The sequence below is a fragment of the Plutella xylostella genome, chromosome 8, assembly GCF_932276165.1.
Source record: "Plutella xylostella chromosome 8, ilPluXylo3.1, whole genome shotgun sequence".
NCBI lineage: Eukaryota > Metazoa > Arthropoda > Insecta > Lepidoptera > Plutellidae > Plutella > Plutella xylostella.
Genome location: NC_063988.1, coordinates 5,183,055 through 5,426,847, shown reverse-complemented (window position 1 = coordinate 5,426,847; position 243,793 = coordinate 5,183,055). Strand labels below are relative to the sequence as shown.

General features: G+C 39.5%; 10 protein-coding genes, 3 long non-coding RNA genes and 1 other non-coding gene across 21 annotated transcripts; 8 read left to right on the top strand and 6 right to left on the bottom strand.

Moving 5' to 3' along the window:
• The first annotated feature begins 11,798 nt into the window (after positions 1–11,798).
• On the top strand, positions 11,799–13,876 carry LOC105381665 (tRNA N(3)-methylcytidine methyltransferase METTL2). The gene is made up of 4 exons (XM_011551447.3): positions 11,799–12,007; positions 12,241–12,393; positions 12,597–13,007; positions 13,511–13,876. Exons 1-4 carry the CDS (start codon positions 11,922–11,924, stop codon positions 13,815–13,817), a joined length of 957 nt encoding a protein of 318 aa, XP_011549749.3. The 5' UTR covers positions 11,799–11,921; the 3' UTR covers positions 13,818–13,876.
• Positions 13,841–19,474, bottom strand: LOC105381666 (cytochrome P450 CYP12A2). Of its 2 annotated transcripts, XM_038114841.2 has the most exons (8): positions 19,318–19,474; positions 18,931–19,067; positions 18,600–18,712; positions 18,263–18,379; positions 17,551–17,829; positions 17,194–17,353; positions 14,394–14,606; positions 13,841–14,227 (listed from the first exon to the last, which is right to left on the bottom strand). In XM_038114841.2, the coding sequence occupies exons 1-8, from the start codon at positions 19,376–19,378 to the stop codon at positions 13,901–13,903; spliced, it is 1,407 nt and encodes a 468-aa protein (XP_037970769.2). In that variant the 5' UTR covers positions 19,379–19,474; the 3' UTR covers positions 13,841–13,900. The 2 variants fall into 2 exon arrangements, with proteins under 2 accessions (XP_037970769.2, XP_037970770.2); XM_038114842.2 differs by lacking the exon at positions 19,318–19,474 and having other exon boundaries at positions 18,600–18,650; positions 18,931–19,072.
• A 981-nt stretch (positions 19,475–20,455) lies between these two features.
• Positions 20,456–47,486, top strand: LOC105381667 (tripartite motif-containing protein 2). Its single transcript, XM_048622822.1, has 12 exons — positions 20,456–20,978; positions 22,517–22,626; positions 22,910–23,547; positions 25,507–25,747; positions 26,430–26,592; positions 30,858–31,034; positions 39,339–39,442; positions 40,181–40,266; positions 40,611–40,769; positions 44,932–45,064; positions 45,706–45,959; positions 46,266–47,486. The coding sequence occupies exons 1-11, from the start codon at positions 20,959–20,961 to the stop codon at positions 45,954–45,956; spliced, it is 2,082 nt and encodes a 693-aa protein (XP_048478779.1). The 5' UTR covers positions 20,456–20,958; the 3' UTR covers positions 45,957–45,959; positions 46,266–47,486.
• LOC125488912 lies at positions 34,566–37,680 on the top strand. The gene is made up of 2 exons (XR_007266587.1): positions 34,566–35,593; positions 35,759–37,680. It is a non-coding gene; the product is annotated as an uncharacterized LOC125488912 (long non-coding RNA).
• Positions 36,445–37,971, bottom strand: LOC125488911. The gene is made up of 2 exons (XR_007266586.1): positions 37,617–37,971; positions 36,445–37,540 (listed from the first exon to the last, which is right to left on the bottom strand). It is a non-coding gene; the product is annotated as an uncharacterized LOC125488911 (long non-coding RNA).
• Positions 45,351–45,457, top strand: LOC119693092. The gene has a single exon (XR_005254468.2). It is a non-coding gene; the product is annotated as a U6 spliceosomal RNA (small nuclear RNA).
• A 3,924-nt stretch (positions 47,487–51,410) lies between the features above and the next one.
• On the bottom strand, positions 51,411–60,196 carry LOC105381668 (transducin beta-like protein 2). Its single transcript, XM_048622839.1, has 4 exons — positions 60,176–60,196; positions 59,707–60,082; positions 56,157–56,345; positions 51,411–52,785 (listed from the first exon to the last, which is right to left on the bottom strand). The coding sequence occupies exons 2-4, from the start codon at positions 60,080–60,082 to the stop codon at positions 52,562–52,564; spliced, it is 789 nt and encodes a 262-aa protein (XP_048478796.1). The 5' UTR covers positions 60,176–60,196; the 3' UTR covers positions 51,411–52,561.
• A 12,217-nt stretch (positions 60,197–72,413) lies between these two features.
• Positions 72,414–100,926, bottom strand: LOC119690374 (exonuclease GOR). The gene is made up of 3 exons (XM_038114843.2): positions 100,626–100,926; positions 97,779–97,982; positions 72,414–73,740 (listed from the first exon to the last, which is right to left on the bottom strand). The coding sequence occupies exons 1-3, from the start codon at positions 100,774–100,776 to the stop codon at positions 72,581–72,583; spliced, it is 1,515 nt and encodes a 504-aa protein (XP_037970771.2). The 5' UTR covers positions 100,777–100,926; the 3' UTR covers positions 72,414–72,580.
• A 738-nt stretch (positions 100,927–101,664) lies between these two features.
• Positions 101,665–105,545, top strand: LOC105381670 (coiled-coil-helix-coiled-coil-helix domain-containing protein 10, mitochondrial-like). 2 transcript variants are annotated; one of them, XM_038115352.2, is made up of 4 exons: positions 101,665–101,952; positions 104,308–104,434; positions 104,801–105,017; positions 105,391–105,545. In XM_038115352.2, exons 1-4 carry the CDS (start codon positions 101,885–101,887, stop codon positions 105,399–105,401), a joined length of 423 nt encoding a protein of 140 aa, XP_037971280.1. In that variant the 5' UTR covers positions 101,665–101,884; the 3' UTR covers positions 105,402–105,545. The 2 variants fall into 2 exon arrangements, with proteins under 2 accessions (XP_037971280.1, XP_037971279.1); XM_038115351.2 differs by lacking the exon at positions 104,308–104,434 and adding an exon at positions 104,476–104,602 and having other exon boundaries at positions 101,683–101,952.
• LOC105381669 (coiled-coil-helix-coiled-coil-helix domain-containing protein 10, mitochondrial) lies at positions 102,559–103,937 on the top strand. Its single transcript, XM_011551452.3, has 3 exons — positions 102,559–102,721; positions 102,799–102,946; positions 103,357–103,937. The coding sequence occupies exons 1-3, from the start codon at positions 102,672–102,674 to the stop codon at positions 103,600–103,602; spliced, it is 444 nt and encodes a 147-aa protein (XP_011549754.3). The 5' UTR covers positions 102,559–102,671; the 3' UTR covers positions 103,603–103,937.
• Positions 105,546–108,382: 2,837 nt separating the features above from the next.
• On the bottom strand, positions 108,383–159,346 carry LOC105381700 (rho guanine nucleotide exchange factor 10). Of its 5 annotated transcripts, XM_038114926.2 has the most exons (14): positions 158,863–159,346; positions 154,751–154,851; positions 142,332–142,434; positions 128,788–128,998; positions 126,292–126,468; positions 122,028–122,187; positions 121,266–121,495; positions 116,706–116,828; positions 116,196–116,345; positions 115,702–115,900; positions 114,711–114,937; positions 112,532–112,792; positions 111,944–112,120; positions 108,383–110,694 (listed from the first exon to the last, which is right to left on the bottom strand). In XM_038114926.2, the coding sequence occupies exons 2-14, from the start codon at positions 154,809–154,811 to the stop codon at positions 109,087–109,089; spliced, it is 3,687 nt and encodes a 1,228-aa protein (XP_037970854.2). In that variant the 5' UTR covers positions 154,812–154,851; positions 158,863–159,346; the 3' UTR covers positions 108,383–109,086. The 5 variants fall into 5 exon arrangements, with proteins under 5 accessions (XP_037970854.2, XP_037970853.2, XP_037970851.2 ...); XM_038114925.2 differs by lacking the exons at positions 154,751–154,851; positions 158,863–159,346 and adding an exon at positions 152,704–153,807; XM_038114923.2 differs by lacking the exons at positions 154,751–154,851; positions 158,863–159,346 and adding an exon at positions 150,515–151,933.
• LOC105389454 lies at positions 143,092–149,772 on the top strand. 2 transcript variants are annotated; one of them, XM_048622610.1, is made up of 3 exons: positions 143,092–143,716; positions 144,484–144,789; positions 145,432–149,772. In XM_048622610.1, the coding sequence occupies exon 3, from the start codon at positions 146,005–146,007 to the stop codon at positions 148,966–148,968; it is 2,964 nt and encodes a 987-aa protein (XP_048478567.1). In that variant the 5' UTR covers positions 143,092–143,716; positions 144,484–144,789; positions 145,432–146,004; the 3' UTR covers positions 148,969–149,772. The 2 variants fall into 2 exon arrangements, with proteins under 2 accessions (XP_048478567.1, XP_048478565.1); XM_048622608.1 differs by having other exon boundaries at positions 144,481–144,789.
• A 23,292-nt stretch (positions 159,347–182,638) lies between the features above and the next one.
• LOC119692351 lies at positions 182,639–188,329 on the bottom strand. Its single transcript, XM_038112646.2, has one exon. It carries the CDS (start codon positions 188,327–188,329, stop codon positions 182,639–182,641), a length of 5,691 nt encoding a protein of 1,896 aa, XP_037968574.2.
• A 45,254-nt stretch (positions 188,330–233,583) lies between these two features.
• LOC125488863 lies at positions 233,584–234,573 on the top strand. Its single transcript, XR_007266548.1, has 2 exons — positions 233,584–233,904; positions 234,283–234,573. It is a non-coding gene; the product is annotated as an uncharacterized LOC125488863 (long non-coding RNA).
• Positions 234,574–243,793: the final 9,220 nt, after the last annotated feature.

Sequence of the window (243,793 nt, the reverse complement as noted above, 5' to 3'; positions counted from 1 at the left end):
AAACTTTATTCATAAACGATCAATAGCGCTAAAGAACTCTCCAACTGATTCGTAAAACCTTGATATGCTAAAGTTGGCTGGACCCTACTATACACCTTCCGTTAACCTCCTATTGTACAAAAACATGGCGGCCGGTCAACAGCTGTTCTGCTTTATTGACGATTTGACATTTGTTGTGAGTTAATATTTGCTGAAAATAAGTTGCCATGGTAACGTAAAAATTTAATATTTTTTTTGTGGGTTTTGGCTTGGCCACTGCGCCTTTAAGCCAACGTAAACTTTTTTAAGTGCCGCGCCGTGGCTAACATAGATAATAGAGATTGATAAATGAATGAAAGTTTTCGCTATTTTTGTTTATGGTTTCGTCAGACCGGCAACTTAATAGGGTAAATGTCAAAATGTTTGGTCTGTGAAATCTATTAGCATCACTATAGTTATTGAAGGTTTACGGAACGATTATGAATAGAGATTTTTATGAAACCTCAAATAGGCTTAAAGTGTTCCGTAGCTATTGAGCTCAGTAAACCTACTTTAAGGTTTTTTTATGAATAAGACCGTTAGTATTTAACCAAGGAGTAACAAGTTATTATATTTAAATCTGGTACCTTTACAATTTACCAAACTACTGTAGAGACACTAAAACAGTTGTTGAATGAAAAAAGTGTGCCGAAAATCTCTCCTTCCAATTTTCACACAATTTATGAAACGTTTTATAATTAAGGATTTATCATTTTCTACTACTTCCTCGTTATCTGGAAGAGCTCGCTGTCACCTATAACCCTGCATATTGTATTGTGTTTTAGTTATTTATATTATTGAATATGAATGATCTTAGTGTTATTTATGTACAATAGAGTTATACCACTACTATGAAAAACGATGGTAATTTCAGTAATTTCAAATGCACGTGCACCTCCACCGTCGCGTCATATGATATCTTAAGTATTTTAAGTGGTTAGCATAAAAATATTCCATAAAAAGTCTATTGAGTTGTGGCCAACTGTCCACAGCAGAACTCTTTCGATGGAAACGTAATCTAAAAGTACCAACGATATGAAATCTTGAATGGAAATCGATTAAGCCGTAGATACCTATCGAATGCGATACCAGACGACAGAGAGACAAAGTCTAACAACCTTATTTCAGTTTCACGTGGCAAAGTTAAAACTAGTTCCATTGTGAACCACTAAGGGCCCATTTCATAAAACTAACAATCGCAGTGTTATGTTACGGCAATTACAATTTATAATTCTTAGAGTGTTTGATCTCATAATAGAACTAAGCACAAACAAGTTCCTAGTTATGGGTAATATTTATACAGTTTAAGTTTAGTGGCAAATAACAATACCAACAGCAATATCATTCAACTTAAATATATTATCATGAATTTTCTTGAATTTAGTCTAAGTATAAAAAATTTGCAGCACCAAAGAAAGTACTTTCATCTTTCCTCCCTCCACACAATCTAGATTGTCAGTTACACGAAACGGGGCTCAGTACATACTGAAATAACCTGTAGCATGCGATAACCTAAGCTGCAGTAGTTTACTGGACAGTATGAAAGCCTCGCTGCCCGCGGCGAGTCTCGAAATAAAAGAGCTTATTTGTGGACAAGGTGGCGCTGTCAGCTTGTAAATATACTTACCGGACCTCTGACCGGAAGGGTTACTCTATACTGACGAAAAACTAACTACTCAGAGCTGTTGTGCAATCGGCATGTTTAATACAACAAGATAAGAGCCATGGCTCGCGTAACAGCGCTCCTAAAATTCTTTTTTGTCACATAGAGTGGGGAGTGACCCCCTGAGCCAACCGGAAGAGTGAAGATGGCATAACTTACTGCGATTTGTATTGGTCGGCTTTATTGCGCCTTTGGAGGTTATTTGTGCCTTTCTCACAGTCTGACTTTACAAAATAGGATGAAATTTCAGTAGATATAATCCTGTTTTCAGTCAGTGCGTTAATATAGACATCCGAACTGAAGGAAACTGAAAACCTATACTTTAGTGAAGAAATTGGTTTTTGTCAATCTTCGATTCTACGTATGCGACCCACGACCTTACTTTACTAAGCCAAATACTTAAAATACCTGCCCGTAAAATAAAAAAAATAACTTTTTCCCTCTTTCTCATTCAACTGACACGGACACTGCAGACACGGTTTCATTAAACAATCTATAACTAAATGATGACCTGAATGGTTATAAGTCACCACTTAATTAACCCCAAATTATTGTTCTAATAAGTGAGACGACCAAACTGTGGCGTTTGACAGAGTCGAATCGATACTTGTCGAATACTCCACCGCATGGCCTGGACTCCCGCCAGCGACCTCCACTGTTGTAACTACCCCCATCTCACACGAGGCAGACGCGGCAGCCAAAACAACGTTACATATTACGTTATTGCTATATGCATGATTTTGCGCCGCTTTTGCGTCAGCGTCTTGTGTTATTAGGTACTTCTCTAGATCTGTAGATTACGACGCCTATTCTTTTAATAATGCATGGATGGAGTTTCATGAATTTTGTGTTTATATCAAGAGCACGTGCTAATTGTCTGTCTATCGCGGCCCTCTCCTGATCTTAGGCATCACCCAGGAATTGGATGCGATCGATCGTTCCTTGTGCATCCAGTCTGCTCATGAAAATTTTATACACAGTGCATACATAAAATAAAATAAATGTATAAACACTCAATTCTGTAGTCACAGCAACCGAGAATGCATGGTAAAGTAGGGTACTTACTGTAAATTGAGAATGAAAATATTTATTCAATAAAATTCTTAGTAGGCATTTATGTAAATATTGAAACGTAGAAAATATTCGTGTAATTTGCTACGCAATCGTAGCGATATCGCTACGAACTGCTACGAGCTGCTACGCCGGCTACGAGCTGCTACGCTGGAGCTACGCCAGATTCCAAATAATAAAAAGCCGACATAATGCCTAAGCATAGTTTGTATCGATCTACGGAAGTCTGTGCTCAATTGATAATATTATTATCATTTCTGTATTCACAAATGTAACTTTATATTAACTTTCACAAATAAGTATTAGATAATGTGAATAAACTTAGAAAATTGCAGTAAATATGCGTAATGCAGGTATAGCTCTAAAATTTAACCGACGCGGAGCATCCTATGTAGCATATTACTATAATGTAAGTGACCATTCAAAGCAATTTTGTTTCTTAATAAGTGCCACAAATGGCTGGAAAAGCTAACAAAAGATAGATAAATAGATAAATTAGAAGCATTGCAGACTAGATTTTTAAAACTACTTGTTAACACTAAAACAAAATTAGAATGTAAAGATAATTATAAAAAAACTATTTAAAATATGTAAAATCTTGCCAGTTAGTTCAAAATTTAAATATCTCTTAGCTATTCACAATCACAAACACCATCATAATTTTCTTCATCCTATTTCTCATAACCACGGAACTAGATCTATATCTGAGGGTAAATTCGAGGTACCTAAAGTCAGTAACTATTATGGCGATAGAACTTTAAAAAAACGGATACCGTACCTGATTAATAGCCTATGTTAAGTAAGTTTAAAACTATATTAAAAAAAGATTTTTTCATCAACCTACCTTGATGTCTACTACTAACTTGTCACTGCTCTTTTTATACTGTAAGATAAGTAATTACTTACCTATTTATGTTTATGTATTACCAACCTCATTAGTTTTATATAAGTAATGTAAAGAGACTCAAATCCCACAGACAAACTGTATATAAACAGTTTTGTGGGACATTAACTGTAATACCACATAATATATCATATGTACACTTTAATAAATAAATAATAAAATAATGAAACTGATATCAAACCAACCTCATGTCCGGATTTGAAATCACATTTTAAAGTTTTATGGACTAGCAGTTTTTAGTACGGAACCCTGAAAAGGGGTTGTTACAGCCGTCCGGCAGACGCTACGCAGCGTCAATTGCTGAAGTTTTGCGTTTCAGTGTCGTTTTATTGCTCAAGATTACTAATTATTAATTTAATTTGTCAAATCTGCGTTCGATAATAATTTCCAAGAGCTGGAAATTACTTCGATGTACATTTGGCGTAAAATTCCGTGGTCTGAAATCAACCGAATACATGAACAAAAATACGTCGCGCTACAAAAGCACCGATTTATATTTATGTGGCTCGCCTATCAATTTTCATAATCTGCCTAAACTGTAAACGATGGTTGTACGTGACTACTTCAGCCACTTACACTGTTTATGGTAAGTTTGAAGTAGTTATTATCTGCAGAGAGCAAGGGTGTATCAAACTGCTTCCGAGACCCACAATATTGGACCTCCGCCAAAACCTTGCCGAAACCCAGTGTTTCCCCGTGGTAAGTAGAGCTACGACCTAAAGCTGGTTACATCGACTTATATGTTAATTCATCTCAGTCCGTATAAGTACTTAATATATTATGTAGTCTAGCTATACGAATACGCCCCACAAAGATTTATACTAAGCTTTCTATGTTCCTTTTTGGTAGGTGCATTAATAACTCCCAACTTTGGTCCTGCCCCCGGCCTTTTAATGTCGTTGACCCTTCTACTGGAGGTTGTCTGACAATCCCTGGAGCCGGCCTCTTTCAGACACAAAGTTTTCAGTCTGAATTTTAACATAAGCTATTCGGTTGTGGAAATTATAATGGAGGTCTTTTGTAAAACTGAAATGAATAGGAAAATGCGAACTAGGCTTTTAATAGGAGTATAAACATCATCATCATCATCATCAAACTAGTACTAATGTAAGTAAGTTATAATTGGTAAGTACCTAATACATAAAAAACCGACTTCAAATACCTATCAGTTATAAGTAAGAAATAATTTAATTTTTCATACCAGTTCTATGCGACCATAGAACAACGCGGACTCGGGTGTACCCTCGGGAAGCGTCATAGCGATCTTTCTTGATACAAAAAAGTCTGCCAATTTTTGCAGGGGGAAATTTTACCGTTTACCATGATTATGTCTCATGGGACATATCATTATGAGTTTTAATTCCCAGCAATAAGGGTTACGTGAAGTGACATTTAATAATGAACACAGTGTCTTCATTTTTCTTGCCAATGGATGTAACAATTATCGATAAGTGTTATCGATGAATTCGAGAACATGGGTTAGAAATACTAATTTCAAATTAATTAGGTATAGTTAAATTTAATTAGGAATGATTAATAAACGAAGTCACCCGCTTTTCGCTGTACATTTATACTCACGTGATAGGTCGCGAGCCGTATCGCCGTTTTTGAATGAGTACAATGCACTGAAGTTGTCGAGTAAGTGGCAACCCGACGGTCAGATGCTTTCAAGCCGCCCCTTCGGGCGGCCTCTGACTCTGGCTTAACGATTGCTGCCGAGAAGCAGCAACCGGGACCCACAGCTTAACGTCCCGTCCGAAGCACGGAAGCGTCCAGAAAAGAACCATTTGAAATCGGTTACTCATGCTGTACCTACCAATGGCTGACCGTGTCAGTTGTTGCTTAACCTCAGTGATCAGTTACGATTACTGAAGCCAATTCGACTACGGACGCTTTCCAACTATGACCTTTTTTGTCGATTAATACATATCTACATACCGGTACATCACTATTGCATTTTTTTGACATTGGTTGCTAGGTACAGTGCCACAAACTTATCTGTTCCGGTGAGAGCAAACTAAATTGATCCATATCTCATTACTTACTAATGAATTGTATATTGTAAAAGATTAAATGGGTTTATTAACACCGCAAGGGCGAATTAGCAATACGAGCAAACTTAAAATCTTATAGAATTAAGAAATATTACACATTTATGTGAGCTGTCACCGGAACAGATAAGTTTGTGGCACTGTAACAGCTAATAACAATAAACCATGACCAAATCTGTGATCAAATCCGGAATCCGGATATTCTATGAGTTGAAGCTGTCATTTTAGTATGTAAACAAATCATTTTCTATGAAACGAACGCTTTGCCAACTAGATTGAGTCTAGTGAAAATTGAGACTGCAACTAGTTTTTATAAATCGGTGGGCCTTTCTGGCCTACCACCCCGCCAGAGGGGAACGTCTGCCTATTTCGTCTCCAGACCGTTCATACTCAATGTATGCGACAGCACAAAAAAACCTAAGCAGGTGGGTATTATTCTTTTTTTAAATTGGTGCTAGTATAAAGTAATCCGACGCATGTCACCAACTTGCAGCACTGAATGCACTGAATTGTTAAGTGTGTCCAAAGTTGACTCATCGATGACCTAGCGATGAATTTCTTACTGCCGACCCTACAATAAACATAAAAAAATACATACAGACAAATTGAGAATCTCCCCTTTTTTCGGAGTGGGTTATAAATATAGTCACAAATCAACGTCCTGCCATTCTGTCAAGCAATGCAGTACATACAGTATCTAAGCTAGTACTGTGAACTGTGGGAGCAGGTGCCTCCTCAGCTGGGGTCCTCGTGACGTAATGCGGGTGATGAGGTCGCAGTCACTGATGAGATAAGCCGCAACTGTGTCACGAGCGGAACAGTTATTAATCGCTAGGCTAGATTGCTGCCTGTACCTAAACCGCTAAACCTAAACTAACGTTTTATAGGATATACCTACTAACATAATAATATCGAGATTTAAACTTTCATTCAATAAAATGTTTTAGTTTTACTGGACAGAGTAATAGATGCCCACTCTCAAAATTATCATTATGAGATGGTATAAACCTGTGTTATATGTATCATTTATCAATTTTGTGTGAACTTCCCTGATTTGGAAGTAACTTTTTATCCCTACTTTATAACGTTAAGAACTACAGATACTTATCCTGTCCTGCGTAGACAAAAGTACCTACCTACCTCCACTTCCATTGAGATTTTTAGACAACCGAGTTGAACGCTAGCCCTCTGTCTAGACTTTAGCCTCTCAGACGAAACGCCTAAATCTAGTAGGTATCTTTAGTTATATCTAACTGGCGACGAAGTGACGTGGATGATAGGATTAACGACTTTCTCGGAATCAGATAAAAGTTTTCTTAGTGCGAGAAAATAAATATACTTACGTCTATTACAAGGCTCATTCCTCTTTCCTCGTTATAGCTAAGTATTTGTACTTCAGTAGGTAAGTATTAAAATCATGAATTCAGCAACTATGGTAGACTATATTATTTTTTATAGCAGACTTTCTTAAGGCGTCAGTCTTGCAAACCGCAGAATTTACAGAACACACAAATATATTTTATACGTGTTTAAAGGGCATTACTGAGATACAATTTACATTAATTTTAAAGCAGAGGATTTCAGCTTCCCGATAAATATATATTTTTTAATTTTGGTGTTGAATTTGATACTTATTATATATTTATTTATTTATAAACACTTTATTGTATACTTACAAAACACAGTTACAAAAATGGGACTTAAAATTAGTGTATACAAAGGCGGGCTTATTGCCAAGAAGCAATTTCTTCTAACCAACCTTTGTTTGGTGGAGAACTAAAGTATTTAAAATAAACTCTTTTAATACAATAAATAGCTATAAGCAAGTAAATTTGAACATAAATCAATGATGTAAGTATTACCACAACTAAAACATATCTAAAATAGAAACTTAAAATGCCCAAGGCATACTATTTAACCTACTTAAATGGTGATACAAAGACACATATACCTATATAAGCAATATATTATCAGATAATTGCAGTATGTCATTGTGTTTATTAAAGTAAAGGCAAAGGTAGGCTTCCAGAAACAAACGTAGAGACATCCACCACCTACCTAAGTTTAGTAAGTAATTATATTGTTTGAAAATTTCAAAAATAAATTCAATTAGAAATGATAATAATACATGTTGTACCTACATGTACTGTACCTGTACATGGTACCTGAACGTGTATTACATTCTAATTAATTCTGGAAGGCGAACCTCTTCATTTTATAAATGTTTCATACGTGACTGGCTACACAACGTTTAAACTTTCAACTTAGTCTAGCATTTATTTTTTTAACTTTAAATCTATTAAGTAAATCCGTTATTCTTTATTGTGTAGGGATCTCCATTAGACCGAGTATCGTACGACAGCACATAAATATCATAGTGAAATCACTGTCTGTAAAATCAATGGAAATCGGGGCCTTTTCAACTGTGTGCTGCCAAGGTTGCTGCGGTCGCCTTTTTTTACCCAGCTACTTTCAGCAAAGCAATAACTTGGATTATTATATTCAAAGGATGCAGTGGTCATCATATGCCAATTTGTTGGCATGGTAATCTTATTGCATATTTTGTAGAGCTCTATTTTCTTTAAGTATAGGGGTTTATTCTGGGCGAATGATCTATATTATCATTTTCACCGCACAGACTCATCACATAAATTTTCCAAGTTACCAAAATCCTGAATATACTGAAACTTTCGGCACTTCCAAGCCAACTGTTAACGAATCACTACTACGGAGGCGGAAGGTAGGTATTTAGGTACGGAACACTCGAAAAGTCTCTATAAGAAGGTCTGATTGACACACTGTTTAGTGCGAGTGTTTAGTAGACGAACAACGTACATTGCTGAGTATGTATAGCAAATTCAAAAGTTATGCAAAATACTATACAACAAGCCCAATTGTGTGTGAATCGGCCCTAATGCTTATGCTGCGGTGGCAGTGGGGGGACACAGATAGAGGGGGGGCTCCACAAACAATTCTCGCGGATATTGAACGTTGCGTTAGGAAATGCATCGCGGCGCTGCGTCAAACGGAACGTTCACGTTTCATTGCGCGGGAACTGGCGTATGAATTAAATTAATACGTACCTACGTGTGTAGGCTACGCTATGTGGAGTGTGGACCATGCCTAATGGTGAAATGGTTGAAATTGGTCATAAAGTTTGTATTTCATTTCAGTGGCAAAATAAGCTGTTTTTTGGTAAAATTGTTTAGTTGACAGAAATATTTTAGTCTTTTATGTACTTAAATGTCAACTTGTATAAAAGATTTGTGCATATGGTTTAACCCCATTTAATTTCTGAAATTCTATTTATTAAGGTAAGTACAGTTTGTAGATAAAGAAACGTTTTTCGTTGCTCCGTAATTAAAATTACTTATATTAAGTTTACAACTTTAGATGAGCAAAAGCAACTGCAAGTCTTAATTGCGTTTTTGTCAGCGCGTGACTTGCATCTCACACAGTTTACATTTCACATTTGCATTGTACGGATTGTTAAATTTAATCCATTTGAACTAATTATTCCGAAATTGCGTACGGAATGCATAAGTACATTATTAGATATTTCCGAAATAAGTTACACCTAAGAGAACTAAATTTTTAGGACTACTACCTACTCATTGCAAGTAGTCAAAACATGTAAGTAAATAAAATAGTGTAACGACAATTATTCATTTGTTTATTCCAATGTTTGAGCTGAAGAAATGAGAAACTACCACTAGCGCCATCTTACTAGCAACCCCTCTACTTATTACTTAGCCATTGTACCACAGTCCACGACTTTACTCGTATAATAACTCAAATCACAAGAAAGTAAAGTACATTAACAAGCGGTTCAAAGAAAGTAAAGTAGATTAGCACCATACACCGTACCAAGTACCTTAATCACACGAAACAATAATAATAACATTACTGACTCATAGATAGAGCACAATGATTGCAATCAATTAACTTTATTACACGCTAACGCCCCAACTGCTTTTTGAATACCTGTAGGTAAGAAAGTATGAAAAATATTCTGTTTTCTCGGATTCTTGATCAAGCCAGTCATCATGGTCAGTAACTTTGGCTACGATGTGGTTGTGCCCATCCTGCTTTAAGTTCCTACTGATAATGATATCTCACTGTCTAAATAGATCTCTAATAAAATAACCTAAACACTAATGATTATAATTTCAATAACACCTACTAATAACGGAAGTCTCGTACAGATGTTCCGTGGCTGCATTGCCGCTGCAATATCTCAGGCGCCACAAGGAAATGTCAATATCTGTGTGCAGTTTGCTTGCAGCTGTTTATGGAGTTGCGACAACTCAGCTCGGTGCATATTACTCGCAGGCCCGTGCGAAGTAGCTACAGAGTGCAAACGGTGAAACTTTCCCAGACTACTGCCACGGCACTGAGCTGTGAGGCCAGCTGGGTGGAAGCTTTCGCATTAAACCTGTATTAAACTAAACCGGCATGGGTATGTACATAGGTAAGGTACTTAAGTACTTATACATCATTTTATTTAAGTATGACACATTTATAAGTGCTTCTTCTGATTAGGTGGGGATAGGTACCCACCTAAACTAAACTAACCTCGACCGGGCTCTGTCTAAACATAACTTTTAACTAACTATATCTTATAGGTAATTTAATAAGAAACAAAGCATTGTAACGTAACGAGCTTTTTCATTTTGTCTGCGTCCTTTCGAAGTTATCCATTTGAAATGGAACATTTGTTTTAAATGTTTTTGAAAATACTTTATCAGGTAAGATTTTAGTTGGCCAGTTTACTGGTCACACAGAAACTCAATTCCTGTAAACTGTAGCCGACTGATATCTGCGAGCAAAAGTTTACATGCAGGCGGATACGTGCGAAACACATGTGCAACTGTACCGGTGCAGGCCGGCACACATAGGTACATATTTATAAACAATCATATTCGCTAACTCCTCTTGTATTAAACTAAAGTTGCTCGTTTAGCGGATCTACCTAGGACCATGAATTCCTACTTTGTTTTTAAAAGCGAGGCTAACTTTCTATAAGTAGAGACCGTGTAAATACTTATCTAAATAAGAACTAAAAAAAACATAGAACGGTTAAAATTTCCTAGGCTTCTTCTATTCACATAGTAATATAATAATTTCTAGAACTCAAGTATGGCGATTTTATCTGAGTACCTACCTACCTATAGCATATAATATATCAGCGTTAGCCGAGAACATCCCTGTCAAATGCCATCTCCTGCTGCACAATTTCCGCAGCTATGATTTAAGTTAGATAATAAATAATCTAGATTGTCTGGCTAGGTCTGCGATGTAGCTGTGTGGGGCGGATGTCAGGCTCAGCCATCGTCTATATGTCGTGCTGCTGTCACGTCGCAGTCTAAAATGAAATGTGCAATCATGCTGCACCAATACCGCAAGCGCGGTTTGCACATGTGACGAAACTTCTGTTTTGTAGGTACCTAATCATGTAGGTTCAGGGATTTTCATGAAATTAAGATAAGTTCAAAAGCAAAAATCTGATTAAGAAAATTGCGCAGTAAAAAGTCTGAAGTAGGAAGGTAGGAATATATTCGCGTGAGATTAGTTTGGTCCTTTTATTAAATTATGGTCATTTTCAGAGGATCATTAGCCGTGGTCATGTCAAGTGATACAATGTAACAGCGGCAGCGACAAGTACCCTATTGCGGACTCTTCAAAATCGTTTTTACAAAAAGTTCAAATACAAACATGTTTATCAAGCTAACGCCTATTTTATAACGTAGCACTAGCGCCAAGGACCCAGTAAGTACTTACATATTACTAACTAGAATGTAGAATTTACTCCAGTTCCCGCCATAAAAAGCCTTTTACTAGTTGTATTAAGTGACGTAGGTATCGTTCTATTGACGGGACAACTCGACTGTAGATGAACCGTTCAGAATCTGACAATATAGTATCCGAGATTAAAAAACAGACTTTAATGCTAGATATCTTATTCTAAGATTGAAATACGAGGTAATATATTTTATTCTGGTCACATTCATATCAGCTGTCAACTGTCATTTTCTGACATTGACATTTTTAGGTTATGTTTTGTTCTGCAAAATTTAGGTTATTTTTATTTTACAAACTTTCCGAGTTTGAGCTGGTTGGAAAAGAATATAATACTTCATTCAAAGTTAACAAAAATACCTTCTCATTAGATTGTGTAAAGTTTGGTTTCATAACATACATAAATAAGTTATAAATGGAAGAGTCTTCTTCAGATAGAAGGCCTCAGTTTGGCAACAGATTCCTGGAAAATGCTGAAGAAGTCTTCAAGCATAATGCGTGGTACTGTATTGGCATCTTTAATTAGATTTCTGACTACTAAAGGCAGTAAACAGTATTTAAAAGAATTAGAAAAAACGAGGTCACAAAAAAAGCCTAAAGGTGGCTCACGCTATTTAAATGACAAGAGTCAAACATTTCTTTTCAATGCTTGGTAATTTGAAATATTGTAAGTTTAGGTAATTTTATTTTATTAATAAATCTTTAACTATTTCTTGTATTTAATACCATTTCAGGGATAATGTCCAATGGGACAGCGAGCAGGAAGAAGCTGCTAAACAGAAAGTTGAACAAAACTCACAGATAACTATTAATGAAGACCAGCTGAAGAATTTAGAAGAAAATGCTGATAAACATTGGGATGCCTTTTATGATATTCATCAAAACAGGTAGTTTATTCTCATTTATTAAATATAAAATTCTAAAATATCTTAAAAAGTCACATAAGTAATGTAAAAAATATTTTAGTCTACTATAACAGTTAGTAAATTAAAAGATATAAAATAGGCTAAACCTTACTTATCTACTTATTTTAAGCTATCCCAATTTTCTGTAGACAAAGTATCTAACAAGTTATTTTTAAATTTTCCAGATTTTTCAAAGACAGGCATTGGTTGTTCACCGAGTTCCCAGAACTTGCCCCAGACAACACATCAGCTCCAGTCAGAGTATTCCCAGAGGTTGAGGGCAACAACACTTCAAAAACAAATGAGGATCCAAAATCTGAAGGCACCAGACGCAACATATTTGAAATTGGATGCGGTGTTGGCAACACTATATTCCCGATCCTCCAATACAGTCAGGACCCCAACCTGTTTATCTACGGCTGTGATTTTTCATCAACTGCAATCAATATAATGAAAGAGAATCCATTGTATGACACAAACAGATGCAAAGTGTTTGTCCTTGACGCTACGGCTACAGATTGGGAAGTTCCTTTTGAAGAAAACTCTCTGGATATAGTTGTACTGATCTTCGTATTGTCAGCCATTGATCCTTCCAAGTATGTATTTTGCAAACTAATTATTATAGAATTGATAATAGATAGATCTTATAATAAAGCATTCATGAAGAAACTTATGAACTGCATTAGTATATGAAGCTCCTCACAACTACATTCTATTCTATTCTCTGTGAGGGTTGTAAGTACCTGCACCTGGCTGTCTCGAATGGAACATTTGTGCATATCCCCCAGGTCTAAACTGCCTTCCTAAGCTTAGACCATTTCCCACTATGATGGTCCACTGCGGGTTGGTGGGTTCACACATTTAGTTGTGCAGGTTACATTAAAATATTCACTGAAAGAGTGATGATGGTATACATTTTACATAAATTCAAAACAATTATTTGTTTGGAAATCACCCCGCATCTCTGGCGTGATAAGTGGGCACTTACCTTACTGAGCTACCTACCTTGTAATTTATAAGTAAATTGTGAAGGCAATTAAAAAATGCCAAGATTTATTTAACTGCAGTCACTAAATTAGTTCTTTGCATATAATTTCAGAATGCCGTCAGTCATTAGCAAGATCTACAGATACCTAAAGCCTGGAGGGCTAGTTGTATTCCGAGACTATGGCCGCTACGACTTAGCTCAACTGCGATTCAAGAAGGGGCGATGCGTAGCTGACAATTTCTATGCAAGAGGAGACAACACTATGGTTTACTTCTTCACTCAAGAGGAGGTAAAAGATCTTTTTAAAGAATTCATTGAAGACCAGAATCTTATTGATAGAAGACTCCAAGTGAATAGGGGGAAAATGTTGACCATGTACCGAGTTTGGATACAAGCTAAATATAGAAAGCCAATATAATGGCGATTTGTAATAGGTAAGCCATAAGCAAATTATATATTTTAAGATTAACTGAATTATCTTTTTTCATTTAGTTATAAAAATTACTTCACACTTTCAAACTCAAAGTTATACGGTTTCTGGAACAGATTCATTATGGTTGTCTTTACTTTGATTGGTGGACCGTGCCAGCTCACCACAAAATTATCCACAATAGCTGAAGTCAATATTTCTATCTCCAACTCAGCTATCCTCCTCCCAATACAACTACGAACTCCGAAGCCAAACGGTAGAGTGACCATGGGGTGCGCATTTCCATAATACAAAGGATCGGCCTTGTCTGCAAGCCACCTCTCTGGTATGAATTCTAAGGGCCTTGGATAGTATTTTTCTTGTTTGGAAAGAAACTCGTTTGGGGCTATGACTTCCACCTGAAACCACAAAAAATGAGGTATAAGGCAGAATAATACAATGTACTCTATAAGCCCTCAATTTTCTAAAATGACGGATTTTGCGGACAAACCTGTCGCTGAGTAAATCTTTCGCCTCGTAACAAAATCGTATCTATATAAAAACAGATTTTCTCATGAAACTTACCCCTTTAGGCAGTAAATACCCTCCAACCACATGCTCTCTGGTAGTCCTGCGTAGGTTGGCGGGGATAACGGGCCAGATCCTCAGAGATTCCTTCAAGCAAGCCTTCAGATACCGCCTGCTGGTGCCACTAGATCGGACCTCTTCTCTTACTCTGTCCTGTGCTTGTGGGTTCGTAGCTAAGTGGTACAGCAAACCGACTGTGACAAAAGACACCTGAAAAAATCAACATCTTGCATGGCTTCAAATGGTCCAAATGTTTCGTCTTCCCAATGATTTAAAAAGGAGCTAGTAATATACAGGGTGTTAACTAGAATGCGTTTGAGCGGGAAATGGGGGTTAGTATTAGTCTAACCAAGCACGTTTCTAAGAAAAAAAACATCAGAATCTCGAATATTTATGTTTAAAGTCTAAAGTAAAGTGGAAAGTTTTACCAAAATTAATCAAAAACATGGTCACCCTACACAAACACATAACCAATGAGACATTCGATTGCAAAAGAACACACACTGTAAATTTGTTATCAACTTCACTTTTCATAATTTATTTGATGTAACTATGATTGTAATTAATTACACAGTAGGTAATAACAATTATTAAATAAAATTGAAATTATTCATGGTGATTAATGACATACTAATCAACAATTGAGTGGATGAATATCAAACTGCCATATGTCCACCTACCCAAAAAATTGACTTTTTGATTTGATCGTGTTCTCCGTTAAAATGTCAGTTTGCCTATGCCCTTCAAGTTCCAATAAGTGCAAGGCATCCATGAGAAAAAAGCCGTTAAAAAAGTAAGTTTTTTTCAAATCCTTTTAAGTCTAACCGTTTCGCATTACAAATTTTCACAAGTCCATTCCGGCCAATCACATAGCGTAATTTTTTCAACATGGCGTCAGTCTTGGTGAGAATTTCGAGGCTGTGGTGTGTGCTCCCAGTGTTTTATAACGAATATGAATGAAAATGTTGAGGAAATTGATTGAGGACCCTGATAAAGCTCGGAAAAGGAACAGATTGAAGAGTATAATAGCAAAAAACGTCAGAAAACTATGGTCAAGTAAGTTTAAAACCCCTTTTTTTTAAACCCACGTGTCAATCACAAAGCATTTTCGTAGTAAACACAGGGCCGTATCGGGTAGAATATGATACGGTAGGTAGGTAATTTTCTACCGATAAATTTTGGTTGGTTAACTTCATTGTATTTAATAGAAAATAGACTATATTAGTCTTACTAAGTCCAGCCCATGATATTAGTATTTTTCAAACAACTATAAGTCCTTATGACTCATATCAAAACAGCATAAGTCTTGTATGGGCATATCAAACTGCTATAAGTCCAAACTGTTTATTAACTTTTACGCCTTTCTATGAGTGTTATAATGGATTTGTTTATTAAAATACATTCTTAAGGTCACAAGTCAACTGATTAAATCACGGGGCAAGTTCTATGACCATTAAATAATAGAGAAAACAAAAACCTCCATTTCCCAAATTTTGCGTGGACGTGACATATGGCAGTTTGATATTCATCCACTCAATTATACAGCTGATTGTCATAAAGTTTGATAGATCGTACAGAATATAATTTATGACTTTCTAGGAGCTCAGAACAATAATTAAACCTTTTTACTCAGAATAAGGTAAGCGTTTAGTATTCACCCTTGATACTCACCACGTTTTATTTTTCTTTTATTACCTAAAGATGCGTACAGACCGGCCCAACGAACGCCCACCGATGGACATTTATCATACATAATACAGGGGCAGATTGAGCAACGAAGGTCAACAAAACCCGTTCGTTGGCGTTCGTTTGGCCGGTCTGTATGCAGCTAAAGTTAAAAGACCACAATGCATAACAGGATGATAACAGGGTCTACTTCAATGACGAATTGGTTTACTTACACTCGCTCATCTCGATTTGTGTTGTGTACTTGCGATTGAGACGTCTTTGATGACGAATAGTACGGGAATCCTTATAATAAGTATGGCCTCACTTTAAATACCAGTAGAATAATAACAATCTCGCGTATCATAACCATCGAGTATTTATGATAGTCATTACCTTCTCTGTGGATCTAGTCTGTCAGTCAGTCATTGTTGTTTACTTGTTTACAATCATTTTTTACAATTAAGTATTACCTAAAAGGGAAAAGGTACCTACAATTCTATCTTTTGATTACCAAGCCTTGTTCCTCATTTCGTTTTATGTTGTGCTGTGCTGTGAATACGTGTGACCTATGTTATGAAGCATAAAATGAAAATGTTCTGTATTCATAAAAGATTTTGAAGAATTTTGTATCAATAAAGTGATACTTATGGAGTAAAATGAAATGTCTACAATGGATTGGGTACTTTGAGTACCCAAAATCTCGGTAGGTACCTTGACGATGTAGCTCCACGAGTGTGGTGCAGATGCACGCATACTTTTTTATTGACCTTGGCTTTGAATTGTTTGGCCTTGATCTTGGCTTTCAAGTTCATGGTCATTCTGTCAAACGTACCTAAACCTGAATAGGGTGACTATGAAATTTTAAAATGTACTAAATAAAACTGTTTTATGTTGGTCAGCTTAAAGCAAATAAAATACGTTTTTTAATGTCTTATCGTGTTCAGTATCATCAGCTGTAGGTATCTACCATTTCCCGCTCCAACGCAATTAAGTTAACACCCTGTATAAGTCAATGCGTCTTCCATTAATTAATTAATCAGCGCTCTAGTGTTAAAAAGTGGAACTAAACTTCACTAACAGTGGCCTATTTCTACAAATTTTCAAAGTAGCTTATTTCTACTTATTTTACCGTATCTATTCCCGCCAGAAGCATCTCGTTTGCCATCATGACAGCTACTTTTTCGTCAATAGCCAATAACTTTTCTATTATGCTCTTGTCTTCTTCAGGAATCTCGTGCCCTCTATTTTTAATTGTGTTTCTGGCTTGTTCAATGTACATGGAGCTGATCCTACAAGAAATAAAATTAGTTATCAGTTTATATTCTAGTAGGCCTCATGCACGTTGTCGAAACAGTAAGCTTCATGATTATTACTATAGTAACTAGTTAGCAATAGACTTTTGCACCTTGTCTAACTATAGGTACATATTGAAGAAGATACCCGCAAGATAGACCCCTAAACAATGGAAATCATTATTTTAACTTACTCCCACTGTGTATCGCAGGCTGCCAGAATCTTCCTATAAGGCGCAGTAGGCAGATGTTTCATGAACTTGGGCCGAGCTTCAATGCGTATAGCCAAGTCGAAGATGTCTTTAACACTCGTCTGCAAGCGCCTGGCTGGATGGTCGTCTGTCAGGTCTTCGCTCAAGGTGCCCAGCCTTGCGCCGAGACCTACGAATCCGACAGCCTCTAAGGCGTATTTGGACATTTCATCGTAGAGATGGTTTTGGAGGTACACTGGATCTTCTTTTGTTTTCTTTAGTCTGGGTACAAATTTTGGTAGGTAAGTTATGTTTGCAATAGCTGGCATTAATCTCGAACGGGGCGTGTTCGTGTGTCTTTAACGGTGAAATGAGAACTCGCATAGATATGTATGTAATGTGTACAGTATGGGGCAAAGAAACTTGACCCTCTGAGGTAGCATTGTTACTCTGAGAGGGGTAGTCTGAATAGCCACCGTTTACATAACCGGTAATACTCGAGTAGCTAGAGGACTCCGTGCTAGTGGAAATATCAATTATGTACTTACATATTTAACACTTGAAGAAATAGGTAATAAGTACATAATATTATATGCAAAACTAACTGATAAGCCGATAGAGATTGAGTTGGTACCTACGACGCAGTGGCACATAAACACTTCTCATAATGCCATATATTATAGGTATATAGAATGAAATGAAAAATGAATAGAACCTTTCAACAAACTCTGTAGCAATCTCTTCGATCCCCGGTGCATATACCTTTAGTAGTTTTAATTTCAGTAACGCTGGATTCACTTTGGTCCGAAAATCTCGCCACTTTTCACCTTGTCTGAAATTTAATTTAACCCGTATTATTTTTGGACTGTACTTTTGTAAAGTTAAGCTCCTAGTCGGGTAGATCGTAACCAGGGATTGGTTCGTCAATTATACGTCATCTCCATATTAAATTCTTGGCAGATGTGTCAAAAGTCAACCAATAATCCCTGGTTATGCTCTAACCCACTATGGCGAAATTGGCACTAACTAAGTAGGTATAATTCTCTACTTACGCAGTGGTCAAACCGTAAACCCCGTCAAACGTGGATTTCTGAAGCACTTCTCTGTAATAGACAATAGTGTCAAATCCTGGCCTCAAGGGATTTTCTTCTTCTACTCGGTATACCTGAAAACCTGTATTTTTTACTGAACAGTGGGATTCTAGAGTAGGCACTAATCGGGGAGTGAACCCGATGGTACAGTCTGGAGGAAAGAAACCTGGCCCCTCTCAGAATGACAATCAATGCTATCTGAGAGGGTTTCCCCAGCCCACTGTACCAATATAGGGATCAAAATGTTAATGTATTATTCCTCCAGAGTAGTTAGTCGGCTTCAATAACTCACTTGATCATAATGCTCAGGCTCAAACATAATAACCATGGGTGGTCGCGATAAAATTCCTTCCATTTTTACAAAGCTGCCGTATTTTTTATGAAAATGTCCGTATAGGTTGAAGAAATTTTCTATGTGTCCAATAGACCCTGTAATAAACAAAACACCTTTGTAATTACCTGATTAAATTTACCATATTTTTTATACATGACTTAACTAGATATTTCACATAAGTAGTGCATTGTTATCAGTAGGGAACTACCCAAGGGTAGTTAGGTCTTTGTGCGAACTAGATCTACCTAGATAGATACATAGGTACCTACATGTTCACTGATTAAATTCCCTGTATTGGTAGGTATAATAGGTATCAACTCAATGTAGTTAAGTAAAACCACCTACCAACTACCGGTAAAAAATGATGTAGAGCCCCTATAACCGGCAATTTAGACAACCCGGGCATTTCCTCTAGCGTCTTCAATGCCGGACTGTTTGTGCTATTCCATCTTACAGATATAGGATTCCTGGAATATTATAAACCTTAACGTAAGTATAGGTTAGTACATGGTAATTATTACAAACAGAGTAGGTACTTATATTGTACCTACCTATGTTTAAAAAAAAAGGCCAAGTGGTAATTCTGATCAGACCTCCAGGGTGGTCTCGGTCAGCTCAACAACGTAAGTGTTAATAAAAAAACAGCCTTTTAGTTAGAGGCATAGATGAGGGATCTAAGGTAAAATGAACGAGTAGGTAAACCTGCGATCTCTTCGATCGTTATTAGTTTTAACTGCTCCCACCACAGAGACCCTGAAGTGGAGTGTGTGGGTGGCTAAATCCCACGGTAGTTAAAACTGTAAGATACATAGCTATGGTAAGTACCTACCTCGTATGGATTTTAAACCGGGTGATCTCTTTATAACACCTCACTTTTATTCCAATCATCTTAAATTCCCCAACACAGATTTATTAAAAGTAACTACCGAGTTATTTAGTATCATACGTGCGTCAGCGATGAAGCTATTACTAATCTAATGTTGTTGTACGGACCTACCTCTACATACCCAGATTACGCTAGGTATGTATTAGTTTGACCTTCGTTTCGGTTATTTATGTATCCAACGTTGTTGTTTTTAGTAACTGAATTAGGTAAATATATCTACCCATCCAAATAAGTAAAAATTATGCAAAACAACCCACCCATCAGTTCATCATCATCAGATACGAAACCATACATATTAGTTATGACAAGGTTCTATTTTAACTTTTAACCAGATTGCTATAGCTGCCTATATACGGACGGCATATACGACTAATAGTTAACTTTGGATAAATTGTGTAATGTGCTTATCTGCCTACTGTGCCTACCAATAAATAATAACTTTACAACTCCACTTCAAAAACACGAAATCTCAAAACAAACACACGACTGCCGAGTAAAACTGGTTTTGGTATAAAAACAAAGCTAGTCATGGCAACACTGATTCTTTGCAAGTTTTTTTTTTTTACTTCAAATCTGACATTTGTTTTGGACTTTTGGTGAGGTTATCGCGATGGAGTCGTATTTTTGATAAATTTAAACAGGACTAAAAATAGTGTTTTAATAATGTGATTAGTCAAATTGAAACCTTCAAACTATTCTTCTCAAATACAACTTGCTTTTCCATCAATATCAATAATTAAATCGGCCGTCTCCACATGAAATATGTAATGTTTCTTTGTCATGAGTACTTTACGAGAATAGTTTTCCTGGCGCTTATCGATCGGTTATGAAAGAGAATAGACCGTAAATACAGTTTTGTTTATTCTTTCGTGTTGTTATAAATAAAACGTGAATATTTCGAATTGTTTGCATCTTCAAAGAGTGTAACTAATTGGTTCTAGAAGTCGAAATGGCTATGTTGTAAATAATGTGTTTACGTCCACTGATCTATTCATACATTGCATTTACTTCAAAATACCTACCTGTAAAGTTCTAAGCAAGTCTAAGTGGCGATTATGAGATAAAACTAGTGCTTAAAACATCGATTTGTGGCTACGCCCATGTATTGTTGTTCTTTTCTGTGAGTACACCTGCATAATATTATGTTTAGTTAGTACTATTCCTTTTTATAATAATTATGCACTTATCCATTCATTCTCAAAATAGGTTCACAAACACTGTGTATTTCGATTCCACACGAAAACTTATTGATATTTTGCTAGCTAGCATATTGTTGATATTGGAATACCTATTATTGCTAGCATTGTTCTACCTACAAGTTACCTACATTAGTAAACACTTCTCGCCATTGTACTGCCTAAGCACTACCTCAAGTTACATTCTAAGTGCAATTGCAAATAAATGACCTAGAACTGGCTATAACTATAAGGATTTTGTAATATTTGTAACATGTTTTCATAATTATTATGGCATTTAAAGAACATTTAAGGAACCTAACTTCCTGTGTAAATTTCCTAAAATTTTCTTTATAATAAGAATACCTATTTAATTTTCAGTGAAAAAAAAACTTTAAAAGAGAAAATTAACATGGGACATTGCTGGGTCATCAGCAACTGAGTTAATTTGACAAGCTAATCCCTTCATCACAGTGAAAAACCATAGTGACCCATAAGGAAAAGAATGTGGGCAATCTGCTGAATCACTAATGCAAACACGGCTGTCCTATTGGCCACTATGCATTAAATCAATATCAATATATGTGTACCTATATTACTAAGTATGCATAACTACTAAGATAATGTTAGTTAGATTATTTATTTATATGGGCGGGATATGTAGTAATGAATCTCAGTAATTATCTTGTAATTATTAGGTGCGCAAGATTCTTTCCAGTATTGATTTTCTAAAAGCATTATTAGTGTTATCTTGAGTTTGTTTTATTAGTGTGTGTGACATGAAGTAAGTTTGCTGCAATGATACATCAAATAAAATACAATACCTACTATAATTTAAAATTACAATCATAGTTACAATTCCATAAATAGGTCATTTCAAAACTAAAAGTCAATAGGATTTTAATAGCAGGCAGTTAAATTGATTCTAAAATCTTATAATTACATTGCTGTTTGATTTATAATCACTAAAACTAAAATTATTTACCACAGAAACTTTTGGTTCATTTATTTGCAATTAGTAAAACTTGGTATTTATTTGTAACATACTTCATAATTTACCTATACCTACAGTACCTATAATAACCCAACTTCACCACCACAAGAGTTAACATTGGTACTCGGAACAGTGGAACATCAGCATTGCAAAATAAGGTTCACTTTCAGTTGTCAAATGAAGCCCCTTTCATTGAGCCTATTCATTTACGACATTTTGCCACTTTGAATGTGTTTTATGACGCCATGAATTCTCATTCCCGCTGAGAGTCGGCGACCGCCGCGACTCACAAATTTGCAAATGCAACACTCATCTGGCGAGCAAATGCACTAATATACACGAGTGCATTGAGTCTGCATTTAGTAAGACATGCTTCTAAATAAAGTATCGTTACCATTGGCCACTTATTTTTTAAATATTCGTTTCCGAACCAGTATTTTTTAAATAAAGTCTCTGTTTGTATATTGAGTGTTTTTGTTGTGACGGCAGCTCGCGGCTCGGCGTCGGCATGGCCAGCATGAGCTCCACGCTCGTCGAGACTGTCTCCATCAACTACGAGGACTTTAACGAGAGCTTCCTCACGTGCGGCACGTGTCTATGTTAGTACACACCCCTTTGTTCCATTAGCTCCTGGTACTTTGCACGAGCGTGACACATCTCTACCTATACCTACCTACTGTCTCCTTTTAGTTGATCCATTAATTTCATACTGCTTCACTTACTATACATAATATTGTAAACATTTACCCAACAGTAACTTCTTTACTCCAAAACAAACTTGTCTCGATTATCGAACTTACAATGTTAAATTTAACGTCTCCAGCCGGCTCCCAATTTAGCCCCTTTAAGGTTATAAATAAAGCTGTGTGGTGCTATTCGCAGGCACGTACGACGGCGGCGAGCACACTCCTAAGCTGCTGCCGTGCTCGCACACGGTGTGCCTGCACTGCCTCACGCGCATCGCCGCCTCGCAGACGCGCGACGCCGGCCACTTCCGCTGCCCCATCTGCCGCGAGCTGATCACCGTCCCGCGCGGGGGCGTGGCCGCGCTGCCGCCCTCCTTCCTCGTCAACCAGCTGCTGGACCTCATGGCGCGGCAGCGGCGCGAGGTCATCCCGCAGTGCAGCTCGCACCCCGGCCGCGAGCTGCTCTTCTGTGAGACTTGTGATTGTGTGTTCTGCCGCCACTGCGCCGACGGGCCGCACAGTGACACGCCGTGCGATCATACAGTAGTCCCATTCTCGATAGCGTTAAAAAGAATGTCGGAGATTTTGTTGTATCGGGCGAATGAGTGCCTGAGCAAGCTGGGGTCAGCGCGGGAGGCGGTGGCGACGGAGCTGCGGCGGCTGGAGGCGGCGGCGACAGCGGCGGAGGACGCCATCGACCGGCACGTGGCGGAACTACGCGCCGCGCTGGACCGCCGCCACGCCGACCTGCGCGCCGCCGCCGCCGCCGCCGCCACGCACAAGCGGAAGCTTCTGGAAGAACAGCTGAAGCTCATCGATGCCGAGAAGACTAAGGTCAGTGCTGGTTGATTTTGTTTATCGTAGCTAATTGGTCTTCACTGCATTTATTACTGGGGTGAAGATTTGAGGAAGTCCATGACAGGGTAAGATCAAAGGGAGACCTTTGGGGAGCAGTACGACACCTCGGTATGGAAAAAAGATAGAGTGAGGTACAGTTGAATTCATGACCTATTAGTTGAGTGCAGCAAAAAACGAGTGTCATTAAACGAGTTTAAAAATTATAAAAAGTAAAGAAGGGCCAAAAAAAAAACTCCATGTTCTTTGTTTCTTAGAAACTCCACAGTTATATCAATTATCAAGCATATCTAAATAAGTAGATGCTATAATAAGTAATACTTGTATAAACATACATCCTACTTAATGCGCTTTATGGAATTAATGCATCACGATTTGCACTGCTGAACATTCCGCTTACATATATAATTATATATATTACATAATTCCGTTTGTTATGTTTACAAAGTAATAAATGTGTTGGGCGGCACTTTAACCCCGGCACTACATTAGCGCGCCATTATCAGTCGCTAATGCGTATGTTCCTCATATGCATACACGCTGATATGTAAATGCAATTACTGACAACTAATTGACCGTGATATACATCCTATAAGTGTAGAAAATAAATAACTGTGACGAGTTGATGACAAATGATAACCTTCCGTAAGCAGCTAAAATATTTGCAAATGCTGTTTCCTGTATCTATGGAATTTTAATACAATGGAATTCCTCCTAAGTATAAGAATATCATTAGGTATTGCAAATGGTGGTAGCATCACATACGCCGTAGAATTGGGCACCGGCTTCTTTCTGATTCTTAATTTTCCATTCAGGTATACGTTATGTTCCCACATACAGTGAAACTATAAAGTCCTGAAATTAATGTTAGAGGAACTAAAATTTTCAGGAGCCTGGCACCATTAGAAAAGAAACATAAAAGTCATAACAATTGTTTATGTCAATAGGTGGTTTGCTGTTTTTTTTGAATTTTCTTATTTATTATAAGGATAATATAGATAAAAGCAACAATTTACGCTTGGTTGCAATTAGGAAGATGTAGAAAAATATTCGTAGTCAAGCTAGTGAAGTTATTTATCGAGTTTTAATACAATGTTTAGCGGAACATCAAGCTGGACACATTTTGTCGAATTTGGAAGATGTTTACGCTCGTACAGCGTCTATGACGGGTATGTAGCATTGTACAAATTGTAATAACTCATTTTTTTATTAGTACCAACGCTTCATTTATCGATAAACCTAGGTTTAGAGCCCAAGTCGAACATTGTTTACATACCACTGATTTTAGGTTTCATCTGGTTTCAGTTGAGTCAAACCTTAACATTTTGATACTTGAAGATATATGTTTGTTTACTTACTAAATTCATATTGTGTGAATTTGGGGGGCATTGTGTAACTCAAAAAGATTTTTTTATTTTATTTTATAGTTATATCGGACCAGCGTGCCAAAGAGGGCAAAATATGGAATATTTCTAACTCCTGGATGAAACAGAACTGGCCGTCAAAAAAGAGAAATTGATGTCTTTACTATGTGTGCCCTTCGTCAACAGATCCAGTTTTTTTATACAGTTGTAATAACGTTATCTAAATAAATATTTATTGGTTTCACTATTAGCCTTCATATTAACACCTTCTAGCTTGTATAAGAGCTTTTTTGTGGATGGTAAGTTGTTTTTAGAATACATAAATAGGTAGGAAGTTAACAGCCAAAATTTCAAGTATCAAAGTCAGTTATGTTTCGCTATATAGGGTTGCTACATGAAAGATAGCAGTGCCCTCATTTAATTTCAGGACTTTATAGTTTCACTGTACGATTGTCTAGTACTGGGCATATTATTCTTTATGTTTTTTTATAATTTTACAAACTCTTCTTCTACTCTCCGCACTACGAAAACTTCGAACAACCAATAAATAACCACCTCTACTCCCCCTCCACAGGTAGAAGCGGAATGCTCGGGCCTGCAACAACAAGTCGAGGTCCGCGAAGTATCCAGCCGGGCGGCGGCACTCGGGGCCCGTCTCAGTGACGCAGCGGCGTTAGCTGAGCCAAGAGAAAACGCCTTTCTAGCCGTGGACTTTGCCCATAATGACGCACAGCAGAGGTTCCTGGAAGCGCTTTGTGAACTGGGCAGAGTGCGGACTAGCACTACGTTCCCTGGACTGTGTTCTTTGCAGTTAGGTGAGTGATGAACCACCTCATGTAGAACTTACGTGCTCCAGCCCACGCCTTTTGTGGGTCCAGAGCGCTTGTGTATAAATTTGGCGGTCCTCTGGTCTGTTGGGGTAACGACCTTAGATATGCCTTAGCTTCAAAATGTTGTAAGGCCTCCAGCCTGCTGGTCTTTACGGCCGAAACTAGAGTGTTGTGTCTATGAGTGGCGGATTATTGGCTGATAATGAAGCACCGGCTGAATAGAGAGGATTCCTAGTGGCCGTATGTGAATTTGGCAGGGTGCAGACAATCGTGGAATTCCGTCTTCTAATACAAATAACACCCATATGCAACATGTGTGTTGTTTGTGTTTGTAATTACACAGATTTTTGCTTGTAAACATACTCACAATCTTTGAATACTTCTCGGAATATGTCAAGATAACCCAAACAATTTGGATAAAGCCACGCAATCCATACATATGTATCTCGCATACCTAAACATCCATCCATATACACACAGACTCTTTCAAGACTAGACAATTTTCTAATATCACACAACACACACATTAAACAACAATATAAAGATCCAAACGCTAGGGCCCATCCCAATTATCTGTTTAAAAAACAAATATTTCCCTGACCAAGTTCGAACTCGGAAGCTTAGCGCCAAGTATCAACTTATAACCACATCCTCTCCCCACCCACAGAATCCCCGTGCGTGTGCGGCCTAGAAGTGTGCATCTGGCTGCACACGGTGGACTACCACGGCTCGGCGCGGCGCACCGGCGGCGACCCGGTGTCGGCCGCGGCCACATTGGACGACGCGCCGCTGCCGTGCGCCGTCAGCGACCAGGACTCGGGCGCCTACAGGTACAGTGTAGACCAGGCTACATGGCCACCGCGGCGGCACCGGCGGCGACCTGGTCACCGACACAGACAGACCACTGTGAAGAAGATACTTTTAAGTTCCTCTGGGTACACTTATAATTCATAAAAGTTAGAACTACCACACACATAATTCATTTATTCATAAAAACATATAAGTCACAAACATGCATTATATCCACTACAAGTTTCGTCAAAAAAAAAATTAATAATAATTATAATATACCTACAAATATACTTACTACTTACTTATAATAACTAACTAATCAAAAATACCCCTCCGAGCCACACCCGACCCAAAGGTACCCATGACACTGGCAGCGTTACCACGCTGCACAGCCAGGGATAGCCTCTGCATCAGGTGTGCCCCGGAAGAAGATCCCAGACCACGACTCCTCAAGCGTCTGGTGATTTCCCTTAAGAAGGCCCTGCCCTCTTCTCCCCACACCCCCATCGTCTCCACAGCCAAGGGCACAAACAGATACCGCTGCATTAGCTGGCTATATTTAAGTTTTTTAAGCCGAGCCGCGGCTTCAGCAGCGGCACCCGCATTGGCCGCTGTAGACTGCACGTGAGACGGCGCGAGGGTGCAGACGCACGTCGCGTCCCAGAGTAAACTGCGGCCCTTCTCCCACGGCACCATGGTGAGTCCATCCGGACGCTTGCCATCAGCCCGGGACAACCCTGGTGGCTCCAGGACCGCCGGGACATCCGCAGAAACAAGAGCTCTCCGGACGATGTCATTGATAGCATGGTGCCGTGAGAACCTGCCCGCACTACGCACACAGTGTAACCCGTGACGTCCCGATTGATCCACCCGCGCGCCGCAGACACAAACATGGGGTTCCACCACAGTGCAGCCGAGACGCAGAGCCACCGCCACCCGCAAGGAATCGTTGTCTAACAACGTTCCCAACTGCGGCGATGGCAAAGCATGCAGCCACAACCCTGACTCTGGCTGAGAGACCGCCCGCAAACGCGCCAACTCAGCCCCGGCATTGCGCAGCATCAGCATGTTCAACTGCAAGCGACACTGCTCCTCGTCCCAATCACGCTGACGCTCAGGCTGCACCGGCACAGCACTCTCAGGACACACAGACTGCCATAACTCCAGGGCCTCTGCCGCGTGGGGAATACTGAACTCATCACCATTAACATGTAAAATGCGAGTGAAGTGCAAGCCGCAGCACCCCACACGACGACGCCAGAAAAGCCGGCAGTTGAGTGTCCTCCAAGCGCCTTAAACCCAGCCCACCATACCTCACAGGAAGCGCCGCTTGAGACCACTGCTCATTGGACATGCTGATGTTGACAATAGCCTCCAGGAGGTCCTTCAACACCTCATCGTACTGCTTGGACTCCTCTCTATGCAGCCAAACTGGGGCTGTACGCAGCGAATATGTCAGCCTCGGTATGGACAAACAGCCCCGCAAGATGGAAAGCGCCACGTGTGCTGAAAGCTGGCAGAGGTGCGACTTGGTTTCAGCCAACGTACGCATCTTGGACAAAACCAGAGCTGGCACTCCTTCGGGAAAAATTGGCGCACCCAAAAGCATGAATGTTGTCCTGTCCAAAACCTTAGCACCTGGCACCAACACGTCCAGCCGTTCCTGGGTAGCCGGCGACAACTGACCAGCACACGCAAACACCTCTGACTTCCGTGGATTAATTCGCAAGCCCAATGCAGCCAAGCCCTGAACCAGAGATTCAATGTCGCTCAAAACCTCATCTGCGTCACCCCCCACGGTGCCATCGTCTAAGTACCATAGGTTCAACGGCGACCGGAGGGAAGACACCACGTCATGTATGGCCAGGCTAAAAATTAGGGGGCCTAAAGGGTCACCCTGCTGCGCCCCTACTTGAGACTCGACAGGGATAGTTCCAAAGAATAAGTTTGAGGGCCTTGCGTAACATTGGTGGAGAAACGGGAAGAGAGACGGAACGCGCTCTAAAACCCTTTTTAAAAATACGTCCCGCTCCACCGTGTTAAACGCATTTTCTAAATCAACCTTGAAAATGATGCTATCCGATCCATCCCTTAAATAGGCAAAAGACCGAGCGGCGTGAATGGCCGCCTCGCACCCTAAAGGCACACCAAACCCCAACTGCAAAGGCTGCAGGTATTCAGACATTTCTTCTCTGACAGCGCTACAGCCGAGCTTGGCCACGAGACGGCGAAACACACTACCTACGGCGATGGGTCGGATACCACCATCCTTTTTATTTAAGGCGCATAGCGAGGCTCCATATAAAAAAGGGCATACCTCTCTATTAACCATTCCCTTCAGCATAAAATTCGCCAATGAGCATAACGAGCGTAAAAGAGTCGCACCAGCATCACCAGCCGCAGGTGAAGTCAATTCCTTGAGATGACCGGGGCGAATACCGTCCAAGCCGCCTGCCGAACCACTATTGAACGATTCAATCGCCTGCGCAACGTCCTTCACCTCCACAGTCAGAAATACACTAGAAAGGTTCGGTTCAGGTGGAAACTGTAAGTCCCTACTCGGTATCGGGTGCTTAAGCCGAAGTGCCTCTACCGTAGCATCGCTATCATCCGCCAAAGAAGAGTCAGACAGTAAAATACGTACCGCACCACTAACATCACCATCGAAAACTTTGGTCTCAACTAGCTTATACAGAGCCCTTCCGCTCGCCGATACACACCGCGACGTGACGTCAGTGGGCAAAGGCACACCCAAGCCACCAGCCGTGAGGTTTTCTTTTACCTTGGACGTCAGAGACCTGCCCCTGTCTGCGGAAGAGGGGACTCTCAGGCATGTGTAAGCAAATGACTGCAATTCAAACCAATCCTGGGTGGTGTTTGACTGAATACACTTCTCAATAGCCTGAGACAATTTTTCTGCAGCCAAACATCTCGCGCCTTTCGGGATATGTTTAAGGATACGGACCCTTTTTTTCCACATAGGCAAATCCTCAAACAAGGAACGCGAATTACTGGCATCATCACCCTGAACATCCACTGAAGGCTGGGAAGCAACATCCCTATGCACTCGGCTTATATGAACATTCAACCCTCTGGGAATCACAAACTGTCTTGAGGAGCCGGGGCAGTGGGGACAAACCGCCCTAGAAACATTCATAATATTCGATAAATAACAAAAAAGGTATATTTATACTATTTGTTTTTAACAAAAATGTCACATTAATTAATTGTCAAACTTGACCGAACACAAACATAAAAAAAAATTAATAATAATAATAATAATATATACTTAACTTATATGAATTTCCGTACCTTATGCTCAAACCAAAAAAGTCTGAATACAGATTACTAATATAATTATTATTCATTCATCATTATAAAAAGTCAAAATATATTAAAGTCTTTAAGTAAATACATAAAAATTCATTAAATTAAACAATAAAATTCTAAAATAATATTTAAATGTCAATTCACAATGGAAAACAAAAGCATAGCCATTTAAGCAAGAGGCGATACAATATAGATTAATTAATAAAACCAAAAATCAGAGTCTAACTAAGATCAAAGCATTGTCCATGAAGCAAACAAGCATTGACCGCATAAGAAAGCATTGTCTATGCATAGCAACGGAAAGCACTGGTAACCCACCGGCACTGGGTGAATTCGCCGCGAGACATCTCTGGGTATCACATCACACGGACCGAGGCACCAACAGAATGTATATTTGACTGCGTGGAATGGAGCGTCATCCGTCACAGACGTCAAATTTGACAAGTGACAAGTGACACTGACAGTGCGCGAAGAGATTTGATTGGCCGCTTGGTTTGACAGCGTCACTCAACAAGGCCGTCGGTGAGATGCAAATATCGCTGTCCCTTTCTGGTTCTTGACCGTTACTGTCTTAGCTCACTCTCACAGTGTTCAATAAATGACCTGTTTACTCACTAAAACGTACTGCTTCTTCCCATCTTCCAATTGATTGGCAACAAATATACATGTCACTGTATTTTTAATTGCTTTCCCGTAACATCACAGCGGTAATTACTTGTATATCAGTAATAAATCTCGGACGAACAAACAAGGTAATGTTTTCAATAACACGGCACGTAGTTCCTCTTGTTTGTTGGCACGTGACAAATCTAAAATGATTAGACATGTGCTGCCATCTGTGGTAAGAAATGATACTTATTCAATTTAAAGTTTACTTCGTTGTCCGAGACCTATTTGTCTTACTTGTTAATGCTTTCATTGAGGAAACCGTACAAATACAAAATCAATTAAATCACCTAAATCTCCATTCCAGAATCACGATGCGTCCCTGGAGCGCGGGCTCGATCAGCGTGAAAGTGCTCATATTCTCGCGCGCCGTTCGAGACTCGCCTCTACGTGCGGAAGTGGCGCCCTCTGCCGCCGCGCTGCTGGTGTGGGGCTCGCGGGGCTCCGGCAAGGAGCAGCTCAACCAGCCCGTCGCGACCGCCAGGTCAGTGCGAGCTCTGCCCGGTGTCTGCTAGCCTGGTACATGTAGCCAGGTGGCGCCCTCTGCCGCCGCGCTGCTGGTGTGGGGCTCGCGGGGCTCCGGCAAGGAGCAGCTCAACCAGCCCGTCGCCACGGCCAGGTCAGTGCGAGCTCTGCCCGGTGTCTGCTAGCCTGGTACATGTAGCCAGGTGGCGCCCTCTGCCGCCGCGCTGCTGGTGTGGGGCTCGCGGGGCTCCGGCAAGGAGCAGCTCAACCAGCCCGTCGCCACCGCCAGGTCAGTGCGAGCTCTGCCCGGTGTTGTAAGCCTATTTTCCACTGTGTAGTGGGTAGTGAAATTACAATGAGGTGGAAAATAAAAATATCAGAATGTGGTACAGTTATTAATATTTATTTATCAAAACCCTGCCTCACACAATATTTTATAACTCAAATAGGTCTAAAATGAGACCAGGGATTAAGTCCTTATAATTGTCTGGTTGAAGTATACAAGGTATGGCAAGGAAATTACATTAAAGTGAGGAAACCAAAGGTTCTACCCCTGTGTTTCACGCCACAGGGATAGAAAGATGGTATTAACCCCCAGAGAAACTTCTATATTACTTCAATGGGATAGCAGTTTAACGTTAAGGCCCCGTAACCGAAGGACGTTGATAGCCTAGCGCCTACAAAAGGTTCAAAGTGCAATTTAGATACTACTGCCCGTTCTAACGGGGCTCCCTACGAAGTAAAAAAAATAAAATAAAGGTTTTAACCCGCTAGAGTCCACCCGGGTTCTGCCTTTGCAATCCTACATTCAGCAGCGGCGTTAGAAGGCTGATGCCGCTGAAGATTAATAGAAATCCTAAGGAAATTCCTCAGTATCCGCTCAACGAACATACAACGGCCAACCTGGACTGTCGGACGGGGCCAGGACAGGAGCTCCGGACGGCTCGTGGCTCGCTGACGGCTCTGGTCACCAACGACACCTTCTGGAATCGCGAGAAACAGCCTTGGGTCAAGGATGGGTCGGTAAGGACAGCGAAGGCCTAGCTAACATGTCTCAAGTGACGTGTCTTGAATGGCCCCTGGGTATTTCTAACCTAAAACCTACGGTCAATCACTAATCAAACGATTATGGGAAGGTTAGATCTCGTCTCAAAGGCGGTAGCTTTGCTGTTTAAACGTGACACTTGCAAAATAACCTAATCGACACGTGGAAGGTCATGGCGCTTACCTTGGGGTTGGGTCAGGTGACACGCGTCTGGCAATCGCACGCTCCACCGGGCAGGATTGAAATTGCTGTAAAAGAAATACGCGGGGTTAGACGTTGCTACGTGTAGAAATAAAGACAAGGCAGATGGCTTTCGAAATCCAAAGTCATCGGAAATCGAATAACAACGAAATGCTAGTTTACTCACTCGGCAATTCAGGTTAGGTACACATGGTGTGATGCTGCGTGGGTGTCTGTGGCACGTATCTGGTAACTGCAAAGAAACAACTTAGTCAGAATCTATCTCGTAGACCAATCAGATAACCTGAACCCACGATCGAAATACTCACCAGGAAATATGAAGCAAGGAACTTGGTACCAATACGGCCTGCGCCACGCGGGCGGGAAGAAAAATCTAACCACACATTTACTCGAGAGTCGAGACGTTCTGACAGAGAATGGTTTGCCTCCTTGCCAGTTCCGAAAAAAAAGCCGTCACCGGGGATGTCAGCTCATCGTCACAAAACTACTCTGTGGCCAGTCAGCACGATCATTGTTCTGAGCGTCATGTCGCCACTGACCACTGTCCGATGACGATCTAGCACGAGTTTCTCAAAGGACCACAGACAACAACTGAAAATCTATCCTGTGTGTCGAATTTGACAGCTGATACTTGACAAGACTAACAAAGTAAACAAACAGAATGTAAACAATAAACGAAATGTTAAGTTACAAAAATAATGGTGTTACAGTACCCCCGTCCCCACCAGAATTTTTCGAGGGTACGAGAAAAATTCAAAGATGGCCCTCCATCTTTAAATCCTAAACACCTAAAACAATCGGAATATGTGGGTCACTCATTTAAGAGAAACCTAAATCAAAGATAATAGCTGGAAAACCCAGTGAACATCAATAAGGTTAAGATCACTCACCGACTCAGTAGAGTCCCTAAGCAATGAGATAAACCCTGAAATAAATTAAATGGAAAATCCCACAAAAAAAAACTCCACGACGCAAAGTGAACGAGTCCTTAGCATTGTTGGCCTACTCAATAGAGTAAGTCAACACACACAAAGGTGGCCTACGAAACTATTCACTGACTTTGCAACACAACGACGCATAGTAAATGAGCCCTTGGCATTGCTGGCTTACTCAATAGAGTAAGTCAACACACACAAAGGTGGCCTACGGAACATCAATTCTACAGAGAATATCCCTGGCGTGACACTCTGTCTGGTTCCCATTGCTATCTTCAAGAATGTAGACAAATCCAGACACTTGTTGAACTACTGTATACCTCTCGTAATTCGGAGTCAAACTAGCAGTCAAGTACGACTTTGAATCCATGCTTCGACGAACCCTACTGAGTTGGCAATCCTGTGAGCGACGACCACGAACTACCAAACTGGCAGTAGCGTTATCAGCCGGTACACACTTCGAAGCAATCAACTCGTTGCATGAGTTCAAATGTCTAACCTCACTTGCATACGGTTCCCTGCTTTTAGAGACTCCTCTTTTATTGAGTAGGTTCAGAACATCAGGTGCGATATTAAAAGCACGCCAGAAATCTATACCTAACAGCAATTCTGAAGAAATATCAGGAACGACATAAAATTTCACGAAAGCCGTAACATCCTCTACAGTCACCGGTAAAATCTTAAAACCAGAAACCGGAGAATGTGATCCATTAGCCGTGATAATGGATTTCTCCTCAGCTGGATACAACGTACCACAACTGGAGAGGGATTGGGCCGCCTTTCCGCCAATGACCGAAACTGTAGAACCCGAATCCAACAACCCTCTGCAACGATGGTGGTAAATCGCGACATCTAAATAAGGTCGCAAGCCACTGTCCGCGTCTCCATCACCTGCCTCCTCACAGCGGCGGCGACGGCGGCGGCGGCGACGACGGCGACTACTACTGCCGGAGGATTTGGTTCCAGGCTGTTCGTTGTTCACGCTTACCCCAGCAACGGTTGGTCCAGCAGGATCTGGCTTTTGTTGTGGTTTCGGTGGCTCAGCGACTGACGGACCACACCGTGGACACGTGTGCAAGGTGGCACCCTTTAAACCACAAGAGTAACACAATTGGGTGGGTGGTGCACTACATTGCCAAAGGCCATGTCCAAGAACCCTGCAACGAACGCAAAATAAGTCCACCTCGGTGTCTACGGCGTTAACCGAAAGTCGGTTCCTAGCCTGATAGGCTAAGTCCGGCGCTACCGAATTCGCAGAAACTCGGGGCGGCTCCGCAAAAGAGTCTGCTCGGTATTTGGCGTACTCCAGCTGCCTACAGCGTTCCTTCAGCTCGTTCCAGTTCCCGACGTTTGTAAGAGCAAACTGACTCGTGTAAAACGGTCTAAGGTTACCTTGTACTATCTCCAGCTGCTCTGACTCCGGTAACGGCACGCTGAGCCTAGAAAAATAATTCCGCATTGTGCTTAAGTACTTTATGATGGATTCATCAGCACCTTGTGTCCGCGACCGCACCTCCTGTAATAAACGCCGATTATAATCGAATGGCAGGAACTCCTCATACAAACGAGCCTTAACCTCTTTCCAACTCGAGACCTCCTCCTTGACACCCCGAAACCAAAACAAGGCGTCACCGCTAAAAATTTCTGCGACGGAATTAAATAACGTCTCCTCAGAGATACCTCGAGAATTGCAAAGCTCCTCCAGTCGCTGCACGAATGCTTGCACACTATCACTGCCGTTAAAGACGAGGTTCAGTTTTTGGATCTGTGTGTGGTCCACCTTAGGACATGGCTCTATACACCCTACGACAGGGATATCCTGTTTCTTTTCCTGCTCCTGATAAGCTTTAGAAATGTACCTCAGTTCGCTGTCCCTAGATTCGAGTTGTAAGAGCAAGTCCCCGAGCATACAAGTCTCCTCCTTACTGACGGCATTTATACGACCTAAGCGGTGATATAAATGGTTAGCCAATGATTCGCAACGCTTGATGTGTTTTAACTGCAAATTTGGTTTTGAAAGTGAGCTCTGCAAGTCTTTAATTTTGTTTTTAACTTTTTCTAACTCTGAGGTAACATCTCCCTCAAAGTAAATAACCTCGTCCGAAGGCACCCGCGTAGCTAATTCTGTTAATTGTAATCTTAATTGGTCCGCAGTGGCCTCAGGTTTGACACCTCGGACTGTGGCCTCGTATGTCAATTCATCTTTTAATAAAAGGTTGAAACATATCGGACGTTCCCCCATGATGTTACAAAAATATGGATCTAATCCCTAAGGTAGCACACGTTCAAATCAATTTGTGACCCCAGGCCGTATCAACGTTCAATGTAAAGGTCGAACAATAAACACCAATATAAAAATAAATGCTTTCCCATTAAAGTGTGTTTCAGTAAGTCTAAGTAAGTAAGTAAACTTAACGTAAGTAAACTTAAGTAAAGTTAAGTTATAACTGACAGTTAAATGGTTATGTAAAACACGCAACGTTCAATGTAAAAGCAGAACAATAAACAACAATATCTTCAAAATAAATGCTTCCTCCTTAAAGTATGTTTCAGTAAGTCCAGGTACAATATTAAACTTAAGTAAAGTTAAGTTATAACTGACAGTTAAATGATGTGTAAAACAATATATTAACTCATAAAAGGTTGACCTTGTAAAAAAATTTGGTTATTTTTACAAAAAATTGATAAAACAAAACTGTAATTATTAAAAGTTGAGTGTTTAAGTTAAACAGACAATAACAATGTCTCAGCAAAATTGTTTAAAAACAATCACCAACTGTTCAATATTTAATTGTTCAATAATTAACTAAATAAAATTCCAGCAGAAGGTTTTCCTTTGAATAACGTTTGGAATAAGAGGTTATACAAATTTAACGCAATCTCAACAAAAAAAAATAAGGCATGTTCAGTCAATAAAATAAAATGTCTGAAATAAGAGGTTAAAATTTTTAACACAATATTCACACAAAAAAAATACAGCCTTATTAAGTTAATAAATTAAAAAAAAAAAACCTTCTGCAGTGATTCTCTGTCAGCACGTCACGATGACACACGCAAAACACACACAAGAAATTATAAGACTAATTAATTTCTAATTACCCCCCCCGGGTGGACTCAGGCCTGTCTAAGCGATAGATTAGACTATAAGCTAACGGATTAAACTCTGCTCGGGCGCCAAATGTAAGCCTATTTTCCACTGTGTAGTGGGTAGTGAAATTACAATGAGGTGGAAAATAAAAATATCAGAATGTGGTACAGTTATTAATATTTATTTATCAAAACCCTGCCTCACACAATATTTTATAACTCAAATAGGTCTAAAATGAGACCAGGGATTAAGTCCTTATAATTGTCTGGTTGAAGTATACAAGGTATGGCAAGGAAATTACATTAAAGTGAGGAAACCAAAGGTTCTACCCCTGTGTTTCACGCCACAGGGATAGAAAGATGGTATTAACCCCCAGAGAAACTTCTATATTACTTCAATGGGATAGCAGTTTAACGTTAAGGCCCCGTAACCGAAGGACGTTGATAGCCTAGCGCCTACAAAAGGTTCAAAGTGCAATTTAGATACTACTGCCCGTTCTAACGGGGCTCCCTACGAAGTAAAAAAAATAAAATAAAGGTTTTAACCCGCTAGAGTCCACCCGGGTTCTGCCTTTGCAATCCTACATTCAGCAGCGGCGTTAGAAGGCTGATGCCGCTGAAGATTAATAGAAATCCTAAGGAAATTCCTCAGTATCCGCTCAACGAACATACAACGGCCAACCTGGACTGTCGGACGGGGCCAGGACAGGAGCTCCGGACGGCTCGTGGCTCGCTGACGGCTCTGGTCACCAACGACACCTTCTGGAATCGCGAGAAACAGCCTTGGGTCAAGGATGGGTCGGTAAGGACAGCGAAGGCCTAGCTAACATGTCTCAAGTGACGTGTCTTGAATGGCCCCTGGGTATTTCTAACCTAAAACCTACGGTCAATCACTAATCAAACGATTATGGGAAGGTTAGATCTCGTCTCAAAGGCGGTAGCTTTGCTGTTTAAACGTGACACTTGCAAAATAACCTAATCGACACGTGGAAGGTCATGGCGCTTACCTTGGGGTTGGGTCAGGTGACACGCGTCTGGCAATCGCACGCTCCACCGGGCAGGATTGAAATTGCTGTAAAAGAAATACGCGGGGTTAGACGTTGCTACGTGTAGAAATAAAGACAAGGCAGATGGCTTTCGAAATCCAAAGTCATCGGAAATCGAATAACAACGAAATGCTAGTTTACTCACTCGGCAATTCAGGTTAGGTACACATGGTGTGATGCTGCGTGGGTGTCTGTGGCACGTATCTGGTAACTGCAAAGAAACAACTTAGTCAGAATCTATCTCGTAGACCAATCAGATAACCTGAACCCACGATCGAAATACTCACCAGGAAATATGAAGCAAGGAACTTGGTACCAATACGGCCTGCGCCACGCGGGCGGGAAGAAAAATCTAACCACACATTTACTCGAGAGTCGAGACGTTCTGACAGAGAATGGTTTGCCTCCTTGCCAGTTCCGAAAAAAAAGCCGTCACCGGGGATGTCAGCTCATCGTCACAAAACTACTCTGTGGCCAGTCAGCACGATCATTGTTCTGAGCGTCATGTCGCCACTGACCACTGTCCGATGACGATCTAGCACGAGTTTCTCAAAGGACCACAGACAACAACTGAAAATCTATCCTGTGTGTCGAATTTGACAGCTGATACTTGACAAGACTAACAAAGTAAACAAACAGAATGTAAACCATAGAGAAAAAATAAACAATTGTGGAAAGAGTGCCATCTAGAGGAGTTTTTTGTCATACTCTATACGTCATACGGAGCCTACAACGCCATCTCTTTATATTGCTCAACCTCATTGTACATACATACAGGGTGCCCTGTTGGGACACCCTGTATATATAGATATTGTTATCACAAGTTAATAGCCGGATCTCCACCAAACGATCCAATGCGATCCGATCGCCCGATCCAAGAAGTTTAGTATGTAAGATTCCTTGGATCGCGCGATCGGATCGCGTTGGATCGTCTGGTGGGGATCCGGCTATTAACTTCAATCTATAAAGATATAAGACATATTTGCGTTAACGTAGTTACACCACACAACAGTTATTACATTTATCAGCTAAATTTAAGTTCAATCTATTTATGTACCTACCTACATGCAACAATAAATAAAAACAAATTATTATATAATTCTTTATTACCTCGCATATAACAATGTTGTTCAGTTTTGTTCATGTCACTTGTAAAATAATATGCGAGTGGGTGTGTGTATTCCTTTCACCATGAAAACCAATTCATGTTTTGCTATTTTATGTTTCCCAAGAGAAGCAAATCTTGTCACTTGTGGTGATAAAGTCATTTCGTCCAATAGTGCATCATTTATCCTCGCGAGGCAAATCTTTGACGACATTTATCAGTTTGGTACACATAGTATTTTAATCTTCAGCGGATATGAAGATGTCGATCACTCTTTGCCAGTGCCGCAATTTCAGCTCGGTTCCCGTGGAACCACATGGAACCTGGATCCATATGGAATCTGTCAGGTCACAAGAATTTCATAAAAACACTTTTTGCGGATAAAGATGGTTTTTCTTGACACACCATGTTTATTTTTATTTGTAGGTATATAAAATTTATAAATAACGATATACCGAGAGTATAGGCTTTTATTACAAAAATGTTATTTGCGAGACATTGTAAGACAACTGAACTGACACTGACACGCAATTTCTTCATAAAAGCCATAGATCATGACAATGTTAACATTCAAATACTACTTATCTATGTGTCTTGTTATTGTTCTATGGACTGTTGATAACGCCATCTTACATCTTTTTTGGTAGTAAGAGTAATATAAAGAGATGGCACTACCTTCTACTAAAAGTTCAACCATTAAGGCACTGACCCCCCCCTGATGTAAACAATAAACGAAATGTTAAGTTACAAAAATAATGGTGTTACAGTGTCTGCTAGCCTGGTACATGTAGCCAGGTGGCGCCCTCTGCCGCTGCACTACTATGTATCCTAATATTCTAATTGAATGTTTAGTTCCTTTTTCTGCTAAAGTGAAACTAAGAATCTCTTTTTATCCTGTTTGCAGATGTCAGAAGCGCGGCGAGATCTACGTGCTGGACGCGGGCAACTCGCGCGTCACAGTACTGGACGACGAGACGCTCGCCTTCAAGGCACATATCATTAATGAAGGTATGACTCCAACAGATAAAGAAATAAGATGAATATGGTGGCTGTTGTAGGCCTAAGTGGGAGTATGGAAGAGATTATACATACTGACAGCAGAAATCCTACCGTCACCTGAAACATATTATTATTCGCATTGGTGACTCACAGAGTGCCTAGTGATGACGTCATAAACCCAAGATTTTGTAGTGTAACTTAGTTTCGGCAAAGGCGAATATGCCAATTTATAGATACAAATATATTTATTTATTTATTTATTTTATTTAAAAAAGACATGCCTTAACGAATAGAATATGACATCCCTTAACAGTAGTTACACCAATGCGACATTCTTGACTTATGCTATAAATACAATTTTTACATTACATTTCATTATACAAATATAAAAATAACAAATTAGATTTTCTACATAAATATAACCACAACACAATAACATTGCTTAAAATAATAAATTATAACATTAATATTTACACAGTATAATACTACTTTGGATTTTCATAGCATAGGAACACGGTGATTGCTCTCTCGAGTTGGTTCATTGTACAAACCAGGATGTCGACCTCATCAGCCAGTATATTTAACAGGCGAATGCCTCTAGTAAGGGGTGCGCTGTTGACCAGAGCCGTGCGATCCATATATGCCAATATATAAATTATTTTTTCATTCAGTTGAGGCTTCATGTTTCAATTGTATAAAAACAGTGATTTTTTTTTAAATTAATAATTCCCTCTGTTGGAATTCCAGGTCTGGCGGGCAGAAGTTGCACCGGCATCGCGGTGACGGCGGAGGGAGTCATGGTCATCAACTGGAGGACCCGCACGCTCACAGAGGTTAGTACATCATAAAAAAGATAGCTAACAAAAACTTCTGAGCGTTATTTGAGATACATAAATGGCAATATTTATCTTGAATACTACACTTCCGAATACTTGTCGGTCAGTTAGTAACTTAGTATATCAGTCGAAACTTTAATTGTAATCTTTTAAATTGTAGGTTAAAGTAACAATTTGCTTATAGACTTTCATTTATTTTATTTTTTTTCTAATTCAATCACAACATAAACTACATTTCAAAGTCAATCCCATACTAAAAAATATTCAATATACCTATCGCTTACAACCTCCACAAACTTCTCTTACAAAACCCCACCCTACCTCTATCTATCTACCCACAGATAAGCACGGACGGCTCTACAATCCGCTCCATCACGTCCCCACGCCTGGTAGAACCTGTCGCGGTCGCCTGCGACGTGACGTCACGACGCGTCGCCGTCGCCGACAACGGGGCGAGAGCTGTGTTCGTGTTCGACGAGCACGGGGATATCGAGCTTGAGGTGTGTGGATAAGGTTTATATTGCCACATGGAAGTTGCATGGGGGCCGTGTAAGAACTACCACGTGTATATCGATTTGAGGTAGGAGAAACGGGGGAAATAAAATTAATATGGATTTGGATTGCTTGCTTGCCTTTGAGAGCTCATGGACAAGGTCCGAGATAGGACAAGCTACAATCATCATTATAATTTTAGGGATTAAAATGGAAATTCCTATGTGTAAGAACCTAAGTAGAAAGAATGCCTATTATAGCTTATCTGTAAATAGTATAAAACATTCAAAAATACTGTTTTCTCTTAGTAATAAATAGGTAGGTATATTAAGATTCAAATTCAAATGGTTTAATCGACGTAAAATTTTACAATTATTTGTCGATAGTCATCTACCACCATTTCACAAAGGCCCCGTCATTGAGAAGGAAAGAAATGGCGAAAGAAACTCCTCGAGCATCTTTTCAACTTTTTCCTTATATATCTATTACAATTTTTACTTATATCTAGTACCTACAATTTTACTTAAGTACCTATATCCATTTCATTTTTTCAATAGCCTTAGCTGAGGTGGACATGACCACGCGTTTTTGTCGTTTAAATAATCATTTATACTATAGTAAGCTTTACTACATAATGTAGCTTTAACATAATTCTTAAATTTTTGCTCAGTAAGGTTTATTGCTTCATTTGATAATTTATTATAAAAACGTATACAGTTCCCCATGAATGATGTGTTTGTTTTCGAAAGTCTGAGTGTGGGGAAAAGCAACTTATTTTTGTTTCTGGTCTCAATACCGTGAGTGGCTCCTACTTTACTAAATGAATTTAAGTTTTTACGAACATACATAATATTTTCATAGATATATTGGCATGGAACAGTTAGTATACCTATTTCCTTGAACGTATCTCTTAATGAAATTCTAGACCCTAATACATATATGGCTCGAATTGCTCGTTTTTGCAGAACAAAGATTTGATTAATGTCAGCCGCTCGTCCCCACAATAGAATTCCGTAAGACATAACACTATGAAAATAACTAAAATACACAAGCCTGGCTGTATCTACATCTGTTAACTGTCTAATGGTTCTAACCACATAAGCTGCAGAACTCAATCTACCGGCTATCCTCTCAATATGGGGTCCCCATTGCAACTTTGAGTCAATTGTAATACCCAGGAATACCGTTTCATTTACTAACTCTAGCTTATCGTTATTCAATGTCAAATATGTCTCTACTTGTCTTACATTAGGCAAAGTGAATTTAATACATTTTGTTTTCTTGGAGTTAAGAGCTAAATTATTTACAGTGAACCAATTAGCAACTATGGAAAGAGTACTGTTTGCATTGTCAAAATTGATTTCTTGTCGCTTCAACTTAAATATAAGTGAAGTATCATCAGCAAGCAAAGAGTACTATCTCACATAATTTATCTACCAAAAACGGTAAATCGTTAACATATACAAGAAACAAGAATGGTCCTAAAATCGATCCTTGGGGAACACCCATACTGACAGGACAGCCAGCCGAACGCACTCCATTTATGTCAACTAGTTGAGTTCTGTTGGTCAAGTATGATTCCAATAATGTAAGAGCTTTGCCAGTTAGCCCATAATATTTAAGTTTCATAAGTAGAGTGGCATGATCCACACAATCAAATGCTTTCGATAGATCGCAAAATACACCCACAGCATCAAGACGCTCTTCCCAAGCACTAAATATGTGTTTGACCAACGCGACACCAGCGTCAGTTGTAGATCGACCTTTGGTGAAACCGAACTGTTGGTTATGGAGAAGGCCGTGAATACTAAAGTGCGAAAGCATTTGATGCAGCATAATTTTTTCAAATATTTTACTCAGTACTGGCAAAACTGATACAGGCCTAAAATTATTGGGATCATTTTTCTCACCAGATTTAAAAAGCGGTATTAGTTTGCTAAGTTTCATCAAATCGGGGAATACACCGACCTCAATGCATCTGTTAAAAAGATTAGCCAAGTGGGGTGCTAGGACATCAATAACATGACTAATAACTTTAACGGACATGCCCCATAAATCTTCTGTCATTTTTAAATTTAATTCTTTATAAGTGCTAATTATAGTCTGTGTATTTATACCATGAAATTGAAAGTCGAGATCGCAAGGCGGTGCATTCCCTCTTAGCAAACGTTCAGCTTCAGCGCAAGATGAATCAAGGTTCTCAGTTTTAGCTATCGGTATACTACGGAAAAAATCTTCAAAGACGGAAGCCACTTCTTCACTAGATGAAACAATTTTATCATTAATTTTAAGTTCAAAATTTAAATCACGTGGTTTATTCTTCCCGGTTTCAGTATTAATGATATTCCATACGGTTTTAATCTTGTTATTAGAGTTTTTAATCTTTCTATTTATATAATCTGATTTAGCTTGGTGGCAAACGGCTTTGAATATCTTTGTATATTTCTTTACATAATCTCTAAAGTTATCGTCATGAGTAAATGTACGCTGTTCATAGAGATCATATAATTTACGTCTGCTCTTATAAATTCCCGATGTTGCCCAGTCATTAAGACTTAGTTTACAATTAACATCTACTTCTTTCTTAGTGAACACGTTTTCAAATTCTCGAGACAAACCTTGAAATATTTCCTTAAAGGCATCATTGGGATTTCTTTCAGAGCTTCTACAGTAGTCAAGTTTACTGTTCAATCGAGATTTAAACTTATGTATCAATTCTGTATGATGTTACTGGTCTGAACTTGAAAGTGGCTGACTTACGTTCAAAAGTACAAGGAAACGTAATAATTTGCCCACTGTGGTCGGATGGTAAGCAATTGATTACAGAATTATTAGTAAAATCACAATTACAGTAAATATTATCAATACAAGTCGCTGAGGTGGGAGTAATTCTGGTTGGTTCCAGGAAAACATTACTTAAATTAAATGACTTAAACAAGTTAACTATAGAACATTTCATAGAAGTCTCAACTAATAAATCAATATTAAAATCTCCCACCACGACCACTTGTTTTGAGCTCCTAGATAAGATGGTAAAACTATCCTCCATCACTTTCTCAAATACTTTATAGTCAGTAGATGGGGGCCTGTACACGCTTACAATTATATACTTGTCCATCTCAACACAGGCTAGTTCAGCTATTCTTTCGACTGATAATTTTACAATATCTTTCCTTTCCTTACATTTTAAATTGTTCTTTACAAATATTAATGATCCTCCTTTGTCTAACGATTTCCTATTAAATGAGCTAATAACATTGTAATTTTTTACATTAAAATTCATGTCATCATTTTTTAGGTGATGTTCAGTAATACAAATTATGTCTACGTCGTATTGTTCTAAAAATAACTCTAACATTAGAAGTTTGCGAGAAAGCCCCTGAATGTTCTGGTGTACAACTCTCAGTTGCTCATCTCTTGTCGTACCTGGCAGTTTAAATTTACATTAGTATTACTACTAACTATCGTATCAGTTGGTCCTACTTCTGTTATACAACTTATAACAGGGTCATAAATATTGTAAGCTAACAACTTAGCTAGGTATCTGTCGCTTATATTTTTTATTCAATTAGTAAGTTAATAATTCTAAACTGGAGCAGTCAGTACACTGCAAGGTTATAATCTTTAATCGTTCATTAAACTTTAATATTTACGATGGGTACAATACAACGCAAACACAAGTAAACAAATTTGTTCCACCTGTGTGTCTTATCTCTAGTAATTCTTGGTAATTAATTATAATTAATTGTGTTAATAATATATTATGTTGGTATAGCCGTGACTTTCATTATTGTTGTCATTGTTAATGTTAAGACCATGATATTCAGATAATATCGCATTTTGTTTACAAACTTGAACTTGTGATTGTATTCAAATTGATTTAATAAAAATATATATAAAACTGTTAAATTATATCATGTGATTTTTTCATATCATTAAATTAGCAAATGGATATTGATAGTCCAAGATCGTAATGAGTGTGGCATAGACTGAAGGGGGCCTTTGATTTTGAAAATGGCGAAGAAGAAGAAGAATTTAGAAATTACATATTGTTTCGGGGAAGCAGTGGACCAGAGCGACACAGGACCGGAATAATTGGCGTACAAAAAAGGAGCCCCATACTCAACAGTGGGCGATTGAAGGCTGATGATGATGATGATATTGTTTCAGGTGGGCAACGGAGACCTCGGTCTGGTGGGCGGAGTGGCGCTCACTGAAGACATGCTCGTGGTGGCCGACACCAGCGTCAAGATATACGACCTGCAAGGAAACCTGAAGGCCACCATGGCTCCAGTACCCAAAGGTATTTTGTGCAAATATACTTGTCTAAAGTATGGCCGTTGATAGAATGCGTTTTTGACATTCGAAATTCCATAGATATTTGATGACTGCAAAGGAACGAACGTCAAACACGCATTATCTCAACGGCCGAAGTATACAAAATATAAGAGTAGTTACAGAAACATTAACTAGATGGCGTTGACTACCTTATTGTATGGAAGTGCTTGTAATCGTATAGGATCCTACATCGCGGTATTAAAGTTTTTTACATCGGTCAGTACATATAGAAATTTGAATCCGTCGTTAGTGTACTTGCTTCGGCAGTACATATACTAAAATTGGAACGATACAGAGAAGATTAGCATGGCCCCTGCGCAAGGATGACACGCAAAATCGTGAAGCGTTCCACATTTTTTGAAAATTTCAACCTTACTCACAAAAGTGTGTGAGTATGTACGTTGTACCTGTGTATGTGTATGTTTGTTACCTCTTCACGTCAAAACGGCTGATCCGATTTTAATGACATTTGGTATGGAGGTAGCGGACACCCTGGATCAACACATAGGCTATTGTTTTTATCCCGGAATTCCCACGGGAAAACCTTTTTAAGGCGAAGCGATGCTCGCGGGAACAGCTAGTAATGACTAAATCTACGTTTTTTAGGTCGTGGAGGTTACGGCGGAGTGGCCCTCGAGAAGTCAGAAAACGGCACCCACATAGTCTGCGCGCGCTCTGTCCGTGGGAGACCCTCTCTCGTCGTACTAGAAGCGGGTGGGTCCGGGCGGGTCCTGGCGGCTTGTGAGCTCGCTGACAAGAAGCCCCGTCGAGTGGCGGGACTGACGCTGCTGCCAGGGAAGAGGGCGTTGCTGGCTGATCTGGCCGGCGACTGTCTGCGGTTGCACACTTATTGGTGAATGGTACGTTTAGTTCATTTATTTTTTATTTACTTTATGTCTCATGCGGTCAGGTGAAAGTATGATGAACCGACAGCATGACATTACGGACTGGCTAGAGTAGTAAAATGACTATTGTAGGTTATAAAGGTATTTTTTTTTCGAGAGCTTAAACCAAAAACGCACTTTCGTATTTATACGATCTGAAATATTATGAGCTATAGTAGAGCCGCTTATAGTTTAGTCATAATATTCCCTCAAACGATCTATAAGTACAAAATTAAGTACTTACTTGTAAGTAAGTTTAATTATGCTTTTGTATTGTTGCAGATGAGACTGATGTAGGTAAGGAAGTAAGGAAGCTGCCATACGGCGAACGGTAATCGAATTTCATGCTAGTCTATCGAGTAGATGCGAACTGATGGCCATATCTGGGACTGTTGGAGGTACAGGCACCAAAGTCATTAGACCCCACACGACGGCCCTAACGCCTATAATGGGACAGACCAATGAGATGGCACTTACTGCAAAAAAAAAGTTATCTTAAACAGAGATTTAGGCATTGGTAATGTTTGACGGTCAATTTGTAATACCGTTGCATATGTGTCTTACTAATTTAATAAGAGGGAAAGATCTGATATTTTTGAAACTGTAAATGTAGGTCTCTGTGTTTAAGCTTCAACTGATATTCCGTCAAATATTGACGCTGAGTTTGAACTAAAAATCTCTCTTGTAAAATTATTGATGCATAAATAGGTCTGTGATTGTCCAGACCAGGCCTCTTAGATAGCTGCCAGTCCCCATCACCATTGGTCCAGTTTTGCTGCTTATGTTATGTACTGTATCTACGTATGTAACATAATGAGCACTGTCGGATATTATTCCTGAGAACGATGTGGGGTCGCAATTTATTATCATTCTTTAATATTCTTAGTACTTACAGTATTTATTTTGTATTAAGTTGATTGTACTACTGTTTTTATAATTATATCGGCACGTAATCGTTATAAGAAACACTTAAAGTTTGGTGTTCTTTTTATTATTTAATTAGCGACTGATTTTTCATGTAGGCATAGTTCACGTGTGTAAAACATGAAATTATTTACTTCTTTTGTAATATTGGAGTTCGCGAATGCGTTAAAAATAAATTATTGAAAAAAACTTTTAATGTGAAGCTGTTCACTAGTCATGTTAAAACGGCATTTAAGATCATTGAATTTAAAATGTATATTCAATTAAGCTGTAAGAAATTTGAATCTCAAAATCGACTTCTATATTTCATGTAAAAATATCAACAGTCATATATTTTTGTAATAGACAAAAACTCATAAACCGCCTAAACGCCTTCATTAATGGTTAATAACATAATAAATTAATAACACAAGCACATTATCACGAACAAATCATAATATTTACATTAAATTAAAATCTAGCGTGTTTCTTAAAATATCTTGTAAACCTTGAACATTAATTGCTCAATTTAAAACGATAACACCCATATCACGTAATAAGGAAGTCTCCATATTGCTAGATTTAGATGATAAATTATCTTTATCTAGAGAAATCACTGCATTTGTGACAAATCAAATTGATACCTAAATGTACGTGGATAAGACTTTTGGCAAGCTTGGATATAAAATGCACTTAAGTTAAAATAACTGGATAAAGGTAGAAGCAATATCTTAATATTATAATGGGAACACTATGGACATGTTTGTAATTTAATGAAGTTAAATAGTCGATTGAGAATTAGGATGCAGACTGAAGGTCTTTTTTTGTGTAAATAATACTATGTTTGGTTTTGATTTAGTTTTTTTTTTGGAAGCAAAATTTACCCAAGCCATGGAAAAAATATCATATTTTTACAGTAGTATTTTATTTAAAACCGTATAAATTTTGTGTATATTATTTATTGCTGTAAAGATTTCATCAAAGAAAGTGGTATGTGGCATACCTACATACCTATTATTTTGTACTTACAGTTAACTATCATCTATTAATGAAATCCGACACTATACCTACTTAAACCAAAGTCAAGTAACTTAAAGAATGAAGATTTTCTTAACAAATCTGAGCCTTAGAAATAATATTATTATTTGTCAAGTGATACAAAATACCTGAGGTTGGAGACAGAAAATGAATTTCTATGCAGTTTTTTTCACCCTGGGGCCTAACATATTATGCTGTTGATGATAATATGTATTAAGTTAATTATCAATTATGTGGTATCCAATGAAAACTACATGTCACATCCGTGCCGTATTGTAAATGAGGCTCTATAGTTAAAGTTACAACGTAAGTTAAGTTCCATACATAATAAAATGTTTCATAATATCTTCTATGTAAATGTGATATAGAGAGAGACTTAGAAGTAGGTCTAGTCTGCAGTAGTCCAGTACGGGGAGTAGTCAGAGTTGTATCTCTTTCTTTACAACTTAATCAAACACGGAATCTTACTCAATAGATACATGATATATCAGTCATGGCCTTATCAAACATAATATGCTGATTTTTTAACAGAATTAGAAAAGAGTCTTGGTACGCAAGGTTTTCTTCACCGTAGTAGACTGTCGCGTTTTCTCCTTGTTTGCTGGTGGCGTGTAACATCTCTGACAGATTGAACTGTTGTGTTTAAATAACCAACGTTTGTGTTTGCAATACCAATTTCTATCCAGTGCTTAGCTGATCAATCTTTGCTGTAAGTTTGTAATTAGAATGAAAGTAACGCACCGCCAACCAAAGGGCAGACGCAACGCCAGCTAATACATACCATAGTTGTACATACAGTGTGTTAAGTATTTGTGCGTTTTAAGAAACGCAACCGCAATTTATTGATCGTGTGACAATACTTGAGACTGGTTAATTGGAGGGATACGCAGTAATTTTAGAGCTGTACTGAATCTAACTGTAATCATGTGAATCGCATGTCTTTAGCAAATGTCTATTGCTTGGGGTCATTTTCAGCCATACGCCTTTAAGCCTATCAGTGGCATATAATAGTAACTATTGCAATGAAATTTAGCACACGCTACCGAAGGCGAATCTGTGGTTGAAAATTGGCTGCCTAGGATTGTCATATCGGATGTTCGGACACCTATAGTGTTTGTGCCGCTCTTAGGCGCAGGCCACACAGAAGAGAATTGAGACGCAGACGGGGCGCGGACATTGTCTCTACTGCGTCCCTTTCATACAAAATGTATGGAAGCGACGCGGTGCAAAACATACAGAAGAGAAGGGACGTCCCCAGTAGAGACGAATGTCCGCGCCCCGGCCACGTCTCACGTCTCTTGTGTGTGGCCTGCGCCTTATTTTGTGCGGATTCTTATAAGCATATTATTATAATTAACATACCTACGTATCACGTTTTGTGTGTCTTTCTGTGCAAAGATTAAGCTCTCAAATATAGGGCTCAACAACTTAACTACTACTTAAACTAGGTTGTTGAATGTAAATAGGTAATTTCTACATGTTTTATGTTGTATTTGTGACACTGTTTTATTAATTATTCTTGTAAGCTCGTGAGAATTGCTCTGAATGACTGTGTTTAAAGTTTGAGTTGTTCAACTCCCACTGTCATATCAAATGAAATGCTTTGTCGATGTGTAGCCAAGTCATGTGTTTGTTGTCAAAAATATGAGTTCCTTAGTTGTGATCTGTCCATTTAATTAAGTTTATTATGCAGTAGTCGCCCACCTAATTAAACTGTTGTTTCATTCATTCACATACATATTTTCAGCAAGTTGTATCGATGCAATCAATCTAGTACCTATCATGTTACAAATAGTTTACAGTTTAGAATTTTAATCCTACTACCTATCTAATAGCAAAATTCACATACATACATAGGTACTTAAAACCTGTTCCACAATATTTTCAGACAGTCGGATTATGTTTTTAAATCCTATAGATATGATTTTACCATTGTGCAACAGGTATTTAATGTAATTGTAAATAATTATTACACACATAACCGTTACCGTAATGAAGTTATTGACAAAATGAAAGTAGTCTTATACTGCACCTAAATAACATCAACATGTAGACAACCGAGTTGTAAATAAATAAATCAATAAGTAATTCAATTTGAGACCACGTTTAAAGTTGGAAGTAAAATAATATCAACTTGATTAAGTTAAAGGCTCAAAAAAATCAATCACTTCTTAAAATGTTAAAAGAATTTGCTAATTTTAGTAATACTAATACACAGTAGGTACTGCATATTGCAATGTGATGGTTTTAATCACTGTTTATTATCACAAAGTGCATTATTTTGTAATCACCAATCACTGCCTTTAATCTTTCATAATGCATTTAAAAGGTACTCATGAATACAATATACCACGTTAAACCATTTATAAAAAAAACCTAAAATAGTTATCAATCTTAATGAACTTATTACCTGAAATATTATTATAAACATTGAAATTGTGTAAAAATACATAACTAGAATTACTTTAAGTTTTCTACAGTTGATTGTGTTGAATATAGTTGAACCATCACTTTTTTTTTATCGTTAACTATTACTTGATTCCTTCCTTGAGCCATACCTTTCATAGATGTATAAAGAAATCTATTTTGGCATGATTAGAACTATTTTGCTGATGATGATGTTTAATCTGAAATCTATTTTTACATTACCTACTACCACGGAATTGAAAAATATTTTTTTAGTTTCTAAAACTGATTTGTAAATCTAAACTGCATTTATGAAAGCTGTGAATCTGTACTTAATTATCATGGAGTATCTCAGTGTTCGATAATGTCACTTTTGTGCAAAATACAATAAAGTTATTGAACTTTCATCTTGTTTGTCTTACTTTCTTCTTCCTTTATATCGGTCCATAAGGTACCGACTGTTAATGAGTATTCGCTGGATGTGAGCACGGTACAAGTCGAAATTTATATGATTATTATATCAATTAGCAACTATCAAGTTTCACGTACAGTATTATTTGTAATTTTTTATGTTACAGCAGATATAATAAATACATAATTAATATGATATGCTCACGTGGTAACATCGATGGTCCAGGGCAAGGCGTGGGCCCCCCTCGAAGAAGCATTCCGAAGAAATCTTGATGTTCACACACACAATTCTCTTATCCTTTAATACTTATAGTAAACAATTACGCCTAATGTCCGCTGGTGATATTTAACCAAAACTTCCCGAATTCACAATTATTCTGATAATGGTGACCGCGCCGAATCACAAAAGCTTAACGACCAGACGGAGGCTGAAAACGACTGACATCTTGACAAAGTAAAATTAACGTACCGTATAAAAAGAAGTAGAATGATTTCGATCTACCCACATAAGCACAATATTAAAAGTGTTCGACCGGTATCAAACAGTTCTCCTTCGAATATTTAAGATTTTGTATGATTTTGATCGACAGTCCAGTACCAACAGTACGCAATTGTTCTAATGGCTAATGAACTCTAGGTAATTCTACTTAATAATAATTAAAACAACTGTAAATATTAATCAACGTTTATTTTAGAAAAGATGTCCAAAAATAATTACATAGACAGGGTGAAAGTGGGAGGTAGGTAGGTACAGAACGTTGTCAATTTTAAAATTACGTTTTTCACTTCGGTATCATTGTATCGTTGGGAGAAACGCCTTTTAATTTCAACCCGCTTTGTATTTAAATGACTAATCATGTTAGGAACAACGTTTGGTATTTAACAAATAAATGCAGTGATAATGGCTAACTACCTCTTTTCATATGAATTAAATACATATACTGTTTTAATTTCTTATTGGTAATTTAAATTCATAAAGCTCAGTTTTACAAAATAAAAATATTTCGATTGGAGATCCGATCTTGAGAGAATCATCTTATGTACTAAATAAATGCTAGAAAATGGACCTCTGCAGATAAGATACAATTACATAATACTTTCTAGAGATAGAGTTCCAAAGTTCAGTCTGAAAATATAGATCTAAACATCACTATTATCACGTTGTATTAGATAAAAGCTATTCTAACATTTAAAAGTTTAAGTTATGGCTTTTGAAAAAATCTATAATAATCCAAAGTAAACTGCAACTAATCTACGTTATCCGGACTCTTATCTTACATTAAATCAATATACGAGCAATATCTTAAAATTTCAATTGATTAAATTTAGAACAGTCTTAAAGGAAACATTGAGAGAACATCAGATGGTTCTTATTCTTAACACAAATTAATCGTACGATTACACAAGATAGTCACAGCCCTGTATGTGCCTATTTCCAATATTAACATATTAAACATTTATTTAAATATACTTGTAGATTGTAGATAATATTCTAAAATGCACGAAATTAAAATTTGTGAAACTAAATGCACTAAGATTTTTATGATCAATGTGTAGGTAAGGTACGCTTATTTTCCCCTAACATTAGTCATCCGTGGTGTTTTGTCGTGTGGGCTGTAACTTAATGAACAATATGGGTACATACACTACTCAGCCAATCAAAGACAACAAGCCGCCTGCCCCTGTACCTATCGCGAACTTGTTTTGACAACGATTTCCAGATTCAAAAATATGTCATTTATTTTAACTTCGTTTTGATTTCACAATATGAAAATTAGACTAGTCATCTTAAACCGGCCGAGCAGTAAACAGTAACCACCTCATTCGTACTTGACATTAAACCTCTCCAGCTGTTCCTTGCACTCCGCCATCGTCTTCTTGAGTCGCTCGGTGGTAGCGGAGGTCTCGTTGCCCCGCATCAGCCGCCAGCAGTGGCCGATCGTGGTGTAGAGGCCACACACGTTGTGGAACACGCGGATAACCTTGTCCCCGGCCACGAAGAGGTGCTTGTTGGTCGAGTCGAATACCATGCTCGTGACTAGACCTGGAATTTAAAGATGAGAAATTGAGATGAGGAAATTTTTATTTGACACAAAGCAAAAATTATACGTTAGAAATTATAGATTAGATGGGATTTAAATTTTAGGTGTTCAAAGGTAAAGGGGCATGTATTTTTTTATTGTATTAACAAGTACCTAAGATCTCTGAAAAAAAGGGAATCAATTCTCTTTTTCGTTATCTTGTTTAATTATCTTATTTAAAAACATAGCTGTTTTATTGAACTGATTGTACCTACATGTATTAGGTATCGACTAGGTAGGTACTTAAATCAGAAGACAGAGATTAAAGCAAATTAGTTTGTTTTTATCAACCTTCGTCTATTTACTCAACATAGACGCAGGCAGATCAATACACGAGCGAGATAAATATTTTACATTTGCACGTGGGAAGATAAATCAAGGATAGCCTCGTTAGCAGACGCTTCTTAAGAATCGGTTGTCTGGGAGACGCATTGAAAGCCTTTTGCCACTTAAAGTGAAGGTAGAATTTCAAGCAAATTTTTTTTTTTTCAACCTTCGTCTATTTACTAAAAACATTTTACCGATGAATACACGAGCCATATAGATACAGGGTCACAAAAAATATATCCGAATCCCACCCTCAGCGTCACTGAGGATATGATGCAAATATGTAGGATGACAGTTTATGCGAGATGCGAGACTAACAGTATAATAACCATCACAATTAGACATTTTGTACCCGTGGCAGTCAAAAACTGATGCTCATGGTGTTGATTTTCAGAAACATTTTAATCGAAAACTATTAAGTTTTTTAGTTTGTATACTCCTGAGCTGACCTATCAGCCCTTCAAGGGGGGTCTTTGACTTATGGAACATCCTGTATATTGAATATTTTCTATTTGTATATGGGGAGGTGGGAAGATAAATCAAGGATAGACTCATTAGCCGGTTGCCGGGAGACGCTTCGAAAGCCTCTTACGAAGGATGGAAAAATACAAAATATATATATTTGTTATTCTTTGTATTTAGTCTGAGTCTACCCACTTGAGTTGTTACAAAGAAATAAAATGTGAAGACGAGCAAATCATTTGGAAATTTATAGTATCAGTATCTACCAGTATCAATATAATTATTATGGCATGACATAGTATATAATAGAATAAATCTTTATTCAAGAAAACAGCTTATGATAAAACATACATCCCACAAAACCAAATCTTGCTATGGTTCGACTGTGGGTAAGGTGTCGTACTACATAATAAAATTAACATAGCTAACAGTAAGTATATTTAGGTATCTAAGATAAAAATGATATTAATAGTATAAACTTAATCATGATATTTTATTTATAATATTATAAATTATTATTTACCGCGAACTCTAACCGTGACAGCGCGATACCAGTTTTCTAATGACGACAGCGAGATAGCTTAGGATGTTAGAGTTTAATTTTAGATTTGGGAACTATTTGTTGCGGCAGGTTAAGATGAATGGAGATAAGGAGTTGGCGAGTGTCGCGATGACGTGGTTAATTGATATCTACTTGCACGTGGCAGATACACTGTATCTAGCGCCCGGCTCCACGCCAGCATCCGGTCGGGTAGACATGCTTTAGGTATAATATTTTGACATAATCCCGCAGTATTTCTACATTTTGGCAAAGGAAAATAGTACTCCATTTTTAATAGTGACATAGACCTTTCTTTCGTTTGTAACAATTATTGCCATCATATCAACATACCTACATTCATATTGTTTACTATTCCTATGTATCGGTCTCATCAGACATACGGTACCTATGTTTTACAGTCACATACATATATATGTATACCCCTGCCGGGGACGGAATCAGGGACGCTTTAGTCGGACTAAATAATGAATGTAAATACCTACCTAACAATCCTTAAGTATGTGCAATAAAACAATCCTATGAAGAGTGTTCCTGTGATAACTACAGACACGCCAATAGCGGCCGGCGGTTTAGCAATAAATTGATTCACATTAGCGCAGAGCTATTGAGCGAATCAAGACTTGCACGTGGCACCGTATAGTGCACGACACATCTGCATGTGTATGTTGCATTCAAATTTGCCTCTTACGACGTATGAATTAAGAGGGACAGTAATAAGTTTGCGAACAGGGCCTCTATATCTATAGCAAACTTGTTTTGACATCGACATCTTTGATACCCCCTTTGAATAGTAAATTGACATGAAACTAATGACAACACAACTCCACTGCAATGTTTTAGATTTATAGCGGTCAATAACCGTCTGAAACAATATCTGTAAGTTTGTACAGATATTGTACAATACAATATCGATGGCTATCGATTTGGAAATCGGTTTCATCTGCCCATATTTGTGCCGAAACATTATTAAAGTATATAAAACGATTAGAGACTCGTGCCGTCTTACCTCCTTACTTGCAAGTTGTATTAAAACGTGACGTGCGCCCGAGATTGCATCTTACTATTGGACTCTCAAAGGGCTTGATTTCTTTTCAAAACTTTCTTAATTTATTTCTTACTAGCTTTTATCTGCGAGCTTTTCGATTCACCTTAAATGGCTTTCCAATAGGAGGCCCTGGATGAAAAGAAGTATACACTGAAAATCTTCATCACCCCAGCCTCCAAATTCTAAAATGACATTTCTTTTATTCTTGGGATTCCCATTCGAAAACCAGTTGTTTCATCTGATAAAACTTCAAATTTAACTTTGCAAAGAGGCGTTGCAAATCTATCCGCACCTAGAAGCCATCCGCAAGGGCGTCTACGGGTGTAAGACGGGGGGACACCAGTACAACTTATACAGTCTGAGAACGTTAACTTTGCAACAAAAACAAGTGTCAATGCCAAAAAAAAGTTTTTTACGGCAACAAGGCATTCTTACTATTTTTTGGTATTCCTGACACTAACGTGGTAAATATGTCTTAATTTTAATTAATTAATGCCGCACAAAAAGAAACGATCCCCCTATTTTACCCACCTGTAAAAACGTTATCGATGGTCCCGAACAGCTTGCCCGTATAAGTATCATACAGCTGGACGGAGGCGTCCACGGCCACGGCCAACACCTGGGCGTCTGGAGACAGCGCCAGCCGCGGCGGGGGCCTCCAGAGCGACCGCAGCGGAGACCTCTGTCTCTTAATAGCGCCCCGTGATAGCCCCACTCAATAAAATGAAGACATACCTAGCTAGGCTTCACATTTTTTGGTATGAACACTTTTTTGCTGTTGCAAAGTTAGTCGGCGTTGTCAGACTATTGCCGAGTTGCTAATGTGTCATTGGATCTATGTGTCTCTATCTGTCCGTATACTGTCAAAGCAAGACAGCTTTATATTTAATGTCGACATTACCTAAAAAAAACCTTTCTGTTGTATCTACCCCACGTACCTGTAAAAGCATTTTCGATGGTCCCGAACAGCTTCCCCGTATAAGTATCATACAGCTGGACGGAGGCGTCCACGGCCACGGCCAACACCTGGGCATCTGGAGACAGCGCCAGCCGCGGCGGCTGTCGGCCCGGGGTGAAGCGGCCAGACTCCAGTAACTGCGGCTTGCCGCTGCCGCTGGCGAGGAGACCTGGAAGTTTCAATTATAGTTATGTCATAAATTGTGTAGGTTTAGGGCTGATTTTTCAATAGTCAGATAGATGTTATCTGAGGAGTAAAATTATTGCTTTCACTGTCTTACAAAAACATTCTGACGCGACAGCATCAGAATTATTCCTCAGATAAGTTTTATCTGACCATTGAAAAATCAGCCCTTCGTTTATTAGCTTTACTTTGAAACATACGAGTTTTGACCATTTACGTCAGTTTTAAACGGTCGGGCGTCTTCACAAGCTCAAGACGCCCGAAAACGACTACATGGTAACTGTACTGCATGATGTAATTATACAATAGAATAAGTACTCTTTACTTGCACCATAAACTGCCTCTGTGGTCTAGTGGTAGAAGCCTCGCTTCATGACCCAGACGTCCCGGGTTCGATTCCCGGGTGGGACCATCAATTTGTGTTTCTAAATTGTGGTTCTAAGTTTGATTAGGACATAGAAGGCTGATCACCTGATGTCCGAAACAGTGAAACGATCCATGCTGTCGGATGGGCATGTAAAGCAGTCGGTCCTGCGCCTAGCTCTCTCCAGTCGTGTAGGTCAATCCGTCCCATCGGGCTATGAGAGTGATGGAACAGAGAGTGCTCCTGTGTACTGCGCACACACTTGGGCACTATAATCTACTCCTGCGTACATGGCTGATCTCAAATGAGATTGGCCGCCGTAGTCGAAATTCGGCTAGGAGGACATTATTTGCACCATAAATATTGAAATACAATAAAGTTTAATTAAAAAGAAAAACAGTACAAAATGGCGGCCTTATTGCTTAGCAATCTCTACCAGGCAACCTTTGGATGGAAGAGAGTTTAAAAATAGGAGGTAGCTAATTTTATACAGTATGTTTCCAAAATGGTATGCCACCACCCCCTTTCGGCTTAGTATGCCACTTTTGCCACATCGTGATGGGATGAATATATCACAGAGGGCTCTACGATATTTTTTTCCGTCAAAAACATGAAGGAGTCGGAGAACACTTTGCTTTATCCCTTCCCAACTAAATAAGGATTGGTGACGACCATCATCTCACGAATTTCGTCATAATTAATTGGGATTGCGAATTGTTAATTTGGGATGTTTTCGGACCCGTGTGTTCGTGGCCAGTTATAATCATGAGTCATAACTTTGCGAAAATTTCCCCCCCAACTATTACTTTTTCACTGAACCGAACAGATACATAATATACAATTCAAAAAAAACTTCACGAGCCAGGCAAAGGCTAATAATAATGACGTAATGATAACATAAATATTAGATATTGAAACACCATTATGTACTGCGTTTATTTACTCTACGTACCTACCTTTGAATGCATTTGTTGATTATATTATGTATACTGTTATATGTTATAAAGTTGCACACGTGTTACATACACAGTGCGCCAACCATGAGGTTGAAATGTAAACAGAAACACTATCGTATAACAGTACGTGTAAGAGATCCCGTAATAACATTATTGTTTGACAAGTATAAGAAGCGAACGGCGTTTATTTATTTTATGTATTTATTTAATTCTTTATTGCACAAATATATAATAAATAATAACAAAAAAATATATAAAAAATAATACTTAAATAAAAAATAATAATAATAAATGCACAAAAGGTGGGCTTAATGCTAAGAGCATTTTCTACCAGCCAACCTACAGGAGGTACAGGCGTTTACTCGAGTGAGGGAAAATTGGTGCATTCGCCGGAAAAGGGAAGCCCAATAAATTGCAAACTCATTTAGTTAAATTTAACTAAATGAGTTTGCACCAATTTTCCCTCACTCGAGTAAACGCCTGTACCTCCCGTGAGTTCACGGTGTCCTTAACAGGGATTCTTTACAAAACTTTATTCACAAAGAAATTGATGCGTATATTATGAGTTTCACTCGTAGAAGAAAGCACCATTTCTATAATAACAATTTTATGTCTACATTCTGTCTCCTACTAGATATGTATGTAGGTACCTGTACCATCTTGATTAATTATAAACTATTGACTAATATTAAAATTTAAATAATTTATTGATGGAATAAAAATATATCTTGATTACATTTAAAGGCGAAGTTTGTTAGTAGCGACAAATATTGATTTATTCATCTCAGAGAATCTATAAAAAAATATACTTTAGTCTCATGCCTGAAGACAGCCCTTAATAATAACAACATAAACGAGTTACTGCGGAGGTTCATGACATTACAGCCTGTTTAACCTTCGCAACATGTTATTATTTACTCTTGAAAGAATTCCTCCTTCGCCGAGTGATTCTGGTTTCCACCGCTAGCGGAGTGAATGAACGTGAGTGACCAAAAAACTGGTCCACGCGTCATCATTGTTTACCTGCCAGCTAACATTCCGGCCAAAAAACTAGCCACTGCCTGCATCTTTATGTTCGAGTGAGGTTGACAAAAGTTCAATGTTATTTTTTTTTTTGGCTGTTTTTCCGCATTATGTAGGTATAGTATACAGGATCTTGCCGAAGACAGTTTAAAGTGCCCACAAAAAAATATGCTTATGTTGGACTGTACGCAAGGCAAATTTATATTACTTATCGTACACTATATGCACGTGGAATCGTATTGCTAAGGGATAGAAGGTACTTTACTATCTCTTACGTAATTAGAGCACTTAAATATTATATAATCGTATTTGTATTTATACACATGTACATGGTACGTACCATGTGTGTTGATAAATTGTCTAGCGCGTAGTATAAATTGTGAGATACGGCATAAGTAGGTGGATCGAAAGGTTAATTGGAAGCAGTACCTAACCGTTGCCGTTTTATCTGAAGATTATTTATTTATGTAGGCTACGTGCGCAAGAGCTAGACATACAATAGTACCTAATTTGTATAACAAAGATAAGATAGGGATCCTTTTCAGAGGGTCAAAGCCGTGGCCCGATCTCTGTATTCGTATTGAAATGTTTCTCGAGCGTTCCACGTTTTCCTGGTTTATTCCGTTCGGCATGGAAAAAATAAAGCAATCGTCTCATTAAGGAAAATATCCGTTCAAAGCTACGGCTATTAGAATAATTCAAGTGTCTTATCGCAACGGACAAACGAGATCTAATTTGTAAACGATCCGGACAGTGAAAGTGCGCTTGCATTAGATAGTAGAACAACTTAGCAAGCACATTACTCGAGTGCATTACACTCCGATTACACAAACACACATAGATAACAGTTCCAGAACGGCTAGCAGGGGGCGCAATTACGACGTGACAAAAGTTTTGCATCGTGCTCACTCATATCGCGCAACCGCAAGCGCGAGCGCGACGGAGAACTTTTATCACGTATTAATTGCGCCCCGTGCAAGCCCTTCAGAGATAGAGATACTCACCGGTGACGTTGAAGAGCTTCCACGTGGCGTCCATGTAGGCGATCGCGACGTACGACGAGTCCATGCCGAAGGCGAGGTCGTAGACGCCGGCGGCGTGGCCGGGCAGCTCGGGCCCGTCGCCCGCACGCTTCAGCCGGCCATCCTCGTATTGCACGTCCACGCTCTCGATCCCCGCGGCCGCGCCGCACACGAAGATGTAGCGGCCGCACGGGGACACCCTCGCGGAGTGAGGCTCCTTCACCCGCACCTGCCGCCGGTGCGCCACCTTGCCCGACAGGTCCCGCACCACCAGGTCCCCGCCCGCCGAGCACGACATCACCCACCGCCCGTTGCTCGATATCGATATCCCGAAGCCGATCACTTTGTCATCGTGCATCTGAAACAGAATTGTCGTCAACGTGACTGCGAGCTGATAACGTCGCGACGTAGTTGGGCGGGCGCTTTGCATCACAAAAAGACGAGTACGTACCACACGCAAAGTTTATTCATGCACAATCCTTTGTGGTGGAGATAAAAATAACAGCGACTTTCGCTTGTTCGCCTTTCATCTACGCAGCACGCACCGCCAACTCCGCGTCTCTTCCGTTTCCTAGAACGCACCGGCTCACTCGAATCTTTCGACTATAAAGCCTTGGCTAAAGATTATGAAGAATCACACAGATATTCCCAGTGGATAATTCAGAGAAATCCAACATTAAAGTACGTTTGTGAGGTAGCGTGCAAGGAAAACAAGCGGATGGACCTTCCTGCGGCTAAAAATAAAGATTTCGAGGTTGTGCGAGCGCCGCCGATGGCAATGTACCCATATAATGTACCTACGCGAATACTCATTGTTCCATCTTGAGGTCTTTCTTGGCTGGGCCTTTAACTCATCTATACGTGACTCCAGAGGCCTTATCGGGGAATTCACATAAAGAACTATAATAAATAATAGTAAAGATCTACTATACTAAGCTGTTAACTGTGAACTTAGAATGAGTTTTTGATAGGACATTGGCTACGGCTAATTAGATACATTTCGTGTGTGATGTATGTTTGCACTCGTGGATCTTCAACGACAGCAAGATTTTAAATTTAGCAACAAAGGCGGAGGTAGGTAGGTAGGTTGGTTCCGACGAGGGAACGGTACCAGATTATCATATATCTACGTCAGAAACGTATGCTCTAAAAATGCAATGGAAATAGAGCGTTTTACAAAATTTCCATCAAATTTCACATCTCGTAAATTCAAATTGAGGCAGATCGGATATCCATTATACTTAGTAGCGGACAGATCCACCTACTTTTTATTTTAATTTTAACGGCGCCAGTCGAAAGACCTCATCGAATATCGAATAACATTGATTTTAATTAGCATAAAATATACTTTGTGTTTATTTTACTTCCTGTTGATGGTCCCGGTACGGTCCACTTTTACATAAATATATATTCTTGTATCCGTATTATAAAAACAATATGTTGTAGTAAATGGCTGATAATAATAGCATACTGATTACTGACTTAACATCCCCGTTAGTTATAATATGGTTAATATGAATACAGTGAAAAATACTGTTTTGAACAGCCGACGAATTAAAGTGTTGACAAATTAGTAAAGAAAAATCTTGAAGGACTTACTGCAGTGTTCCTGTGTGTACCGACATCTTATTTTATATACCTAGGTAGGTACTTGATTTGTGCTCAATTAGACCTATATAATTACTGAGTTTTCTTTGATAATATAAAAAATCCTTTGAATTGAGTGATCTAAATACATATAAAATTTGTTTTGAATTTTTCATTTACCATTTGTTAGGTTACTATAGGTACTATCTTATTCTGGTTCTTTAAGCTAAGCAGGTGTCCTAAACTAAAGCAACGATTTGGCTTAGAACATCTTAAAACCTAACAACCATGTAACAATCAAGATAGACCTGCCTTTGCAGTTAGATTGGCGAAATCTTGCGATCACATTGTCTTCACAATGACTACTAGTTTCATACAAAAACCGGCAACAATGGCGGGTGATAGGAATAGATCGTTTGATTCCCACACTATAATGCCACTTGAGAATCTAGATTCTTACTGAAAACCGATATTAATATGAAATCTAGTTTTTCATGTTTTACTGAGGTATATACGAATCTATCATCGGTACTATACAGGGTGTTGCAAAAAGGGTTTCTATGGAAAATGATATTTTTTTTCTCGAATTTTGAAATTCTGATTTCTTTTTCGGGCTTACATATAACATGCTGCACATGCTGGTTTCGGCTTAGAATACCCATTTTGCAACGCCCAGTAGAAAAACAATAATACACGTTGTATGAATAATTTTAAAAACAGGCAGCAAAGTCGTTGCACTAGCAAACAAAACGTAGCGTAAAATGTAGCCGTAACTATTACAGCCTATTAGCTAATATTATTAGTTATTTATAGAACCTAAGGGTTAAATTTCTACTTTGTAAATAATATTATTATGAAGACACAGACATAACATACGTTCTATCGGTAAAATACGTCAATGTTTTATAAGTTTTGCGGAAATGCGTATGAGCATCACTTTTCATTGGTCGATAACACTATGATAATAATAACAGTCATTTTGTTTTTATTTTCTGTATTTTCGGTGTTGTTTTGTATTGTATTATTTTCTCATATTTTTTTATGTTACTGTTGTCAGTGTGTCATATAAATGTATCTATATCATTTTTAATTTCCAGAAAAGTCGAAATTTCGCTATAAGGACGCAGTAATTTACAGCTAAACTATATAGGTACCTATGATGCATACATAGTTTTGCAGATGTACGTAGTTTTTAAGCAAGTTGAGAGTTGGTCTTACAATTGACAACATTTCAAATAAAATGCTCACCGATTTTATTTTATTTTCGACGAGATATCACAAATTTAGATGACCCGTATTTTTTTATTTCTTAATATTTCTATGTTTTAATATATTTGTTTGATTTCAAAGTTCAAAATATTTATAGTATGAGTGACGTCACGTCGTGGCTTTGGATAAAAATATTTTCGTTGCCTGCCTAACCTAAAAAAAAAAGTTGGATGACATTAACTTGACATGAAAAAGGACCAATCAACTTCAACTTCAACTTTATTTTGTAGCAAGGACCAATCACGAACTTTCGTCATTGACAAGGACACATAAAAGTGACAGACATTTGAGTGATGTTTGTCATTGTCATTGTCAAAGTGACATAAAATGTTTTTTTTTTTTGTTCATGTTTTAGAAGTAAAAGCGCGTTTAATTATTATGCCACATCGTGATGTCACGAATGATAATTTAGATTTTTATGTTTTTTTCTGTAATAAATCAATAGAAAAATCGGAAACATTTTTTTTGTGAATATTAGATCCATATCTCTAAATGGTTTTCGAATTTCAACTGTATAAAATTTTGAAATGTTGTCAATTAATATGCCAGTAACAATATCTTTCCTCGGAAAATTAACTGATGAATTTATTTATTTATAATTTATGAATTTACACTCCATCATATAAACGAATTTAGCTTAATAAAAAATATACTGATCGTGCATATACTAGGTATACCTATACCTAGGGGAATGACAGGACTTACTTAGATCAAATCAGATAGTGATAAGACTTTTTATTTATTTTCTGCGCTCGAGGGCAGCAACTAGTAAATTAAATAGACACACATGTTAATGTAGCGAGCTCGATTACATAGTAATATGATACGATACTATCTTCATAAACAAATGGATCATTGTATTCATTCGCACACAACTCAACGCATTTAACGACATCATTTCGAAAACTTTATTATATTTTATGTCGCACAACGTATTATTTTGGGTCAGATTTAATCTATACATTTTAATGTTTATTAACTGTACCGAAGTAATTAACACGTTTTCATGAGCATTCAGCGAACCAGATAACAATTTAGGCTTAAAACATAGCCATTTTAGGCAAACAGATGAATCGTGACTCGTGACGTGAACATACATCATATTAATTGACCTTAATTCAAATATTACTTATTACAGAATTGAGTCGACACAAGCGAAGAAATATATCATTCTCTACGTTTATACCTATTGATAATTAGTAAACAATGAAATTGAAAATAGTCTACTTCGATTTCGCCACACCACTTCTTATTTTACTTTTTGGAAGTTTGTTGGCCAATACGTATAATATACAGCGATGCCAGATGAAGAGCAAGTAAGTACCTTAAATACTAGAGATAGAGAATTTTACTAAAAGCATAGACTAATAAAGCAAACTAATTTATTTCACACCGCAACACAAACTGCATTCATGAAACATAATCATATAATCGCGCAGCCGAAAAAAAAACTGCTATAGGTAAGTACTACAATTACGCTAAAAATAGCTTTGAGCCATAAACAAAGACCAACAATATCTCCACAAGGTCCTCTTTTAAACTAGTCAGAGATAAATTATTAGTTATAAGGACTTCTTAGAAAATCCTAATTCATAAAAAGGGTATACAAAGCTGTATTTTATTTGCAAGTATAACCAGCGGCCAAGAGTTGCCAAGAGGCTTAGGCCCAACACAATGACGCCTTATCAGTATTGGTCGACTCAACACCGGGGTACTGCCGATGCACATTCATTGTACCGTCATCGCCATTTGCCAGCCCATGGCTTTCGGTTGTTTTGTACTAATTAAAAACGGTGACACACTTTCAAACAATATGATGCACCGCACATGTGATACCCAACACCGCTCTCATGTATTCGTCTATTGAGTCCACTCACATGTGGGCTACACATGTATAAGTCACGCAAACAGCTGATTCCAGAACAAAGAAGATGTTACATTCTTTTCCTGAAAGGGAGTAATGCTGCTGTAAACGGCTCACTCGCGTGAAACCTTTGTGCTAGCGCCTTTGTATTTCAAACTCGCAGCCAGCGCTAAGAGGCTTAGATGCCCCAGGTAATAGAAAATACTTTTATTTTTATTTCGGCTGAAGATTGCAGTCGTGTGCAGTGATTTTCAGTCGAAGTTACTTTATTAAACTGACTGCTGTATCTATTACTGGCAAAGATAAGTGTTAGCGACCTCAAGGACAATAAACAGACACGATGCTATTAAAATCTAAAGATCGCATGTGGGAAATCTAATAATAAGTTAATTTATTACGGAAATCTGAACTCGACCATACGACGTTAAGGTTAAAATAGCCGAGCAGCCGCACAGGTGGTGTAAGCCACTGAACAAACAAAGCCAAACGAAAACCTAAAACGACAAAAAGAAACAATGAACTCTATCAACAACTCCGAGTTACCTACCTACTGCTTACGAACACACTCTGATAACTGCTTACGAACTACGTATTACAATAAGTTATGTATACTATTACTCATTATTTAACACCTTTTGTACCGTACGGAAGTGTGAGTCACATTAAAATTGGAAGTGGTCTAAATAAAGATGCATCAAAGAGTGATTAATGCAGGATGTTGATATTGCAGAGAGGCGTCACCAGATTGGAGCAGTTGGCCCGGAGCCCGGGGCGGCTCCGCGCTCGTAACTCAGCCACCGCGGCTCTCGGGAGCCTGGGGGTCACTCTTTACGACGAAAAACTAAGTTTCGGAGAGCTACTGCGCGAGCCAAGACTCTATTTTGTTGTCTTAAACCTGCCGATTGCACGACAGCTCTCGTTCGTTCGTTTGTCGTCAGTGTAGAGTAACCCTCCTGGTTATTAGCCACGTGTATTGAACGGCTCTCAAATTATAGAGAAGCATAAACAAACCTCAATCCGTCCATTTCATCGCTCACCGAGTTTATAAACAAAGTATCCGAAACTATTACGCATTCGCCTGCATTGGTCTCCTGGTTCTCTATTTAGTTTTCTCTATTTTCCCACGTGTACGTAAATTTACAAAGCACAAAATAAAACCTTACAGGTTATTCGATATGAAAGCTTCAAAGTTCTGAAATGAATTTCAGGACGAAAAAAGTACCTATATAGCGACGCTTGCACGTGTTTCCTACACGAGCGTCCCGAGCTTTTTGTCCGTATTTTTATAGAGTTCAATTGCAATAAAATGTAGAGATTTAAATAGCATAAAGATTACAACTATGGATATCAGGACTGTTTCATCAATCCCGTATATTGTCCACTGCTGGACATATCACATCTCCTAGTTTCATACTGATTATTTATCATTGCAACCGGCAGTAGGGTCAGATGCCATCTTATAACATTTATAACATAAACCTAGGTAGGTTTACAATATGCAACGTCTACCCACGGCTGCGCACTGCGATAGGCTCGTGAAGATAAAATGCAATCAATATAATAATTATTATAATTATCTCACACCAATCAAACCTAGTTAGGTAAGTTAGAATTCAGAGACGCGTAGATAAGAGGGTTTCCGTGCACCTGAGTGCAATCGTACAATCACGTTTTGAGATACCTACATTATCTGTCTGCGGTGTAAGATTGCCGGCGAGATTGTGATGGGCGAGCTAATCGTGTCACATCCAGAGGTGATGAAAGGCTGATGGTTACATAAGTGATGGCGACAAGCGGGTTTGCGACACCTCGCACAATGGAGGCGGCCAAGGTTGCGTGAACCGTGGGCCACAGACGTTAGTTACGTTCGCAGCAGCGCATTATATCTGCACGACGCGGGCCCGGCTGCGGTCTTGTGACCTCTGGTTCAGGCCTTATTAAAGTCAATAACGATTTATCGTTTCCTTCGTTTGTTTTGCCAACCGTTACGACTCGTGAGTCACTGGCGAACTGGTATCTAATATGGTTTTGTTAGGGCAGCGTTCAAAGTTTCATGATCACTATCTAGACTTATGTTGTGGTTCATAGCGGTGCGAGACGAAGCATCTTTAACCTTCCGTTTAGCGTGAACAGTCGGGAAACTGTAAATTGAATTTCCATCGGCGGCCATTGATCCGTGGCTAGCGTACAATATGACGCCCACCTATTTTCGGCCCCGCTTTATTAATACGCGGTTCACGAGATTGCGTCAAACAGAGGCGATCTGCTTGTGCATATCGTCGGCCACTGATCTCCGCGCGCCCGCCTTGTAAACAGGGTTACCCGATCAAAACACACTGGGGCCAAAACAACGCCCGACGACGCCGCCGCCGTCGCCGGTCACTGCTAAAGGTCGACCTTTAAGACGAAAACAAAATTCCTCTTTATACGGACGCACTTCTACATTTATTGGGTATGACGTAGGCGTTGGACTAAGATGGTAATTCCCAGATATAGTCTGTGCGTAGGTGCATCGCCGGATCGAACAGCATTCGTAGCCAACTCCTCAAAGTTGCCACAAATACTATCGACATTTGGACTATGTATAACTGTTATCGCTAACGCATGTCTGTTTGCAAATGTAAATTTACTAAGTACCTACAAAGAAAGAGTGGGACAGACAGCTGAATTGGGATTCTAGAATAGTAGAACTTGTACATAGGAGGCGCATCACCTGTTGCTACGGTATTTGAATGGCGGGTGCGTACGATGCGCTAATTAGCCGGTGTAACTGTGCGCACGCATCAGACAATCGCGCACGCACCCACGACCCCGCGGTTTCTACAGCACTCGCAAGCAACACTACTCACTACATTGTCACTACATTACACTCGCAATGCACACAACAATAGCGGGAACAAGACACAAAGGGGATTGATTAAATTTTCATTTATTCCATTTGTGCGTTACCTATTGACCTAGTTTCCTTCGTGTTTGTAGACGTCACCGGGCGGCAGTGGCTTGACCCGATAATTTTACAGTTGCTCTTTGTTCGAGCGCGATCTCTGCGCCGCAGCTGCCGCCCGATAGTGGAAGATAATATTAACCGACTAACTACAAGTTTACGTACACATTACGTAACTCAGTCGCATGCACACGCGTGTCCCAACGCCAATAAACAGCGCAATAATAAGCAATTACATTTAGAGAAACTGCTGGTAAAAAGTGTGCCAGAATGAGAGTACTGTTGCACAGAGCCGCTCCATTTCTGTAGCCCTAGTAACTATACCAGCTGGTGTATCGATTCGTTTCATAATAGAGTATCTTACCCGTTCTAAAGTGGCGGCGGGGGCGGCGGCGCCGATGGTGCCGTCCTTCTTCCTCTCGATCTTGTAGGCGACGATGTGGTTCTCCTTCACGGTGTGCACGAGGAAGGCCTTGGAGTCGGGCGTCCAGAACACGTGCGACGCGTGGTCGAACTCGAGGTTCACCCGCAGCGACTTGTGCTCCTTCTGGCCCAGGTCCCGCACGTCCCACAGCAGCACCGACCCATCTACACCAACAATAACACCGTTCACTCGTGCAGGTGGCAGTAACACCTCTATTATTATACGCCTACGCAATTCATGATTCCCAGAAGAAGAAAAGTCACTTTCCCTGTGCTTGTGTCGTTCGTCACGTCTACAATCAGCTGTGCCAATTTTTTGCGGCTGCTTCAAAGCAGACGACACGTCTAACTAATACTTACAAAGTTTTTATTCATTGTCAGGTAAGTTTTGTAAATGTCGGTCCTAAATACAGATGATTTTCCAAAATACGGCCCCATCACTGAACAACAAATCTTACAGGTTGTAAAATACTATTCATTTTTTTTACACAAAAGTGAAGCTGCACTAAATTAACGTAGAAATATACTTAGAGTAATTTTAACGATAGACAATAAGGTTTAATCTTTTACTTGGTAATAAACATAAATACTTGTAATTTTGCTGGGTTTAGAAATATTTAATACGGGTGATTCATTTTCGAAATCCGTCTCTTCTTCTTACACAAAAGCCTAGGTTAGGTAGAAATTGGTCATAGCTTATTGATAGCATTGGTCTTAAAGTTAAATATTTTTTTATTGTTTTTGAAAGTCGGCGTTACGGCAAGCCAAATTTTGGACGACTTTAAAACTTAATCTTTATTTAGGGACACACCTTTTATTTACATATAATTGTTGTTTTGCGAGTTAAAGGCACTACAGTTGTAAAAGGACCCTTCACAAACCTGTTAATAAATTCGGAAATTTATGGAATTTACTATAAGTATATTTTTATGAGGACAAACGAAAAACTCCTGAACGTACCGAAAGAAATTCAAAATCCGACAAAAATGCTTATAAAGTAATGCGTTGCTTATGCTACTGCTGCGTCATACTACTCATACGGCAATAATGCGCTGACCAGCAAGAGGTCGGCAAACTATTTAATAGATATTGAAATTGAAACTGAGTCACTGTATCAAGGTCTTTGTGTTTCAGGCCCCGACTGCCCAGTTGTAAGCATTGCTAAAGCGACCGGTCGATTCCAAACTATTGATTAATTTCTAAATATAGACAACGATACAATATTCCAAAACGGAAGACAGTTAGATATGAACTGCAGTTAGAGAGCTGAATTGTACGGAAAATGGTTTAAATTTTCACTGTTAACGGTGCAGACAGACGTCGAGGTATGTCTTTGTTTCGCATTATCTACAACACAGCACTCTAATGAACGTAATGATATAATTCATACATAATTAAAATGCTGACATCAATGATTAGTGACACGGTGTTGTCAATTATAGTTAGCTGATGAATTGTTGATTGCAGGCAGCGTCGAGAGCGCGCCGCTCCTCTCGTTCAATGGCCTCTTCAAGGGAACTAGGAAGTCGGTTACTGAACAAAAACTCGAATCAATAATTACATACATAATCTGATATGTTAGCAATCACGACGACCGCACGTAGGTACAATGCCCACATATTCTGCATGAGCTCGTCGATTCTTATCCGAGCCGTAATGAGACAAAAAGTCGTCACTACTCGAAACTCAAGGTCCCTCCGTCATTGTCAGTGTTGTTATAGTGAGGCCAGGCTTCGCTGCAGATTCGGATCAGCTTGTTGCGAACCGCTGTATTAAGTGGTCGCCGACTGAGTTATTTAATTGTCTATTGAACTGCGCCAATAAATGAGTCACTTGGTAAGTTCATTGACTACATTTTCATTTTCAAATGAAATGTTTAGAATTTCATTGACTTCGTACGGGCGAGCCAACCAAGTTCATAGTTGGAATAAACTTTGTGGTAGGTAATTGCTTTGCTTTTTCCTTTATTATTGCGTAACCTTGCTTGGATCTGTAAAACTTGGCTTCCTCGTCTGTATATTCAAATGAGTCGGTCATCAGCGATTATTATGTTTTACCTTCCTAGCTTAAAGTTGAGTAAAAAACGAGACGAGTAGTCGACAACTCGGCAATGGGTGTGGGAGGGTGGAGGGGGTCGGGGGGGCGTGGCGGCGGCTCCATGACGAAACTGCACTTCGCTTTATGCAAGACTCTTATTGTGAAAGATATATATTGACGCGGCTCGGAGGCGCCTCGGAGGCCGCGCCAGCACAACCAGCACACACAACCTCGCCTCCTCACTGCGCCAGTCAATAACTCCAGGGTCCTGTTATTTCATGCCTCATACGACAACGTTTGATGAGAAAATCATTGTGTGCGTATTGCGTCAGTTAAACATAACATTGTATGCCCTTCAGCGAGAATCAAGAGGAACTTTACTAGTTATTGAAGCGAATCATCGCGTATAGCCCCGGGTAGATAAACGCATGCTCGATGCACGTAGCGCGCTCGTAATAGTGAGAGTTTACATCGACAGATATAGGTTTTTCTGTGGTCTTGCAGATGTGGCGTGACGATAGTCCGCGGCTGCAATGAGCGAGCCACGTCCGCCTGTTGCGCCTCCAGCTCGAGCGTGACTTCTCACTCTCAGTATCACCTGGCTCTTTGATAACTAATATCTCATCATCATATTTCAGAGGATGTTTCGTAACATCTATTTCGGACATCTGATTCGCAGCCGAGTGACGCGGCAGCTGTCTTCACTCACACTTCGTGGAACAAAGCGATAGCGCTCGTAGGACGATGGAGATATGTTGATGATACTCAGATATATCCAACTATAAACACTTTGATCATAATGGATTGCATGTTTTGAAATGACGTCTTGTTTGTATATGCAATGCTAATTTTCAGATAGGCTCGGATCGTGGCACATAAATTATATCGAATAAAGTAATTACGATGAAAACAATACATTGATAGGCACGACATTATCAAGCATCAATAATTTATCGGCAAGACATAGATCTTGAAAACGACTGTCATGTAACCTAAATTACTTGTTTCTAAACGTTTATCTTTTGCGTGTACGAGTATGTTTGTCAATTATGCTTATCGTTTGATGTGATCTCTGTGTAGCAGTCGGGGTTGAGCCGGCAGCGGGCTGCGGTGGGATCGGCCGAGGTGTCACCTCTGTAGAGTCAATACAAACCACATTTCGGCGCCGAGATGTAAACACGGAGAGTCCAAGAGTGCCCGGGGCGCGAGGGCAATGCTCTCGACGCTACTTACCAATCTAGATGCATTACTCACATTTCGTTTTTATTTTGTCCTTGTCTAATCTACACAGATAGCAATGATCTGTTGCTATTCATAAATATTGGTGGTAGCGTTGATTGATCGGTCGTACGACACCTTGGAAATGAGGCAATGCCTTTACAATGGCTAATGGCTGCCGCTAAAGAGGACGTGCAATGTCTTGATTTCTCACGACGCGCATCCAAGGTGGAAGTGGTTAAGTCGGCTCATCTGTTGCTAGTTAGCAGTTTCGTCATAGATTTATGTAAGCGCATTATGTAAACAGACTAGTGCAGGCGTTTACTGAGAAACTTTACAGACACTAACAACACTAGATCCTCTACAGTGTTACTCAGAAATGCTAATGCCTAGTGCGTTGCTAGTTGCTATGTGAATTCAATGGAACTCCTTGAGGTGATTAGCGGATTATCTCAGCGGTAATGAGAATTCATTGTCATTAAGAAAACGCTAACTTCCCTGTTGCAATAAGTATAGTTGAAAGGAAAATGTTTAAATACGTCATACGATTTCGCCATCGGATCTAAAGTAATGATTAAAATCGGTCAATCTGATTTAGTTTCAGTTAATTATACTTCCTTAGTATTGGGTTAGTTTCCTCAAGAAAGAGTTTGTATTGTACCTACCTAATAGAAGTGAGTCAACAAATGGCACCGTATATTATAATTTTGTTTAGTAATGTGGATTTTCCTTACGTCATGCAACAGGCGAGATTCCTCCAACTACACCATGATCGAAATACGAAGAAACCGCATGACTCACACCCTACACGGACTTAATCAACCTTTGAAATTTATCATCCATATTCTTGTAAAAGTCCACGCAGCCCTTGCATCAGAATCCGAATCTGCCATGTAAATTGGCGAACAAAACAAAAGCTATTTACATTTTGACAGCTCAAACACAACGAGTGATAGGACTTGTTGTTCCAACGAACACACGTCCCAGATACGTATCTGAGAGTTGCGTATAGCGATTATAATAATCGTAGAGCGGCAGTGGCGGCGCGGAGAAACCGCCCGCAGTGAAAGTGCCGTGCGTGGCTCCACAGAGACATAAAATTAGGCACATGCCTAGAATTTAATAGGCAAATAGGTGAGCATGAATAAATACGGTTTCTCTTCAAGTCGATGACAGATATAAATGGTATCTAAGTTTTCTCCATGGCTGAGCTATTGGATGCATTTTGATGTGGTAATGAGAATCATAATTGTGTACGTGCATCGGATAAGATGAAGTCCAACTAAACTTGTTTACTAACACTGGCTACTTACGTTATAGGTCGGAGGTTCAGGAATATAAACAAAGTTTTGTAAAAAAGATCATATACGTTTATTGTCCATCAACAATTCGAAGGCACATACACGTAAGTACGCGCGCTTCGTCAACGTAACGTCTTAAGTCACTTGTACTAGAAAAATTGTCCAAATTCGCATCATGTTCATCGAACAGTCGTCACGGTAGAGGAGCCGGTGCTAGGCGGGCACCAGCAGCGGGTCGTAGGGCAGCAGGGCGACGGCGGGGGCGACGGCGGGGGCGGGGCGCGGGCGCGGGGGGCGCTCGGCGTGCACGCGCAGCAGCACCAGGTCCATGGCGGCGCGCGCGTCCTCCAGCGGCGAGTGCGTGCCGCGCTGCACGCTGCGGCCCAGCAGCTCGGCCGCCAGCGCGCGCAGCGAGCGCCGCAGCGGCCAGCCGCGCGCGTGCGGGTACAGCGCCACCGTGTCCACCACGGCGCCGTGCAGCAGCTTCAGCACGCGCAGGTCGTTGTCCAGCGCGTGCCCCACCAGGATGGTGTCGGAGCCCACGAAGCCCAGGATGTCGTTCTGCACGTCCCTCAGCGTCTTGGTCGCGCGCGCCAGGTCGCGCGGCCTGATGCCGGAGAAGCGCGTGTTGTGGTCCACGACGCGGCCGGCGGGGCGCACGAGCGCGCGGTACACGAGCCGCCCGTCCGCCGCCACCACGGCCACGCTGGCCAGCTCCAGTCCGCTCGTGGTGTAGCACATCTCCGTGTCCAGCGCGAACACGCCGCCGCGGCGCGAGCGCGCGCGCACGTAGCCGTCCAGCGGGCCGTTCATGCCGGGCCGCGTGCCCGACCACACGTGCAGGCGCGCCGTGCTGCAGCCGCGCGCGCCCGGCGCCGCGCCGCAGCAGCTGTAGCGGCGCTCGGCGCCCGCGCGGCCCCAGTGGTACACGCACGGCTCCTCGCTCACGTAGTCGCCGTCGCGCGACATGCGGAACAGCGCGTCGCAGCGCACGCACGTGCGCTCCACGGCGTCCGCCTCCTCGTCGCTGTCGGAGCGCGGCGAGCTGCCGCACGAGCCGCGCCCGGAGTCCCCGCACGAGCCGCCGCTGGGCACGAACTCGGGCGCGTTCACGTCCCACGACGTGGCGGGGCGCGGGCGCGGCGGCGGGTTCACGTACACCACGGCCTTGCACGAGTTGGGCTCGATCTCGAAGGGGTAGCCGAGCGTCCACATGCGCTGCGGGGACAGCAGGTGCGGCCGCAGCGCCTCGGCTAGTTCCTCGGGGGAGATTCTCGGGGGCGGCGGCGACGGCGGCGCGGCCGGGGGGCGGCGTCGCTCGCGCGGCTTGCGCCGGCGGGCCGCGGCGACCACCTCCGGCGACGAGTCGGCCTCTTCACAGAACAAGTTGGGGTGAATGTTAGAGTAGTGCATGTTTTGCGAGCTTGTGTACACATAGATGCGAGTCGGAGACGGAGCGCGGGAGGGACGTGCGGTCGCGCGCACGAGCGCTGTACTAATGGCGCGGCGGGCCGGCCCGGCCGCTATATACGTGGGGCGCAGGTAGCGCGCGCTCGTTAACGGGACATGCCGATCGACCGCCCTATTCTCATTTTTTCCTAAACAAAAGATAATGATAACACTAATTTGGTATTCTGCAAACAAATGATGTTCCGTGAACTAGTGTCCGAGCCCGCTATCGGCCGGCCGCGCTCGCCGGCAGCGACGCTACCCGACTTCGTTTGTTTACTCACAACAGCTGATGCTGTCTGCCCGATAAAAATATTTGTTGTGGTTTAGGTACACAGCGATAACTAAATCAATGAAACTGTTAGCGTCCTTCCTTACTTACTTGGATTCATTTAATTTAATTGTTTTAACATTATTAAACGTATGGAATTAACTGATGTCTCGGCAATTTTGATGAAGGAAAATGCACTTAGGTATATTTATATGTTGTATGTGAGTCAACCGTAACGATAACAGTTGCCTCAAGGTTTGTCAGTCGTGAACAAAGAGGTGATATGCATCGATGTGTGTATTGTTTACATGAGGAGTAGTGTGGAGCCGGGCCGGGCCGGGCCGGGGCGGCGGCGGCGGCGGAAGGACGGCCGTTGCCCCGCGCTGGCCGGGCCCCAACACAGCTACACCAGTGTTAGTGCACACTCTATGCACTCTCACCCGACTCTAGATAACTGCGCGTCAACATCCGAACACACAAAGGCTGACAAAGCGCTCCCTAGAACCTCGACCTATCAATCAACCTCATGTCAACGAGTCATCAACTCGTCGCATCACCATCGGAACAATCAAAATTAATACCAGGTTTTGCGCTAAACTAGACTGCAAAACCTGCGTAGCAGTTCTCAGAGCAACAATGGCTCGAGAGAAGGAAGCGACCGAGACAAAAAAAAGTACTCTTGATAAACATTACTTATTATGAAGCACGTACTTTAAAGACGACACGTTTTAATATCTAAAAGATTTTATACAATTGACGTCATCTCTAGCCGTGCCGCTGCCCAACGTGACATGCCCGACCGGCGGGATTTCACTTTAGCATCCAAACTTGATATAGATAATAAACAAGATAATGATGTTTCCATCCGTAGGAGGATAAAAATTCCCAGCAACACGAGCGCAGCTTCACCCGCGCAGAGCGACGCACGATGGAAATCACAGTTGGTAGATATTAATAGACGGTTGATAGCTGCATCGATTTTCCTGGGGGCATGAATGCAGCGAGCGAGAATGGAGCGTTACATATTAGCGAGTGTGCGCGTGTGAGCGGCGCGTTGTTTGTACACAGAGCGGCGGCGGCGGCGGCGGCGGCGGCTGGTCGCTGACTCCGAGCGATAACCTTCGAATCCATGTCAGAGCGCGCATCACCAACGGTACCGGCCAACCGGCTCACCGACTCGCGCAAACCTGTACTGCCACACAAAGTAACACTCCAGCGAAACTACCACGCGCATAAACTACTACACTATTAACCCGAGATACAAAGCACTACTTTCACAGAGAAGGGCAGACGGAAGATATTTACCAAACACTGCTACAATCGAAAATATACGCTTAGGCTTATCAAAGTAAATAAAGATAAAAAGGAGGACAGTATGATAAGGAGTTCAAAAAAATAGTATCGCTTGAACACCCGGTGATAGCGTTTGTTGTGGTTTAGCCTGATAGTAGAGGTACTGGAATTAAGCGGATCGTCCGTTTTAGAGGAATCGTAAACGCCAAGCCTATCTGCAATAATCTGTAATCTGCGTAGACCCACTAAGTCATCATTTGCATTTACAGCCTGAGCATTATTCATGGCTAGCAGCTGTGTGTGAAGACACAATCAGCACAAATCAAATTACAGCGATTGTTTGCGATAAGCTACATTACAGATTTAATATTTGCAAATTTAAGTGTGTCAAGAGCAAGAGTCACCACTGCTCGAATTACTGTTATGACTCAAATCCGAACATATTTGCTCAGCATATTATTAAAATACAACGTTTATTTGTGTTGGGCACGCACACTTTGAACATGTAAAATTGAAAAGAGCACCTTCGCTGCACCAGCTCTACCCTCCGTCAAAAGAACAATAAACACTACCTGAACCAAAAATATTTTAAAAAGGAAATCTTAAAAGAGTACGCTGAAGAAGTTATTATAAAAAAAAGTCTTTATCGAATTTGTCCCGTGAGAAGAATAGTGTTTGAGAGCTCAACAAGTAGGTAGGTACGGGCAATTTGTTTATAAACGCCAACGCAAACTTACGTTGCTCCACTCTGTATCGCGGTCAGTGGGTCGCGGCGAGCGGAGAGCCGTACCGGAACTTATTTGATAGTGACATTGGTGCATTCGCCAAAAATGGACATCAAAAGTGAAAACCCAACAACGTAATGAATCATAACAGAAAATACGCAAGAATTGCATTTCTTAAAACTGAAACTAAGTCCAATTTATATGCAAACTCAACAGGAACTCTACATTCATGGAATTGCGCTTAGTATGCACTTTCCCGTGGCCAACTGAAATTTCATACAAAGGAGGAGAGGCGTTATTGAAAACAAAAGGGAAACTGTTATTTTCGCAAGTAGACGGCGCGTTTTGGTGAAAGTTGTCCGCGACATGGGACAGCCGACCCCCCCACGCCGCCAACTGGGTCAAATCATGTCCATGTTAAATGCTAAAGGTTCTCTACAACCTAATCCTTAAGAAAACTTGTACTTATTGCGCAGTCAAAGGTTAGTGTAACCCAATTAACGTGGACACTACACTACTATAGATAAAAATGTAATTAAGTGTTATGCGTAGTAGTACGAGTTCAATGTAACACAGTCACAATAGCGGGGAGTACCTATATCATCTGTGTCATGTTTGTTTGATGTCAGTGTTTACTACTGCAGTAGGTGGTACGTGATTTTCGAACGCATGAGCATGACTAGACAAAGAAAAATCCGGTAACGGTCAGCGAGTGAGAAGACAGAGTTGGCGACCAAACCGGAAAAATAACGTTTTCGGGACACGTCCAAGAGTCTCACACGTCGTCGGCGTACCAACGCGGCCCCTGACGAGATACGAATAATGCTTCTCCAATTACGATACTCTTTGTTGCTGATCCGAAAAAATACATACAAACTGCTGGTTTCCGTATACGAAACCAAATTGAAAATCTGTTATTAATAATCATCTCGAAGCTGTCAGTACATACGTATACGGGAAGTGGTAATCGTTACATGATTCATTCGGATCGTTTAAAACACGCTATCGCACCTAATCTCGACTAGGATTGAAACCAGAAGCGTTCTATGCATTGCCAATAGCCCTAAATCCTACGGGATATGTGAAATAAACAAACGAGTGTTACTACGCAGATGCTGCCCTAAATTGATTCAATGTAGGTCATTCGTATACATATGTACGTTGTACTCTGTAGTTTCAACTAGACTACATCGTAACTCGGAGATATATTTGTTAAATATCCCTTTCATTTTGTGGCACAATTGCAAAGTGATACTTATAAGGAGTGAGTCAGGGAGAAAAGATGAAATGTTTTGCAATAACTGCTGAGAGCACGTGAGGTCCGACACGCAAGAAGTGGTCCAATTACATCAGAAACAGGTCAGGACTTAGCAGGACCTGGTTTTGGTCCAGATACATAATGGATTTTGCCCTGAAATTGGTAATAATTTCTCCCAAAGAAGGAAACAAATTATTTCGTGCCTTTCGTCTTTAACTTGGGAATTTCTATTCGTGATGGATGTTTCATCATTTGAATTGGATTTCGTTATTACAGATTCCGTTTACACAAATATAGATGTGCTTTGTCTTTCTAGGGCTTATGCCCACTCCAATATGGATTAACACAATCGATTCAAAAGATATACTTAGTTATGAAGGTACAAATATTGTTACACAAAGGCACATCCAGATAAGCCCTCAATTAACAAATGGGCGGCCGTCGCTGCATATTACCATATAGATGCTTTGTTCATTGTATTGATTAGCATTACTGATGCTAATATCGTCTATCTATTTGCAATTAGTAAATTACCAACATTGTTCTCTACCTCACTAGTTAATCTAAATGACAACTACGCAATATTGGCTTGTTCAGCAAGCATTCATTTATCATCCATCTGCTAATAGGATGATTAGTTAATTTACAATACTATTTAGAACCGTATGTTTTGTGTGTAGTCATTGGGTTAATGACCTATTTCACAACTCTGTACCAAAAACAATCACTTTGAAATCAGCTCATTCATCTATTAATTCAATACGAACAACGGATGAAAATAAGAAATTAAACGTATAGACAATACATAAGTAATGTCTAAATATAAGCCGTAGATATATTTAGCAATGATTAAGAATATTTTCAATGCAAAGGCCAGTCGTGCAGCGCCGTCATCGCGAGGGGCTACGTAATCACCTAGAATCTAGATAATGATGTCAGACGGCGCTCCACTTAAAAAACAACAATTTGATTGCAGATTTCAGCTTACTGCCGAATTATTAATGCACTGTACGAAAACAAATTCACACAAATATAGCAAGTACTATACTGAAAATAACGAAGAATACATGCACTTCTTGTTTAATGTAGGGACGTTAAACTGTCCTGAAACTGAAGGGCGGTCATCGGCCTTGCGGCGTGGTTCACGAGTCCACCCGACGATCTATGTAAATTGGACGAGAACAGACGATACACGATACAGAGCATTGCCATCGTCTGTCACTAAGGACGACAGTTGCAGCCGACGCGGAAAAAATCGGTTCGTCGGATCAACCGATTTGTACGTTCTATTAATTAAAGAAAACTGTGTGCTACTATTTAGCATTTTCTTTTTCATGCAAAATTTGTTTTGTCAGGAGTAGACTCGTCATGTTGTGGTATTGTGTTCGTGTGTGGATTGGCAAATGCCCTCAATTGTGGAACTGCGTCGTTCAACAGTTAATATCTGTGAAGTGTAGTTTCATTAGTGCGGGGTGTTTGACTCCTGAGATAAAATGTGACGTCGACAGAGCAGACGACCTTATATCGCTGAATGTTCTACTTTTATTCTGACTTCGTACAGTAATATTGCAATATTATTTATATATATGTATTTTACAAACAAGAGATCGGGATTCTAACAGCTTGACAAATCTTTATTCTATTCTGGAAGGGGGCTAAGTTCCTGAACGTAACTCTTCAATGGAACCTTTGGTTCCTTCTTTTCAGCTCAGCCAGCCAGCTCCCATGTAAATTGGAGCAGCGAGCCAGGGAGTTATTGGAACATAGTTGAACTATGTATGTAGAATTTACGTCGATTTTGAAAACAATTACCATTATTATTTAATAATAGAAACAAATCTTTTCATTAGTTCACAATCCACATGGTAACTTAGGCCTATTATAGATTAAAATAGGTTTGTATTATGAATTTATATAAGCTTCCTAGTTACGACAATGTCAATCAGTGTACCTATGTGCGGCAGGAATTTATTAGAATTATTTATTTATATTATTACAAGCAGACGTCCCGGAATATAACTGGTTGAATCCATTACTCGTAGGTACATTAATAACCACACGAAATGTTTTTGTTAATTAGACAGACAAATTTATTCACGTGTCTTTGTTGTTAATATTAATACTCATAATACTCGCGACAAGTGCCCATCTGCCTACCATAGCTGGCTACCCCTCAATGAGTGTAACGTAATGATTTCATCTCTATCAAAATACTTTAGTTTTATGAGAGGCCTAATAATCCATAGTAGAATATGTGTGCAGGTAGGTATAAGTTGTATTGTATAAGTACTTACTAAGTTGACATAATCACTGTTAATTGACGTTTTTTCAAAGTACGCAATTGAATGAGGCGTAATATAAAAGTTGGAGTAAGTAAGTTACTCTATAAAAAGGTGATTTAAACAGGTTTCATTAAAAGTTTTATAATTAGTTAGTCGTAAAATGCGTCCACAGGGTAAACCCTAGTGATATAACGAAGTGACATAGGCTGGCCAGGGCTATGACGAACTTGGTTACACTCAAGAATACCAGATCAAATTCTCATGTTTCCCTTTTTACTAATTATGTAAATATAAATAAGCGGTACCTAATAGGGAAAATCAAACTACGTACAAGACAACTCAAAGTCCGGTATATTGTGATTGAATTTATTTTAGAGATGTAAATGTATCGCTAGGCTGAATAAAACAACTGAAAACTTAACTATGCCGAGTAAACTAACGCTATCGGACATAATATGAGGTAACCGACTCCCACATGTAACTCATTTAATAAATGATCGAATTTATTGATTTACTGTAACTATTATATGCGGGAAGCAGCACAGTCGTTGCCCAACTTGAGTAGAATCGTTGTTTCCAAACGGAAGTGTAGTGTATTTGTGCGATCGTGAGGCAACCCGTCATCCATGTAAAAGTCTGAAGGCCTCGTAATTACCCTAACAGTGGCCGGGGCGTCCGCTCGACTCACCGAATAAGATGGGAAACGATAAAATCCAATTCTACCAACAATTGCAACGTATGTACCTATACATCATAAAGTACCTACTTCTGCGTCCAAGCATGCAAGGAACAACACGATACATAATACATCCACACATCGATTGCATAAATCATTCATTGACAACGTCAAGTCAAGGTACTTCTATAAAAGGAATCCTTCAACTCTAAACCTATTGGGCAAATCATGAACATCATGAATTGAAACTATTAAAGTTGATTGGGGCTGATACGCGTGCATACACGAAAGGTGGTGTAGCGAATTTTGGATGTTTCACAAGTTTTTTGTACGATTCATGTCGCACTTTCGACAATAACCTTCAACAATAGTTTCAACCTAGGCCTCAGAGACTGCGTAAATAGCGGAAAGTAATACCTAGATAGTATGAACTCAATTCAATTGTTATAAGTATGGGTGATATGGTATTCAAGGACGACAGTTCAAATTGAAGAGGATTGAGAAATACATAAAGCCGTCCTGTACATAGAGCGTCATAATGAAATAGGAGAAGACTGCTATTCCGTCAGAACCGGATAGTAAGCATAGCATAAAATTCAAAGGACATCATTACAAATATCCGGGCCCGTTATTGTGTAAGGTTGCCAAGCAACGGTGAATTAGTTGCCAACTTGCTAGTCCGTTAATTTGGTCCAGCGGCTGTTCATCATGCGTTCATTTCGTTTCACCGTTTTATTCGTTTCCGCCATCATTACAGTGATGCAATGGTAGCGGATTTGCTTTTGTTTTCGACGGGTCACTAATTCGGATCTCCACAGGCTACACTTCATTATGGTTCACTTTTGTAAGCCGGCAATATCGCACGGACATTATCCAGTGTGGCCAACGAGGTTGCTTAGAGTTCATCGTTACTAAAGTGTTTTTTTAATGTACAAGAATTATGCAGATAATACAAAATTGGCACTAATTTGTGCAAAAATTTAATTTGAGTGTGCATTAGCCCGGCCTAAGAGACCTTTCGCTGACAGTCAGAGGCGCGAAGTTCACTGCGATTTCGACGCTTGCGCAAGTATTCTTTGCCAGTCGAATTTCTTAATTACTTTAAACGAGGCCATGAATTTATGAATGAGTAGGTATATTTGCCAAATAATTTTATTTTTAGAAACTTGTTTCATAAAAGGAAAATTTTATCAAAAATATATTTATAAATTTTTGACATTTCAATTACGGTGTCAATAAACACCGTATACTTAAATACATAGGTACATTTTTGTTTTATTTTAAACACAAGTGATTTTAGCAACTACAGCAATAGCATAAACAACACATACTCGTATCATAGGTACCACGTCAGAATCAGCAGCTAATTAAAATTAATTAGTCGATTTATAAAGGTGTGGAGCCGGAAGGATGTCTTTGCCCATTTGGCCCAGCATGTTACAGCTAAACACACATTATTGTGTATTTATTTAAACAAATGCTGTAACTTGTATTTTTGTTGTGAATTTACTTTATAGTACGCATGATTGCACACGCTAGGTGGCGCGACGGTCGGCGTCATTGACGCATCTTCCTATTTCCCTTTTCTTTGTTCTTTGTTAGACATCAACATACACTGCCACTGTTGGCGGAAGCGGTCGATGCGACAATAAGTTCATGCTTTAATGAATATTATCGCTCTATAATTAGAATACGCAGATGTTTGCATTTACATACGAGTGTGCTATTCGTGGGCGAGGTTATTAACTACACTGAAGTTATCGAACTGTACGACGAGGATTTGGTTAATTATTTTTTAATTGTAAACCTCTCGAGGAAAATTGCAGACGAACGCATTTCCGTATTTATCTATGCGACATCCTACTTCTTCCCTGATATAAATTTATAATACTAACTTATGAACTCATAGACAGTCTGCCACTACACTACACCACCCGCTAAGAACACTAATAATATTTCATAAGTTTTTTATATAATTTCTGTATTATTATGACTCCATGACCATGATGGAAATGGAAGAGGCTATTGGCGGAGAATTAATTTAAACCTATAATTATTAATTTTAATTGCTCATCGCTGGTTGTGAAACCTTTAACATGAATCGTTAGACTTGCTGGATTTTTACAATTTGCGGTGCTATTCTATAACTTTAGAATCAATTTATTATCTAGATGATGGCAATAACCCTACAGTCATGAAGGGCTGTGCGTTTGTGTTTTTAACCTACAGACGTAAAAAGAGGAAAGATGTAAGACGTATGTTAAACGTGTCTGTGTATTTGTGTGTATGTGGTAGCTGCCAATTTTCTAAACCGATTTATGTTTTTTTTTAACGTTTTGTTTTGGAGTAACATTCAGTGTGCACTGTGCACCTTATAGATCTCTTTACGAGAGGGGTTTGTGCGTATAGGACCCTACCCATTTGAGTACGATATCAAAAAACATTTATACATAGAGTCGAATTAATAGTAAAAAGTGAACGTTATAATCGAAGGTCGATACGGTCAGCAAAAAGCTTTTTCGGTGATTTGAGAATGCCATTCAAAATAAACAAATTTACCTCAAATTGCTCTGTTCTTATAGATTTGTGGGTTGGCTACAAGCAAACGGTTCGTCCATACCATGAGTGATATATTTATAAAAAAATATTATTATATCTCAATCCGAACCTGAATTACATATATTGTGTTTTTAGAAACTTTAAGAAATACTTGATTCGATTCATCTCTCTCGCTTTTATGTGTACACAATCTCGTCAAAATGGGACTTAATCAAATTAAAATAAATTATATTATAAATTACAATAGAGTATTTATATGATAACACCATCACCAGGGTTAATAACGTAACATATAAAGAAGTTAGTACACATTTACACGAATCTAAATAATTAAATTAATTAGGAATCTTAGTGGAGTTTGCCATGCCATGTGCATTTTCGATGGTCCATAGGTCTTAAAATATATTAAGTATTTTAATAATTAATTGAAGTCTGAGTAAAACGGGTCTGAAAATATAATCAAACTAATAATTAGTTAAAAGATTATCTCAATCAATATTGTATAAATAAAATAATAAAAGTATGTACACAATATTAAAATACGATTCACTTGATAACAAATAAGTTTTTGCGAAGTTATATGCTTACAAAACTTGAAAGTTGAATCATGCAAGTGAAAACAAATGAAAAGTGCACTTTTAACAAGAAAATAAAAACTCTAGGTTCTCGTAAAATCTTCGTAAAAAGAGTAAATCAGTTAGTTAGCTGCTTCGCACGGTTTACTTTACTTTCTTGAGGTAAAGACAATACTTAACGTTCTTAGATACAAGTGATTCAATCAATAACTGTTGCTGTTCTTAGAATGTTAACCAGCGTAAGAGAAAACTAAAACTTTTGTTGAATAAAGAACAAATCAAAAATCTGATTTTTATTGTTCATAAAAACAAAAAATATATGATTTTATGAGTTAGGCCCCTTTATTACTAATGAACGATATGACATATAATATAGGTGCTAAAAATGGAGATAGCTCATAAAGTCATAAGAATAACAGACAAGCGGTAGAGGTCATATAAAAACTGTCAGGGAAGCGGCGAAATGCCATTATTCTTGCAACGCAAAGAGGACAAAGGGTCACTGCCACCCACTATCGGTTGCCATGAAAAGAAGACACAATATGCACATGAATAATTAACTTCATGGCTAACAGATAAATACTGCAAACTTGTTAAATACTATAACATTGTACATTATTATAAGTAAAAAAAAAACTATCGGTAGCATATTTTTTTAAGGAAATCCTTAGAGTCTTAATAAATAAATGGTCATGTTTTATTTTATGTATAGGTTTAGGTAAGTAGAGTAAATATATCTTTTTTAAGTTCTAATTTATGTTTTTGTAGTAAATGCACCAGAACTAATCGTTTCCAAGGTGAGACATCACCAAACTTCCGCCTCTGGAGTGACAACGCGCATTGTCGAATGATACACTACAAATTGTGTACTTTTTGCATACTTCAAGTGTACTTGAACAGTAAAAATATTTGAAAAAATAGCGAAAGGCCATTTATTTTATAATCACCTGCCAACTGCCGACTACTTCTGGACAAAGGTTGATCGCGGTTTCAACGCCCCTTAGGAAAAAGTCACGTGAAATATCAATAAGAATGATAAATTTTCAAAAGGCGTAGAATACAAAAGTTGTAAAAAATATAAAATTTATAACAATAGGAACATTTGAGACCAAATATGAATAGTGCTGCCATCTAGACTACATTGCTCTAACTACTCGATAAGTTGTATAACAGAATTATCTACAGACGTAGAGCTTCAAGAATGATGGTAGAGATGGCGCTAGTAAAGGTAAAATGAAAAATTCAGTGTTGCTTACTTTGTTGTATATACCTATATTTTAGGCGTTCTGTGTTGTTGCCAGAGATTTGGCCGTCATATCTTCCCTTTTCTTATACTTTCGGTAGTATAATTAGTATCAGTTACAGTACATTCAGTAAACTTGACTTAGTCCCTGCTAATTATATCCATGTGTTACTAATGAGATGATGATATAATGTAACACCAATTGAACAGCGATCTAATGCCAATAATATAAACATGCAACTTTGTATATTTGTACCCTTTGTAACCCTTAAACAGCAAATTTAATTTAGATTTTTATTTTTTGTCTTACAACGCAATTTTCCATTCATTTCAAACAGCTGATAAGTTAGCATGTTTATATTTAGGCGACATAATAAAACATTCGGAATAAAAAGTGTTTTTATTCCTAAAGATAATCATCTCACATACTCACAGCAATACGTCTATTTTACGTCTTAGAAAATCCAATCCAGTAAGAAACTGAGTTACGCATACGCATTACGCATTAAAGTAGACGAATACCTAATAAGAAACTGATTGTTAGTTACACATTAAAGTTGAACGAAGTAAAAATGTATTTAAACCTAACATGGAACCAATCTGAGATAAGGTAATTGGTAGACTCGTCACAGACGCCATTGTTCCGTTAACTTTTACTACAATATTATTAAAGTTGACACCACGTGGTCTACGCGTAAACACGTCAACATTTTACCACGTGGTTTTATTTTATCTATAGTATCTAATTAAATAGATTACCTATGTGTAATACTTATATTTAACTTGTAAATCGCTAGTAGATAGGTAAGATGATGTTATAGTTTTTTTAATCTTTTGTCGGTAACTAATCACTGGGAAGTAGCTATGTAATTGTATGACGATGAAAACTTCCGGGAATTTGTTACTGTGTATATCAAATAAATGAATTTGGTCACTTCGGCTTCGGTCGCGCGAAATTATGTTACCATTTCTGAAATATATATAAAATGTAGATGTAGAGCATTTTTTATGTGACTGTTTTGAGTTATTTTGTTATAATTATTAATAAAAAAAACACATGCTATAATTTTTTTTTGTTTTTTTTACAAGATTATTGTTTATATTATTTTGTTTCTAAATCTAGATTTAATTGCTACAAAGTGTCCCGAGTTATTCTAGTTACAGTTGCACGTGTTGGAGATATTACAAATTAGAAGTTAATTAGTACACGCATTATTATGGGAACTGTAATAAATATCTATATTCAAGATATCTGATGCAACAAATCCATTAAATTGCAAGTAAAAAATTATATTTTTGGGGCATTCTGAAATAGTATTTTAATGGGTTAAATTAAATAATGTTTGTGACAAAACATATTAACGAGATCACGTTAAATCTGTATTTATCAATATGATGCAATAAAACGAAACAATTTCACGTTGAAAAACAGCTTTTACTTCTGATTACCTAACTGGAGGAACAAAATAAAATAAATTTACTAGTAATCCTTCTTAAAGATCTTATGAAGAGCACTCTCCCTCTAACACTCAAACGCCAACTGATCGACATGTGTATACTGCCTGTCCTAACCTACGGCGCACAGACTTGGTCTCTGACCGAACATCAGAAGTCCAAACTCAAGGTTTGCCAAAGAGCGATGGAGCGTACAAGTATACTTGGTGTACGAAATATTGACCGAATCCGGAACACCACGCTACGCTCCTCAACTCGTATAACTGATGTGGGCGCACAGGCTGCGAAGCTGAAGTGGGCCTGGGCAGGCCACGTCTGTCGCATGCACCCGGACCGGTTGACCAGAATTGTCACCGAGTGGGTGCCCAGTGATGGACATCGGCGTCGCGGAAGACCCAGACGGAGATGGCGGGACGACCTCGACAGGTTTTTACCGCAATGGCCGAAGGAGGCACAGGATCGGGACCGGTAGTCAATTTATAAGGAGGCCTTTGCCCAGCAGTGGGTCACTAACCAGGCTACATAAAAAACAAAAAAAAAGTAGGTAATCCTTAGTCTTGTAAAGCATCGATAAGTTCTGAAGACTCTAGTTACAGTTTCATGAGAACACGTATTATACGTGTAGGTATAATTAGCAACAACAATAATGCAGATTTATCAGTTGTTACCTATGCCATGTTCTACCTACCTATTTTATTTTAACATCCAAAAATATTTCCGTCTGCTGGTCTACTTCGGTCGTTCGGTTACTTCGGTCTACGAACTACAGAGAGCTTACGTTGATAATGTATGAATTTCAAGTCGTGAAATACTAAGTTATAGGAACTCAATTTATCCACATACATACACAATTACCTACACATTGATTTTTCTACTTCTCCATGCCAATTACAAAGACTAATCAAACATACTTTTTTTAAATCTAAAAGGATAAACGGATGTGTTTGTACGAGTCTTTTAAACGGTATTCCATATTTGTTCAGTGGAAGTACAAGTTATTCACACCAAATGAGTCACGAGCGTGTGGTATATCTTTAGCTTCTCACTATGCATAACGGGAAAATCAATCTAAATACGACTAATGCTTTTAAGTTCCAATGATTTTATTTGAATCAGACTCAGAAAGGTTGGATGTTAATTTTTTTTTAAAGTATCGTATTTTGTTTATTTTTCTTGAAGGGCATTTGGTTTTTTTTGGGTCTTATACCGATCGTGCACATAGCCTATAATAGTCCACTGCTGGACATGGGCGTCTTCCTAAACCCAAGAACCAACGCTATCTGGCAAACATTATTATTATTACACAAATCAAACCGAAAAAAAAGAAAAATCCACAGCAAATTCTAAAACCTTACAATTTTCAAGTCGATAACAAGGACGACTAGGCGGGAAAATGACAGCCATTAATATATTATTAACATAAAGATACCTATATATGCGGTCTAGAATTTCGTTCATTGACTCCGGTACCTGAGACGTTGAAATGTGAATGACCACACCAGGGTTCGATCGGGTCCATGAACTGGCTACCATTAATTTATTGTGGCTCGCAGCTGCACCAAAATGCCGATCATATTATTAAAAGCTTACATACAATATCCATAACTTGAGTTTTTTAAACATCGGAATTTTGTAACGCTTGCGAATCTCAGCGTTAATGTAACTCATGTTCTTTACGGAAGAATAACCAGGGCATATCGATATCATTGGACATTACAAAAACATTATCTTTACGCAAGAAAACGGAAACGGTCATCATATTTACTGCGGAACCAAATATAGCCGGCTTTATTTATATTATTGTTTCAAGTTTAATGCGGTTTTATCTTTATGGAGTGAAAGTAGAACGGCTGAGAGCTCGCTCTGTGAACACTGGGAACTGTAAGGGCTACTCTTGGTGTAATCTGAGTTTAGAAGCTGTAATGCTAAGTACCAATTTCTCCATTCTCGGTTAGAGCATAACCAGGGAGTAGTGGTTTACTTTTGACACATCTGTCATGAATTTAATATGGAGATGACGTATAATTGATGACATTACAATGTAGCAGGGGTGTTAATGATCTAAGAGACTATGGTGAAACTAGGCATAAAGGTACGTTTACCGCAACGATTGAGTCGTGGTTAGCGTACAGAAACGTCGTATTTTGTCAAGCAAGAGTAGGCCCCGTGGCTCGCTACACCGAACTTTCGAATGCACAACGGATTTAGGATTTGCCTGCCTAGTGCCTATGTCGAAGACACTAAAACTAAATCAAGCGGACCATCCAAGGACTATGAATTCCCCGATTTCAGTACTCTCTATCAAGATTAATGACCTATCGTGTATTATTCGCAGACAAGGATCATATTACGTATATCAAAACAGTGACTAAACGGAATTGAAAAAAAACCTGCAAATCTCATGGATATGATCATCTGTCTTATAGATAGTGTGCTCTAAATATGGTATCATTGATAAGATCCAAAACGTTACGATTCGATCAAATCAAGGTATAAAAATTATGTCAGCCGGTAAAATTATTATAATTTAAAAAAAAAAACTTTGAATTTCGGTTATGGTATACCTAAATGTTAATGTGGCAGTGGTACTCGTAGTACTATTGTAGGTTCCAAGTACAATTGGAAGGAGTTCATTCGGATGAGTCACAAACGTATTCTTATTCTGCCATAAAAAGTAACAACGCCAAAAATAGCTCAAGTTGTAGTAGTGTTATTAAAATGGCAAATACTCAAACAAATGGTTCGCAAGGCTCCAACAGCGCCGAGCCGTGGAAAGTTCGCGACCGGCAACTTTCGCGCCCGAATCGGGTGAAAGTGCTGCCAGCCAGCAACTGCATACCTATATTATATAATTTTATTTATTCATCCGAACGCAAGGCTGTATCTTCTGAGCTAAAACAAGGTTATATCATTTATACCGTGGACTCGACAGTTCTCGAAGGATGCCAGACGCCAGGATGCCAGACTAAAATAAGATTCATACTGCAAAAAATACGTCTGTGATTTGATTTGATGATGTCAGTGAATACCTAACATAGTTACTTATAATTTTTTTATCATTTCGCGAGTTAAATTTATTACAGTCGTTATCTGATTAGGTTATGGAATACGTTGATGCTAACCAATTGTTATTAATAAAGACGAGTTAATTTCTTAGCTAAGCACTTTAAAGTTAGAGCAATAAGCAAATTTTCTATTCCCACGAGATACAGTGCACTGTTACCACGCGGAAGATAGCAGTAATTAGAAACCTTGTAGCTAGATACTTTTTTTTTATTACAACTGAATTAAATTATCTGAATTATACTAGAGCTTTGTATGTGTATTTATGATGTGTTGGTAATTTTGTTTATCCTTACTCCTTACTAATATTATAAATGCGAAAGTAGCTATGTCTGTCTGTCTGTCTGTTACTCTTTCACGCCAATGAAATTTGGTATACAGATAGTCTAGACCCTGAGAAAGAACATAGGCTACTTTTTATCCCGGAATTCCCACGGGAAAACTTTTTAATGCGAAGCGAAGCTCGCGGGAAAAGCTAGTAAAATATATTTTTTGGATGCAATCAATGCTTTTAAAGTTACAAACCTATAACAATATCATGAATTTATCGGGTCATCTACTGAACATTGTCAAGACTAGTTGAAGTAAAGCCAGTGTACCCTCTCGAGGCTGATTTGACGAAATAAACACCTTTCGCTTTCATACACATCCGAGGAAAACATATTCGTGTGGGCCAAATTAGCATGTCCCTGTTAGCAAACAGGCTTACCAACAAACAATGGAAGGCCAGTCGGCAACCCATGCAAAATGCTGAAACCACACGTATTATGTACAAGCAAAATTATTAAAACATCACTTGGCCAACCGCATCGATTAGAATTGCCAACGATTACTTATGGTGTTAGAGGTGCGTTTTCTTTTATACAATTTTATATACGTTTAGGCGATAAGTTACTATTTAGTTTAGAACTATTCTGTGCCTTGTTTCATTGTACTAATGTATGTATGTATGTATACAATAAAGTGTTAAAATAAATAAATAAGTGACCTTAGCGCCGCCATGTGCACAGATATTGCTGATCTCATGCCGTCGCGTCATGAGTAGGCAAGTCATGACCACATGTCCGAGGAAGTCAGCGCAACGATCCTAAGTACATACCCACTTAGTATGCACTAGACAGCTTTTGCACCGCATACGTTTAATATTTAATTAACTTCATCTAGATTGAAAGTAGCACAATAGGGACATGTGCTTAAACATTTATATGTGTTTAAACCTAATTTACATTTAGACAACAGCGCGGCTGCAGCGCTGCAGCCGCGCTGCTGTCAAAATCCATATAAATTTTGTAATTTAAAAGATGCGCGACTGCAGCGCTGCTGCAGCGCTGCAGTCGCGCGTTAATAATTTATATGGAATTTAGACAGCAGCGCGACTGCAGCGCTGCAGCCGCGCGACAATTAGCGAATAATTTGAAGGCGCCCTTAATCATCAGATCTTTTAAATATAGGCTTGAAAGTTAATTTAAAGACTCGTACAGATTACAACCATGATGTGTGAAAACCATTTCTAGTAGAACGAATACGATTATAACGTACTTTCAGTATGAGTATTCATGCGTTGACCTTGTTACGTTCTTAGATAAGATCGAGTGTGATTTACGTAGCACTACACACTAAACCACGTTAATACGGAGATAACAGGACTTGATACCTAGTTTCTCATAAGTATAATAATATGATAATGCTAGGTAACTTTGATAAATTCAATTAGTACTCTAATATATCCCTTTTTGATGGCAGTAAGTAAATAAATGAGTCATCGAAGTCATCATCATCGTACGGTGACGAGAACAAACGTGAGAAAACTGACACAACCCATCGCACATTGACTCATCTGAATATTAGATTTCTTACTTAAAATTCCTATAATAAATACGTGATATACGGAAGGCCATCTTTTACTTTAAATTATTTAAAACCTTTATTCCTATGTAAGTAAGAATAAGAAGGAGGAATATGTAAATATGAATATATTATTCGTTGTACCGTGGTGAATGAGTCGCACAGGTATCAGCGAAATGGCTATTTAAAAGTAAATTGTTGAAAATAAATGTGTTAATTCACAAAATTTCACATGGTGAACGACACACAATTCACTTTCGCCTCAACAAAACAAGTAGGTAAATATTTTAGAATGTGGTCTGGTAGTATCGAATGACATAAGAATGAGCAGTATCAAAATGAAAATTGAATGAACAATAGAAAATTACAACGAACAATAGAAAAAGGGTGTGTGAACGTGAGCCATCCGAATGATGACGGGTGGATGTAGCGACGGGTGACACCGAGCGAAAATTGGCGGCGATACGGTCCACCAATCCGCACTGGGCCCACGTGGTGGACTAGGCCTAAACCCTTCCTTCATTGGAAGGAGACCCGTGACCCAGCAGTGGGAACTTGATGGGTTGTGATGAAAACATCGAAACTATGATGACAATGACGCGACGACGTGTCGCAATGTTGCTGATTTCTATGGCTGTGTTGCTGATTTCTATGGCTGTGTCGCTGCTAAATGAATCCCATAGAAACCAGCAGTGGTGATGTTTGCGGCACGATGCCGTCTGATGCACCCTCATGTAGTCGGCCGCCAATTGGCAACTTAAATTCCGTTCTGAATGTTGCGCTTAGCCTGCGATTGTTTTATTCAAGTGATACTAAATAAAGTAGGTACTCACAGTAAATTTTGAATTGAATACAACTATAGAGATTAAATTCTTCGCCGAAACAAAAGATCTTTATATAAAAGTCTGGCATAATTTACCGGGTATGCAAATATACAGTAATTAAGATACTAATGGTTATTTTTGTAACTATTGAAATTGCAAACGAATATAAGAATTTGGAAAGTTCTGGAAACACAAAATTGTACATCACCATGCAAATACTCATAAACAGTGAGAAGACAAATAGTAGACTAAATAGTAAATACATATATCTTTTAAATGCACAACTTTAAAATTTTATCACTGTCTCTTTATAAAAAAATATTTTAACCATCAAAGAGATAGAACTATATACCCTTGTCTATATAATTTCGGTATTTACACTACGTAATATTACGTTTGCGTTAATTTTTATGTGAAATCAGATTGAAGACGAGCTATCCTTGACATTCAGAGTTTGGCGCAAAAAAGTGAATATTTATAAACACTGGCTTGTTGTGAAGATTCGGAGTAAACACGCTAGTTTTGCCAGTTCAGCTGACACTTCTACTGATTTCTTTAAACTGACTACGAAATTTCACACAGTAAGCATAATTTATTACTATGATTTACGTTACGTTAGAAAACGATTTTACAAAGTGAGATAACTAAGTTACTGAAGGGAAGTTAATATGAACCTACGTATAAAATACAAGAAATATATGATAATTATGTATTTATCTACACGCAATACGATGAAATCGATTGTATTGTAAGTAGATATTATAAACAGTTTTATCACATAACAAAATAATTGGAAACCAACATACAGAACAGTGCAAACTATGTACCTTAATAAAATAAAAAGGTGCGTACAATGTCAGTTATAATCATAATAAATCACAATTTGGCACTGATAAAAGATGATTACTGCGCGGTTGGATACAACATTACAAATAACGTAAAATTAATTTATCTATTCAGACATTTGACTGATAAACATATTGTAGTAAAACTGATTAGATTACATTTTATATAGCACAGACTGTATTTAGATACAATCGTACAGTCCAGTTCACAACCAGCGCATTACCTCGCGTCGTAAAATGATATCTATTCCAAGGAGAAAAGGGGCGCCAATGATCAAGTTCATGATTCTACTGACATTGCGCGTGGGCAGTTTGTTATCAAACTAAGTTGAATTCAACTGTAAGCATAAAAATATTTATAGATTAGATGGCAAAAGTTATGATTGATTGATAAGTTTATCGCGGATGTCAGCGAATTGAGGTCATCACAAGAGGACGGATGCCTCAATATCAGCAAAAGGTAAAAAATACAGTAAGATCTTGTTTTAAAAGTACTTAGGCGCGTTCAGTAAACGAAGATGCTATGGCGACGAGCAACGGTGTCAAGGCGAGCCGACCCAGTAGGCGGCGGATCGCTATCTCAAGATGACCAGTTTTTCACAAATCGAATCCATTATGAGTTTTATTACCAGCCTGTGTTTACAGGGCCAGCGAAATTTTGCGATAATATTATGTGGGATTAAATATTCGACTACAATGGTCGTGTGTCAATCCATCGATTCATTTCGCCTACACCACTGTAGCTAGCGAGAGCGAGGGCCATGAAGTCGTCTCATAAAGTTAATGACGCATTGTATTCCATGCCATGATGGCTATAAAGACCACTCCGACGTTATTGTTAGAAATGATTAAGACGACTGTTCACCTATTAAGATGTAGTGATAAAGGGACAGCGCGGATAAATGCAAAAGCGACCTACGCTAACATCTATACAGCGCAGAATACATTTCGGAAACTATATACATACAAACCTAGGTTCACAATAATGCTCACGACTGTAACTCGTCAAGTAGTCAGAGGTGACTCGCAAGCGACCTACCCGTTTTTGTCTGTAAATTTGTACTCACCTGAAGGGTAGCAAGCCGTATTTAAATAAAAATGCATGGGATAATTGTATTTCTAAAAAAATACATAGTTCATGGCAGGATTCGAACCACGCCTCACGAATGAGAGCCGAGACCTTAAATGTAACGGAAACCACCACGAAATAGCGGCAACTAATAGGTTTAGAATTGAAGGGACTAATCAGTATAAACAAGGCGAGTTCTACAGCAGCGTGCATTACATAATTCGTATAACACGCCTGCATAACGGTCACGGCTCATAAGTCAAAAGGGAAGTATTTCAATGAATAATGTAATATGTAGTAACTAAGCCGTGTTTGTACTTACGTAACTATGATCTAGTTAAAACAACTCAATAACCAACTTTACTAAAATAAGCGTGTGTTAAACTACATAATCGTGAAAAAGAAAAAAAAATGTAATAGCGTTTTCACGGCAATGCGTTTGCTAATAGTTTTACCACCTAGCAAAGTGTGTAATTTTTTCCGGGAAATAAAAAGAAATAGATAGTAATTTATTTTAATTACTAAGTATACTATGGCCGGCCTAACTTGACTTCTATAACGGGACAATATTATGTGAACTGATGACTGAGTAATCTGATGATTGAATATAGGCAAACGTATAAAATATAATGTATGGAACTTGTGATATTTGCCGTTTGGCTTATGTTAGTAAGATTTCAACTTATACAAGTAAACCACCTGTATTTCAAAGACGAAACACAGTGTTCACCAAACATAATAGTGGAAACCGCAATTGATAACACGTAAGCGATATTCGCATGTTCTCCATGGCCTCGTTATAAAAGAATAGAACAGCCATGTTGCTACGCGCGTCTATTTTTAGCCACACATAAATATTCGAGTCTATGTTACCTGGACCGACTAACGAGTGCTTTAAAAAGATGAACCGAGCCCAGAACCAACGCGGAAGCTTCGCCAAGGTCAGTTACATACGAAATGTGGCGGCCCCAAGATAAAACTTTATCACTGTGAGTGCGTGACGTTCATAATCATAACTTGTTTCTGTTATTTGCTATTTGTCGTGAACCCGATGGAAATTTATGCCGCTCGATCTGCGAACCGAATAATTTACACCAGCTCGGAAAACTATCGGTTTTCATATTGAAATCTTGACGATTATTATAACATTTTACGTTGAGAAACCTGACATTATGGATTTGGAACACTCTTTGTTATTTCAATTTTAGTCACGGTAGAAGTGTTTTCTTTGCGTATTTAAATATTATGTACTCTTCCGTGTATCTGTTATCATCCACATTTTCTTACAGAGAACAGCGTAAAACATCATGTTATATACTTTCGTATAATTTTCAGGTCACTTAAAATAATAATCTACATACACAGACAGACATTCATCAATGCTATTTCTCGATAGCCAAACCATTCAGGGTACAACAAAACCTTTGATTAGATTCAAACTAGCGGGCATGACACTTCCTACTACTAGATTAGTGAGTTCAGCAAGATCCAGCAGATCGTGAAAAGAGGTGGTCTTTTCGTTACGGTAAGTGAACAAGGATGGGCAGTGCGCCGGCTGATGACGCGTGAAGACCTTCGCTTGGCCTCTGCGGGTGTCCTCAGGCTCGGGTCCGCTCCACTGACCACGTGGAGACGTTTGTGAAGAGGAAGCGTCACCACTTCCGAACTGCCCCGACGAGTTCGAGAAAAAAGCACTATTGTTGCGTGACAAACGGTAAGGTCAAAGACCACTGTGGGTGTGAATTTTGAGTGGAATAAATGCGAAGTTTATATGTTATAATTTGTCCTGCTCGATTGTATATAAATTCATATTATTAATACAGATACACTACCGGAAATGTAAATTAGGAGTTGCCTGATTTGTTTAGTAAAATAAAAGATTTTGATGTACCTAATACTAATCGATTCCGTTTGCCGTGAGATACCTACTAGCATAATAATTATGTTTATGTATTCTACAAAATGTTAATGTTTACAAATCATCTTTCGTATTTTTACATCTACGGAAAAATTTACTAGCGTCCTAAACTTTGGTAGTCGCAATAAAAGTGTCAAACCGGACTAGCTGGCTAATTCCAACATTCCTATTCGATCATTATAACTGTTCTGAATCCGAATGAGGCCCATTCGGACGAGTGAATTGTATTTTGTCTGAGACATCTCCATTACGGAACCGACATAACAGTAGTTGGTTAGGCCGAGGTGGATAACCGCCATAGCGGCGCGGCGGTATCTGCGGCGGTCACATGTCTCAATATAGGTCACATCACACGAGCGTGCGATTTATCTGCACTTGTATTGTACATCGATATGCAAATCAACCCAAAAACATATATTATACTGTTTTACAGTGGAACAAAAGCGTTTTCGCCACAATGGTCGGTGCATGTTAAACGAGTATGTGTTTTATATTTGGCCTAGTTAACAGTTATAAACAAAGCTGTCGGAACAAGGTCACAGACACTGGCGAGGTGACTGACCCTGGTATCTGCGATCACTCCAATATTACAGCTTTACCTACGAGTATACGCTGCGCATGCGACGATCGACCGGCGCCGGCGTCCGGTGCGGTTTCCTAGCAACTAATCAGCGGGGGCTATCCCCTCAGCGCCGTGAGGTGGCTTACTCGCGATTGGTTCATATAAGCAAGAAAGTAGAACTAGCCTACAATTTTGATGGACACGCTTATTCTTCTTTAAACAATACTAACGAGGCAGTCCTATCTTATCAAATTGTATCTTACAACCTTATCAAATCAAACAAAATTATGTAGTCCATCTGTATCTGCGCGTAAAATGATTTCCCTGTAGCGATAGCAACAGCAGTAGTAATAAAATAAATACGTGACCCGCTTCCATAAGGACTTCCGTAACACTTCCATACAACAATGGGTTTTTGATTAAGTTCTGACCGTTTTGGGAATATAAATTGCAAGGGTTTGTTCAGTGATGTTTTCTATAATTGCCTTGAAGAATCGTCGACCGGCGGACCTCCAAATTACACATAACAGTGGCTTATGGGACCAGCTCCAAGGTCTCGGGCGGACGAGACGGCGGGAAGCAAGCAGCCAGCGCTTCAGTTTCGCTAACATTCTAAGAAATCTTATCTGCGCTCGTTACTTGCAGCGCGGTACGATAATGTGAGAAGCGCTGTCTAAATTTGCTTTCTGCGAGATATTTAACTCCACTGCTTTCGTTAGTATCATTTTCGTCAAGCCACATCAAAGTGGCTTATATGCATGTAATTTATATTGATTTATTAAATCACAACTTAGATAAAACGTGATAACGATTAAAAGAAAGCAGTGAAATTATAATCGTCCCTGATAACGGAATCGTACATAAATTAGGTGAGGTAATGAATTCTGCCATTGATATTGATTAACACGCATGATTCAAGGAATATTAGAGGATCATAATTATTAACAGCCTCCCATTATCTCACCTACCGCCGTTTTTTTTAACACAGACAATGTTTGTTGTGTACTAACAAGGAAACTGTTTCCTGCTAAATAATGTTGTTAGCGTATAGCCATCAAAAGTTACTAATGAACAGAAACGCGAAGGATGGAGTGTATTTATTGAGCTCAAATAAGGAAATGCGCCTCTAACTTCGATCGATCAAAGTAACTTATGATATGTTATACGGAGAGGAAACAGTTTGCAGCAGCAATAGTGTCGAATCGTGTAAATTACATAAACAGACAAGATTTTTATAACTATGTCTATGTAAGTAATTGTGTAATTTATCAAAAACCATTTACTTAAAACCGACCGATATGCCACTGTCTCCACAATTTGACACTATCACGAATGAGGTATTTATGTACATACATCGAAATCTACGAAGTCAGTCCAGCTGTAGCAGCATAAAAGAATCTAGATTTTAATTGAACACGATTACTCCTAAATACTACAGCGAAACTGTCTTCGAAGATCCCGAAATCTACACTAAAACGAGGCATAAAACTGAGACTTACCATCGCATGTAGAGGCCATATATTTGCCGTTGGCGGAGAAGTCCATATGCAGGACATTGCCGGGGTGCCCCTTGAGGTTCTTCAGCAGCCAGGGGTGGCTGAACTCTTCTGACTTGGTCTTCCACGTGGTCCGTTTCTTGGCCTTGCCGCTAGGCCGGGTCTCCGGCGCGGCCTGCTGAGACGTCGCCTCCGCTACTGGAGCCACTGAAATTTTGGAAGCGACAATTGGTTACTGGCTGAAGAAAAGCGGAGAGTAAGCTGGTGCTTAGGGTGAAATGTTAAGGCATACGTGTGTCTTGCAAATTAATGTGCGGGGTTTCCGTGGCTACGACTGAATATATATTTATGTGTTATATGTAAATAACAATTATGTGTAATAAATATATTTTAACTAATTACCTACTTATGTTAACGTTTTGGGATATATTATCGCATGCACGAGTTCTTATAAAAAGAAAGATAACCCAATTAACCACTTCACTCTTCCTAAAATAATATAATTACTTCCTGAAACTGATAAAAAATATACGCGTGGTTAATATTAAGCTTTATACCTATAGTTAAAGTTAAATGTACGCTCAAAAACATATCGACATCAAAACTTGCAAATCAAGATTCTAGATTCCAGTTTAAACTTACCAAATTCCTACCTACAACTAAGTTAATTAATACAATGACCTAAAACTTGAACATTATATAGATAAACACTATAAATTGCTTCAGTTTCAGTCTGAATTGAGAATATTACTGTATCAAAAAGCATTATATTTCGTATTAGAGCAATCGTAAATTGACCTAAAACACTAACAATTGACATAATAAACAGGCCATTATCAAAATTACAATCATGTGTGTGTTAAATAACATAATAATATAGTGTGCAGACAATGGGTGAAGTTAATAAGCTATGAATGCAAGTGCCTGATAAATACTGAAATTTTATAAATAGGTATTAAAGAGATTAAATTAATGATGTTTCAAATGCTGAATTAATTTCTCAAAGAGCTTAGTTATCTAAGCGGTTATCCATGAAATGAGACAAACAAAAAACAAATGAAAAGTTGCATAATAGACTTTCAAAACTGAAACCTAGTGCTAAGGTAAGTGAAAGTGTCACAGTTTAAGATACCTAGGTTTCTAAATAATTTTCTATTTGTTTAGAACATTACAGTCGTCCTACTTAGCAATATAAATGCATAACATTATTAGCATTATATCCACACAAAAGGTGTTATAATGTTAAACTTAGCATCATATTATTATGTATTTAAATTCAGAACTTCCTTTATGAATGAAAACTAGTTTGGTTTTAATTGTGTAGTATAATATAATGTATAAATTTAATGAATAATTTTAAAATAACTATTAAATCTAAATGTGGCTAATTAATGAACATCTGGTGAACACTCGAGTTTCTTGACTCGCTCATGCTCAATGTGACTCACAGTTGTACATGTAATAATGCATAATAAGAATAATAAACAAATATTAATTAATTAGACAAGCATCTTTCTGTAAATTTACAACCGAGTGAAAGTAAAGGTTGTGGGTGTGTGATCAATTGTTGAGTCACTGAATTAAAGCAATAATTGACAATATGTTTCTTAAACATACCATTCCAATTAAACATTATAAAATATATTTGTATTTACTTTATGATGTAGAACATACCTACCTGGTTACAAAAATATTTAAACAAAAGCTGTTATTCATTAAAATTGTTTGCTAAATTGCAGTAACAACCAACAATAGTTTTTTATAGATTGCATCTTACATAGTTATATTTGGTATGCCATTTATTTCTAAACAATGTACTAAAGCAAAAAGTACATAAAATCCAGTTGAGGGTAAGTAACTAAAAATGCCTACCATTATCATGAAAGTTACTGAAAAATTATGTAAAAAACATACAAACACACATGTTTTAGATTTAAGGTTGTACAATCAAATTTTCATCTGAAATTAAAATGTTCTTTAATGAATACAATAATTGGGGTTTTAACACCTTTGTAACTTTATTTGTTCAGTTGTCTTAACAATGTCCAAATATGTGAGAATAATTACAATAAAAGTATGTCATCACAATATTAATAAACCATGTCAGGATATGTGGACTAAATGCATTTAAATTATATACAGAAAACAATTATTGATAGTAAAAAGATAGAAATCTTACTGTAATGGCTATTGATGTTGTTAGAATATTTTGCAGGATTTATGAGTTGGATGGAGGATGATTTTGGCCACTGCACACATGCAATGGTTATTCTATGACTCAGCAGGTCACTCAAAGACCCAGGATTAAGGTCATAAGGAATCTTCATCATTAGGGGTATTTTTAATAAAATTGAAATGTATTATCCTGAAAAAGTTTGTAGGTACCTAACTGTATAATTATGTACCCATCCCATGTCAAAATATTTCATGTCTGAGGGTATGTTCCCTGAGTAAAGTGTTTTAAAACTAAACTTACTTTAGAACTAGGGTAGATCATCTTGCCATAATAATGGCCAGTATTAAACTACTAATTAAGATAAGTGGCTGGACCATTAGAACAATGCAGGTCTGCAGAGTATTCACTGCTGAAATATACAGTTAGAAAACGAAGTAGGTTCAAAGGACCGGCTCGAAGTGTGCCGGCTGCATTCTTCACCGGCACGGATTAACAGTTATACATAGAGTAGCGTAGCGCCGCTCACCGCGCCGCTCTCATGTCAATCACATGGGGTGCAACTGCAGTTAACCACGTGGTCACTAACTTTAGAGGGCTAAACTCTGAACTGCACCAGGAAAGTGTATCTGTAGATATGCGATTGTGACAGAAAGCCGAGAAGAAGAACGACTTACCTGGCTCCGATTCAGTTTCATGTACCAGTTGCAGGTCATTTTCTTTATTACTAATGAAGAACTTGTAAATAAAATGTACTAAAACACACGCTAAAGTGATCCCCCCAACCAGGAATACGTTTTTACTAAAATCAGCTTGAGAGTCGCCCATCTTCACATAAAATGGTGCACGAAACAAATTGTAGAATTCAATACACGAGGGCTACGATCACGCGGTAAGAAATAACTGAATGAAAATAAAAGTCGCCGCGCGAATCACGATGCCGCAGCGCCCGCTATTTTCCGCCAAACGGAACGTCAAACAGTCACACTTGTTTGACAGCTAAATAGTGATGTGCTGAGGTTGTTTGAGTTTCTGGAGATAGAGATTGAGTGATGTCCTTCTTCAATAATACACGATAAAGTATAGAAGCAGAACTGCCTTGCTGGTAGTTATTAATAATAAATAATAATGTTAACCAAAGATTTATTTAAACATTTTAAAGAAGTAACTAGATCTTGGAGATCATAACATGGGCTAGGGCCTAGGGCCACATTACGTTGGCCAGCCTAACTACAGTTGTTCGAAATTGACCAATTTCTCAGAATGTGGATTAATCCCTCAAGATATTCAATATTGAAGACAATCATGTCGATTCTGAAGGCAGAAATTCTAAATTTAGAGTTGTCAAAACCTTAATTTCTTTGTTTAAAATTCGACTCTATGATTGTTTCTGTAAATGTCATTTTATGCTAGCAAATTTTTTAGTTTGACAGCGTTAAAATAAGAATTTCTGCCTTCAGAATCGACATCAATCATGTCGATTCTGAAGGCAGAAATTCTAAATTTAGAGTTGTCAAAACCTTAATTTCTTTGTTTAAAATTCGACTCTATGATTGTTTCTGTAAATGTCATTTTATGCTAGCAAATTTTTTAGTTTGACAGCGTTAAAATAAGAATTTCTGCCTTCAGAATCGACATCATTAATGTATTATGTCTATGGTTAATATGTGTGAGGATGACTTCAAACATAAACTATATTATCTACCTACTCTGTGCGTACTTCCAAATAAAAAATCACAATGGTTCAGAATCTCTTCAGAATGGACTCCAACCTAATCATGTCTCATCAATAGTTTTTACAATAAATGCCTAATTCATTTCGAAATTGAACTTTAACCGTCCTAGGTACCCTAATGCAGCTATAAAACTAAAAGTAAAGCATACCTATCAATCCATCAAAGCAGTTTTAATATTCTGTGCTAACTATAACTCAACAATGCCTCCTGGACGAAGTGGTCGCAGCGGTGGTGGTGGTGGAAGCAAAGGTGCAGGAAATAGGAGTGGGTGAGTGTGGTTTAACATTGTAGTAACTAGTTACATACCTAACGGACTAGCAGAAACTCAATTTTTTTAATATCTTAATGCCTTATTTGGCTGTCACCAAACAACATTATAAAATTTCCTACAGGTTGGCTGGGTTTATGTGAAATAAACTATAGGCTTTTTCTTTTAGTAAAAGTAACTAGTGGTATAGGATGCCTTTTCACAAGAGATGTGATAAAAATACTTCTATGATGTTTGGATCAATAAATGGTGAATATCAAACGAATGATACCGTTAGGTTATACATTAATATCTAGTGGGAAAATGCCCACTTTTCATTAAGTATATTATTATTTTATTCCATTGGCCTCCAAAGGCTGAAAAGAACTTGTATCCAAGCTCGTCAAATATAAAAATAATATAAAGTTAAATTTATGTTGAATGGCAACACTATGATCATAGAGCAGTGGTACTCACAATAATAACCTTACAACCACTATTTCTTATTCACTCATGCTTACAATCAACATTAGGGAAAGAGGGAGATAAAAAATAATTCTAAATTTAAGTTTTCTAGAAAAATACCTTTTGCCTCCTCATCTGTCATTTTGATGAAATACGAAACGTCAGTGCAATGTCAAATCATAAAAAGTGTCAGTCTAAGAAAAGTGGAAAACGAGTTCTACACGTTACTGTGCTCTTCTAGAAAATTGTGAATTTGTGATATCAAAAGAGTCAATATGCCCCGTCGTGGAAGATCAGCCAGCCCTCCTCCGGCGCCCCAGCGCAGGTAGGTGTCATACTTTTCAAATTTACTTTATTTTATGTCCGAATTTGTGATATAACCTCAAGTGTTAATTATTTTAGGGCCGCCCCAGCTCCGAGCCGCAATGTGCCAGCTGCAGCTCCGCCATCGGCCCCAGCCCCAGCCTCGGCCATGGGCCAGCCCCAGCAGCCGTCGATGTTCGCCCAGATGGCAGCCACCGCCGGCGGCGTGGCCGTGGGCTCCGCAGTGGTGCGTACTTTCTGTTACGTAAACACTATTGTGACGTTACATAGGAAGATGTGATTTGTAATGTAATTTCTCATGAAAACTATGCAAAATGTGGCGCAATAACCAAAAAATCATCTTAGTCAGTAATGGCAGAATGCCAATGCACAAAAGGTGGTCTCATTGTGACATCACAGTTGTCTTGTTATCTGTTAACGTGTTGTCAACATGTTTATCTGTTATTGAAATATATTTGGAAGATGGATTATAATGAAACCAAATTCCCAAATCGAAACCACCAATGACTAAATGTTAATGGAAGTCACAGAAAAATCAAGATATTGCTTCCATTTATTTCAGGTGTCATAGAACCCTCTGCCGCTTAAATACATAAATTATTTTTATACTATCTAAATTCGATCTCTTTCTTCCAGGGGCACGTGGCCGGCAGCGCTCTGACCGGCATGTTCAGTGGTGGCAGCAGTAGTGAGCCAGCGCAAGCGCAGCAGGCTGCCCCTGCCCAGGCCGCCTACCAGCAGGCCCCGACACAGCAGCCGCAGGGACCCTGCGCGTGGGAGATCCAGCAGTTCATCCAGTGCGCTCAGCAGCAGCACGACCTGTCACTGTGCGAGGGATTCAATGAGGCTCTCCGTCAGTGCAAAATCAGCAAGGGCATCTAAACAGCTCCGATGCCAACAAAGTGCCAATGCCCTTGACTCTCATCTACAGGGAACCCATTCCAACAACACTAGTGACCATCTCATAAAATTGGCTATGTAAACTACATCAGACAGTTTTGAATACATAATTGGCACATTTAATTTGTAGTTTAAATTTGTTACTGCTGGTCAGACTGTATACTTAAATATTGATTTAGAAATATTATCTCTATTTTTATTTTATTCTTTATGGTTGTAGATACTTTAGTGACAAATATATGCAATTATTTTAATTAAGTAAATCATATTATAAAAATTTAGTGTTATAACTTAGCCAATAAAACCAACAAAACCAATTTCTGTTTTACTTATTACCTACACTGGTTTTATTTATTTGAACTTACTTCTGACATTCGCTATTTGGGAGGGACTGAACTTCAGATGAGACTGTAGACTTATGATGATGCTAATGCTCGCTTCTTAGCATTTCGGTGACAAACACGACACTCGTCAAAGTCGTCAACAGTGGACAAAGGGCTTCAAAAGAGGTAGACCAGTGTTGCAAGTGGTGAAAAGATTAACCAGTCAGAACAGCCCACAGGCAGGGCGCATCCACAAGTAATCTGACTGGTCAATCTTTTCACCACATGGTACTGGTAGTATATCTCGGGTAGGCTCCTTATGGTGCAACGCTCGCTGTCAAGCTGACGAAGACACATTCCACAGCCGCCGCCGCGACTACCAGCACGCGCCGGCGCAGCAGCCCGTGGTGGTCCTGCGCCCGGCGCCGCGGCGGTCCATGTTCCGGGACGCCGCCGCCATAGCGGGGGGCGTCACTGTCGGCACGGCTGTGGTAACTAGAGATGTTTGTCTATGGTGATGTGGTTTCCACAGGAGCGGCAACAAGCCAGCAAGGAGGCCGCCACCGCCGCCGCCGCCGGTCGTTGCGGCGCCTCCGCAGAGGTCAATGTTTCGTGATGCAGCGGCCGTGGCCGGGGGTGTGGCCGTTGGGTCGGCGGTGGTAAGGATTTTAAATGAATTATTCATAATAGTTGAAAATTGGAATTCAGTTTCTGGAAGTCTGCCTCCATGAAAATGTTGAATTAAAAAAAATAGATAGGTAAGTAACTACTTTTGCTTTTGATTGTAAGATACCATGAACGTACTAACGTAGGTCAGTGCATAATATCTCTAAGTAATTTAAACGTATTATATCTAGGGTCACGTGGCCGGCGAAGCCATTACGGGCATGTTCTCTGGGCGCAAGAAGGAGCAAGTAGAGGAGAGTCTTCCCCGAGGGTACCAGCTGGGCGCCGAGCCGAGTGGGCCCTGCGCCTTCGAGATCTCACAGTTCCTGCAGTGCGCCAGCCAGACGGAGAATCTAGATGGGTGCGCGTATTACAATGACGCTCTAAAGGAGTGCAAGAAGCGGAACCGTGAGTCCGCCGTCTTTGATTTAGTGTATGATTATAGTCCTCTGCGATCCTAAATATCCAGATGTATAGTAGGTAGCTTATTAAGTTTTATTATTCATTACTTTCCTTAAAGTCCCGTTTTTGCCCCCTTTCCACTATATAGTTAGGCATGTAGATATGCACCAGTCACGATAAGTACCTACTTAAATAATTTGAAGTATGAGGAAAGTAACATTTTCAAATGTTCTGCTACTTAGCTTCTCGGTGCCAAACACTAGAGCTGGTTATCAGTCGCTAAATGCCTAGTGCCCAGGGTGTATTTCTTTCGAATGATGATGAACCTTTTGTCTATTGATTTTTTGCTTTTTAAATTTAATTGTGTCGTATGTTCCAGGTTTGCCGTAACATATACTAATCAAAACCTATTAGAAACAAGAAGGGACATAATGCATCTATTACAAACGAGTTGAAGTGATCATAATAACATTACATCCTTTTTTAAAAACTGAAATAAATTCATAAGTAAAGCAATAAACTGGTCAAAACTTGGAAGAGTATTTTGTTCTACCTTTAAACTTTACATAGAGCATTTAAATTAAAAACGAAATCCAGGTGTATATAAACTTATATTTATTTACACATATATACCATGTATAAATATTGTGGCGTTTTGCAGTACACATGCTCATAAATAAAGAATTTTTAAACAAAAAATATAAATATATGAATGGTGATTCGAGATAGGTCGGTAAGTTTTTCATTCAGATTCCTGTTTATACAAAAAATACTATGCTAAACATGAGACAAATGGATTTATCAACGTTTATTTCTACGGTGATACAATCCATTTCATCTTCTTAAAGTTATTTAAATGAACATCTCTGTACAAAGTAATATAGGTAGGTATTTCTGATATAATACAATTTGGCACATTGAATACTTCCTGAGAGGATATATTTCCACATTCTGTTTTTACTGACAAATAAAATATGACTTGTCTGTTTCAGATAGCATGGGAAAAGTAAGAGTTAGATCATAATATTTATTTTGAAGCGATATCAGCTCTGTCATTTAGGTCATGATATTATCTGAAAGATACACAGACTGATGAATGCATTAAATGAGACTATTGAAACACTGGCAATTGGTTCTTAATGCAATGAATGTGTATCTCCTGATAAACAATCGTTATCTGTAGAAATTGATGAGCTGATATAAGTCGAAAATTTTGCATACATTTGTGATGTAATGTTTGTCATAATGAAATCATGAATAACTTTTCGCAATAAGGCAATTATATTGTCTAAGAACCAACAATCCAAAGGGGAAAACTTTAACTTTGTGACAGAAAAAAACAACCGATTTTTACAGTTTTGTAACAAGATTCGTTCGCTATGTCGTAAATTCGTCTTAAACAACTACAATTTAACTAAAACATACAGTTTAACGCTTAAGCTAAATCAGTCTAATTCTTAAAGCGACATTATGTCTAACAAGAAAGCTTAAAGGAAAGCTATAATCACTCACTGGACGATTACAATGGTGAAAAAATAAGGCCACTGGGTTTCATTATTATTAAATAGCCAAAAATACATTTACAACATGAAACATTAACAATTTACCAGGGTGTCCACTCAGAATGCTCCAAAAAATTCCCTGACTTTCCCTGACCGTTTCAGAAAATTTCCCTGACCAAAGATTAAAATATAAACCTAATTTAAGTAATTTGAAGACGAAATCTTGATTTCAAAGTTTTGCCTTCTTTTGTTTGACACTTATTAAAACTTGACTGCGTAAAATATGTATGTCGCAGCTCGCAGGCATCTGGTTGAATCACTAGCCCGTTCATTCTTAACTCACAAATTAACTAAACGATAACAATAAACATGCCTTCATATTGTTGTTCATAATTATCCAGTCTCGCCACAAATTTTTTTTAACTATCCGCCCGCGGCGTTGTAATAGGTAAATCCATGTTGTCACATAATTTTAACACAAATAACGCACTTTAAAGCTAATTTATTTGCAAAAAAACTAACAATATAGGTGCTTATGTGTCAGCTGTTAGCTGTTAGACGCCATATTTGTTTTATTCACCACCTGACTGATTTTAAGTCAGCTAACTAGTGGGACGTTTTGTGACGCTTGTACAATCAACGTTCGGCCTAGTCATACAATTGAGTAGCGCCATCCAATGAACGGGCTAGTGGTTCAATCAAAAAAAGGAGATTAAACTACATGCCTGCGACATGTATACAGGGTCGGCAAAAATGGTATATTAAGAGGGAAGTATAGCACTTAACACACACTAACGTTGTTCTACTTCTAAATATTATCCAATCCCCATGAATTTTTTGCATATTAACGACACAATAAATTATAAGTTTATAGTTTTTCCTTTCTCTAAATTTGCTATAGATTCAAGTTATAGGCACCTCAAGCAATTTTTGCGATCAAAACTGCGCCGAATTACGCCGCTGTTAAACAAAAATTATGAATTTTGTTTTTATTCAATGAATATAGGCGAAAAGTGGGTGCAGCAATGCACCTCTGCCTACCCCGCAAGGGAGTACATTAGTACAAGGCGTGAGTGCGTGTTTCTTTTTTTTGTGTACGTTTCAATGAATATATTATGCTGAAACGCTTGACATCAAAATCAAAAATAATTGTGGATATTTACATGGTGAATAACGATTTCCCCGAAATTTTATCAAAGAAAGTATACCTATGTCAGTCACGAGCTGCATTTATCTCTATAGCACCCGATCCCTGGGGCATGAGTGCACAAACGTTAGCAAATGTTTTCCTAAATACCTATTTCTCGAGGTTCCCTCTTAAGCCTCAGGAGGTCATTCTTAACAACTTTTGTTGTGTGAGTATTGAAAATTTCCGAAAAAACCGCATCCGCCTTGCAGCTTCCTGAGTCCAAGTTGTTATACTGCCTAGTTTAATAGTCTGACCAAAATTAGACTGATTACCATCAAAGTAGAAATTGAAACCGAAATAGAAATTGAAACAGAACCATTTTTTTGTATGGCTCTCTCCTGCCTGATAAATTTGTTAGTTGTGTTTTATAAAATTTGATTAAACATGGAGTACAAAATAGAATAAAGTTTGTTTTGATCTGCTAAATTAATATTTTTTTTTATTGTTGATTAATAATAGTAACGATCAGTCAAAAATATTCCAAAACTAAACGAGATTTTATTTTATCACTTATATATTTCACGTTAAAAATATGTATTACTAGTAAAGGAAAGTACCAAAAATTATGCTAGAAAAAGGTCATTTTTCCCTGACTTTCCAGGTGGCCCATCAATTTCACTGACTTTCCCTGACCACCTAGAGCTTCCCTGACTTTCCAGATAGTGGACACCCTGATTTACTTATTTGATTCCAAATGTATAATTGATGCAAAAGCGAGTGTACTCTAGATTCAACTGGCAGCGTAACGTTAAATAATTTGACTGTATGTATTTGGTTTCAGATTATAGTCATCACTTGGCCTTTCTTTATACTCCTCTAGATACCATAATGTAGATTTATAAATTTACAAATGTTAATTTAATAATTAATATAAACAATGTTATTCCTTTTATAAAACACAAAACGTAAAAAAGTAGCTTCTATATAATATTCATTTAAAGATAACATTTGCATATGGATCACAAAAATAATGCACCAGCACTTATTAAGGCTAAATCATTGAAAATGTTAGGTCGAACTAGCGGCTCTGAACTCCGAAAAATAATTTAAAGCTCATAATCATAAAATACTATTTGTTTTTAAAATTCATACAAATATCCTGAATGATACCGGGATTGCATGTAAATTTAATATCGTAGCATTTAACAAAAAGTGTATCAAATACATAGACAATTAATTTTAACAGCTCAACGAAAATAAATTTACAATGGCCTAAACGGCACCATTTAATCTATATAAACATCTATAACATAGTAATTACATTTTTAAATATGACACAAAATATGCAGACCAGATCTGTTAGTCGAGGACTCCGTATCCTCGGAGCTAGTATCGTCAGGCATGCATAAGTTATTTGGTCGTTCGCTTCAGTGGCGGGGGCAGGTCACAGGCGCATCTCCCACAGCACGAGGTGCGCGTCGCGCGGGTTGGGCTCGGCGGCGGGCGCGGGCCGGTCCGCCGCGTCGGCCGCCTGGCGCCAGTCCACGTAGCCGCGCCCGCCCACCACCGTCACCACGGAGCGCCGCGCCGCGCCCGCGCCCACCACGTAGTCCGCCCCGCGCAGGCTGCGCGCCGCGCTCTTGCTCGCGCCGCGCTCCGGGCCCGCGTTGGCCGAGTTGCTCCGCGACACGGAGTGGTCCGAGTGGCTGGACTTGCTGGACGAGGAGTCGGGCGTGGCGGCGGCCACGGGCGCCAGAGAGGCCGCGCCGGACGCGCCCGAGCTGGTGCGCGACACGCCGCGCAGCGCCATGGACTCCTCGCTGCCCGACGACGTGCACAGGCTGGAGGCGCGCGAGTCCACGGACCAGCTGGACAGGTCGAGGCTGCGCGGCCGGCCCGCGCGCATGCGCAGCCGCCGGTCCAGCGTGCTCACGCGGAAGGGGATGGCGGCCAGCTCGGGGTCGCTCCGGCGCAGGGCCTCGCCGCCCGCGCCGCCCACGTCCCCCTCGCCCGCGCAGTCCTTCACGAACATGAGGTCGCCGTACAGCCCGTACACGTCGCACGCGTTGAGGTTGACGCACTTGGGCAGCGTCTTGCTGAGGCGCACGTCGCCGGGCTTCTTGCGGCGCGCGAGGGCGGAGTGCGCGCGCTGCGGGCGGCCCGGGCTGTCCTCGCTGGTGCGGCGCTCGAGGCGCGGCTTGTCGTCGTCGCGGTCGTCGGGCGGCGCGTCGGCGGCGGCGGCCAGGCGGCGCGCGGTGCTGAGGTGGCGGCGCGCGGCGGCGGGGTCGTCCTCGCGCTCGGGCAGCAGCGGCAGCAGGAAGGTGACGGGCCCGGCGTGCGCGTGGTGCGCCGCCGCCAGCGCGCCGCCCAGCAGCGGCAGGCCCTCGAGGCGCGGCAGCGGCACGGTCACGCACACGCCGGCCGTGGTGCCCACCCACAGCAGCCCCTGCGCCGCCTGCAGCGCCGACACGTGCGCGGGCCGGCTGCCGTCGCGCGCGCCGATGGTCTTGGCGACGTCGGCCGCGATGTCGATGTTCTGGAGGTGCTCGAAGGTCTCGGCGTGGTAGAGGCTGACATAGGTGGAGTCGGAGAAGGCGGTCCAGAGGCCGACGCCGGAATGAGCTAGATACTTAATGCATTTGTCACCGTCGCCTTTAAGATCCAGCGTGCGCATGATCTCGGCGGTGAGCGCGTTGATGGCGTACACGCGTCGCGCGCAGGTGGCGTAGACGACGCCGTCCACGGGCAGCACGCAGTGCACGGGCCGGTCACCGAGCTCCACGGCCAGCGGCTCGCTGAGCGCCCAGGAGTCGTCGTGGTTGCGGCGGTACACGGCCACGCGGCCGCTGGCCAGCCCCGCGAACATGGCGCCGCAGTGGTAGCGCAGCTGCGTGACCGCCGCGCCCGCGCCCACCTCCGCCAGCTTCTCCTGCCGCTCGGGCTCCATGCCGGAGAAGATCAGGATCTTCTTGTCCTCGGTGCCGAGCCACACTGTGTCGCCGCACAGCGTGGTCACTTGTCTAAGTCCTTTGGCGTATTCCATTGAGGTTACCTGCGGAAATACAGCGCCTGTTATAAAATTCTGACTACTCGTCGTCGTTAAATATATGCCTAATAAAGTAGAAAGGATAGAAGGATAGAATTTAATTATAATTTTGCCTTGAGATATAGATGAGAGTAAGCTCGTTGAGAAAAATTAAAATGACGCGGCATTCATCCTCTTACAAGGTCTTGTAAGCATAGGATTCCTAAAAAGATGAATGATGATTGTCTTGTCATCATAATATATTATTTCTATTGATTATCGGTAAGGACAAATGATGATACTTCACAGGAGGACACTTGTGATTTTGGCAAGCATTAGTCATACGCCCACATCACTACTCTAGAGGTACAATCTCCATGTTTGTAAAACGTGCGCTTGCGCAACATTTGGCAATATTAAGTATCTGCATATAAATATAATTATGTTGTTTTTGTATTTTTATATCGTACACGTGGATCGATCTGCACTGAGACATGTTTAGAACTTCTATTTTTAAGATAATTCTAATGTGTCTTTCATTTTAGTACTATTTGTGTGGCCGAACTTTCTACAGGCTTTATATATGGCGCTATCTACACTTTCTCTTTGAATTAAACCTACCGATTGCATCACGTAGCGCTGCTGGTTAGTTCTTTTTTCACAAGCAACCTTCAGGCATCTCACACAATCTGCACCCAAAGCTTAGGAAAAACAAAACTACAGCGCTAGCCACAACTGTCTCTCGTTGTATTAAACATGCCGATTACGTGACCATTCTCATTTGTTCGTTAATCGATTTAGACAGCAACCCCCTTAGAACGCACAGTCCGTACAGGGCACACAGAACCACAAAACACTCCTTCCACTCCTCACCTTAGTATCAGGCAGATCGAGCGTCACCAGCGTCTTGAGCTTGGCGGCTCTATGCTGGACGCGCCGCGCCGCTAGTGGCGCACACCACAGGAGAGAGCGCGCGCGACGCATGGATGCTAATTTACTAATTCATCGAGGGTCGTCGCTATCGCTTCGTTTTTTCTGAGCTTCGGAGCGCTGCGCTCAGCAAGACTCTATCTAAAATGCTGATTCCGTGACAAAATATCGTTCATTCGTCGATTTAGACAGCAACCGCCTTAGAACGACTCTATCTCGCTCTATAAAACGAGCCGATTGCATGAACTAATCTAGTTCGTTCGTTCATAGATTCAGACAGTAGCATACCTACCTACCTTCGAACACACAGTCCTCATACGGCTTAAAATAACCTCCCACTCCTCACCTTAGTGTCAGGCAGATCTAGCGTCACCAGCGTCTTGAGCTTGGCGGCTCTATGCGTGAGCACGGCCACGTGGCTGGACGCGCCGCTTGTGGCGCACACCCACAGGAGAGAGCGCGCGCGACGCATCGACGCGCCTCGGGTCGTGCCGGACGACGTGTAGAAGCAGCCGCAACGCACCTGACGGGTTAAGGAGTTGGAGATGAGTTGGTTTGAAAACGAGGTTATTTCTAAAGCGCCATTTAGACGACGCAAGTTTCTTGTTTGCATACAATGAAATTGAAGCCAGCAAGAAACTTGTGTCGTGTAATTGGCGCTTAACGGTAGCGCTATAATGGAGTCGCAATTATGATGAGAAATTTTACAGGAAATGACGCTACTTCATCAGAGTTGTGAGGTAGATAAAAGGGGGTTGTGAAATCAAGTACCTACGAGATGGCCTACGTAAAAATACGGTAAGGTAAGGGTTTGATGCAGAAAGCCTCAGATCGCATGAACGACGCGGCCTGCCTTGTAAAATTTCAGCAGTGGACAGCAATATGGGGATAGCAATAATTGTGTATATCTTTGATAAAAAAATATAGTACATACCTCAGTCAAATTCTTCGACGTATACACCGGCGTGGCGGCCACAAACAGCGGCATCTTGTGCGCCGGGGCCGCCTGGGACGCGGCCAGGCGCCACGCGGGCGTGTTGGCCGAGTGTTGGGCCAGCTGGGCCAGCCTCAGCTCCGTGGCCCACGCGAGTCTGGCCCCCGGCTCGCTCGCGCGGAAGGTGATTGGCTCTTCGCGACCGCGAATCGTCAGTTGGAGACAGCAGGAGTCCACCCACGCCATCTCGTCGTCCTTTTTCTGGAAGGATGTTGGTACGATTAGAAAAAAGTTGTTTTAGTTTCAGGTGAATGTGTATGTTTTGATGACCATTGTAGATAGATAGATAGATAGATAGATAGATAGAATATTCTTTATTTGTACACATAAAAGAAACTTACAAAAACTTAAATACTAACAAATATGTACAAAAATGGCGGTCTTATCGCTTAAAGCGATTTTTTCAAGACAACCTTAGGGTGGAAGGATATTTTTTTTAAAGAGGGGTCAAGTGTACTAAAGAAATGTAAAGGAAAAATTAAAATAATGATTTAGTTAAGTATTATATTATAAGTCCCTACAAACTAAATCTAATCATTGTATTTTGCTAATGGAATCAGAACCAGGTTGAGGTAAAGTAATCTGAGAAAGGCCCTATAAAAATCAGTAATTAAACACATAATAAATATAATAATTTACAATAATCCCCGAAGGGTTAGTCAGGTGGCTCGCAAGCACGCCGCCCACTTTTCACTATATATTTGTACCACGTGATAGGGTCGCGATCGCGAGCCGTATCGCCATTTTTGAATCACTATATAAAACACACACCTACAGCCAACGTCAGAACAACAAACCAACCTGTATATTCTTCTGTATGTCCAACAGCAGAGACCTAAACAGCTCTGGCGCTAGTTGCGGCGTCGGCGCCTTGAGCGCGGCGGCCAGGTCCGCCATGCGGGACACGGCCTCGTAGTCGTGCATGAGCGCCGACATCTCGCTGCAGAGCGAGTCCCGGTCCACGTGGACCAGACGCAAGGGAGACACCCGCTATCCGCTATACAGGGTGTTGCAAAAAGGGTATACTAGGGCGAAACCTACATGTTCAGTATATAGTCACATGACCAACAAAATTTGTATGGAGAAAGATTTTTTTTTTCGCGAATTTTTACATTTTGATTAGGCTTTTGATATAAAATGCTGCAAACGTAGGTTTCGGCATAGTATACCCTTTTCGCAACACCCTGTATATTTTTACTCACGTGACAGATCACGAGCCGTATCGCCATTTTTGAATAAGCAACAAAAACACACCAACAAAACAACCAACCAACCTGTATATTCTTCTGTATATCCAGCAGCAGCGACTTGAACAGCTCTGGCGCTAGTTGCGGCGTCGGCGCCTTGAGCGCGGCGGCCAGGTCCGCCATGCGGGACACGGCCTCGTAGTAGTGCATGAGCGCCGACATCTCGCTGCAGAGCGAGCCCCGGTCCACGTGGACCAGACGCAAGCGAGTCACCCGCTTTTCACTAAACTTACGCGATAGATCGCAAGCCGTATCGCAATAAAACACCTTTAGTCAGACCAACTAACCTGAATATTCTTCTGTGGGACCAGACGCAAGCAAGCCACCCTGTTTTCTCTAAACATTTGTACTTACGCGAAAGATCGCGAGCCGTATCGCCATTTTTACCAAAAATTTATTGCGAGCCGTATCGCCATTTTTGACAAGAAAATACAGTAGCGACTTAAACAGCTCTGGCGCTAGTTGCGGCGTCGTCGCCTTGAGCGCGGCGGCCAGGTCCGCCATGCGGGACACGGCCTCGTAGTCGTGCATGAGCGCCGACATCTCGCTGCAGAGCGAGCCCCCGGTAAACGTGGACCAGACGCAAGGGAGTCACCCGCTTGTTGCTATACAGGGTGTTGTAAAAAGGTTATACTGAGCGGAAACCTACGTGTGCAGCATGCTACCTATATCTATAATTATCATTCTCTATAGTAAAAAGTCACGTGACCAACAAAGTTTCAATTGAGTTTTTTTTTCGCGAATTGTGACAATCTGATTTTATTTTCGGGCTTAGATATAACATGCTGCACACGTAGGTTTCGGCTTAACATCCCCTTTTTGCAAGAGCCTGTATAAAACACACACCTACAGACAACGCCACATCAACCAACCTGTATATTCTTCTGTATGTCCAGCAGTAGCGACTTGAACAGCTCTGGCGCTAGTTGCGGCGTCGGCGCCTTGAGCGCGGCGGCCAGGTCCGCCATGCGGGACACGGCCTCGTAGTCGTGCATGAGCGCCGACATCTCGCTGCAGAGGGAATCCCCGGTTGATGTGGACCAGGTCGTGTTGGTGCCCGTCGAGTTGGTGGAGCGGAGGCTGCCGCTGCGGTTCATGCCTGCGGGAGTGGGGAAGGTGAGTGTGTGGGAATAAGGATTGTAGTAAGGGATATGAAGGAGACTAGTAAGCGCTACTGATACATGAAACAGAAATTCAGTGTCTATGGAACTCCCCTATCAGTGAGCGTACAAGAGACACAATCGTTAAGTTAGCAAACTTTAAGAAAAAAAACTCTTCTTTCTTAGTTCTTTAGTTTTTTGTACTATAAGATGAATGCTGGCTGGTAGAAAATGCTTTTTGGCAGTAAGCCCGCCTTTGTATACATTCTAATTTATGTATCGATTATGCAATAAAGTGTTTATAAATAAAGCAAAGTTTTAGCACTAACCCCCTGGCCACAGCCAGTATTGCGGCGCGGCGAGCGGCGCGGCTAGCGGTGAGCGCCGAAAACAAACGCTAGACAACGTACGAAGTATGCCACAGCTAGCCGCGGCGCGAAATGCGGCGCGGCTAGCGGCGCGGGTTGACTGGCGCGGTGCGCGGCGGCGGCGGGCGGCGCGGTGTGCGAGCGAAACAAATGTACTAGCGAGTATCGAGGCGGCCACAGCTCAAAGCGGCGCGCGCGGCGGCATCAAGTGGACGGACTAGCCAACGCGCTAACGCCGCCGCGGTCGCAACTGGTCGAGCTGTGGCATACCACCGCAATCCGCACCGCCCGCCGCCCCTCACGCCGCACCTCATCCCGCACCGCTGAAAGCTGTGGCCACGGCCTTATCACTTTAAAATTCAAGATGGCCGACATAACAGCTGAGTATATCTCACCTTGCGCCAGCACCCGACTGAGCGTGGGGGAAGTTCCGGTATCCAGCACTTCAACATCCTGCACGGGATGCGCCCACTTGAGCCCGAGCCGCTCCGCCTCCTCGCCGCCGCAGCCCACCGACACGCACACGACCAGGTCGTTGAGTAGCAGAAGCCGCCGCGGCTTGCACTTGGAGATCGCGCCCGATTGGTTGAACTCCTGTGGGGAGGGATACAGTAATATTGTTGCGGTAATAAAGTAGGTTGCAAAGACGGACTTATCGCCTAAATATGCTTCCATCCAGTCAGCCTTCAGAGTGAAGAGGATACTAAGCTACTATCTACTGCAAGTATTTGTTTTGTTTTCCACCCCGCCCGCGTCAGTCTACCCAATAGTAGTACCCCGAAGCATAGCAGTCAAACTAGAGCGCCAATGGCATCGCTATGTCATCCTGCACCTTCAAAAGGACCAATCACATGCCGTCTTCGCAGTAAATTACAAATCCGCTACTCACCAGTTGCACCAAGTCATCTTGCCGCAGCAGATGTCTCCTGTCAGCTCTGGACGCCAGTAGCCTGGCGGCTCCGAATCTGGCGGCCGTGCCCGCGCCCCCCGCGCCCGCCACCCCGCCCCGCGTCAGTCGGCGTAAGGCTGCGCGGAATGCCTGCGGATGGAAGAGGGTTGCTGTTAGTTTCTGTGTGTCTTAATTAGGAATATCTACCTCAATAGGCAAGCTCAAAACTCGCTGTATACCAACGTATCGCATTGTAATCTTGTTAGCGTGAAAGATGAAAGGATTAGCCAGTCAAATGAGCATCAGTCCGGTCCAAGGGTGCGCTGGACGTATACAAAGTACAGGTTACTAAGTCAGTCGGGGCACGAAGCAGCATTGGTCTCTCACTTGACTATTCTCGGTGTAACCTATATCGCATTCCTCAACTTAAGGGCGTTAGCTAACGCTTCCAGTCTATCCATTTCCATCACTCTAGACCTCATGATGTTTCTATAACTACTGTTATCTCACCTGAGTCCTCTCCGCGTCTCGTTTCCTCTCGTTGAGTGCGTCGGCCAACGCCTCCAGTCTTGTCAATGCTCGCTGCAGCGCCACGCGGTCGGCATGGCCGGGCGGCGTGTGTTTTAGTAAATCCTGAAATTATAATAAAAAATACATTACATTATATTGACAAAAACTAGGGTAGTATGACCCACACTAGTCCAATGCCGTGGATATGAAATATGAGTATGTTTTATGCTGGCATCACAGCATCTACTCTTTTTTGCATATAATTAAAATTTACGGAATGGATACTTTGCAGACATCCGCAACAGTAAACTGCGAATGTGTAGAACTATTAATCTAGTCATTTTGAACAATATCATAAAATCATGAGTCACACACAGTAAAAAACGTTAGTTCCGCTTAGTACTATACACCTGAACTAGGATAGATTTAACCAGTGTTCATGTAAATACCAGAAAATTGGCGCATTTGTACAAATGTGATGACACCAAAATATTCGTGTGCCTAAAAAGCGTGAAATGGCCTGATTCACTTCACTCTTAACATGACCTAAACTCATTTCTTGGCATAATGGAACAACAATTCTTCGCATCATAACAATATGAAATATGCTAATGAACGAATATTCAATGTCACTATAGTTTTCAAACTTTCTCCTTCTTTAAAAGGGAACTCTAAATACGAGTAATAACTAATAAGACCACAGCCACATGTATGTTATAGAATGGGTGTTAATAATGTAGCTTCCAAATGAAAAGAAGAATCATATAAGTATACCCTGATTCTTATAACTGTCGACGTCGACGCCGCCGCTTTCGAGATAGTGTGTGCAGGACTCTATTTACACGGTAGATTGTTATTTATATTAGGTGTTGTATATATTCCGCCGGGATCTCATGACTGTGATTATTTAAATTTATTTACTATCTTAGAATTTTTATGTACAAAATATAAAAAGAGTAGGATTATTATAACCGGTGATTTTAATTTTAATTCTTGTTCTGCCAATGTAAAAAACCACTTTGAGTATGTTTTGACCTTCTGTGAATTCGCCCAAATCAACACTGTACCGAATAAAGACAATAGTTTTTTAGATTTAGTTCTCACAAACAACAAAATATGCAATAAAGACATTGTAACTGTAGCGCTACTCGATGAGCCTCTGGTCAAGGTAGATCCGTACCACCCGCCGCTGCTGGTGGAGTGGCAGCCGCCGCGCCGCGCCGCCGCTCCCGCGCCCCCCGCGCCGGCCCCGCCCGCTCCGGATATATTCTTCGATACCGGGATCGCTCAGCAGTGGAAATTTGGTAAGGCCGATTTCCCATCGCTCTATACCAGTTTGGCTAATATTGATTGGAGTTTACTTTATTTAGAATCAGATTGTAACAACGCCTTAGATATATTTTATAAAGCTATAAGACAGGTAATCGATGATTGCGTTCCCAGAAAAGTGCGGAAGCCAATATCATCACGATATCAATATCCTGAATGGTATACGGCGGACTTAATTCGCGACATTCAATTGAAAGCACGCTTGCATAAGCGGTACAAATCCACGGGTCTACAGTGTGATTACGAACGTTTTTCGGAGCTCAGATCTAATGTTAAAGCTAACATCAAAATGGCTGAAAGCGCTTATCACAAAAGGATACAACACCAACTTTCTAGGGATCCTAAGTCATTTTGGAATCTTATAAAATCTAAGAAGTCACATGTAAATAAGGTAATTATTCAGCGGGACGGAGTTGATTTAACTGAAGAAGAAGGCGCTACTGAATTCGCAAGTTACTTCCACTCGGTATACAGCGGAACTCGAGCTCGGCTGGACGCGGCGGCGGCGGGGCGGGCGGAGTGCGCGGCGGGCGCGGGGGCGGCGGCGCGCGTGCACCTGACCGCGCTCTCCCGTGCCGACGTGGCCGCCGCCCTCGCGCGCCTGCAGGCCAAGCCTTCCGCCGGCCCCGACGGCGTGCCTCCATACGTATTAAAAGACTGCCGCGAGGCTTTTGTAGGACCCCTCCATCACATTTTTAACTGCTCATTGAAAACAGCTGTGTACCCTGAGTTATGGAAAATTACCCGCGTTACTCCGGTTCCTAAGGGCAGGGTGGGATCGGACGTCGGTGGATATAGGCCTGTGGCTGTTCTCTCGGTGTTTGCGAAGGTCTTTGAATCAGCGCTGCATAAAACTATTCATAGTGAAGTTAAAAGTCATATTTCAGACTCTCAGCATGGTTTCAGACAGAACCACAGTACCTCGAGTAACCTTCTTCACTTTATGTCCTATGTCACTCCTTCAGTGGATGCAGGGGTGCAAGTCGATGCCGCTTATTTTGACTTTAAGAAAGCTTTTGATACGGTAGACAATGATGTACTTTTAAATAAGCTTGCGGCCATCGGATGTACCCCGCATTCACTAACTTTCTTCAGTAGCTACCTTGACAATCGGAAACAGTACGTGCAATTTGGCAGCAGTTACTCGGAACCATATTGCACGTACTCAGGAGTAAGTCAGGGTAGCAACCTGGGCCCGCTGGAGTTTCTCATCATGATTAACGACCTTCCAAACATCGTACGGGACGCCACATGCCTGTTGTTTGCGGACGATCTCAAACTGTTGTTACGAATCGGAGACGAGGGTGATTGTGACCGGCTACAGGAGGACATAGATAGGGTGGTCCAGTGGAGCCACGACAACAAGCTCCAGTTCAACTCATCGAAGTGCATGCAGATTTCCTTCAGCCGAGCGCGGGTCCCGCGGCAGCGCCAGTACACGCTGGCCGGCGGCGCCGCGCTGCAGCAGGTCACTTCGGTGCGGGATCTGGGAGTGCGGATCTCATCGGACTTGTCATTTCGTGATCACATTGTGGACACATGCAAGAGTGCTTTCAAAATTTTAGGTTTTGTACTCCGTAGGTGCCATGGTTTCACAGAAATAAGTGCTGTGAAGGCATTGTACAACGCGTTAGTACGGAGTAAATTAGAATGTAACGCAATCATATGGGCTCCGCATGAAACTAAATATAGTTTGATGCTGGAGAAAATACAAAACAAATTTCTTCGCTTTTTGTATTTTAAATTATATGGAGTGTATCCCGGATATCCTTTATTATATCCGAGCTTATTTGTTACTGGGATGGTAGGGTACACAACTCTAGCGGCTAGGAGAGACCTAACCTTAGCAGTTACCCTTTTTAAAATACTGAGGGGCTGGCTGATAAACCCTGCCATTCTAGAAAACATAAGTCTGGTGGTGCCGAGTGAGGGCGCGCGGGGGCTGCGGCGCCGCGCGGGCCGGCTGTTCAGCATACCGCAGGCCAGGACTAACCTTTTAGCGCAGGCGCCTATGACCAGAGCCTTGAGGGTGCTTAATAAAGTAAGTGAAATTTGATTTGTACAGTTGTGGTTTGGGTGAATTGTATTGTGTTTGTAGAAATGGATAAGTACTTAGTTATGTTTTATGTTTTGCTTACTTTTTGAGAGTTTATGATTTATGTTCTTATTTTATTAGTGTTAGTTTAATTTGTATAACGAATTAGTCTTCTGTAAAGTTGTACAATATTAGTAAATAAATAAATAAATAAATAAAATAAATGTTGGTACGGAAGTGAGGTGAATAGAAAAATTATATACGAGTATTTAGTTCCTAACAATATTGGTACGGAAGTTTCGGATTCGTGAGCGGTACAACTCCAACTTGGCCGGTTTTACTGAGCTTCAGTTAGGTCAAAATAAAAAGTAGCATATTTCGCTACGCAATCCATATCCTGCCGAGTCAAATACCGTTCAATGACACTTAGACATCAGACAACATTGACTAAATCGTTCCCACACGGCCGATGCGGGCGAGACACGCAAAAAAACAATGACACACTCGATTCTATTCACAGTTTTTGCACAAAAAACGGCGAACAAAACACGACCGTTTCCTTGAATTCGACCGTTTTATGAATTAATTTAAAACACATTTGACGGTTGAGGTTTAGTTTTTGTGGGAGTTTATAAGCTGATGAGCTTTTAAAATCTGGTAGCATAAAAAAAGATTGTCATAATTACTTTGGCTGTTTATCCGTAGCAATTAATTAACTGAGCTTCCAAAAATACTATAAGTACTTTTTGTAGCTATAATAAATGACTATATGTCCTGCCTGCAGATGCGAGGCCTCTGAATTAGACACTAGAAAATAAATATAAAGAAAATAAACCCATACAACAACACAGTGCAGTAGAGTCTGACTATGCTAACAACTTTGTAATAGGTAAGACTCTGTATTAATACATTTTTTTAACAGGCACCCTTAGTGAAGAAGAGTAAGACATACACTATATTTTTGTGTTGGCACTGGTACCACCATCACAACCCATCACATCCCCACTGCTGGGGCACGGGTCTCCTAATAATGAAGAAATGATTTTACGCCTAGTCCACCACGCGGGCCCAGTGCGGGTTGGTGGACGGTAGACAATAATCTCTTTCTCTATCAGCCTTCCATAGTCCACTGTTGGACATAGGCCTTTTCTAACGATCGTAGACAATAATAGAGAAGAGAAAAACCAATAACCCACCTGTAAAAACATAATAAACTGCGGAAACCGCTGCACCGGCTTCACCATAAGCCCAAAGAACGAGAGTCGGTCGTGCGCGCTGATCTGCTTCACCTTGAAGAAGTCAGCTAGGGCGGACTTCCTCTTCGACTCCATCTTGGCCAGCTCCATGGCCACAGAGAAGTTGTTTATGAAGTCCGAGTACACGTCCAGGACCACCGCCTTGGAGAATGCGCTTAGGAAGACCTCGCCTGTGGAGAATAAGAGAGGAGGGTTGGAGTCTTGCAATATATGTATTATATGCAGTTGTATTCGTGAGCAATGAAAAAACTCCAACTTTTTCATTGCTCGCGATTGTGTAATATGTTTGAAGATTTGGATATTCACCTTTGAGGATGTTAGTGCCAGTTTACTTATGAAGTGATTTACCTAGATGCTGTAGGAGTTTTTAGAAGTAGTCTGATGATGACAGCAGTCTAGTGTTGCCGTACTTGCCGTTAGTATCTTCATAAATACAGGATACTGGCCTGATATCGGCCTCATGGTGAAGGTTATTTACACCAGACTACCTCTCAGCGGTGAAACAAAAGACATATCACCAGAATTAACAGTTTTATTTAAGTCGCATTAAAATACCTACTGCTCCGCAACGTAACATACAAACAAAAGCCTGGATGAAATGTTGCACCGAAAACTTTTTGTCCGCGTCACCCGACACCCAACACCAAGGCTGTTTAAAACAATAGCATTATTTACTCGCGACAAAAGTATACGTTACGTTACCAATTTTTTCATCGCGGTCCCACGTTCGAGCGCACTCGGCCAGGGCGGTGCGGAAGTGGAGGTGGCACTGGAGGATGTCGGGCAGCCGGTGGAACAGGGTTTGAATCTTGCCCGCGTTCAGAATCGCCGGGCTGCTCTCTTCTAGCGGCTTCTTGTAGTCCTGTTTGGGGAAGCAGAATTGGTTATTATGGTTTAACACCTATTCGAAAATTCATAAGTACGTAATATGGGTCCCGCCTTGAGTTAAGGGCTATAACCAATGAAACAATTTGACTAGCCAGGTCGTTTAAGGGTGTAGTTGATGAAATGATGGAATTCATGAGTTAGCTATGTTCTATCGTTACGCCTCCTAGTGTATTGAATATTAACACCGTTAATGTTATTCAAAGTAATCGTGTATTTTTAGGCGTAACATAAATAAAGATGGTAACTATAACTAGTGTATTATTATCTAAATAACTATGCAAAGTTGGAATATCCAGGATCTCGTTGTACCGAATAAGATCGAGTCTCCTTTATAATCTCACACAATAAATTTATTATAACTTATTTAATCCCTTAAAATGACCAGCATAATTTTCAATATGACGAAAACATTTTATTTTAAATTGCATTCCCCATGTCATGTTTAACGAACATACAATTGAGTAATTCAGTTATACAAAAAGTTAAATCGATTCAATGATGATGTACTTTTGTTGATTGCAACTTACGAAATAATGCATGTTTTTTTTTATTTTTGCCATATGATGAATGACTTAAAAGTCTGATTTCTTAATCTTTACACAATGTGAGGTAGTAAGTAATCATGGATTAAATTCACAAAAAGAGTCAACAGACAACTGATAAAATCATCAAAAACACATTACCAAAAACTGTTTTACATCATGATGCAAACAGTATGCTAATATAAGCAATACATCGTGACATCATGTACTCCTTGTTTTGTCAATATTATTTTAAGCCTGATTAAATTGGCAAACGGCAAACACAAAAGTCGCACATTAATCATGTATCTGTAAACACTTGGCCGGTTAGATTGCTTTTTGAAATAAGGAAGATGCGAAAAGCATCGGTCGAAGCCGTCATTTCTCAATTTAGCTCAATTTGAGGTTGTATTAGAAACGATTGGATAAACATTCGATAGCAGACTTAGATTAGCAATATACGAACAAGATGGTTTGTCACATAAAAACAAAGCAATTAAACTGTCCACATTTTGTTTAATGTCGACCTAATGACAACCATTGTACCAATGAATAAGGTGGCAAATTTTCTCAAATGAAGAGCTCAGTGATAGAAGTGGGGTGTTATTCGTCGGGACGTTTTATTTGCTCCATCTTGTTGGAATATTGTAAATCTAAGATAGCAGGCATGTAACCAACGTCATGCACTCCAACTCTATTAATAACATTATGTCCTTCATACAGCACCAGCAGGCTCGAGTTATTTCGAGTCCACAGATAGCGGTTCTAAAATAAAAGCCAAGAGGGTGGAACCTTGAGATATTCTCCACATTTCAATAACGATTTGCCCTTTTCAATCCAATGCCGAATATGAGCGATAAAATATTTTATCGTCCACAAAGGTATGGGAACGTCTTTTACGACAAAACCCCGTTGTACGTACAACGATAAAAACAACTAACGACGATATTATGGCAAATGTTATATAACGTTTCACGGAACACGCTGTCAATGTCAAGAGGAAATGCAATATGCATTCATGAGATTTGTCTGAAACGCCTTTATGAAAATGAATTTTAGTCACCCAAAATAAAAATGCATGCGTTTCTCGTTAGTAATTTCAACACAAGTAAATACAAGAATTTATCAAATGGTAGAGCTTTTGTGTTTTCCACATTGTAAAATTTACAATGTAAATATTGTTTACGAAGCTTCATACATGACGATATTGGTAATCCAAGCCCGATAACTAAATCATAATATGTTACAATATTCGCATAATTCCCTTGAAGTAAGTCAGTTTACATTTCCAAGTAGCGACCAAATATACGACCATCGTCGCACACAATCATAATAAAGTTCGATGGGTATACGACTATACGGTTATGATGATAGGACTCGCTTGGCAACTGGGTGAAGGCTGCACATAAACAATACTGTCTTCACAAACAGTACACCGCGGTATTAAAGTAAATGATTCGTTGTTAACTACTTTGTATGCACACTGGGCGCGGGGATTTGCCCCCAGTGGTAGGTACACAAGGAGTAATTGCTACAGATAATTATACGGTAAGTACGCATTGTTCGTAATGTAATGACACACATAAAGGTGATTTATTATCGTGATACAAGCCGCCGACAGGCTTTGAGAAAACAACTTATTTTTTAACATGAGAAAATATCGTTGACAGTGGAAAGCTGGAGCAATTAAGGCGCTTGGAGCCCAAATGAGACCTCTTTCATCTTGCCCGCTGTCAGTGTTGACGTGTTGAGGCAACGCGGGCGACATGTCAGTTGCAACAAAGACGACCTCGCGCGAAATGTATTTACGTTTTGCAAATACCACTATTCAGTGTGTCCCACTTCCTAATATGTAAATCTGAAACTTGCGAATTGTGGGCGATGGAGACAATACAGAAGTGGGCCAGCCAGGTTCTTGTATTTACATACATTCAACCGTTTTGGGCTGCCTACCCACTTTCGGTATCATTGTTTTATTTATCTTGCACTGACATTTACGGAATCAATCATTTATACAAGTCATATCGATGTTTATCCAACGCCTAATTAGTACAGAGTGATAGCAACAAATATGGGCCTGACTGATGCATTGCATAACCATAAAGCACAAGAGAAAACGCAAACTATAATATATCGTTACGCAAAGGTTAGACTAATTAAAAACGTACAGGAAACGGTAAACAAAATATTGTCAATCCGTCACTGGTTCTCGTTACGTCAGATTGAATTTCACTTGCCGCTTACTCGTCAAGGCCGAAGAAAGGACGCGTTCCCCTTACAGCCAGATCTTGTTAATCAACATTCAATAACGATTGAGCAACAATGCTGCCGTGTCGCCACAAACTTTAATTAACCGTCATGTCATGTCACACCTCCGTACTATGCTAATTGAAAATAAAGTGGCAAACTGCGTCCGCTAGTGAAGATTGTGTAATTGCCATTCATGATAGAGTTGTCTCGGCACTATGATTGGTATCGGCCGTCGCCCGAGATCGATCTATGCTAACGAGCTTCCGAGATAGCAATTTCTCTGGGAAATGTCATGTGACAAAGAAATGACATGTTCTGGTGGGAACCTGTTTCGGTTGTGGACAGGTTGCGTGTAAACAAGGCCATGTTGTCCGGTGACGTAACTGCGGCCGCTGCACGCGTCTCCGTCTCCGCTTCTGTTTGACGTTTAGGATTAGCAATTACCGTTGTGTGTTGAACCGGTCGGCCACGGATCTTGTTTATTAATTCACTAGCAGTTTCACTCAGATATACTTTATGGGGATTACGCAAATAGATTGTAACAGGCCTGCTACAATTGTTGCAAATTCAATTGACCTACTCGCACATTAATTACCTGGTGCACATTGTAAAGTTTAACTGATGAATTTCGAAATAGATTTACAACTCCTTACATTAAATATAATAATATGTGGGGACATCTCACACACGGCCATCCGACCCCAAGCTAGGTAGAACCTGTGTTATGGGTGTCGGACAGCTGATATATCTACACAAATACATAGATAGATAGATATTAAATATAAATATCAACACCCAAGACCCGAGAACAAATATCTGTGTTTAAACAAATATCTGCCCCAGCCGGGAATCGAACCCGGGACCTTCGGTTCAGTAGTCAGGGTCACTAACCACTACGCCATTCGGTCGTCTGGTTAGGTCATTCTTGGTAGTCAAACGCCTTCTCAACTAGAAACCGCAAAGCATTACCACACATTTTACCTGCCCATTAAATCTGGCAGCTATAGTGATTTCAAACAGCAATGAAAAAATAGAGACATATCCAGATTATCTAGCAAGGGAGTTAATTGGTGTCGGAGGAAAATATCCGCGCTATACCGTTTTTTACCTGACTGCCGAAGGAGGAGGGTAATATTTTTTCACCAAGCCTTAGCCATCCATGCAAGGACGATCGTCCTCTCACACTGCTCTATCTACCTACCTATCATAATTCCCTACACAATTCGCAGAGCAATATACAGCCCTACTGGTGCTGTTCCGTGCATCGCGGTTTAATGTACAGAATAGCATCTTAACCAAGTACTTACATTGACAAGCCTCTGCAGCGTGGCCACATACGAGTTCTCGCTGTGCATGATGGCGGCCACCACGTGGCGGCGGCGCAGCTGCACCGACGACAGCCCGTCGGGCGGCGGGCCCAGCGCCGGCGCCGCCACGCGCCCGCCGCGCACCTCGCCGCCGCATGAGAACATGTCCTCTTCCAGCTGGGGGTAGAGAGGGGGTGATGATTAGTTTAGTTAGGGGGTTACCACGAAACTGAAGCAACTAACAACCATTAAGCAGTGTCGCTCGCTTGTCAACTCAGGCAAGGCAGACGTAACTCAGGCAGGCGAGCGACGACATTAATGTGTCAGTGGTGGTACGGTGGTAGAAGAATTAGGATTTGGGGAGGCCTTGCGTAGGCACTTAAACATGTACAGGTATTAATAAGTCATAGAATTTATTGAGAGAACTGAAGATATGAGAAACTTTTATTGGGAAGCAACATAAGGAAGTGTTTTTGGAATCTATTCAATATAAAACAAATAAACGTACTTATACAACATCACAGAAACCTGTTGTCCTAAGTGGAGTCCTGTATCCCTAAGATCATGGCAACCTGTCAATGAAAACACACCCGTAGACGCACTGGGCCCGGGCCTGTCCGGGCTGACTCACAGATCAAACGATTCGATCCGGGTAGACGGCTTTAATGGAATTTCTATAAAACTTGATGCCCTTTAGATTACGACAAGTTGCGAAGATAGTTCACCACGTCCCTTTGTCCAATAAACTCCTTTAACGCATAATGTACTTATTTGTCGGCAAATCTAGTCCACATGTCTTCCTGATTCCTCGCACATTAATACGGTCAGTTTAATGATGTAAAAACAAAGAAAACAGGCAAATAAATTATGTACATTTCAAGGAAGTTTATCAAGAGAATGCCAGCGGACTGATAAAAGAAGCAACAAATCAGTAACTACATGCATGAGTAAACACAAACCAGCCAACACTTTATGGGCAGGAAAATAGCATAATATGCATTTAACAATGTATGAGCTCCAGATTACTATAATAAAGACCTATCGTGAGCACGTGTTTCAGACATTCTTACCGTGTCAAGAGTCTGGCGCCAGTTCGGGTTGAATATCATGCTGAAATATTTTGGCAAAAGATACCTGACCACACACACCGCACAGTGGAAGCAATTTTAATCGGCTCAATGAATTGCGCAGAGGCACATTAGAAACTCAACACAGGCATCTTGGTGTCGGGACGCGGTCAGACTCATTAGCCGACATCCACCAGTGGTCCGCGAATACCCAGTCCAATGGGCTGAATCATTTAAACAAATGAATCATATTTTATCATGGAAAATGTTCCACTTGTTACAGCGTACGACCGGCTGATACAACTGAGGCATTCCATTTACGAATGCCCTGTCGTATATCTTGGTCCATTACATCACATTATCCAATAACAGGTTATTCGTACCTCGTCCCTTACAGTGCACCCGGTCAATTGGATCGCATACCGACGCTCGAGTGAAACAACCATTGTTTGACGCGTATAAATATGTCTGGTAAGGAATCCCTGGGAGAATTCTGAATGGTATATTTCTCAGAGAATTCTAATGGTAATATCGCACCATAAATGAATAATTTTCCGCCGATGTAGTCACACTCGTGTTCGAGGTTCAAGTTTCCTTTGCAGGTAATATTTACTGTTTATGTCTTGATCATGCTGTAGCTATGTTCCGTAAAATTGCATAAGACACAAAGTGCGTTGTATTGGAACACAGCTAAACATAATTAAATAGCGAAGTAACTATTCATATAAAAATATTTTATAATTGAACATTTATTTACGTGTAATTTTACAGGCAAGTAACTAAAGCTTTGCTTACATATTTTTCTACCTTGACAATGTTTGTTTAACATTTAATTATACTTATAACCTGTCCATGTTACCGTGTGCTTGTCGGGAGGTCTTTCAGTGACTACTATCGGCTGACACTAATCAGTGGATGTTATTATCATGGCATTTGCTATGATTGCCTTATTAAGTTTGAAAGATAAAACTTAATTCTCCCAACATCCGCTTATGCAGCGGAGATATGCATAACCGGACAATGTTAATTATCTGTTAACATAACAGTTACAAGTCTTACTAATCTTGCTATGATATTAAACTGTACATTACTGATAGCTGAGAGCGAGTGTTTTACGTTGAAAGAATACATCGTGCGGGAACCAGCATGTAGATGTGTATCTATTTGGAATCTATATATGCACGTGCAGGTTTCTCAACCGTTCGTTCTTAATAATATCTAGGGAATATCTACACCTTCCGAGAACTTAAAACTCAAAGCGAATTTGTATGACACGGTATTTCCATATAGCTGACATAGCGGTACACATGCTGCACTTCTGAAGCGCCATACCATCTCACGTGTAGTTTATATGCTCAAACGGTCAGAAACTCTACCAGTTGGCCACCACAGCTGTGGCGCAAAACACAAAATCCCAGCTGGAACCCACCTCAGGCAGTTTAGGCATTTTGTCGCTGTCCTGCCCGTGCATGTCATACTGGTGCGTGGAGCCACGGCGCACGCTGAACCAGCGCGCCAGCCGCCCCCCGCCCTCGTCGTCAGGGGGCGGGGCGGGGGGCGCCGGGGTGCCGCCCCCGCTGCGCCATCGCTCGCACAGCTCCCGCGCGCGGCTCAGCGTGTTGCGGAGCTGGCCCGTACTCCTGGGGACCAGACAAAGTAGGTGTTATACGAGTGCTTAGTATATGGTGGGTGACTTGAAGATAGGTGTTAGGGGTAGACAGTTACTGGCAGTTGGATAGTAACGAAACAGACGTTAGCGATTCAAATGTTGAATAAGATAGCTTCCCCGGGCGATGTATCAACTACTGTACTTTACAAATACACTGGGCACCCAGGGGCTGACGTTATTCTGACCAGCCAATACTTTCACCATGGTGACCACCCTAACGTTGTAAATACCAATTCTAATGTAGTAACAGACATGGTAAGAATTATGAAAGATGAAAAATTATAAACTAATCCAGTTTCATAATCATCCTCCTTATTAGCAGCTAAAATAAGTTGAATTCTAAACAAAATCGAACCACCTGGGTTTCTAGGAATCCATAATAACCTACCTGCTGTAGCTAGAGCTACATGTGTGATCCCAATAGCAATAAATAACAAGAGATGAATCATGAAAACCATTCGTAGAACAATCTAAATATAGGAGCTTTAAAGCTGCGTAATAATTAATAATAGGTGGAAGCGGTTAGCGGTGTACCGTCATAAAATATGGTGCTCTGCAAAGAATCAAAGCTCCATTAATAAAAGAAGTGTAAATAAATATAATGCATATGCATATGTACTTTTTTAAGTATGTATTGCTAATACGGCTGTAAATGATATAGCTTCTCTAAGCGAATATCAAAATTGTGAGCTTTGTACAGATAAAAATAATGCACTTAACTTTTTTTGGGTTTTACTGCTACTGTATTGAATATTGGACCACAGTTTCAATAATACTAAAAATAAAAATAATAATACGCTTTTTTAAATAAAAATGTTTTATAATACTCGAGGTAAGAAATAAAAGTACCTACCTACCTACCTACTTTTTTCAAGCACGCATACAATAAAGCAATAAGATGATTCGTTTTATGACAATTGCATTCGCAGATGAGAGGAGACAATCGATCAATAATAATAATAAATAAAGTCACAATAGAGCAATTAGCTCGACAAACACTAAACAAAGAATCGATGAAGGTTGGCTTGGCAATGTACTGAGCATAAATTTAATGCGTATAAACAAGGTATAAACTATTATGTGCCTTACTCATGAGTTTGTTGGCACAAGAGGCAAGAAAGGTATAGAATGGCTGTTTTTTAACAAGACACTATAATCTTATAAAGTTTATGGGGGTGTGCGTGTTTGTTACTCGTTTACGCAGAAAGTATTTTGATGAAATTTGACATATACAAAGCGGTTAGCCTGGATTTACACATACGCTACTTTTATCTCGAAAAAGAAATGAATACCTTTAAAGGCGAAGTTGAAAATGCGGACAAAATCTGCTTTTTCTATACGACTATGTCTTGAAACCTCCACTACAGTTCTCCAATAAAGTTTACCGCCATTTACAATTATTAAATAGTCTTGCAAACGCTATTCTGCGCATATTTACATTGTGCGAGTGTAAACAGCCGCGAATACATTAGAACGTATTTGGTAATGTGATGAAACTTTAAATATTGTCTTTGCGGTTGCCACACACCGCAGAACCTAATCGTGTGTATTGCTACTGCCGCATTCTGTTCCCCTGGTACTTGGGTAGGTACAGTCAACAAATGCGTTGTGGACTAGGCCTCAAACCCTTCCTTCTATTCTATTCTATTCTCTGTAGGGTGTAAGTACCTGCACCTGGCTCTCTCGAATGGAACCGTTGTGCATATCCCCAAGGTCTAAACTGCCTTAAACCCTTCCTTCATTGGAAGGAGATCCGTGCCCCAGCAGTGGGGACGTGATGGGTCATGATGATGATGAGTCAACAAAGCATATTGCTTACCACCCTCAGTAAAACATTTCGTCATAAGTGTAATAGGTGAGATATACAGACGAGCTGAAGACGACCGGATGGTAGTGGTAAGTGACTGCTATGGAGGGCCCGGGTTCGATCCGGCCATCCATTTGTTTAAGTTCAAGAAGGCGGAATTTGAACATGGGTCTTGGATGTTAATATCTATGTAAGTATCTGTATAGATATATCAGCTGTCCGTAACCCATACATAGACTCTGTCTCTTGAGGTTGGACGGCCGTTCGCACATCATTATTTTGAGCAAAAGGATTTTAAATTTTTAAATTGATCGTCAGTCATCACCACCATAACGCTGCTCTTTACATCAAGGCTTGGCACATATCCTCCAAGTCATACCACGCTGTCCACGTTACCACTAATTTGGAACAAAACCTTTTCCTTTGTCTTCAGGCGAACCGTAAACCAAAATGCAGTATTTATGAATGAGTCGCTCGCTATCAAAGTGGAGCGCAGTTGAGATCAAACGCCGAATACGCCGTTTAATTGCCTCTAAAAGGGTTTTATCGGCAGTTATTAATCATGAGTTATAGTATGAGTTCGTTCCCAATAATATTTATTTCTCGTTGCACAAGCTGCAGTACATACCGCGTGTGTGGCGGACTTTATGCTGCAATAGCAAACTGCTTGCTTAAAGTTTATATTTTAAATATCACATACAAAATATACCTAATGGCTAGTTTAACAATGTGTATAAATTTAAATACTTTCTTAATATCATACTTTATACTTACTTACTTAAAATATTAACAAGTCTAAAGATAAAATTTGTGTATGTTTATAATACATTTTAAAATAAAAAAAAACCGGCCAAGTGCGAGTCGGGCTCGCGCACAAAGGGTTCCGTAGCAGCAAATATACTGTAGTATATTTTTTGATCTATCTTATAAGGTTCAGCCATCGTTTTCAGTGTAAGCACAATAACTTAACCAAAATTACAGTTAAATCAACCTATCTCAAAAACTATAAGAGATACTTTGATCAAACCAAAAATCGTTGAAAGAGTTAATTAGCATGCATCACCTCTATTTTTTTTAGAATTTTATACCCCGTAGTTATAAAAATAGAGGGGGGGGGACATACTTTTTACGACTTTGAGAGCTGATATCTCAAAAACCGTTCACTTTAAGAAAAATGTTTTTTAGAAAACTTTATATCATTTTAAAAGACCTTTCCATTGATACCCCACACGGGTATGTACATCGAAAAAAAAAATTTCATCCCTCAGTTACATGTATGGGGGGCCCCACCCCCAATTCTTTTTTTTACTATTTAGTGTCATATTTTTGTAGCGGTTCATACAACACATATTCCCATCAAATTTCATCACTGTAGTACTTATAGTTTCCGAGTAAATCGGCTGTGACAGACGGACAGACGGACATGACGAAACTATAAGGGTTCCGTTTTTGCCATTTTGGCTACGGAACCCTAAAAAGCGCTCTTCTGGATTTTATCCCAGCATTTTTGGAGAAAACTTTGCAAGAAAAAAGTTTGGTATATTATTAAAATAACAACACTACAGTTTCTTCTAAAATCGTGTCATGGCGATTGCCGATGCTGTATCTCAGGCTAAGTTGCGTTGCTTACCCTACCTATGAGTGTGCTATTAAGTGCATATCCATTACAACGAATTACTCGAAATGATAGTATTTTGTTGTTTTCATAATAAGTAGGCCTACAAAGTTGTATAACAAAGCTGCGTGTCATATCAGTTATGATGGCCACATCACATCACATTGTATCTCGCAAGTTGAAAAGTAACACCGCGCGATTTAATTGGTTGTGCAATGGATCGAGGCAAGTTACATAGATGATGTCATTTTCATTGCGGTGCTTAGATTGTAATCTCTACAGAGGCCACTAAAGAATCGTCAATAGATCTGTAGAGGTTCGACAATTTGTCGTGAATATGATTATAAATAATGCAAATATCAGTTTATCTATGCACAAGGTCTGTGTGATTTAGCTGAAGAGGTCACAAAACCATTTCTAGGTCATAGAATGGTCCAAAGTAAATAATATATTATAATATCCTATTGATAGTTCCTTATTGCTTTACCATGCTACTGAAAACAGACAAACAAGGCTTTAAAAACAAAGAGTGAGGCGTCAATCAGTCTAGCAGAGACAATGTTATCATAATCAGTAGGTATTACTGTACTGTGAGTACGAGCCAAGCTATCTGTTTACACTCGACTAGTGTGTCCTGTTTACTCGACGAGATAAATTGTAAGGAACATAATGTCAAGCTCGAAAGACTATGAGACTATCACCCAGTTGCAGAAACGTCCTTTAAGTTTTAAACTGTGTTCCCTTCATAGATATTATTCAGAAATGCTATGTAACTAGACTATGCAACATTAAAGTAGAATTTTGTTAAATAAAATACTGTGAAACAGGTGAAATGTGTGTTCCTAAAAAGCTGTAAAAAGTACTTAGAGCGTAACTAATAGATCGAGTCCTTTCCGAATGGTTAGTTTATTTCATTTTACTCATAGGAAAAACATGTCACTGAAACGGTGGTAGCAATATTTTTTTGCGATGCACACTGATGGCTGAAGTACTGAAGTACCTACATAAATAAAGTCTTTGTTACTTCACAAAACAATTGAGTATTATTTAATAGCTAAGAGCGAACGTCACTCATTAATTACGCAAATTAGCGATTTCGACTTTGCAAATTAGACCCTGAAAATGACAATACGGGTAGGAGTAATTAACACGAAGTCCAAATCAAATGTAGCACTAAGCACGACATGAGTACAATGCTAATACCTATAGTAAATAATAATGTGACTTTGTACCAGCCTTGGCTTTTTGTTTTTAATTATCATTCGTTACTACAGCGAGACAAGTAACCTCTTGAACTGAAATGATAGCTTCTAATGACGATTATACTTAATCAAATGTTTCAAGGATAGAATCCCTTATAATTAATTTTATATGTTCAGAGAGATTGAACAACTACACTACCGGTTTTATTTTTGAGGTTCTGAAGCCATCCTTTGTGTATGAATTTCGTTAATTGATAATTAATTAATGTGTAAATTAATCAACATTAACATTAACCATTAACACACATTAATCCTCCTCCTCCTCACAACAACAGGAACGTCATCCGTCACATCCTTATTAGAAACAGTTGAAACTATTTGAACTTACAGCGGATTATGCGCATACGCACAAAGTACTTAAACTAATTTCCTGTAAATCCATCTATTTCCTTTAGAAATATTGAAATCAGGAGTATTTATTTCCAATAACTATCGGCCTACAACCCACACTATTACTATAATTACACGTTCAAGTTCTCAACAAGAACTTACGATTTTAACAAGCAATAGGTGTACTATCCCGTCTCAAAATTAATAGGGATCCCACACTTCACGCCGTAGGAGGCAGAGAGGCATCGTTAACTGGTCATCAATCTAGCAACCGGTTATAGCATGTTAATTACGAAAACAACATAAGAGACTAGCAACAACAATTATTATGAAATTACCATAATAGTAGCCTTTGTGGGCTGTTCTCACATCAGATACTGCTTGCATATTATATTGCTATGCAAGAGGCGTTGTTTTCTGAATCTGCGTAGGAAAGGTCAGCTTCTGTCAGGGCAGTAGTTTCCATATTTCATGCGGGAGCGCACGTTTCGCGAAAGTGTGGACTGACGGAGGGCCAGCTCGCAGCTACTAGGCAACAATGTAGCGCATAACATAGCATATTAGTAGTAGCAGTAATAGCAAGTTGGGACTATAGAAACTGTATCGCTAACGTATCATAGGCACAAAAGATTTACCACAAAAACTGGACACACATAAAACGTCCAACATCCATTGATAGTAAAAGAGGTGTTGATAGTTTGGGGTGTGAGAGATGCAAATTCCAATGCTATCGCCGTTGTTTTTTTTCTTATGACGACCTTAGACTTTTAGGAGGATATAATTTGTTTCTACCCAGTCGCATTAGTTCCAGCGTGGTAACCTCTGGGAGGCAGTGACCCCGGCCCATGCGGCGACGGAACTGGCGCTAATTGGTGCGCCGAACACGTTAATTGTTTGGCGCGACGCGACCACACTGCTGGTTGGCGGAAGTGACATGTGCGGTGCTGAGCGCCAATCATTGAGATGCTGCATGGACGGGAGGAAGTGGCCAATATGCCGCACCATGCATTGTGTTGTGTCATTCTATCGACGTTCTGACATCATCTCTCTTATGATCTACTACTGGAGAAAGCTCTACAATATTATAATAGACAATTAGTTAAAATACCTTCTAACAGTAATAGAATTAATATTACCGATATTATAACGATAGTATAACTGTACATTATAATTACATATTATAATAACAATCACTTAAAACTATATTGTATTTCATTGGAAGTAGAGCAGTAAATTCTTTAAAACACACCAGACGAATAAATCACAGCATAATTAATTTTCTCTTCGTCTAAACATATTGTTTACATTAACACAAATATTATGTTCTGCATAACAAGTTTTCTGATATAATAATTAAGATCACATATTTATGTAAATAGTTTGCAAAATTTGCATATATTTCCGCGAATTTCGTAACTTTCGGATGTAGATCACCATTATCATATTTATCAATGGCTTTATCTTCTGCATTCTTGAATTGATGAAGCTAATATTATAATATAATCGTGGTAAGTTTAAGAAAACACATCAGTTGCTATCTTCTAGTATTTCTCGTTGGTTGCACTCTGGCAATTATAGTCAAGTTATATCAATGTTATAATATCTTACGTAGTCGCAGATCTGCATATTATAGAATATTCAGCAGTCCGGTCAAAACGTAACGTATATTGTATGTGTAACCAAGTGGTACCAACAGTCGTGAGCGCTCAAAATAAAATAAAATTGACAATGTTCGTGAGTTCCTTAAACGACTGCGGTCATTCTAGCTTACATAAAACGAAGTTTCTGGACAGTGCCTGCTGCGCTTAATATCAACGACTCTATCTATGTAGTTATAATAAATGCACCGATGACGATCGTTACTTTTTTGTTAAGCTAGTGCAGCCCTCCAGCGCCAGAATTTCTTCGAAAGCACGTCCCTAATAACTGTCCCTTCGGCTTGGACTATTTCAGGGAGCGATCAATCATCGTTTGGTACAGAAAGGCGGGAAGCACCACCTACGCTTTAATTGGTAGATTAACTTGGTAGAGCGCTCATACGAACGGTACCAGGGCTATAATGGTTCTATTAGTCACGATTAACTGACTGCGTTTGTTTGAACGTGTCACAGTTATGCTCGTTATGCATTCGAAAACAATCCATCAGAGGTGAAAAAAATAATAGGTTAAACAGTTACGACTAGTACGTTTAGTAAACAGTAACCTAAACCATAAATTTAACGAAGGTAGCTTGACAGTAATAGTGCATTTTAATTACCTGAATAAGTTTTCTAAACATCAATATACCGCTTTTTAGTAACCAAAAATTATAACTTCATATTTCGGAGCGAGATAATAATACGATTGTTTAGGTATGAGTCAGTGTCTACTCGCTGTCTTTTTATAACCTAATGATGGAAACGGAGAGTTCCTTGACCGTATCTAAAACTACTGTACGAGTTACGAGTACCACGAGAGGCATCCAGTCTAACCTAACCTAACCTAACCCTTTCGGAGTTCAATGCCATAATTAAATAATGCATCTTCAAAAGCCTCTAAGAATAATGCGACGTGGCTTCAACTCGAAAATTGATAATATCCAACTCTATTTACTATCGGAGTGTAGGGACGACATTACAATGTATACCTAGCACGATATAGTTCAGCTTACTTTGCACCTTAGTAATCTAAACCAGTCTCGGGTTGGCCGGGTTGTGAGTGGTCGCATACCAATTAACTTTTAACCATATTTCAAGTGCTAAATAAATATATAGTTACGTGGACTTATAATCTATTATTCGCAACCCAATCCCCGAGTCTCAACATTGGTGACCCGACGATTGAAGTGAACCGCGATCGATAAAGTGCAATCATGAACCCTTCTCCGTCACTTCCGGCCGGTGAAAACGCTTTGGCGCAGATCACGGTGTCCAGCAGGATACCGGACTTCTGGAAGGAGTCCCCACGCCTGTGGTTTGCCCAATTCGAGGCGGTGGTGGCCAATCAGAAGCTGGCCGACGAATCACGCTATAACTTAGTGATAGCAAAGCTAAGCCGCGAGCACGTCGAGCAGGTCAGTGATATTGTATTAACACCTCCTGACACAAAGAAATACGAAGCGCTTAAAACTCGACTTCTCGTTGTTTATGAGGAGTCTGAAGTTCGACAGGTCCAGAAGCTGCTGAAGGAACTGGAGCTAGGCGACCAGAAACCCTCCCAACTACTCAGGAGGATGCGAGACCTGGCAAAGAAAAAATTCAATGATGAAACATTAAATATGCTGTGGATGGGGCATCTACCATCAGCAGTACAGGCAATTCTGACGGTGAGTGAAGTGAAAGATCTAGAGAAACTGGCTGGCATGGCAGATAAGGTAGTCGAAACGACCCGATTTGCTGAGATCCAGGAGCTGTCATGTACGCGGAGCAGTGCCGTACCCAGTTCATCAGCCACGCAGTCTACCCTCGTTGAGCAGATAGCTCAGCTCACGCGGCGCTTGGACAACATGGAGACGTCGAGGTCAAGAGGCAGGTCAGTTGGTCGTAACGGATGGAAGAGTCATCGCTCTGCGTCACGAAGTCGCGACCGTTCTGAACGCGTAAGGAGAGGAGACCCTAACTGGATGTGCTTCTACCACTTCCGGTACAAAGGAAAGGCCAACAAGTGCATTCAGCCTTGCGCATGGCAGAAGCAGCAGGAGTCAGAAGCAGGAAAAAACTAGATTCGGTGCAGCCAGAGGCGAGCAGCTGTACCGGTATAATCAGCAAACGCCTGTGTATTAGAGATAAAAAAAGTGGACTAAAATTTTTGGTGGATACCGGTGCTAACGTATCTGTGTTACCTGTGTCGAAGTATAACCATTTCGCGAGTGATTGTAGTGAATATAAGCTATATGCAGCAAATGGTAGTGTGATAAAGACATTCGGTACAAAAACAATGATATTGGACTTTTGTTTACGTCGACCGTATAAATGGACATTTATTATAGCGGAGGTAACGCAACCAATATTAGGAGCAGATTTCTTGGCTCACCACGGTTTGATTGTGGATTTATCTTCCTCTAGGTTAATTGATGATTTGACAAAATTGAAATCTATTGCCAGTATAGTGGAGGTGGATCAACCCACCGTGACAACAGTGGAGGATACGCACCCATTTCATGATTTGTTATGTAAGTACGTAAATATTACTAAACCTGCATCGTATAAGGAAGTACCTACACACGGTGTTTTTCACCACATCGAAACAACTGGACCTCCAGTATACGCTCGAGCTAGACCGTTACCACCATCTAGATATAAGAAAGTACAAGAGGAGTTTCGTTTTATGCAGGAAACAGGTATATGTAGGCCTTCAAAGAGCCCTTGGGCCAGTCCACTTCATGTGGTACCCAAGAAAAATGGGGAGTTACGTCCATGTGGGGATTATAGGAAACTAAACTCTATTACCAAGCCGGACAGATACCCGATACCTCGTTTATCTGACTTTACGTACATACTAACGGGTAAGAAAGTATTTTCTAAGATTGATATAAATAGGGCTTATCACTGTATTAGCACTGCACCAGAAGATATAGAGAAAACTGCAATAATCACGCCGTTTGGTTTGTTTGAATTCCCGCGCATGACGTTTGGGTTGCGTAACGCCGCGCAAACGTTCCAGCGATTCATGCACCATACTGTTTTTCAGGATCTGGACGTTGATTGTAAAAATAGTATCTTTTCCTATATCGATGACGTCATTTTAGCATCGCCTGACGAAGCTACACATCGTAAGCATCTAGAGTCATTATTTAAGCAGTTCGAAAGGTATAATCTTACTATAAATATGACAAAATGTGTGTTTGGAAAGGCAGAGATAGATTTTTTAGGCTATCATGTCACATCAGATGGGATTCGTCCACTGGATGATAAAGTTAAAGCCGTTAACGAATTTCCGCGGCCCAACAACATCGATGAATTGCGACGATTTTTGGGCATGGTTAATTTTTATAGGTCTCATATACCAAATGCAGTTTCATCTCAATCGATACTTACTAGTTTCATTCATGGCTCTAAAAAGAAGGACAAAACACCTATTGCTTGGACGCCAGACGCTGAGCTAGCATTTGAGGAATGTAAGGCGAGCTTGTGCGATGCGGTCATGCTGTCTCACCCGGTAGCGGATGCACCGCTCGCACTTATGACCGACTCTTCGGACACCTGCGTGGGTGCAGTGTTGCAACAACGTGTTGATAACGCTTGGTTACCTTTAGGTTACTTCTCAAAAAGTTTGTCTAAGACGGAACGGAAGTATAGCACGTATGATAGAGAGTTGTTAGGTATCTACTTAGCCATTCGTCATTTTCGGAATATGGTCGAGGGACGAATGCTGACAGTTTATACAGATCATAAACCTATTACGTTCGCGTTTAGTAAAATAAATAGCGAGAAAGAGTTACCTAGACGTACACGTCACCTAATGTTTATCAGTGAGTTCACCACAGATATCAGACATGTGAGTGGGCAAGACAATGTTGTTGCGGACACGTTATCACGCGTCGCAACTATTAGCTGTCCCACGGTTATAGACTACGAGGAACTCGCTAGGGAACAACAACAAGATACCTATATCTTACAAGTGTTGAATTCTGATGACACTGACGTTGCAGTTAAAAAAATAATACTACCTGGTAGTAGTTCATTTATTTTTTGCAATATTAGTAATGACAGAATTAGACCGTACTTACCTGAGAAGTTTCGACGTATAGCTTTTGATACAGTACATAATTTAAGTCACCCTGGAACCAGGACTACACGAAAATTGGTACAAGATCGTTTTTATTGGCCAAGTATGAATCGCGATGTTAGTCAATGGACTAAGACATGTATTCAATGTCAGCGATCAAAGGTCAACCGACATACGATGTCAGCTTTGGGATCGTTTCCCCAGTGTGACAGATTCGAACACATTCACGTAGATTTAGTAGGACCTCTACCGATTTCACCAGATGGGTTCAGATATTGTCTTACTATAATAGATAGAGGAACGCGGTGGCCAGAATGTTTTCCTACAAAAGATATAACTGCTGAAACTGTTGCACGAGTTATTCATGATAACTGGGTATGTAGATTTGGCAGCCCTAGGTTCCTGACTTCCGACCAGGGCCGGCAGTTTGAAAGCAATTTATTCAGTGAACTTATGAAATTATTAGGCATAAAAAAGCTACGTACAACACCCTACCACCCACAGAGCAACGGGGCGGTAGAGCGCTGGCACAGATCGCTTAAAGCTGCGTTGACTGCTCGCTTATGTAATGCACCATCATCATGGGTGTCGGAATTACCTACGGTGTTACTAGGGCTTAGGACAGCGGTGAGGAGCGATAACGGGATAAGCGCAGCGGAATTGACTTACGGAACTACTTTGCGTTTACCTGCAGATTATTATGATACTAAGTCGAACTTAAATATTGATAGCAGTAATGAGTACGTATGGAAATTAAGAGATAATATAAGGAAATTTCGTTCTATGGCAATTAGGGAAAATAAAAATGGTAATATATTTATACATCCTGATTTAGAGACTTGCAGTCACGTTTTTATACGAAACGACGCTGTTCGTAGGCCTTTACAGCCTACGTACGATGGTCCTTTTCGTGTGTTGGATAGAAATAGGAAGGTATATTACATTCAAATGTCAAATAGAAAAGTTCATATTTCTATAGACCGTTTAAAACCAGCATATTGCTTGAGTGAACGTAACGACGAATCTTCAACGACGGACACTGAGGTTCCTAATCACGATTCTCCTGTCACTTGTACCACGCGCAGTGGAAGAGTAACAAGAGTACCTATACGATTCAGGTGAAGTTATTTAGGTACTTATTGTAGGTATTTTTTTAGGTACTTTTTTTTTGTAGATGATAAGTATGTCAACTAAATTTAATTAATATAAGTAATAAGAATACCTTGTATTTGTATTTCATATTTGTATTTTTGATGATATTCGATTATATTGTTATAACATGCACTATCTTACTAAGAATTTTAGTTTTATTATTTCGTCCAGTGAAAGCTACGATAATATTAAGCGACGCGATATACCTTTAATTTAGTTAACAATCAATGTAACAGCTAGCATAGCTACGTATCGCTTAGTAGTATGATAGCACCTTTACAGTTAGAATAAGTAGGTTACGTATAAGCATTAATACACTTTATATACATAAGTCTTTGCAAATATTTTTATTGTATCACGGATTGATTACTCGCAGTACTTATTGTCCAAATTAACAATACCTATACAATGGGTAAATCATACAGCAAGTCAGAGGAAATTATCATCGCCCAAAATGGCGCGAATAATGCTAGTAATAGCTCATTAGAGCAGAAGATAGAAGTATATGGCACAGTGGTGGCAAGTTTTCTTGTATTGTTTTTATTATGTGCTACGTGTCTCTTGTGCAAAAAGTGTAAAAAAGGAGTGAAAACCTGGGCTCGAAAGGAGTTCATTACTGCAATTTCATTAGATCAATTGGACAAAACTGCTAGGCAACAAACAGCTGCCAACGCGCAGTACGCATGAACAGTGTATCTACATCCTTATCTAATGTTACTGTTTCTTCTTACTTAGTATTATATGTGTTTGTAACTTGATCTTCATGTTAATGTATTTACATGTCTTGTATGTGTGCGACCACGACGGCAACCTGTGTGTTTAAAATTTATTAGTAGGTATTACAGATCATTTGTAACTTTGTTCCAAAATGTTTGACATATTTTTTTCAAAAAAGGGGAGGAATGATGTAGGGACGACATTACAATGTATACCTAGCACGATATAGTTCAGCTTACTTTGCACCTTAGTAATCTAAACCAGTCTCGGGTTGGCCGGGTTGTGAGTGGTCGCATACCAATTAACTTTTAACCATATTTCAAGTGCTAAATAAATATATAGTTACGTGGACTTATAATCTATTATTCGCAACCCAATCCCCGAGTCTCAACAGGAGTATCAGCCGTTATAGTCTAAAACGATTTGAAGCCTATCAGTATGTTCTCTACAAACCATCACACATACCATTATGGTGGCACGGCGATTTGCTCACGGGATTCCTACATGTAGTTTTTAAATCGCGCCAGCATGGATTGCCCCGAAGGTACTCACGAGCGATGAAAAAGTTACACATACAAAATGTTACAAATATTCAATATTCCGATGGGCTATTTTATGTACTTCAATATTGCAGCCTAGCTAGTGTAGCTAGCCTTTTCTTGCAAGTTGTTCATAGCTCGCGAGCGTACACTCCCATGACGCTTGGCTGGCTCACCTGGTGTCCAGCGTGGAGTTGAGTCGCTGGGAGCGGCGCAGCGGCGCGTTGCGCACCGTGCTCACCGGCTCCTCCCAGCTGCCGCCCGCCGACCGGTGCTCATCTGCAACAAGACACAGAAACGTCAGAATCTTGTACATAAAGGTCACACATATCAACTCGGCAAGGGATCGTGACCATATCAAATCGAGCAGTATTCTTTGTATGAAACTCCGTACTGCAATGGACACTAAAGGGAATCGTACCGTAATCGCCTCGCCTCGGGACAAGCTCCGGTGAAAGTATACATACGGTGACGATCCGTTTACGTTACGTTTATGTGGGCTGTAGCCTTGAGGGGTATACCCTGGCATGCTGGCTTATCCTTCTACAAGGATAGCAAACTCAGGAGTTTGGCGTCGACAAGCAAATAAGGAAAAACAATTCGTTGAGAACGGCTTTAGACAGGTAGATGTGTTGATGGCAACACAGGTATATTTTTAATTTATTGTTTATGGTTACTTCCGTATCCTATACTGTTACAATATAACTGCTGTACGGTGCTCTTGTGTTGTGTTAAAATAAAATACTGTCTCACTGTGAAACTTTGGTTTTAATGAAGAAGACCAGCCAGCCAAAACTACAGTCCACGCAATATACATTGGTCCATAACGATCCGACGGAGTTTCCTGTGCAAAAGGACAGCGAGATAAAATTGCACACGGGAGCCGCGATGCGTGCATGCAGCAAGAACTAAAAAGGCGGGAGGATCAGTATACTTGCGAAATCAAGCTATCAAGTATCTGCGAAATCATCCGAACGTCATAAAGTGATATATTTTCGACAACTCCAGGATAGAAGTTGTTGCAATAAATAAGAAATAGCATCAAAATAATAAACCAAGAACAATTCCCGCCATTCCAATTCATATCGCGGCAAGAGAGAAAGGGAAAGAAGATAGCATCGTGCCAGTCGTCCCACTCGAGCGGCGAAGACGGAAGACGGAATCAACAACGAGACGTGGGAAGCGACCATCGTCCAATCACGTCGCGTCAAAGAACTCCGAGTCTGCAGCGGACGAGTCTCATTGGTTCATACCATACGTCAAGTAAGAATAGTTAGGTTGGCAGGCCTGCGCTGCGTTTGCGAAACTTGCGCCCTCTAGCGGAACGGCGTATGCGACGTCAACAAATTCGCCATCTTATTTTATTTGGCGTGGTGGTTGCAACAATTTGTAATTTGCTTTTAATTTTCGATTTCTAGTGCAAGGTTTAGCTGTAAATAACTGTAATTGTAAATAGCTAACATTAGAGTCGCAACAAATACGATCAATTGTGTAATTTAACTGTGTATCATAATGGAGGAACAACTAAAACCTCTAAAGGCCCAGAGAGGCTATGCAAAAGGTATTGTAACGCGATTGTTTTCATTTGTAAATAGCGAAAATTTTAAGTCAAGTGAAGTGAACCTTCAGTTACATTAGGCATAGATTGACACCACTTACTTCTATTTTGCAAAGTATTTAAATAGTACTTATACCAAGCCTTCCAAAACCTTTGTTGCAACTGTGTACATTGTTGCCAGAAACTTAGCCTATTGTTCCTAGTTTCAGAAGTGGAAACTCTCATTACAAAAAGAGATAGGTTGACAACCACGTTTGCTGATTATGATCAGCTTAATAAGGATATTTTGGCATTAGACTTGTCAGACACTGAGGATGTTGGTGAAGTCGAGGATAAATATTTTCATTGTTTAACTGTGTTAAACCAAAGCATTAAGTCGCATAGTAGTGCTAGTGAAACCCCGGAGTCAGGTACCAGTAGCATTTCTAGTAGGACAAAGTTACCAAGTATAAACATTCCAAGTTTTTCAGGTAAATACTCGGAATACGTAACGTTCATTGAGATTTTCAAGTCAGTCATTCATAATGACAAATCCCTAGACAATGTACAGAAATTATACTACCTGCGATCTTACCTTCAGGGTGAGCCCTTCGACCTAGTAAAAAATTTACCACTCAACTCAGCGAGTTACGAGGAAGCCATGCAGTTGTTAAGCAAAAGGTTTTACAACAAATATCAGATAGTAAACGAGCATGTTAACACCCTGTTAGACTTGGAAAAGTTGCCCAAGTATGCAGGCGCTAACGATTTAAGGACTTTTGTTTCAGTAGTGAACCAGACTATGAGCGCTCTCACCAATCTACAGGTGAATGTCGATGACAAAGACCCGTTTTTACTGGGTATTCTGCAGCGTAAGTTAGACACATACAGCTGGAGGTCATATCAGCTAGAGAGAAACCTGGAGAATGACCCAACAGTTCAAGATTTCCTCTCCTATCTGGAGAGGCGAGCTCTTGCTTTGGAGAACACCGATCATAGCGAGACAGCCACATCTGGGAAACGGCAGCCGGCAAGCATAGCAAAGAGTAAGGTGACTCTGGCAACAACAACCAATTCTACAATGGAGTGCTTATACTGTAAGTGTACCAATCACAAATTATATACTTGCCCAAAATTTAAATTACTATCTACCCAAGACAGAGTGTCATTTGCAAGAAAAAATAACCTATGTAACACATGTTTAAATATACATCCTGGCAAATGTAAATTCCACTTTAGGTGTGGGCAATGCAAAAAAAAATCACAACACACTGCTCCACCTCGACGAAGAAAGTGGCCCAGGGTCAGTAGTTCTCCTTTCTGGAGACTCTGCAAATGATATATTAATCCCAACAGCACGGGTCAAAGTATTTGCGAAAAATGGACAGGAAGTTCATATAAAATGTATCCTTGACTCCGGTTCACAGGTGTCGCTCATTACAGCAAGAGCCGTTGAGGTCTTGGGCTTTACACCCGAGCAAAACAATCTAAACCTCATCGGAGTGACTGGGAGCAATAATAAAGTCAGCTATTGTTTACCATTGCAAGTTCATTCATTGACAACTAACTTTAGTACCCTGGTGGACTGTCATGTGGTGGAAAAGATCACATGCAAATTACCACAGTCACCAGTAGATTTAAAAAATTTGAACATCCCCGCTGGTATCACCTTGGCTGACCCGTCATTCAATCAGCCATCCGAGATTAACATGCTAATTGGTGCTGGTGTATTTTTCCAGGTGTTGCTGCAGCTTGAGGAGGCCCAAGGCTCGCCTTCAACCAACCATCAGCTACCATCTTCATCTCCAAGCATCATCAACACTAAGTTTGGCCATGTCATCGCCGGAGCATTAACAGATACCATTATAAAGGATCAGGTTGTATCTCTTTTTTGTGCTAAATGTGAATCAGATGTAAGTGACAATATAAAAAAGCTTTGGGAAGTGGAGAGTGTTCCGGAGTTACTAAAAGAGCGGGATTCAGAGCAAGAGTTGGCAGAAAAATTATTTGTAAGCTCAGTAAAGCTTGAAAATAACAAGTTTACTGTTGACTTACCTTTGAAAATAGAAACCGGCAACATTAATGAAACTCTAGGCAACTCATTTGACCTAGCATTACACAGGTTTCTCAGTCTAGAAAAAAGACTGCAAAAGAACATCAATTTGCTTACAAATTATCAAAAGTTTATTGATGACTATGTAGCCCTGGGGCATGGGCACTATGTAGATATTAACTCATACAATTTCAATGAGGATCCAATTTATTTTGTGCCGCATCATTCGGTAATAAACGAAAATAGTAAAAGTACGCCCATGAGGGTTGTATTTGATTGTAGTATGAAAACAAATAAAAAAATATCTTTAAATGATATTTTACTCAATGGACCTACAGTGCAAAAAGAATTGTTTGACATTGTGCTATTGTATAGATATGGGGAATACACTTTGAGCTCTGATATTAAAAAAATGTTCCGCAATATACTGGTAAACCCGGAGCACACTTCACTTCAGAACATTCTGTGGCGCGATAACTCTAGTCAGGCTATACGGTGTATTCGTCTTGATACCGTCAGTTATGGTATGAAATCTTCAAGCTATTTAGCGACGCGCTGTTTATTTGAGCTTGCAAAAACCCACGAGCATAACCTGCCTCTAGCAGCTTTTATAATAAAAAATTGTACGTATGTTGATGACATTATATATTCATGTTCGGATTTAAACCAATTAATTGAAGCAAAACGGCAGTTGTGTGAAATGTTAAGTTATGGGAGCTTTAGTTTGCATAAATGGGCTTCTAACACCCCCTCTATATTGGCTGACATACCGGAGGCTGAGCAGCAATTTAGTCAGCTTGAACTTCAGAAAGGTAACTATAGTATGAAGGCTTTGGGGCTTAATCTTGATGTACAGAAGGACTGTTTTATAATAAACAGCCCAGTGCCTTTCAATGAGGAAGTCATAACGAAGAGGGAAGTGCTTAGCTACATATCTAAATTCTATGATCCCTTAGGTTTTGCGGGTCCAATAGTTATAAAAGCTAAAAGTATAATATCAAGGATTTGGTCTAATAATACTGCTTGGGATGAACGTATTCCAGCTGAGCTAGCTGATGAGTGGCTTCAATTTGTTAGGAGTCTAGCGGCTATGCAGCCTATCAATATAAATAGGTACATTCCAACGAACACAGCAGTAACTGAGCAACTAATAGGTTTTGCTGATGCGTCCAGTACGACGGGATACGGGTGCTGCATTTATCATCGTGTGGTCGACAAAACAGGTAAGGCTAAATTATACCTACTCTGTTCAAAGTCGCGAGTTAACCCACGCGCGAACCCCCTAACCATACCTAGGTTAGAGCTAAATGCTGCCTTGCTTTTGTCCACTTTAATGGAGAGAGTGTATAACACTTTGCATGAAAATGTAAAAATTGATGATGTGTACTTATTCACTGATTCTAAAATAACTTTGGCTTGGATTCAAACTGAAACAACTAAACTACAAGCTTATGTATCGAACAGAGTAGGGGTAATACAGCAGAAAACTAATAAGTGGCCCTGGCTATATGTGCCATCCACAGCTAACCCTGCTGATCTCATAAGTCGAGGTATAAGTCCTCAGGAGCTTCCGAACAGCGCCCTCTGGTGGGAGGGGCCAGAGTTCCTGCAATCAGAGTACAAATTTGAAAGTAAAGACTTAGATCTGCCTGTCAGTTTGCCAGAGATGAAGAAATCCAAGACCACACCACTGCCTGCTAAAGTGGTACTTACTACAGGTATCAAACAGGACATATTATCTGAAATTTTAAATAAATATTCAGATATAGATAAAATGACTAGGGTGATAGCTTATATCCTTAGGTTTTGTAATAACTTAAAGAGCGGTACAAAAATTCATGATAAAACACTAACTCCTGATGAGTTACAACATGCGTTGCATTTAATAATAAAGCATGAGCAATCTATTTATTTCTGTGATGAAATAAACTCATTGCGAAAGGGCAACTGCGTCCGAGGACCCTTGAAATCTCTACATCCTTTCTTAGATAAAGACGGCTTGATCAGAGTAGGGGGGCGACTTGATAACTCGGACATACCGCTATCACAAAAACATCCTATCATCTTAGCTCAAAAATCCCGAATAACTGAACTTATTATACAAAGTGAGCATAAAAGGTTATTACATGCCGGGCCTAAATCGCTTCTTGCTAACTTAAATCAAAAATATTGGTTAATAAATGGAATGCGACAAGTAAAAAAGGTAACTCATAAATGTTTGGTTTGTTTTAGGCTCAAAGCTTGTGCAGCGAAGCAGCTAATGGGATCCTTGCCTCCTCAGCGAGTCACACCATGCAGACCATTCCAGAAAATAGGCATTGACTTCGCTGGGCCTGTCAAAGTAAAAAATTCGCGTGTTAGAAAAGCTATTATTAGCAAAGGTTATGTATGTATATTCGTGTGTTTTGTCACGAAGGCAATTCATTTGGAATTGACCTCTGATCTCACTACTGAGGCGTTCCTTGCAGCCTTTAAACGATTTTCAAGTAGACGAGGCCTGCCTAGCGAGGTATTCTGTGATAATGGTGGTTGTTTTCGAGGGGCAAGGAACCAGCTGGTGGAACTGTACAAACTTAATAGTTCTGCTGATCATCAGGGACTTGTGCAAGCATATACTGCCAAAGAAGGCATAAAGTTTCATTTCACACCTAGCTATGCACCGGTGTTCGCTGGGCTTGCAGAAGCCGCTGTGAAAAGCATGAAATATCATTTAAAGCGCATTGTGTTAGATGCTGCATTAACTTATGAACAGTTAAATACTGTATTATGTCAGATAGAGGCTGTGCTAAATTCACGCCCTATTTTGCCCCTCTCTGAGGATATAAATGATTACTGCTACCTGACTCCGGGGCATTTCCTTATAGGCACGTCTCTAACTATGTATCCCGAGGTAGATAATTCTGAAACTAGGAACAATAGGCTAAGCTTCTGGCAACAATGTACACAGTTGCAACAAAGGTTTTGGAAGGCTTGGTATAAGTACTATTTAAATACTTTGCAAAATAGAAGTAAGTGGTGTCAATCTATGCCTAATGTAACTGAAGGTTCACTAGTTCTTATGAGAGAGCCCAATTCTCCACCTTTGGTGTGGCCCATGGCACGGGTCGTGAAAGTATTCCCTGGAAATGATGGCAAGGTCAGAGCCTTTCAGTTAAAAACAGCTGATGGTAAATTGTATACTAGGTCATTGCAGAGCATAAGCGTTTTACCTATTGAAAAATGATTATAAATAGGTATTTTTTTTATAGATTTAAGATTGTTTCATTGTATGTCATTGATACTACTAAGACTATGTCTATTGTTGTTATGAATAGGTACTTATAGTTGAAAATTAGTTAAGTTGTTTGTATAATGTAAAGAATTGCAACCTTAATTGCTAGATAAACGTTACTATAGTTAAATGTGTGCTTACCTTATATAAAGTTTTACTACTGATTAAGATTTAGTAAAATGCTGTTATATACTTACATACTTGATTAGCATTTAAGATGCAGTTAAATAATATTTTGTTAAATTAAAGTATATGCCTTACATGTGTGTTTACTGTTGAAATTAGTTACATTTAGGTGCATAATCGTTATAGTTAGATTTACTATTATATACTTAAGTACTCTTCTATATGGTTATAGCAGGTATTCATAAAATATGTTGGTTAGGTAAATACATAAATTAAAAACGGTCAGCTTTGTTTATATAAACTTTATTTTCATAACTTGTTGTTCGATAGGTATCTTTCAAGTTAGAGTTGACATAATATCTAATGTACAAAAAATGCCTAAGTAAATACTATGTAAACTATGTTAGGTATAAGTGTTTAAGCATGATTGCACTTTATTTGGTCATACAAATGTTATCTCTTGAGTTAATTTATCGTTTGCTCTTTCTTGGGCGGCAATATGTTGATGGCAACACAGGTATATTTTTAATTTATTGTTTATGGTTACTTCCGTATCCTATACTGTTACAATATAACTGCTGTACGGTGCTCTTGTGTTGTGTTAAAATAAAATACTGTCTCACTGTGAAACTTTGGTTTTAATGAAGAAGACCAGCCAGCCAAAACTACAGTCCACGCAATATACAGATGAACCAGGATTATATCCTCATAATACTTTGTAAGAACCACCCTTACGTAATTCAAGAAACGTCAGTCTTCATTAAGATCTAAGATATAGTCATACAGTAATAGAGAATTACAATTTGCACTCTGCATTGCACAAGAGGTGCACCGCTTCCATGTAATGTACTGTTTACGCATGTGATTGATTAAATACTACGTCTGGCATCGACCAGAGCCCCAGGAATAGTCCAACAACGTCACAGGACTCAGTGGTAGAGCACGAATGCAATGTTAATACGCAATTGTTCGAATACCTTGATGCGTCTACCTAGTACTTTGTAGTGTAGTGACATCAAAGAGACTTCGGCCAAATTCGATACGTAATTTACGACGAACGCTTCCGTAGTGTTTACCGATCGTTAGTTCCAATTGACAAAATCCTCATCGATGCTCGATCAGCGGTCAGTAAGTGTCCGCCCACTCTTCCACCGAGCAGCTCCAAGGTCTCTCTGCTCTACCCTTTTTTATTACAAGCCATACGCCATTATCAACGGTCTTGGCCTTGGGTGTTTTAAATTGAGAATGTATGTTCCAACCACGTGTACTCGTGTAATGTAAGTTGTAACCGCTGTGAAATCCATCGGGAGGATCTTCACAGGCTATGCTGTCATAAAAGATAAACGACGCTATATTAAAGGACATAAATTACCTATTATACACAATTTCTGTTTCTTGACCAATTTATATTTAATCTTGGTTATTTTGTGTGTCTTCCTGTCACGCTTTATGCTGTCACGTTTCTGAGGCGCAACACACCACATCGCTTAGCTTTTCCTTCACGACTACAATTGTTACACACTTAATTACATCACAGTTGTAACCTTTAGACAGATCAAGGCCTTGCACTGTTACAGCATTAGAAATTCCAGCAATCGTATCACAAGTACGTTCACTATTATCTTCACAGAACACATCGCACAAGTCACTACAGAGTTCACTAGTTATTGGACGTGTATTTTTCTATTATCGGCGTGAAGCGATCATTTACTTAACAACAATAATGACGTGTCGACATCACAAAGCTTAGTTATATACTAACACGTTTTCTATGAATCGCCAACGTTGTTTTAATCGGAATCTCGTCGATTATTATTACTACTAGTTAGAGGTTTGGGTCCTCCGCCGCGAGGGTTGTCGACCCGCAGCCAGCTTCCTCTGGTACTTGCTTCATCAGCACGTGGGAGGCAACATAATATTATTACAGGTGCTTTATGATTACTCGTTATGAAATTGTTTAAATAAACTTCAAATACTAAGCTGTTCATGCAAATTGATTGAGTTCTGCACTTAGTATGCGTACAAAGTCTAATAAAATTTTCCGTTTCTTGTTATACGCTACGGTGACGGTAATCAGCAGGCCTGTGGTGTATAATAATTGTTTAACGAGCAGGGAAATGATGTCACCTGCTCGTAAAATTGAGAAGCAACCCTAATAGCCAAGTCTTTGTTTGAAACAATAGGTTTGTCACCCAAGTAAGTTTAAAACTGCTTAACTAAATTCGATATTAATACCCTTGTAAAGCACTTAGGAAGCTATGAGTAGCCCTGCTATCCTTTATCTAAATAGCTGAGAAATTAGACAGACGCTTCCTTTACTCCGCTGACCTCCCTTCACAAGAAGCGATAGCGGTGCAGTATAAATCATTTGGACGGAAAGATAGCGGCGCAGCCTGGGATGCGGCGCGAATATGGGTGGTCAATTCGACACCCATATATGGAGTTGACTGAACCTGAGATGTAGGCTAGTCGGGCATCGGAGAACGACTGATACTAAAGACTTCAGATACGAAAGTACAAAACAGTCCGGACTATAATCGTTGGCAGATAACCTTATTAGATGGTACAGTGACACAGTGAATGTGAACAGTGGAACAGCAGGTCTGTAACAAGGTTCGATTTATGGTCAGTGGAGTATCGGATGCGGGGGCCGAGTGTGCCGAGGTCTGGGCCCGGCCGGGTTGTCAGTCACACGCCATTGTCCCACCTAGATCCTATGATTCATGCATCGACTCCAACTAGTTTCAGACAAGAATGCGGCACAAATAGGGCACTGCAGGAGAACAATCGCGAATTATGAGCTTGACACGGTTTCAGCCTCGTTGCCTGGGATTATTATATCGTCAATGTCAATATGATGTATGCTTATTTTATGGGAATCATCGAAATGAATTACTATTAGTACCCCGACATAAAAAAAAATACTTTAACAGCTAACAATTACTAATAATAGGTAAACTTAATACCTAACTATCGTCGCATATAGGTTATAATGTATTAGTTCAAATATGTTTATTTTCCAAGCGTTGTTCCGCGCATTACAAATCTCTACGACTGAGTTATGAAAAGTTTTTATAAAAATCTATGAATGAATTGCGGTCAATGCAGGTTACATACAAAACATTATTTTACGACCTACTTACAAACAATTGAATTTAGAGGCTCTTAACAATGATTAGCAGCTGCAGCCAATTGCCGAGCAGCAAGTAGCTAAGGGCATTGGGTTGATAGAAATTGTTCAATTACGTTTATTCAGATGGTTAAGGACGTCACTTACAATATAGTTTCAATGGTACTGTTGCCACACACATGGGGAAACCAGACCTATCCAAATTGGCGCAAACTCGTTTACGATAACTTCGAGTCGATAATTCGATTCGAAATTCAAATGAAAACGAAACTGCTGGATGAGAACATTTCAATAACGATACGTTATAACAAAATTGCGATCCATTCCGGCTCTTTAAAAGCTATATTGCGTCTAGTTTAACGTGCTAATCTGATTCATGTGACTTTCAGTTTTTATTGTCGGTGCGAACCACAGATCATGTGCGAACTTACCTATCGGCTTACATTCCTCTATCACCGGACACAGTCTAACTTTGTTTACGACGATCACTAACGTAAACTGCATTGTCACACAACACTTGCACTGTTTTAAGGCACTTTCTCACATCATCCTCGAAATTATGACGTCTCTTATGTCGCGTGCACCACATTGCATCGCCGGGTTCAAACTAACTAACTAAACTAACCCGGATTAACATAATTGCGGGCTCGCTGTGTCAATTGCCAGGCCTACCATCTAGCTGCCATGTAGAAAAAATATGTATAACATTGGCTAACGTCCAGAGCCAATTATTATTATTAACCCCACAAACAAAGCTAAATTGTAAATGTGCGCCTCCCGCCTCAATTGAGAGCGTTAAGCGCAAGCGGTCCCCCGCTTTGGTGACGGAAATAATAAGCTATTTGCGGCTATTTCTAGAAATGGTGAGCGAAACTTTGCAATATGCTTTGCGGCGCGAGCGCATAGTTTACGCTCCGGCGACGAAGGACCAAAACAACAACGCTCTTATTAAAAGCACGCCGAGCATTTCGCTTTATTATTAGAGACGACAGCGCACTATGTTGATACTAACATTTGTTCAATGGAATGCAAGGAAGATGCATGATAATTTTTAACATATGAACCCATGGCCCGACAAAGTCGATAACACAAAAAGATACATGAACAAAAATGCGACAGCTCGTAAATGTGAAGGTACGTCGAGACGGAAACGGGATAAACACACACACAGACACACATACAGCAGTGCCGGCACCAAACAGATTTCACCGCGAGTTGACGTAGTAATGGAGACCGATCCAAAAATACAAACACCACATTGCAGGAGCTCAGCGTGTTTGATCGATGCCCGACTGCACGCTCGCCCTGCGCCATTATGGACAGTTTACGTTAAAAACATTTACTCAAACAAACACACCACCACTCGTAACATACATTTATCATTTATGAATTGACTACGCCTTGAATTGTACGCATGTGGCGGTTATTACAGTTTTTATTAACTTTGTGTAAGTAACATGTATCGATGTTTTATTCAACACTTAACAATGGAATGTCGGATGGTTGCAGTTATAACACCCCCGTTCCCAGGCATTTGGATCGTGAATACAGTAAATACTTACATGTTATCCATGGATGTTCGTCCCACCTAGAGAAAAAATACATTTAAATATTATGATGAAAACTATTAGATGGAATCATGGATTGTCCATTAATATTTTTCATAATTTATTCTCTAAGCCTGATTCATTTAAACCTTTTCTATCGTACAATGGATTAGTTTACTAAACTTTACCTTTTAATTAGCATCAACTATGTAGTTGATATTGCTAATTAAACACACCACATTTAACGATTCAATTTCAATAGCAAATTATGTACAAAGAAAATGAATAAGTCATTATTATTAATAACAATTTCTGAGGTACTTATTTGAAGCGGTAAGAGGATTCCTTAATTCGTCAGGCTCTCGTCGCACTGGGTGGCATCATAACGAGATTCGTCGAATAGAAAGTCCGCTTTTAGAACATCATAATAACGTTAATACAACATGATGATCCACTAATAACCTACCGCAGTACACCCAAATAAGACCTCATCGAAAGCAAACCACAAGACCCGAAACTTGTAAACAAGAATTAAATATTTATCCAAATTGAGTCGTCACATTATTCCTGTCGGTCGGACATACGCAAAATATGTAGCAAAATAAGGTGGTAGGCGCTAAAATTATATCTATATATCGACGTTAATAAAGTAAAACCTTTGCGTCGTTTGCGCTGAGGTCTTCGGGCAGCTTGAAAACATCTGACAGTCGGTTGACCACCCGACAACTCTTTTGTGTTGGGGTCCACCAACCCCCACTGGGCCAGCGTGGTGGACTAGGCCTAAAAACCTTACTTCATTGGAAGGAGACCCGTGCCCCAGCAGTGGGGACGCGATGGGTTCTGATGATGATTTGTGCTGAAACGTTTATCTGGTAATGCGATCAGCATCACCTTTCGACCAACTTTCCTACGTATAAAGAGGTGGACTTACATTTGATAAGTACGACGGAGTCGTGGGGCTCACACTGGACCTGGGTGGCGTTCATGGTCATCACCCCGCCGGCCGCAGCGGCCCCCGCCCCGCCCGCCTCCCTGTGGAAGAAGAAGGATGAAGATCAGTATTGAAAATTACATCTAGGGCTATACCTTGTTTCAGCTAACATGATTCCTGAATAGGACGGAAATATATTCGTAAACATGAGACATACGTGTACGGATTATGAAGTAGTTACTACGTCCGGAGAGGATAAGATGTTATTTATGGCGATTTCAGTATATTTTGCAATTTAGGAATAGTGAATATAGTACTTAAATAAATATGCACGCTGAAGTACGTCCTGCATAAGATAGGTACCTACAGTTCTTAAAATAAAATACATGACATAATATCTATAGTTATTCGCCAGAATCATTAATTGTAGTTTCATGGTCTGTTTGCTACGTGGGATTGGAATCTCAGACGAAAATATTGTATTTTTCTAACTGTTAATAATGAGATGACTAATCTCGATGAGTCTGCGTAGCGTATAATTGGGCCAGATAATGTTTACGCTGAATAACGCGTGGCGCGGGGGCGTTAAACTGAATTACAAATGTTAAATGTATGTTTTTAATGGTGTATCGGTCAATAGCTTAAAAAATACACTGCCGGGCAATGAAAAAGTTCCACTCACAAAACAACAACAAGACAACAAACAACCCCAATTTTTTCAAAGATTTAAAATTTAAAATTGGAACAAAATATTACCGGTTTTAGTTGGTAATATCCTGATGCTCTGTTAAATGTACTTCAATGTTGCAGAAGACGACATTAAGCTAGCCTTTTCCGTTTAGAAGTAATTTGGTACTTTTCTCAGTGGAACCTTTTCATTGCCCGTGAGTGTAATGTAAATAAGATAAGATATTACAGAACCTATTATTAGAAGGTATTTGTCTAGCCTAGAGTGTATACAATACAATATGGAGATTATTGTATAATATCATGGTTCATAGGCAATTAGTTATAACCTAGTATTTGAAGTAAAATTTATGAAATACTAATACATACATGATGTATGTTTTCATACATTTATTAGGGAAAGATACATAATGTATTATTAGAGAATTAATTAATTATGCAAAAATACCATACCAATAACGTAAAGCATAATTTTGTATGGTAAGAGCGAAAGAAAGTGTGCAACGCAATCATAAATAAACTAGATGTGAATAGTTAGTGATTAACTATTCATTCTCAGGTTATTGAACACATGGATACATGATATTTTCTTCTACATACAAGTTTCACATACTCTAGGTAAATTAATTCAAATGAAGTATAATTTGTGGAACTGAATTTCTAATTGATACATTACATTAGTTAAGTCGTAAGTAAAGTGAGTGTCCACAGAATACATAACATTGCATGTTGACAAAGCTAATTTGCATTCTTAGTAAGTTACACCAGTTTATTGTCAATATTTGACTATTGCCCCCATTTACTTTTGAGAACCCAAAGATCTGGATTGCTTCCAGAATGTTACAATTATTAGAGACTAGCAAGCTCCGCTTTGCCTTAAAAAGTTTTCCCGTGGGAATACCATGATAAAAAGTTAATCCAGCATATGTGTTCCAGGGTGTCAGCTAACGCCATAGGTACCAAATTTAATTAAGTTCAGGACAGCCGCTTTGACTTGAAGAAGAAACAAACATAATCACACACTCTCACAAACTTTCGCCTTTATAATTTTTGGGATTAATAAGTATCCTTTGCCTATGTATAATATATCCTTGTTCGGAAAGATATTAATATATTTTTGTATAAGAAGGTCCAGCACATGCTAAAAATAATATAAAAGCATATACAGCATAATAAATGTTGTATACAACTATACATGTATGTACAGACAAATTGAGAACCTCCATATTTTTATGAAGTCGGTTAAAAATCATGCACTGTCTGAATTCTCAAAGGTGTGTAGTTGTATCATATTATATCAAGTACAGTTTTAAGTATCTACATAGTAGGTATGTTATACCTACTTATAACATGATGTGAATAGTCTATATGTAGATTATCTCTTAATTATTCCATTGTTTGAAAAAATCTTGGGTTAATAAACTTAACATTTTAATTTACAGAAACATCTTTGTAAGCTTAGAAGACAGGTAAATGAGACCCAAAATTGAGATAAAACTTTTAGAGCCATATGGACTAGCTTTTATAATATGAGATAAAAGAACAGTTTAATCTTCTTAGAAACAGCTGGAATGGTTATATCAGTCTATTTTGGTTTAAAGAAAAAGTAAAAAGTAACATATAGGGGAGTTTTTTGAAAGATGTTTTCATTAAGAATATTTCTATTTTTTAAAAAGATGTAGATAAATTATTAACCCCATGAGTGTTGCATTACTTATTTAAAACAGAAAGTCCAGTTTCTGCAGCAATCTATGTTGCAATTGCAATACTTGGTCACAAGGTATGTTATTTAAATGCAAAGGGATAATTAAGATATTCTGAATGAATTGTATGTTTTACAGATCTTCTGCATAAAAAAATATAGACTGAGCATCTGCTCATCTACCAATCTTGGTCTGGTGGAGAGTCTGGTTTAAGTAAAAATAGTGGCACTTCATCTCACCTAATATCCTATACATATTATAAATAAATGCAAAAGTTTGTGCGTTATGTTATGAGGTTTGTTAATCATATTTAAAACTAACAACTGAATGGATTTTCATTCATGAAAAATTTTCATGCAGCAAGCTGATAAGCTTGTGGGCAACAACTATTAGGGCGGATTCGACAAACGTCGAGTAACTTTTTACTCACGAGTAAAGTACCAGTTACTCGCGAGTAAGCAGATTTTGCATTCTACCAAACCTGAAACCAAGATAACTAGCTTATCCCAAGAATAAAATGTTATACCGCCAAAATTGACCGTGTAACGAGCTTATCCGAGAGTAATTTTGTAATGGCGGCAGCACATCAGCTGATTAGAAAACCGTCATAATGACATATAAACACATCTGTCAAAACATAAACAAAAGTACGTTAAAAGGCAAAGTCTCAGAATAACAACAGCGAATAAAATATTAAAACATAAACAATTTCATACTTTTATAATCCATTCAAACTAAGTTGGCATGTCATTTCTATTGCATGCTTTGAAACGCAGCTATTTTTATTTTAGTTGCATTACAGTTTTGTTCCTCGTTCATTCAATTTAATCATGGTATAACTTGGTAGAATGCAAATGTACTTATCCTAGATATTTACTCGCGTATAATTTTAATTCCGGTATAGTTATTCTCGTGTAACGTGATGTTTGGACGAATTCACCCTTAGTCAAATACATTATTTGACAGTCTCCTTCATAGCATATTGGTGGCTAACACTAGCTGAACTAGTATTTGGCAGCATGGTAAGAGGATTATCTAATTATGTCAGTCACTGACAGCCCCGGCTGTGCTGGACAGCAAAATAGAGAATGGGATGATGGGAATGAGACACCAAACAAATGGCTGCCTTCCTCACATACAATTTTGTGTAGTAGAAAGAGAAGCCAACCATGCTTTATTGAATAACTATCTTCTGCTTCATCTAATAACACCCTTCATTTTCTGTTGGGGGTTAGAAAGGTTCTCTTTTATGTTTTTCTATATCATAAATTAGCAGAAAGTTGCTAAATACTTCCACCTTAGTATCATCTAACAGCCTAAATGCTAACTGGAACAAGATTAATCTAATACATTGGAGAAAGTATGATGGCTTTATCATTATAGACTTATGGGGGCTTTACCTATTAACAAGATTATTTCTGTAGATCCATGACTAACAACTGTAAAATCCCATATGTATTATTACAAATATGGTACGTTAGAAAAACAGAGGTAGTATCCAAACTATCCTCAAAAGTCCAGCAGTGTTTTTGAGTGTTTTATAGAATGTATAAACAATGGTACAGCCATGGAGTAACGAACAAAGAGTTAATTTGCCCACTTTTACTGGACCCTATCACCATTGCCGGTCTCTCAACTTGACATTTGACACTGGTCAAGCTGAGATGAGCGTTCACAATAATTTTAGGTCAAGTACGATGAACTTGAGAGCGCTCTACTCACCGTAAAATGCTTATGTTGCCGGCACTTGCCTTCCCAGTGGAATGCGTGCCGTCGTCCCCTCATTCGCTACGAGTGCATTACCCACTGTTTATGCACGTTTCGAAAGTTTCCTCTACGGAAACTTGCTGCGACAACAATCACTAGTCACACTGGCAGTACTGGCACACAATCCAACTGTTTCATAGAAGAACTAAGCACTATCCATCAACTGGCAGACGAAAGGCACTGCTGGTGAATATCCACAACCCAAGAAAGGAACACTGCGTCCAGTTAAAACATCACTGTTCGTAAGTCTACAAAGTTGTATGGTCCACAAATTAACACTAATATTGTTCACACGTGTATGTAATTAACAGAAATATTATTTGAAACAGGTAAAATACAAAAAAGAAACGTCAATCGCTCAACAAATTCTGAAAAACACAAGACACGCAACAAACGAGCACCTCTCGCTTGGCGCGACGGGCAACTGCGGGTGTGGGGGAGGGAGGGGGGCGCATTCGTTCCCCACCCCACTCCTCCGCCAGCCGTCGCCGCACCTCACCTCTCTGCTCTCTGGAGTGGAGTCATTTCGCTGCGTTCACAAAAAATGCATTCATTATTTTATTAGCCTGAATCGGTAAATTAATCACCTGTTTACTTTAAAAATTACTACTACCTAGAACTTCTTAATGGCTTTCATTACAGTAAGTATTAAAATAGTTAGGTAAGTAATTTCACCAGTAGTTATGTATTATGACATTTTTTGGTTAAATAAACATTTTTTCATTTTTTTCATAGATCATAATACCTACCTAAGGGTGTGACAAGTGTGTGTGTGAGTTGCATGTGAGTTGTGTTGCTCGTATGTGGAATAAGGATAGTTTGAGTGCATGTATAAATTAAGAATTATTATAGGTCTGCTTATCTACATAAGCTTTTATCACACTATACACACAATTTAAAACAATTATTAGTTTGAACATAACGGACAAAGCGACTGAGAGGTAGGTAGGTACCTACCATATCTAGTTACCCATCAACCACGCAAAACATCGTGCAAAGTGGTCAATGAACAGGGTGAGGTGAGCGTGCTAGTGCATTCTGCGGACAATCGGTCGGCGGGCCAGCGCGATCTGCAATCACTGGACGAACGAGTCGGTGGAACGTTGGACTTAGCAAAATATGCATAAACAGGCAGCTGCTAGCCGCTTGTTCAATGAAACAGCACGCGTGCGGGTGGTTAGCCTTCGGCTTCAAAATCCGAACGCAGAATTATTGCGCGTTTCTACATTTTTTCCCTCGACATTTTGCATGGCACACTTTCCTTCAATTTTCGTGAAAGCGATTCCCTTATTGACGATCTATCATCGGCCAAGTCTTTCATTACAACCCGGATAAGCGTCCCTGTAATTACTGGCAGTTTGCCGGCAGATGAGTTAATGTTTGAAATTCTGGGTTGTGCAGGGAAAGTGAAGTGTTAATGCGACAATTTGATCACAGTGCTTTGTTTCCTGATGTGAACCGGTAAGGAAGGCTCTACAGGTATATTCCCACGCAATGCAAACGGTGGTTGTCGGCCTATGCGATATCTCTCGACTTGTTTGAATCCACCTGCGCCGTTAGCCAAATATTGGGCGGATCTGCCAGCTGATTCGAACCATCTGCTCATTTTTTGTCCAGTGTCTGTACTGCGCTTCGCTTACCCCATTTCGGACAACGGAAGTGGGGTGCGACTGGGTGCGTCCTTGAGAGGGCCTGCTCAATTGGGACATTCGGGACCGGATTTGTCTATCAACAACTAAGGACTAACATGAAGTTAACTAAGTTAAGTCCTAACTACTAACAATGGATTATGGATACTATTAATTTATTTATTATGTTAAGTATAATCAAATGTTGTCTTTTGGCAGAAATACTTTGTAAGTATACCTACATACATATTAAATTTACAAGCTGGCATTAGTCTTTCATTACATAATTAAGTCAGTGAACCTAAGTTTGTTCATGCTGTGCTGGACTCAGTTAGGCTACCTAACACTGGAGATAACAATTTATTATAAGTACTCACATATTATCTTAATGATTATAGTTAGTACCAACCTATCTAATTTTATTTATCCTGCTATGTTCAATTAGAAAATTACGCCTAATAACATCTAAAACAAAGATAAATGACGTTCAAACATAAAACTTTCAGTAAGGTACATACCTACCGAAAAACTTACTTAGGTGAAACTTGTTTTATAAGGCACTATATAGCTTTCCTGTCTTTCGCAGTAGGTTTATTTCCCTGGAAGAGTAACAAACAAACACACTCACAATCTTTGTCTTTATAATTGTGATTCAAGGTATTAGCAATAACTTTGATATAACAAGCATAACAATCATAAATACAACTCAAACGGATATCCTTTCCACAAAGCTAGCTGGCTCAAGGATAAATGTTAATGATGTTGATTTAGAACACGAAATTGTTGAACAATTGCATAGCATATTGTATATCAATTCCTTGTATTGTAAATTTAATTGAGGACTTAGGTCTCAGGTTCAAAGATAACATCTAAGCTACATTTGCGTCCGGAATTTAACAATTTGCTGATATAATCGGTTAGGAGATTATTGTTTGTTATTTGCCTAATAATTTATATTATTTGGTCATGTAAATACCATGAATTGACTGGCTATAGGAGCGGTGGTAGCTCAGTCGGGTAAGCGCCCGCTTCTCACGCCAGAGATGCGGGTTCGAATCCCGGAGCTGACATGTACCAATGAGTTCTTTTCTGAATTTAAGTACAATGTATACCATCGCTCTTACGGTGAAGGAAAACATCGTGAGGAAACCTGCATATCTAGATTTAGCACATCTAGACCAGCGTGGTGGGATATGGTCCAAGCTTGGGAAGGCAGTTTAGCCCTTGGGGACATGCACTTCCACTCGAGAGAGCCAGGTGCAGGTACTTACACCCCCACAGAGAATATAATAGAATAGAATAGAACCATGAATTGGCTCGATGGATTTTAGTTTCACTCATGAATCTATCTGTATATTTATGTAGGTATCTACCTATATATTTTTTCAGTTTTTACAACTCACGTAACCAGTTTATGTCAATGGTCTGCTGATTCATACATTTTGACTTGGAGAAGACATAATTTATCATGTCCGCTACTTAAAATTTTTGGCACACTTTCTCTAAGTACACTTTTTTATCTCGTTTTCGCTCTCTATGGTTCAAATACTGGTTGCTCCGACCATCACAGCCACATTGCTAATATACTTAATGATTTAATGAGTGAAGTATAAGTTTGGTACCTATACATACTTCTACTTCTAATATCATAGGCGCGTATGTGTCATTTTCCTAATAAGGATTGTCCTGACTCTTTAAGCTTTTCATGGGGTCGTTTTGCAGTGATGGGTAGGCAAATTATGGAATGATCAAAAGGTTAACAGTCTATTTCATTGTCAGTGGCTCACTGGGTGTGTTAGATATATAAATAACTCGAGAAGGGTGCTACCGAGCACCTTCAATATATGGGGCCCGGCCCATTCTCCCGTCATGATTTCCTTTTAAGATGGTATAACACCTCCGCTGATATCGACGTCACGTCATGCATGAAACAAGTAGGTATTATTCCTATGAGTTGTTGATAATTTCCCAGTAAATGCTCGCGCAGGAAGTCAACGAAATATGATGTCACCTGAGAATACATTAAGGACCCCGGACACAGCACCGGGGCTAGGCTAAGTACCAACACACGCCGCTGGGGTGTGACTTGGAAATATAATTTAACCTCAGACAAGACAGGTACTTGGACTGTGTTTAAGAGATTGAGCTGATTGAGTACCTACCCATTAGTTAATTTATATATAAAAAAAAACACGCACTCACGCCTTGTACTAATGTACATACTTGCGGGGTAGGCAGAGGTGCATTGCTGCACCCACTTTTCGCCAGAGTGTTATGTTAGTCCCAATGTAATAGGGGGCGGGCCTATTGCCATTTTACGGGCACATCCAAGACCCGAGAACAAATATCTGTGTTTAAACAAATATCTGCCCCAGCCGGGAATCGAACCCGGGACCATCGGCTCAGTAGTCAGGGTCACTAACCACTACGCCATTCGGTCGTCCATAGTTAATTTATACTTATTTGATTTTTGATTCATAATTATCTGATGGAATCAACCATCCATATACTGCATATATGTATAAGTACACTTTTAGATAAATCACTCAACCAATTAAGTGGGCATTAGTGAATGAATGGGAGGAAGGTAGGTTGTATCAATAAAAACGCATTGTTGTGGGCCCGTCACGGCCCATTTAACAAGGCTTATCAGTGAGCGACTAGGGGGCAGAGGGCATTGCACCGAGCCACGCCATAGGTGCGTAAAGCACATAAAAAACCAAATCGATCGATATTATAATCGATCCCGTAACAAAGTATTTGAAGCTATTGAATGGTTAGTGAATCATGCAGGTGAAACGAGTAAAAACACAGTTAATGTGTGGGAAATGGCCTTAGCTTGGATAGTTAATAATTGTAAGGCTATAACAAATTAATTGGTCATGTAAATGCAAGTTATTGAAGTGTTGTGTAATGTATGTTACTGTAAAAGCGATAAAGTAAAACATAAAATGCGTAGTTCTTATTTGTAAACAGAAAGAAGTGTGTTGATTGATTTGGAGCTACTTCCGATTGGCTCCACATTTACCGATTGGTAGTTATAGTTAGTAGTTATCATGTAATGTTTCAATTGATTATGTTCAGTGAACATTCGCGTTTAGTTACGTTAACTTAACACATCGGCAGTTGAATAGTCAAAGCGTTTCATAATATCGGCGCAGTATTGTCTATTCAGCTCTCTAAGCCAATCCGACGAGCCTAATAGAAATCCAAGAGTGGAGGTACAGTACACTCCCGAGAGAGTCGTGCGAATTATAATACGTCTCATTAGGTTCGCCGTTTGGAAGAAAATAGCGGCTTTCTTTATTCTAACAAAGCCCAGCGATCGAAAGTTCTCTATTTACAATGGATCCACGTAGACGCGATGACACCACAAGCGGCTTATCGTGCATCTAGAGCTGACTCACTTGGTAACCCAGAGTCGTGGACGCTTTCCGATTGTAGGTCCTTATGTAGTTCATCACAAGAGTCACCAGATACCAGACTGTGCCTATTAGAATTGTCTTGGTATAACATTTTTAAATTCAGAAACCCACAGCGCTGAGATAACCGTCCGGTTTTCTGAGTGAAAGTATTCGGAGCTCTATAATCACACGGCCGCTCGTTCGGCGCAAGTTCAATGCCTTGATTACGAGTGTTATTTAAAATTATAATATTTTTGTAATAGCTTTTGCTTTCTTGAGCTGATGAATGGTGGATGCGGTCCACGCGTGGGAGCTGTCCACGTAATGGCGGCTTCCCTCCAGTTTCTGCCCTCAGGGCATCGGACAGAAATTCGCCAAGATAACGTTTTTTATTTGATATGAAAGTAATTAAAGCTGGTATGCAGATTAAGAGATTGGTTTATGGGTAAAAGCTCGTTTGTTTTAGTTTACTAACTGAAGGTTTGCTAGGTACTTTCACCTTGAATTTGTAAGAAAATAAGTGTGTTAATTATCATAATGTTTGTCTACGTCCTGTGAGAGCATCTATGATTGTAATTAGTAAACAGAAGCTGGTGTATTTAGCCACATTTTACTGTTCTATATTCTTACATTTCATGTTATGAATACTAACATTTATACAATCTGTTCAGTATGCGCTGGAGACGACGCTAGAACTCGGTCACAATAGTACGGACTGGCCTGGATCTAATATCGACCCTTGATTACAGAAATCCTAGAACACGATACGGAACGGTACATGTGACTCAATCGGACACTAACACAGGAGCAGACAGGCTTATCAATAGTCAACATTAACTGATAATAACGATAGCTACCCTTATAGTATACAGAGTGACACAACAATAGTTTGACATAGGTAATATTAAACTTTGTGCCATCAGAATCGTTAGAATTATACTTATCAACAGTCAGGTAGATATTTTTGTTTGTTAGTAAAACAATAAAATAATAAATTTAATAGTGCTCCATAACAATAATAGTCATTTAATTCCAACGCATACCTCGGTTGTTGTCCAAGGTGCTAAACTAGATCTATTCTGGTTCTCAACAAGCATTTCGCAATTTACCGTGACATGCCCTGTAGTCGGACAAAGCGACGTTAACCGAAATGGCTCCGAGTGATTTTGCATTCCTTTAGCTAAGTACATTCAATAACAATAAAGGTGACATGAATATAAATTTCAACGGTGTTAAAATATAAACGTTGACAATGTGACAACCGATATTGTAATATTGTACTTTGTGATTCAATCATCACAATGGCGATGATGTAGGTAGGTACCTATTGAGTATTGATGTTGGATCACAGTAAGATGTATGTACAAATAATATATCTATTACAAATATAATACACTAAGTTTTCACCGCGAGTTTGGTATCGCCTTTGTGGGTATTGTGAATGAAAAGTAGCCTATACCCTGTATACCATTCAGATATAGGCAGGTAGATACTGTAGCATTACGGCTACAGTCGTCGAAATACGAGTATAATACCCGTTTGAACAGCTACACAAATTTGATATTTACTCTTGATTTACTTGATCATCATCAGCCAATAATCATCCACTGCTGGACATAGACCTCTCCCAAGGAGCGCCACAACACTCGGTCTCGGCTATTGAAAAAATGAAATGGATATAGGTACTTAAGTAAAATTGTAGGTACTAGATATAAGTAAAAATTGTAATAGATTATAAGGAAAAAGTTGAAAAGATGCTCGAGGAGTTTCTTTCGCCTTCCTTCTCAATGACGGGGCCTTTGTGAAATGGTGGTAGATGACTATCGACAAATAATTGTAAAATTTTACGTCGATTAAACCATTTGAATTTGAATTTGAATTTTTGAAAGCTATGTCGGTAACCTTAGTCCTCTGACGGATAACCTCATTTCTGATACGATCCGTCAGAGACCCCCAAGCATAGCTCAAATTCATAAAAAGACACATAATCTGGCTTATTATACATATAACGGCTGAAAGAAAAAAGAGCCTTTGAAGCACCAAAAGTTACTTATTGTTTAGATTTTTTATGATTTAGCTGTCGATACGGGCCTCTTATATTTCGACGACTTTAGCTAATAGTGAATGAATTTTTTAAATCGATTTCAGAGTAAGTATACCTTAATACAACTATACATACATAAATTAATACGCACACATATTTTCTTATTATGATTTATGACATAACAAATCAGTGTCAGATCGGCTGCAGTGCAGACGATATACCTTCGATATACAGTATGGTTCAGCTTGGTAGTTGTGAAGTTGCCACTTAGGTACCTTGTCATACTAACAAACCGCCTATTCATTCTTTCAAAGATTAACAGCTGGTTAGTTTGACAAAGCACAAAATATTGTAACCGCGGCCAAGTTCGGAACTGTGAAGTTGTTTGGATCGATTCGTACCATCCGACCATCTCGCTCTGATGTATGCCATCACCTCATAATCTCAACATCAAAAATTTTAAGTCAGGTCTTCCCAACGTAAAGTGATTAACAGTTATGTGGGATGGACGCATCACACGCGATGCCGGCGGGAACACACATGCAATCACAGATAACAAGGTTAACGGTGCACGCCGCCGGGAGCATACGAATGTGAGCACTAGGGCATGCAATACCGGAACAATTTTCAATACCGGTATTGAGTTCCGGTATTACAACTCAATACCGGGATCCCGGTATTAATACCGGTATTAGACTTCCTTGTAATAAATGGCATAAACTGTGATTAAAGGTCGTATACATCAAAATAAAACAAGAAAATGCAATCATATTCTGTATTTTGTCGTAGATTTTTACGAGAATTAAGTTTTAGAGTTTAAATTTTAGAATAAATTATTTTTTTACATCCGGTGCCGGTTTACGCATGGTCAACAGAAGATTTCTAGAAGCCGAAAACTGCATAAAACGGTTGGGAACAAGTGCGCTTTCACAGTATATAGGAACACAAGGCTAACTAAATCTTAATCGCTTTATTTATAGCCTAAAAAAGTCCGATTCCGGTATTACTTCAATACCGGTATTAACTTTCAATACCGGTATTGAAAAAAGTGGGAATTTCGTCCGGGATCCCGGTATTACGGATACCGGTATTGCGGTATTGCATGCCCTAGTGAGCACGTCAAGAGAGTGATTCTCAAGTGGGGAAACGCGAAAGAATTTCGCTCGTATTCACGTACGATACTGTTACAACCTTGTTACATAGTTTATATGGCATTATGTATATAACATTGACTGACATTCTAAACTTTTGGGAACACCTTGTCTATTATTAGGTTAGTTAGGTGGTTTGCAGTATCTCAAGTATCCTTCTCGTTCATGAATGAAGAGTTGACTCTATAATTTGCATCTACCTCAATACTCCCTCATGTAGGTACTTACTCTAAGTGAAGCTGTTCGTGAGGCTGTCGTTGCCGGGGCTCGTACCTAATCTGCTATGTGGTATAACATTTACGTAATAATATTGTCATCGTGCTGGCGAGGGTCTGAGCATCGTCCTGGTGCCGCCCTCGGCGCTGTTGCGAGACCTGCTGATAGCCGCTCTTCCGCCGGTGAAAGTGAGCCAAGCACATATTGTTGCATCCACGTCAGTCACGCTTCGCGAAAATGAATGCAAACATGCCGTAATAGAATTATCTCCGTGATTGATAGACTTATTATGCGACAAGGTTCGGCGAAATGCGCGACAATCGATAATTTGTCAGAGATATGCTCGTTACGTTTGACAAAGGAATAATGTTGCATAATGCAGTGTATATAAATATTTAGACATTCTTCTGTCGGAAGCGGCCGCGGTCGATGCCCCCGACGGTAGAAATGGCCAATTGATTGATGAAATCGAAAATAATCGATAAAATTTCTAACTAAACGATCCGATGATGTCGGTTTGTGAAAATTTACTGGAATCATTATTGCATAGTCATTTAGAGACGGTCATTATGACCGCAGTACGTATGTGAAATTCGTGTAGAGAAAGAGCCTGAGCCATTTAATATTTAATTGGAAGCTGACGATTGTCTGTTACTTAAAAGGAATGATGAGAAAATTCGAAGTAATGGTCCAATTTGTAATTCTAACAGTGCAGATATTTCTAGTACAAACTGCAGATTTTACTGCTTCGGTAGACTTATTTTTAATGGAACTGGTGCGCGATCGTGTTGTCAGTGAAACAACATTTTTATTGGGTTAAATTAATCTTTAGTGGTAAAATTTATTGGGCGAATTGAAAATAATGGAGCCGACCGCCAGCAGGCCTCCACCATTGTCTAAGACCATCGCACACGAGCTGTGGAGTTTCCTAATATTAGGCAATAAAGATTACAACGCAGATTTGAGTTACGACTAATTACGCCTATGATATGACGATGTTGCGTTACCTCGATGTTCCTACGCCCAAACGCGTAATAACACTTAAACTTTCACTAGATCACGCAGATTGAAGATAAGAACCGAAGAAAGTAATTCGCAAATTGGTCTCTAGCGAACAGGCCCGCGGGCCACTCTGTGCAAATATGATTTCATCAATACCCACACAATGCTACACGTGAGATAAACTTCAATTGTAAAACACGAAACTCGAGCCAATTCTTTCAACACATCTAAGTGCCAATATAATTGGTCCATTGTTTACAACAACAGGTACTAATGGGTGTTTATTAACATTATGCGATTTGCCGTATCGTTTCGTCACAGCCCAAACTGTATAGCACATATTGAAAGTCTGGCTATCTGTCAACTGGTGATGTGAGCTGGTACACTCCAATGCATATAATACTAGATTCGTATCGATTCTATGCTTAAGAAATAATGTCTACATCACACGTAGTAGTAGTTACCTGACGCTGCAATGTTACAATTAATCGGCCCTCACTAGGTGCGAATTGCGAAGTCACGAGGTATTTTGGCATGTAGCTATAACTCGCCTCTCAAGGTCAATAACCAGCTGCTCAGCATAACAATAAGAACTTTCGGACTCGATGGATGAAAGCGAAGCTCACTGGGGACAGCTTTCTGCTTCTCCGGTGCAGAGCTTTTTGTCTCGTGCGGCGGCGGCTACTGTATTCGACATTTTCGTATGATAAATGGATAACCGATAATATGGTCAATTTATTTAAAATTTTAAATAAGTTATCTCTTAGTTTTATCTCTATGTTGAGATAAATTTCTGCCTCGGACGGGGGTCGAGCCCGGGATCTTCGGTATTGCAGTCTGGGTCACTAATAACCACTACACCATTCGGTCGGCGAATAAACTGTATATGAGGCAAGCGAATACGAAGTAGCCGTATACTATACTCAATAATTTACCTTTCAAGTTAAGCATTTATGTATACTGAATATTCAACTGGCCAGTACTATTTTCTACCCACAGCCAATACAAAAAACTTTGTTTGCCATCGAAAAGCTTGCTGCATATTATTATAGTCGAACAAACTTTCATCCACTGCCACGCCGTGCCGATGGTAAGAAAACAGGGTGTGTCGATTTGAGAGGTAAACTTTTCCCAGAGAACCACCATAAAACACAATTGAACATAAAGGAACAGGTTCCACTTTCCACTGTGATATAAGCTTTCGGCAAACCCATTGTTACTTAATTAAGGGTAAACTTACGTCGTACAGCGAAAATACAGACAAGTTTTTTTAAGAGCTGACATGTAATGGAAACGATCGATGTAAACACGATCGAATTTGAATTGCAAAACGATGTAAAAGTTGTTGTGGAATTCATCAATATCGCCAGATATGGTATTGGAGTTTGAATCTGTATTTAAGTAATGATGAAAATGCGGCCGGGCCCCTTCTGTACTTCATTTGAGTCTGAAAAATTTCTTACACATAAGTAGATCAACCTTTTATATTGAACTGTACAAAACTATCAATCTAGAAGTGGTCGATTACGGGCTGGCGACGAATATTAGTAGTTGCATACTATATTATATACCACACGAATACGACGACCGACGACCGAATGGCGTAGTGGTTAGTGACCCTGACTACTGAGCCGATGGTCCCGGGTTCGATTCCCGGCTGGGGCAGATATTTGTTTAAACACAGATATCTGTTCTCGGGTCTTGGATGTGCCCGTAAAATGGCAATAGGCCCGCCCCCTATCGCCCCCTATTACATTGGGACTAACATAACACTCTGGCGAAAAGAGGGTGTAGCAATGCATCTCTGCCTACCCCGCAAGGGAGTACATTAGTACAAGGCGTGAGTGCGTGCGTGTGTTATACGAATACGCAAATAAGTTCACAAAAATGTCGTTAATCTCCTAAGTACTAAAATGGATCACTTTACGCAAAGAAAGTGTTTTCACATGCGCATATCATAATAGTGCCTCGCTGTCGAAACGACCGATTTTCCTTTTATAGTAAACTCACATATTCGGAAAATTTAACTTCAAGTACGCACTGTAATTTATAATTACTGCTTACTTAACTTATTGGTATTACTTACTTGATTTAATGTACCTAGTTCTAATAAAATTTAACATAGCAAATTATTGTGTCCATGTCCAGTCAGGTCCAGCCCGTTAGTCATCTAGATTTAGATTAATTATTTGGAGAGTTATTGTGTCAAGGCTTGTACTTAAATCTAGCTATTTAAATTATCTCTACAAATAAAATTATATCTGAAATACGCTTTTGATATATTATAAAGTAACCTTGTGCTTTCCGTGAATTTTTCTTGGGGCAGGAGTAATGTGTTGGCTGACACAGATTTCGTTAATTAAGATAATGTGCACCCAAGAATCAAAATTAAAATGTTTTCTGTTTTTACCGTATACTATTATCATATAATTTGAGTTTTCGCGGAGAATTCGGTAGCCGATGTCACAGATGGAGATTTTTGCATAAATTCCGAATACTAATTGCATGCTTTACGACCATTAAATTCCTATAAGGTATGATTTTAAAATTATTGTGATCTCCCTCTGGTTGCGGGGTGTTGCAATAAAAATAATGCGTGTACGTTTTAAAACAGGTCGACCTCGGCTCGCTGGAAAGGTTATCAGAAGTGGGATCACCTTCTGTCCCACTATTCGGGTTGGAGTTGGGGGGACTCGCGAATTTCGCAACAGTTCACGTGCTAAGAGATCAAGAACCTTCAATGTCGAGGTCGTGAGAGTTTTAGTAAATAAATGCTTGTTGCGTAAACGTTTGTCATTCTTCACTTCATTCGTCGTCGTCGCTGTGAGTGCGACTCGCGAGGGACGGCTTTGACTTTGTGTTTACAATAACAAAGTGCAAGCTTTTTGCACGATTAGCTTTCTACAGAAACGTGTCCATATATTGTAAACCGATGCTTAATTTTTACTTTGTAAAGAAGATATCTTAAGGCGGCTTACAGCCGGTTAAGTATGTTGCAAAAGGAACAGGTAAAGTTTCGAAGACATATATTACCACATCCTGACAAATTTTGCAAATAAGTATATGGTCTTAAACTTCGAGCTTGAAAATTCTGTAAAATTTTCTATAGCCGCATATGTACATGAAATCTTAAATAGAGTGTGCTACCAATAACAAATCCCCAACTCTTGAATGAAGACACAAGAAAAACATTGCGAAAATCACAAACAGCGCTACAATCCTATTCGTTTATAAATTGTTGAGCAAACAATGACCACACGGTCGCTAACTTACGTACACTCGAGCGAATGTAAACTGATAGGAACGAATATTGCAAGTTCACGAATCACTCGGGGTGTATACACATACAGTCCATGCACATCACGTTGGTCTTCTTCTTCTGAGCGTGTCGGTGATAAACGCTACAGATAGACCGCCCCGTTTGTCACCGCGGTGGGAGGATCAGCCAGTAAGTAAATACAGTTTTAATCGTTGCCTGCCCAGGGTGTGCCGGATAAAATACAGTTGATACATCACTAGGGGAGGCTCTTAATATCCTGCAACTCAAAGTGGTATGGTATAGCCAGGTAAACTCCCAACAGAAGTGTCTTTATTGAAGTGGATTGATAGCAAAGGCAAAAGGACAATGTAAGATGAACAGCAAATGAAGCAACGTATTCACACCATGTGAAGTAGTCCTTCGAGACCGTCGCTCTTTATTGTTTGTTATTGTGAATGCAATATTGTGCTTTTGTCGTCCTGTGAGATGATGCAAGTTGCCTTGGTGGTATTTGCTGAGCTCTCAGATGATAATTTATGCAGCGCTGCATAAATATATTACAATGCTATGCCGTGAATATAGCTTGCTACCATAGAGCTTGCTTCAGTTATTAAATTAAAGCTTCTTTGCCAGAAAATGTGTACCAGAATTTGTACTCTCAAATACACATAACCTACTTACAAGATTTTATCACCTTTAAGATTTTATTGAAACAAGAGTATTGGCAACTCGAGTTTTAATAAAATCTTACAGAGAAAAAAAAACAGAAAAATAGTTGGCTATTTTCTTTCCTAGGTCTGGCAACATCGGTCGGTGCATGCAGCTCGCATTACCAGAGTGCAGCACCATATTTGTAAATCATAAAGCGAGGGGCGGGCGCCGCCGCCGCCGTGGGAAAGTGCTAGTCTGCGCAAGTGTATTGCTACATAGACTGCACTTTTCTCTCTACCAGTACTCTATGGCTACTCATTGTTGGCGCAGCTAAACTGGTTCCGACTGTACTCGGGTTTGTTGACGTGATTATGCAGTCTCGTTGGTGCGGTATGGACGGTGTCGGTGGCCCGCCGAGCAATATGCGCTGATATTATCTGCATGTCGGTTGTCGGTATAGTATCTGTGAGATGATTGGATAGATTACTTATCGACAAACTGGTTGAACAGACATATTACGGAGTTATAAGGTGTATCCTATCCTACTAATCAATTAGTTTGAATGTTGGTTTGAGTTACCTACCATATATAGGTTGAATAGGTATTGTGTCAATTCACTTCACTATACCTAATTATAAATAAGTATTTCAAAAATTTAATGGTAAATACAGGTTTTTTTTTTGTAATTCGCAGGTAATCGTTGAAGAAAGAAATCACGTATGACTAGAAGTTCAATAACTTCATTAATACCCGACGACAAATTCAAGGCTGCAGAGATCATAATGTTGTCAAAATGTACCACCGTGACCAAATTAACGACTTACTTATGAAGACAACCGAATAAACTATAAGTACTCAAGGATTGTGCACTTTATTTTATCAAGCATTAGTACAAGGAAACGGAAATAAACAACATCTGTATTCTGAAAAGTCGTAAAGAGATTGCTTTTACGACGAAGTCCGACTCACCAGTCGTAGTCGCCACTAAACCACTTTTCTATTGTAGAGCTATTCCTCGTAAAGTATAGTACTTGGGATAGCACCACAAAAACGTTAAGTTTAGCTTTATTTTTGGTTTGGTCCATTAAAACATAAAAAGGACAAAGGGTTGTATCAAAATAATTACTTGTAATAAAATGTATAATATAGGCTGTGGTGTGGAGTGTAGATATACTTTGTTTTGACGTGAAAGACATCGAAATGTTAAAAGTCTATCTTAATTATTTAGAGTCACCTACAGACTGAATGATATGTTATTGTTATTACAGACCATTTAAATGTTAAAATCTAATTAAGTTTCAATGTGTTTGCAATCAATAATCTAATAGCTTACACCACACCACCTTATCTGAAGAAAACCAGTAACTTAAAAGCAGCAGACGCGCACACCCCTACAATAACAGATAAAGTTCTATAAAGAGCCGCCACAGACAAGTCGGACAGGACCTTACCATAACTTAGTTCTAAAAGAAATGTTTATATTATCATCCTCGGTGTAGGCGTTCCGAAAGTATCAATGGCTTATGGCCGAGTCGAAGACCTCGCCGTAACTCAGCTTGAGAGATAGCGACAACTTTTTACTCCACAATAGCACCTTACCGTCCATTTAGCTGCACGTAAACGGCGTTTGTCTTATCCCCTATGGCGTCGTTAATAGAGATGAAAGTCACCTGCGCTCTTGTTATCAGGGACATAACCAGATAAAAAGTGCAAACTTGTTCACGGTTTGTCCCACGTGTGAGTCCTGCGTCCTGAGTCGATCATTAGTGGAGATAAGACTGGAAATTATATGCGATAGGGCGTCGCGCGGGCCTGGGTGGTCCAGCACTTGCCGTGCAGCGACCCAACTGCATTCCCATAGTGAAAAGCTATGGAAGAATGCCTAGCCATAATTTGCTTGTTGTTTTGTCGATGATTTCTTTGTTGTTTGTGGGTCATACGGTGAAACGTTTAGCTTGTTTGAATGGGCAACGAAGATAAATAATAAACATATACAGGTGTGCCAATCCTCCTCGGTTACGATTCCACAAATGAAGTTTTAACTTCTATTGCGATTAAAAAGACAAATGCGGGAAATCTGAGTAAGTTCTTGCTAAGACAAGCTGAACGATTACAATAACTGTCTCAGTGAAAGTGTGCCGATGTACCTGGAGAGTACTCTATACTGACGAAAACGAACGAACGAGAGGGGTCGTGGAATCGGCAAGTTTAAAACAACGAGTTTAAGTCGTGGCTCGCACAGCAGCGCACCAAAACTTAGTTTTTCGTCATATAGAGTGACCCCCCTGCGCGCGCGCCGCGTTGTTTGCATAATTTCCCAGTAATTCATCAAAATACTGCCGCAACCACCTGCGGGTGGTAACGATCTCGGACATTCTCGACGTGCGACTTAATGGAACTGCACGAAATTTTCCCATCGGCTCTCTGATTATGGTAATGGCGATGGGAAAGGATTATCGCTATCAGTAACCCACTTTTAGACGATGGCGGACTATCTAATCAGGCGGTGCGCTCTAAATATCACTTATGGCTTGTTGATGATGTTGCGAAAATCTATGTTAATACATATCAAACACTAATAGCTCTGACAACTAGCTAAACATGATTAGCTAAAGCGTTCTAATTTGAAGTATCTTTCTTGTTTACAGGATGCGATACTTAAAGACTACATGGTACAGGGAAGCGTGGTGTGTGGCCATGTCCGCTCGCTCAAACAGGTTTGGAGTCAGCCGGAGCGCCTGCCGCGGCCACCTTAAAAAAACACTCAAATTTTAACGAGCTATCCACCACAAAGATTTATCCACTGCATCCATTGATCTCCCCATAGAAATCTCACTTTCCTTAGCCTAGTAGCATAGTGATACAATCGCGAGTTACGTCCGATTCCGATGTTGCAATAGGCATAACTAATCCGCAGTGACATTTATTTTACTTCTACAAGCATTAAACAGATGTTTTCGCTGAGATAAAGTTAAGTTATCTTTGACTTTATGGCCGGCATTGTTTGTGCGGCATGATGTAAGAGCCGAGAGAGCCCACCAGCCATCTTGACGTCGTGAATGTTAACGATATTTCAAATCAACGGGTATTATGCGTCGCGTCGTGCCGTACGACTGGATAATTTGCAGTTATATCAATAAATTCCTTTCACAGTAATTGGAGGCTATTGAGCCTACTCGGTTCACAACATACAAGACGGATTGCAATGACAGTTGGATGCAGCGGGTGAGTGCCGCGCTTCAGTTCTCCCATCAAGCATGTGTTGGAGAGGCTCGGCGAGGCACTCGATCTCTGTTCGGTGAATGCTCGTACAATAATAAGTAAAGAATGGCGTTCCTCCCCGCTGGTCACGTATGAGTGTAGTCGAAATGAAAGTGGTAGCGTGGGCGGCCGCGGGTCGCTTGACAGTAATGGGCTCGCTCCTAATCAGATCAGATATGGCCAAAATGTTGTCAACAGGCTATGGAGCCTTTGTTTCAACAATGCATGGGTGTGAGATAGGGATCATTATCGTTGCTACATAATACGAAAGTCGTCTTGTTTTTTTCCATAATGAATACAAAAGAATTGACGTTATAATAATCCTTCCACAAATTAGGGTAATCGCTCGGAGATACAAGAAGTCCTGAGGCCGTGGAAGCGCTAAATGAGGAGTGAGTTCATCCGCTGCCGCCGCCACTTGCGGCACACAACCTCATCAGGTAGGCAGCCGGCGCCGCGTGCTCTTGACCCCGAGCCTCCGAGTGACTCATTGCTGCGAGTATAACTACACACACCTCTACCCAGCCCATACCAGCCTGGTACCGTGCACTGTTTTGCTGCGATTTTTCACCGAAACAAATCAAACTTTCATACAGGAAAAATCTAACGAAGCAATTCGAAATCTATCGTTAAAATTTAATTGGACACTCATAAATTTCGGAAGCAATTAGTAGTTGCATATAAAAGAAAGTAAAAATGGAAAGGTGCACAAATTTATAAGCCCTTAAATCAAGTTAATTGCCGCTCTAACACTTTGCTCTCCCTTAAAGATTGATTTTGGGCAAACTAGGTTTGATTTTGTTACGAAGCCCATAAATAATATACTTTCACTATACCTACCTATAATCTTTCGTCTTTAAAGCTGTAACAATATTCACGTTACCTAATAGGTAAAGCATCTTTAACGATCGAGTAGAATGGCTTGCAACAGCTGAATGGCTCGTAGGTATCACGATGTTGGCGTGTAGTCTTTTCATAATATGAAGTAAGTTTCTTGGTATATTGGGAGGCTCATCTGTATGCGGTGAGGACAGACTGACGGACTAATGGCTTGCTGCATCGGTCTTTTGTCGGGATTTCTCACAAAGGGAGCGTCTGCTCTTGTTTCGGGCATGGCTGCGCGTGAAGCAAGCGTCTGGACGAATCATCCCGGCTTGGCAGGCGCATTCATCAAATCATGGCCAGATGAATAAATGTTATGTCAGATGCTCTAATAGGAAACTTTCTAGGGGCTCTGAAATATCGTTAACTCAAGGTAACTATAGAAGGCTGTGCCTACTGGTTATAAATGGTTAAGTACTTAAGTTATTTATTGGGTGGGATTAAATGAGTACATACAGTTCCCGAGGGCCAGTCCTATAACTCCCAAATTATTGTTTAGTATCTTGGGTTTTTACCCGATGATTATTAGTATTAAACTATTTCAGTAATGTGTAGAGTAATTCGAAAGACAAACTTCTTAGATCAAGATCTTTAGAAGTAAATAAACTATTCACAGTCGGACATACATAACACTGCACTTCAAGCTTGTAAGTATAGGCACCTACTTCATGATAGCATCTTAAGCTAAGGTCCCGTAATTGTCATAACAAGTGAACTGTCTCGTGTCCCGTTAAATCAACTCTGGCTGTGAAAACTCATTTAAGTCGCCCTAGTTCGATGAATGGGCCTGGCAGGTTGTTTGGCGGAACTTCACATCTCATGTCACTCCAAGCTCACGCTATGTGAAAATTATTCGAGTCAACAAAGTCCACCATGCTTACAAACCAAACATAATTTGTGTATGCGTTTTCTTACAATTTACAACCTGTAATTGGGAAAGAATTGCTATTAACTTATTGTGTTACTTACCAAAGTCTCATGAGTTTTCATTAAGTGCCTACCATTATTTCAATCATTTGAATCGTTAATTGAGCTACTGGAAACAGAGGGCCATCACCACCATTAAAATTATGAATGATTATATTAGTTAGGTACTTATACAGGCATAAGTTTAAACTAAAATGTTTCCATGCAGGTGGACAAAGAAAATTCTTGGCAAGCAATATCAGGGTGCGGTATCCAAAATTCTTCCCATATCTCATCGTAACGGTACTGAAGGAATGTGGTGAACATTTTGCATTCACCACGCAATTAAACATCGGATCTGGGGAACGCGTTTATTAATATTCGCATCAAGCCGGTCCGGACACTTTCTGATGATGGCCCTGATGTGATAGGGCTTCCTTTATCTTTATCATATACTAATAATAGTGTCTTTACTGATAGATTTAGATTTGCCAGCTAGCAACTTCAAACAATAATAATTATAGTGATTTTAAGAAGAGCGTTTTATTTTTAAAATCATTGTTATGCTGCTACTTTATTTGGATCAATTACACCCTGTGTCATGTATTTTGTTAAGACTGTCTTGAAAATCAAGTGCGCAATGATAGCTAAACGTTAATGTTAGTTTTAAACATGTTTGTCGGAAAGTCTAAAACATAGTTTTAAATAACGTTATCAGGAAAAGGTCTGGAGAATATCTTTCAGTACCTAATTGATAAATGTTTATAAACTGCTGCGCGTGTTTATGAACTTAATCATTGACTATAATAATAAGTTATTCTGTATATTAGTAGACAAAAGTAGCATTTAGGAATAATTAAAAAATATCAATTTGAATTAATTTTCTTGCACTTTCATGCACTGACGCTGCCGTGGCAATTGACTTTCTACGTAAAGGTTTATCTATACATATAATATTCTACATTTTTTTAAGCGATTGCATCTGGAGGCCGCCTTGCCGGTGGGTGTCAATCAGCGGTGTCACAGTTATCTCGGCTTCTCATCAACTCGTGATTTTAATTGTTGAATAACGTTACTGGACGGTGGAGCAGCGCTTGCGCAACCTCCTTCGTTACGGTCTTGTTTTAGAAAAGTCAGGTGTGTGGGCAGCAGGTTCTTTGTTCCTCGGCTCTGTCTGTCTGACACCTTGCCGAATGGAACGAGTAGGTTGTTAGGTGTTATAAATGTTATAATGATTATGCAATCCCGATTAGCTCTATACTGTACCTAATGCATTGCTTTTACTTACATGAGTGACAATGATCATCTATAAAGCTCGCAAAATCAGTGTCAGACAATAGGCTACCCTATAAGGCCGGATAAGGGTGATTCTTCGGGGACCGTATTTTTGACGGCGTTGGGGATATCTCTGTAACCAATTAAGATAATGACACGTATTTTTTTTAATACAGTCTAGCTCTATCTCTGTTTGTAACCAATCTATTTTTTTTAGTAAATGCTGTTTCTGTACTGAAAAAATATAGGGGAAAAGGGGTAGTAACTGGCCACTTAAGCACCTTGGGCACTTTACGTGTGTGCTCCATCTAAATGCATGATCTGATTTAGGTGATTTATATATCTAATGATTCACTAGATCCTGTTGATTGTTTTTTTGATCAATTTAATCATCAATAAGAACTATTTATTTAAATATCTTTATTTAAATGAAAACTATCACTTTTGTGTAGTAACTGGCCACAAATTTTAGTAACTGGCCCCCTTATTTTGCAGTAACTGGCCACCTAATATAATTAACTAAAATGACAAGTTTTAACCTTATAACTACTGCAAACATTATAAAAAACCTATTATAATTAATGTGTTATGACGTAGTATATGTGTTAACACTTAATAATGAGAAATACCTTATATTTCTTAACAAATAAACAGTTCATCGACATCATTACGTCCCCACCTGCCGGGGCACGGGTTTCCTTCCAATGAAGGAAGGATTTTCTAACAAAATTTAATATAAAAACAAAAATACTTCTACAATTCAATACCCCTTCAATGTAATTAGTGTAACAACGTCACAATTCACATATTATTATGACAAAAATAAGTTTCTTATCTTTAAATCATCGCAAATCTTTATTAACAATCATATTGAATTATTTCAAGTTTATATTAAGTCAAATCCTTAAATCTTAGCTTCTTCTTGAACTAATTTTAAGATTGTATAAAATACAACTTGCTACATACAACGCACGGACACTGAGAGAGGACGAGAAGATGGTGTAACACGAGGTAGAGCTGGGCAAAAAAATAAGGACATCTTAGGGCTATCGGAAAGCGGTGGTAGCTCAGTCGGGTAAGCGCCCGCTTCTCACGCCAGAGATGCGGGTTCGAATCCCGGTGCTGACATGTACCAATTAGTTCTTTTGACTTAAGTACAATGTATACCATCACTCTTACGGTGAAGGAAAACATCGTGAGGAAACCTGCATGTCTAGATTTTGCACATGTAGATATGTGATCCCACCAACCCGCAGTGGAATGCCAGCATGGTGGGAAATGGTCCAAGCTTAGAAAGGCAGTTTAGACCTTGGGGATATGCACAAAGGTTCCATTCGAGGGAGCCAGGTGCAGGCACTGACACCCCCACACAGAATAGAATAGAATAGGGCTATCGGAAACCCTTAGAGAGGGACACGATAGCCCTGAAGTCTGGCCACATGCTCTACCGTCGGGAGGGTAACCAACTGTCCCAAGGTGGCGTAGGATTTCTTGTCAACAAGACCCTTGTCAGCAACGTAGTGGAGATCAGTAGTGTGTCGAATCTGGTAGCGTACCTTGTACTTAAAATAACCGAGAAGGATTCCTTGAAGGTCATACAGGTATATGCACCAACCTCGACACACTCTGACACAGAAGTCGAAGCAGTATAGTTACGAAGATATCTCTAGGGCTATCAAGTGTACTGCTAAGACCCAATACACCATTGTGATGGGGGACTTCAACGCCAAAGTGGGAGTACAAGAATGCAAAGAATTGAGGGTAGGACCCCATGGCTTTAGTAGCAGAAATCGGAGAGGGCAAATTCTTGTAGACTTCCTCGAATGAGACAGACCAGAATGGGCTGTACTTGATGAATTCTTTCTATGAGAAACATCCCCGGAGGAAGTGAACATGGTCAAGCCCCGATGGTGTAGGACGAAAAATGAAATCGACTTAATTATGATGCCTCAGTGATCAATAGATTTTAAACTGGGAGTGATCACCGACTCCTTGGAGGCACTCTGAATATCAACTTCAAGCTGGAGAGAAGACGACTGATGAAGCAGGCCCTTCGTCCCACGCTGCACCAAATTGTGGCATGGCAACACCAGCTTCCAAAGAGAACAACAGAGCCGATTTGAATCGCTGCTAACCACTACGGATATTGACGAGGATACAGTCCAAATAGTGAAGACTGTTTGTGGGCTGGGCCACCATTATCTTGAAGAGATTTTAGCATATATCCTGAAACATAAAATAGTTCTCAGTAACTGGCCATGTAGTAACAGGCCACTAGAATACCTATGCCAGTTACTACTAAATATTGAACGATTTTTACAAAATTTATACCACAGAAAATGCTATTTAAAACCAAGGTAATAAGCTGTATTTTAAGTTAATTTACTTGCAAGTAGCAAATTGGGGTAACTGGCATAGGGGGGCCAGTTACTAAAAATACTATAAAACTGGAACCAGTAACTGGCCAAGTCGAAAAATGCAATAAAAAATCAAATTAAGGATTAAATCAGTACAAATTATGATTGCTCAGCTCAAAATCTATCGTTGTCACTATTTAAAGTCACTCACAGAAGCTGGGGACAAAAAATATCGCCTCTCGAAATAATGTCTTCGCTTAACGTTTTCTTAGCGCACAACCATTTTATCAGACGCACTGTCGCCGACTGTCAGAAAATTGCGGGTATTTTGAAGACCAATCCTTCAAGCGGAATGAGTGTGAACTAAAATGAACGACAACTTACTAATGGTTAGTGTCAACCTGTAACAGATGGCGTGCTGTCATCGTGTTTCTTATTTTAGGCGAATAAAAAGCTGTGTGGCCAGTTATTGGGGGTGGCCAATTTCACCAATGTTTACCCTATTTGAAAAGTTATTCTGATTCATGTAGGGCGTCCGTTTGCCAGCTTGAGGAACAACATGTTCTGTATCACATTTCACTTTTAATTTATTAACATAAATTAAAATTTTATCAAAGGGCAATGAGATTTCCTTTGACAAAAAAAATATTTAGTACCTACTTATAAATACGTAAGTTTTTTATGAATCAATAATTAAGAAGTGTCCAGCATGTAGTACTGATTCATATGTCGTAACATGTTGATGACCATACTTGGTCATGTAGTGGCAATGGGAGTCTGGCTATCCGTTCGCTAGAAGCCAGCTCTCCAACGCACCAGCCAGTAGATGGAGGTGCTCCTGGTATGCCTACATCCAGGTGAAAAGAAGGTCAATGTCTGATTCATATGGTATTGGTTCAGGTAACCTTCTGATAAATATTCCTCCTGTAAAAATTCTGTTTCCTGAGTATGATTCTTCAATGTGAGTTTCATGTAATGCTCTTGGGTTACAGATTTATGAAAAAAATATACAACACTATAGTGTGAATGTATTATGAACTACTTAAGCTTTTATGCAAAATCCTGATTCATATGTATACATATTGTGACGCACCCCTTCGATACAGCACGTCACATTAAAATCGTTTGTAGAATCGTTTGCGAAAATCGTTTGTGAAAATCGTTTGTGAAGCTGATCGAAGAGCAAGCAGGGATTCTTCTTATTGTTGGGCAGGAGGTGCTTGAAATGAGAAGGCTTTTTTCTTCTATTATTTGGAGGCTTCTTTGCTTCTTGGAGGCTGCGAGCGGAATGCACGAGGCGGCCCGGACCGCCTATATTTATATGCGCTCTCCGCCGCGCGGGCGGTGGGAGGCGGGGCAAGAAATGCGTCGACCAATCAGAGCGCTTTGCACCATAAGCGCCCTCATTGGTACTATCTACTATCTATTATCGCGCCTAACAAGCCTCATAGTTTATTTATTAATAGACAACTTATACTAGGTATATTTACAAACTATTACCTAACATTATACCTAACTAAAAACAATAACTATAACTTTATTAGATCTCTACCTACCTATAGACATAACCAAATAAACTTTATTAAACTTAAACAAACAAATAATTACGAGTATAAACAATTAAGTCATTCATCTAATCTAAACAGTCTTGAACATCTCTCCCGCCGCAGCTCTTGTAGCTGGAATCTTGCGTGTTCAAGTGTTGACTGGCAGAATGACCAATTTCTTCGTAGGCCGCCGGAGTACCCCTCTGTTGGTGCGCACGTCGACTGCTCGCACCTCGCCGTCTGGACCGGGGTAGGTAGACACGACGACTCCGCGGGGCCAGCAGTTCCGTGGTAGAGTCCCGTCCGCGATGAGCACGAGGTCGTCCTTCTTGATGGCCCCGTTGGTGGCTCGGGGCTCCCGCCGGTGTTGCAGCTCCGGTAGGTATTCTCGTACCCAGCGCGCCCAGAACATGTCTGCCAGGCGTTGACTCGTCCTCCAGTCCTTGCGGCCGGCCTCGTCGTCCTCGGTGAAGGCTCCCGGCAGCGGCACTCGTGACGGCGCGCCCAGCAGGAAGTGGTTCGGCGTGAGGGCTTCCTCGTCGTCTGCAGAGGTCGACACGTGGGTGAGTGGCCGACTGTTGATGGTGTGCTCCGCCTCGACCAGTAGTGTAGCGAGGACCTCTTCTTTCGGCGCGCGCTCGTGCAGTGTGACTTGCAGCGCGTTCTTGACGCTCCGCACCAGCCGTTCCCACGCGCCGCCCATGAATGGCGCGCTCGGAGGGATGTACCGCCACTGGATGAAGCGCACCGACGCCTCCTCCTCCATGGCCGCCAGCGCTGCTTTCTTCAACTCGACGTCGGCGCCCCGCAGGTTGGTCCCGTTGTCGGAGTGAAGCTCGGAGGGACAGTTGCGCCGCGCGATGAACCGTCGCAGCGCCATGATAGCCGAGTCCGTGCTCAGGCTGCCGGCGACCTCGAGGTGTACTGCTCGAGTGGTGAGGCACGTGAACAGCACGCCGTACCTCTTCTGCTTCGTACGACCCACAGTGACCATGAGAGGGCCAAAGTAGTCGAGTCCGGTGTAGGTGAACGGCCTCTGATGATGCGCGAGCCGTGTATGTGGATGGTTGCCCGTCGACGGCTGCGCAGGTGTGGCCTTCCGTATGCGGCAGGCCAGGCATTGCTTCACTTCGCTGCGCACGGCGTGTCGTAGTCTCAGCACCCAGTAGTGTTGCCGGACTTCATTCGCAGTTGTCTCGAACCCGCCGTGGTGAAGCTGTTTGTGTACCCAAGCGATGTACAGTCGGGTCCACCGATGATTGCCGTCGAGTACTGCCGGTTCACGTTGCGATGGGGTGATGTCGGCGGCAGTCGCTATTCTTGAACGTAGTCTGATGATCTTCTCTTCGTCGAGTATGACTGATAAGTTGTGCAGTCGACTCGTAGTAGGTATAGCGACGCTTTTCTGTAGCGCAGCTATTTCTTCAGCGAAGTTTTCTTGTTGTTGCGAGCGTAGACACAGTTGACGCGCGCAGTGCATGTGCCGAGCGCTGAGAAGTAGGTACTTCCGCACAGCTGTCTTCACGGCGGGCGTAGCGGCCCGCGTAGCTGTTCTCGGCGTAGTACTCGTCCACGCAGGGTCGGCCTCTTCATTCTTCTTAGTGCGCTTATGCAGCACTGTTTGTTTCTTCGCACGTAGTAGCTCGATGAATTGTAGTACCCGTGCCGTCGCTCGAATAACTCGCATAAAGTTACTGAAGCGAGTTATGTCTGGCAGGGCCTCAGACAAGCGTGTGGCGGCGACAGTGACGAGTGTTCGCTCTTCCCCCGTATCTTCTTCGAAGATCTTCTCTTCTCGCGGCCAGTGCTCCTCCGGTAGGTATAGGAAGGCGGGGCCGCGGTACCACCGGTGACTCGAGTTGAAGTCCGGGGGCGTGTCGCGTGTTGCGTCGTCGGCTGTGTTCTCCTTTGTAGGTACCCAGCGCCACTCCTTTGTTTTCGTAGTGTCGCTTATCTCGGCTACGCGGTGTGCTACGAACGGCTTGTAGGTACGTGGGCCATTTCGTAGCCATGTGAGTACTGTTCTTGAGTCCGACCAGTACACTCGACGACTCGGCTTCAAGTCGTGTTCTTCGATGGCGGCTTGTGCGAGGCGACATCCCAGCACGGCCGCTTGCAGTTCGAGTCGCGGGATGGAGACCACCTTGTTGAGCTGTGCGACTCTTGCTTTTCCGCTGACGAGTGACAGGTGTGTATTTCCCTCTTGATCGACGACCCTCCAGTAGACGACAGCAGCATATGCAGACGAACTTGCGTCGACGAAGACGTGGAGCTCGCGAGTGGCCGCGCCGCTGTATGAGGCGTAGCAGCGCGGCACGGCGAGGCGCGGCAGCTGTTGCGCGTGCTCGATCCAGCTCCTCCATGCTCGAGCTTCGTTGTCTTCGAGTTGCGCGTCCCAGTCGATGCCGGAGCGCCAGACGTCCTGCAGGATGCGCTTCGCTTGCACGGTGACTGGCGTGGCGAGTCCGAGCGGGTCGTAGATCGACATGACTGTCCGCAGCGCTTCTCTCTTCGTAGGTGTGCGCTCGCCGCTCAGTATTGCCTCGGGGATGCGATGTTTGTTCAAGTTGAAGGAGAGTGTGTCGTCCTCCGGGTGCCACACCATGCCCAGCAGTTTCCCCGGGTCTAGTTGCAGCAGTCTAGGGTCTTCAGCTTCAGATGACGACAGCTGAGCGAGCACGATGCGGCTGTTCGACGTCCACTTCTGCAGGTCGTAGTTCGCGAAGTGATGTATCTTGTTGACTTCAGTGGAGATGCGCACCGCCTCTTCTTCTGTTTCGTAGCTCGCCAGGTAGTCGTCCACGTAGTGATTTCTCACCACGGCCTCGGCTGCCTCCGGGTAGATGTCCTTGTAGCGCTCGGCGTTGCTATTTTTCACGTAAATAGCCGTACACGGTGATGAAGTCGCACCGAATATAACGCTCTTCATGCGATACTCGGTAGGCGGGCCGGCGCGTCGATCTCCCCTCCATAGGAAGCGCTGCATGTCGCGATCTTCTTCTCGGATGTGAACGCGCATGAACATATCTTTTATGTCCGCGCTCACCGCCACTGCATGTTGCCGGAACCGCATGAGGACCCCCGGGAGTGACTGCAGGAGGTCTGGGCCGGGCAGCAGCATGTCGTTGAGACTTGTCCCTCTCGTTCGAGCGGCGGCGTCGTGGACGATCCTCAGTTTCTCCGGCTTCTGAGGGTTGATGACAGCGAAGTGAGGCAGGTACCAGATCTTCTCGTTCTTCTCACGCGGCGCCTCCTCAGCGTAGCCGCTGTCGAGCAGCACCTGCATCTGTGCGTTGTACCGCGTCTTCATAGCTTCGTTCTTGTCCAGCTTCCTCTCGAGTAACTCGAGTCGCTTCATTGTACTCGAGTAGTTGTCTGGTGGCCGAGGGTCGTCTTCCTTCCACAGGAGGCATGTTTCGTAGCCTCCCGCCGGTAGTGCGCGCGTGTTTTCTTCTAGCTGCGTAAGCGCGCGTCGCTCGGCCTCTGTGTATGATTTCTTCTTGTCGACGCACAGCGACTCGAGTGCGAAGTGGTCCCGCATCATTTTTTCCATTGTCTCTTCTTGAAGCGGCTGCACCGTGAGGTGGTGCACGCGCTGCACTGCCGGCTGTCGGTACTGCACGCCGTGGAGCACCCACCCGAGCGTCGTGAGTGACGCCACAGGTTGTCCGCGCGCGCCCGACTTGAAAGCGTGCGTGAGCAGCAACTCCCAGTTATCTTGCCCGAGCAGGATGGTGGCGGCGCCTCGCTCGTAGAGGATGTCTTCCTTGATGTCCTGCAGGTGTGGGCAGCTCTCGATGATCCCCGCAGGCACCGTCTGAGGCGAGACACCGATGTCCGGCACTGTGCGCGCGCAGATGTCGACTTCGTTCGTGTTGCGCCCGCAGATCTTCAAGTTGACTCGGCGCGACTCACTGGCGTCGATCTTCATGCCCGACACCCCTTCTATGTAAAAGGGTGACGGCGGTCCCGTCGCTCCGATCTGCTGCGCGACTGCTGACTCGATGAGTGTGCACGTCGACCCGTCGTCTAGTAGCGCGTAGGTGTCGAGCGACCCCTTTGGCCCGGTGACTCGTACTTGTAGTATCTTCAGGAGCCCCGTTGCACTTCTTTCTTCTCGCGCTGTTGTTACCGCTTCAGATTCTTGGACGACTTGCGTACTGGCGGTCGATGCGTAGGTACCGCCATGCAGCAGCGGATGGTGCATGTAGGTACACCCGTCCTTGTCGCACTGCTTCGGCTTGCAGGAGTGTCGGTACTTGCGGATCTTCATGCAGCGGAAACATAGTTTGTATTTCTTCGCTATGTCCCACCTCGCAGGTACTTCGGCTCGCTTCAGTGTCGGACAGGCGGCAGCTTCATGCTTCTCGCCGCAGATGGGGCACGCAGGCTTCGCAGCTGTAGTTGTGTCGACGTGGTACGTGCGCGCAGTCTTCTTTGGCGCGGGCTCCCGCCGGTCACTCGCTGCGATGTCCATGGGCGCGAAGCGGCTGCACCGTGCCGCGGCCCGCTTGGCGAACTGCGTCAGCTTGACCAGGTCGGGGATGTCTTCAGGCTGCTCGGTGATGTAGGTGTAGCACTCGTTGCGCAGTGTGGCCGGCAGCTTTTCCACGACGTTGTTGACGATCTCCGCATTGTGTAGGTACTGCTCCTTCTTCAATGCCACCACTGTGGCCGTCGCGTTGGTCATCGTCGCGGCGAAGTCGCAGATGGCCTTCGGAGTGTCGACGATCTTCGGTAGTCTGCGCAGCTTCTCCATCTCGTGAATGATGAGTGCGTCCGGCCTCCCGAATTGCGCAGACAGCAGCTCCATCACTTCTTTCGTAGAGGGCGTCCCGATGAACAGGCAGTGGACGACCTCCTTCGCTGCTCCTTTGATGGCTCTGCGCAGTCGAGACAGGTTCTCTTGCTCCGTGAGGGACTGCGCAGATTCTTCATAGGCCGCCTTGAATGGCAGCCAATCACTCGATGCCCCGCTGAACGTTGGTAGCTCGTTGACATGGCGCGGCGCGGCGACATGTTGAGGCGGCGACGGCAGCGCACGTGCAGCGAGGGCGATGGCTTCGGCTAGCTCCTTGTAGTCGAAGGCGCTCGGTCGTGGGTCGTAGCGATGCTGCACCGGACGCGGCGGCTCGTACACGTGCGGCTCTGACGTGTACGGGTTCGGTGGCAGCTGTACTCTCGGCTCGTCGGCACCCATGGGACACGGCTCACGACGTGCAGACGGCGGCGCGGCGTTCTCCAGTGCGGCTCCCGGTGGACTGGCTTCGATGCGCGGCTCTGGCATCGATGTCCGGCGTGGGAGGCCCGCTGTCGCTCCGGCATCTTCTCTCGGCACGGCGTGATGTGGTTGCATGGTCAGCGCGAGAGTACTTTGTTGTACCCATTCGGACATGCGGACACCCCTTATGGTGGAGGTGTCGTCTTCTTCTTCTTCATCGTCCGTTTTTTCTTCCAGCATGGCCACCCGTACGGCGGCTAACTCCATTTGTTTCTTCAGAAGCTCTTCCTTGGCCTTCAGCAACTCCCGGCGGCGACCCTTTGAAGACGCATTTGAACATGCGCGACGTGGCGTGTGCGGCTTGACGGGCTTCGGCGTCGCAGGGGTAGGCGCGGGGGGCGCGGGGGCAGGGACACGGGCTGTAGCGGAGGCGGGCGCCGTGACTTCTGAGGCGGCCGCTGTGCTTGATGCTTCGTTCGATGTGTCCGTGGATGCTCCCGTCGACGTGTAGGTATCCCCGCTGCTCGTGGTTGCCGTCGTCGCGGTGGCCTCAGTACCGGTGCTGTCCGTGGCACCGGCTACCGAGGCTGACTTGGAGGCGCTTCTTGTGTTCACCATGCTTGATCTTCAATCCGGCGCTCGAATGGACCAGAAAATGTGACGCACCCCTTCGATACAGCACGTCACATTAAAATCGTTTGTAGAATCGTTTGCGAAAATCGTTTGTGAAAATCGTTTGTGAAGCTGATCGAAGAGCAAGCAGGGATTCTTCTTATTGTTGGGCAGGAGGTGCTTGAAATGAGAAGGCTTTTTTCTTCTATTATTTGGAGGCTTCTTTGCTTCTTGGAGGCTGCGAGCGGAATGCACGAGGCGGCCCGGACCGCCTATATTTATATGCGCTCTCCGCCGCGCGGGCGGTGGGAGGCGGGGCAAGAAATGCGTCGACCAATCAGAGCGCTTTGCACCATAAGCGCCCTCATTGGTACTATCTACTATCTATTATCGCGCCTAACAAGCCTCATAGTTTATTTATTAATAGACAACTTATACTAGGTATATTTACAAACTATTACCTAACATTATACCTAACTAAAAACAATAACTATAACTTTATTAGATCTCTACCTACCTATAGACATAACCAAATAAACTTTATTAAACTTAAACAAACAAATAATTACGAGTATAAACAATTAAATCATTCATCTAATCTAAACAGTCTTGAACACATATGATTCATACGGTAAAAATACCTCATCTTATACAGGATGTTCCAGAAGTTTACGTCATGCCTTGTAGGGCTGATAGTACAGCTTAGAAATGAATAAATTTTATGAAAATAGTCGCCCAGATCAGCTTTTTGCATGTCACTGGTACAAAATTCAATATTTTAAGTTTTAATTTTATTTTGCGTGACCTTCTATAGTTCTTCTATTGATGACAGTCTAAGAAAGTTACGAGCAATGCTGTATGTTAAACAAAGATGGTTTTCCATGGTTCTTTCTTCTGTTTCTGATTCATATGGCAACAAAAAATTGTAACGTCAATAACTCAAAAACTACTTGATAAAAAAGGTTGCCTTTTCCAATTATATCTTATTTGCTATATCCATTTTCATATAAAAATACGTTATAGAGCTAAAAATGAAATAAAAAAATGGCCATATAAATCAGACGAAGAATGGAATTTCCAAGAATCACCCATAACATTCGAATTATTGTGCATGGTGGACTCGCTTTAGTGGTATACATATACCTAATATTAATTGATAGGATATTATATATGTCGCAGGCAACTGGTTTAATCTCCTGTTTGATTGAACCGCTAGCCCGTTCATTGGATGACGCTATTCAGTTGTATGACTAGGCCGAACGTTGAATGTACAAGCGTCACAAAACGTCCAACTAGTTAGCGGACTAAAAATCAGTCAGGTGGTGAATAAAACAAATATGGCGTCTAACAGCGAACAGCTGACACAAAAAGCACTTGTATTGTTATTTTTTGCAAATAAATTAGCTTTAAAGTGCGTTATTTATGTTAAAATTGTGTGACAACATGGATTTACCTATTATTACACCGTCGGCGGATAGTTTCAAAGAAAAAATGTGCTGAAAATGGATAATTATGAACAACAATATCAAGGTACGTTTATTGTTATTGTTTAGTTAATTTTTGAGATGAGAGCTTTGTAAAATAGTCTTTTTGTTGACTCTTGTCTGGTCATGTTCATCCTAACCAGACATTACAAAGTTGCTATACTATATCCCATTTAACGACTTCGCTGAATAACGTTCAGTCAAGACGTTGGACGTTACAGTCAACCACTTGACGAGTTGTTCTTTAGTCATTCAACTGAGTAGCGTCATCCAATGAACGGGCTAGCGGTTCAATCAAACAGGAGATTAAACCAGTTGCCTGCGACATATATATATACATTGATGAATATTGCTATGCTGGTTTATACCCCTAATTCTGATGATTCGATAACCTTTTATCAATGAGACTCTTTCCAAAAGAATGCGAATGCATAACACCACGATACAAGCGTAGAAACAACAAACTTCTTCATGCACAGGCTGGTACTGTCGAACAATTATGTTCTTGCTCATGCATTTTAATGAGTGCGATGTGTGTAGTTCCAAATATGCGAGGCGTCGAACCGTGGTTTACGGCCGCAAGTTCAACGCTACATTGTCATGGTGCGCGCAGGTGACTCATAATGTTAGACACCTAAAGTGCACAGTCTCCGCCTTGAGCAACGCCTATCGATTCTTCAGATAGCGGCCACGCTGTTTGATGGGCGTAAGCGATGACGCTGAGGATTTCTTGGAATATCAAGACTTAAAATAGGTACGTTATAGGTAACATTAAAATTCAAATGAACGATGGTAGCTCAATCGGGTAAGCGCGCGCTTCTCTCGCCAGAGCTACGGATCCAAATCCCGGCGCTGACATGTACCAATGAGTTCTTAAGAATTTAAAGTACAATAAAAAATACCATCGCTCTACGGGGAAGTAAAACATCGAATAAAGAACTTAGGTACTAATACTTACGAGAAACCGTCGTAAAATTGCTACAGCTAAATATTATCTCATCGGTAGACGCCACTTCGATCGTGGGGAGAATTCGCAATGGCTCGAGCCCCTGGTGCTAATTCTGGAACCGCCGCCGCCGCCGCCGCCGCCGCCGTGCGTTGACTTAACTGCCGGACGTCGTCGTTAAGCAAAGATCTTTATTATTTCAGACAAGAATTAGAATATAAGCTATGTACGTCATAAGCATATAAGTGTTTATGTACAAATACATAATTCTATCCATATAACACTCGTAATCCGCAAGGGATACAGACTGACTACATTTAAAACTTTAGTCTTTGCTAAGCATACCTAATCTACGAGTGAATTGGATCAACCTTCGTTGAATACAATAAGTGAAAATACTAAAGCAAGGTCGAATAGAACTAATGACACTAATGAAGGGGAACAAAACTGACACGAAGATTATGTGGGCGACAATGATTCATTAGAAGTGGGAGTCTGATCTGCCAGCCTGCGAAGGCCGCTAACGTGGTCATCGGAAGCCATTCACTTTAGAAAAACACTACTCATCTATTAAGTTTAATAACAGCTAGGTACTTAATTTTAAAGTTTATGGGACTGCGAACTCATAAGGCTGTCACTTGCAATCAAAAGTTAATAAAGATTTGATTGATGAATATGAACGTGAAACATGTCGACATAATTTTCACGAGGCTCTCGAGAATGCAGATTTGTCGGCGCGGAAGAAGGAATGCTGACGTTAATAAATTGCAGACATTTCGGGGGTCATTTGAAGTTGCCGACCGATTGACACGGTGACTCATTGCCATAGATCAGATAGTCAGCTACAGACACTATTACAACAATCATTCACGAACCACGAGACCCAGATGCCATACTTTGATAAACAACAAAGTGAGAGTTAAATCAACAACAATATGGCATACCAAGCCAAATGATGAACAAGTGAAAATTCTGACAGAATTCGAAACGATTTCACTTTATCTAATGATAGGAAGGTACCTTAGAATCCCACAGTTAAACCCTATCTGCTACAAAGGTTTTAAATTAGGGTTACCATCATCAAAGTATAAATTATTCATATCACAGGTAGGTAGGTGCTTAACATTTTTGCTCTTGAAAATTATGCAGCAATTTTTGGATTAACTATATCATAACCGGGGATCAGCTTAAGCATTTTGATGTAAAAAGCCGAGATTTGGGGCTAATCTCATCGCGTGCAGCGCTGGCAACCCTAATCGATGGCGAATGAGTAACGGACGAATTCCATATAAGAATACCGGGGTCAAATCGGAGGTTCGCATCGCGAATTTGTGTTAGTGTACCACGTTTTCTCCTATATGTCATCTGGGCGTTCAGCGGCCCCTTTGAGGGGTAATATTATAGTGCAGATTTATCATTACTGCAGCGCCCCAAGCGTGGAGTTTATCGGCTGAGGTACCGGCCCTAAATTAATGACTTCTTGTTGGACCTACTTTACTGAAGTGCCTTTGGTTTTCTATCGTGATAAGATAAGATACGTATTTACAAAATATGACTTTACTTATTAATCTTATTATCATTAGCTGTTGCCCGCAAGTTCCGCTTCGTCTTAAAATATTTTTACCGTAATGAATTATCTTCCATTCCCTTTCCCTTCACGTCTTTCCTCCCAATCCCCTCTATACCAGTAAAAAAGCTATATCCTATTTTTTTTTTACAAGGTGTTTTTTTTTACTCTACATAAATATACAACACAATCATATTTACAAGTGCTGCCATCTATACGCACGTAAAAGAACTTCAACAGAGGGCCGGATGGAGTACTGAGTACTTCCGCCCACTTTCAAGTATTGAAGTAAGCTTTCGAATTCTTTTACGTACACTCTAGTTCAGTAAGTTTACGCGAGATGGCTCGCTAGGCAGCCATTAGGTAAATTATTTGTGTTTCAAAGAAAGTTGTTTCAATCAAGTACGTTGGTTGGTATTATAATATCTACCTTAACTTTTCATACTTTGTTATGAACTTATGAAGTTATTCAAGTTTTCTGCTTAAATGAAACGAGATATAATATTAAGTATTAAGTTTGTACGTTATTTTCTTTATTTTGTTATTCCGAGTGGTTGCTGTTGTTGATGGGGAAAGTTATGGTTTGTTATTCATTTATTTGCACAAACTTTGAAATTGATGCAATATTAAGCCCCTGTTCCACAATGTCTGGTTAGTCGCTACCTGTCGGATAAAATAGATGCTGTCACTGTCTAAAAAATAATAACAGAAAGTGACAGCATGTATTTTATCCGTCAGGTAGCCACTAACCAGACATTGTGGAACAGACCCTAAGTATAAAATATACGTATAAACTTGTAAAGCAAAGTACGTACTTAGGTAGGTAATAATAATAGGTAATAAATTGTTAAATTTATCAATAAAGGATTGAAATTGAAATATACGGGGGGGGCATTTTATCAGTTTTTGATTTTGATTTGATGAGGTATACTAATATTATTTGCACATAATATTAGTTACATTTTTGTAGTGCTAATAATTATTTTCTATTTATCAGATATAATCAAAGCGTCGCCGTTGCGGTTAATGTACTCGATATAAGCATTATTGCTTACTATGCATCTTTACGTATTCATAGAAGCGTTAAACTCTCTGAATAGTATATCATTGTAGATAAGCAGCTAATAACATACCACACAATATGTTCTCAGTTACGAGATTACACCAAACAAACTAAAACTGTAACATGACACGACATACATCACACTCCGCCACACAGCGGCCAAACATACAGAAGAAATACAAGTAGAGGCCCGGCGGTGAACATATTACATGATTTATCAATTTCAGCGCTCACTCTCGGCTGAAACAATGTGCTTCAGCGGGTGATGGATGGACCGCCGAACTACACAGAGGGCGCCACTGTCTGACGAATGGCTTGGATCTCAGAATAATAACGGCCTCTCTGGACACAGACTAAATTCGCAAAAATCCAAAGACAGTAGGATCCCGGGAAAATACCCCAAAGGCCGTGTTTCTATCTTCAAAGTTCAAACGCTTCACAGCAACTTTTCCGGCGAATAGAATAAAGTTTTCAAGTAAAGTGTGCGAGTTTCCACCTGTAGTTTTCAGCCGGAGGGCTTGTATTGAATTTACAATATTTTTATGCATCCGTCTTGAAGTGTCTTGAACTTGAAATTGTGTCTGGGAATTTGGGGCGGTTTTGTTAAAATTTGATACAATATCGCATGATGCTACAGTGCTACGCCGTAGCGACGTAGTAACTGCTACGACACGCCGTAGCCTTATGGTCTTGAATATTTATAATATTTATATATATATGAATATTTTTTTTTTTCGGAGGATTATCAAACATAATACTTAATATAAAATGGCCTTTATTCTTCGTAGGTTACTTAAAGCTAAAGATTTTGATAATATAGAGAATTACAAAAAGCTTAAAGTGACCAGAATGATAACGTGTACTTACTATAAATTTTGTGCTGTTGAATCATTGAGGTAAACTCTTATAAAAGTTGAAAACTCATTATTTAGGTGTTTATTCAGTAATGTATTTTATCATCTTATAAATTAAGTGACAAAGAAGTGCCTACCTTCTATTTCATCCTATTAACAACTTTTACGAAAGTATACTTAGGTAAGTATTTGTTAAAAGAGTTGAGTTCGGTTCTATTCAAACCCGACTTTCCAATCGGTGGATTAAACAGAAGTAAGCACCGACTTTCAAACTTTATTCAAGCATCCTCCTTCGACTCGAGATTTAATTATAAAGCCGTAAGCCTACTGAGTCGACTCAACACTTAGAAACACAAGGTTCCAGCACTAAATAAAACAGGCGCTATCCACGAACCTTTTCAAATTAACCTAATTGCAATTGTAATTGGCCGGTGTCGGGGACCGCAATAAAAGGAGAAATATTTTTCATTTGAGTGCAGATATCCGGCGACTAGGTCTCTAATAGGCCTTTATAGAGCTCTCTAGCTTCGTAAATGTAATTGCTTCTTTATCTGTGAGTACGTGCCGAGAGGCGCAGAATATTATCAAAATGTACGCACGCTAAGTACCTGTATACCTGTTTAATAGATACCTGTTTCTTATCCCTCTTACAAATTCTTAAGTTGGTCCATGGATAACGTGACCATTTATTTTTTTTGTCAAAGCGGGACACCTGCGGATGTATGTTGCAAAAAAAAACTTATTGGTACCTATTCATTACAATTTTTATGTAGTCTATGTAGGAAATGAAATCTCGTACGAGATTTCCACCTAGCGAGATCTCGCGAGACCTGGCAAATTACGGGATCTCGCGAGATTTGAAGAATCGCTATTAAAACATAAATGCAAATGCTTATTTTTATAGTAGGTACTAGTAACTGACATAATGTTGCTTAGTTATAAAAATAAAGTGACTTTTATTTAAAAAAATGAATGAAAATATTATTTTGTCTCTAACTCCAATAAATAAAATGTTTATGTCTATAATTAATACACCTATTACGGCTAAGCAGTTAAAATTTATGCAATATTGGTAAAAAAAATAATTCTATAAATAAATATGTAGTATTTTGTAAATTTATTACTTTAATTTCAACAATTAGGAGTAATAGGAACATTAGTTTTAGTAAATAAAAACAAAAACTTAACTTCACAAGTTCTTAAATAAATGTTGTGAGATCGTATTAATCAAATAAAAAAAGTTCAAAAGAGAAGTCAGATCAAGTTATCAAGGTACGGAAAGGCAAGTAATTTTTGTGAAAATTATTTCGATTCTGAAGACATATAAATAACTAAATTCTAATTTTAGAGCTGTCAAAACCTTATTGTATTTGTTTAAAATTCGACTCCATGTGTGTTTCCGTAATTGTAATTTTTTTCTGCTTTTAAGCAAAATTTGTAGTTCGACAGCGTTAAAATTAGAATTTCTGCCTTTCGAATCGACATCATGGCTTCTTAAAAAACTCACCATGTCGAGAAAATCATCTGATAGACGACTTCTGATTTTGCATGAAATACACGTAGTCATGCTTCATTTGTCGATCTCGTTATCTCGCGAGATCTCGTAAGAAATTTAACGAGTTTCAATCTCGTTAAATATGGCCGGGGTCTCGCGAGTTCGAGATCTCAGCGGGACGATATTGCATTCCCTAAGTCTATGTGAGAGGTAATAGAAGATATAGAGCTGTCTCAAGTGATTAATGCAAAATGTAGGTAATTTAAATTATCGTTTGGCATGTTTATGAAAGCGGGACATTTTTTCCCTCGCGGGGGACAGCGGGACGGACAGCTTGAAAGCGGGACTGTCCCGCCGAAAGCGGGACGTATGGTCACCTTATCCATGGACCACTTTTAGGGGAAGCCGTAAGTACATGTTAAGCGTCAGAATTATTATGATCTATGTATTGTAGTAAATATAGGTGGAACCAGCAGCAACTACGAAGCATAACTGCAGCAGCTAGAGAAACACTATCAAGTTTCCTGTGTATTTTAAAAATCTTTTAAAATAAAAGGTACACGTTTCTAACACAATAGAAACAGTTTTATGTACCTACTTAAACATTTTCCTCTTAATTAATATGTTGCTTCGTGAGTGTATTCAATTTAATGCAAAGACAAGTATAAACATTTTTTTTTAATGTTTAACTATTTTGAGGTATTGGGTCTAATTTCAGTTGAATAATGCACATTTGATTATTTTAATTACTTTATTAAGGTTATTACCCTAGTAATAACAAATATACATATAAGACCAAATAGCACTTGACCAAAATATGACGGTCCCGTCCCGTGTACCCAGCTGTGTTTATTTTGAACGACTCTAATAACAGAAGCGTAGTCTTGAAATTAGTAACTTCTGGAGACACAGCTTCGCCATGTTGCTGTAATCTAATTAACATTTACCGACAGCAGAACAGACTGTTGGAAATAAAAGAAAAATATTTTCATTGGCTCCTCGCAGCCTCCACAAGACTGTCACGGTGTTAATGGCGCTATTCTGAACCATTTCCACGGCTTTATTCAAAGGGTTGGACAGAATTATACGCTTCGTTAACGGAAAAACGGAATTAAGTCAGTATTTATTTGAATTTTTTATTCGGCTTCCATTTGCAAATATATATTTCAGAGATGGAAAAGGACGGGACGGAGGCGCTATATTTTTAAGGCGGCGACGGCGAAAAGTGATTAATTGGATCCTCATTTGTGTAGTCTAAAAAGTTGCAGACTGTTTTTACATTTCTTACTTCGTTTTATTTCTCTTTCGAGAATGTTGAATCAATCTTACGTAGCGTAAGTTGTAATAAAACGTTCGTCGTAAAGCTTCAATGTAAGCCATAACTACCGCTTCATGACGTCATAAATCAAGAAAATAGGTCCTTCCACTATGAGGCACGTTCGACGGCGGCGTTATCACGCATTCCTCAAACTCATATCGAGCAAGATTTCAGCCCACCTCGCTCGCTTTACAATGCACAGACTATCTAATTACATCGAACCATGTTCATGCTCTTCAATGGTTATAGTAAAATTCACGTAAATTGAGCAATTCCCCAGAACATTTTCTATTATATTGATTAGGTACCTAAGCTACAGCTCAGATACATTGAATAGTGTCATTCAGCTAACAGCAGGTAAATTTATATATGTATCTGTACTTATGTAACTTGGCGTGAACGGAAGCATCCGCTTTATACAATACATTCTTATCACGAGATTGCTGCTAATATTGTTACGCAATAATACCATCTTTCGTGAATGCGATTCCTTGTATTCCTTGTACTTAATGGTAAAATCCAGTATAATACAAGATGCATTTTCGTTACCTTTCACCTCACATCACATACACGTATGTGTTTATCATCGTTTTTGCTCCCCTAGTACCTACGTGTTCACGGAGGCACTAATATGTTGAGATAAGACCACGTTAATATCCGGAGAACCCCCCAATATCCGTCAAGGCATCTGTCAATGTCTCACGAAATTCGAATCTAATTTTGAATCGGATATCGATTTGCGAATTTGAAAAAAATATAAGTCAACGATGGATTGCGAATTCATACGAAATTAGTGCTGTTGGAAGAACGTTTTTCAAAATATCACCAAGAACTTTACTAGCGATGTCTATATAAAAGTTTCTTTACTTCTACAGTGGTTTATTGATATAACGAAATAATATGACATGGAAATGCAATTTTAGATCCAAAATAACTGCTCGCATACTACCGCTTCAATCTTTATAGGTTTTATTTTTATACTTTCTGTAGTGTGAAATGTACCTATCGACAGTTCCACGCATAGCCAAGAACCAGCAGCCAATCAAGACCTTTTAATTATTATTACTCTATTATAATAATAAATAACATGGAAAAAATATGATTGCTTATATGAAAAGTACTTTCAATTCATACCACACCACACCTTTTAGAAAATACTGAGGAGCTGAAAAAAAGATCTGCCCAATTATCCCAACTATTTAACAGAAATGCAACCCTAAACAAAAGGCAAAGGGCAATGATAAAATTCAATTCGGCTAAGCCAAATGCCGGCGCGGTGCTTGTGTAAAGGGCGCTCGGTATTTTTTACCTGACAAATATTACTGCCGATAAAAAGTGTGCAGGGTTACTTTAGCTTGCCAAAAAAAAACGATCGAACGGAAAATGTCTAGCAATGGGTATAATTTAATACAACGAAATAGGAATAGACTCATGGTTAGCACAGCAGCGCTCTGAGGGCCAAGTTTTCAGTGGAAATCGTTAAAAGAGCCACTAGGTACTCGAACGTGTAAAAACTCGCACTCCCATACTAAAAGTTAGTTTTTTGTAAGCTAGAGTTGCTTTCGAGTAATAAGGAGACCAGGTATACCCGTACAGATTTGGAGAAGGTCGCGAGTCTAAGTGAAGAAGGCGCGGCAAGATAGGGAAGCGTGGAGGAGAATATCTGTAGCCCTAAGTTCCACAGGGGAGTAACATGACTATAAGTAAGTGGTAAGTAACCTAGAGTGTCCCCCTTGTACCGACGCCCCTGGCGCTAGCACCTTGCTCCGTAACTTCTTCATAAATGCGACGATAACACCGACGAAAATATCGGGCTCACCTGAAAAAAATACTTTCAGAGTAAAGTAGTCTGTGAGACGGCTTAAAGGCATCTTAGAAAAAATAGGCGGAGGAAATGTGTCCTTGTTAATAACTTATTAGAGTATTTTACATTTCAAATTCTTAATAAGCTAGTAACTAAGATAATAATTATGAAATTTAACTACTTTAGATATACAAAATATAGACCGACACAGAATAGGGTTTATTGTTAAGACTACATTTTCAATTCCACTAAAGGAATAATTTTAAAAATTCCGAGGAATTCAGAACATTGTAAATGTCAGCGTAATCACTTCCTTGAAATAGCCCTCAAAATTGAGCTGATCAGGACTATTAGTCTCTAGTCTCTATTACCAAGAACTTTTAGAAGTTTACTTCTGACGATGGCTTTTATTTTCACGAGAATTCAACAGAAAACGAATCATTATTAACCGACTTGTAAAGTATTTTTTGGTACACAATTTCAATAGAAAGCTTTGAATTGAATTGTTTACTTGGCAACGTTTATTATAACTATTATAAATTAAGTTAGTATCGCAAATGTATTGAAAATCATTTGAGTAAATTATATGTATAAAAAAACTAGATTCGCATACTCTTCCACCGATGGGCAGTTTAGGAAGACCTTCCCAAGAATATCTATTTAAAGCGACAAAGGTACACTTATAGTCAAGAAGTGGCGACTACTAACGGACCCTGAGACTAAGAGGGTACCGGCGACGTCGCGTCGACCTTCATAACAGGGGAATATTACGGAAGAGGGTGTAAATTAGGGTCCCAAATACCTCTTTATAGAGATTGCCAGTCGCCTGGCCTTTCACGAAAGCAGTCACGTAATAATATTGTGGTCTTCCTAATCGGTAGAATTTGCTGTCATTGTATTTTGTGTTTACCGCGCCGAGAGGTCTTGTGGCCGTTTTCATAATAAGTTTGTGTAGTTGTTAGCCTGTTCGCGAGTTTGGGGATGATTGCCATTTTGCGCCGATTTTCTTTTCGTTTTATTATTGATGTAATATGAGATTATAATTGATTCGGCCGGTTTTTTTTAGTTTTCTCTACACTGCATTCTCGTTGAAGTCATACATAATGAATCCCCGAAGGCGTAATCAGTTCAGGTGACTCACAAGCGAGCCATCCGTTTTTCGCTGTAAATTTTTCCTTGTGTACGTGCGAGCTGTGTCGAAATTTGAATTGGGTACAATTAACCTGATGTTATCTAAATACTCATTACCAAAAATACAAGCTACGAGGTAACAAGATATGATAATTAAATCATATTTCGTTCGTCGTCGTCAGTGGTCTTTAATTTTTTTGTAAGTAAGTAAGCATAATAAACCTTTTTCCCTTTGCTTCAGCTGTGGCCGCTGCTCTCGCAATTTTTGTCCGGAATTATTTGTGTAAGCAGCAGTGTCTAGTAAAAACTAGCTTAATTAAAATGTAGAGCAGAGACAGTGGCTGGTGTGCTCGTCATATCGCGCAATTTATTCTAGCTCCGGGCCGCACCTGCGATGTAACTTCCAGGGAAAGTTAGGCGCTTGCGATTATGAAAATCTGTTCGGGCACAATCCGAATAACACGCGGGCATTTACGTATGGAACGGGGAATTTTTGGCTTCTCTCGCGTGTGGCTTTTGTGTAAGCCACTGTTGAATTTAATCGGGCTCCGAAATTGTTTTGGCCTTTTAAAAGTGTGCGGGGAAATTGTATTGTAATGTGAGAGTGTCTAACTCGGGCGCACCTACGCGGATAAGTGGAAATGTAATTTTGCTTTTATTTCTGCGAATAATTCTGGCTTCCGAATGATTTTACATTGTTTTATGTTACACGCTTAATTGCTGGAACACCCCTCCTGTTTTGTGAAATTAGATGTTGGTGTTTAACATACCTAGCTATGATATTTTTATGATATACTAGCTGTTCCCGCGCGCTTCGCTTCGCCTTAAAAAGTTTTCCCGTGGGAATTCCGGGATAAAAAGTAGCCTATGTTCTTTCCCAGGGTCTAGACCGTATGTATACCAAATTTCATTCAAATCCGTTCAGTAGTTTTTGCGTGAAAGAGTAACAGACAGACAGACAGACAGACAGACAGACACAGTTACTTTCGCATTTATAATATTAGTTAGGATTTATGATATTTGGCATAGTATTTTGCACTTAAACTTATGTGTAATAAAACAGATTTACAAACTTTCGGTTTCATTAGAAGTAAAAACGCTCGTAACAGTATCTTTATCAATAAAGCAACAAATACCAGCAAATAGATTATAAAAACACATTAGGTATTATCGGGCAATAACTTCGAGTACAGCACGCCATTTCTCATCTATCGATATAACGAGCTGTCAGCGCCCATACGGACCTTTGTCAATAAACTATTGTATACTTACTACATTTATAGAGGGTGTTATTAAATATCGCACGGAAATCATGATACGCGCATCACGCGTGGTTTTAACGCATCGACGCGAATCCCGCCTAACACTAGCTAGAGCCAAACCATTCTACCTAGCTTAGATGGCAGGTTTTTCCCCCTAAATTAACGAAGAATAAGAAGCCGTACGTCGAAGACCAAGCGTCATTTTTTTTCCTATAGGTAAGTACTTAATATATTACTTATCTCGTTTTTGGTATTGGTACCTACTTGATTCTGTTGCGTAGTTTGTGTTGGCAGACTGTACAATGTACATACTTATAGGCACTATATTGATTTATCACCATCACACCGCTTCTATTTGTAAATAATTTGATAATAAAATATGAAAATACCTTCTTAGCTGTCAAAATCGTCATCCACCTTTTCGCCTCAACGTTATCGAGTATACTCGTATTGGTAATTAAATTAAATTTCAAACACAAAGTACCTATCTAAGTATAGAATGATTGTCACCGGAAATGAATTGCCCGAAATGATAAGAATCGATGAGCGCCGACTGCTTTAAATAAATATTATCAATGTTGAGTTAAAATAACTCCCAACAAGACAGCTGATGGATTCCTAATGAAATTTTCTGTCATTAATTACGTCACTAATAAATAGCTTGTTGATTTATACGAAGTTATTGAAATGTGTATTACAAATTATATTAATATCTACTACCTACTTTACTTTTCAGAATTGGTTGCATATAATAATGCATAGTGACATTTGTTTACTGTGACAAACAACGATTTTAAAATACGAACTAGATGGAGTGACAAATAACACCCCACTTCGACCATTGAGCTCTTATTTTGAATTAGTTCGGTTAGAAGATTTCTGACTTTATTCATTAGTACAAAATGGTTGTCATTATAATGAATTTAAAACGGTTTGACAGTAAAGCAAATGCGGACAGTTTTTGTATGTGATACAATATTTTTTTTAGCCTTTAGTAACGAAAGTAAAAAGCATAGTTACCTACATAAAGGTCGTAAATCAATCTTAATAAACCTGGAATACGTTCAGAAACCGCTCAGTTAACAATAAAGCTAATGCCTTTGAATCTCTTTTATCAATCAAATATACGGCCCGTTCGGGAGCTACTTTGTTACTCATCAATTCTTCACTGACATGCTCCTTTCAAAGCCTTTGACTGCATAGATTTTCTCCAGCCGAGAACTGACTAAGTACGGATAAAATTTTCATCCATGCGGAACTTGTTGTTTGCTGTTTTTGGTGGATATTATTAAAACATTAGGTAGGTACCTAACCTAGCTTTTATTATTGTGCTTATGTCGTATTCAACCTATAGTTATTATATTTACTAACTTTTGAGCTAAAAAATATGGAGCGCAAATCTGCTGTTATGTTCCAATATAAATCTTAAGTGCATAAATATATTTATCCCATCACATATGATCCCATCTGAATCTACTACGTGACAGCGTTTAGGTTAGGAGCTAGGTACAGAGTCAAGCTGCGGATTCCCTTCACTATGCGAGCTCGCCCGGTAATGCAAATCAAGGAACTCAAGGCACCCGATTGCCCGTCGCCGTCCTCCATTCACCCGGTTTAATAAAGCGACGTCCCGGATGAAAAATTCAATTAGATATTTCACTTCCCCCACTTATTCTTGTATCTTGGCGCATAATAACGCCCCCCGGCAAGAGTTCTGTATTGTCCCAAAAGGAAATAAAGGAATTCATTTGGTCTCGCCACATGCTCCTATTGTTTAATATTGCTCGTGTACTTCAGCAACCAGATGTTATTCAGTTCGTTAGATGTAATGGGCAGTATTCAGATGCTTTCATTTAGATACGTCGGTGGAATTTGGTACTGTGTGTACAAAACCCAGTTGCATCTGTGGGTCACAAATCGTGAATTTATCTTTTTCGAAATTTAAATGATTATTTTTAAACGTAAATAGCCTGAAAATAATTTAACATTTAAAATGGTTTAATTTTATTTAATCACACCACATGAAGTTTTATTGCCTGAAAACGTAGCGACAATTTCCATGCTTGCATTAATATTCACATTGACACCTGTTATGTTAATGTTTCCGAGTTCGATAAGAATCGAAAGTGAACTGAGAATTGTTTATTCATTAACTAAACTTAATTGTACTTGTAAAATACATAATTTTGAAACTCATACAAATTTTGATACCTAATGGAATCATATCTTATACTCGAGTCGTGATCGTATTTAACTAAATGATTGTAAACAAACATAAAAAAGGTTTTTCAAGGTGCAGTTATTCTGTCATTATACCTAATATTATAAGTAGGTACCTAACTACATTTTGCTTTTGATAAAAACGAGCACCTTAAAAGACTCAGTCATAAATTGCAAACATTGTAATGCCATGCCGCCAAATCAAAGATGACACTAAATCAATGATAGAGTGCGACAAACTTATCTGTTCCGGTGACAGTTCACTAAATTGGTCCATATCTCATTATTTACTAATAAATTATATATTGATATAGATTAGATGGGTTTATTAAAACCGCAAGGGTAAATTACCATAACGGGAAAACTTAACATCTTAAAGAATTAAGAAATATTAGACATTTACGTGAGCTCTCACCGGAACAGATAAGTTTGTTGCACTGTACTTCTATTTGAAGTTCATCTTTTACATTTGTCAACACCTGAATAACTGTCACTTTGATGTTTACAATCATTTAAATACTATCACGACTCGAGTATAGTAAGATCGATAAAAAACATTTCACTAGGTATATGAGGAAAGTTGTTTTTGGTCAGTTAATTACATTGCATTTTGGGCATATACCTAACTAACCCTCAATTTATACTATTCTCACGATTTCCATAACAATCCCAACAGAGGCAGCTCAAGAAATAAGTCCCATTCATCTGGCTGGTCGTGTGTCTGCAACCCCGGCACGCTATTGGTGCTCGAGTGGGGAAGATTCCTGCCCTGGCATCTCGGCTTTGTTCGATGCGATGCAGATCCAGCACACTGCATTCCGATTGCGGACCTATAGAGTGAAGAACTCCTTTCTTGAACTCGTCTTCTTATTTAGAACTGGCTGTTGCCCGCGAGCTCCGCTTCTCCTTCAAATGTTTCCCAGTAAAGGACTCCTGTACTAAGGTACAGGTACAAATGCTAAGGCATTTCCTTCATATTTACTCACCTTTCACACTTTTCATGGTCTTCTTAAATTAGCGAAATGAGTACCGTCTTCGCATCTCCTTGTATCTCCATCCTTTTCCTTTCCCTGCGATCAAGAGATTGTCATGTAGTGGCAATGGGAGTCTGGCTATCCGTTCGCTAGAAGCCAGCTCTCCAACGCACCAGCCAGTAGATGGAGGTGCTCCTAGTATGCCTACATCCAGGTGAAAAGAAGGTCAATGTCTGATTCATATGGTATTGGTTCAGGTAACCTTCTGATTAATATTCCTCCTGTAAAAATTCTGTTTTCTGAGTATGATTCTTCAATGTGAATTTCATGTGCACTTGTCAAAGTCACGTGCTCTTGGGTTACAGATTTATGAAAAAAATATACAACACTATAGTGTGAATGTATTATGAACTACTTAAGGTTTTATGTAAAATCCTGATTAATATGTATATGATTCATACGGTAAAAAACCTCATCCTATACAGGATGTTCCAAAAGTTTACGTCATGCCTTGGATGGCTGATAGTACAGCTTAGGAGTGACCAGAATATCGCTATTTGACCTTAGTAAAATGTCGATAGTTTTTGAGATATTGACACTTTTATAAATTTTATGAAAATAGTCGCCACCAGATCAGCTTTTTGCATGTCACTGGTACAAAATTCAATATTTTAAGTTTTAATTTTATTTTTCGTAACCTTCTATAGTTTTTCTATTGATGACAGTCCAAGAAAATTACGAGCAATGCGGTATGTTTAAAACAAAGATGGTTTTCCATGGTGTTCTTTCCTGTGTTTCTGATTCATATGGCAACAAAAAATTGTAACGTCAATAACTCAAAAACTACTTGATAAAAAACGGTGCCTTTTCCAATTATATGTTATTTGCTATATCCATTTTCATATAAACATACGTTATAGAGCTGAAAATGAAATAAAAAAATGGTCATATAAATCAGACGAAGAATGTATTTTCGAAGAATCACCCTTATTTGGTAAATATTATTATAAGCTTACAGTCAACCACTGTGCTTCACATAAAATGTGAGCCGAAATAATTTTATCTGAGTGAACTGATAAATATTTCAAAATTATTAAGTATAAAATATTAAAACACTCACACCTTGTACTAATGTACTCCCTTGCGGGGTAGGCAGAGGTGCATTGCTGTACCCACTTTTCGGTGTTATGTTAGTCCCAATGTAATAGGGGGCGGGCCTATTGCCATTTTACGGGCACATCCAAGAACCGAGAACAAATATCTGTGTTTAAACAAATATCTGCCCCAGCCGAAAATCGAACCCGGGACCTTCGGCTCAGTAGTCAGGGTTACTAACCACTACGCCATTCGGTCGTCCGTCGTATAAAATATTGTGTACTTAAATAATTTCCACGCATTCCCCAGACATTTTATGTCGGCGTATCCATACGTAATACGTAATTGCCGTGGCACATGATTGGATATCATCTGCTGTTCGTAGTTTTGTTAAGCATATCTGTCGGTGCGGAGTAATTTATCAAATTGCATGATTTTCCTTGCACATGCACCCCCGGTTCAGCTGTGATGGTGAGGGGTATTTTTTATACACGCGACTAGAGGGTTACTCTTTACTGACGAAAAACTAATGAATGAGAGATGTTGTCCAATCGGCACGTTTAATACAACGAGATATAGTGGAGAAACTTCGTTTTTCGTCACATAGAGTGACCCCTGGAGCGACCCCATGGGACGCTTCCGTCAAGTGCGCATTTCCAGCTATTGGTTCCGCATGCATTATTTTCTATTTTGTACATGTCATACACCAAAAGACGATTTATCATGTCGGCAATATGGGAGCGTCCATATATTACAGAGCTTTTGATAGATGGAGAAACGAAAATTGATGATAGGAGACACGTAGAAATACTAAGTTATGGTCAGTAGGTTATATATTATTATTATTATTGTGATTAGAGGTATATTTCTATAAAGAAAAACTTACATGATATGCCTAGCCAAACGGATGGGGTCAAATTGTTTTGTGAGAACCATCAATAAATTATGGACCCTTAAAATGAAATATTTGTGGATGTCAGCACGCAGTGGTCCCGATGGGATGTAGGGGATCGCCGAAAACGCATTCCGATTCCTAAATTCGAGATAAGTAAATTGGAGGGAGACATTCCATCGAAAGATGTGACGCGGTGTGACGCGACTTGACGTGGTGACAGTTTCTCATTTCCGGTGGCGACCACCCCGCCGCCTCCGCGCCCCGCGCCACGTTCCAACTGTATTCATTACGAGGTGCACAGTTCGGCCGCAGCTAAAGTCTGTTTTTTATTTTCAGATACTAAATTGACAGAATAGAACGATACCTCACTTAATCGCAAGACAATCGACTGTGATGAACCGTTCAGAATCTGTCAATTTACCAAGTATCTGAGATAAAACAGACCTTACTCAATAAACTTATCCCACGAGTTGTTAAAAAACTCAGACCATTTAATTTGAGAACACGAAAAGTCTCACGAGCTCACAACGGATGTTTGTTTTGTCTTACGTAAAATAAGTAATAAATTCGTTTGATCTGCCAAACAAATCCGGGGAGGGCCCCGGAGAGTGTAAAAGTGAAAGCCCGCTAATACATTTTGAAAGTAGTCGCGTAAAAACGTAATGGCGCTGTAAAAAAGCTATATAATATGGCGCTCAAACCTAATTCATTAGGCATCGATTGGCGGTAGGTAGGTAATATCGTAATTATTCCCGTAGGGGCGACGGGCTCATCGAGTAATTACGATTCATTAATTTAAAAAATTGCTACTGCTACTGATACATAGGTTGGTACTTACTAATTAAATAAGTGTCAGTCATATTATCTCGATGTTTGACTGTTTACCGTTTATTGTAATAAAAGTTATCGTTCTCAGTTATCAGCGAGGTGAGTAGACAAAAACAAATATAATCTAAGTAAGTTTTCCTATTACTTAACTCATTATTTATAAGTACCTCCTCTAATAGGAAAATAAAATTTTATAACTCAGACTTCATTTAACAGTTAAGTCGGATTTCCCATAAAAAAAACATCATGCCAAGAATAAACATGCATAGATAGGATACGAGTATAAATGGCAAGGAAATTAGAAAAGGAAACACGGTTCAAAGTAATTTAAATATCGAAGGATTCTCTCGAGATAAAGTTATTGTGCGCGAGATCCGTGTACACAGTAAAATGTATTTCCATTGAAACGTAAATATACCCAGAGGTCATATGTATTTATTGGTTCGCAACGCATCAGACGTTGCCGACGCGACGGTACCGGATATTTCAGGATTCGGCCACTAAACTACAGATTTTATACTTACCTATAAAAAAACGGCTTAAATTTTAAATTTGATAAACAGCATTAACCATTTGACAATAAGGCACAATCAATATAATAAGTACCTACATAGTACATACGTACTGGCATAAGTTAAAAGACATAAACTTATATCTACAAACAAAAAAAAACTGTATCCCATCAAAAACAATACTTGTCAAACCTAATCTCGTAACTCAGTTGTTCTACGGTAAAAAGTTGTGAGATCCATGTAAATACCAAGTCTTATCCACGCACGCATCTCAATCTTAATAATAATTAAAAAAATAAAAAAACCGCCTTCAAAAAAACAACTAAAATGTAAGAAATAATTTAAGGTTTACACAAATTCTACTCGTATGTGACAGTACAAATATACCTAAGCAGGAACTGTTCTTTTTTGAAGTTGGTGCGGTGACAAAGTAATCTGAAGAAATATGGCACCAACTTCAAAAAAGAACAGTTCCTGCTTAGGTATATTTGTACTGTCACATACGAGTAGAATTTGTGTAAACCTTAAATTATTTCTTACATTTTAGTTGTTTTTTTGAAGGCGGTTTTTTTATTTTTTTAATTATTATTTTATTTTATAGTTTTTAGTTTATTTGCAATAATTTTCAATCAAAAGTAATGTGGAAATGATACCAAAAAGTCCTACAAATCAATACGAATCATTCAAGCCTAAACACGAAGTAGTTGCTATATACCGTTGAGGAGTTCCCCTGACTGCCTTCCGTTTCCATCATCAGATCAGCTCAAGGTCACCATCATATTTTTTTGTTATAAGAACTATATTTACGTTCTTAATTTCATTAGAATCGGTTAATATGTGCCCAAAATGGAAATTCATACCCTGTTTTTACCCCTTTACCCACCCTTGGGGGTGAACTAAAATTCTGAAAAAAAAATGGGACCACCTGGGAGCTCAATGCAATACAACAAAAAAAGAATTTTCAAAATCGGTCCATAAACGGCGGAGTAATCGGTGAACATACATAAAAAAAAATATAAAAAAAAAAAAAAGATCCCGACGAATTGAGAACCTCCTCCTTTTTTTGAAGTCGGTTAAAAATCTTTAATGTTTTATATAAATATATTGACTTGGTTATCGCACTAAATAATTTAATTAAAACGTGTTTCCTTGGTTTTTTTGACAAGTATTGTTTTTGATGGGATCTCATTTCTTTTTGTATTTTGTAGACAGTTCTACTTTTTTTCTTTTCGGTACCTTCTAGGTAGGTACCGAAAAGAAAAAAAGTACCGTAGGTGCGTTAACATAGTTTGGTAGGTACCTACCTACATAAATCGCAAACTTGAGATAAGAATCAAGAATCTTAATTTTTGGCTACGTAATGTACGTAATGAATAAACGTAACTTTGATAATTCGTACTGCATCAAATTTCCCTAATTAAATTTCAACCTTAGTTTCCAATTCACAAAGTACATTGTACATTAAGAAAATTTGACTATAAGTAGTAGCACTGGTAGCCTGATGTGCTTTGTCCGTAGGTAGGTAATCCATCCTTTGCGGATTTAATTTGCAAGACGGGAATTTTTTGCTCGATTTTTTTATATTGACTTGGTGAGGGCACTGCCGTGCCCCCAGATATGTGATTATGAAATTATTTAAGCAGATCCTACCTATCTAGAAAACTTGAAAAGTCGAGTTGGTGGGGGCACTACCGTGCCCCCAAATATTTTAGTTTTCCCTTGATTCATACACCAAACACTACTAATATTCCAAATTTGAAGCTTCTAGGTCTGCTAGAAGTGCCTTAGAATTTTTATTATCGGTGAGTGAGTGAGTCAGTGACAAAATTAAGAAACTTTGACCCGTTATAATTCTTAAAGTACTAGTTCAAATTGAATGAAATTTGAAATATACCGTGTCTTTACAATGCCTGCATGGTTATTGAAAATTCAGTCTTCTAGTTTTATCCACAACGAAGTTACAGGGGGTCGAAAATGGCCTGAATTGCTTCGAGAAAAGGATGGTACGGCCGTGCCGCTTTTTTGCTCGATTTGGTGGGGGCACTGCCGTGCCCCCAGATTTAAAGGACAGGGGAGAAACAATATTTTTTGGAATAATTTAAAATCTTAGGTAATTAAGTACATATTTTTCGCATGTCGATGACAACGCTAGAGCCTGAAAATTATACATTGGCTTTATTGCCGTTGTCAAATGATGAGCCAGTTAGATTGGTACATAGATTTTAATGCCGTTGTCAAATGAAGGACCAGTTAGGAAAGACGCAACCAGTAAAAAAAAACCCTGTAGATACTCGCTGTAAGAATGGCTCCACCTCGCATCCTCGCTGGATTCTTATTTGTTTGCTGGCGCTCTTGCAGTAGACAAGCTGCTGATATGACACCCTGGGAGAGCCATGTTTGTATTGGTTCTGAATAAGGTGCACATTTTATGCTAAGTAAGTAGGTACCTTGCAAAAATAAAAAGGGTCTATTGTACTTACGTTTTGTTAGTTGTTATTTTGTGCAATAAATACGGTCTAGCTACTATTTAATTAGTGTTGTAGGTATCTGTAAGTGAATTAATGCAGCCGTTGAAATGTGTAAATTAAGGATACCCAAATAACTATTCTCATCAAAAGTACCTACTGTAATATAAATAATCTAGGGTCGGAGCTTTTACTGAAGACACTATGATTAAAGTATCGAGTAAAGTGGGCCAGAGATTCGTGAAATAATCGTTTAAATTAAAGCGTCAGTTTGCAGCCTCCCGTATCAAGATAAATTAGGTGTTTCGCTTCAGATATCGACCCGTCTTCCCGGGAGCAGTTTTGGCAACTTTATCAATTTCCCCTTCCATTCATTGAGGCTGTTGGTGAAATTCGTGGATTTTGCGAGAGTTTATTTAAGCCAGTTTTTCGTTGACTGTTTTTTGTTTTGATTTATTTATTTACGGTGGGGCAGGCTGCGGCGATTTGAATGCAAAAAATATGCGTACATTAATGATAAACTTAGATAAACTTGGAGCTTAAACGAGTATCAGGTTCCTTTACCTACCTGAGTACTTACCTATATCTATACCTACATATCTTTCTACACGTATTGCCTAGGTAACAAAAACACAGAATACGATATACTATGCGAGAGAATAATTAGATATATAAATATTGGAAACCTGTAAGTATTCCTATTTTATATAATTTACACACATAAGTAGGTACCTACTTACAATCATCACAAATTTTCACCTACAATTCCTCGAAATATGGCACAATATGCAAACTTACGCCGGTTCGGCAACACAGATTACTACACGGACTGATTCGAAACCGCAAGCGGTAAAGTTAATTACTGCGATACACTGCTTGGTATTTATTACTCTGTGGCACACGGCTCTGTTTAAACACAGATAGTAATTACTGCCTCAATAAAACCGGGTCTCTGGAGTGTTGCCGTGTGTGGGCTCACCTCTGGAGGGTCACTCTTTATGACGAAAAACTAAGTTTCGGAGCGCTGCTGAGCGAGCCACGACTCTATCTCGTTGTATTATGTTACTGATTGCACGACAGCACTAGTTCGTTCGTTTTTCGTCAGTATAGAGTCGCCCTCCTGCTCATTCAGAGTTGACCTGCGGAAACTTTGACTCGGTTGACTTTGTGTTACAGGCACGGCTCAGTTGGGTAAACATCAAGTGGAGTGTTTCAAAAACCAAAAAGAGGTTAAATATAAAAATAAAATCAGATGGTGTGAGAATATATTTTTGATTAAGTAAGTACCTATCCTGGCCAACACCGCAACGGCAACATTGTTTATTATATAAAATAAATCTATATATAGTTATGATTGTATATATGTATATCATATGGCCTTAATACTTCCCATAGTTTTGTCTCTCTACCTAATAAACATAAGTTACCTATGTGTGTTGTAATAACTTAAACGAATGCTAAGTCGTTTTCAAACTAAGCCGCCTTTCAGTTGAATATTTTAATAAATTCAATAAGTTCCACAGGGACCCGCTTTAAACAAGTTCTAGCCGACGACGCTACAAGACCCCAATAAAAATCCAATATAAAAGGTAGTCGGGTGTTTCTTCAGCAGGATAAGTTTTCATCAAAGTTCTATTGCGATCGGCGGCGAGTGGAAGGCAAACAAATTGAATGACCAACAAAGTTATGGAGAAAACTTTGACGGGCCACCGCGAGCTGCTGTAACTTTAATGTCACCGGTCGGGTTTCAATTTTTATTTAAATGTTTTCCTGAAATTTATGGTCTTCATTCAGCAACTACGAGTACACTCACGAGCTATGAAAAAGTTCCAGTGACAATAGCAACTGGCAACCCTGAGCCCGATCGTATACTACGCATTTATTAAAGTCCTCATTAATTAATTATTAAAACTGGTGAATCTACGCCTGGAAGACTCTGAAAGTAATTGATCAACACTGAACTAACCTTCAAGATTGTTTGGCAGTTAATCTTAGCCTGAAACCAGCGGTGAGAAAGCCATATTTTCACTTTAAAATTGTCCACTTCACAAGATTTCACATTAGACAAACGATTTAACGTATATTTTTTCAAAATATTTCGAAAATTGGGCCAATAACAATACAACAACCGGCGCACGCGCAGACAATCATAACAAACACAAATTGACAGCTCGCTCCAGTGTTGCAAGCGCAGAATATATTTTTGACTTAACGTTCCATTTCAAACAAAAGTAAAATATTACGACTAAAATATTATACTAAAATCTAAGCAATTGGATTGGATATACCTACATAATATTGCAAGGTAACATCATGAGTGAATATGTAACTATCAGAAAACAAAGAGCTTTATCGCTCGACGATGTCACAGAATTAGCCGATACGGATGACTACCAGTCAGTGGACACTGAATTGAATAGTTCAAGCAACAGTATGCCAAATGACACAACGACAGTATGCGAAGAATTGACGGACCTTAAGATGAAACTTGACCAGATGAAAATGGAATTAGATGGAGCAAATATCGAAATAGAAAGTTTAAGCCTAGAGAACCAAGAACTGAAAGCTGAATTAGCAAAAGCTAAAACAACAATTGATGCATTCAAAAAACTTGACTACAATCAGTCAATGACACCAACATTCTTAAATAAAAATAAAACAAAATCTGCCAAAAAACATGCGAAAAGTACAAGTAAAAGTGTCAAAATCTGTAAAAAAAGAATAGAGTTTCAAAGTAACCAAGTGGAAGAAAGAGAAGCAGAAGAAGCGAATAAGCATAGAAATATAGAAACAGATCAAGTAAAGGTCAATAAGGAAAAGCCAACACAAGAAACAAGGGCAAAAGCAATTGAAAGAAAACCAACAAAATGTAAAAGGCAAATCGTGATATTAAGTACTGAAAGCCGAAGCCTTCAACTGGCAGAAGAGTCACTGACATATGGTAAACTTTGCCATTATCTTAAACCAAATGCAGGAGCTATAGAACTTTTCAATGGAATTGAGAAAAAACTAGAACACTTCACTATGGAAGACTACTGTATAGTTATTATTGGAGAAAGCGACTTCACTACCACGAAGGATTACAATAATCTTATTGAAAATATTAAAAACGAACTTAGCAAAGTACAGCACACAAATGTCATTTTATGTGTCCCGACATTCAAAGTTAAAAGAAATGTTTATCTTTTTAATCAGCGCATAGAATCATTTAACAGTATACTGTATTCAAGTAACCAGCAATATGAGTATGCATTTGTATTAGACTCAAACCAAAATTTAAGTTACTCCAGTAGCATGTTTGACATCAAAACCGGACATATTAACGATAGAGGCTTAAAAACAATATTTAATGACATTGCTTACAGTATAAAACGAATAGATGAAAATTATAAGATATCTGACACTATCCAACAAAATTATAAAAAAGGAACTATTCCGTACTATTTTAATAAAATGACAGAAGAAACAAGAAATTCCTTTCGCAGACAATCAGAATAACAATAAATTCTCAATTTTTCACCAAAACATTGCAGGGCTATTAAAAAAAAGTGAATATCTTGAAATAGCATTACAGGAACTGTCAAAGTCAAATCTAGAAGTAAAAGCCGTCTGTCTTTGTGAGACATTTGTAATGAAAGGTCAAGAGAGTAATATTAAACTTGATGACTTTAAATTAATCTCAAACTACTCACGTACTAATCAGGAAAGAGGAGGATCTAGTATTCTTATAAAAAAAGGAATAGACGCTAAACCATTAAAAATTTGTGAAGAACTAGCGTCTCCCTTTACATTTGAAATATGTGGTGTTGAAATTTTTGATAGTAAAATTCTCATCATCAATATTTATAGAATTCCAAAAAGTGACATAGATATATTTTTTAACAAACTAAATCAATTATTAAATTACCTAACAAATAAAAAGAAAAATTACAAAATTATAATTTGTGGTGATTGGAACATAAATTTTCTAAAATGTAGCAACAAAACAAAAGAGATAATGAGCATTTTAGATAATAACAATCTAAAACCACATATTAATTTACCGACCAGAAAAAATGCTTGTTTGGACCAAATAGCAAGCAACATAAAAAAAACCGACTCCAGAATCCATAAACTTGCCCTTTCTGATCACGAAACAGCACAGACAATCACATTCCAAGCAAATACAAAGAGTAGGAAACAGTATAAAATAGAATTAAAAGACTACAGTGACGAAAATATGGTTAAATTTGGAAATTATATATCATCCTTAAAATTTTCAGAAATTTATGACCATAGTGACCTAAACAAAGCTTTTCAGGAATTTCATGACACACTGAGTTTGTTTAATGAATTGTGTTTTCCAACAGTGCTTGTGACGGTAAACAAAAAATCAAGACTAAAGTGGATTTCGAAAGGATTGAAACAGTCTAGTAAACGTAAAAGGGAATTGTATTTAAAACTAACTAAGAAAGGAGGAAAAAATAACTTAATCAAAGAACAATATACAAATTACACAAAATTACTTAAAAAATGCATTAATAAAGCGCAAAAATTATACAATGACAATATTATTAGGAATTCTAAAAATAAATGTAAAGCGACTTGGAATATTATAAATAATGTAAATAATGATCTACATGAAATTAAATCTATAAATGTAAATGGACATATAATCACTGATCCCAAATCTATAGCTACGAATTTTAATAATTATTATATCAATTTGACCAACAATGCTAATACCAATAATACAAATCACACAGTTAATTTTAAAAAAAATAATGAAGTACAAAATTCTATATTTTTATCACCAACAGGCGAAATTGAAGTGTACAAAATAATAATGTCATTAAAAAATAGTAACTGTGTAGGCTTCGATGGCATTAGTACAAAAGTAATCAAGTACTGTGCAAGGCACCTCGCTCAGCCAATTGCCTATTTGATTAATTTATCATTTGAACAGGGTAAATTCCCTGACAGACTCAAGTTCTCGAATGTTAGACCATTTTTCAAAAAAGACGATGAACAAAATATGGGTAATTATAGACCAGTGACAAAAATACCTATCATATCAAAAATTTTTGAAAAAGTTATGCATAATAGGATTACTAGATTTACAGAAAAAAATAAAATAATCAAAAACGAACAATACGGTTTTAGGAAACGTCGATCCACAACATTAGCAGGGTTTGAACTAATTCGTAAAGTAACTGATAACATGGATGGTGGAAAACAAACAGCAGCACTATTCCTAGACATGAGCAAAGCATTTGATTTTGTTAATCATTCAATACTACTAACAAAATTAGAGAAATACGGAATCAGGGGAAAGGCATTTGAATGGGTAAACTCTTATCTTAAAAACCGAACACAATGCACGGAAATTGACCGTATTATTAATGGTAAAAAAGAGACTTTTATGTCTGAGTTTAAAACAAACGCTTGCGGAGTCCCACAAGGTAGTGTTCTGGGACCGCTTCTATTTATATTATATATTAATGATTTACCGGAAGCTACTAAAAATGAATGCATCATGTTTGCGGATGATACTACAATAATGGTTAAAAATAACAATAAAGATACATTTAACTTAGAAATTAATGACACATTGAATACTATTATTAAATGGCTAGAAGATAATAATCTAAATATTAATTTGACTAAGACCAAAATAATGCAATTTTCGACATATAGATCTAATACAATTACACTTGACATAAATTATAATAATAACAATATTGAAGTAGTTAATGACATAAAATTTCTGGGTTTTATTATTGATAAAAATTGTAACTGGAAACATCACGTGCTTAGTGTCTGTGAACGAATTAATAAATTTATATTTGCCCTAAGAAAACTACGTAGTACCTCATCATTAGAGACTGCACTAGCTGCTTACCATGGATATGTCGCATCCGTCCTGAACTACGGCTTAATACTATGGGGAAACTCAACTGATGCAAATAAAGCATTTGTAGCACAAAAAAAATGCATTCGTGCACTTTGCAAAGCACGAAAACGGCAGTCTTGCAAAAAGTTATTTAAAAAACTAAAAATACTCACATTAGCAGGTATGTACATAAAACAAATGGCAATATTTGTGCGCGAAAATAAATACTACTTCCCTACACATGGTGAATCACTGAGTAGACAAACAAGACACAAAAATAGATTGTGCTTGCCACATAATAAATTAAAAATTTACAAAAATAATTGCATTTGCATGGCATTTAGTATTTATAATAAATTACCAAATGATCTCAGGAATGATACAATGACAGATTATACCTTCAAAAGGAGAATAACAAAATGGCTATTAGAAAAAAACTATTACTCAATAAATGAATACTTAAACGAAAGGAGTTTTTAGATTGTTATTTTATTCTGTGCGCTGATAAATATGTATTGTACAGATATATATATCTTTTTTAAATATTGTAGGCCTTTTGTATTATTATTCTTTGTATGTTTGCATGTCAAAAACTTGACAGGAAGTGCTGGACGAATTATGAAACTTAAGATCTTATTGTATTATTACCACTTTTACGCAAATAAATGATTTTTACTTTACTTTTACTTTTACTTTAAAATAAATCACTTCTAAATGGAAAATACTATCTTAATGACGCCGCCGCCGTCTACAATAATAAAGTACATTTAACAGCTCATCAGAATATTATCAACTGAAAACGTTTATATTTTTATAAGAAATGAGGTTATTTGGTGTCCACTATTTGTAGGTGTAACTTTTTTATTGCTCGTGAATGACAGAACTTATTTTTTCGTCGGTAAAATTCAGTTACGTTACAGCGATACAATATCGTAATTATCTATTTTACTAATAATAAAGATAGAAATATTAACTCACATTACTTTTATTTATGGTATTCAATAGGATTAGTTTTTAATGAACCATGCGTAACTCATGCTCGCGAATCAAGTGCCGGAAACGTCAGAAAACGCTCAGTCCATAGACAAGACATGTCATAGACAACTTTCTTCTATTCTGTGTTATTCCTCGAGATAAGAGTGCGGCCACAAAGCTGTTGTGAATAATTCCTTCTAACAGTTCGGCCATCCTGGTCCTCGTAGGAGTAGTTGATGCTCATGCTTACAATGAGATTCTTCATAGCTCTGAAAAGTTCTGCAGGCAACATATAGGCCCCGAAGACAACATGCGTAGGCCCCCAAGGCAATGAGTCTAAGCCCAGAAGGCAATGTTAGTAGGCGCCGAAGGTAACGAGCATAGGCCCCGCAGGCAACATGTTAAGCCCCGTAGGCATTGTGTCTGGGCCCTGTAGGCAACATCTTCAGGCACCGTAGGCATTGTGTCTAGGCCCCGTAGGCATTGAGTCTAGGCCCCGAAGGCATTATGTCTAGGCCCCGTAGGCATTATGTCCAGGCCCCGTAGGCATTATGTCTAGGCCCCGTAGGCATTATGTCTAGGCCCCGTAGGCATTGTCTAGGCCCCGAAGGCATTATGTGTAGGCCCCGTAGGCATTATGTCCAGGCCCCATAGGCATTATGTCTAGGCCCCACAGGCAACATGTTCAGGCCCCATAGGCATAGTGTCTAGGCCCCGTAGGCAACACATTTGTGCTGTGTAGGCCCCAAAGGCAAGCACACTTATGCTGTGTAGGCCCCGAAGGCAAGCACGATTATGCTATGTAGGCCCCAAAGGCAAGCACACTTATGCTGTGTAGGCCCCGAAGGCAAGCACGCTTATGCTGTGTAGGCCCCGAAGGCAAGCACGCTTATGCTGTGTAGGCCCCGAAGGCAAGCACGCTTATGCTGTGTAGGCCCCGAAGGCAAGCACACTTATGCTATGTAGGCCCCGAAGGCAAGCACACTTATGCTATGTAGGCCCCGAAGGCAAGCACACTTATGCTAAGCACAATAACATAAAACTTTACTTCAAGTGTACCAGTTATAAGCACTTATTAAGTTTATCAAGTATAGCAATTATAATTAATATGCACACACCCAGTAGTTATTTAAAAATAGCTAATGCACAGTATTTGCAATTAGGCACACACAAAATAAGAACACGGTCAATCAGTATTTAAAATAAGCACACGAAATAATTATCAATGATGATAAAATAGCCAGCCTTTCAGGAGACAGTAGGCATTCACAGTAGAATAGTTAATAGGTTATTTACAGCTCACCAAACTTGCATGGGCAACCCAATGCAATAATAGCAACAATCCAACAGTCTTACTGTTTCACCACCAGCAGGTTAAAAGCACAATTCACAATGCACAACACAAAATAGGTTAGTAACTTTAGAGGTTAGTTCGTCGTGATCGTAAGATATTTTATTTTTATAAAACAACAAAGCGTCTATTCCCGCACACAGGATTGGTTTTTAAATTCGTATTACACACCAAAATGCACAATGTAAGCGTTTTATTACTGAAATTAGTCTTTATTTTACCAAAACAATAAATTATTTTGCGGTTTTAACAGAAATATGGAAAATGATGAACTTTACTTTTAAACTTGAAAATTTAAGTGGCGGAAGGCCCAATCCCACTTCTGAATCTAATAAAGATAGAAATATTAACTCACATTACTTTTATTTATGGTATTCAATAGGATTAGTTTTTAATGAACCATGCGTAACTCATGCTCGCGAATCAAGTGCCGGAAACGTCAGAAAACGCTCAGTCCATAGACAAGACATGTCATAGACAACTTTCTTCTATTCTGTGTTATTCCTCGAGATAAGAGTGCGGCCACAAAGCTGTTGTGAATAATTCCTTCTAACACTAAGAACTTACATCATACATGTAATAAGAAAACTTTCTCAGTAGTCTGCTACACGTAATACTTAAAGCCTACGTCAGACTTTCAAAGCTCTGCATATTGTATCTAGGCTTAAAAAATAATTGAAAAAGTTTACACTATCAACTTTTATAAGCAGTTGCCTATACAAGAGTTTACTAGTGAACACATATTGTACATAAATAAGTATATACATAAAAGGATTTAAATATTTATTTGAACTCTATCACGTCTTCTTATTTTACAGCCATGGCTTTTTAAAATATAAAATCTTAACGTCTCTTTTTTTAAAGGTAATTCCCATATTTTGTTGAGAACCTTCCTTCTTTCAGAGATTTTTATTATGCTTTAAAAAACGGGATTGAAAATAAACATAATTACCTACGACGATTCAGGAAAAATGTCGTGAAATAAAAACAGAAAGCTTTTATTTATCTATAGAATTTCAGAACCTCAAGTTTAACCTAGCTTGATGTTTATGGAATACATCGACGGTGGGGGGCATATGGACGGTTGGAGGGACAAACAGACATACGTTGTACGGTCAGGGACCGACAAACCTGACCCCCTCTCATGGTAACAATGCTTCTGAGAGGGGACAGGTTTATCTGCCCCTGACTGTACATGACGAAACAATAAAAGTTTCGTTATTTCCATTCGCATACGCAAACTCATATCAGATGGCACTGAAAAATACACAAAGTTTTCCACTTTAAATTAGAATCTCTTCCTTTTTTGAAGTCAGTTATAATATAATTACAACCGATAGCAATTAATTTAAAAAACGAACGCTCCGCTGTCAGCTGGCCTGTTCGACCTGGATACGATCATGCAGAAAAATTGGTTTTTCACCTTGTTCACCCCAATACACCCAATCTGTGTGACGAGCTAAAATAAATCTGGATCGATCGATAATTTCAAGTACTTACAAAATTATGATTTTAAATTATCAAATGAACATCACAAACCACCATTGATTTAAGCAGGAAACTTAATCGAATAAGCTAACCCTTGCTATAGAATCATACTTTGTGCAGCGTCCAAATCGATACGATTAGGGTTCTGTAGGTCGGTAATAAATCCAGTGGTCCCGCAGTTCATTAATTTGCCTGCTGTCGCGGCGGTATCTGAAATTGTTGATGTTTTGCCTCGATGGCGGGCCAATTTATTGGACCAATAATTCGTGCCAAATTCGAACCCGATTGACCCTGTACTAACTGCGAGTTTTATTGAACAAATTGTATTTTTACTGCCAATATTTCAGGAAAGCAGTGTGTATCTAAACCGATAGGATTTTCTTTTTGAATTTATCATTTTACTTCGTACTTCTTATTATTTTCCTTCCTACTATTAAGATACAACGCTCAAAATTAGTAACTAGGTTAAAAGCAAAGGTACTTGAAAAAAAGTGAAAGAAATATACTTAGTAAGTATGTTTGAACGTTTTTACATTATTTTTTTTATAGAAAACGATACGTAACTACTTACGATTCTGAGACATTATACCAACAATGAGCGCTGTAATGTCGCTGTTAGTTCGCGTCGGAAACAAGAAGAAAACTTCAGCTTCAACTTTCAGTAAAACACCCTGTATTTTTAAGCGAGTCAACGAGACCGTATATTGGGCGGTGAACGATGAACGGATATTTTAAGTAATTTTATTTGAACTTTCTATGACGAAACTGAAACTGAAAAGTTTGTATAAAATAATTTAAAGAAAGATTCTTAATTCTTTATCGTTATCGTTAGTGTGTCCACTGTAGATATATATGCCTACAATAGTGTTTAATATTATATAAGGTAGGTACATTGCATTCTTATAATTCATAAGTAACTGCCATGTAGCCAACCATGTGGAATACATCAATAGATAGGTACTTACATCATCGAAACATTTCTTGCGCAAGTCCGACTTAAGAGCAAGTCGGACTCGCGCAAGACAGCTCGGTTTTTTTACATAATCTTTGTTATATATGAAATGTATGTTTGATTGATAGTAGTTTACTAACCATTTCGGCGAAATATGGTTAAGCCACTCCCGAATCAGTAACAATAACAAGTGACCACCACTTTTTGATCACATTTCAGCATGATTAAACAAAGCATTGGTAAGTAAAACAATTGATACTCGAAAACATTCGTAAGCAAGGGGGTTTACAGTAATGTCCCGATTACCGATCACCGTAACAGCTTTAGGTAAGATTACATTCCGCGGCGGATGTCCCGGCTTGAAAAGGTCCTCGTGAAATGGGCAGCACTGGTATCTACTTCTGTTTGTTAAAAGAAACGTAGGTGCGAAAATATTAAGAAATTTCTCTACAAGACTCTACCTGCACTTGTTTTATGGTTTATTTTATTTATTTATTTATCTTTTTTAACCGACTTCAAAAAAAGGAGGAGGTTCTCAATTCGTCGGGATCTTTTTTTTCCCAGTTAAAACTAAGAACGTAATATAAATTTATAATATATGTATAATTATGGTAGATTTCGTGTAGGTTATTTTTTGAGATTCATTGATTGATTGTGATTTTTGTTATTTTTTTTGCACTTCCCTACTTTTTGCTCCTGAACCTCCTGCAGGTTGACTGGTAGAGAATGCTCTTAGCATTAAGTCCACCTGATTGTACATCTACTTTTGTAATGTGTAATAAAAGTATAAATAAATAAACGTATACCTCTGTGCATGGTTACAATATCATTGGCAAGTTGAACCGGGAACGTATTTGCGTAATTTGAGCCGAATCATACGGTACTAACACTAAACGATTCTATTCTGGGCAATCGATTTCTGATATTGATTCTGAATGAAACTGTTTAGATCAGTACCTACGAGTATGTATGTACTTAATACTTACGTTTTCTACAAGAAAATTATACATATTATGAGTAATTTTTATTATATTTTAAAATGATGGTGGCAGCAATTCTAAAGTCTCAAAATTTAAAATGAGCGAAGTTGGTTAGGTCTGGTGAGGTTATATTCTACATGTTCTACTGTTTGTATACTGGGCCCATGGGTCGTCTGCACGTGGATGCTGACTCTGACCTAGGTTTGCCCAGACATCATTTCTAAGAAATGGTCCCCGCCGGTTTATATAACAAACAAATTCACGGAATTGTTATAAGTACCTAATTTATTTCAATAATGTATTCAAGTCAAGCTTTAGGCTACAGATTAAAGGTTTTTGATAATACATTTTCTTTACAATTACTGAGAAGGTACTGAACACAGAACAACGTGGGCCGTCTGTGATTAGTTCGGCAACATATTCCACTCGATATAATGTCCTGATCAGCAGCACTTATAGTACACTCACGATCAATGAAAAAGTTTCCAGTGACAATTACTCCAATAGGGGACTGACGTTTCTTAAATCGAGATTTGACACTAAATTTAGTTTAATATGTTTCTGCAAGTGGCCCCTAAACGGAAAAGACTAGCTTATTGACGCCGTCTGCAATATTGAAGTACATATTTTACGTACGTACGTACGTAACATTTTTTATTTAGGTATGTAATGGTTATAAAATAAACAGTAGCTACAGCTAAGTGGAATTGATTTATTCAGCTGTTTGAATTACAGAGTGCTCAGTGAAACGCACATGAATATTACCAACTAAAAACGCAAATATTTTAATCAAATACATACTAAATTAGACGACCGACTGGCGTAGTGGTTAGTGACCCTGACTACTGAGCCGATGGTCCCGGGTTCGATTCCCGGCTGGGGCAGATATTTGTTTAAACACAGATATTTGTTCTCGGGTCTTGGATGTGCCTGTAAAATGGCAATAGGCCCGCCCCCTACATTACATTGGGACTAACATAACACTCTGGCGAAAAGTGGGTGCAGCAATGCACCTCTGCCTACCCCGCAAGGGAGTACATTAGTACAAGGCGTGAGTGCGTGTTTTTTTTTTTTTCAAATACTAAATTTAATATTTGAATAAAATGGGCTGTTTGGTGTTGATATTTTGCACTTTTTCATTGTTCGTGAGTGTATCAGAAATGTGTTACGATTACGACGATGCGTTGAAAGGAAGATAAATATAAACAAAATTTATGAAAGAGATTTCGGGACGAAAAATGGAATCGGAGCTAAAACGATTTGTCATTTTAATGTTTTCATGCAAAACGTCTACGTCGTCGGCACTGCGAGCGGACTATTTATAACCAGCCCCTCTTTATTCTTTATATGTGTTTGTGCATTGCACATGCACGTATAGAGACAAATTTTTAATAGGTACTAGTTAGGTAGGTGAATATACTAACATAAAAGTACTCAATGACTGTTTTTATAAAGTCGGTGGGGTAATTGTGAAAGTGATGAGACTTAATACTTGGGTATAGATAGATCCATCTAACCAGGTACAGCTGAAAAAAGTATGGAATAAGTACTTACTTAAACTTAACAAAAACCATTGAAAGTTTCTGTGTTATAAATTTATCATTATACATATAAACTTTTACGCACAAAAGCTCAATATGTAAAGTACGGTTATTTTCAATATAAATTTTACTTTACATTCGTTGAAAAATAAAAGCTTGAAAATTACCCGAAATATATTGGAGATATGCGAAATATTATTCGGCTAGTAAAAATGCCGTATCTTATCCTAGTTATATGCCGGGTGCCCTCGTATAATGGAGCTCATAGATAAAGGAGCATTATTCGATGGGCTACTGAGTTGATATTCCCACATAATAAAATTGGTGCTAGCCCTCCCGCCAGCGCGTCGTCGTAAAATCGACCATTTACTTTTATAGCATCGATCCCTCGGTAATAATTGTGTCGCCATAATTTTTTCGTATTCCGATACAGTTTTGGTCTCGGAGCTCCGTAGGACTTGCGTGATAATATTCACGATTCACTCTTAGTTTTCAGACGTTGAGTACAGTAAGGGGCTCATAAACCTGACCCCCCTCAGAAGCATTGTTAGTATGAGAGGAGGGTCAGGTTTCTTTGCACCTGACCGTACCTATAAGTAATTAGGAGACAAAGATAAGTTTTATGTGTCTGGATACTTTTTAACCGACTTCAAAAAAAGGAGGAGGTTCTCAATTCGTCGGGATCTTTTTTACTACGTTCCACACCTAAGGTACATTTACATTATAATAGGTCGGCTTCGGTTCTTTGCGAAAATCCTACTCAAATATATACAAGAAATTGTGTTATATTATTTACAATAAACATACATACATACTAAAACACAATATAAATAAAGTTTAAAAAAATATATAAATTGCTATGTTGACATGATTACGTGACTAACTTCTAAGAAATGTTATTTATAGCTACAATGATTGTTGTGCCAACCCTCAACCATTTGGGGATTTCATTCCAAAAGCTTCCCAATCAGTGTTATTTCTGACAGAACGTAAAGAATACGTTATATTTTGGAAAATGTCTCATGCTTATGTTTTATTTGCCAAGAGAGAGCAGTGTGGTATCCACGGAAAATCCATCCAAATAGCTTGGCGATGTTAAAATCAACAGATGGAATGGTGCTTATTTTGATCACGTGTCGCCAAGCTATTTCGCATGATGTCTATGGATACGAAGCCTAAAATGTTTCATGTATGTAGGTGAAGTGTTGTGAATTAATATTTGCGAGTCAAAGGGTAGAGTGGACGTGGGTCGCGTCATGATGCCCACAAAGTAGGCCGACGAATATACAGGATGATAGTATGCCACAGAATAGAGAATATACAATGATGTCGATTCTGAAGGCAGAAATTCTAATTTTAACGCTGTCAAACTAAAAAACTTGCTAGCATAAAATGACATTTACGGAAAAAATCATAGAGTCGAATTTTAAACAGAGAAATTTAGGTTTTGACAGCACCAGATTTAGAATTTCTGCCTTCAGAATCAACATCAATATAACGTTATCACTTGGTTAAATGACTTTATTTTTTAAATGTTTTCATACACTACACTTTACATTAAAATATTTTTGGTAGTGCTGAGGGTGTCGAATAGTTTATGCTATAGATATGAGTTTCGATTAATCCATCACTCTTATCAATAAGTGTGGTTATTATCCTCACTATTTACCTTTAATTCATTCGTGTCACTATAAATCCGGATATTCAATTAACGACATTGTAGTTTATTTTTTAACATAAGCTTGTCTTCCCCTGGTTTTGTATAACAGAAGGCCATATTGATGGTTCACGTAACAAAATTGACACCCTGTTTATCGTAGGTCACGTCCCCAGTGACGGCCTCGGTGTTGCCAGCTCGAGACACTGAGACTCCCCAGTTTTACAGTCCCTATCTCTCCGGCGGGCGCTGCACAGTCGGCGATTAACCAGTTTTTTACGATTCTCGTGTTGTCGGTTTGCAGGTTTTTAATGAGTTCCCGTAACTTCTTAAGCGTTAATTAAGGTTATTAATCTACAGGCAGAGCCAGGTTGTTTTCACTAATTGCCGCAGAGTTTATTTCAGTCGAGAACGCCAAGCTTCCTCTTTCATAATTAAATTTACACTTACGATAAAAAGTGTCTTTAGACTGGATTGAGCTGGAATTTCTGGAGTTAATTCGTCTAGGAAGTTAATTGCGTTTTTGAACTCGAATTTCTTTTCAATTCAGCGCACGTCGGCGCGATGTAAGATGCCTTTTAATTTGAAAACAAATGAAGACTTGAGACACTCTTTAATTTATGAAGAGGAGATGTGTTATGAAAATATGTTTTTTTTAAATCAGATTTGAGTTCACAGGCTTCCTTTGAAACAAAATATTAAAGAAAATAAATGTAACAATGTTTAAATTGACCTATTTAGTTAGTTTTTTTGTTTTTTCTATCCGTTACCAAGTCGACGGGAAGCGGAAGGTGAATAGGAAATACAATTAATATTCCCGCTCTCCGGCAGTCGGGTCTTTGATTTAATTACAAAAAAATAAATAAATTTACCTGTTTGGCTTGGGTTTTTTCAAGATTTTATTTTTTTAAACAATTTGTTTCATCAAGTCTTATAGAAAAATGATTTAGGTATAATATAATAATGTTTTATATTTTTTTTACCAAATTAGAGGTCTTTGTATACCTAATAGGTCAATGTAGATACTACTCTATTCTCTTGCTTAGGCAGCGTTCCCACTACGCCGGACCGGCAGATCTGCCGCGCCGGTAAATCTGCCGGAAGAGCTAGTGGCTGTACAATTTATATGAAGCTATTCACATTATCCCGGGTCCGGCATTTTTGCCGAGCCCGGCATTTCTACCGAACGTTTTGTCACTACGAATTGCCGGTAGAACGACCGGGCCCGGAGTAATGTGAACGAGTTTGTGCCGGTATCTGTCCCCCGCTCGCCCAGCTCGTGCTCCCCTCGCCCCTGGATGTAAAATAAAAAGAATGGAAAATCTTTCCCGTAAAATAGGGTGTACCCAATGTTTTTTTTTATTTTGCCTTCTATTAAGATACCACCACAACACAACAATTTCGTCGTCCATTATGCGCGTAGGTCCAAATTCAACTGAGGACTGAGGAAAGTAAGGTATAATATATTATTAAACCATGCTTATTTAACCCACGACGCATGTCTCCGTCAGTATGTAACGTACCCTGGTTTGAACCCAGAGTCTGACAGAAAGCGTAGTCGACACTTCGTAGGTGTATGTTGTTCGGACTTGCATATTATACAGGGTGTGGCAAAAAGCATAATAATTTGCCGAAAGGGGTGACTCAGAGGGTTATTCAGATCAAAATGGCCCCTACGAAGGTTGAAAATTCGGAAAAATATCATATTGCTTCTCCATTGAAACTTTGATTGTTGCACCATGTAAATCACATAATTTTTTTCACGAATTTCTAAAAGTTTTAGATTAATATATTTTCAGGATGACTATAACTGACTCACCACCTTTCGGGTACAATACAACTTTTGCAACACCCTGTATTATAATAAAAAGTGTTACCTACCTACTATTGTGTATATAATTACAACTACATATAAGCAGTTGATACATAATAAGGTTATGTACATACAGTACTAGTAGTATTACAAACACGTAGCATGTTATTATTTGTATAATCTAGGCCAACATTACCTATTAGAGCTACCGAATCTAGGCTGATTAGGCTAATTTCGTAGCTATTGAAAAGGACAACCGAAGGTTTGGCCGAGTCTACTAGCCCGTTCGACGTTCAACTGAAATGAAGCCTTCAGGTCAATCCGTGGCTGAAGCCGGTGGTCCAAGTTTCAGAGGGTACGTCCGAACACTTTATTCACAGTTTCATTGCGAGTGAACTGAACTGAGAAAAAAACAACAAACACTACATCTTGTACTAATGTAGGCAGAAGACAGAGGTGCATTGCTGCACCCACTTTTCGCCAGTGTTATTCGCCAGCCGGGATTCGAACCCGGGACCTTCGGCTCAGTAGTCAGGGTCACTAACCACTACGCCATTCGGTCGTCGAGAACTGATATTTCATGAATATTGACATAGGTACATAATTTTTGCATAATACTACGAGCCAATGAAAAAGTTCCAGTGGCAATAGCACCAAAATTACTCCTAAACGGAAAAGGCTAGTTTAATGACGCCGCCGTCTCCAATATTGAAGTAGCTACATTTAACAGTGCATCAGAATACTACCATACCAACCAAAAACTACCAAATAATATAATTACCTCCATTATAATATTATATTTAATTATTTTTGGAGAATTTGGTATCGCCATTTTGTAACTGAAACTTTTTCATTGCTCGCCAGTGTAATTTGAATTGGGCCAGCTCTGTATCCTGCCAGTGCTGGGCGGGTTCGACGTGATCGCATTGCAGATTAAAGGACGAAATGTTTCCATCCTGCCTATAGGAATTACGGTTCCAACTGGTCTAACTTGCTTAAGTATTTTCGTGAAAATTGAATCACCGGTTTTAAACAGAAGCGTCGAGCGAAAGCGACAAATCTGGTTTACCCTGAATGGATGGCAGGGCAGCTGAAAACAGAAAGGGTTCGAAGTACGGTACGGTTTCATATAAAATTGGACTGTTTGTATGTTTTTTTGAGAATTTTTATATCTTGCCATCTTATTTTAACTATACAGGGGGTTTTAAAGAAGTAAGAACGTTCTTTATATTAAACTTTTTCGTTCTCGTGACTTCCGTTTAGCTTACTGTACCACTTTTGCAAAACCCTGTATATTCGAAGAAAGTAATATAGGTATTTTGAAACTATTATCAACCAGATAAATACTAAATATGTACGTTTTTGTCCATAATAAGCTTATTTCTTATATTATTGCCATATGGCTACAGACCCCTATGCCCTATAACAAACACAAACTATTGGTAAAGTTAATTGACTACGAAGGATTGCTACGCTTGCTACGCGATTTCTCGTAGCTGCGCCGTAGCGCTGCGTAGCGCTGCGTAGCGGACATTCTGACCAAAATGAACAATCCTTGAAAATTACAAGTAACAAGCATAAATTAATGAATCATAACTAGGTGAATATTGTCTAGAGACATTTAGTTTCCCTGAAACAATAACAAAAAGTATTTTTAATTGATAGATAGATCCGTTACTACATAGGTACTTGAAAACCGAAGCTCAAACTCATAGTGTCGAAAGGTATGGACTTATCCCAACATACCTTTACAGTTTCTTTTCAGATTATTTCTATCGTAAATCTCAGTAAGAAAAGTTTCCAAATAACTTATAAATATTTCATTACTCTGTAACGAATTAGGTAGCGATACGTATAAAAAGGGTTTCAGTATTTATTTAGGGCATTTTATATAACGTGAGCATCAGAATAACAAATTCGAAAGTTAATGTTTAAGTAGGTACTTCAAATTGAATAATAAGTTAGGTAGGTTGCCAGTGTGGCCATTGCGGCAGAATCTGATACAACAATGATTAATGTGGACCTTTCTAACGCCAATTAATCGCATTGATTTTTAAAATATTTATGTTTTTTACATGTTAACGAAAAATAACGGTTGTTTTTGAACAAAGCTCCACGTATCACAGTGAAGTTAAGCCATTGTGAGGACTACTCGTTAAAATTTTAATCCGTTCCGATGTAAATCTGATTGAAAATATGTGCGCGCACGGAATATGGGTCGTTAACTTGATTTAACAATGCTTTTTGAAACAAAAGGAGATGAATGATGACTGACCTCTTCTATGAAAACAAAATGTATTTTATTTATACGCGATTCCTGATCGAATCCATTGAACTATACCAAACATTATCCGGCACTAAGTTTTGAGCTTTAATTTGTTTAAGCTGTATACATATTTAAATTCTGAAAATCGCTTTGTTTCAATTGGACGTAGTTACGCAGAAAGGACTCAACCCACACAAACCTAGTTCTGAGATATAGACGTTTTAAGTTCTAATCGGTATTCTTCAGCAATGAAAAGCATCTTATATGTGGAAATTATCTTAAATTATGCATATTTATTGTTATTTTATTATTGCAAATCATCATGTAGCTATAACGAATATTTATTGAGTTATTAATGAAAATATGCACTTGGATCCTTTCTCCTAAATTGCTTTTTCTATGAAAGCAGGGAAATTCAACGTTTCGCAGAAAGGATCCAACCAAATATTTATTTTTATAAAATATTTTTTTAAATAACAATATGGTTTTTAAAGTAAAATATTTATATTGTAGACACAAGACATTACTTTTTTACACAAAATAAAAATTATATATCAAAAGTAAACCTATTATTAAATAATTTATATTGAAATGTAATCGGAAACAACATTTCACATCTATATGAAAATCTAACCGGAACTGTATTCCCAAACGCAAAACTCTGGATCAACTTAACCGATTTTGATATTTTTTTTACAAAATAGAAGCCTACCTTTTTCGTCAGTATCTACGACCCGTTCGTATCCCATAATTTTCAGGATAAAGCATTTTGACGGAAAGCAAACCTGATAGAAAAAAGTTGGGGATGAATAAAATTCTAACCGGAAATGTGTTCCCAAGCGCAAAACTCTGGATCAACTTAACCGATTTTGATATTTTTTTTACAAAATAGAAGCCTACGTTTTTAGTGAGTATCTACGACCCGTTTGTATCCCATCATTTTCAGGATAAGGCATTTTGACGGAAAGCAAACCTCATAGAAAAAAGTTGGGCATGAATAAAATTCTAACCGGAAATGTGTTCCCAAGAGCAAAACTCTGGATCAACTTAACCGATTTTGATATATTTTTTTACGAAATAGAAGCCCACTTTTTTAGTAAGTGTCCCATCCCATATTATCCCATAATTTTCAGGATAAAGCAATATGAACATAAGCAAACCTCAAAGGATAAAGTAGGACATAAATAAAATTCTCTTTTACTCTAACTTCACTTCATCATCCTCGGTATATTGCAACCATCCTCCTTTTTATGCCTCCGTAGGATATCCGTCGTTCCCTGTGCTTACCATACGATCGCTGAAAAGTGGGATTTCAGCGATCGTATGGTCCGTATCACTTCGACTTTACTTTGCGGTTGGATATTAAAATTTATGTCAAGATGCAGAATAATTATAAATCTCATAATCATTAACCATCATCACGACCCGTCACATCTCCACTGCCGGGGCATGGGTCTCCTTCCAATGAAGGAAGGGATTAGGCCTAGTCCACTACTCTGTCCCAGTGTGGGTTAGTGGACCCCAACACAAGCAAGCTTGTGCTGACAGAGTTGACGGGTAATTGGGCAACCCGACTGTCAGATGTTTTCAAGCCACCTGAAGGTCTCTGAGTAGGCTTAACGACTGTTATCGATTTTATTATAATCATAATGATTACGATTATGCTTCTTAACATATATCAAGATCTGGATATACAAGATGCTCCTGGTTTATTGAATCTGCATCCAACTCCTCAGATGCAGACTGGTTTAGATCTTTGAAAACTTCGGCAATGTGGTCATACCATCTTACAAGTCGGTCTTCCATAGTAACAAGGAGATATCCTGGGGTTTGTTGCAAAGTTTATTTGATTCTTTCTATAGATCCTTCATGGCAGCCGCTGTTTGTTTTCTCCAAGATATAGAATCAGACTAACAGCGTTGGTCCTTTTTTAAATTACGTTTGATATTTTGTTCACAAAGAAAATACTCGTACGCAACTCGTGCTTCTTTAGAATGGTAGTCTAGTTCGATGTTAAGTCTTCCTTGGAGAGTTGATCATATGCCATGTTCCTTTAGACATCCATTCTTTCTTTAAGTGTTCCTTGTGCCTTATTATTTCTTCGCAACTTTTTAAAACATGTCTTTAATGCCAGTGCAGTTATCTTTGATTGAGGCGCGTCGCCCACACTTAGTAGGTTGATGGTATTTGTTGTGGATCTGGATACTAAGTTATCTTCTGACTTCTGGGTCCTGCAGCTTATTTACAGCGACATCTTTGGCAGATCTTGTGGCCTGCTTCTGAGCTCCCGCTATCGTCAAGCAGATTTTTCCAACCACTAAGTGGTGATCACTCTTGACTTTAGCAACCCTTCTTAAGTATTTCTAACATCTAGAAGTGAATGTCTTCATTTTCGAATAATCAAAATGTGGTCGATTTGGTTCCCGGTCCGACAGTCGTGTGAGAACCAAGTCACCTTGTGACATTCCTTGGAGTTACCACCACCGAAAATTAGCCATTAACAATCCTTAGGCATCGTCGCTCGCTAATCAAATCGGGCGTAACTTGTATGAATCTGATAGATGTTTGAGAGTCGAGCGACGCTGCTTATGGATTGTTAATTGCTAATGTGACTTGCCCACACGGTGCCGATACATGGACGATGACCAACGCAACTGTGCACCGAATCAGAGTTCCACAAAGAGCTATAGAGCGAGCCATTTTAAGTATTTCGCTTAGACGTATTCCCAGCGTGGTGATCCGTCAAAAGAGGAAAGTGTTCAACATCGGTATGCGGTCGCTGAACTGAAATGGGAGTGGCAGGATACTTGGCTCGTGGGGGGACGGAAGGTGGAAAAATGCGGTGACAGAATAGTGGCCAAGAGACGGAACAAAAACAGTTTGAATCCTTTCTGCCAAATAAAATTTGAACTGTTTTATTAAAAACTTATATTATATGAAACAACTCAGACAGTTTGAGTCCTTTCTGCTAAATACAAATTGACTTCTTTCAATCAATAAGTATTTCGCTAAAACGACTCAAGACGGTTTGAGTCCTTTCTGCTAAATACAAATTGTCTTTTTTCAATGAATAAGTATTCCTCTAAAACGACTCAGACGGGTTGAGTCCTTTCTGCTAAATACAAATTGTCTTTTTTTAATGAATACGTATTTCTCTAAAACGACTCAGAGCGCTTGAGTCTTTTATGTAAAACTAAATTTTTCATGGTTTCATAGGAAATGCGTTTCTGTAAAAGGACTCAAACAGTTTGAGTCCTTTATGTGAAACTAAAAAATGTGTGTTTCATACAATGTGGGTTGGTCCCCCACATCAAAAAAGTATGTTGTAGTTGGTTTTTTACTGTGTTTGTTTTCTTGACAGGTAGACCCTACATTAAATAGCATGTTCTAGTATATAACTCAATTTTGACAAAGTTGTGGATTGAGGCCTTTCTGCGTAACTACGTCCAATTGTGTGTTGAATAACAATCATTTCAGACTTTGATCTGCATTTATCGAATGTGATTATAAAACTCTGATATATGTACCAAATAATTAATCAATAACAAGGCATTTTTTTTCGTTAGAGTTCAATTTGCATCCTAGATAAAACTGCCTAACAGCGGTAGTTTATGTGTCCCTGCCACCGTGTTCCCGTCACGGCCAATAGCTCGCTCGATGGTCGTTACACCGTCTGGACTGCTGAAAGACCGTAATATCGTCCGCTCACCCGACAAATTGTGCATCGAATGACGCCAGATCACAACGTGCACTTCCTATGCAGACGGCGGCATTGCCGCACAGACGACCTGGGAGCGACCAGTGAACGTCAGGAGTTAGGTAATGATAGCGTCAATGACGCGCATAGCTTCTTGTGGACCGTTGAATGGTTTGATTGCACGCGAAGGGGTTTGCTGTGATCATTCTGTGGCAAATGGCTGCAAGCTTTAACCTTTCCCATCCCGAAGTCGCGATATCGCACGACATACAGTAGGTTTTTATTGTGTCTGACTATTCACGGGATTCTACGGGTTAATTATAGTTCACTTACATAATTATAGTTATCATTGGAAAGTAAAAATGGTTGTTTGGCTCTATTACCTATATCCTATTTTAACAACAAATCTCAAAATTAAATATTTACGTATGCAATATTTTGCTCCAACCTATTTAGGTTCAGTTCCGAACGTGATCCTTCATCATAACTAATATTATAAATGCGAAAGTAAATTTGTCTGTCTGTCTGTTACTCTTTCACGCCAAAACTACCCAACGGTTTTTAATGAAATTGGCTATACATTGTAACGTTGTAGACGTACATGTCTTTAATAAAACATATTTTTAAACTAAATCTTGCTTATTTTCTTAATTTTAACAATTAACTTCATAATAAATAAATAAAAAACATTAATTAAACCTAAAAGTACAATCACACTGATTTATTCATAGACAGTTTATGGTAGAAAATTAGTTTCATAAACCTGCCCACATTTTAATATTGGTAGAAATTTATTGTTCATAACCTGGTATTATTTTTAACATTCCGTGACATCGTGACACTTTCAACGGCTGTCGCCGCTCGCTAGTCATTCATTAGCTTTGCCATCACTGGACTCGAACGTACGCTTGCGCATCTGAATAATAATTGCTTTCGCACATATCATTGCGACCTAAAAGTAAATTTTTAAATAGATAGTGCACCTTAAGTGTCCTAACCGTTCCGGGTCCGCTATACAAGGCGCTGCTGGCTCTGTGTACCTGTGTTTTACATAAATCCTCAAACCCCTATATTGGGTAAGTAGTGAACAAGATGTTATTTATTTTAATTTGTGTGCTAACATTTCTTCTTAGCTTTTGAATTGCTGTTTATTGGCGGTTACGGTGTTCAACCGACCGTTGGAATATTCCAGTGGTCGCATTTTGAATACCGTATCCTACCTTCACCTTTTTAATATTTTCATTTTTAGACTTGTAACTTAAATATTTCTTCTGCATTCATTATCTTTTGTTAAATTTAAAGCCTACTTAATTCTTCGCATTTGTAAACTCCGTTCTGATTGTTTGCACCACGGCACCGCTTGCTACATAAGTACTTACCTACAATGCGTTGCCGTCGGTGGTAACACGGAACGTTATGGAATCATTCCTAACGTATTTCGTTGGCCATTCCAGGGTTTCAGTACTGGATTTAAGAAGATTTCAGTACGGGACTTAGAAGACCTAGGCTTCTCGCTTGGCTACCTACTGCTGCCTACCCTCTGCTTCGCTTCCGCTTCGGACCTGCAGCTTAGCACGGCGACCTACAACCCTGCCCGTGGCTGACGACCTGTTCCACCGGCATCTGACCATCCAGGGGAGTGCTTGAACTACGCAGTGAAATCAGATACTAGGCCGACACACCACGACCCGTTCTACCGACTTAGGTGGCCTGCGGCCATCAATAAACTATTTTCGTTGGACCTACCTACCTCTTTCATTTACCTCCCAGTAGGGACGATAGGTAAACAGGTAGGGAACGTCACAACATATGGTCTAGACTCTGAAAAAGAACATAGGCTACTTTTTATCCCACGAATTCCCACGGGAAAACTGTTTAAGGCGAAGCTTGCGGGAACAGCTAGTTCACTAATAAAATCCGACCATGTATAAATAAATGAGCTACGGAACGCTATTTACCATGTCGAGTTTTGAATCAGGTCGTATCTCCGGTGTTGTCTTCACGGAATCAAAGGCGGCCCGGGGCCAACAAGCGCACTCCTGTTTACTCTAATTGAGAAGGAATAATGTTCGTATAATTATTACAAACAATCATTTACGGAATAGGGTGGAGTCCTTTTTTGAATGTGAAAATCAAGATAATTTATGGCGTAATTAAATGTATTCAGGTTTACGTCGTTTTTCCTCATGGATTTTCTAGGTAAGTACATATTTTGTGAAATATAAGCTGATTTGCTAAGGTGATCTTGTAATAGCTGAATGATTAACATAAAATATGAAAACAAACATGCTTGCTGAAAATACTCCTTTCAAACATTAGGGTCAAGTGTTGTACCTATGGACGGCTTTACCTGTGGACACTATCAATTTGGAATAAACTAAACGTTATTAAAGTATTTTTCAAACGCATCTATAAAGTTTTATTTATTATTGGCAACACTGACTAACACCATTTTCATTTTCTAAACGAAAGTGTTTTGTGTCGACCATGAAAGATTTTGAGTCAAAAAAGTTTTTTTTTAACCTTTGTTTTGTGATAAAAATACCCACACCTAGCAGATGATTGTTATGTATTTACGAACTCAGTCTATTCTTACTGAAATTACTGGTTTGAGCGAGTCTTTAACCGGTTTAATTTCACATACAACAAATGTTTTTGTTTTTTATGTCGTAATTTATACCTGTGGACAGAGACATGTGTGTACCTATGGACATTAAGGAGGTCCACATTTGTATGGTAAAAATTCAATCTTGACCTAGAGGTCGGGCCACCCCCTCATTTTGTTATAGATCTCTATCATATTGTAGTGTTTACATCTGTGTATGACCATTCTGTCGTCTCGAGAATCGCAGACGCATGTCGCGGGGCGCGGGAGGCAGTCGCCTACCGGCCGCGGTGGAGTAAAGACGTGTGCGATTGTTGCGAGCCGATATCTCGGTTACGTGTCTGTTTATATCAGTTTAATAGTGAACACTACATGTGGCGACGAGGAGCAAAACTGTGAGTTACTCTAGTTTTCTTTCAAGGAGGATGAAGACTAGAAGACTGTTAGTAAGTTAGCGTGCAATACTTACAAAGTTACAAATGAAAGGTAAGCGTTGCAATTTACTAATAACTAATTATCTCTAACGAGGTACTTATATAAGTTTACATCTTCGATGGTTTACAAATAATTAATACTGTTTAACCACTTAGTATTTGTATTATCCTATTAAGTATATTGAGTACCTACTTACCTACTTAAATTAGCCAAAGATTCTCGTCCATTATTAAAGAAAGTATCAATTCAACGTTCCATTTTGTCATTTTCAACAGCAGAGCCCTACGATCGTAGGTAGCTGGGTATTAGAGATTTTCAAAGTACAAACTTAGTAGTAAAAGCTAAGGTAAGTACCTAAGTACTCTTTATTGGAGGCCATCTGCGACGAAATTAGATATTGTAATACATTTAGCAATAAATAGGTACCTACTTAGATTTTGACACAGAAAATAGTTTTACCTGTGTCACATAACCTCAAATCTCATAACTCATAACAGTACCTGTGTAGTTATCTATCTAAATTTGCTTTTTGTTGTAAAATTAAAACATTGTTACCTTAACGAAAGTTGGGTAAATAAACTATAGGTTCCCATTCGGAAAGATCATACCTACCTACCCATTCTAGGGAGAAAACCGGGGGCAAGGAACTTTAGTGCCAGGACGCGAGTCCGTTTCAAGTATGATGCATAATAGAAAATACCTAACTTATTGGGAGGTCAGGTTAATATTATTTTATTATTGTATTAGTAAGTACACAAGCAGTTAAAAGAATATACCTACTTATTTCCAACAGACAAGTTGAGTTAATTAAGTTGGGTATACCTAGTTAGTTAATTTTGAAATAGGTACCTAACTATGCCAATAATAACTGATTTAAACATAGGTATTTAGGTTCTTATACAAATTTATAGTATATAAGTAAGGTAAGTAACTTACTTATTATAAGTACATACCTACTTATGACAATACGTATATGTCAAAGTGCCCTTTTAATGATTGGAAGTGGCTGTACTAAAATATCAATAAGTAGGTAAGTATTATTATTTCCCTTAAAGAGATCAGTGTACAAGCATAGACTAATTAGTCTATAGCACAAGCGTTAAGTATACGACACGCCTGTTCAGGGATTGTAAAAATAAATAAATAGATTTCTGTTGTTGAATGTACCACCTAGTTATTGTACAAAGTTTAGGATTACTGACTCTGTAGTTTACCAGTTTTAGAGAGGTCACGGGTGTGACGTGTTTGTAAGTAATCTTATAAAGCATTATCAAAGATACCTGGTCACGCCAGGGTCAAGCCGATCCAGTTTCAAACACTTACGGTAGTCCTAATGACTTATGTAGCATGCGTTAGGTAACTAGGTACCTAACGGTGATCATCATCATACACGATAGGCAGGAGGCTAAGTACCTACCTAGTTAGGTACAATTAGGTTCAGGTTCACACTCTATTAGACAATACTATTGAAGGTTACGTTTTCATGGTGAGGCTTCCTTATGTGTTGCTTTCCAATAATAAGGACATAAAGTACGGAGACATACCTAGATACGTAGACGTACATAACAAGTAACTTATCGACGGTGGAAAGGCAGAATGTTTTATCCGCCACTTTTGGCGAATATGAGTTATATACACCGTTGGAATCGCCTGATTTTTCTCTTTCGAATGGTGCGGGTCTCGTTTCGATCTGAGCACTTTTTTGGCGCTTAAGACATCAGTGATTTTGGAAATCTTAATACTTTTTTCTTGTATTAAGAGCCACTTTTTTAGTCATTTGTATGTTCAAACATACATGATCAATAATAAAGTTATATAAAACATTTTACCCTTACTAAAACAGTAAAACACTGTGACTTAATTCATTTTAGATGAATGTGAATTTGTATCATTAGTTACTTAAGCGACCTACCTGATTGCGAAATAAAACATAATGGATATAAAACTAAATGACTTCTTGTCAAAAATAACAAAAAAGCACTTAATATATTTTACGTAATTGTAATTTAAGCCTCACTGGCACTTAAACCATTTTATCGGTCAGTCTTACTCGCGGCGTTTGGCGTTAATACAACTTTACCTAAATCTGGTTAATGGTACAATTGGCATTTAAGCGGTGTTTTGCGATTTGTAGATAATTGATATAAGTGATATAAAACAATTCAAAAGAGTCGCAATGAAGTGGTTTATGGTGTTTAAGCTGTTATATTATTATTATATTCAGAAGGATATTGCGTGAAAACGCCAATATATAAATAGGACCGGTTGGAAAGGTGTCGCTTCAGTACCCCGCCGGGACGTTCATTGTGAGAGGACGTGCGTCTATGCGACAGTTGGCGCCGCGTGCGCAGCGCAATTACGTAGGTACAAACTCAGATTCGTTCGCCAGTATAAAACTATAAATATTTTTTATTATATCACCAGATAACTACATTAAATTATAATATCTAGGTATTATATTACGGTTCTAAATAATAGTGTTGCTATAATTAATATTTATTGAGTTATTAATAAAAATATGCACTTGGATCCTTTCCTCTAAATTGCTGTATATATGCAAGTAGGGAATTTTAACGTTTCTCTAAAAGGATCAAACCAAATATTTATTTTTTATAAAATATTTTTTCTATGACAATATGGTTCTTAATGTAAAATATTTTTAATGTATTAACATGACATTACTTTTATACAAAATAAAAATTATATATAAAAAATAAAATTATTCTTAAATAATTTACCTACATCGAAATCTAGTCAGAAACAACATTTCTTATCTATATAAAAATCTAACCGAAAATGTGTTCCCAAGCGCAAAACTCTGGATGAACTTAACCGATTTTGATAATTGTTAGGTAATTATACTAAATAGAAGGCCACGTTTTAAGTGAGTGACCAAGAGTACCACGACCTGTTTGTATCCCATACTTTTCAGAATAAAGTATTTTAACGAACTTTGCCACTGTTCAGCGATCGTATGGTCCGTATCAATTCGTCTTATTTGGGGGTTGGATATTTAAATTTCTGTCAAGATGCAGGATAGTCATAAATCTCATCATTAATCATCATCACGACCCATTACATCCCCACTGCTGGGGCACGGGTCTCCTTCCAATGAAGGAATGGTTTAGGCCTAGTCTACCACGCTGGCCTAGCGCGGGTTGGTGGGCTCGAACACAAGCAATCTTGTGCTGAGAGAGTTGTCGGGTAAGTGGGCAACCCAACTGTCAGACGTTTTCAAGCCGCCCGAAGGCCTCTGACTAGCCTTAGCGACCTGCCGATATTAATCATAATGATTACGATTATGCATCAAGATACAAGATGATCTTGGTATATTTGCATCTGCATCCAACTCCTCAAGTGGTGGTTAGGATCATTAAAAACTTCGGCAATGTGGCCATACCATCTTGAAAGTCAATCTTCCATAGTAACAAGGAGATATCCTGGGTTTTGTTGCAATATTCTTCAAGATGCTTTGTATAGATCCTTCATGTTTTCTATGGCAGCCGATGGTTGGGGTCTCATTTCTGGACATAGAGTCACCCCTAGCAGTGTTTGTCTTAAATTTCGTTTGATATTAAGTTCACAAAGAAAATACTCGTACGCAAGTGCTTCTTTAGAATGGTCGTCTAGTTCGACGTTAAGTTTTCCTTGATGGTTGATCATATCCCATGTTACTTTAGACATACCATTCATTCTTTAAGTGTTCCTTGTGCCTTATTATTTCTTCGCAAATTTTTAGCAACACGTCTTTGATGCCAGACCTTTGATCTTTGAATGAGACCTCGTCCAGACTTAGTAGATGGTATTTGTTGTCGATCTGGATACTAAGTTATCTTCTAACTTGTGGGTCCTGCAGCTTATTTACACGACACGACACCTTTGGCAGATCTTGTGGTCTGCTCCTAAACTCCCACTATCTTCAAGCAGATTTTTCCATCGACTAAGTGGTGATCACTATTGACATCACCAACCCTCTTATTCCTAACATCTAGAAGTGTCTCCATTTTCGACTAATCGTCGGTCGATTTGGTTCTCGGTCAGGCTGTCGGGTGAGACCTAACTCACATTGTGATAGTTCTTTGGGGTTACCACCACTAAACATTACCAATCCTAAAGCATCGTCGCTTGCTTATCAAATCTAGCGTATCTTGTATGAATCTGACAGATAGTTTAAAGCGAGCGACGCTGCTTATGAATTGATAATTGCTAATGTGTCTTGCCTACACTAACATAGGTGCCGATACATGGACGCTGACCAAGGAAACTGTGCACCGAATCAGAGTTGCACAGAGAGCTATGGAGCGATCCATGTTGAGCATTTTGCTTACAGACCGTATTCCCAGCGTGGTAATTCGCCAAAAGACAAAAGTCTTCGACGTCGGTATGCAGGTCACTGAACTAAAATGGGAGTCGGCAGGACACTTGGCTCGAAGGCAGGACGGAAGGTGGACAAAGGCGGTGACAGAATGGTGGCATAGAGACAGACGAAAAAATGTCGGTTGAATTATGATTATTAATTGATGAATAAGTAAACCTGATCACTTGGATCTCAATCTTAAAGTGATTTCGCGGTGAACAATATGTTAATAAAGTTTATAATAAAATAATGCTTCGAGAAAAGGATGGCACTGCCGTGCCCCCAGATATTATAAAATTTTAGTTTTCAATCTAGCTGACCCTTCTTACCTTATATACCTTCCCTGGACTTCCACAAATATTTCTAGACCAAAATCGGTTTAACCGTTCTCGAGTTCTGAGGTCCAAATTATATAAGTTCATTTATTCTTTAAGTCATTCATCTTAGATATAAATTGCCTTAGTTTGGCGGTTAATTCATTCTTATGGAATGTTTAAAGTAACATAAATTATTATAAAACATTATGCTGGTGTGATGGTTAAATCTCCTTGGTCTTTAAATTGTTTTTACTTGTATTTTATTAAAATGTTAATGTCGTTTAAGCCAATTTTACCTGACTGAGATTTCAGATGCCTATGTCTTATGTCCCTTATTACAGTAAATAGAATATGTACATTCATTTTATATACAGAATTACATAGAAAACTATTTAAATTTAACGTATTTTAATTTTCAAAGCCATAGCTAGAATAATTACAGAGATATGATTTTTTTTCGAAAATTTCAAACTTTAAATCGCTCTGGTGAACATTTTATGTCATGGCGCTTCAAACATTCTGCCTTTCCACCGTCGTTATAAGTTTCGATACTGGAGTACGATCTTAATGGAAGATGATAACTAAAATAACTAAAATAGATAAGTAGGTACTTCTGTATAATCTGAATACCTTAGTACTTAACTGTGAATATTATTATAGTAACGGTGGCTCTTCCAGGTAGGTCACTAATGGTAATGGTGGATTAGTTTCGATAGACAAGGCAATGTGTTTGTGTTGTTAGAACAAAGGGTATTTTAAATTAAATGAAGTCGATATACACAATATATCGTACTTTTATACTGATTTAAGTAAAGTTTTGTAAGTATATTTACAAAAGTAAAATGTATATTGGTATAATATATAGAAATCCGAGTGGTGTGATGGATGGGAGCTTGACTCCCAGTCCTGGAAACGAGTGTTCTAGTCCTGCATGTGTCTGTGAATTCTTTTCAATTAAGGAAGTTGAGTACTATGTTGCCAGATGCTCTTGCGGTGCGGAAAACCCTGTGCATTCGAATTTCTGGAGGTGTGCAGTGAGCGCTTTTGCTCGTGCCGGGGCGATGCGGCTCCCGGAACACAGCCTGTCGCGCGAGTGCAAGTGTGCAGAGAGGGGAGTGCTTTAGCCGGCGCGACCGCCTATTGTTGGTTCTACCTATCTTCAAAATGTAAATTGATGCCGTATTACAGGTATGTTGGATTGTGTGTTTTATTGATAAAGTTCAGTAATTAATTACAATATAAGATTGTCTTGTAAGTTTACCTCCTTACATGGTTCATACTAGTTGGTTAAGCGGACATAGATATCTATGTACCTAAGTTCATTTCCTACATACCTATTGCAATGGCGGGTAGGTGGCCTAGGTGGTTGGTCTCACGCGCTGTCTCGAGGATTGTGTTACCATGAATTAGTAATATTATTTATGCAACTATGTAAGTACGTCATGATTAAAATTGCTTATTTAAGTAGCTTGTTCAACTATGGTTCATGGATTCGAGCAGAGGAGCTGTTATAAACTTGATCCGGGTACACTGCTTATTCTGCCAGTGGTGCTGGATAATGCACCAAGGTACCGTATATACTGTAGCAATCCATGTGGGCACTGAAAGCTGAAGGAAAAAGGGGTGAGTATACGTACCTAAGATAATGCCAAAACGGTGGATATGTAAAGTTTATTATTAAGTTATTGTGCTTAAGCATTGGTACAAGTGGGTAGATTAGGTGCTTATCGAACATAAGCAAATATCAACCTGTCAGGGTGATTGTTCAAGTATATTAGGAAAAATCTCAATGAAACAATACCAATTAACCATGGCAAGAAAAAAGGTATCCAAAGGAAAGGAGCGGATGATGTCCTTCAAGTGGGTGAGAAAATTTATAGCAGATCACAGCAGGAATAATCGAGGGACAGAGTTGGTTTACAAATATATGTATCTTTGTAGCGATTTAGGATTTTAGTATCGTAGACATAACAGATGAAATAAAATTTCGGTATAACATAAAGCCTCAGTTCCACCATACTCTGTTTGATAAATAAATAAATATGTGGGGATATCTCACACACGGCCATCCGACCCCAGAATGGGCGGAGCCTGTGATATGGGTATATCTACCCAAATTAATAGATATAAAATAACGATCGTAACAAGGGATTAGTTGTTGACTTTTGACACATCTGTCAAGAATTTGATATGGAGATGACATATAATTGATGACATTACATACAATGTAACAGGTGTGGTAATGATCTAACAGACTATGATGAAACTGGGCATAAATGGTAGAAATTAGAAATGTTACTGTAAGAGCCCGTTCACACCGGATCCGTCAGTGACGATTTGTCGAAAATCATGATACGTCATGACGGATATACGTTCATATTGCATACGGAATCGTGTTATTTGAGTTATTTCACGATTCGTCAAAATATCCGATTATATGTTCACATTCGTTTCGAGTATAGTAATAATTAACAAATTCGAAAAAAAAATAAAAAATAATCACGATTCGTGGTTTTTGAACGAGGGTTGTAAAAGACTATACTCACGTGATTTTAAGATGACTGTGTTTGTTATTTTACACGATTCCTGATGTCTGTGAACACGGGCTAAGAGTTTTGTAAGATTTATTTTGTTGTACATAGAAGATATTTAATTTGAGTTTTATTATTTGTTAATGTCAATTAAAATTTGTTTAAAGAAACATTAGATACCGTAAGTCTAAGTTCCACGAAATATTCACATTGGGCGAACCTGTATCGCCTAGTGTGGAATTTGCAACCACATCACAAAATGTAAACAAAAGAGAATGGCCAAGTCTGACCCGCTTTGCCGCTGCTAGCGGGACCTGTTTTTATTCAGTGCTAAGGGTGTTCTGAATAAGGGAAGATGTTTGATAGAATCTAGACCGCTTGTAAAAGGGATACTTTGCTTGAGGGAGGGAGGCGTCTTGTACAGTACGGGGACTTGATCTTTCGACACCTGTGTCTTCGTTCTCCCGTGCCTCATAGTGGTGAAGTTTGCGCCGGGATGTGCTGTGGTCATGGACTGCACATTGGTGTGTGTTTCATCGATGGCTGCTCTGGCAAGTCGTGGCGCCGTGGAGAAGTGGTCATTCTCCTTTGTTGGTTAATAATCACTTTTATTTTTACACTTGATTGTAAGAGTGGCATTAAATTGCACTCAGCCTCGACTGGCAATTGGCCTTGCATGGCAACATTAGATTATGACTGTAAGAGTGGCATTAAAATGCG

Bases quoted from the DNA above. Each gene is read 5' to 3' on its own strand.
- LOC105389454 (XM_048622610.1), top strand. From the start codon at position 146,005: ATGAGGGTTGTATTTGATTGTAGTATGAAAACAAATAAAAAAATATCT.
- LOC105381700 (XM_038114923.2), bottom strand. From the start codon at position 150,626: ATGTGGTGTGTTGCGCCTCAGAAACGTGACAGCATAAAGCGTGACAGG. The intron at 115,901-116,195 runs GTGAGTAGCGGA...CCCTCCCCACAG, and splicing joins AAGATGACTTGGTGCAACTG to GAGTTCAACCAATCGGGCGC. The intron at 112,793-114,710 runs GTTGGTTGATGT...ACATCCTTCCAG, and splicing joins ACATACAGAAGAATATACAG to AAAAAGGACGACGAGATGGC.
- LOC105381670 (XM_038115352.2), top strand. From the start codon at position 101,885: ATGCCTCCTGGACGAAGTGGTCGCAGCGGTGGTGGTGGTGGAAGCAAA. The intron at 101,953-104,307 runs GTGAGTGTGGTT...CACATTCCACAG, and splicing joins GGTGCAGGAAATAGGAGTGG to CCGCCGCCGCGACTACCAGC. The intron at 104,435-104,800 runs GTAACTAGAGAT...TATTATATCTAG, and splicing joins TCACTGTCGGCACGGCTGTG to GGTCACGTGGCCGGCGAAGC.
- LOC105381669 (XM_011551452.3), top strand. From the start codon at position 102,672: ATGCCCCGTCGTGGAAGATCAGCCAGCCCTCCTCCGGCGCCCCAGCGC. The intron at 102,722-102,798 runs GTAGGTGTCATA...TAATTATTTTAG, and splicing joins CCTCCGGCGCCCCAGCGCAG to GGCCGCCCCAGCTCCGAGCC. The intron at 102,947-103,356 runs GTGCGTACTTTC...TCTTTCTTCCAG, and splicing joins TGGCCGTGGGCTCCGCAGTG to GGGCACGTGGCCGGCAGCGC.
- LOC105381668 (XM_048622839.1), bottom strand. From the start codon at position 60,082: ATGCACGATGACAAAGTGATCGGCTTCGGGATATCGATATCGAGCAAC. The intron at 56,346-59,706 runs GTGAGTATCTCT...TGAAACTTCCAG, and splicing joins GAAGCTCTTCAACGTCACCG to GTCTCCTCGCCAGCGGCAGC. The intron at 52,786-56,156 runs GTACGTGGGGTA...TTTAAATTCCAG, and splicing joins CATCGAAAATGCTTTTACAG to GTCTAGTCACGAGCATGGTA.
- LOC105381666 (XM_038114841.2), bottom strand. From the start codon at position 19,378: ATGCCCGGGTTGTCTAAATTGCCGGTTATAGGGGCTCTACATCATTTT. The intron at 19,068-19,317 runs GTAGGTGGTTTT...TGTTTATTACAG, and splicing joins TCATTTTTTACCGGTAGTTG to GGTCTATTGGACACATAGAA. The intron at 18,380-18,599 runs GTAAGTAGAGAA...ATTAAATTTCAG, and splicing joins GTTTACGGTTTGACCACTGC to ACAAGGTGAAAAGTGGCGAG.
- LOC119692351 (XM_038112646.2), bottom strand. From the start codon at position 188,329: ATGGTGAACACAAGAAGCGCCTCCAAGTCAGCCTCGGTAGCCGGTGCC.
- LOC105381667 (XM_048622822.1), top strand. From the start codon at position 20,959: ATGTATTGTTGTTCTTTTCT. The intron at 26,593-30,857 runs GTACAGTGTAGA...TCTCCATTCCAG, and splicing joins CAGGACTCGGGCGCCTACAG to AATCACGATGCGTCCCTGGA. The intron at 31,035-39,338 runs GTCAGTGCGAGC...TCCTGTTTGCAG, and splicing joins CAGCCCGTCGCGACCGCCAG to ATGTCAGAAGCGCGGCGAGA.
- LOC105381665 (XM_011551447.3), top strand. From the start codon at position 11,922: ATGGAAGAGTCTTCTTCAGATAGAAGGCCTCAGTTTGGCAACAGATTC. The intron at 12,008-12,240 runs GTACTGTATTGG...ATACCATTTCAG, and splicing joins GTCTTCAAGCATAATGCGTG to GGATAATGTCCAATGGGACA. The intron at 12,394-12,596 runs GTAGTTTATTCT...TAAATTTTCCAG, and splicing joins TATGATATTCATCAAAACAG to ATTTTTCAAAGACAGGCATT.
- LOC119690374 (XM_038114843.2), bottom strand. From the start codon at position 100,776: ATGGGCGACTCTCAAGCTGATTTTAGTAAAAACGTATTCCTGGTTGGG. The intron at 97,983-100,625 runs GTAAGTCGTTCT...CCAAAATTTCAG, and splicing joins TGAAACTGAATCGGAGCCAG to TGGCTCCAGTAGCGGAGGCG. The intron at 73,741-97,778 runs GTAAGTCTCAGT...TGTTCTGTGAAG, and splicing joins TATGGCCTCTACATGCGATG to AGGCCGACTCGTCGCCGGAG.